Source organism: Crocodylus siamensis, chromosome 15, assembly GCF_052110815.1.
Source record: "Crocodylus siamensis isolate JL-2025a chromosome 15, ASM5211081v1, whole genome shotgun sequence".
Classification (NCBI taxonomy): Eukaryota; Metazoa; Chordata; order Crocodylia; family Crocodylidae; genus Crocodylus; species Crocodylus siamensis.
Genome location: NC_143409.1, coordinates 456,741 through 697,989, shown reverse-complemented (window position 1 = coordinate 697,989; position 241,249 = coordinate 456,741). Strand labels below are relative to the sequence as shown.

Genomic DNA, 241,249 nt, shown 5'->3' with positions numbered 1-241,249 from the left:
TGCTGCGCCCTGCACCCTGCCCTGGGCAGGATGGTCCCCGAGTGCCCCTGCACCTCACCCAGCCGCAGCTGGGAGCTCCCCGCCGGCCTGGCTCAGCGCCTGCGCGGTGCGTCCGGAGGGTGGGAGGGCAGCATGCTGTGGCCAGCTCCTCCCTGAGCAAGGTATGGCCAGAAGGGAAGGGGAAAGGGACCCCCATTCGCTCCCCTGATGCCTGGCCGAGCCCCTGCCCTGCCCACTGTGCCCAGGACAGCCCTGCAGCTGGGGAGCGCCAGCTGGCCCTATGCACCCTGCCCTGAGCCCAACGGGCATCTCCGCTGCCACCCAGCACCATGGCCGTGCCTGGGACCAGCCCCGCTGCACCAGCGCTGAGCTGGGCCTGGCTGTGGCTGGGTTCGGGACGCGGGGCTCCGGGCAGGGGCCCCATCCGCCTGCACACGCACAGCTGGAGGAGCGGGCCCAGCTGGCCTGCTCCAGCCCGCCTCTCCTTCTTTGTTGTGGTAATTGCAGGTTGTGGAGGAAAGTGGGGGCTGGGCTGCGCCGGCGGGCAGGCACTGCTGTGGTTATGCTGAGCTGGCCCCGTCGACCTCCTCCATGACCTTCTTGGCACGAGCTGGCTGGCCTGGGGGTGTGAGCAAGGGCACTTGTGTGTGTGTGTCTGCATATGCGTGTCTGTGTGTTGTGTGTGTGTGATGTGTGTGTATCTGCGCATGTGTATGTCTGTGTGCTGTGCGTTTGCATGTGGCCGTGTGTGTGCATGTGCTCTGTGGGTGTGGGCACTTGGCTGTGTGTCTCAGCATGGCCATGTGCATGTCCATGGCTGTATGCTGTGTGTGTGCATGTGTTGTGTGTGCATGTGGCTCTGTGTGGGCGTACACATGACTGTGCATGTCTGTGTTTGTACATGTATATGTGTGTCTGTGCACGTGCATGGCCTAGTTCTCTGCATGTGCATGATTGCATGTGTATGTGGCTGTGTTGTGTGCGCATGGCTGCATGTCTGCATGTGCGTGGCCCCATGTGCACATGTGCTTGCTTGTGCATGGCCATAGGAGCGTGTATCTCCATGCCTGCACATATGACGCTTGTGCATGTTTGCCCCTACAGGCTGGTGTGTGTTGTGTGTGCTCAGGGCGGTGTGTGGCACATTCAGACCCTGTGTCCTGCTGCCTTCTTCCTGCAGCGTGGCCAACATGGTCCCGTGGCTATGCTCGAGGTAGCACCCATTGTGCGACTCATGACCAGATTGCCTCTAGGGCAGCATGTGGGGAGCAGCTGCACGTCAGGCCAGGGCGTGTGCAAATCCCCGCTGGCCCCGTCTGGCCTGCAACGAGCAAGACACGGATGTGGCAGGCACAGGCAGGTGGCCTCCCCTGCAAGGCCTGGGCAGAGGGTGCTGGCAGGTGTGTCCCCGCCCACCCCAAGGTGACCCCTGCCTCCAGCCCCAGCCACGTGCCCCCGTCCTGGGCCTGGCCACGGGGCGCGGGGCCTCGTCCTGGCCTCCTGCACATCTGGGCTGTGGGATCCAGGGCCAGCCCCAGCACCCCTGCACGGTGCCAGGGGTTCAGACACGCCCCTGGTCTCTTGCCACTGACCACGCAGCCTCCTGGCAGAGCTGCCGCGTTTCACGGGGGGAGCAAGAGCTGTGGGCAGGGAAGGGGGGCAGCGCTGACGTGGGCCTGGGCTTGATGTTAACCAGAGCGCTGCCCCACAAGCTGGCCGCACGCAGCGGGGGGAGGCGACAGGCAGCTGTTGCCAGGAGCCGGCCCCTGCCTGTCCTCAGCCCCACACCCCTGCCAGGCCTGGGGCTGGCGAGCTTCCCTCAGCAGTTCTCTGGGCTCAGCGCTGCGAACTTCCTGCAGCAGAGCCATAGTGGTAGTGCCGGCTGCACCTAGTGCTGTGAGCTTCCCCAGCAGTGCTCCCATGCTGTGCTGGACCCCTGCCTCAGCGGTGCCTCCCCAGGGGCTGGCAGTTTCAGCATGGGCCGCTCCGGGAATGTGCTCCTGCTTCAGGTCCTGTGACCCGAGGTCGCTGCGGCTGGGGGAGGGTCCCTGCCTCCGTACGGCAGCGTCACAGGGCAGCTGCTGGCTCGGGGGCCAGGCCCAGCTCCAGCTGCTCCACTCAAGGGCCCGTGGGAGGTGTTGGATCCGTGCCGCGGGGCCTGTGTCCTGCTGCCTGCACTTCGTAAAGGGCTCTAGCCACTCTGTCCAGCCACTGAGATGTTTCATAGTTTCATAGCTGGTCAGGTCGGAAGGGACCTGAGCAGATCATCAAGTTGGACTCCCCGCCATGGCAGGCAAGAACACTGGGGTCACACGACCCCGGCAAGGTGTTCATCCAGCCTCCCCTTAAAGCCCCCCGGGGTGGGAGCCAGCACCACTTCTCTTGGAAGCTGGTTCCAGGCCCTAGCCGCCCTGACCGTGAAGCAGCGCCTCCTGATATCTAACCTAAACCTGCCCTCTGCCAGCTTGTGACCGCTATTCCTGGTCACTCCTGGGCGTGCTCAGGGGACCAGGGACTCCCCAGTGCCTGCTGGTCCCCCCTGACTAGTTTGTAACAGGCCACTAGATCCCCCTTAGCCTTCTCTTGTGGAGGCTGAACAGGTTCAGGTCCCGTCGCCTCTCCTCATAGGGCCTGCCCTGCTGCCCCCGACCATGGCAGGGGGCAGGCTCCTGGAGCAGAGGGGAGCCAGCGTGCGGTCCCCCCAGGCAGGGCCAGCTTCACTCCCGGGAGCCCTCTCCCAGCCGGGGCCAGCACCCTGCCTCCCCCAACTTCCCCTGCTGCAGGCAAAGCGAAACCACTGCCAGTGGGGGATGGCCCCGATCCTGGAGGGGATCCGTGCAGCTGGGCCCCATCCTGCAGGGGATCCCCGTAGCTGGGTCTGATCCTACCAGGGGTCCTTGTAGCTGCACCAAACTCTGCTGGGGAGTCTGTGTGGCCAGGTGCAATCCTGCAGGGATCTGTGTGACAGGGTGCTTAGCGCTACCCCGCAGCAATGTCGTGGTAGGGCAGGGGCCTGCTCCCAGGGCTGGAGCACAAAGGGAAGAGGGCAGCTGAGCGGTAAGGCCCTGGCTCTGCCCATGGGGCTGCCAGCGCCCTGCCGGAGAAGCTGGCTGGCCCCGTGGCTCCGCAGCCACTGCCCGAGACGTGCACACGCGGCAGCTGAGCGATGGGGCGGGGGGGACAACACCTGGGCTTTGCCCTGCTGCCACTCTGGGGGAGCTGATGGGAGCCCGGGAGCTGTGGCCCTCGCCACCCCAACCTGCTGGCTCCTGGCAGCTCCCAGCTGTGGACCTGGGGCTCTGCCAGCGGCCGCAGCCCAACCTAGGGTGCCAGGATGGGGGCTCCCCGGGAGCCTCGGTGACATGGCCCAGCCTGCTTCCCCGCCAGGGTGTGAGGTGCCCCAGCCCCTCGGCCCTGCCGGGTTAACTCTGTTGTGCCAGCCCCAGCCATGCAGAGCTGCCCCTGGTGCAGGCCTGTGGCCTGGCTTCCTGCCATGCTTGGGAGACCCAGCTCCAGGGCTGCCTCCCGCAGAGCTGAGCGCTTCCCTGCAGCGCTGGTGGGGTCCTTGGCCCCAGGGCTGCAGCTTGTGTGGCTCCTGGGCAGGCTGCAGCGCTGGAGAGCCCCTGTGCAGAGCAGGCCGGACGTCCGACCCGGCGCTGTGGGCAGGCTGAGAGGGTGCTTGTGCTGAGCGCTAGCAGGCAGCCCAGAGCTAGGGGTGTTGGAGCAGCAGGCAGGGCTCGCGGCAGGGCGGCAGGGCAGGCCCCGCTCTCGGCGGCTGGGTCAGCCCTGGAGGCAGGGGCGAGAGCCGGCAAGGCAGCCCCGTAACCCCCAGCCCCCGAACAGCTCTGAGAGGACGAGCCTCCGCCTGTGCTCCCGCCTTGGGAGCGCGAGCCACCATGCACACGTGTGCCGGCATGTCCTCGCGGGCGCGGGCCTGCCCCCGGGCACGCGAGGGGTGCCCGTGGCGAACAGGCGGAGCAGCTCGGTGCGGGCGGCCGGGGGGCTTGGGCGGGCCCCAGCAGGAGCCGGTCTTGCCGCGGGCACACGCGCCTCCACCGTGCGCTAGCCGTGTGCCCGGGCGAGCGAGGCTGGCCGGCGGGGGAGGAGAGGGTTGCTCCCTTGCCCCCTGCTCTGGCAGGCAGGGCCCTGCGCGGGCGGAGAGCAGAGAAACAGGAGCGGCTGTAAACAGGCCCGGCTGCCAGCAGCGGGAGGGCCGGCCGGGGGGGCAGCGCCTCCCGCTCTGCCCAGGCCTGCCTGCTCTTAAAGGGGCAACCCGAGCCGGCGGCCTCCTGCAGACCGTCTCCCCGGGGTGCCGCAGGGGGAGGGCCGGGGCAGGAGCCCGGGGGTGGCTGCAGCCTGTGCTGCTGCCGTGGCGATGCGCGGTGATGTCGCGGCGCTGTGCCCAGGCTCCGGCTGTGCCGTCGGGGGGCCGCGGGCTGGGCCGGAGCCACCGCTGTGCAGTGCCCTTTACACCTCCGGGAGGGGCCGGGCCGGGCCGGGCCGGGCCGGGGGGCTCTTGGGGCCACACTCGCCGTGTGGCGCCTCCCTCCGGGCGGGTGCCCTGGGCACGGGCACAGCCCCGCGCTCCTGCCCGGGAAGGGCCGGCGGGGAGCGGAGCGGGCGCGGGGGCGGCCAGCCCGGGAAGAGGCCGCAGCTCGGCTCTGCCGCCGGGTACACCAGGCGCCGGCCCCCGGCCGCGGGGCCGCGCAGGCAGCGGGGCAGCCCGGCTTGTGCCCGTGCCCCGCCCCGGAGCCGGGCACCCTCCCGCCAGCGCCGCGGCCCCGGGGGACTCCTGGCAGCTGCGAACGGGGGCACTCTTGCACCGGTTGCCATGGCGAAGTGAGCAGCTGTCATTAACAGCCCGTTGCCACGGCAACCCCCGGACCAGTGCGGGAGGCTCTTTGCGGGGCCGCAGCACGTTCCCGCGCGAGGGGCCTGCCCCCCGCCGAGCTCGGGGCCGCCTCCTGGGCGCGGGGGCCGGGGCCGGGGCCGGGGGGAGCCCCGCGCCAGGACTGGCCCCATCAGGCCGAGCGCAGGCCCCGGCTCCAGGTGGAGGCCTCCCTCCCACCGAGCTCCGCGTGGGCCCCGGCGCTGCCGCGTGGGAGGCTTGTGGAGGGCCCGTGGCCGCAGCTGGGGGGCAGGGACCCGGGCCCGGCGTGCCGCAGGGTCTCCGGGCTGTGGGGACCGCCGGCACGCCAGCAGCAGGAGCTCCCTGAGGGCGGGGGCAGGCTCTCCGTGGCGCCCAGGGGCCCCCGGCCAAGGGAGGCATCCGCGCCGCTGGCAGCGGGGGGCTGCGGGAGCGCACAGCGCCGGGGCCGGGGCCGGGGCGGGGGCGGGAGGCGGCTCCGGCGGGCCCTCGCGCCGTCCGTGCGCGGCTTGAAGCCGGGTCCCTCCTGCCGGGGCGGGGCCACTGCGGGGCGGGGCGGGGCGTGCCGGCGCGGGGCCGAGCGCGGCGGGTGCGTGCGGCGCGGGTCGGGTCGGGTCGGGTCGGTGCGGGTGCGGGCGGCCATGGGGCGGGCGCGGGGGGCGCTGGCGCGGGCGCTCTGGGCCGCGCTGCTGCCGCTGCTCGCCGCGTCCGAGGAGGCGGTGCCGCGCGTGAGTCTGCGCTACGGTGAGTGCGGGCGCGGGCTGACCCGGGGCAGGGTAGGGCCGGGGGCAGCGGGGCGTTTGGCCCGGGCCCCCTCTCGCCGGGCTGTGGGGGTGCCCCGAGTGCTGCGGGACGGGGTGCGGGGCGCAGGCTGCCCGCCCTGGCCCTGGCTCTGGCCCTCGCCCTCCCAGCCGGGGCGGGCAGGGGGCGGCGGGGCCGGCCTGGCAGGACGGGGGTGCCTGCGCCTGTCCCGGGATCGGGGCTCTTGCAGCGCCCGTGGCCCCGCGCGTGCAGGGAGCCCGGGCCGTCGGCCGGCCCGGGGCTGGCGGGTGCCGGGAGCGCAGGGCCCAGCCAGGGCTGGCTAGCGTACGGGCCCGCCCGGCGGGACCACCGGCTCCGCTCTCCGCCCCGCCGTGCCCTGCCCGGGAGGCGCGGTGCGCAGCGCCTGCCGGCCCCCCGACCCGCGGTGCCGCAATGCCCCGGCCCACGTCCCACGCGGCGTCGGCACACCTCCGCTGCTGCTGAGCCTGCAGAAGCCCGGCAAGCTGGGGCAGGCCCTGCACCGCTCCGGCGCCCGGCAGGAGCAATGGGCGCAGCAAGGAGCGGCCCGTCCCAGGGGCAGGGCTGAGCTCTGGCCCCGGGGCTGCTGCGGGGCGGGGGGCGGCCCGGGCCGGGGCTGGCGGGCTGTGCGCGCAGCCCGAGGGAGCCCACGGGGGGGCGGGGAGGGGGAGGGGGCTGGCGCTGGCTCCGGAGCCGGGGGGAGGGGGCGGAGGCCCGCTGGGCAGAGCGGCTGTGCCGGCCCCGCGGCCCTTGCCCCCACGGGACCCGCTGGCTCTGGGCCTGTGCCCCTCGTTGGCCCTCCCTGCCGCGCCCTGCTCCGGTGCCCCGTGGCCCGCGGGTCTCTCGGCGGCCCTGCCGGTGCCCAGAGGTGTTTGTTGCCCGCTCTGGGGAGCGGGCGGGGGGAGCGCAGCCCCTTGCCCCGGCCGAGCCTTGCAGGGCGCGGCGCTCTGCTCCTGCAGCCGCGTTCACCGCCAGCAGGTTTGTCTGGACGCGGCAGTCGTGTCCCGACAGGCCCCAGCGGCTGTGGCGTGGGCCTGCCGGGCCCTCCTGGGCAGGAGCGGAGCCTCGGTGGCCACCAGCAGCGCGCCCGTCGCCAGGGAGCTCCCCGAGGCCCCGGCAGGGCACAGACGCTGGTGCTACTTGCTCCGTGTCTGTGCGCAGGAGTCCCCTAAGGCGCTGCGGTCTCGGCTTTGCTGGCAGCGTGGGGCCCTGGGGCTTTGCTCGGCCCCTGCCTGCTCCTCCCTGCACGGGATGCTGCTGCCTGGTAGCACTGGCCCCCGCGGTGTACGGCTCCTGCCCTGGGCAGCTGGCTCCTCTCTTCCACCCCCTGTTCTCCCATGGTCGGCGTGGGTCTCGGGCCTCTCCCTGTGCAGGGCCATCGGGGCACCCCATCTCCACCGTGGGGATCCCAGCTCCCTGCCCCACAAGGACCCTGCTGCAGGGTGAGAGCAAAGCTCAGCCTGGTAGGCCTTTGTCAGAGGCGGCCATGCCGCTGCCCCATCAGTGGGTCTCCAGTGCTGGCCTGGGCAGAGGGGCAGGACCCTCAGGTCTGTGGTGTGGTGGGGGAGAGCTCCAGGGCAAGGACGCACCCACTCGTCCCAGTGCGGTGGCGGAGAGGAGCTGGAGCAGCCCTGTCCCAGATGCAGCTGTGTTACAGGCAGCGAGGTGCTGAGACCTGCCAGCTCATCGCTGCTGCAACAAGGATTGTTGTGGGGGTGATTTGGGCTAAGCTCAGGCCTCGTCTCAAGCACCGTGGGCAGTTCTGGGCTCCGCATTTCAAAAAGGACATTGAGAAGTTAGCGAGGGGCCAGAGGTGGGCAGCAAAGATGATCAAGGGCTTGGAAGGCACATGAGGAGAGGCTAAAGGAGCTGGGCATGGTCAGCTCGCAGAAATGGGGCCGGAGAGCAGCCTGCAAACACCGGAGGGGCTGCCGTAAAGAAGGGGGAAAGCTCCTTTTCTCTCTTGCTCCAGAGAGGAGGATGTGGAGCAATGGCTTGAAGTTGCAGCAGCAGTTTATACTGGATCTCGGGAAAAACTTCCTTGCTGTTGGAGCCGGGGCATCATGAGCTAGACACCGGGGAAAGCGAGGACTCTCCATCACTAGAGGTGTCCAAGGAGAGGCTGGATGGCCACTGTGGGGCTGACCTAGGCGCAGCGCCGCGGGTGTTTCCCGGGATTCTGGGCTCTGCTGGTTTCCCCCTGGGGCTGGGGGGGGATTTCCTCCCCCCTCCTCCCCCATTATATGTGTGGGGGGGGGGTTAGGGAGTTCCTCAGAAGCGTTAGGTGTTGGGTGCAGCCAAGCCTGGGGGCTGGGACTAGGGACTGTGTCAAAAACCTGCAGGGTCCTGGCTAGGGGGTCTTGCCCCTCTGCTCAGGGTCAGACTGGTGCCATGTTTGGGGTCAGGAAGGAATTTTAGCCCCTGGTCAGAGGGTGTGGATGGTGGGGCGGTTGCCTCCCGCTGCAATGGGGGCACGGCCCCTGCCTCAACTGTCTCAAGTGCTCTTTAACCACCTTCGCAGCAGCAGGATGTTGGTGGCCACGGTCCCGCTCCTTTCCCTGTGGCAGGGGCGCGGGTGGGGCCTGGGGCTGTGCCAGGGGTGATGGTGTTCTGCTCAGAGGTTGGACACGGGCTTGTCTGGGCTGGTTGGGACAGGGCTGGGACTAAAAGTGGGCTCTGGCGCTCCCTGCCAGCCCCACGGCTCTAGGATTCAGCACTTCAAACCCAGCTCCACGCCCGTGCGGCCCAGTTGGGGCCCTTTTATTGTTCCACACCGCGCGGTGCCTGGAGCAGTCTCCGCTGATTGCTCTGCCCGGCTGCCTGGCCCGGTCCTGGCAGGGGCTCCTGGGGGTCTTAGGGGAGGGACCTCGTCCCCCAGGCTTCTCCCACCCCCTCCCCAGCAGCCAGGGGGGCAGGGCTGGGCAGGCACGATGCCTCTGCCCCAGGGTGCAGGTGTGAGTCACCTTGTCATCCTCCGCCCAGCCCCGGCTGAGTCACCAGCCCTGGGGGGGAAGGAAGTGCTTCCTGGGCCAAGCCGCCTCTGCGCGCAGGGCAGGGCCCCACAGCAGGGAGCCTTGATCCACCTTGGGCCCGTGGGTCTGGACCCTGGCACCACCAGCTGTTTGGGGGGGTCAGCCCCACTCCTGCCAGGGGCTGAGATGGCATTGACTCGTGGGCTGGCAGGGGAGCAGACCCCCTGCCCCAAACCCAGCCCTACAACCTGCCTTTGTTTTCCTGGCAGCGAGAGGCTGGGCCCCCCCGACCTCCCTGAGGCATGTGGGGAGACTTCCACGGGGCCACCGGGTTGCCACGGTCTGATTGCTTTGTGTCTGCGTTATAGGTGTGGGGAGGAGAAGAGCCCTGTGCCGGCGCTCGCGCTTGAGCGCGGTCTGGCTGGGTGCAGCAAAGGCTCGAAGCCGCTGGGTACGAGGGCGCCGGGGAGCTGTCGCTGCCCGAGAGGGGATGGGGATGGGACTCTGCACCAGCCCTGTCCTCTCCAGCAGCCCGGTGTTGCCCTTTTCCCGCTGGGCTCCTTGGCTGCGCAGCGCGGCGCGTTTCCGTAACCCCGTCCTGGGCCTGGCTGGGCTAATTGCAGAGCCCCTGGCTCTTCCCTGTGAGGAGGTGTGAAGTTTGGGTGCAGTCCCAGAGGCCTGGAAAGGGGCCAGTGGAGTTCCCACTTTTAAGCAAGAGAAGGAGGGGGGTTCACAGACCAGCCATACTGGCCCCAAAAACCAGAAAGATCATGGAGCAGGTCACCAGGAGCCAGGAACAGCCGGCGTGGACTCGCTGTGAGTCTGCCTAGACATTTCCTTCTCTGACAAGGTGACAGGCTCTCTGGAGCGACTTACCTCCACTTAGCAAGGACTTTGACACAGTTTCCTCTGACGTGCTTATTAGTAAGCGAAAGAAATACAGTCTAGACTAAAGGTCTAGCGAGGCGGATGCAGAACTTGTTGGGTCTCGCTTGGTGAGTAATAGCTCACTGTCTAGTTGGGAGGAGGTATCAGGTGGGTTCTCCGGGGGACCGTCCTGTGTTGTTTACTGTTTTCATTAAAGATTTGGACGATGGGATCAAGTCCACACTTGGCACATTTGCAGTTGACACCAAGTTGGGTAGAGATGCAGGCACGGGCGGGCAGGGCTAGGAGCCAGGATGACCTGGATGCTGTGGAGAAGTGCCCTGAGACCCATCCGGCGAGCTGCAACGAGGAGGAGCGCACAGTCCAGCGCTTGGGCTGGCAGCACTGCGTGCTCAGTCACAGGCTGGGGAATGACTGAAAAGGCTGAAGTCTTCAATGACTTTTTTACCTCGGTCTTCACAGGCAAGGTCAGCCCTCAGGCTACTGCACCGGGCAGCACAGTTTGGGGGGGGGGCGACCAGCCCTCAGTGGTGAAAGATCAGATTAGGGATTGCCTAGGGAAGCTGGACGTGTACAGGCCTGTGGGGCCAGATGGGATGCACCCAGGGGAGTTGGCCAGTTGGATTGCAGAGCCCACTGGCCATCATCTGTGATAACTTGTGGTGATGGGGTTGCCTGGACAAGTAGCACTCATCTTTAAGAAAGGAAAGGCGGAGGATCCGGGGAAATACAGACTGGTCGGTCTCGCCTCGGTCTCTGGAAAAAGCATGGAGCAGATCCTGGAGGAATCGGTCTTGAAGCACTTGGAGAAGACAGTGATCAGGAGCAGTCAGCAGGGATTTACCAAGGGCAAGTCGCACCTGACCAGCCTGACTGTCTTCTGTGACGAGATGACTGGCTCTGTGGATGCGGTGGACGTGAGACACTTGACTTCAGCAAGGCTCTGGATATGGTCTCCCGCAGCTTTCTCGCAGGCAAGATAAGGAAGTCCGGGTTGAATGACTGGCCTGTAAGGTGGATAGAAAACTGGCAGGATTGTCGAGCTCAGAGAGTAGTAGTTAATGGCTCGATGTCTGGCTGGCAGCCGGCATCAAGTGCAGTGCCCCAGGGGTTGGTCCTGGGGCCAGTTTTGTCCAATATCTTCATCAATGACCTGGCAGGTGGGATGGCGTGCGCCTGCAGCACGTTTGCAGATGACGTCGAGCTGTGGGGAGTAGGGGGCAGGGCTAGAATTCAGAGCAACCTCAACACGTTGGAGGATTGAGCCAAAAGAGATCTCATGAGGTTCAATAAGGACAAGTGCAAAGTCCTGCGCTGAGGGGGGAAGAGTCCCTCCCCTGCACGGATACAGGCTGGCGCTGGCGGGCTGGGCAGCAGCTCTTCAGAGGCGGACCCGGGGGGACAGCGGACAGCAGACTGGATAGGAGCTAACAAAAGACAGCCGACATCAGACTGCGTTGTATTAATGGGGCCTGACTTGCAAGCCAGAGGCTGTGATTCTTCTGCCGCGCTGGGCACAGAGGAGGCCTCACCTGGACAGTCTGGGAGCGGCAGAAAGGATCGGGGCCTAGAAAACGATCGCTGGCGGGGGGAGGTCGAGAGAACCGAGATGGCTGGAGCGGGGGATCCGATGCCCATCTGCAGACACCGAAAGGTGGTTCCCAGGAGGGTGGAGAGAGACTGGGGGCAGCGCCGGGGGCCCGTGGCCTCAAGTTGCAGCAGGGGAATCGCAGCTGGAGACGAGGAGAAATGTCCCGGCTCTGGGGGCGGCTGGGCACTGGAACAGGCTGCCCAGAGGAGCTGCGGCAATGTCCGAGCGCAGGATGGACAGACGCGGCTGGGATGCTGATCCTCCCCGGAGCGGGGGCTGGACTAGCCGCTCTCCCAAGGGCCCTGCCAGCCCCACGTTGGCTCTGTGATCCTCGTGCCCCCGCTGCTGGGAGCGGCTTTGCCCTCCGGGCTCTACTCGCTCGGGCCCTGGCCTGGGCCCCCCACTGCCCCTGCCCTGCAGCTCCTCGGCACCGCTCGGTCTGAGGCCGTCGCTGACCGCCCTCTCAGCAGAGCACGGGGCCAGCGGGACGGTCCCGGCCCCGCCAGCAGCTCTCTGTCGCGGGCACGCGTCCCTGGCCGCGCCGGCCACAGCTCTGGCTCGAGGGGGGAGCCCCGCAGGGAAGGTCACGCTCCGAGGCTGGTACGGCCAGGTTTCCCCTGCCTGGCCAGACCCTGCCCCCGGCGACCGGAGGCTGGGCAGAGCCCCAGAGGGCTGCTCGCGGGGCGTGCTCGCCGTGCCTGGGGCAGCCCCCGCAGACCAGGCTGGCGCGAGTGCCCGAGTCGCACCGCGTGCCAGGGCAGTGCCGCGGTCGGGGGGGCCGGCAGCGCCGCGCCGCGTGGGTGAGCAGCAGCCTTCACGCCTGGCAGGGCAGCGAGAGGCACTCGGGGGCTCTGGGCCCGGTGCCCAGCAACAGCACTTAGTGGGTAGATAAGGGCTCCCGGCACGGGGGGAGTGGCGGGGGCCTGGCCTGGCGTGCTGCCCCGTCGGAGCGGGGCTGTATCTCATCCCAGGAGCGGCAGACCTCTGGTCAGAGGCCTGTTACTGCCTGCGAGGCGTGGGCTCCCGGGGGGGCAGTGGGGGCAAAGCCCAGGCTGAGCCCATCGGGGGTTCCCCCGGCGGGCTTGGTCTAGCCAGCAGCACTGCCCCCTGGCCCAGGGGCTGGGGGACGAGGTTCAGGGTAGGAGGTTGAACCAGGCATGTGGGGGGGCCAGCCAGCAGAGCCCCACAGCCGCCTGGCTAGGAAAGGGGAGGGAGGAACTTCCCCCTCCCGTTGCTGCGGGGTCCCGGGCTTTCACCTTCCTCGGACGCGTCCGCGCGGGGGCAGGGTGGCAGGGCCGAACCCCGCAGGGTCCTGGCTGGAGGGTCTTGCCCGTGCGCTCGGGTTCAGCCTGATGCCAGGCAGGACTTTGACCCTGTGGTCAGACCAGGAGACGGGGGGCTTCTGCCTTCCCCTGCAGCAGGGGCTGGGCTCTGCCTGGGGTCTTGATGCAATTAGCCCCCCAACCCCCCGGATCGGCCTGCAGCAGGTCTGAGCACCCCAGTGTCGCATGCGAGCCGGCTGCGGTGCAGCTTGAGAGCAGGTTTGACGGGTGCTCGCCTGGGCTGGTCCAGCCTGGCCTGATCCTGCCCGGGGCAGGGACTGGACCCGCTTTGACCGCCGGTGGGCCCGGCCTGCCTGGCTGTGCTGCCCCCGAGTGGGCATGCAGGACCCAGCTGGGCACAGGGCGACGGGGAGGAGGGAGGGCACAGAGCCCTGCTCCCCGCACTCTTGCAGGGGCACGGGAGCAGCTCTCGCCCAGGGCAGCTGTCAGGGCAGAGCTGGCCCCGGGCTCCCTGCAACCCCCAGCAGAGAGCAAGGGCCTGGGGGCTCCCGCACCCGCCCCGCTCGCCGCAGACCTGCAGCAGTTGCCCCCCGCACGGGGCAGGGGCTGCTGCCCAGGTCCTGGGGCAGAGCCCAGAGCCTGCCCATCGGGTTGTGACGCCCAAGGGGGAGGCGCCGGGGCCGTCCTGCCGGGAGGCGCAGGCAGCGTAGCTCCCGCACGGCCCCAGCCCGGGCCCCAGCAGGCAGAGCCCTGGCACAGCCCGCGCGGGGCCCTGGGAGAGCAGTGCCCGGCCCCTGGCAGGGCCCCCTGGCACAGGCGCAGCTCCTGGCGCGCGCCCAAGGCTCCGCTCCCGCTCCGCGCAGCCAGCCCAGAGAGGCCACGTGTGTCCAGGGCCTGCAGCTCCCGGGCGGGCACCCAGCAGCCTCCCTGCGGCAGGGCCGGTGGGCAGACCTGGCCTTGCCCGCCCCGCCCCGGGACAGGTGGGGAGCACGTGCTGGCACCTGTCTGCCAGCCCCGCGTGGGTCCGAGGACCCGGCAGGAGCCTCCGGCGCTGCTGGAGGGAGGATGGAGCTGGGGGCATGTGGTGCTGATGGGCGCTGCCTCCCCAGGCGCCGCGGAGAGGACAGTGCTGCGTTTCGAGGTGCCCGGCGTTGCCAACTACACGGCCCTGCTGCTGAGCCCGGATGGAGCCACGCTCTACACGGGCGCCCGCGAGACCCTCTTCGCCCTCGACACCCGCCACTTCCTGCCGGGCCCGCGGCACCGCAGCGTAAGCGACCGGGGTCCCAGGCGGGACGGGGACACGTGGGCAGGCCGGAGTGACCCGGGGCTGCCTGGCGGGTGAGGGGTGGGCAGGGGAGAGCCGGGGCCCAGCCCAGCACCGGGGCGGCCCGGCGTGGGCAGGATTCCCGTGTGCGGTGCGGCGCTCCCAGGGCGGCTCGTGGAGCCCGGCAAGTCGTGGCTTGCTCTGGAGCCGGTCGGAGCAGCGCCGTGGGCTGCCGGCAGCTGTGCTCAGCACCGATGGAGCCCGCCCTGCCCCGGGAGGATCCCAGCCCCACGCCTGGCCGGCCAGCCCGCCCCAGGGACCCCGGCGCGGGCGGTCCTCGCAGCCCGCTGGCAGCCAGGTGGCAGGGGGGCTCGCCTGCCTGAGACTGGGGCAGGAGCAGGGGAGCCTGGCCCGTGGCGGGGCATGGTCACTGCCTCCCCACATGTAGCGACCGCTGCAGGGCCCTGGGGGGCCCCAGTAACCGTCCGCCCCCCACAGCTGCCGTGGACCGCAGACGAGGAGAAGAAGCGGCAGTGCGCCTTCAAGGGCAAGGACCCCCAGGTGAGCACCGCGCCTCGGCCCTGCTGCTCCCCCCGCGCCGCATCCCTGGGGGCGGGGGAGCCCGGCTCCCCGTGGTGTCTGGAAACCCTCGCAGTGGGGTATCTCCAGGCCGGCCCAGCGCTGCCCCCAGCCCCTGCAGGACCCCCTGCTCCAGCGCCGGGCTCTGTCGTGGGGGGGCTGGTCCCAGCACCGCAGGGGGCGGGCAGCGTACCGTGGAGGGCACTTCCCTGGCAGTTGTGCTGCCCGTCACAGGTCCCCGTGCCCACGCTGGAGCCGGGCAGGGGCGGGGGGTGGTGTGGGAGGCTGCAGCCGGCCGTGTCTGAGCCACCCCCTCGTCCCGTGGGCCTTGCGGTGGGGGCATGGAGCCGGCTGACAGGCACCTCCGCCTCGCCTCACCTCGCAGCGGGACTGCCACAACTACATCAAGATGCTGCTACAGCTGAACAGCACCCACCTGTACACGTGCGGGACCTGCGCCTTCAGCCCCGCCTGCGCCTATGTGGTGAGCACCGTGCCCGCAAGGCTGCCCCGCTCGCGTGCTGCCCCCTCCTCTGCCGGGGCGGGGGTGTCTGGGCCGGGGGCGGTGCTGCGCTGGGGACGCCCGTGCGCTGGAGGAGCGGGAGTCCCTCGGCTCCCGCCGGCTCAGGGACCCGTCTCCTGCCGCAGAACACGCAGAACTTCAGCCTGGAGCGGGAACCATCGGGGAAGCCACTGCTGGAGGACGGGAAAGGCCGGTGCCCCTTTGATCCTGAGTACAAGTCCACTGCCATCATGGTCGGTAAGGACGGCACTGGTCCGCGTGTGCCGGCTCCGTGTTTCATGAGCTTGCAGGCGACGCCGTGCACTCGGGCACGTGGCTGCAGTGCGTTGCAATGGCCCCGCACGGCCTGGGCTCCCCGGGAAGGGGTCTGCCCTCCTCTCCGGGGCGGCTGGCAGCCCACAGCGCTGTGATGGAGCTGGGCGTCGTGTGCGCTCCTGGCTCTGACCTGCAGCCATCGCTGGAGCCCGAGCAGAAGGGACCGGGGTGGGGCGTCAGGGGGCAGCCCCGTGCTCGCCCCCATGGGTTCGCCTCTCCCCGGCAGACGGCGAGCTGTACGCTGGGACCGTCACCAACTTCCAGGGCAATGAGCCGACCATCTACAGGAGCCAGGAGAGCCGCATCTCCCTCAAGACTGAGAACTCCCTCAACTGGTTGCAAGGTGTGGGGCTGGGGAGGTCGAGGGCAGGAGACGCGGGGCACAGCCTGCCCCAGCCAGGAGATCCCCAGGCCTAGGGATGGGGCAGCCTGGTGGGGCCGGCTGTGCCATGCGGAGGTGGTGCTGGGGGCCAACCTGTGCAGGGGGCAGCCTGGGAGGGGGCACTGCGCCCCGGCTGCCGCCCTGTCCTTTCCCCAGGCCCATCGGCTGCCTGGAGGGGAGATCACCCGGGGCAGCGGCTCCGTGCTCTGATGCTCCAGCCCAGACAAGGCCGCCTCGAGGGGCTGGGCATGGGGGGGGGGGGGGGGCTCAGGAAGGCACCACATGTAGCTGAGGGCCCGTGTGTGCTGCGCAGACCCCGTCTTCGTGGGCTCAGCCTACCTGCGCGAGAGCCAGCTGCCTGGGGATCCCGGGGGCGACGAGGACAAGATCTACTTCTTCTTCAGCGAGACGGGCAAGGAGTTCGACTATGTCACAAACACCATCGTCTCGCGCATCGCCCGCGTGTGCAAGGTGGGGGCGCGTCTGCCATCACGCGTGTCATCAGCCACACGTGGGAGGAGAGGGTCTGTGCTGGCGCGACACATCACCTGCGAGTACAGTGGCCTGGGGGCCGTGGTGCTGGTCACTCTTGTGGAGGGCACGTGGGGCGGCTGCAGGCCCATGTGCAAGAGGAAGAGTGTGTGTGTGCGACAGACAGACAGACACCAGGCCTGCTGCCTGCAGAGCTCCTTGATGCCATGAGGAACCCTATCCAGTGCCGGCCCCCGCGGCACAGCAGCCTCCCCAGCCCTGGGAGACCAGGACGCTGCCCCCACGGCCTCTCCAGGCTGCATGGCCGCAGCGTTGGCTGTCCATGCACAGTTCTGATGCGGCTTCCTGCCCACCCCCTGTCCCCTGCACCGCGGCTGCCTCTGACTTCCCTCCTGCAGCCTTGGCCATGCTGCTGCATCCTGCTGGCAGAGCTAATCCTGCCCCAGGGCATCCCGGCACTCTGCCCAGGGGCACCATGCGCTCCAGCAGGGGACGGGGGAGGGCACGGATGTGCCCGCGCTCTCGCTCAGTGGCACTGGCTGCAGAGCTCTGCTCCTATCCTGTCCTGGTGGAGCTGGTTCTGCTCATTCTGGACCCCCCGGGTTGCCAGCATCGCCTTGACTCTTGCTCGCTTTGGGAAGCGTGCCTGCAGGACCACCCTCTGCGCTCGCTCTCGCACCGTCCATGTGACCCGCGCAGACCCGGGAGCGGTCCTGGCGCGATGCGGGTGGATGCCCTGCTGCCGGGGGCCTCGTTGACCCTGCTGTCTGCCTGCAGGGAGACCTGGGCGGGGAGCGGGTGCTGCAGCGGCGCTGGACCACGTTCCTGAAGGCGCAGCTGCTGTGCTCGCGGCCCGAGGACGGCTTCCCCTTCAACGTGCTGCAGGACATGTTCGTGCTCACGCCGCAGGGGCAGGGCTGGGAGAGCACCGTCTTCTACGGCGTCTTCACCTCCCAGTGGTGAGCACGTGGGTCCCAGTACTGGGGGAGCCCCGGGGGCCTTTTCCCTATCATGGGCTGTGCTGGGGGGACTGACTGGGATACAGGGACGTTCCCTGCGGGGCACCGGGTCCCTACAGCTTGTTTCCCAGGCATTGCAGCGCACTGGTTCCAGCCCGTGGCCTGAGCCCTCTCTGGGGCAGAGGTGGGGGTGTGAGGAGCTGGGCCATTAGGTGCCATGGGGCTGATTCCCCTGCTGTGGGGCTCGTTTCTCTCCCACCAGGAACAAGGGCGGCCCAGGCAGCTCGGCTGTGTGCGCCTTCCCCATGCAGGAGGTGCAGCGAGCCTTCGGCGGCCTCTACAAAGAGGTGAACCGCGAGACGCAGCAGTGGTACACGGACACGGGCCCAATTCCCGAGCCCCGGCCTGGAGCGGTACGTGCCCTGAGCCTGTCCCCTCCTGCCAGGGGATGCTCCCCGGCCTCTGTCAGTCCTGCCACCCCTTCCTACGTGGTGTCAAAGTGGCTGTAGGAGTCCCTGGGATTTGGGGGAAACTGCGGGTCTTGGGAGAGGTCGGAGCCAGGCACCAACCCCTGTGCTTCTGCCCCTGCCGTGCCGTGCCGTGCCGTGCGTGGGGGCATCCTCTGGATGGGACGTGGGGTGGCTGCCTGTTCACAGCTGCCCTCTGTGGCAGGCCGTGCTGCCGCCCCCGCCAAGCCGTGAGCCCTGGCTCTGCCCCACGGCCGTGGCCGGCAGCACGGCAGGGCTAGCGCACCACTCTCCCCGCAGTGCATCAACAGCCGCACGCGGCAGATGAAGATCAACTCGTCACTGCAGATGCCAGACCGCGTGCTGAACTTCGTCAAGGACCACTTCCTGATGAACAGCCGCCTCCGCAGCACTCCCCTGCTGCTGCAGAGCCGCCTGCACTACCAGCAGCTCAGCGTGGACCACGTGGAGGGCCTCCATGGCACCTACCACGTCCTCTTCCTGGGCACGGGTGGGTCCCACAGCGTGGCTCTAGGCACCGGTGTGGGCACCGAGCTGTCCCCGGACCCCAATCAGCACGGTCTCCCTGGTGTCTTGCAGATGACGGGCGGCTGCACAAGGCTGTGAGCGTGAGTGGCAAAGTGCACATCATCGAGGAGCTTCACCTGTTCCCCGCCGGCGAGCCGGTGCTCAAGCTGCTGCTGGACCCCCACCAGGCACGGGCAGGGCATGACGGGAAACTCGCACTCCTGCTGCGGGGTGGGAGGGGAGAGACAGGCCTCTGGTGCTGCCCCCGCACTGCCTCTCTCCCTGCCCCTGCTCCCCGGGGCTGTGCTGGCCCGGGTGGGGCTGAGCCTGCAGAGCTGACTGTCTGCTAAGGGGTAGCATGGGGGTAACATGGGAGCTGAGCCTAGTGCCTCCCCCTGCAAGAGGGTTTCCATTAGGGCTGTGCGAAATTTTGCCACCAGTTTTGTTTCGAGGTCGAAACAGCAAAATCAAGCAGAATGGATATTGTCAAAACAGCCTTGAAACAAAACAAGGCAAGTCGAAACGCTTCGCCTTTTCAATGCTGTTTTGACATTTCACCTATAGGCTATAATGGGGAAGGTTGAAACAGCCTATAACGATGTCATTTCTGGACTGATTCAGATTAAACTTACAGGAATGGTAGCCCCTTCTGAGAGCATGAAGTTGGCCAAGTTTCAAGGAGATGGGTGCAGGGAGGTTGGAGAAACTGCACCCCAAAATCTTGAAAGCAAAACTTGTGTCACGAGTACGTGTTAAGCCACAGTAGGGTCAAAACTGCAGGGGTGGTGGCCCCTGCTGAGGCCACAAAGCCTGCTAAGTTTCAAGGAGGTAGGTGGAGGGGTTTGGAGGGAAACTGCACCTCAAGCTGCAGACAAGCAAAACTCGTGACATGGGTGACCGTGTGTGTGTTAAGGCACAGCGGGGTGACAGCTGCAGGGACGGTGGCCCTGCTGAGGCCACGAAGCCTGCCAGCTGTCAAGGAGATGGGTGCAGGGGGGTTCTGGGGCCCTGCACCCCTAGCTGCTGACAAGCAAATCTCGTGACACGGGTGCTTGTGCAACTGACTGTCTCTGTCTTGGGGCAGAAGCAGTTCCCGGCTCTGCATTGATTGTTTCCTCTCCTTAGTCTGTGGTTTTGTAGGTGTTAATCCTTGCTCATTAACTCCTTAGCCTCCCTAGCTACTGTGTTATGCAATCAATCATGATTCACTCAGGGACCAGCTCCATACACAGTAACTAGCTACTAGATAATTAGTTAATGAGCAAGGATTAATGGCACTCTGCACCGCCCTAGTTTCCATCTTGCCAGGTCTTCTCCAGGGAAACTGCCCACCCGGGGACGGCTTCTCTCGGCAGCCTACTCAGTCCAGCCTGGATCCTCTCTCCCTGGGAGCAGCGGGGGGTTGAGCCCCTGCCTGGGGCTGTCAGGGTGCCGGCATGCGCGACAGGCCGTGGCTGCACCGTGTCGGGTGATGCCTGGCCCGCCCTGCCAGGTGCATCCACAGCAGGGCTGCGTCTCACCACGCTTCTCCCGCAGGGCTGGCTGTACGCTGCCTCCTACTCCGCCTTGGCCCAGGTGCCCGTCTCCAACTGCAGCCTGTACCGGAGCTGCGGGGAGTGCGTCCTGGCCCGGGACCCCTACTGCGCCTGGAACGGGAGTGCCTGCTGCAGCGTGCCGCCGAGCCCCCAGCGGGCGCGTGCCCAGTGAGTGCCGCCCTGTCCCCTCCAGCCCCAGCTCGCCCTGCTGCCTCCTTGGATCGTAGACAAGTCAGGCTACCCTGTCTAGTCCAGCTGCTGCTCCCCTGGGGCCTGTCCTGGCTCCTTCATCCTCTCTCCTCCCTGGCGGCCCCGCTCCCTCCTGCTGCTGTGCAAGGTGCTGTCCGATGCCCACCTGCTCAGGGCTGTGGAGCTCATCTCGCGGTCCTCGGGCCATGCTGTGGGAGGTCTCTGGAGCGTGTGGCTTCCACCCATTACCTTTCCCAGTGCACTGCTCCCTGGTCATCCCTGCCCGGTGCTTGCCCAGTCTCCTCCTAGACCCCTCCAGTGATGAAAGTCCGCAGCTCCCTGAGGTGCTGGTCCCACTGCCTCCCTGCTCCAGCTGCTCTATCAGGAAGGCAGGTTTTCCTGCCATCTAGTCTAAGCCTACATGGCTGCAACTTCAAGCCATTGCTACGTGTCCCACCTCCACAGCAAGGGAGCTTTCTCCCTCTTTCTTATGTCAGCCTAAGTACTTAAAGAGTGCTGTCTTGGCCCCTCCTAATTGCCTTTTCTGCCGGCTGAACGTGCCTCAGCCTTCCACCCTCTCCGCACACAGCTCCTTCTGGCAAACACTTCATACCCGTCCATATACATACTTTACTACGAACTCATATTCCAATACAGACTCCTTTCTCGTTTCTCACGCAGTCCCACACATGGCTCTCTATAGACCTTGCCCTGCCCTCACCCCAACTTTGTCCTTCTCTTATCCTGTTCTGGCCAGTGTGAATAGCCGGTTCCAATTTACATATTTCCACACGCTATGCAATTCCTGCTCCTGACTTCTACCCTCATCCTGTCCCACACCGCCCCTTATCTGATAATACCGCAGCTATAGACATTCTCTCACTGAGAAACATAAGCCCTTGGTGACTAGTAGGTACCTGACTTTCCACAAAACCACCTTCATCTGCATCAAAACCACTCACGCCTCCTATTCCCTAGTTCCCCCTTCCACCAACACGTACATAACCTCCTCAAAGGAGACTTCTGCTCCCCATCCTAGCTCCGTCAGAAACTTTCTTACCTGTCCCCACACCTTTCTTGCAAAGAAACCTTCCCAGAACACACGGTGCATCGTTCCCTGGGGCACTCTGCCGTTCACACCACCCGTTACGTTGTGTTTCCCTCACCATTAAGACCCTCCTTATCCCTTTGCACAAAAGCTCCCTTGTTCTGCTCTCCATCTTTTGTCTACTACCCCTTTCCAAGCTGTCCTCACCCATGCCCATGAGAGAGACCCTACGTCTGTCAATTCATCCTTTCCTCTAATTGCTTGAGACGTGTTCTTTGCTTTCTCCGAGTGGAGAGGTGCTATCACCTCCCACATCGTGCACCTGATGCTTCTGTTCATGTAGCCCAAATCCCCACTGGCTTCTTTTGTGATGGTCTCACATTGTTGCTATGTGCTGAGCGCATGATCCACCAGCAGCAAGGTGTGGTGTAGCCCCTGGGGTTTTTCCCCATCGCACGCCATCATCCTGCCAGCTCTAGCCCAGCTCTCCAGTCTGGCTGGAGCCTTCTGGATTCGACCCTCTCCTCCAGTGTGTTCACAGTCCTTTCTGGTTGCATGTCACCAGCGCACTTGTTCAGCCAGTTCTGTGCCATCATCCAAATCATAAATACCTCGAACAGCCTCAGGCCCAGGATAGACCCTGTGGGACCCCCCTTGAGACCTCCCGCCACCCTGACATGGATCTATTGATAATTACCCTCTGCCTGTGGCTGTTGAGTCGCTTGCCTCTCCACCTTGTAGTAGTTTTGTCCAGCCCCCGCTTCTCCAATTTCTTTATGAGCTGGTTGAGTGGACTTTATCTGGACGTCAGCAAGGCCTTCGACACGCCCTCCCGCTGCATTCCCTTTATCCGCCCACCTGGTTCCCTTGTCCAAGGAAGAGATCAAGTGTGCTCGGCACAGTCTCTTCCTAGTAAATCCCTGCTGGCTGCTTGCGATCAGCTTTTCCTCCTCCAGAACCTGCAAACGGCCGCCTTCGGACACGCTCCAGGAGCTCCCTGGGTCCTGAAGGCAGGCTGCCTGGTCTGTAACTGCCCAGGTCCTGCTTTGCAGGGCCTGTTCTAGTCCTCGGGCTCCTGGCGACTCCAGGTCGTTGCCAAGGGCTCTGCGGTCCCCTCTGCCAGTCCCTGCAGTGCCCCGGGATGAAGTCCATCGGGCCTGTCTCTTGCTGGGCTCTCCTCTCTCCCTACCTGCTCTGCTGCGCTGCGCTGGCTCCCACACTTCCCACTCACCCTGACTCCAGTCTCTCCTTGCAGACGCTGGGCCCAGGATATTGAAGGCGCCAACACGGAGGAGCTCTGCCGACTTGGCAATGGGTCCGTGCCTGTCCCACGCCGTCTCCTCCCCACAGGTAAGAAGGCCCTGGGGCAGGAGGGGTTCCCTGCCCCACACCTCATCTGCCTTGGTGTGGGGAGGGGTCTCAGGGCCCCTGTCCTGTCTGCTCCTCTTGGTGCCCCCAGAGGCCTTGCCCAGCAGACAGCCCCTGCTAGGCACATGCTCCAGCTTGGGGACTGCGGCCAACCCTGATGCAGCACAGATCTGGCACCTGAACCTGCCCCAGGGCAAGCAGAGGGGCCAGGGCAGCCGGCGTCCCGCTGCTTTGAAGTGTCAATATGAGATCCCGGTAGAAAGCCACGGCCCCCACAGAGGAAAGCAAACGCCTCCCCCCAGTCTGCCCAGGGTGAAAACCCCTTCCTGCCTCAATGCAGTGTTGTTCTGAGCCTGGGCGCAGGGGCGAGACGCTCCAGCCAGGACCCTGCAGGGTTGGTGCCGGCAGGAGCGTTGCCACAGCCCCGTGCCCATGCCCAGCCTGGGCTGCAGCCTGTACCCAGCGGCTCCGAGGGAGGCTTAAAGCCCCCTGGCCTGTGGAGCAGAAAGAGGGGGGTGGGGAAAACTACCGCAGCCCAGAGGCCTGGGCAATCCCCACAAGTGCCAGGCTGGCCCAGGCTGACCAGCCTCTCTCCTGCAGCAGACGCAGCCCCGTGCCAGAGCGTGCAGCTCCCGGCCAACGCGGTGCGGTCCCTGCCCTGCCAGCTGCTGTCGAACTTGGCCTCCCGGCACTGGCTGCACAACGGCACCCGCGTCGACGCGTCCCACCTGGTGCTGCCGGATGGGGCGCTGGTGCTGGTGGGCAGCCCGGAGCGCGTGGGCACCTACGAGTGCTGGTCGCTGGAGGAAGGCTTCCGCAAGCTCATGGCCAGCTACTGCGTGGAGGTGGAGGCTGCACCCGACGTCCGCCCCCGGCCCCCCGCACCTGTGCCCCCGGGCCACCCAGACGAGGCAGCGGTGCCCCCCTACATCAGCACGTCGCGCAGCACCTCGGCCGGGGGCAGCGTGGCGGCGCGGCTGGATGACAACAGCTACTGGACGGAGTTCCTGGTCATGTGTGTGCTGTTCGGGGCTGCCGTGGTGGTGCTTACCCTCTTCCTGCTGCACCGGCACCGCGATGGCATGAAGGCACTGCTGGAGGCAGGCGAGCGCAGCACTGGCCACACCAAACCCCCACGCAAGGCAGTCGAGAGCCTGCCCCTGAACGGCAGCAACCTGCCCAGTGCTGCCCCTGAGCACAAGGGCTACCAGGCCCTGCACGATAACCACATCGCCAGCACACCCATCCACGAGCCCCCGGGCGCCCCGGCCTTCTCCGGCTCCGAGAAGAGGCCCCTGAACCTGTGTGACAGCTTTGTGGAAGTGTCTCCCACCTGCCAGAGGCCCCGGGTGCGCCTGGGCTCCGAGATCCGGGACTCCGTCGTGTGACCGGGGCTGCAGTGGCCTGGACTGACTGACGCTGGCCGCGGCTCCGCAGAGCCTCCCCGGGCAGGGCGGGTGTCGGGGTGCACGTGCATACCCGGCCATGGAGCGAACTGCTTGCGGCCTCCCCGTGGAGGGGAGATGAGAGAGGTCCCAGCTCCAGGCACAGCGCGTGCTTCGCGGAGGGTGTAGGGGCAGGCGGGAGTATCCCAGTGCATGGGGCACTCGCAGGGGCTAGAAGTCCCGGTGGAGGGTGCCTCCCCTGCTGTCCGGCGCCAGGCCCTGTGCGGAGCAGGCCAGGCGTGGGTGGTCCTGCGGAGAGGAGCTGGCCTGGGGCTGGGACCCCTCCCTGGGCTTGGGGACGTCCAGCGATGCTGACGTGTGCCAGGCACCGTGGCCCCTTAGTGCAGAGTCCATTCAGGCAGGAGAGAGCACACCACCCCGGGACCGCTCTGCCCCTGCCTCCATGCCAAGCCCCCTCATTCCCATCTCACTGTGACGCCCTGCCCGGTGTGGCCTGGCTCGGGCTCCCGTGGGCCACACGTGTGCGGGGCCGTGGGCCCGGGTGGACTGGACAGTGGCATGTTCTGTGCGTCTGTGCTGTGCTTCGTTCGTACTACGTGGAACTGTGAAGGGCACCGCCGGCGGGCGGAGCAGCTGAGCCGGGGCGGTGCCCCCGCGCGGCGCCCCCTCCCCTCCCCTCCCCTCCCCTCCCCCACGGCCGTGCCAGCCAGGTGAGGCACCAGGCGGCGCAGGTCACGGGTGTGTTTGCACACGAGTGAGTTGTTGTCTGTGTTTTTTACATAAAGTCCGTGTTTCTCCTTTGTATGGAGCGGCGGCCGTGTCCCCGAGTCACGTGGTGCAGGGGTCCTGCCGGGAGCTGCAGCTGCCCAGGGCATCGAGGCTTGGCAGGGGGTTGGGGAGCCTCACTGACCCTTGTCCTCCCTGGCAGCTGGGATCCCAGCTGCTGCAGGTGCCAGGCACTGCGAGTCCCTGCACAGCACGATACTGCTGCTGCCATCCCATGCTGGGGGCCACATTCACTTCCTGCCCCAGAACCAGTGCATGGAGCTGCCCAGGGCCCAGGAAAGCTGGTTGTGGGTCATATGGGCCCCATCTCGGTCCCATGCCTGGGCCCCTTCCCCGCGTTCCCCGCCCCCGGCCTCAGCTGCGGGGCTTCTGCAGAGTCACGAAGCCGAGCCTCGCTGCGCCGTGCTCGGGTGGCAGGGGCAGAGGCCGTGCCAGGCACTCGGGGACAGCAGCTCTTCCTCCTGGCCTCGGAGACCGGGCAGGGCGCTCTCCCCTGAGCTACTTGCTAAAGGCCGGGGAGGCGCCGTGTGCAGAGCAATAGCCCCAGTGCTGCAGGGCTTGGTGGTGTGTGTGTGGATTTGTGCCCAGCTGGGCGGTCAGTGCAGACCCCGGGCAGGTTTGACCAGCCAGTGCTGTCCCCAGTGACACGATGACAGCACCTCTGCAGCAGCCACCAGCGCTGCCCACGGCCACTGCACCCAGATCGTGCTGGTGCAACACGCCAGGCACCCTGGCCAGGCCTCCCTCTGCACTGGCCATAGTTTCATAGCTGGTCAGGTCGGAAGGGACCTGAGCAGATCAAGTCCGACCCCCTGCCATGGCAGGAAAGAGTACTGGGGTCAAACGACCCCCGCAAGGTGATTGTCCAGCCTTGTCTTAAAGCCCCCCAGGGTAGGAGCCAGCACCACTTTGCTTGGAAGTTGGTCCCAGACCCTAGCCACCCTGACCGTGAAGTCGTGCCTCCTGATACCTAGTCTGAATCTCCCCTCTGCCAGCTTGTGACCGTTATTCCTGGTCATTCCTGGCGGTGCTCAGGGAAACAGTGACTCCCCCAGTGCCTGCTGATTCCCCCCTGACTAGTTTGTAACAGGCCACGAGATCCCCCTCAGCCTTCTCTTGTGGAGGCTGAACAGGTTCAGGTCCTGTAGCCTCTCCTCGTAGGGCCTGCCCTGCTGTCCCCTGATCATACGAGTGGCCTCCTCTGGACTCTCTCCATGCTGGCCACGTCCCTCCTGAAGTGCGGCACCCAGAGCTGGACGCAGGACTCCAGCTGCGGCCTGACCGGTGCCACATGGACGGGGAGGATCACCTCCCTGGACCTGCTCGAGATGCATCTGTGGATGCACGACAAGGTGCGGTCGGCCTTCCTGACCGCGTCCCCACACTGCCGGCCCATGTTCATCTTGGCATCAATGATGACCCCCAGATCCTTTTCTGCCTCTGCCCTGATGAGAAGGGAGTTCCCCAGCCTGTAGGTATGGTGCCTCCCCAGGTGCGTCACCTTGCACTTGTCGGTGTTGAATCCCATCCTGTTCTCATCCGCCCACCCCTGTAACCTGTCTAGGTCTGATTGCAGCCTATTCCTCCCCTCTAGCATGCCCACATCCCCCCACATCTTAGTGTCATCAGCAGATCTGAGCAGGTGCTTTTCACCCCCTCGTCCAAGTCACTGATGAAGATGTTGAACAGTGCGGGCCCGAGGACCGAGCCCTGGGGGACCCCACTGCCCACGTCCCCCCGGGTCGAACATGACCTGTCCCCCACCGCTCTCTGGGTGCGCCCCTCCGGCCAGTCAGCGACACATCTGACTGTGGGGGTGTCGACACCACAGCCCCCAGTTTCTTGATGAGATCGGGGTGAGAGACAGTGTCGAGGCCTCCGAAAGTCCAGGAAGACGATGTCCACTGCTACCCCTGCGTCCAAGGATTTGGTGACCTGGTCGCAGAAGGCACCAGGTTGGTCTGACGGGACCTGCCGCTAATGAACCCGTGTTGGTTGCCCCTGAGCATAATCTCCCCCCCGGCCCCTCGGGGACATGCGCCAGGATAACTCTCTCAAAAAGCTTGCCCAGGAATCAGGTAAGACTAACTGGCCTGTAGTTCCCCGGGTCCTCCTTCTTCCCCTTTGTGAAGACGGGAACCACGTTGGCCTCTTCCAGTCCTCCGGCCCCACACCAGAGCCCCACGAGTGCTCGTACAGCCGTGCCGGGGTCCCACAAAGACCGCAGCCAATTCCCTCAGCACTCGGGGGTGGAGATCGTCTGGACCCGCTGATTTAAGTACGTCCAGTCCCTCCAGACGTCCCTGACTAGATCTGCCCTGACCCGGGGCCTGGGTGCGCCTCCCGGGGGCCTGAGGGGGCCGGTGGGGGGCTGATCCGGTCCCTGCTCAGGAAAATGCAGGCAAAAAAATTGTTAAACATGTTAGCTTTGTCATCTGGTGTGACGACCAGATTTCCTAGTGTGTGCTGCAGGGGCCCCACGCCCGGTACCTTCTTTTTGCCCCTGTGTATTTAAAAAAGGATTCTTGTTGTCCTTGATCCGGGTCACTCGTCCCAGTCCCATCTCCGCCTCGGCCTCCCTGACCCCCCCTGCAGCCCCGAGCAGCCGCGGTGTAGTCCTCCCTGGGGACGGCCCCTCCCTGCCATCGGGGGTGCGCCCCGCTTTTAGCTAGGAGACGTTCCCAGATAATTTTGGTGAGCTGTGGGGGCTTGTGTGCCCTCCTGCCCCCTTTGAGCCGCGTTGAGATGACCTCTCTTTGGGCTCGGAGGATCGTCTCCTTAAGAAGCGACCACTCTCCTCGGACACCCGGTTCCCCCCCCCCCCCCCCCCCCGGGACCTCAGCACCTCCCCGACTCTCCTCCTTAGCCCATTGAAGTCGCCCTCCTGAAGTCCAGGGCTGCTGCCTTGCTGCTGGCCTTTGCCGCCTTGCGCTGGATGGTGAATTACTATGTACCACCAACCAGCTGTGGCCATGGGGCAGATCCAGCTTGTGTACTCCTTGGCCAGCCAGGTGCCCCCTTCTTCCCCCTTGCAACCAGGAGAGCCATGGCTGCAGCTGGTGCTGGGGAGGGCCACAGGGAAGCTCTCTGGAGGAGGAGAAGAGGCTCCTTTCTCAGGGCCTCGGTGAGGAGGGGCGAGGGGAGCTGTCATGGGATGTGTTACATGGGGTCAGGAACCAGCATGGGCCACAGCAGAGTGGCTCAGGAGCCAGCCCCTGTGGGATGCTGGGGCAGCTGGGGCTGGGGCAAGGGCAGGCTGCCCGTGGAGCTTCTTCCCTGGCTGGTTTCTGTGCACATGAGTCCTTCACCGGGCCAGGCCCACACTGCAGCTGTGGGGCAGGCGCTGAGCCTTGTGCTGTGGTGTGCGGTCCTGCAGCAGCATCAGCGCCTCTGGCCCAGCCCGGTCCTGCTCCATCAGCCCCTCTCCCCAGCCCGCAGCGGTTGCTCTCCTGCAGGTAAGTGGCGCTGCTTGGGGCTCAGACACAGCTCTGCTCAGCAGTGCGAGCGCGGGAAGGCAGGGTGGCACCCCCCAGTGATGGGGGACAGGCGGGGGCTCCCGGTGGGGAGGGAGCAGCCGTGGGTGCTGCTGATGGCGGTTGTCGAGTCCCAGAGCCGTGAGGCTGGTGGGGCTGGGAGGGACCTGCAGAGGCCACATCTAGTCCAAGCCCTGCCTGGGGCAGGATCAGCCCAGACAAACCCTCGATGGCAGACTACCCCGGTCTGAGCCTGAGTGCAGGGGCAAGACCCGCTAGCCGGGACCCTGTGGGGTAGGTCGCAGCAGGAGCATTGGCACAGCCCAGTGCCCATCCCCAGTCTGGGGATCCCCAGCACCTCTCGGATGCTAAGAATAGCCTGATGCACATAGCAGAAAAAAAAATGGTGCGGAGGGGGAGGGGGAGGGGGAGGGGGAGGGGAAGGGGAAGGGGAAGGGTGGGAACAACCAGCACGGCCAGAAGCCTGGGAAAGTCCCTTGGCAGAGCACAAGCATCCTGCACCGCCATTGTCCCTGACCAGAGGCCGCGCACCCTCTCCTTGAGCCCCTCCGGGCTGGAGAGTCCACATCGTCCCTGGCGTCTACTCCAGTGCCCACCTGTTGCAGCGAAGAAGAGGGCAGCTGTGTGCCAGGGTCCAGCCCAGGCCGCTCGGGCCGGAGGAGAAGCCTTGTCCTGGGCTCTTGGGCCTCCAGGAAATAGAAATCAAAAGCAGGCGCCAAGAGGCAGAGACCGGGCAGGCAGGAGCCAGCAGAAAGCCGGACCAGCCCCGAACAAGGGACCCTCCTGCCACCCGCCCAGACCCGAGTGAGTAGTGCTGGGTGCGATGGCCCTGACAGCCCAGGCTGACACCCAGCCTCACTGCGCTTTCCGGGTCTGTGCATGGAGCCGGCCCGGCGGGGATTTCCTCCCATGTGGGATGGAGGTGGAAGGTCTCTGGCACCAGCTGCCACCTGCCCGAGCCCCCTGGGCCAGGCCCCCTCTGCCCCGGCTCCGGCGTCCCCGGCTGCTAGTTCCTGTTTCTCAGTCCCGAGGCTCAGAGCAGCTTTAGCACAAACAAGCTGCCACCGCCATCCTTCCCCGCCAGCAACGCCCAGACTCCCAAGCTCCAGCTTGCCCCCCCGCACTACCCCCTGCCCCCCACAGGCACCCCCCAGCGATGCCAGCTGCGCTCCCTGTGCCCGGAGAGCGGCACCCCGTCCCCGCCCAGCTGCCCCCCGAGGTCCCCGCCAAGCCTGCACCCCTCTCCCACACAGGGGCTGCAGCTGTCACCCCCGAAACCCCCTTTGCTCCTTCCCTTCCCCCGCTCCATGCTGGCTCTGGGCTGTGGGGAGCCAGGACGTGTGGAGCTGCCCCCCACACCCCACTTCCCGCTGCCCTGGGTTGCCCCCAGCCATGCCCTCCCCACGGCGATGGGACCTCCAGCCCCGGGGCCCCCTGCGCCCTACCAGGCGGCAGCGGATCAGTGCGGAGCCGCTCCCAGCCCTCGCTGAGCCTGCCCCTGTGTTTCAGGACCCTCAGGCCCTCGGCAGGATGAGCGAGCTGCGTGCCGCCGTGGAGAGCGTGGGCTTGCCTGCGGACACCTGGCTGCCCGTGCTGGCACGAGAGTGCGGGATCACCGACATCAGGGCCCTGCAGCACGGCGGCTGGCACGAGTACGAGAAGGCGGCGCGGCACAGCGAGCAGGCCTGGGAGACAGTTGCGCTGCAGCAGCTCTTCCGCTTGGAGCCGGAGCAGGAGGAGCTGCGCAAGGCGCTGCAGGCACGAGGGCTGCAGGCTGCCAAGTGGCTGCCCATCCTGGAGGCAAAGCTGGGCGTGAGGTCGGCGGCTGCCCTGCAGCACTTTGGGGTAGAGGAGTACCAAGTGCTCGCCCGTGGCCAGCTCCCGGCGTGGGAGAAGCAGGCGCTGCGGGCGCTGTGCCAGGGGGCAGGCAGCGTACCCAGCCTGGCACAGGAGCCGCCGTGCCGGGAGCGGCACGGCCTCGCCCAGGGCGAGCAGGACTCGGCGAGGACGCAGGGCCCGGCACAGACGGCGCTCAGGGCCGGCACTGAGGAGCGCCCGGCCTGGGCAACCCCCCAGCTCCTGGAGAGCATGTCTGGGGGGCTGGTGCTGCAGGGGCTGCTCCTGAGCCAGGGCAGGGAGAACCTGCTGCGAGAGACCGAGAGGCTCCTGCAGCCCCCCGAGGGCTGCGCCTTGCGGGGGCCTCTGCTGCCAGAGAGCGAGGGGGTGGAGACCTTCTACTCGGCTGCCCAGGAAACCCTCTCCAAAGCCCTCATCAGGAAACTGGGGGTCACCGCGGGCATCGGAGCCTTTGGGGGGCTCAAGGGGCTGATGTTCGGGGCGGAGAGCCGCGGGACCTGGTCCGAGCACAACGCGTGGGAGACCGAGAGCGCTGGCAGCACCACGTACTGCTGCCTGCGCCGGCAGCACGTGGTGCCCACGGCCTGCTGCGAGCTGAGCCCCGATGAGCTCCAGCTCTCCCCGAAGGCCCTGGCTGCCCTGAGGGAGCTGGATGCCGACCTGCAGGCCCAGGCTCTGCCGCTGGCCCGCGCCGCGCGCTGCCGGGACTTCCTGGAGCGCTTCGGCTCCCACGTGGCCACGGGCCTCGTGCACTTCGGGGGCATCTACTGGGTGAAGGCGGAGGCCAGCGGCTTTGCCAGGAGCGCAGAGGACCTGGTGAAGAAAGAGCTGCTAGCTGCGCTGGGTGCAAGCGCGGGCGCGAGCTTCTGCAGCCTTGGCGGTGCTGCTGCATCTCTGGATGCCTCCCGGGAGAGGGGCCTCGCCGCCGACAAGCAGCACGAGGTGCGGTGCAGCCAGACCCTGACGTCCGTGTCCAAGGTGGGGGGCCCCGCGGAGGCTGCCAGCTTCCAGGCCTGGAAGGCCGGGCTGCTCGCCCGCCACAGCACCTGGCGCGTGATCGACCGCGGGTCCTGCGCTCACCTGGTGCCCGTGTGGCAGCTGGTTCTGAAGAACCACAGCCGGGACGTCAGAGACGCCGAGACCCTGGCCCGGGCTTTGAAGGAGTGTTGGGAGGAGGCCTACGGCATGAAGCGGACGCCGTGGCTGCCCGGCGTGGTCCCCATGCTCATCAGGGAGCTCCAGGAGCTGGTGAGCAGCGTCGCAGGGGACCTGGCGCCGGGCAGCCCAGCCAGCACCTGCCTCCGCCTCGTGCTGCGGTGCCTGGGCAGGCGGCAGCAGCTCCGCCAGCACGTCTGGCTGGACACAGACACCCTGTGGTACCGCCACTTCCTGTGCACGGCCCCTGCCCAGGCCCTGCTGGCACAGGCCTCGCAGCGCGCCAGGGAGGAGCACGCCGCGCCAGGCGACGCCTTGTACCTGCTCACCTTCCTCAGGGACCTGCTGTCCCCCACCTTCTCCATCGACCTGGACGACTTCCCCGGCATCTGCCAGGTGCAGCGCAACCTGGACCAGGCGGCGGCAGCCCTCCGGGGCCACGAGGCGCCCGACCCTTTGGTGGAGGAGTTCTGCATGGTCGCCCTGAAGCCGGCCGTGGGGGCTGCAGTGCAAGAATGGCTGGCCAAGCAAGCGAGCCGCAGCACGGAGGAGGGGGCGCGTGCCCATTGCGTGCTGCCCTGCGGGCCCCGGGGCCGAGCACAAGCCTTGCCCAGCCCAGAGGGACCTGAGGAAGGCTCTCCCCAGCCGGGGCTGAGGGCCCCCACGGCAACTGGCCAGCAGGCGGAGGTCCAGCCGCTAGTCCCTGTCGGCCTGGTCATGAACTTCCTGCCCAGCCTGTTCTACCACATCAAAAAAGCCACCCGCAGCACTGCCCTGCGCTGCGCCGGCGGCCAGTTCTCCCAGGCTATGGAGGACCTCCGGCTGGCGCTGGCGGGCAAGATCCAGCTCCCCAGGGGCCCCGTTCGGGGAGTGTCCCGGGACCCCGGGGCCTTCCTCAGGGGGGTGTTCCAGTGCCTGCCAGAGCTGGAAGCAGAGCTGAGCGAGTCCTACCGGCAGCTTGGTGCCCGTGCGGAAGGCATGGGGCAGCCCCCCTGCAGCCAAGAGCTGCCAAGCATCATCTTGGAAAGAGTAAGAACTCCGTGTCCTATAGAGTTTCTCCATGACATGCGCAAATTTTTGAAGACGCTCATCCAGATAATGAACAGTGCAGTAGCTACAGCTCTTGACTAGCAAGCTAAGCTGAGAGTTGAGGCTCACTGACGTGGCTTGCCCGCAGCATCCTGGTCCTCCGCACCCGCCAGCGAGGACTCGGAGGTGGCGCGGGGACAGTAACGCAGGCTGCGCCGCCTTGCTGGAGAGCCAGGTTCTGCCCCGTGCCATCCCCGTGTCTGGCGCTGGTGGTGAGCGAGGCTGGTAAGAAGCCGAGCCCACGGGGCTGGCGCGAGCCCGGCATGCCTGCTAGCGAGGCAGAGCCCCAGCCGAGCGGGCGGCACTGGCTGGAGGGCATGCAGGCTGTGGCTTATTACCCAGCCAGATAGGGGCCCAGCGGGTTGGCTCTGGATAGAGGAGGAGGGCGCACGCAGCCTGGCGGCAGGTCGTCAGCTGCACGAGTTCTCCAAGTTCCCTCCAAGAGTCTGGGGGGAGGAGACCTGCCCACCGTCGCGCCGCACGCCTCAGCTACCACGCTCTGCCCACGCAATAGACTTCAGAACTGATTTGGACTAAATTAAAAAAAAAAAAATCCAACCTATACCCCATATTTGCAGGTGGCACAACCTAATGCTCTGATAAATTATCTGATTTCTTTGTTTCACTGAAGCTTTGGGCCAGGACTGAGCCAGGTCTCTGGTGGACGCGGGTGCGCTTTCCCGTAGTTTATGGGCGTCTCTGACAAATCTGTTTTGTTTTTATAGACGATCTAAGCTTCTTAACAAAAATATCTCTAGTCTACCAAAATATCAGCTAGTCCATTTGGTTACATCCATCTTTACTACTGTTTTAAAATAAAGCCATGATATAGCACATTTGGCTTATTTAGTGTGTTTACTTCCCTCCCAGTCTCCTTTCAGCCCTTGTGCTGTGTGTAATGGTATCTTGTTACTGGCTTGGGTCGAGGGGTCATGCTCAGGAACAGGCTTTGGGGCCTTCTGCTTAGCCACACTGCTGCAGTTTGGCCTCGGCCCCTTGCAAATAGCCAAGGCTAGCAACAGGCAGCTTAATTACAGGGGAGATGAGCACCAGCTCCGGCTCTCAGCTCCATTACCGAGTGCTCGGGCCATGGCAGCCCTGATACGCTGCACAGGGGGCTGTATGTACGTGCCTTTCTCTCTGTGGAAAGACTGCTACTTCTGAACTGCCCTCTCCCCTCCCCATCCATTGGGGTGACCACCCTGCTCTTGGGCAGAGCTGCAGTGATGCACATTTTCCTTTCCTGCTGCTCTTTCACAGGCAATGCCCACTGGCCCCTCGGTGCCGTGAGGCCAGGCCCCTTCCCCTGCAGCTGTGTGGGGTGCGACCCTCTGCCGCTGCCTCCAGGGACATCCCTGTTACTTTGCACCAGCCCCTTCTCCAGCAAACATAAGGCTGCCCGCCAGCTCTGCCCAGCATGAGAGCTGCCCAGCTTCCAGTCCTGGACCGATGAGGCAGCTGGTAGCACTGGGGGTGGGAGCTGTTCCTCAGTGCCATGCGCGTGGAGCAGGGGCACGTGTGGAACTGTGCTCTGCTCTCTGCTCAGCAGGGGCCTCAGCCCCCACGCACAACTCGGCCGCAGGCTCCTTCGGAGCCTCAAGTAGGAATGACTTCCTTCAGCAGCTGCCCCAGGGAGCTGCCCCCTCCATCTGCCCCGCAGTGCAAGGAAGGAGGCAGCCGGTGGGCACAGCAGCAGACACAGCCCAGGGGTTGCTTGTTCCAGGGCAGAGGTAGTTGTTGAACATAAACCCTTCCCTGCAGGGTCCAATTAAGCCCATGGGCCACAGCAACGACACGGGTGAGATTCCAGTTCTTTATTGATGCTGTCTGCAATGATGCATAGGGACAGGGCGGGGGGAGCGCCAGGCCCACCATGGGCAGGGCCTGAATCCAGCGCCAGACGCTTCAAAATACATTAGAAAGGAGGTGGGAAGTCTCAGCACCCTGAGTGTTCACCGGCACAGCGCAGGCCAGCGGGGATGGGTTCTGCCTTGCAGCCACAGGCGTCCCTTGGCCAGGAACAAGGAAACGGTGGGGAGAACGGGGCATCAGGCTCCCCTTGGCTTGTGCTCTGTGGAGAGGTAGGTGCAGCATGCAGGGGCAGGGGCCAGGGGCCAGGGCAGGCCAGGAGGGCAGCCCCTTCTACTGATACAGCAACCCCTCGGCAAACCTCTGCCTGGAACCGCCTCTGGCTACTGTGCCCAGGGAGCTGACCTGGGTGACCTCCGGTAGGGGATGTGACATTGTTGAGCCAGGACGTTTAAAGTGCTGGGTACATTATTGCTTAGAGAAATGAGGCAGGTTTGCTGCAGCCTGGGCTGTGGCCTCGGACCTCCCCACAGAGGCAGCAAGGAGGGACAGTGCTAGCGGGAGCGCTCTGGCTCCCAGGCTGCTGCCAGAAGGCACAAATTGGTGCTTGGGGGTCACGCGGAGCAGGAGGTGACAGTCTCCCAGTGAGAGATCTCTGCTCCAGTGTAGGGGGTCAGTGTTGTGCCCAGCTGGGGGCTACACCTCGATCAGCACGAGGCAGGGAGTAACACGCGGCCCTGGAGACTGCACGTCCCAGCCTGCCGCGCTCCATCCTGGGCCCAGTAGCGCCTGCTTGGATCTCCAGGCTGGAGGCTGCGTGAGGACAAGGGCAGCTTGAGCTGGGCTGCAGCAGAGAAGCTTGCATCCCCCCCCGTGCAGCAGGAGGAGCGCAGGAGGCACAGCCCACAGGCTGGTGTAAGGCACTAGGACAGGCGCCGGCATCGCCCATGCATTGGCTTTGGTCACGAGAAGAGGAAGGGTCCAGCTGCTGCGCAGGGCCAGCGCCGAGCTCTGCGGCAGGCTGGGGCGGGGCAGGAGGAGATGGGCTGCAGGAGCCGTCACAGCACAATTTTGAAGGAGCTGAAAGAGAAGGACCGACCGTGCCGGGCCAAGGGGAGCAGCCAGCTCATATCTAGCACCAGCACTGGCTCCCGCAGCGCAGCCCTGGCCTCCCAAGACGTGTCTGCTTGCAGCAGAGCAAACCCCTACCTCCCTGCCGCCCACAGCCCGACAAGCTGCTCTCCCCGCACCCGCAGCAGCGGAGCTTGGCAGCCAGGAGGTGGGAGGCTTTACAGGTGGAGGGAAGGGTGGGCTTGATCTCCGCCTGGGGAGAGGAGAGCCAGGTCCTCCACTGCTCTCCGCACGGCAGGGTGGGGGCATCAGGCTCTTGTTCAGAGCTGTGAGACGCTAGCCAGAGACCTGAGGTCATGCCCAGCTTAGCAGCAGACTTCTGTGACCCCGGCCATCGCAGGCTCTGGGCCTTAGCGATGACGGGGCTACTGCCCCTTCCTCCTCTGCTCTGCCTGGTCAGGACAGACCCGGGGCTCTCGGGCAGGGCAGCCATACCTAGCGAAGTCAGGCGAGCGGGAAATGACGTGCTGGAACTCCGAAAGGTTGATGGTCCCATCCTTGTCGATGTCGGACTCCTCCAGGATCTGGAAGGAAAGGAGATGTCAGCCCCAAGCACTGGCGGGGCAGCATGGCCCTGCCCCCCACCCAGCCAGGGCCTGCGTGCTCACGTTCTGGATGAGCTGGTCCATCTCCGAGGAGCTCAGCCGGGTCCCGTCTGCGTCCCCTGTCAGGCAATTCACCAGGTTCTCCAGGTCCTTCCTGTCCAGCGTCCCGTCATCATCAAAATCTTTATGGGGGGTGGGGAGGGGAGAAAAGTGAAAACCAGCCATGATCCCATTTCCCTGGCAATGGCCCTGTAGCTTGGAGATGGAGTCAGGCTGGAGTCTCAGGGGCTCCACCCTTTGCTGGCCCTGGGCTCGCATGTGCAAGCTGGGCCTTGCAGCCCAGCCCCAAAGCAGAAGTTCCTCCTGGGGCCCTCCTTGTGTGAGCTGCACCTGGAGCAGAGCTCATCTCTGTGCTGGCCCCGCGAGCTGCATATCTCCCCTGGCCCCAGGTCTTTACCAAAGATGCGGAAGGCGTAGTGGGACTTGATCTCCGAGGTGGCGGCATCACTGAAGATGCTCAGCATATCCAGGAAGTCCTCAAAGGACAGGCTGTCATCCCTGTCCTCCGCCGTGGAGAAGACTCGGCAGATCCGGTGCTGGAAGGGGTTTGCCTGGAGGCACAGAGCGGATCACTGAGAGGGCAGCAGCTCCCTGGCACAGGGCAGGGGCAGTTCTGCACATGCCTGGCTGGAAACAGGCCACGAGCCTCAGCAGAGTAGAGGATCCCCTAAGCTCAGTCAGAGGCCGCACCATGGCCCTTGGAACTTGCTATGCCCCGGCAATGTGCCTGGGCACGGTCCTGATGCACCCCAACCCCCCAGAAGCTATGACACCCCCACAGCTCAGCGGGGAAGAGGACGCTGGCTTCCAGGCGGTGACAGACAGTGCGGTGGGGATGCCCGGCTCCCCCCTTGTATCTGTTACCCAGGCTGGCCTCCAGGATGGTGAACAGGAGCTGCCCCGAGAGGCTGGGCCTGCGTCTGGGCCTGGACCCAAGCACAGTGGACTGGCCCAGCTGCCTCACAGGCTGAGGGGAGGGGCAGGCAAAGGAGTGGGGCACGTGCCCTACCCTCAGCTCAGGCAGCGTGACGACCTTGTCCTTGGGGACCCGTGCCGACAGGATGCGATCCCTCTCCTCCTTGGGCACCAGCTCACTGAATCTCTTGTGGGCACTTCGAGAGACAAGAACGAGCGCTGCTCTGGGGTGGCCTGCAGCGCAGGGCTGGGCTCAGCCACCGCGGGGGCCCTCCCAGGGCAGCGGCACCCCGGGTAGGTGCGCAGGCACGGACCCGCGTGCCAGACACTCTGGGACCGCTTCCCTGCAGACAGCTCTGTGCTGCGCTCCCCCGTGATGGGGCTGGGGCTGCGCCAGCTATCCCGGCGGCAGCAAAGCAGCACGAGCCCACGCCCTGCCCGGCGCCCACGGACTTTGCACCAGTGCCCACAGCCCCGGGGGGGGGCACGGCCCGGGCCAGCCGCTCCCTCCGTCCTGCTTCCTGCTTCGCCTGCCAGGCAACCCCGCACTACGTGAGCTGCTGCCAGCTCTGCCCCGGGCCCAGGTGCGCCGGCCCCGGGCCCTCGGGCACGGGAGCAGGGAGAGGCGGACGAGGCCTCTGGGGCTGCCCGCCCCCCGGCTCACGCCACTGGGCTGTGCCCGGACCCCCCGCACTCACATCAGGATCTCCTGCTTGGTCAGGAACGTCAGCTCCTGCGGGGAGAGGAGGCAGCGTTACCCGCAGCGCCCGGCCCCGGCCCCCGGCCCCCGGCCCCGGCCCCGGCCCCGGCCCCGGCCCCGGCACCTGGTACTCGCCGAGCAGGTCCGGCGGCAGGCTGCTGGCCGAGCCCCCCATGGCAACACTGTATCCGCTGCCGCGACGTCACAGCTTCCCGGAACCCGCTCCCATGGCAACGCCCCGCTCTTAAAGGGCCCGGCGCCGGGGGAGCAGGCTGCCGGTCGGAGGACGGCGGGACGAGGGGCAGGCCGCAGAGCAGGTTGGACGAGGCGCACCGGCGAGAGACGGCAGGCGCCCGGACCCACGGGCTCGCCCGAGGCGCACTCGTGCGCGGCTCCCTCCGCGGTGGCGGGCGGAGACTGGCCGCCAGGCCTGGGGCAGCGCAGGGGGCGCGGGCGGCCCAGGCTGCACCTGCCTGGCAGCGGCAGGGGGCGACCCCCGTGCCAGGCTGAGCTGCAGAGCCGCCTCTGGCACCCCGGCGCCTGCCCCGCCCCCTCCCAGCCAGGCCGCCTGCACGGGGGCAGGCACTCGGCAGCTGCTTTGGGAAGGGGGCTCGCCAGGGAGGGGCAGGAAGGGGGAGGGGGGCTGCTTGGGACATGGCAGGTAATCTGACTGGCTTGTCTGGGGCTCCCGAATTCCCACCAACTTGTTCTGTCCTCTCTTTCAGAGCAGCAGCGGGTGCTGCCCGCAGGGGAGCGGAGCAGGTAACTTGGCAGCGTCACTGGGTGCAGGCCAAGCTCCCCAGGAAATGTTGCACTCTCAGGAGCAGCCGGAGCACCCTGCTGCCTCCGGCCTGGACGACTTTGTCTACAGCAAAGAGGACTTTGTTCTGCAGGGGGTTGGGTGGGGGAGAAGCAGGTCGGATGGGCCGGCAAGCCACACCTTGTCCCGCTTCGACCACGCGTTGCAGTCTGGCTGGGAGCACAGGATGAAGCAGGGCTTGTTCCGGTATCCCCTGGGCGAGCTGCAGACCCGCATCTTGCCTGGCAAGATGCGCTTTGTGGCCCAGCTGAACATCCAGAGGGGACTGGAGAGGAGGAAGCCACAGGACATCCAGAGCGTGAGGCAGAGGTTTGACCCCCAGCAATTCCACTTCAGTAAGATCAAGCCAGGGGAGATCCTCTTCTGCCTGACCAGGAGGCCCTGTCCCCGCGTGCCGGTGGGGGAACAGGCTTCGGCCCAGGACGGTGCTGAGCCCAGGCTCCCAGAGATGCCTAACTGTGTCCTGGTGGTGATTAATGTCAGTCCCCTGGAATTTGGGCACGTGCTCCTTATTCCAGATCCCACGCTCTGCCTGCCCCAGATTCTCACCCAGGAGCTGCTCCACTTTGGACTGGAAACTGTTCTCCTCAGCGCTCACCCAGGTTTCCGTGTAGGCTTCAACAGCCTGGGAGCCTTGGCCTCCGTCAACCACTTGCACCTGCACGGCTTCTACCTGGACTGGGAGCTCCTAATTGAGTCAGCCCCAAGCAAGCCCCTGTGCCCTGCCCTCAACTTCCACCTGCTGCAGGGCGTGCCAGCCCCAGGGTTCCTGTTCTACGGGGAGGGGCGAGAGCTGGGGGCCTTGGCACGTGCTGTCTGCCGAGTCACCAACTACCTGGTGGAGAACGAGATTGCACACAATGTGTTTGTGACACGGGGAACTGCCCCTGGGGAGCCAGCCCGCTCAGCGGCCCGATCTGGAGTTCGGGTGGTCGTCTGGGCCAGGAAGTCCTGCTTTGGGGCCAAGGAGGAAGCGGCATTTAATGTAGCCCTCTGTGAGCTGGCAGGGCACCTGCCAATCAAAACCGCCCAGGACTTCCAGAGCCTGACAGAGAGCTTGGCCCTGCGCACCATCCAGAAATACCTCCTCCCGGCGCCCCAACTTTCCTGGCTCCAGGGTGAGCTGGTGACGCTGCTCATGGGCTAACTGCCAGGGGGGTCATCCCTCAGCTGTGCGGGGCAGGACTGTCCCCCAGCCCAGCCCAAGTGCTCTGTAACTCCTGTGGAAGGGGAGGGGCACCTTGCTGGGCTGTGCTGTGCTGTGCCTTGCCCCCCCCGGGTGGGGGCTCGGGTGCTGGAGCCTGCAGGGAGGGACCAGGTCTTTGCGCAGCTCCTGCCTCTTGATTTTTTATTTTATTTTATTTTATTGTATTTTTTTAAAGGAAAAACAGATGTCCCAAATCAAATCAGCCAAACCAACTCCAAGTCCATGTGATTCGTTCAAGAACTGCAGGCGGTCCCTGTCCCAGGAAGGGCTGGGGGGGCTGCACGTGGTGTCCTGGCAGTGGCTCAGGCACCTCTTGTAATCAGTGAGTGGTGATTGGTGCTAATTCCTAAATCGCCAGGGATCCTGGTGTTCTCTGATTTAAAAGAAACCCCAATTTTCAGATTTAAAAAAGGAACCCAAAACCCAGAGTTTTCCATGACTAAAATAAAACGCCACTCTATATACATCCATGTAGCAGTGGTGTTGTATTTGAATCATGGAAACGTAGGTAACTTCTGTATCAAAAAGTTGGGATTCTCTTACATGGGAGAAAACCAGGACCCCTGAATCGGTGGCGGGGCCCGGCCTCCCGCTCGCGAACACCCCGTCACTGGCGTCCCCGCTCCGCCCGGCGAGCCCCCACTTCCGGCCCGCTGCCCGTGCAGCAAAGCATGCTGGGAACACTCGCAGCCTTCCCCGGGGGCGCTGGCCAATGAGGCGGGCAACGCTCCGATTCTCAGCCAATCCGGAGGCGCCTGCCCGCGCTTGCGCCTTGGCGCCGTTCTAGGCGGCAGGAAGGGGGGGGGCTCTCTCTATGGTTCCTGAGGCCCCGCCCCCAGCGCTTGGCTTCCTGCCGGCGGCGGAACCTCCTGTCGCCATGGAGATGGCGTCGGGGCTGGAGGGAGCCGCCCCGGGGCCTGGTGAGGCATCCCTCCTCCGGACCAGGGGCGGGGCCAACGCCGTGGGCGGGTCTACGAGGGCCACGCCCCCTTTGGGCGCGATGCATGTGGCAGGAGGGGCCTGGGCTCGAGGCCCGCGCCCCCCCGCCCCCCCCGGACCCCCCGCTCCCGAGCAGCAGCTGCTCCGGGGAAGCTGGGGGGGCAGTGGCGGAGTCGGAGGTCTGCGAATGGGGCCTGGTAGAATAACGGCTGAGACACGCGACCTCCCGAGGCCCCTTCCGACCTCGTTTTCTATGAGACGGGAGATGGGCAGCTTTGCCGGGCGTCCGGGCGTGGTGGGGTGGGTCTGCGCTAGGAACCGCGTCGGGTGCAGTCGCTGCCGTGCCGTCTTCACCGGAGAGCTGGCGCCCACTGTGCGAGGCTCAGACTCCGCGCTTGCTCTCGGGGCTCTGGGAAAAAGCGAAAGCAGAAGAGCGGAGGCGCTGCTGGGGCTGGGAGCACGGGCTGTGCAGGGGAGGAGAGGCTGACTTGCTACGGGGAGGCAAGGCTGGGGGACAGGCGCGGGTGGGCATGAAGGAAAGGCAGGTTCGCACTGCCAGCACTAGCAACAACAGGTGACCCAGTGGCTGGCCCTTGACCTGGTGTGGCACATGCAGCACTATCTGGTCTGGCACGCTTGTGCATTGCGTGCTGACGAGTTCGTTCCTGTACAGCTCCATAAGCAAACCCCGCGGAGGGAAGATGGCCTCTGAGGACGGCAGTGTTTCCGTGAACGAGACGGATGAGGATGAAGACGAGGAAGAGGCTCAGTCAGAGGAGTCTTCCCGGGGAAGTACTGCAGGGTGCAGCGGAGAAAGTAAAACCGCGCTTGCAGACAGCACTCTTCAGAAGGGGTCCTTGGAACCAAGGGACGTGGGCAAGCTCAGCTGGGGGTGGAAAGCTCTGCCAGTGTCCCTGCTTGGTCCGGAAAGACAAGTGGCAGAACACTGTGTCGTGGGGACTGAGCTGAGAAAGAGAAAGAAAAGAGTAAGGTGAGTGGCCTCAGCACCCCTGCGCTGCCCAGGCCTCTGCTTCCCGTTTCCCAGGCCAAGCAACCCCAGCGAGGGAGGCGCTGAAGCCTGGCTGGCTGGCTGCCTACTGCTTTTCTTTCACCATCAGGAGCTCCCCAGCCTCCCAGACCAAAGTCCACATGCCTCAGGTGAGGTGCGGCATGCTTGTGTGTCTGTCAGAGCTACCCCTTTGCTCAGCTGGGACCCAGCGTGGCAGGGAGGGACCACAGCTTGACCCATCATCCCACTGGCTGCACCATGCTCTTTCACAGTGGTTCGTGTGGATGCATAGCTGGTGTTTAACTGTAAGAAATGGGCCTGCAGTTGCCCAGCTACCACCACCTGTAGTTTGCTCGTACGAGTTATGCCTGTGCATTTTTGGACACATTTCTGGCCATCTGGGCCTCCACTGGGCAAGGTCTGGGCACAATAGGGAGGTGTCTACCAGCACATTTGGCCTCATTTCTTCTGTAGCGGGGTGGGCTGTGCTGCCTTCGCTTGTAAAGATCAGAAGCACATATTGTCTCTTGTTCTTAGCTTCATTTCTGCGTGCAGTGAGGACTACCAGGGAGACTAGAACCAGCAGACGTAATCAAGTGGCTGTTGGTAGCTCTGAATGGAGAAGCCCAAGTCCCATTGAGAGTGCTGGGACTTCTGGGACTGGAGAAGAGGTCTCAAGTCACTTGAACTCCACCTCTAAGCCCAAATGTGCAGAGGTCTTCATAGTTCAAGCCAATCTTTGCTCCATGGCCTATTGACAGTCCCCAGGTAGCTCAGTCAGTGCCTGGCTAGCTCAGGCAGTAGAGCATGGGACTCTTAATCCCAGGGTTGTGGGTTTGAGCCCCATGTTGGGTAAGTGCTTTTTCTTCTCGCCTGTTATAAACTAGTCGGGGGGACCAGCAGGCTTTGGAGGAGTCCCTGTTCCACCGAGCACTGCCAGGAGTGACCAGGAATAACGGTCACAAGCTGGCAGAGGGGAGATTTAGGCTAGATATCAGGAGGCGCGACTTCACAGTCAGGGCGGCTAGAAGCTGGAACTAACTTTCAAGAGAAGTGGTGCTGGCTCCTACCCTGGGGGTCTTTAAGACAAGGCTGGATGAACACCTTGCTGGGGTCGTTTGACCCCAGTACTCTTTCCTGCCATGGCAGGGGGTCGGACTAGATGATCTGCTCAGGTCCCTTCTGACCCTAGAAACTATGAAACTATGACACTGGGACTGGAACAGGGTTTCCAAGTGGGTCCAGAGGGCCATCTGCTTTATGTGCAATACACACAAGTTGACAGAGTCACTGTTGTGGCCTCCCTGTGTGGATACTTGTGTCCCTGCATGTTGAACACCAAACCCACAAAGCAGAGGCATTTAATGTGTCATGACACCAAGTCTCTGGAGCTGGAGAACAAAAGCCAAAGAGTCCCAGAGACATTTTGTTAGCAGCTGTCACCCTGGGTATCCTGCCAGCTGCCTTCTAATGGCAGCCCCAGGTCTGCCCTGAAGTGAGGGGCCTTCTCCATGGCTAGCCAGGAGCCTGCTTGTGCCTGGAAGTCACCTGGATGAGCAGGGCATGCCTGCACTGAGCCACTGCCTGCTCTCTCCTTTCCAGGGTGCTCTCTATCAACCTGACCAACTGCAAGTACGAGAGTGGTAAGTCCAAGGTGTCTGTGGCTTCCTCTTCACTCTGCTCACTCTGGCAGGCCTTCCTGAGTCCCTGTGCTCTTGGCAAAGGGAGCTACTTGGAGGTTATCCCTGTGCAAGGACTGTCACTTGTTCACCTGCTGCTCTGTGAGTGAATTACACAGGTTACATGCCAACTGAGCCATGCTTTGGAGTGAAGCTCCCCCTGTGCCTGTAGGGCATGGCCACAACCCAGGGCTCCTGCTCTAATTTGGCTCCAGTAGTATGGGGGGTGTTGCTGCACTGGGAGTGACAGCCTCTTCATGTGGAGAGAGCACAGCTGGAGTGAAATGCACTGGGTACTTCCCTGGGGAGGTTGCCCAAAGCAGTGATGACAGGCACTTGATAAGAACCTGGAGAGGGAGGGAAGGCTCGCTGGTGTGGGGTGTAGAGGAGACACCACTCACTCCATTCCCTAGTGTGTTTGCTTCTGCTCATCTTGTTCCCATCCACCTCACTTCCCATTCACCTCAGGCCCTAGGGGATCTGGGGTCTGTGCACCCGGCTTCCTTAGAGACTCCCTTGCCATGTGCTTGCTTTGCTGCAGTGCGGCGTGCAGCCCGGCGTTGTGGCCTGAAGGAAGTGGGGGACGATGAGGAGTGGACAGTGTACTGGACCGACTGCTCCGTCTCCCTGGAGCGCGTCATGGAAATGAAGAGGTTCCAGGTAAACACTCCATGGATAGGCCACCCAGCAGGAGGAGTTGGGGCAGGGAGGGTCAGGCAGAGGGGCTTCAGGGCAGAGGTGAGGCTGCGTGGCCGAGGTTCTCACATACCAGTTTTCTGCCTGGGACAGTCCCCAGAGCCTGATCCCATCTGTATTGCGGACAGTGTGATGCCTTCAGCCCCTCAGTAGTGCTCACAGAGATGGCACCTCCAGTCATGGCTGAAAACCAGCAGAGATGTGGAAACTTCTGTCCTTTTGCCAAGGGTTCTGGCTGAATGACTGCTCTCCACTTGCCCCCACACTGCTTGGAGAGGAAAGCTGTGGGTCTGGGGGGAAGGGGCAGACAGGTCATACTGGCTGAGCCTGGTGCAAGTCATTGTGCAGGGCCTCTGTCCCCTCAGTCGCAGGGCAAGAGAGTCCAGTCCCTAGCTGCCTTCCCTTTACTTGTCTCCACATGGTCTGACTCACCGGGGTCTCACAGCCTGTCCCTGCAGCCCCTTGGCCACTGCTCCCTGTGCTGCCCTTGTTTCAGAAAATCAATCATTTCCCGGGCATGACGGAGATCTGCCGGAAGGACCTGCTGGCCCGGAACCTCAGCCGCATGCTCAAGCTCTTCCCCAAGGAGTACAGCTTCTTCCCCCGCACCTGGTGCCTGCCAGCTGAGTGAGTCCCCAGAACAGAGCTGACCCATGCATGGGGGAAGTTAGGGCAGGGGAGCTGCTGTGCTCAGCACAAGGGCAGCGGGTCCCTCTCGAGGATGACTCCATTCTAAACCGTAACAGGATGTTGCTCGTGGGTCTGCAAATGTGCCAGGTGCTGTTAGGCTGTGCCCAGGCTTCCATGGCAGGAACAGAGGGCAGCACCCTGGCTTGAGTGATCTAAGACAGACCTGGGCTAAGCCCTGAAGACTGGCTGCATCCCACTATAGCCTTTGGGGTGGGGCAGAGGCTGAGGTCCCGCAACACCTGAGGTCATTGAGAGAGGTTGCTGCAGTGCCGGGAGGGACTCCATCCCCTTGCACCCTGAACGCAGGGCCCCTTATTGCTCTACCAGGGGGAAGGCAGAGGTTGCCCTCCACAGAGCCCCGAGGCAGCCTGCCCATGAGCCAGCTAGCTGCCTCTGCACTGCCCTGGGGTGAGCACCTGCCTCCTGCAGGGATGGGGCACCAGAGCATGGGGAACAACTGCAGGGACCAGGACAGGTTCTTTGCAATGACGTGTTATCATAAACTGCAGCCATGCTGTGGAAAGCCAGGGCCTGGTGTCAAGCTCTGAAGTTTGCGTTTAGGCCCCAAATAGGAATGTGGGGCTGGGAGAGACTTCAAGAGGCTGTCTGCTCCAGCCCTTACTCTGAGGCAGGGCCCCCTGTACCTAGACCATCCCTGACACACTTGTCACCAGCTCTCACACCCCTCTCACCAGCTCTCGCATGCTTGTCACCAGCTCTCAAGCCCCCTGCCCCTTCTGTTCCATTGCACCACCCCCAGGATGGTGTGAGCATCTCCTAGTAGCCAAACCGTATCTTGGCTATAAATTAAAACAGTGGTCTTGTCCACCCTGCAGTGGGTGTAGAGGTCTGCATCCCAGCCTCCATGTTGGGAGGCTTCCCCTCAGACCCCTCTTCTAGGGAATGCAGACCTGGTTCTTCCACCCTCTCCTCCTGGGTTTTAGTGTCTGAGCCCCCACCCCCTCATTTCCATTCTCTCCTGGATTCTCTTCAGGATGCTTGAGTGTTTCTTAGTGACACCCAGGACTGGGGACAGGACCCACCCAGGCCTCTCCAGCACCCAGTGCTGTGGAATCTTTACCTAAATGAGGCCCTGACCACAGAGTGAAGGGCCAGTGGCTCCCGAGGCAGTCAGGAAGTGTGCTTCATTCTTAACGACTAGCCCCCTGTCGCAATGCTGAGGACTTGCTCAGGAGCCTGACCATTGTGCTCCTCTCTCACCCAAGGGCTTGTCAGGTTTCCCTGTTGCCTGCAGCAGCAGAGCTCAGATGTGCCGCAGATATGTAGCGTCTCAGATATTCAGTGGCTGCCAGTTCCCATGGCCCTCTGGCCAAGGCAGAGGCATTGAGTAGTACTTTGAAGGCAGGTGGTGGGTTACCAGAAGGCTTTCTCCCCCAAGTGTGGTTATAAATCATGTCACTCAGGACTAGCCTACTACAGCCCTTGAGATGGCTGTATAGCCTGTAAACTGCCCTTGATTCTACTTTGGAGGTGCTGCCCCTGGCGGCTGCAGCCCCCATCCTACAGAGCTCCACCTCCACTTGAGCATCTAGCCAGTGGTGGGAGTTGGGCTGTTCCCTGCACTCTCACCAGTGGCTTCTTTGTTACAGCTATGGGGATTTCCAGGCTTATAGTCGCACAAGGAAGAACAGGACATACATCTGCAAGCCAGACAGCGGCTGCCAGGGGAGAGGCATCTTCATCACCCGCAGCCCCAAGGAGATCCAGCATGGGGAGCACATGATCTGCCAGCAGTACATAGCTAAGGTACCAGGACTTGGCTGACTGCCTCAACGTCCAGCCCAGGATGCAGCTCCCTCCTCATCCCAACAGTACGGCCTTCTGGCCTACCCCCTACTTCCCCCAGCCTACCAGTCCCTCCCCAGTGACAGCTCGGTTGGGGGAGGCCACCCACAGCTCTGTGCCCAGACTGCCCCAGCAGGTCCCCTCCCAGTGAACATGCCTCCAGAGAACTGCAGTGCCTCGAGGTGTTAGCAATGCTGCTGCCTCCTGCTCATACTTGCCCTGTCTCTCAGCCCTTCCTCATCGATGGCTTCAAGTTTGACATGCGGATCTATGTCCTGGTCACATCCTGTGACCCCCTGAAGATTTTTGTCTACAAGGAGGGGCTGGCCCGATTTGCCACCATGAGGTACATCGAGCCCAGCAGCAGCAACCTGGTAAAGAAGGGACGTTTCCACAGAACCAACACTGGATCCGTGCGGGGGGAAAGCGCCAGGCTCTGGATTCCCAGCACTGTAAGGCAGGCAGGGAGGGCCAGGGGTGCCACTGCCCAGTGCTCTCCTCTCCCGGTGCCTTCTCTCTCCTCATTTTTCCCTGCCCCCTCCTTTTCTTCATAGTTTCATAATTTCTGGGGTCAGAAGGGACCTGAGCAGATCATCAAGTCCGACCCCCTGCCATGGCAGGAAGGAGCATTGGGGTCAAACGACCCCAGCAAGGTGTATGTCCAGCCTCCTCTTAAAGAACCCCAGGGTAGGAGCCAGCACCACTTCTCTTGGAAGTTGGTTCCAGATCCTAGCCACCCTGACCGTGAAGTAGTGCATCCTGATATCTAGTCTGAGTCTCCCCTCTGCCAGCTTGTGACCGTTATTCCTGGTCACTCCTGGCCGTGCTCAGGGGAACAGGGACTTCCCCGGTGACTGCTGCTCCCCTCTGACTAGTAAGGGTGTTCAAGGGAGGGTTGGGCCCAGCTCTAGCACCTGTATTTGGGCAGTTTCCTGGCCTTTTCATGCCACGTTATGACTGCTTGTGGCCCTGCTGGGGGCAAAGTCCGAGCCGTCACCAGCTCCTTGTCCACTGCTGGACCCAAAGGGGTTCAGTGCTAGCAGAGTCTGGCCCTTGGTGTGGGCAATGGGTGGCAAATTGCAGGCAGCCGTGGGAAGGGAAGGTAGAAGCACAGATGTGGGACAGGCAAGCATGGGGATTGGGGAGCAGCGTGTGGGGGCAGGGAGTCAGTCTCATTGGGATCTGGGGCTTCCTCTTCTCTGGCGCAAGTCCTCTGGCTGAGAATGAAGGCTTTGCTATGCCTCCCGCAGGATGACATCTGCATGCATCTAACCAATTATGCCATCAACAAGCACAACGAGAACTTCATCCGGGACGACACAACTGGCAGCAAGAGGTACCTTCCTGCTGGGGCTCTCATGCTCCCTGCGGGGGCCGTGCCTCCTTTCCCGAGAGGCCACGTGCTCTGGGGAATACCCTCTGTGCAGTGGGTGCAGGGCAGTGACCTGCATCTGGCCCTGGTGTGAAGTGTCCTGCCCCTCAGGCTCTCTGTATGTGGTGCACCAGGGGCCTAGTCACTTGGGGCTGGCTCCCTGGAGGTTCCCACACTGCCTCAGTGTAGCAGTGGCCTTGCAAACCTTGTGGCCTACAAAGGGAGTGGGACCCTGCTGATGTGGACTGCTCTCACTGCGTACTTCCCACCAGGAAGCTGTCCACCCTGAATACCTGGATGGAGAACAACAGCTATGACATGGCTGGGCTTTGGGAAGACATTGAGGACATCATTATCAAGACCCTGATCTCGGCCCACCCGGTCCTGAAGCACAACTACCGCAGCTGCTTCCCCAACCACACCACTGGCTGTGCCTGCTTCGAGATCCTGGGCTTCGACATCCTGCTGGACAGGAAGCTGAAGCCCTGGCTGCTAGAGGTGAGCCAGGACAAGACTCCATGGGGTCAAGACCTCTCATTCCTTGGTAGCCTGCACAGAGCATATGAACCTAAGGCCAGGGCACACTGAAGCTAGCATTCAAACCAGCTGCCTGTGGTCTCTGTAAGGCTTCATGGGTCAGGCAGCAGAAGCACATGGCTAAGCAATCTGCCTGCCAGGTCTCAGGAGCTCCTTCCCCTGGCTTCTGGGAGAGTAGGGGGTCCCCTGATCTATAGGGCTGCCTGTGTTTGCAGAAACTTGGAGCCTGTGCCCCTGCCCTCCCTTTCTGCTATGTGTGTCTGCATGTTTTTAAGCCTGGGGACTAGGCTGTGCCAATGCTGCTGGGACCAAAGCTGAAGGATCAGACCAGCCACTGTGTTAAGGGTCAGAAAGGAATTTTACCCCAGTCAGATTCGTCTGGACTGGAGGTGTTTTGCCTTCCTCTGCATGTGGCCTCTACCTGGGACCTCTCAAGTGTATATTAACCTTATATAAAAGCAGGATGTTGGCTGTTGTGATCCCCCTGCTTTCCCTGTGGCAGGTTTGGGTGTGAGTCTGTGTTGTGTCAAGGTTGATGGTTGTCTTACAAAGATTATGTAAGAAGGGTCAGGGAGGGGCCAGAAAGCAACACCTGCAGCCTGGCTGGGCAGTGCTTTGAAAGGGCAGCAGCACTGGGAGCCTGAGGGGAGCTGCATGTGGGCGCTAAGGCAGGAAGGGCCGGAGCCCAGGATCCATCTGCTGCACCTGATGAGACCTTTGTTCTGGCAGGTGAACCACTCACCAAGCTTCACCACAGATTCACGTCTGGACCGTGAGGTGAAGGATGCAATGTTGTGCGATGCCATCACCCTCATCAACCTGCGTGCCTCCTGTGACAAGCGCAAGGTGCTGGAGGAGGACAAGCGGCGGGTGAAGCAGCGCCTCCTGCAGACCCATGCACTGCCCCGGGAGGCCAGGTAGTGCTCCCCAGCATGCTGGCCTGGGAAGGGGAGCAGGCAGACAGCAGGAGGCACTGGTAAAATCACCCTGTGGCTGTGACTCCCGTGCTGTCCTTTGGAGAGGAGAGGAGATACCCTGCTCCCTGCCTGCCAGAGGGAGGGTCAAGACCCAGGTAACCACCCCTGGGAATGGCTGATTTTTGCCTGTCTAGATTTCCACCCCCAGCCTGTCCATGAGCCTGTGCTGCCTGCCTCCTGGGGGGCTCTGGGCACACAGCAGCCCCCTCAGGCATTTGGTAGCACCACTTCAGAGGGTGAATGCTTCCATGGCATGGCCTGTTCCAACAAGTGGTTCAGAGGCCAGCTTTCCTGCAAGACAGTGTTGTGCTCCCACCCCCCTTGGCTCTGCCTGCTCTCTGGCTGCTCCCCGGCAGCAAGCCCAGACCCCTGGACTGCGTAACCTCTGCAGGCCTTGTTGGACAAGTCTGCTACCCAGGCTTGTCCAGGTGGAGGGGCATGAACCTGCTTCACACCCATTTCATGGCCATGGGCTCTGCACGCCCAGGGGCTGAGCTGCCCCAAGCTCCCTGCTCTCCAGCAAATGAGCCGTGGCTGGCACAGCCAGCACAGCTCAGATCTTTGCACAGACTGGTGCAGTCACAGGAGGGTTGGGCAGCAGAGTGTGACCCCCTGAATGGGAGCCTTTGCCTGACCATGGGTTTGTGCCAGGCCGATCCTGCCTGACCAACCTGGTCTCTTTCTATGACCAGGTAACAAAGAGCTTAGATGGGAAGGAGGAAGTCAATGTCATCTTCTTGGACTTCCAGAAGGCCTTTGACACAGTGTCCCACCCAATTTCTGGTGGGCAAGCTGAGGGACTGTGGCATGGACGAATGCATGGTCACATGGGTGGCAAACTGGCTCCAGAGGTGCACCCAGAGGGTGGTGGAGGATGGGTCGATGTCGACCTGGGAGTGTGTGGGCAGCAGAGTCCCCCAGGGCTCGGTCCTTGGACCGATACTCTTTAATGTCTTCATCAGCAACTTGGATGAGGGAGTGAAATGTACTCTGTCCAAGTTTGCAGATGACACTAAGCTATGGGGCGAAGTGGACACGCCGGAGGGCAGGAGCAGCTGCAAGCAGACCTGGACAGGTTAGATAAGTGGGCAGAAAACAACAGAATGCAGTTCAACAAGGAGAAATGCAAAGTACTGCATCTAGGGAGGAAAAATGTCCAGCACACCTACAGCCTAGGAAATGACCTGCTGGGTGGCACGGAGGTGGAAAGGGATCTTGGAGTCCTAGTGGACTCCAAGATGAACATGAGTCGGCAGCGTGACGAAACCATCAGAAAAGCCAATGGCACTTTATCGTGCATCAGCAGATGCATGACAAATAGGTCCAAGGAGGTGATACTTCCCCTCTATCGGGCGCTGGTCAGACCGCAGCTGGAGTACTGCGTGCAGTTCTGGGCGCCGCACTTCACGAAGGATGCGGATAACCTGGAGAGGGTCCAGAGAAGGGCCACTCGTATGGTTAAGGGCCTGCAGGCCAAGCCCTACGAGGAGAGACTAGAGAAACTGGACCTTTTCAGCCTCCGCAAGAGAAGGTTGAGAGGCGACCTGGTGGCTGCCTATAAGTTCATCAGGGGGGCACAGAAGGGAATTGGTGAGTATTTATTCACCAAGGCCCCCTCAGAGGTTACAAGAAATAATGGCCACAAGCTAGAAGAGAGCAGATTTAGATTGGATATTAGGAGGAACTTCTTCACAGTTCCAGTGGCCAAGGTCTGGAACGGGCTCCCAAGGGAGGTGGTGCTCTCCCCTACCCTGGGGGTCTTCAAGCGAAGGCTAGATGTGTATCTAGCTGGGGTAATGTAGGCCCAGCACTCTTTCCTGCTTATGCAGGGGGTCAGACTCGATGATCTATTGAGGTCCCTTCCGACCCTAGTATCTATGAATCTATGATCGATGCCCACACGGTCAAATGGGTCGCCAACTGGTTGGAGGGCCGCACCCAGAGGGTGGTAGTGGATGGGTTCTTCTCGACCTGGAAGGACGTGGGCAGTGGGGTTCCGCAGGGCTCGGTCCTCGGGCCCGCACTGTTCAACATCTTCATCAGTGACTTGGATGACGGGGTAGAAAGCACCCTGTTCAAGTTTGCTGATGACACTAAGATGTGGGGGGATGTGGGTGCACTAGAAGGGTGCAATAGGCTACAAGCTGACCTTGACAGGTTGCAACGGTGGGAGGATGAGAATAGGATGGGGTTTAACACTGATAAGTGCAAGGTGTTGCACATGGGGAGGAAGAACCGGCACCACACTTACAGGTTGGGGAACTCCCCTCTTGCCAGCACGGAGACGGAAAAGGATCTTGGAGTCGTCATTGACTCCACGATGAACATGGGCCGGCAGTGTGGGGATGCAGTCAGGAAGGCCAACCGTACCCTGTCATGCATCCACAGATGCATCTCGAGCAGGTCCAAGGAGGTGATCCTCCTCCTCTATGCGGCACTGGTCAGGCCGCAGCTGGAGGACTGCGTCCAGTTCTGGGCACCACACTTCAAGAGGGACGTGGACGATATGGAAAGAGTCCAGAGGAGGCCACTCGTATGATCAGGGGTCAGCAGGGCAGGCCTTATGAGGAGAGGCTACGGGACCTGAACCTGTTTAGCCTCCACAAGAGAAGGTTAAGGGGGGACCTTGTGGCCTGCTACAAACTGGTCAGGGGGGATCAGCAGGTATTGGGCGAGTCCCTGTTCCCCCGTGCGCTGCCAGGAGTGACCAGGAATAACGGTCACAAGCTGGCGGAGGGTAAGTTTAGATTAGATATTAGGAGGCGCTACTTCACAGTCAGGGCAGCTAGGGCCTGGAACCGGCTTCCAGGGGAAGTGGTGCAGGCTCCTAGCCTGGGGATTTTTAAAAGGAAGTTAGATGAGCACCTTGCCGGGGTCATCTGACCCCGGTGCTCTTTCCTGCCAAGGCAGGGGGTCGGACTAGATGATCTACCTAGGTCCCTTCCGACTCTAGCTACTATGAAACTATGAAACTATGAATCAACATCTTCATTAGCGACCTGGACGAGGGGGTGGAGAGCACCCTGTTCTATTTTGCTGATGACACCAAGCTGTGGGGTAAAGTGAATACACCGGCAGGCAGGGACCGCATCCAGGCAGACCTGCATAGGTTGGAGAAGCGGGTGATCTGAACAGGACACGGTTCAACAAGGACAAGTGCAGGGTGCTGCACCTGAGGAGGGGGAACCAGCATTATGGTTATAGGTTAGGGGCTGCCCCTCTCGGCAGCACAGGCAGAGAGGGATCTTGGAGTCAGGATTGACTCCAGGATGAATGTGAGTCACCAATGCGACGAAGCAATAGGCAGAGCCAACCGCACCCTGTCCTGCATCAACAGGGGCATCACTAATGGGTCCAGAGAGGTCTTGCTCCCCCTCTATGCGGCACTGGTCAGGCCGCAGCTGGAGTACTGGGTCCAGTTCTGGGCGCCGCACTTCAAGAGGGATGTGGAGACCCTGGAGAGGGTCCAGAGGAGGCCACTCGCATGGTCGGGGGCCTCCATGGCCAGCCCTATGAGGAGAGGCTGAGGGACCTGAATCTCTTCAGTCTCCGCAAGAGGAGACTGAGGGGGGATCTCGTGGCTGCCTACAACCTTATCAGGGGCCACCAGCAGGGACTTGGGGAAAGTCTGTTCACCCGGACCCCCCTTGGAGTCACCAGGAACAATGGCCACAAGCTGAGGGAGGATAGGTTTAGGTTGGATATTAGGAAGAACTACTTCACTGTAAGGGTGGCCAGAGCCTGGAATAGGCTCCCCAGAGAGGTGGTGCTCTCGCCTTCCTTGGGGATCTTCAAGAGGAGACTGGATAGGCACCTGGCTGGGGTCTTATGACCCTGCCACCCCCAGTGCTCCTTCCTGCCCATGGCAGGGGTCGGACTCGATGATCTGTCTAGGTCCCTTCCGACTCAGTGATTCTGTGATTCTATGACCTGCAGCAAGAGACAGCAAAGGACTACAGCATGCATTAACTCAAGGCAGTGAACATGTGTGACTGGGCCCTGAACAGGGAGGAGAGGGGATAGGGAGTCCCAGTGAGGCAGGCCCCTCACTTGGCCTGTGTGATGGCCTCTGCCCACAGGCGCGAGCAGCTGGAGAGCAGCCAGGCTGCGTGGCTAGCCCAGGAGGAGAAGTACGAGAGCTCACACCTGGGAGGCTACCGGCGCATTTACCCAGAATGTGGGGTGGACAAGTACAAGCCCTTCTTCAAGCAAAGCAGCTCCCTCTTCCAGGAAACAGCGGCCTCCAGGGCCAGGGAGGAGTGTGCCAGGTACACCGCCCCAGAAAAGGGCCTTCACAGAGGTCACTTCTGGCCCCTCTTGGGCCTTCTCGACATTTCCTGGTGGTAGGAGACAAGAGGGTGAATTGGGGTCTGCCCTGGGTTTTGCGGGAGGAGCCACCACCACGAGCTTCTGTGTCTGCCTTTGGGTGTGAGGGGTGCACCAGGCCCCAGGGCTGTGGAACCGGCAGGTCTGTGGCAGTTGGCTCCTGTGTGCAAAGGGTGTTCTCTGGGGAGGCAGCTCCAGGCTGTTTCCTGGCACTCCTGCATCCCTGGACTCTACTCCCAATAGCAGCCCCTGCCCATGCCCACACACCCTGCCCCCAGGCATGTGGTCCTGCGTGTTGCCCCAGGACTGAGGCTGTTGCTTCATGCCAGGCAGCAGCTGGAGGGGATCCGAGTGAAGCAAGAGCAGCAAGAAGCTGTCACTAAGAAGAAAGGGAAGGACAGAAAAGAGCAGCTGCAGGGGGAGACGGCTAGGGAGAAAGCCCGGCCCCCTGGCAGAGCCAAGGCCCTGCCCACCCACATCTTCCACAGTGCCAAGGGCTGTGGCGGAAAGGTACCCGTGCCCTGGGGCCAACCTTTTCGGGGCCAACGTTTCTGGCAGGGCGGCAACAAATTTAGCCCCGCACCTTCCCCAGGTGCCACTGCAGTCCCCTTCCTCTTCCTGCCTAGTGTGCACTGCTTAATCTGCTCTGCTTTCTGCTCCCTGCCTTGTTTGCACTGCCTGATCTGATGTTCTGCTTTCTGCTCCATCTGGTCTGCTGCTCTGCCCTGCTGTGTCTGCGACTGTACTGTCTGCTCCCTCCTCAGTCTGCCACACGTCACACACACAGCCTTGTGGCATCTGCCACAGGCTGGCCACCTGTATACCAATGCACACATCCAGGGCATGCCTACCTCCTGGGAACAGAACCACAGGGCTCAGCCTATCCTTCCAGCCAGCGCTGGCCACACCTTGTGGGAGCCCGTGACTCCTGCAATCTCCTTGCTCCCTGCTGACATCTGTGACCCAGCCCTCATGGTAGCTCCCAGCATGTTTCTGTCCCAGGCTCCACAGGTGCAACTTGACTCCATGCAGCCCCAGGACATCATAGCCCATGAAGAGGCAGAGAGGGTCAGGGCTCTCCTGCGCCGTGAGCACCTCATCCGGGGCCTGGGCATCGTGGACCAGCTCTCCCAGCTGCTTCTCAGCAGTGAGCCCAGGCCCCTGGATGGTGTCGCTGAGAGCCAGGTAAGGTTGGGCTGCTCAGATGTGGTCTCTAGGGCTGGTATGGGAGGTGATGGGCAGGCAGAGACACCAGCCAGGCACCCCAGGCCCTGACTTCCTCACACAGCCAGGCTGGGGACAGTGAAACTGGTAGCGTGAGTTTCCGAGGGCTCTGCCAGGTTTACAGCCCTTTTCCCTCTTTACAGAGTTCCCAAGGCGTATCCCAGCCCCTGGGAATGAGGGTGCCCTAGACAGTGTCTCCGGGGTACACTCCATCTCTGTGGGCAGCAGCAGGGTCCATGGGGCATCTGTCCAGACCTGGGGGATGGTGACACAGCTCAGACTAGAACAGTTCAGAGAAGAGCTACAAGAATGATGTGGGGCCTGGATACGTGCCCTGCCCTGAGCAAGCAGAGATCAGGGCAGCTGGTTTAACAAGGAGAAGGCTGAGAGGCGGCTTGAGCAGCCTTACCAACCTCCCTGGACCAGAATGTGTGGTCGTAGGTGGTGACAGCCCAGTGGCTGGAGCTGGAGAAACCCAGGCCAGCGATAAAGAGGGTGCAGACCCGGCTGGGAGCCCCTTGGCTGCTGAACCACTGGCCTGGGCATGGGGGTGGGAGTGCCAGCCCAGACCCTTCTGCCCCAGCCCCAGCAGAAGCCAGGGCCGGGGCGGTCAACAGGTGAGCGCCTCTGCCCTGCGACAGGCCCAGGATGCCAGCAGCCGCGTCTGTTTTCTTGCAGCCGCCCTTCCTCTCGGACACACTTCGGAACCACGAGCCCCAGAGCTTAATGACCCTCATCCCCCTCTCGCTGCTGCGCGGGGCAGGCCGGTACCTGGGGCAGCTGCCTGCAGCCAGGGTCCAGCTGCTGGCCAGCCAAGGCTACGCGCCCAGCCTCCCAGGCCCTCTGCCAGGCACGGGCCAGGCCCTTCCCGACCGCACGCTGGTCAGGCTGCAGCACTACCCCCCGCCACAGAGGAGCGTGGGCTGGCTGGGGAGCCACGTGACGAGGACGGCAGCAGGGCCTGAGCCCCACGCGCCGGCCAGCATAGCGAAGGCGGGCGGACGGAGGTTCTTCAGCGCCAGAGACCGGGCTCGAGGCCGTGAGTACAGCTGGGAGCCAGAGGTTGCACTGATGCCCTCGGGGCGCTCCCCAGCTCCTGGGGGGACGTTGCTAGCTCAGCCATCGTGCAGGACCCTGCAGGCCTGTCCCCCCAGCCGGGTGGCAGCCGACCATCTTCTTCCTCACTGTTTGCAGGGCACCGCGCCCCCTCGCACAGCTGGCAGGACCCTCTGGCTGGCTGCCCTGCCTCCTGCCGTCCATGTCGCTGCCGTGGGGGTGTCTGGCAGCGGAAGAGAGCTGGGGGCTGGGTAGTTTTGCCTGCAGTCAATGGGACGCTGCCCCCAAGGCCCAGGGCTGGGACGGGCACCAGTGTGCGGGCAAGGACTACCTGCTGGCCCCCGACCCCCGTGCTCTCATTGCAGAGGGTCCCGTGGCCAGGCGGCCCCTGCTTGCTGGTGCTGGCTACCCCGGCTCCCTGAACTGCCTGCCTCACGCTGGGCGAGCCCCGCGCCAGACGTGCAGCGACTACACGTTCCCCTCGGTGACAGCGCCCCTCTACCACGGGGGCACCCGGGACCTCGCCCTCACCTCCGCCTCCGCCCCCCTGGTGCAGCGCACAGACGCCTCGCGCCGCTCCAACGCCACGGCTGCCCTCAGCCTGCCCCGCCGGTAACGCAGCTCGGGGCTGGGGCCCCGCAGAGCCAGGCTCCTGGAGTGGAGGTCTGCCCGAGCCTTGGCCACGGTACTGGGATGGGCCTGGCGAGGGGGAAGGAGACCCACTGCCGAGCCCAGGCCTGCTGACCACACTGGACTCCACCTGGGGGTGGTGCCTGGGCCTGAGCACCTGCGGCTGGCAGTGCCGCTCATCCGTGGCGCTGGCGCACCCCGTGCTCCTGCTGGCAGCCGGGGGCCTCTGTCTCCCCAGGCACTGATGGGGGGGGGTCCTTATCCCTTCTCGTGCCCTGCTGAACCGGAACCCTCCTCCTCCTTAGGAAATGGACCTGAGCCTGCAGTCCTGGGGCCGCAGCCGCGGGGCAGCGCCTGTGCGGGGCAGGGCTGCTGTCCTGGAGCGGCCTCCAGCGCCCGCACGAGACGGCCGGCAGCCGCTGCCGCAGCCCCCGCGGCTCGCCCTGCCCTCGTCCTCCGGCTGCCCTTGCTGGGGCCCGGGCGGCGGCGGCTCCTTTCGTCCCAGGCTTTGTATTAAAGTTTTGTACCGTTTCCCGCCTCCCGGCTCCCCTTGCCCCCGCGGCTGCGGCGACCGGCACGTGCGGGGGGCGGCCCCGCCACTGACCCCGCCCCGCCCGGCCCACGTGTGCGGGCGGCCGGCATGGCCGCGCTGCTGCTCCGCCGAGCGCTCCGCGCGGCCGCCGCCCCCCCCGGGGCGCGCCTGCTGGGCCGGGGGTCGGCCGCGGGGCCCGGCGGGGACGACGACGAGGGCGAGGACGACCTGGAGGCGCTGCGGGAGGCGGAGAGGTGCGGGGCGGGGGGAGGCTCGGGCGGGGCGGGCGGGCGGGCGTCCCGGCTCACGGCCCCGTGTCCCGCAGGGCGCTGCAGCGGCGGCGCGTGGCCATCCGGATGCAGCGGCTACGGCGGGAGATGGAGCCGCGGGCGGTCCCCGAGCGGCAGCTCACCTGGGAGGCCATGGAGCAGATGCGGTGAGCGGGGCGGGGCGGGGCGGGGCGGGGCGGCCGGGCCGGGGCGGGGCGGGCTGCCGCTGACTGGGCTGCCCCCCGGCAGGTTCCTGTGGCGGGACCTGCGGGCCGAGTGGCCGGTGTGGCGGCTGGCCGAGGGCTTCGGCGTGTCGGCGGACGTGGTGCGGCGCGTGCTGCGCAGCAACTTCTCGCCCTCGCCGCAGTGCCGGGCCAAGCAGGACGCCCGGGCGCTGAGCCGCCTGCGCCCCGCCGCCAGCCCCGAGCGCCGGGCCCTGCCGCCGGCCCCGCCCGCGCCCGCGCCCGGCGGCCCCCCCGCGCCGGCCCCGCGCCACAGGCGGCCGCACGCGAGGCCTGCGGCGCCGGCCTCCGCCGCTGGCGGCCCCGGGCCCGGGCCGGAGCGGGAGCGGGGCGCCGAGGAGCCGGCGGGCGCGGCCCGGGAGGAAGGTGACCAGGTGGTGCAGCGGGGCCAAGACTTCTTCGACAGCCGCGGGACCTTCCTCTACCGCATCCCGGCCGCCCCGAGCGCCGGGCCCGCGGGCGCGGGCGGGCCGGAGGCCCCCGGGCCGGGCGTGCGCCCCCGCCGCGCGTAGGGCTGCCCGGGGCCGGCCGGAGTCACGGGTGGGCGCGGGCAGTTCCCCTTCGAGGAAATAAGGACCGGGTCCTGGAGCCGGCCCCGGAGGCGGCAGAGGTTATTTTTATGAATTAAAATACACCCCCTGCGTGTACCGAGCGAGAGCGATACGTGCGCGGCCGCCGTCGCACCGCGGGGCAGGGGAGATGCTGGAGCTGCCGCCGGCTCAGCCCCTGCGCGGGGGGCCGGAGCCCCGGCGGGTTGCATCTCATCTGCGTGTCCTTACCCGCAGTGCCCCGCGCGGGGGCGGGGCGAGGCGCGGCGCGGCGCAGCCGGGCCATGGCCATGGACACGGACGCGGGGCGGCTGCTGGAGGCGGCGGACTTCGCGGCGCGGAAACACGCGCGCCAGCGGCGCAAGGACCCCGAGGGCACCCCCTACATCAACCACCCCCTCGGTGCGCCCCGCCCCGCTCTGCCCCCCCCCCCGTCCCACGCGGGGCCGGGCGGCGCGTGACCCTCTGTCCCCGCGTGTCCCAGGCGTGGCGCGAATCCTGTCCCACGAGGCGGGCGTCACCGACATCACGCTGCTGCAGGTAACCCCCCCCACATCACCGACCCGCGTGGGCCCCCTCCCCCCGCGGGCTGACCCCGCGCCGTCCCGCGCAGGCCGCGCTGCTGCACGACACGCTGGAGGACACGGACACGACGGCGGCGGAGCTGGAGCGGCGCTTCGGGGCCGCGGTGCGGCGCCTGGTGGAGGAGGTGTCGGACGACAAGGCGCTGCCGCGGGCCGAGCGCAAGCGGCTGCAGGTGGAGCGGGCCCCGCGCTGCTCCGCGCCCGCCGCGCTCCTCCAGCTGGCCGACAAGCTGTACAACCTGCGCGACCTGCAGTGCGGCACGCCCGTGGGCTGGTCGGAGCAGCGCGTGGACGAGTACTTCGCGTGGGCGGCGCAGGTGGTGCGCGGCCTGCGGGGCACCCACGCGGCGCTGGAGGACGAGCTGCGGCGGCTCTTCGAGGCGCGGGGGCTGCGCGAGTGACGCCAGCGGGATCGACCGCCGCGGGAGCACCGCACCTGCCGCCCCGCCCCGCGTGCGCTAATAAAGCCCGTGAATGGCGTGTGCGTGTGCGTGTGCGTGGGGTTGAGGGTGGAACGCCAGGAGCGGAGCGCGCGCGGCTCGTCGGGCCCTCCTTGGCGCCGGAACAGGAAGTGGTGCTCGCGGCCGTTTCCGCACACGGCCGGTTGCCGTGGCAGCGGGCACCTCCGGTCCGCCGGGTGCCTGGGCCCGGCGCGTGGGTTCTGGCGGTGCCGCCATGGCCTCCCCCGGCCGCCGCGACGCGCCTGAGCCGCCCGACTTCGCCGTGCTCAAGCGCCTGGCGCGGGACCAGCTCGTCTACCTGTTGGAGCAGGTGGGCGCCCGGGACGGGGCGGGGGGCTACTCTACTTCCGGGTCCAAAAAACGTTGTGGGGGGTGACATGCGGATGCGCGTCCCCTTCTCGGTCCGGGGCCCCTCGCCCTGACCCACAGCCTCCGTCCATCGCTCCCCGGTCACAAGAAGACGGTGTCATCCGCACCCCCATGCCCGGTCCCTCCCTCCCCGCAGCTGCCGGGAAGGAAGGACCTGTTCATCGACGCGGATCTGATGAGCCCCCTGGACCGTATCGCCAACGTCTCCCTGCTCAAGGTACTGCCCACCTGCCTCACCGCAGCCTGGCCCGCAGGGCTCCAGGGGCTGCAGCCTAGGACCCCCTGCCCCAGCCCCGAAAGCCGGTGCCAGGGCGAGCCACGGGGACCTGCATCCCGTGACGCTCGGCCCCATTTGCACCTGCAGCAGCACGAGGTGGACAAGCTGTACAAGGTCGAGAACAAGCCGGTCGTCAGCACCAGCGACCAGTAAGTCCTTCCTGGGCCTGGCCCAGCCGGCTCCACCTGTCCACCCCGCGGGCCGGGCATGTGCCAGCGAGGGGCACAGCTGGCCCTGTCCTCTCGGAGGAACGGCTCCTGCCCGGGCAGCCCCAGTTGCGACTCAGTCTCTGCTGGACAGTTGCTGGGTTGTGGGCTGCTGGTGGCCGCGGGGCAGCTGGTGCTGAGATGCAGGAGATCCTGGGCTGAGGCCGGGGAGTAGGAGTGCGGGTGGGCACAGGGACGAATAGTTGAGGAGCCAAGGGAGCTGGTCTAAGGGCTGCGGGCTCCTGTCCTCAGCCCCAGGAGCCGGGGAAGGGTCTAGGAATGCTGGGGCTGCTCCCTTCATCAGCCCGCATCTGTCCTGCTCCAGGTTGTGCTTCTTGGTCCGGCCACGGCTTAGGAACGTGAAGTTCATTGCAGGTGAGCAGGGGACACTGCTCCAGGGTCAGCCGTGCCACCAGGGCATCGTGGCACACACTGGGGGTGTTGGTGGAATGGGCGTCCCGGGTTCTCGTGCGCTGGGTTGTTTCCAATGGGTGTGGGGGGTGGGGAATGAGCCCAATTCTTGGGATGCGCTGGTACCAGTCAGTCCTAGGAAGGGGTGCTGGTTTCTGAGGTGTGGGGACTGCCGGGATCTCGGGGCCAGGTCCTGCCTTCATGTCTGGGTGTCTGCTTGCCCAACTGGCTGGCGCGTGCTGGGCTCGGACAGCCCTGGGGCCCTTGATGCGGTTTCATAGATTTCATAGACATTAGGGCTGGAAGGGACCTCGGGAGATCATCGAGTCCAGCCCCCTGCCCAAAGGGCGGGAAGTCAGCTGAGGTCATAAGATCCCAGCAAGATAAGCATCCAGTTTGCTCTTGAAGGTGTTCAATGTAGGTGCTTGAACCACCTCCGATGGCAGACTGTTCCAGACCCTGGGGGCTCTGACAGTAAAGAAATTCTTCCTTATGTCCAGCCTGAAACGGTCTTGCAGGAGTTTGTGACCGTTCGACCTCGTCATCCCTTGGGGCGCTCTGGTGAACACATGTTCCCCCAGATCGTGGTGGTCATCCCTGATAAACTTATAGGTGGCCATCAGATCACCCCTGAGCCTGCGCTTTTCCAGGCTAAAGAGTCCCGTGGCTCTCAGCCTGTCATCATAAGATCTGTTTTCCTGACCTCTGATCATGTGCATGGCTCTCCTCTGGACTCTCAAGCTTCTCCACATCCTTTTTGAATTGTGGAGCCCAAAACTGGACGCAGTACTCCAGCTGCGGCCTCACCAAGGCCGAGTACAAGGGGAGAATGATGTCCCGGGATTTGCTCGAGAAGCATCTATGGATGCACGCCAGCATTTTGGTCGCTTTACTAGCCGCAGCATCGCATTGCCCAGTGCATGCCTTGGTCAGGCCCTGTGGGATTCCCGAGGCTCTGGTTTACCTGGGTTTTGTGTCTGCAGACATTGTCCATGCAGATAAGGCAGCTGGCAGGAACCGGAAGTACAAGATTATCTTCAGCCCCCAGAAGGTCAGTGTCTCAGTCCCTTGCACCCAGGTCAGGCCCCCACTGCAGCCTTCCTGGTTCTTCACCATCAGCTCCAGCTCCCCCATGGGGTCACAGTTCCTGGGGTTTTGGCCAGAGCCAAAGGCCACGGTGCCCAGGAGTGAGCTGCTACAGCCCAAGCCAAGCTTAGCTGGAAGGAGCCTTCGCTGTCCCCTGTGTGGGCACCGAGACTGGGGGAGGTGCCGCATCTTGGGAGTAACCAGCCCCTTTTCTTCTGCAGTTTTACATATGTGAGATGGTGCTGGAGGAGGAAGGAATCTATGGAGGTGGGTGACAAGGGGAGGATGTTGGGGGTGCTAGGCCCTAACAGGTCTCTGTCCAGCCTGTTCCCCGTGGCTGGTGTGGGGATGGGCACTTGGTGAGCCAAGACCCTGGGGCCAGTCACCTAATGTCGAGGGGATCCCCCAGCAGCCTGGGCCCAGGCCTGGGCAGGAGCAGTGAATTCCCATGAGGCTGGGGGAGGGCGGGTGGTCCCTGCTTGATGGGGGAGCCATGGGCACTCCCACCCCCACTGTGGTAATGGGGAGGGGTAAGGGCCTTACAAGACCAAAGCCTGCTCACCCTGGCTCTCTGCCACCTGCTCCAGACGTGACCTGCGATGAGTGGTCCTTTTACCTGCTCCCTCTGGACGACGACCTCATCAGCATGGAACTACCCGAGTTCTTCCGGGACTACTTCCTGGTCAGTAGCACACAGCCCCACGGACTTGCAGGAGGGTCAGCACAAGGGCAGCTGCATCTGGGGCACAGTTGAAGCAGAGACGGCCTTAGCCCACAGTGTGAGCCAGCCCTGGGGTCTGCGGGCAACTCTGCTGTTGCTTGCCAGCCCCTCACCCTGCTTTGCCCTTTTTGCGCCCCCCAAGCTGGGCTCAGTGGTGTCAGTGCCAAGCTACACATCCCCTGCAAGTACCCCTGTCCCGTGCTCTGCCTGTACTTTACAACGCCAGCCTGTTGCTGCCCTCAGTCAAGATCCCTTCCTGAGCTCTGCAATGGCCCCTTGAGATGTGGGGAGGTCCCTGCGTTCCTGCTGCAGCCCCAGTAGCTGGGCCATGTCCTCCCACCCCTGGCCAGTGTCCTACCCCAACCAAGACCAGACAGACTCTTTTTCTGCTCTGCCCCAGGGTGACTTGCAGCCTCTTGTCCTTGCAGGAGGGGGACCATCGCTGGATCAACACCGTGGCTCGAGCCCTGCAGCTGCTGAGCTCCCTCTATGGGCCCTTTGCCAAGACCTACGGCATCGGCCGCTGCGCCAAGGTACTGCCCACCCTGGCCCAGATGGGCTTCCTGTCCCCCCAGCCCATGGGTGTCTGCCAGGGCAGGCACTAAGTCTTACTGGGCTGTGGAGCCTTGCAGGAGCTCATGGAAAAGGAAAGGAACTGTCTGGTTTTAGCTCCTACACAGGGAACCTGGAGAGGGGCAGGGCCAACTGCCTGGCACCTCCATGGGAGGCTCCGGTTGCTTCCCAGTGCAGCGACGCATTGCAGGAATGCCGGCAACCTCATGTCAAGTTGAAGGAGCCTGGACAGGCCCTGGCCCCAGCTCTGCTGGGGTTGTTGTGAGGGACCCTTTGTGTCCAGCTGCCTGCGTCTGCAGACTCCCAGGCTCATTGCTCTCTCCCTGCTGAGAGGCTGCCCCAGGCTGGGTCCTGCAGCCCAGGGTTCCTGATCTGCTCCAGTGCCCTTCAGCATGTGGGACCCTGTTTCAGAGCTGGGTGGGTCCTGTGGCAGAGACCATCTGGGGCTGGCACCCTGCAGGCCCTGATGCCGGGTTGCTTGCCTGTAGATGGCCTACGAGGTGTGGCGAGAGCTGGAGGAGGAAGTCGAGGGCGACAGCCAGGCCAGGCAGCCCGAGATTGGCCACATCTTTTTCATGGACAGAGGTGGGGTGTTGTCTTGGTGTGGCACCAGCCCAGCTGTAGGCATCAGCTCCAGAGCCAGGGGCACTGTACTCCCCCATGGCTGGGGAGGAGCTGGCTTTTGGGGGTGGGGAAGGGGACAGTTGCTGGGGGGCAGCAGAGCTTTGAGGGTCAGGGGGGCCCATGGGTGCTGGGCAGGGAGGCACAGCCTGTGACTTGTAGCTCATTGCAGATGTGGACTACGTCACGGCGCTCTGCTCCCAGGTGGTGTACGAGGGACTGGTGGACGACACGTTCCGCATCAAGTGCGGTAGGTCTGGGGATTGCGCGTGCTCTCTCACTCCCTCCTCTGCCCCTGCTGGGGGGCAAGGCCTGGGCAGGCTCCTACCTGGGGCTGTGGGAGGCTTGCAGCCCCAGGGGCATAGCTGGCAGCAGTCTCAGGGTGTGGCTACAGCAGGTACGTTGAGCTGTGGCTGGGCAGGTCCTTCTCTTCCCGGCTGCCCTGGGACTTGCTAGTGCAAAGTGGGGCCTGGTTTTGTCTGTGCCTTGTCCAGCTCTCATGCTTTTCTGGTACTGCCAGGCACATGGGCCCAGGGCCCAGCCAGGCAGGAGCAGCTCCACCTTGCCAGAGCTTCAGGCACTCTAGGAGTGCAGTCATGCACCTGCAAGTGCAAATCCATGTCCCAGTGTTGTTCCTGCAGGCTGAGGGGTGCAGGATGGCTTGTATTTAAAAAAAAAAACAAAAAAAAATTCTATGTGTATATATGTATATGTATACCTGCATTCGCTATCATTAATTTTCCATGACACTCAAACTGCATTAAGAAACCCGTAACTCTGGTTACTGGAGCTGCCCAGCCCCGGGTCGAGGGAATCTCGGGGCCGGGCGGTTCCACTAGAAGGTGCATGCCCCAGACGGTGACTCTGCATGGCTCTTGCAGGAAGTGTGGACTTTGGGCCAGATGTCACCTCTGGTGACAGGAGCATCAAGCTACTGCTCAACGCACAGGACAAGGTGACCCTACGCCTATGCCTGAGCTCACCCAACCCTGCCCCTGCCCCTGCCCCTGCCTGCCTGGGCCCACTGGCTTTCATGGGCTTTGCCTCTGCAGGGCCTGGGCAGTAGAAAACTGACCTGGGGCTGGGGGGCCTGAGGGGCGGAGCAGGGCTCAGTGCTGCCTGGGGTGCATGGCTTGGGTACAGCTGGGGTTGATTCTGATGTGGCATCAGAGAAGCAGAGCCTTTGCTCCACCATGTTCTCACAGCCTTCCCCTGCAGGGTCTTGGGACCTTCCCCCAGGCAGGGCCTAGCCATGCTTAGTTGGTCTTGCCCCTGTGTCACGGTGCCCACAGTGGGAGGCTCCCCTGGCTGTGGGTGTTGCTGGGGCAGTGCCATGCAGAGCTGGCCATGGACCAGCGGTGGGGGTGTCACAGCATGGTGCTGATGCGTGTGGCCTGGATCACACAGAACTACCCCCACAACCATGTGTCGTGTGGGCCCTGCTGTGCCTCAGCAGTGGCCTGACCCCACTTGGGCTGCTCCTACCACAGGTGTTTGCTGAGATCCGCAGTGAGCACTTCACCAATGTCTTTGGCTTCCTGAGCCAGAAAGCACGGAACCTGCAGGCACAGTACGACGTGAGTGCCACCCGGGGCTGGCTGGCACCTCCCCACAGCGCATGGCACTATGCAGGGCTGGCACGCTGCACCCTCAGCCTGCTGGCCTGCCTGGGAGTGCCCTACTGATGGTACAGCGCTGAAGCCGAGGGCCAGGTCTCAGACACTGTCTCCTTGCAGCGACGGCGCGGGATGGACATCAAGCAGATGAAGAACTTTGTCTCCCAAGAGCTGAAGGGGTTGAAACAGGAGCACCGCCTGCTGAGCCTGCGTAGGTGCCTGCCCTGACCCGCCGCAAAGTGGAGGTGGAGAGGTCTGAGACCCAGGCAGCACTGGCTGCAGTGGGTGTGGGGCAGCACCCAACGAGGGAGCAGCGCGTGCTGCTGGAGGGAGAGTGCTGGCTGGGAGGGCATCTCTGCCTGGGCCCTTTGGCAGCCCCACAGGCCTCCTTACCCTGGGCCCATTCTGCTCTCTGGGCTGTGTAGACATCGGCGCCTGTGAGTCCATTATGAAGAAGAAAACCAAGCAGGATTTCCAGGAGCTGATCAAGACTGAGCACTGTGAGTCTGGTACTCCTGACAGGTGGCTATGCACCCCCACTCCTGATTCCTCGTTTCCTCTGCCCTGGTGCCCTCAGCCTCACTGCCCCCATATGACAGCAGTCCCTGGTCTCCATTCCAGACCGTGGGGGCAACAGGAGCAGGGAGGTGGCAGTGCTTTGGTGTGGGGAAGCCCCCAAGCAGATCCAAGCCCAGCCCTGTGCTAGCTGGGGAGAGGTGGACGGGCCGTCAGGGCACCCAGAGGGAAAGGCAGTAGGGGTGGGGAGCAGGGAACAGCCTTGACTCCCAGCAGCTCCCCCACCTTGGCTTTGTGCAGCACAGCTGCAGACAGGGCTCTGCGGGGATGACTTTCCCTTCCCCTGCAGCCCTCCTAGAAGGTTTTGACATCCGTGAGAGCGCCAGCTTCATCGAGGAGCACATAGACCGGCAGGTGAGTGTGGGGGGAGCCCGTGGGGCGGGGCAGGCTGTGTGGCAACATCTGCTCATGCCCCCCACCCTGTGCAGGTGTCCCCCATCGAGAGTCTGCGCCTGATGTGCCTCATGTCCATAACAGAGAATGGTGAGTGATGTGCGGGGCCAGGGCCAGGGCTGGGGCCATGCATTCAGCTCCTACGTGTGTTACACTCCTTTAGGTCTGATCCCGAAGGACTACCGCTCCCTGAAAACCCAGTACCTGCAGGTGAGCCTGGGGGAGAAGGGGCTAGGAGTGGTGTCCAGGGGCGGGGGCCTGTAGGTAGGCACAGGGAGCCTGTAGGCAGCCGGAGCAGCAGAGCGTTTTCCTGTCCTTCATATCCTCCCTCTCCCCATACTCTCATCTCTGCTCCCTCTCCTGGGTTCCACCCGGGGCGTCAGCTGGCTCTATCTCTGGGTGCTAGACCTGTCTCCCCCCTATTCACCCCAGGGCTGAGCCCAAAACGTGTCCTGCCCCTTCTGGAGTGCTGGCTCCGCCTGTCACTGAACAGGCTCCCAGGGCTGCTGTGTGCAAGGCCTGCGCAGCCACGTGGCAACCAGCAGTGTCCGAGCAGGGCTTGGCCCACATCCCCTCCTGTCCTGACCCTGCTGCCCTGCTGCCCCCAGAGCTACGGGCCCGAGCACCTGCTGACCTTCCATAACCTCAAGCGCATTGGGCTCCTGACCGAGCAGTCCCCTGGAGAGACCTTCACCGCTGTGGAGAGCAAAGTCAGCAGGCTGGTGACTGACCGGGCTGCAGGTAAGGGGCGCTTCTCCCACTGCACCCTTGGGGGCCACTGCCTGAAGGGACCCAGCTTCTGAGCTGGGGGCAGGGGTCCTGGGGCCTGCTGAACCAGCACAGCTCCTGCTTTGCTCCAGCCTCCCTGGGGAGCTACCTGGGACTGCTAGGACGCAGGGGAGAATGTGGGGAGCCACTCCACTCTTCTCCAGGGCCACTAGCCTCCCAGGGGCCCCGCTCTGCAGCTGTGCTGTGGGTGCACTTGCTGTAGCTGGAGCAGCTCAGCTGGGAGGCTGTAGCAAAGGGCATTTACTGGTAGTGGTTCTTCAGGCTCTGGGCTTCGAGCCACCCCCCATGTCTTGTTTTCCAGGAAAACTCACAGATGCGTTTAATTCTCTGGCCAGGAAGAACAACTTCCGAGGCATAAGCAAGAAGCTGGGCTTGGTACGTCCTCTTAGGAGCCGCGGCCCCTGCCCCTGGCACAGTCTAGTGGGAACAGACATGGCATGCCCAAGGAGTCTGAAAGCAGGGTCGGGTGGCACCTTAGAGACCAGCTGGTGAGAGAGGAGGAGCTGTCCAAGGCTGGGCTGACAGAACCAAGGGGTGTTGTATGGAAGGGAAGGGGGTGGGGGGACACTGCTGAGAGGTGGAAGTGGGCTGACTGGATCACTCAGGCAGTTACACCTGGACAGATGCCAGCAGGTAAGAATGTGTAGAGGTTGTCAAGTCCCTGTCAGTTGGGGGCTGGGGGAGAGTTGAGTGCAGTGGGTGAATGCTGCTGAGTCTGAATGCCCAGGCTGCCCTGTCTGTGCCCTGCACTGGCTGCCTGGGTCACAGGAGGCAAACCAGAGTGTCCTGGGTAGGGTGGCGCTTGGTCCCTTCCTTCCTGTCCAAATTGGGTGGGGCCCATGAAGCCATGTAACACCCTGGGCTCCGTCTGGAGGGATGCACAATGGAAGGGGTGCCTGGACGTGCTGCTGCCCAGGAAGGGCTTGGCTTTCTGTCAGCTGTTAAGTTGTTTGGGGCTCAGTACTCATCCCACAGGCCTGTACATCAGGGTGGCTGCTCTCCCCATGCACCACTGATGGTTGAAAGCAGCAGCAGCATGGTGTTTGGCCAGGCCCTGGTGGAGCTGGCACCCACAACATAGGGGTGGGGACAAGTGTTTGCCCAGCACCAGGGCCTTGCTGCCTGGATCACTGGGAGTAGGCAGGTATTGTGGGTGCATGCACTCAGAGGCTGCCCAGAACCATGGTGCCTGCTCTGGGAGGGTGACACATTTGTGCCATCCCTGCAGATTCCCCGCGTGGATGGTGAGTACAACCTGAAGATGCCCCGGGATATGGCTTATGTCTTCAGTGGGGCCTACATCCCTCTGAGCTGCAAAATCATTGAGCAGGTGAGGGAGCCCGTGTTCTCCAGAGGAGGGAGCTGGCCTCCTGAGCAGCCAGCTTTAGTCAAGAGCTTCTGATGCCACTGTGTCCTTGTGGGTCCAGACCACCACTGCCCTGCTGGTGTCCTGGCTGCTTCAGTCACCCATTCTTGTGCCTGAGCCCAAGAACCTAGGCTGGGGGCAGTTGCTCTCTGTGCTGCCTCCACTTCCCAGTGATGGTGGCTTGTCAGCTCAGCCTGGACCCAGCAAGGTGGCCAGTTCATGTGTTGCTGTTCTCTCCCTCTTAGGTGCTGGAGCGCAGGAGCTGGCTGGGCCTGGAGGAGGTGGTGCGCCTGCTGAATGGCAACGAGTTTGCCGTTACAGGTAACTCCTGTTCCTAGGGCTGTGGAGCTGGGCGGGGGCTGGAGGACCTCTCCACCTCACCCTCTGCTCCTTCCAGACCCGGCAGTGGAAGACAATCCCACCTGGGAGTCCCAGCGCGTCATCCTGGTTGTCTTCCTGGGAGGCTGCACCTTCTCTGAGATCTCTGCGCTGCGGTTCCTGGGAAAGGAAAAAGGTATTAGCCAAGCTGGGTGCTGGGGCCTTGGGAGCATAGATGGACTGGGGGTGGGAGCACAAGGCACCTGACAGGGGGACCTACAGGAAAAAGCTGAACATAGACCTGGCAGGGCAGTAAGAGGGGCTGACTGAACCTGGACCCCTGCAGTTACAGAGACTGTCCCAGACTGCAGCTTAGCGGGGTGTGAGGCCGAGGACCCAGCCCTCCCTCCCAGTGTCTAGTCATAGTCATGGAGAAGTGATGCTGGAAGGGAGCTCCAGGGATCACGTTTAGTCCAACCCCTTGCCTGAGGCATGATCAGCCCTGTCCAAACCAACCCAGACCACTTCATCTGAACACCATGTAAGACTACCCTCAACCCTGACACAACACAGACGTTGCACCAATCCTGCCCCAAGGAAAGCAGGGGGACTGCGGCAGCCAACGTCCTGCTTCTGTGAAATGTCAATATACACTCAGGACATCTTGGGTAGAGGCCATGCCCCCAGCTACAGAGGAAAGCAAAAATCCACTGCCTCGCTGTTCTCAGCAAAAAAGTTTTCCAAATATCCAGTCTGAATTTACTTTGTGGCAAGTTCAAGCCATTAATCTACGTCCTCCTTTCTGCAGCATGAGGGAAAACATGCTTTTCCTCTTCTCTACAGCAGCCCTTCGAGTATTCGTAGGCTGCTGTCATGGCCCCTTTTCAGCACCTTTTCTGCAACTTGAACATGCCCAGCAGCTTCCCCTCATGTGATGAAGGGCTGGGAAAGCAAGTCATAAGTGTTGCATTCTCTGTGCTTGTGTAAAATTCTGGCTCCATGTTTTAAAAGTATCCAGATGAGGCCAGACTAGGGCCAAGTAGAGAGGCACAGTCACCTCCCGTGTCTTGCACCTCATGTTTCTGTTGATGCAGGCAAAGGCACCTTGGCCTTTTGTGCGGCTGCATCACCCTGCAGACTCGTGTCCGTGTGGCCTTCTCCACAGAGCTGCCATCCAGCTGGGTGTCCCCCCATTTGTATTGATGCTTTTGGTTATTCCTCCTGAGCTGCAGCCCCTTACACTTGCGTGCACTGAAATTCATCCTATTGCTCCAGCCTGGCTTTGCTATCTGCCGAGATCCCTCTGAATTGTGCTCACATCCTACAGCCTGTTCACAATCCTTCTCGGTTTTGTCATCGACAAACTTGCTCAAGGAGCTTCCAGTGTCAGTGCCCAAATCATTAATAAATGCCTTGCATAGCACGGGGCCAGGACAGACCCGTGCAGGACTCCATTCAGAACCTCCTGCTGTTCTGACATGGACCCTTTAATAATTACCCTCTGCTTTGGGGGCTGGGAGGAGTTTCCAAGCCCACAGCAAGCACTGTCCTGCCGCTGCTTGGGGGTATTGAGCATGTATGGTAGCCTGCTGCTTCCCCCTGAGGAGGGTTCAAGCCCACAGCAAAACTGTCCTGCCTCGGCTGGGGCAGTGCTGTGATGCATGCATGCAGGTAGCTCAGCCCTGCCTCAGCTGTGGTGCAGTGGCCACCTGGCTGCTCCATGGCCTTACCCATGTTCCTCCTGTACTCTGGTTTCATAGGGTTCAGGTTCATATTCCTGACTACAGCGATCACCAGCAGCGCCCGCATGATGGAGGCCATGACCGAGACCAAGGGATGAGGGCCAGAGGGCCAAGCTGCCCAAGCCAGCCCGGACCCTCCACTGGGAACGCTTTCTACTTGGGCTTGGACCTGGTGCTGCCGGCATGGGGCCGAGCCTGCTGCAAGAGGGCCTCCACGGGCGGCAGAGCTGGGCTGGGATGGATGCTGGAAGAGTGGACGCTCGTTGGGGTGGGAGAGGGTCACGTAGTGCAGGAGCCTGGCTGTGTCTGCTCCGGACCAGCATGTTTGGGCCGTGGCGCTGCCCAGCCATGTGCCTGCCCGCCCTGCATCTACTCTCCCCTGGTGGGAGTGCTTCCCTCCCCTCCTGCGTGGCTGCAGCGCTGGGGCCATCACCCCCCCAGCCCAGGTGTGGGGACCCCACCAATGAAGGAGGTGTTCCCCCTGGCCCTGAGTGCGGGTGTTACTTGCAGGGGCTGGGGGGGCCTCACGGGAGCTGGGGTGGGGGGGCTCTGCATGGATCGGGTGGGGGAGGGGAGCTGTGCTGAGTTGGGGCCCGAGAGGGTGGAGGAGGTTGTTTTGCGCGGAGGGGCAGCGGTGGGGGTCTGGTGAGCCAGGGCCTGGGTCTGTTCTTCTGAGGCGGTGGGGTTGGGCCGAGGGGGCCCCATCCTGTCGGGGGAGGGTTGCCGCGCATGCGCCTCGGGACTCTGGTTGTGGCAGGGCCCGGCCCACGGTGCGGCCGGGCCCTAATGCGCACGCGCTGCCTCGGCGCCGGGCAAGCGGTGACGTGAAGGTTGTGTGGTTTTCTCACCCCGCCCACCCGCCTTCCGCGTGGGGCGCGGCCCTACTGCCCCTCCCGGCAGCGTCGCCCTCTGATTGGGTAGCAGCGGGGCCGCGACGGCGGCTGGGAAGGGACAGACCGGAAGATGTTCTCGCGCAGGGGGCGTGACGTCACCTGCGCTAGCCAATGAGCGGTCGGCGGTGGGGAGTTTGAATCTGCGGGGCAGCGGGCGGTCGCTATAGGGACGCGGCGGGCGGCACAGACTGACTGACCGGACGGGACCGGACCGAGTCCGTGTGGCGCCATGAGGAAGAGGTGAGCGTGGGGCTCTGCCTCTGGCTGCCCCGGGAGGCGGCGCGAGGAGGGCCCCGCGGTGTGTTGCTGCGCACCAGGCTAGTTTCTGCGCAGTAAAGCGTAACCTACACACAGTTCGGGCGCCGCAGATTCTGTCACGTACAAGCGAGTGTAGCAGTAGAGCAGTAAATTCGTGTACTAGACACACGTGTAGACAGCGCCGCTGCAATTGTTTTAGTTCGGTTCAGGGGGTGGGGTGAGGTGAGGTGAGGTGGGGTGGGGCGGGGCGGCTGACACGGGTCCCATATAGGGACCAGGACACAGGCCCCGTCCCTCCAGCCCCGGCTGGCGCTGGCCCGGGCGATGATCTGACCCGAGAATGACTATTCTCCCTCCCCCCCCCCCGGTGCCAGAAGGACGAGAGCCAATCCCCACCGGACTGCGCCGGTGTCCGGGGCCAGCTGAGATGTGGGCGTGGCAGGACCCTCCACCAGCACTGTCCCCTGCTGCTAAGGAGCCAGTGCATGGACAGGGGAGCGAACACCTTCCCACGTGCTGGGGGCTGGAGCCGTGTCCTGGCAGGGGGGCCGGGAGCACAGGATTTGTTCTGTGATCGCTTCTCACTGGGCACAGCATGGCTGGGACCCTGTGGGACAGGTGCCTCCTGGAGCTGTGGTCCTGGTGCATCGCTCCTCTCCAGGTCCATGCGCGTCATTCCTGTGGGGGCGCTGGTGCTGGACTCCAAGGGGTTTGCTGGGGCTGACAGTTGCGGTGCCTGAGCCCGGCTGGCAGGCTTTGTGTCTCCCTCCAGGAGTCTGGACTGGAGGAGAGTTTGCTCCTGGTGATGAGTCAGGCTGGGGAAACGTGGCACAAGCAGAAAACTGTCTGTTTGGCAGCATGAGCGGTGACAAGGGGATGAGTTAACGGTGCTGTAGAGGAAGGGGGGGGGGTGCGCTGGGGACACAGGGAGTCCGGCAGTGGCATGGGCCCCTAGCAAAGGAAGAGGACAACTGCCTGTGGTGCAGAACAGCTGCTGCTCAATAAATATTTCTCCTGCATGTTTGCAAAGAGACAGCATGGTGGACGAGGGGCACGGGCCAGAAAGAACTGGGCTACCTGTGGGAGGCTTAGCCACGTTTGCCCCAGGTGCGAATCACTTGGACCAGGCTGGGGGGATGCTGGTTTCCCATCTGGGGTTTATAAATGCAGGGTTACCTTGACAGTCCCACAGGACTGGGGCCCTGTCACAGCATCAGTGTCCTTGAGAGAGGGAAGCCAAGCAAAGGGTTCTGTAGCCAGTGGCTACTCGCTGCACCTGGCGCAGGACCCAGGCAGGACCTGAGTCGCCTAAGCTTTTGGTTGAAGCACCAGTGTCAAACGTGGCTGCAGGGCTGGTTCCTGCCCACGGAGCCGTGTCAACTGGCAAACCACCCCTCTGGGCATGGCTTCCTCAGCAAGGTCTGGCGGCTCTTGGATGTACTCCTTGGAGCCCCATTTGCCCCTCGACAGTTTCATAGTTTCATAGTTTCATAGTAGCTAGAGTCGGAAGGGACCTAGGTAGATCATCTAGTCCGACCCCCTGCCTTAGCAGGAAAGAGCACCGGGGTCAGATGACCCCGGCAAGGTGCTCATCTAACTTCCTTTTAAAAATCCCCAGGCTAGGAGCCTGCACCACTTCCCCTGGAAGCTGGTTCCAGGCCCTAGCCGCCCTGACTGTGAAGTAGCGCCTCCTAATATCTAATCTAAACTTACCCTCCGCCAGTTTGTGACCGTTATTCCTGGTCACTCCTGGCAGCGCACGGGGGAACAGGGACTCCCCCAATACCTGCTGATCCCCCCTGACCAGTTTGTAGCAGGCCACAAGGTCCCCCCTTAACCTTCTCTTGTGGAGGCTAAACAGGTTCAGGTCCCGTAGCCTCTCCTCATAAGGCCTGCCCTGCTGACCCCTGATCATACGAGTGGCCCTCCTCTGAACTCTTTCCATATTGTCCACGTCCCTCTTGAAGTGTGGCGCCCAGAACTGGACGCAGTACTCCAGCTGCGGCCTGACCAGTGCCGCATAGAGGGGGACAGTAACTGCTGTCCCTCCATTCCTCAGCGAGGTGCTGGCTGCGGAGTCCGTGGCGTGTCTGAACAGCGCCCTGGGCAAACTGCGGGATATCTGGGAGGAGATCGGGATCCCTGAGGAGCAGCGATTACAGCGAACAGATGTGGTGAAGAAGCACGTCAAGGTGAGTCCCTTCCCGAGCTCCCCCTGCTTTGACCGAAGGAGTGCATGTGAGTCTGCTCCTGCTCTCTGCTCCTCTGTCCTTTCGTGCCTCTGTCTCCTGCGGGCCATGGCACCTTCTAGACCATCCTGCCCTGCCCCTGGCTCGGGAGTGCAGATTCTTGCTCTCTGCTCCCTGCCCTGCTCAACAACGTCCCATGGTACAAATACCATCCCACCCTGTGGGTCAGTCCCTTGGGGTGATGTTTCCAGACTGGCAGAGTCCTGTTCCTGAGCCCTCCAAGAGCAGGGCACACAGGTAGGGCTGCCCCCAGCCAGAGCAGAGCACAACGGGGCACGTGGGGACGAGCAACCCTGAGGGGAGAGCTGGCCTGGCCAGGCTATGGAGCTTTATGCTGTTCTGTGGGTGCAGCCTGGACCCTCCCTTGGCCAGGGCCCTGCTGAGCTCACAGGCCCCAGCCTCTGTCCTAAGTGCCTCATTGCCCCTGGCCACAACCTGCAGCCTCGTTCACGCTCCCCTCGTGCCCTCGGTGCCCGACAACAGGTGTCCTGGCCAGGGCAAGCAGGAATGCTGGGATTTGGTGCACCGCTGGGGCCCGGGCCTCAGGTGATTGTAACAGTTCTGCCCTCCTGCTCCCCCATGTCACTCCAGGCTGTGCTGTAGATGCTCAGCTCTGCTCAAGCCTGCTTGTCCTATGCTGGCCTCTCCTGGTCTGTTCCCCACGGGGATTTCTGGGCTGGCAGGTTGTGCTTCTCCAACTGCCCACACTGTCCCAGCAGTCCCCCAGGCGCCACTAATCGGAGCTTTCCCGCAGGGGCTGCTGGACATGATGATCGCCGAGGAGGAGGACCTGAAGGAGCGCCTGCTCAAGAGCATCGCCACATGTCGCAAGGAGCTGGACACCCTGTGCCAGGAGCTCCACTTAGATCCTTTTGAGGTAAGCCCCAGCGCTGGCGTCCCTGTTCTCTCCCACCCAGGTCGCAACAGCCTGCTCCTGGCTTGGCCTGGCCCCGGGTCCACCGGCGGGGCCCTGCTTGCAAGAGAAGCTGGCTGGCTCCTCCCCACTGGTCCACCTGATGGGGCCTGTAAGGCCCCGGAGTGCAGAGCCCTGGGCTTTGTGGCAGCCTACTGCCATGCTGAATGGGATGGGCAAGCTCATGCTGCAGACCTTAGTTCTCATGGCTAGGCTATGACCCAGCGGGCCTATGGCTGCCATGGGCGGGACCAATCTGAGCCTAGTGCTGCTGGGCCGAGGCACCCGTGCTACTTTGGGGGGGAGTGGGGGCAGCTGTTTTCGACCACCGCTGATGGCCTGTACCCTCAGGAGGAGGAGAGCACCATCCTCCAACTGGAGAGGGACTTGCGCACCCGTGTGGAAGTGATGGCGAAGCAGAAGCGGGAGAGAAAGCAGGAGCTGAAAGCCCTACAGGAGCGAGACCGGGATCTGTGCGACCTCCTTTGCGCCCGCCCGTACAGCATTGACAGCAGTGCCGTACCCAGCCTGGAGGAGCTCGATGCCTTCCGGCGCCACCTGGCCGTCCTGACAACTGAGAAGGTCCGGGGGGGAGTGGTGTGTGTGTGCGCGCGCATAACTGGGCACAAGCTCTGCATGGCGCTGCCGGCTTCTAACCCTGCCTCCCTCCTCCAGGAGCGCCGGCGAGAGGAGTTCGTGTGTACCAAGCGGCAGATCATCAAGTGCATGGAAGAGCTGGAGCACGTCCCTGACACCAGCTTTGAGCAGGATGTGGTGTGTGAGGATGAGGAGGCCTTCTGCCTCTCCACTGAGAACATTGCTGCACTCAAGGAGCTGCTCCAGCAGGTAGGGACCCCGTACCTGAGCTGACCGGGTCGGGGCTTTGCCTAAAAACACTGAGGCTCCTGCACAGGGCTTGGAATCTGGAGGTTTCAAGGGACTGGTGGGGACTTTGCCCAGGGCCCCTCTTCAGGGGGCGTGGAGCAGGACCTGGCAATGCCTGCTGGGAGCTGTGTGCTGACCGATGCCTCCCCACTGCAGCTGGAAGCCCGGCAGGCACTTAACGAGGCGGTGTGCGCAGAGCTGCGTTCCCGAATCCTGGAGCTCTGGGACCGCCTGCAGGTTCCAGCCGAGGAGAGGGATGCTGTGGCCCCACACATGACCGGGTCCCGCGCCAGGACCCGGAGAGCGGTAAGGAAACCTGCCTGCGTGCCTTTGGGGGAGGGCAGGCTACCTGCTCCTGGTAGCACAGGCAGGGGGAGGACCCAGCGCTCCATCCTGTAGCTCTTGTGCAGGAGCCTGCAGCTGCTGAAAGCTGTTAGTCCCTGGAGCGCAGTCTGTTCCTCTTACCCTTTCCTCTTGCCGTGTCCCTGGACCCTGAGCCTGTGTGTGGTCTGCTCCCTCCGTAGCTGCAGCTGGAAGTGGACCGCCTGGAGGAGCTGAAGCTGCAGAACATGAAGGTGGTGATCGAGGCGATCCGCGTGGAGCTGGCAGCCTACTGGGACAAGTGCTTCTACAGCCCAGCCCAGCGGGAGGCTTTTACCCCCTATTATGATGGTGCGTTGGGTCCGGGAGGGTCAGAGCCTGGTGTGCTCTGGGGGTTCCTGCTTGCAGCCGGCCTGGCCTTGTAATCCTGCTGTCATCTTCCCAGAGGACTACACGGAGACCCTGCTGCAGCTCCATGACGCTGAGGTGGGGAGGCTGAAGCACTACTACGAGACACACAGGGAGCTCTTTGAGGCTGTCCAGAAGTGGGAGGAAAACTGGAGACTCTTCCTGGAGCTGGAGGTATTGACCCTGTGGGGAGCAAGCCTGGGCTACACGTGCAGCACCAGGTGTCCGGCCTGGGGCTGTAGGGGTCCGGGCCAGCAATATGCGAGTTCATGGGCCCTGGGTGGGGTAATCTCCTCTTGCTGCGCTCTGCCATGGGGGGTCCTAGTGTGCTGGTGTGGGCCTGGGCTGCCTTGTAACTGGGCTCTTGCACCTCAGAGAAAAGCAAGTGACCCGAGCCGCTTCGCCAACCGTGGGGGGAACCTCCTAAAGGAAGAGAAGCAGCGGGCCAAGCTGCAGAAGACCCTTCCCAAGGTGAGCAAGGTTCTGGGTAGGGGGTGCCTGGGCCCTCCAAGTGCGCAGATGCATGTGGTCCTGCCTTGAGAGCTGGGGTTGGGGTCTTGCATGGGGACCTGGGTTGTGCTGTCAGCAGGGACTGACTGACCACCTTCTGACGCCCCTCCCTGCGTTCTGGCCCAGCTGGAGGAGGAGCTGCGCGTGCGCATTGAGGGCTGGGAGCATGAGCACCAGGAGGCTTTTCTTGTGAGTGGGCAGCAGTTCATGGAGTACGTGGCAGAGCAGTGGCAGCTCTTCCGCCTGGAGAAAGAGAAGGAGAAGCAGGAGCGCGTGAGTGCGAGGCTGAGCGGCAGCTGCAGCAGGGGGCAGCCGGGTGGGCTCAGATATGATGGGGTGCTCCTGCCCTCCGGTGCTTCCCTTCCCTACCACATGTGCTGGCCTGGCATGCGTGGCACGGTGCCTGTCTGTGATGCTGGCACTGCTGTTGTGCTGTACAAGTGTTGTGTGAGGCCTGTCTGGGGAGAGGTTGCCACATTGTTTAGGTGGGATCCCTCCTGTCTCTGGGAAATGGGCCTGAGCATGTGAGGAGCTGCCCTTATGCCCTGCCTCCAGCCTGCAGCTGTAGCTGCTCAACAACTGCAAGTGCTGTGATGCAACTCTGTGCCAAGGGTAGGGGCCAGCAGCATCCCACACGCTCCAGACAGGCTGGGTTCCCTGTGTCCTGGCTGTCCTGACAGCAGGGCCTTCGTGTGCCCTTGGCAATCCTGGTTTGTGGGGGGGGTCCACTGGGTCTGCGCTCTCCTCCCAAAGCTGCCTGCTGGGCACTGCCGTCCTGTGCTGCCATGTGTCTGGCCTAAAGTAGCTGGGACTAGTCCCCTGCCTGTGGCACTTGGGCTGGGCCATCCCTCGCCCAGTCCTGTCTATAAGGATCTCTCCTGTGCAGCAACTGAAGAAGAGCCGGCAGATCGAGGAAGAGATGTTGTATGGTGCTGTGCCCAAGACACCTGCCAAGCGCCGTGTGCTGGGGCCCCATACGCCTGGCAAAGTAAGGAAGGTAATTGCATGCTCCCCCTACATCACAGCTGGTGCAGGGCTTCAGGCTGCCTGGGCCCACAGGTGTTGGGATTAGCCAGTGCCTCTGAGCTGGAGGAGCCGGCATTGCAGGCTCAGCGGTAGTGGTGTGGGCCGTTTCCTTGTAGCAGTAGCTCATCTGCTGCCTACTACAGCTCTGCCCTGACCTGGCTCTGCCCTCCAGCAGCGTCTTTGCTGCAGCCTCCTGCGTTGGGCTGTGTGGTTGGGCTCTGGCCCACTGTCTTGTGCCCGCATCTTGTGCCAACCTCGTGCTGTCCCCTCAGCTCAACGCCACCTTGGTCTCCAGTGCCACTCCCAACAGCACGATACGTTCAGGCTTTGGCACGGTGCTCTGCCATTCTCCGGTGTCCCGGCTGCCGCCTTCCGCAGGCAAAGTGAGTATGCATGGTCTTCTGCCTTGCCAGGGCCCCCTCTGCAGGCACGCAGCCTCCTAGCCACTCGTAGGGCAGGGGGAATGTAAGACCTGAGGGTGGGAACAGCTCCTCAGCTACTCTACCCTGGCGTGCACCACCAATGTGCAGCCATCTGGGGCTGACCCCCAGCGCTGCCACTAGGCACTGCACCCTGAGCCAGCACCTGCAGGTTTGCCAGGCACCTGCCCAAGTGCCCTGATGCCTGTGGGAGTACAGCCTGCACTGGGACACTTGGGCCCTGCCTCTGGCCTTCTGGGCCACTGTAGCGCTCTGGGGTGAGCTTGAGTGGCTCAGCACAATGGGGGCTGCTGGGCTCTGCACATGTTTGCCTTTGAACTGGGCTGATGCTGGAAAGCCAGTGAGTGGGTGGGCTTCAGCACAATGGGTTGTAACTCTGGCTTGGGACCAGGGTGGGGAGTGGGAATGGGGATGAAGCCAATCCTGCAGGACCTACCAGGTTGTTTGTCAGTCCTCCCTAACTGCGCTTGTCTGTTGCAGCTTGGCCAGTCTGCTCGGCACCCTGGCCACACAGCCGCCAAGCCCCCACGCCCTGGCCTCAAGGAGCGCAACAAGGAGAATGTGCCGCAGCTGCATGGCCCTGGGCTGAGCGGTGGGTGCACCCCCACAGCCCCTGTCCAACGTAACTACAGCATTAACTCTGTTGCCAGCACCTATTCCGAATTTGCGGTAATTTACCTCTTCTCAACACTCTGGGCAGCACGTGGTGCCAGACCCTGCACTGCCCTACCCGGCAGCGCACCCCTGGGCCCAGTCTGGGCCAACCCCTGCACAGAGCGGAGCCTGGGGACACGGGTTTGGTGCTGGCTCCAACTCCAGCGAAGTCATGACCAACACCTCTGCCTCAGGCTTGGTTTTTTCGGGAGGGACCCACCTAGCCCCTTGCCACTCCCCCTCGGTGCTGGGTGGGGCACAGAACGACTTGCTAACCTCGTACTAACCAACCCCACCAGCCCCAGGCAGCAGGGCAGACATCTCCCTGCAGTGCAGGGGAGTAGAGGCAGCCTCATGGCCGGGTGTTGTGAGGTGTCTGAGAGAACCAGGTCCCCTGTGGCCCAGCCCCGCTGTGGCTGCCTTCCCAAGCCCTAGTGCTCTGAGCAGGAGGTGTACATAGGCCTGAGTTGTCCCTTTAGGGTTGGAGTCTGCAGCACCACTTTCCTGATACCCAATTCCCAAGGTGCTAGACAGTCAGAACCATTGCTGCGCCACTCCCTGCGCAGCTAGGCACGGAGACGCTCTAGGAGCCTGCTGCCTCCAACAGGCTACTGGGTTACTGGGCACGAAAGCTCTGGTTCAGAGCCTTGCTGCCTCCCCCTCCTCCACCCCCATGGTGCCAGCTGCAGGGAGGAGAGTGAGTAGTTTAACCTGGCTCAGTCCTGGATGGGCTGCTGCAGGCCCTGGCTGCTGACTTTGCCTCTGGAAGACCCCCAGGGCCAGCACTTGTGAGAGAGCAGGCAGGTAAACCTAAAGCCCAAGTGCTTGGGGTTGCTAGCCTGAGCCTCAGGCAGCCTCTCCAACCCCAAGCTTCCCTGGGACCCTGTGTGGAAGACCCTGGAAGAGCCTGACCACAGCCACAGGCCTGCCTTGCCTCAGTGTGGCAGGGGTGGGAAAGTCACTGCTCTAGCTCCACAGTCGGGCTGGGGCCAGGGAAGAAGGAGCACAGCAGAGGCCATGTGTCCCTGGATTGACTACGTGGTCAGAACAAGCCTCACCTCCAGCCAGAGAGGTTGGCACTTCTGTCTCACTGCCCATGGCAGGCTGGCCATTCAGCTCCACAGGCCAGAGCAGGACCCCCAGTGATCGCTAGCTGGGAGGGGGGAGGTGATGTGCCCACCCAGGATGTGCCCCATGGCAGTAAACTGGGGCTGAGATCATCTGCAGGAATGGAGGAAGCTGGAGCTGCTGCCAGAGGGAGGCAGCTCATGCAAAAGCTGGGGCCTTCCTTTCCCAGCTGGCTTGCTGCCAGCTGAGGCCAAGGGGTTTGGGAGCAGTCAGTCCTGACATGGAGCATCCATGACTACCCCCACCCTTGCCTGCCCTGGCCTGGAGGAGTAGAGCTTCAGTGCTTAGCTTCTCAGCCTACGGCATGGCCAGGGCCCATGCTCACGGCCCCAGTGCCCTGGTCCAACATGTCACTGGCCTCTTTCTCTTTTTCAGCGTGAGCTCTCAAAGGCCTCCAGGTCTGACAACAGCTCCCACATCCTGAACTCCACCACCACCACCAACCTGCACTGCTGAGGCGCGGCTGTTGGGCCTGGCCCTAGCGTTGCCACCAGCCGCTGTTCCCAGAGCCACTGTGTGCACCACCTGTCTCAGCCGCTGCCTGTCTGCTGGAACGGGGTGGGCCCTGTGCCAGGCCTGGCTTCAGCCTGGTCCCCTGGTGCTTCTCTGCTCTTTTTGCCTAGAGTTGGGATCCTTTTGTTTTTATGGTGATTAAACATTTGCTTTCCTGCCCCAGCCCTGCTGCCGCCTCCGCACTAGCTCAGCCTGGCGGCAGGCAGCCCCACAACAGTGGACTAGGGCAACACCTAGGTGCAGGGCTTGGGCAGGAGCATGAGCTGAGTGAGTGGGGGCCTTGGGCACCACGGGGAGGGAAGCAGAGCTCCTTCTGCCCCAGCTACTGCTGCCCTGCCACCCTCAACACCGCTGCACCTCCTGGTGCTTGTAAATACTCACCCTGACCCTTGTGGACAGGGCTGCACCTTGTTAGCACTACAGCTTTGCTTGGTTATTTATTCCCTGCTGCCTGGGCCCAAGCCGCTGTGGGTGGAGGGCTCCTGCATGCTTGTCTGTGAAGAAGCTGTGGGGCATGGGGGTGGGACTTGTTTTAACCTCTGCTGACTGACCTGCCTCCCTGTCTGCCTTCTGATGCCAGAGGAGAAGCAGGTTCTGTAACGGGACAAAGAATACACGAATAAACAATAAAATGGCATGCATGTCTGGTAGTGCTGTGCAGTTGGGATGCGCTGCAGGCTGCTCAATCCATGGTGCTACTGGCAGCCTGTGACCAGGGGTTTGCTCATCTGTGGAGCAGGCCTCAGCATGAACCGCAGGGAGATGAGGCACTTGCTGCTGGGTTACGGGAATAAACCTGCAGTGCGGTGCCCCATCTCCCTGCAGCCAGGAGGCCGACAGAAGCTAGCAGCCACGCACAGCACCTGTTGTTGGACCCAGCACTTCAGCACCCCCTGGGAAGCCGCTGCTTGTGCATCCAGCACGGGGCTGGCCCTTCCCTTCCCTCCGCAAGGAGATGGATGCAGCCAGTGCAGGTGCCTCGTCTCCTCCCAGCCCCTCTGCAGTGGGGCTGGGCACTCATGGCAGCCGGCTCAGTGCTAGCAGCCGTGCTAGGAGGGGTCCTCCTCTCTTCCACCGTGTGCACCTGAGTGGCCCAGGGGCCGCGCACGAGCCGGCTGGCGCTGTCACAGGCCTGTGCTGCTGGGCCTCCAAGCACTTCGGGGCGAGCTGCAGCGCGGGGGCTGGCATAGCCCCTCCTGCGCGCAGCGGGGGGTCGCGCCCCAGAGCCCCCCTTGGCTTGGAAGGCCCTGCCCGCGACCGCCCGCCTCCGAGGACCTGGGACCGGGGCTCGGCCCGAGCACTCGGGGCAGCCCAACAAACCCGCCCCCCGCCAGGGGGCGCTGTGCGGCGCTCTGCCCGGCGCCAGTGCCGCGCCTGCTCTCCGCGCCCGCTAATTGGCCCGCGCGTTCCTGCTGGGGCGGGGCCGGGCCGCGACCGGAGCTCGGATGGGACAAACCAGAAGACGCTCCCGGGGAGCAGCGGAAGGGGCGGGATGTCACGTATCTCCCGCCAGCCAGTAAGCGGGCAGCGCGGGGGATCCGAACTGGTGGCGGTTGCTCCGGGGCCGCGAAGTCATGAGGAAGAGGTGCGGGGCCTCTCCCTGTCCGCGGGGGTCCTGCCCTGGCGCTGTGGGTCCGGACCCGTCCGCACCAGACGCTTTGCTGCGCAGCGAACGAGTTTGCAGCGCAGTAAAGCGTCACCATCTGCAGGTGCGCCGCGCCCTGAGCGCACGTACAGCCGGTGCCGTCGGGGTTGGTTTAGTCCGGCACAGTGGAGCCGAGGCGAGTTCAGCCGCTTTCCTTGCAGGCGTGGACGTGCCGAGGGTGGCTCTACGCAGGGTGCCAGGCTGGCGTGGCATGGTTCCGCTGCCGTGGGTCTGTTACAGGCCCCCTTCCTCCAGCCCTGTGTGTTGCTGTGTCGGGGGCGCTGGCCCGGGCAATGCTCTGACCCGAGAACGAGCAAGCCCCACAGCTCCAGCCGCCGGAAAGATGAGACCGATCCTCGCTGGGCTGCGCTGTGTGCCCAGGGCTGGGCGTCGGAGCCGGCTGAGACCTGGGGGTTGCAGGACCCTCCACCAGCACCCTCCCCTGCTGCCGAGGAGCCGGCGCACGGATGGGAGCAAACGCTTTCCCACGTGCTGGGGGCTGGAGCCGTGTCCTGGCCGGGAGTGCAGGACAAGGAAGGATACGTCAGACTCTAGCGGGCAGACCCACTGGACGGGCTTTTGGGGCCTCATGTACCATCCCTCGGGGCCAAGGAGGCGAACGTCCAAGGGAAGCCTCCATCCAAATGCGAACCTGCTCGGAGGGACGGAGGAGGCGGGGACCCGGGAGTGAAAAGACGCTTGTGAGAGAAAACTCAGACAGGGCTGAGGGTCGGCGAGTGGCGGGGGGAGGCCATGGGAGAAGGGAGGTGGCTGTTGCCTGCGACTTGCGGGGAGACTGGCCATGGTGCTGAGGTTGCAGAGTCGCTGCCCCTCTTGAGCCCAGACGCTCGCTGTTCGCTCAGATTATGAATTTCTGTTCCTGCCCTGCGTCCCGGAGGCATTTTGCAAATTCCCTTTAAGCCCAAGTATCATGAGCTCCAGCAGGAGCAACAGTTCTGCAAACAATGTGCTTGTGTTTGTGCACATCGGCCCCTTACTTCTCCTGCAAGCGGTCGTCCTGGTGCGTTGCTCCTTTCTAGTTCCTTTTGCATCACTTCTGCAGGGGCATCTGGGGCACTGGGGGTGATCTCACGCTTGCATACGTGTGTAGGGGCTGGACTCGGGGTTTGCTGGGGCTGATGGATGTGGTGCCTGAGACCGGTTGGCAGGCTTTGCATTCACTGAAGGCTGCGGTGTCTCCCTCTGGGAGCCTTGCCTGAAGGTTTGGGTGATGAGTCAGGCCAGAGACATGCAGTGCAACCAGAGAAATGTAGGTTTGGCAGTGAATGGTGAGGAGGGAATCGATGGTGTTGAGGAAGGGAGAGGTCCCCAGAGCTCTGCCCTGCACCGGGGCGAGAAGGCGTCTAGCAGTGGTTTGGCCCTTGTCTGAAGAAGATGACGACTGTCCATGGTGCAGAGCAGCTGCTTTTCAATAAATATTTCTCCTGCATGTTTGCAGAGAGACAGCATGGTGCGCTGCTCCTAGAAGGAGGGAGGGCAACAGGCCAGAAACCCCCTGAGTACCTGGGGGAGGCTTAGCGATGTTTACGCCAGGTATGAGTCACTTGGAGTGGGCTGGGAGGACTCTGGTTTCCTGTCTGGGGTTATAAATGCTGGGCAGCCTTGACAATCACCCAGGACCAGGACCCTGCCAAAACATGAGTGTCCTCGAGAAAGGCAACCCAAATGATGGGTCCTCTAGCCAGCGGCCACACACTGCCCCTGCCGTGGGCCGCAGGCAGGACCATGGGGAAGTCAGCTAAGGTTTTGATTGAAGCACTGGTGTCAAACGTGGCCAGAGGGCTGGGTCCTGCCCACAGAGCTGTGTCACCTGGCTGTGGGGGGTCTGTGGAGTCAGGCAGGCAGAGCTTGCCCCACAGTTGGGAGCACAGAGCCCCACTGTGGACACGTGCTGGGGGAGGAGGTGAGCAGCTGCTGAATTAACACCTGCAGCTCCCTGGTGCTTGCAGCACTGCCAGGGGTGAGTCCAGCTCTGGCCCACAAGGAGCCCTGCAGCCCAGATATGGCTCTGGGGGCCAAACCAATTTCTCCCCCGAGTTAAGGGCATTAAAGGCTGGGATGTAACTAGCACCCAGCACCATGGCTTTCCTGAGAATGTCCTCAATTCTTGACAGGGCCACTTAGGGCAACTGGCAAAGGTAACCACTGGTGCGGCATGCTCGCCTTTCTGGGATGTGCTGCGCTCAACCCTGGCCCAAGTCCGGAGAGACTTTTCAGGAGTGTTGGTAAGCCCTGGGACTGGTTCCGACCCACAGTGACCAGTCACCTGCAGTGACAGAAGACACACTGTCTGTCTCTGGAGCTGTGGGGATGATGGCAGGGTGTGCCCCAGAGTGAGCCGGACCACCTGGTGCTTTGGATCCTGGCAAGCAGAGCCGAAGGCATGGGTCTCCCATCTGGGCAGGAGGAGAACCACGGGCTGTGGAACGAGGCTCTGGGAGCCGCAGGGGAACAGAGCGGGAAGTGAGCTCTTGGTGCCATGGGGAGGTACTGAGGCCAAGGTGACCCTTGGATGTAGATATAGGATATGGGACTGACTGGGAGGAGTAAAGAGCCAACCCCCATCCTGTCTAGGGCATTAGTGATCCCAATACTTAACTTCCACATACGGTTCTGGGCCAGCAGTTTAAAAAAGCCAAAACTGGGAGAGGAGACGGAAAACTGCCCAAAAGTTTAAAACTGAAAATGGCAAGAGGGAGGGACCGCAGGATCTTGGACCCTCTATTTATAGCTTGCTTGTTCTGATGTAATAAATGTTTGCTGCTCCCTGCCCTGCTGAAGCTTTGGGGCTGAGCCGAGTGGTTCTCTTGTGCCCTCGGCAGATGTTGGGTGGCCAGGATTGCTGGTATCTCCTATGCAAGTAACCGTTCAGGAAGGAAGCGTTTCTGGTCTGCTCCTCTGCATCGCGGAAGGCCCCACTCCTGTTGCCTTGTCACCTTGGCTTGTGCTTCTCACTGGCACTTAACTGAGTCTCTTAGATCTCTTACGCACAGATATAGCACAAATGCATTCCCTACGTTGGTTGCTTCAGTCGCTACTGACTTAAGGGCAGGGTACAGCAGAGGTGCGCCTCAAACTATTGATGGCATTTTAAGCGCTGCCATCGATTCAAACCTTACTCAATTCTAGGCAATGTAGACTTCCAGCTCCATGGTCTGCACTTGCCACTCTGCCATTTTAGTCATTGACCAGGTCTGAGGCCCACAAAAGAGGAGCTCTAACTTAGTGGGAAAAATGTGATGTAAACCAATGGCTGGACCCAAAGGCTGATAATGCAAGTCCATCTAATCCTGCTTTTGGCCTTAAACTCAGTTCATTCTGTTTAAAGACTGAACTGGGCCTTTGCAGTCACTAAGGCTAGGAGTGTTCCTCCTTTCTGCTGCCGTTACTCATAATTCGGGAGTAGGGAGTGAGCTTACTGTTTCCTGCCTGGCTGCCTTGCCCAATCTGAATCCGTAGAAGTGGCTGCTGTTCACAAAACCTCGCCAAGCCCTTCTGCAAGCTCGGGGGCTTGCCTGGAATGGGCAGCAAACTGCAGTGCTGGAACAGCTTGCCTGCAGCCCTGATGCTTCTATAATGGCACAGTGTGTGTAAACAACTGCTGAGTCTGCTTACTGATGCTTGCCTTTGGACTGTGCTGGGTGCTTCTGCCGGCTCGAGTTCCTCCAGGCTCCAGCAGCAGAATAGTGAGCAATTTGGCCAAAGCAACAGGAGGGGTTCTGGTGCCTTCTGGTAGTCGCCTGCCTCTGGCTCAAGTTTGGCAAATGCGCTGTGATGGCTCCCTACCCCTGGGCCTGGCTTCCTCAGCAAGGTCTGGCGGCTCTTGGATGTACTCCTTGGAGCCCCATTTGCCCCTCGGCAGTAACTGCTGTCCCTCCATTCCTCAGCGAGGTGCTGGCTGCGGAGTCCGTGGCGTGTCTGAACAGCGCCCTGGGCAAACTGCGGGATATCTGGGAGGAGATCGGGATCCCTGAGGAGCAGCGATTACAGCGAACAGATGTGGTGAAGAAGCACGTCAAGGTGAGTCCCTTCCCGAGCTCCCCCTGCTTTGACCGAAGGAGTGCACGTGAGTCTGCTCCTGCTCTCTGCTCCTCTGTCCTTTCGTGCCTCTGTCTCCTGCGGGCCATGGCACCTTCTAGACCATCCTGCCCTGCCCCTGGCGCGGGAGTGCAGATTCTTGCTCTCTGCTCCCTGCCATGCTCAACAACGTCCCATGGTACAAATACCATCCCACCCTGTGGGTCAGTCCCTTGGGGTGATGTTTCCAGACTGGCAGAGTCCTGTTCCTGAGCCCTCCAAGAGCAGGGCACACAGGTAGGGCTGCCCCCAGCCAGAGCAGAGCACAACGGGGCACGTGGGGACGAGCAACCCTGAGGGGAGAGCTGGCCTGGCCAGGCTATGGAGCTTTATGCTGTTCTGTGGGTGCAGCCTAGACCCTCCCTTGGCCAGGGCCCTGCTGAGCTCACAGGCCCCAGCCTCTGTCCTAAGTGCCTCATTGCCCCTGGCCACAACCTGCAGCCTCGTTCACGCTCCCCTCGTGCCCGACAACAGGTGTCCTGGCCAGGGCAAGCAGGAATGCTGGGATTTGGTGCACCGCTGGGGCCCGGGCCTCAGGTGATTGTAACAGTTCTGCCCTCCTGCTCCCCCATGTCACTCCAGGCTGTGCTGTAGATGCTCAGCTCTGCTCAAGCCTGCTTGTCCTATGCTGGCCTCTCCTGGTCTGTTCCCCACGGGGATTTCTGGGCTGGCAGGCTGTGCTTCTCCAACTGCCCACACTGTCCCAGCAGTCCCCCAGGCGCCGCTAATCGGAGCTTTCCCGCAGGGGCTGCTGGACATGATGATCGCCGAGGAAGAGGACCTGAAGGAGCGCCTGCTCAAGAGCATCGCCACATGTCGCAAGGAGCTGGACGCCCTGTGCCAGGAGCTCCACTTAGATCCTTTTGAGGTAAGCCCCAGCGCTGGCGTCCCTGTTCTCTCCCACCCAGGTCGCAACAGCCTGCTCCTGGCTTGGCCTGGCCCCGGGTCCACCGGCGGGGCCCTGCTTGCAAGAGAAGCTGGCTGGCTCCTCCCCACTGGTCCACCTGATGGGGCCTGTAAGGCCCCGGAGTGCAGAGCCCTGGGCTTTGTGGCAGCCTACTGCCATGCTGAATGGGATGGGCAAGCTCATGCTGCAGACCTTAGTTCTCATGGCTAGGCTATGACCCAGCGGGCCTATGGCTGCCATGGGCGGGACCAATCTGAGCCTAGTGCTGCTGGGCCGAGGCACCCGTGCTACTTTGGGGGGGAGTGGGGGCAGCTGTTTTCGACCACTGCTGATGGCCTGTACCCTCAGGAGGAGGAGAGCACCATCCTCCAACTGGAGAGGGACTTGCGCACCCGTGTGGAAGTGATGGCGAAGCAGAAGCGGGAGAGAAAGCAGGAGCTGAAAGCCCTGCAGGAGCGAGACCGGGATCTGTGCGACCTCCTTTGCGCCCGCCCGTACAGCATTGACAGCAGTGCCGTACCCAGCCTGGAGGAGCTCGATGCCTTCCGGCGCCACCTGGCCGTCCTGACAACTGAGAAGGTCCGGGGGGGGAGTGGTGTGTGTGTGCGCACGCATAACTGGGCACAAGCTCTGCATGGCGCTGCCGGCTTCTAACCCTGCCTCCCTCCTCCAGGAGCGCCGGCGAGAGGAGTTCGTGTGTACCAAGCGGCAGATCATCAAGTGCATGGAAGAGCTGGAGCACGTCCCTGACACCAGCTTTGAGCAGGATGTGGTGTGTGAGGATGAGGAGGCCTTCTGCCTCTCCACTGAGAACATTGCTGCACTCAAGGAGCTGCTCCAGCAGGTAGGGACCCCGTACCTGAGCTGACCGGGTCGGGGCTTTGCCTAAAAACGCTGAGGCTCCCGGACAGGGCTTGGAATCTGGAGGTTTCAAGGGACTGGTGGGGACTTTGGCCAGGGCCCCTCTTCAGGGGGCGTGGAGCAGGACCTGGCAATGCCTGCTGGGAGCTGTGTGCTGACCGATGCCTCCCCACTGCAGCTGGAAGCCCGGCAGGCACTTAACGAGGCGGTGTGCGCAGAGCTGCGTTCCCGAATCCTGGAGCTCTGGGACCGCCTGCAGGTTCCAGCCGAGGAGAGGGATGCTGTGGCCCCACACATGACCGGGTCCCGCGCCAGGACCCGGAGAGCGGTAAGGAAACCTGCCTGCGTGCCTTTGGGGGAGGGCAGGCTACCTGCTCCTGGTAGCACAGGCAGGGGGAGGACCCAGCGCTCCATCCTGTAGCTCTTGTGCAGGAGCCTGCAGCTGCTGAAAGCTGTTAGTCCCTGGAGCGCAGTCTGTTCCTCTTACCCTTTCCTCTTGCCGTGTCCCTGGACCCTGAGCCTGTGTGTGGTCTGCTCCCTCCGTAGCTGCAGCTGGAAGTGGACCGCCTGGAGGAGCTGAAGCTGCAGAACATGAAGGTGGTGATCGAGGCGATCCGCGTGGAGCTGGCAGCCTACTGGGACAAGTGCTTCTACAGCCCAGCCCAGCGGGAGGCTTTTACCCCCTATTATGATGGTGCGTTGGGTCCGGGAGGGTCAGAGCCTGGTGTGCTCTGGGGGTTCCTGCTTGCAGCCGGCCTGGCCTTGTAATCCTGCTGTCATCTTCCCAGAGGACTACACGGAGACCCTGCTGCAGCTCCATGACGCTGAGGTGGGGAGGCTGAAGCACTACTACGAGACACACAGGGAGCTCTTTGAGGCTGTCCAGAAGTGGGAGGAAAACTGGAGACTCTTCCTGGAGCTGGAGGTATTGACCCTGTGGGGAGCAAGCCTGGGCTACACGTGCAGCACCAGGTGTCCGGCCTGGGGCTGTAGGGGTCCAGGCCAGCAATATGCGAGTTCATGGGCCCTGGGTGGGGTAATCTCCTCTTGCTGCGCTCTGCCATGGGGGGTCCTAGTGTGCTGGTGTGGGCCTGGGCTGCCTTGTAACTGGGCTCTTGCACCTCAGAGAAAAGCAAGTGACCCGAGCCGCTTCGCCAACCGTGGGGGGAACCTCCTAAAGGAAGAGAAGCAGCGGGCCAAGCTGCAGAAGACCCTTCCCAAGGTGAACGAGGCTCTGGGTAGGGGGTGCCTGGACTCGCCAAGTGTGCAGGTGCCCACCCTTCTGCCCTGAGTGCGGGGAAGCTGGGCTGGGGGTGGGGTCATGGGTCTCCCACAGGTCCCAATGCTCGGGCCATGGGCAGGGACTGACTGACCACCCCCTGATGCCCCTCCCTGCGTTCTGGCCCAGCTGGAGGAGGAGCTGCGCGTGCGCATTGAGGACTGGGAGCATGAGCACCAGGAGGCTTTTCTCGTGAGCGGGCAGCAGTTCACGGAGTACGTGGCAGAGCAGTGGCAGCTCTTCTGCCTGGAGAAAGAGAAGGAAAAGCAGGAGCGTGTGAGTGCGAGGCTGAGCGACAGCTGCAGCAGGGGGCAGCCGGGTGGGCTCAGATATGATGGGGTGCCCCTGCCCTCAGTCTGGTGCACCCCTTCCCTACCACGTGTGCTGGGCTGGTTGGGGGCGGCGCAGTGCCTGTCTGAGGAGGAGGTATATAGCTCCAGTGCTGGCAGAGGCTAGTGTTGCCCAGGCTGGATCCCTTCTGTCTGGCAGATGGGCCTGAGCACATGTGAGAAGCTGCCCTGTTGCCAGCCTGCAGCTGTAGCTGCTCTACAACTGCACGTGCTGGTGGTGGTGCAGCTCTGTGCCAAGGGGTGGGGGCCAGCGGCATCCCGCATGGTCTGGACAGGCTGGGTTCCTTGTGTCCTGGCTGTCCTGAAAGCAGGGCCCTTGTGTGCCCTCAGCAATCCTGGTTTGGGGTGGGGTCCACTGGGGCTGCACTCTCCTCCCAACACTGCCCATTGGGCACAGCTGTAGTTGCAGCCCTGGGTGCTGCCACCCTGTGCTGCCATGTGTCTGGTGTCAGGTAGCTGGGACCAGTCCCCTGCCTGTGGCACTTGGGCTGGGCCATCCCTCGCCCAGTCCTGTCCATATGCATCTCTTCTGTGCAGCAACTGAAAAAGAATCGGCGGATTGAGGAAGAGCTGCTGTATGGCGCTGTGGCCAATACACCTGCCAAGCGCTGCGTGCTGGGGTCCCACGTGCCTGGCAAAGTTAGAAAGGTAAATTGTGTGCCTCTCCTCCATCACAGCCGGTGCAGGGCTTCAGGCTTCCTGGGGGGTTAGCTGGTGCTCCTGAGCTGGAGAAGCCAGCACTGCAGGCTCGGTGGTAACAGTGTTGGTTGTCTCATGGTGGCACCGGCTCATCTGCTGCATGCTTTGACTGGCTCTGCCCTCCAGTAGCGGCCAGGTCTGCGGCGCCCTTGCTGTGGTTACCCATGTTAGGCTGTGTGGCTGGGCTCTGGGCCACTGTGATGCCCCCACATCCTCTGCCAACCTGCTGTCCCTGCAGCTAAGCGCCACCTCCAGTGGCGCTCCCAAGAGCACCATGCACTCGGGCTTCAGCACAGTCCTCTGCCACACCCCGGTGTCCCGGGTGCCGCCTTCCACAGCAAAGTGAGTGCGCACAGCTGTCTGCCCTGCCGGGGCCCTCTGTGGGTCTGTCGCCCCCAGCCGTCCAGGGGGCAAGGGGAACATGAGGCATGGGGTGGGGTGAGACCACTTGCTCTATCCTGGGCTGCTCTGCTAGGGTAGAGCCCCTGAGCCAGCTCCTGCAGGTTTGCCAGACAGCTGTGGTTGTGTCCTAGTGCCCTGCTGCCCGTGGGAGTACAGCCTGGTCTGGGCGCAGCACCTAGGCCCTGCCTGCTACCTTCCTGGGGCTCTGGAGCACTGTGGATAGGCTTGCCTGGCTGGGCATAGTGCAGGCTGCTGGGCTCTGCCCACGTTTGCCCATGAGCTGGGCTGTGCTGGAAGGCTGGTGAGTGAGTGACTGGGCTCCAACGCAGCTGGGCTGCGCTCTGGTCTGGGACCAGGGTGGGGGCAGGAATGGGGATGAAGGCAACAGCACAGGACCTGCTGGGCTCTACTTGTCAGTCCTGCCTAACCACACTTCTCTGCTGCAGCTTGGCCAGTCTGCTCAGCCCCCCAGCCACGCGGCTGCCCGGCCCCCGTGCCCTGGCCTCAAGGAGCGCAACAAAGAGAACATGCCGCAGCTGCACGGCCCTGGGCTGAGCGGCGGGTGCACCCCCATGAGTAACTACAGCGTTAAGTCTGTTGCCAGCACCTATTCAGAGTTTGCGGTAATTCACCTCTTCTCAACCCACCTACCTTGTCCCGTGCGGCACATGGCGCCAGGCCCTGCCCTGCCCACCAGTGCACCCCTGGATCCGGCTTGGGCTGTTCTCTGCTCAGAGCGGAGCCTGGGCGCATGGATATGGTGCTGTCCCTAACTCTAGTGAAGTCATGACCAGCACCTCTGCCTCAGGCCCGGTTTTTGGGGAGGGACCCAAGTGGCTCCTTACCATGCCTCTCAGTGCTGGGGCACAGAATGACTTGCTAACTCCCACCCCAGTGCAGGGGAGCTGAGGCAGCTGGTATCCGGGAGGTGGGAAGCGTGGGGGAGGAGACCCAACCCAGCGCTTCTGAGGCCTAGTGCTCTGAGCCTGCTGGAGTAGAGCTTCGCTGCTTAGACAGCCTGTGGCCTGGCCAGGGCCTATGCTCACAGCTCCAGTGCCATAATCCAGCATGTCACTGGCCTCTCTCTCTTTTGCAGCATGAGCTCTCAAAGGCCTCCCGGTCTGACAACAGCTCCCACGTCCTGAACTCCACCACCACCAATCTGCACTGCTGAGGTACAGCTGTCTGGCCTGGCCCTAGTGCTGCCACCAGCCGCTGTTCCCAGCGCCACTGCCCATTTGCTGGAGCGGGGTGGGCCCTGCCCCGGGCCTGACTTCAGCCTGGTCGCTGGTGTTTCTTTGCTCTTTCACCCAGTCAGGATCCCTTTGTTTTTGTGGCGATTCAATGTTTACTTTCCAGCTCCAGCCCTGCTGCCGCCTCTGCACTAGCTCAGCCTGGTGGCGAACAGCCCCACAGCGGTGGACTAGGGCAACACCTGGCTGCAGGGCTCAGGCCAGGGGGGCAGGAGCATAAGCTGGTTGAGGAGTGGGGGCCTCAGGCACCACCAAAAGGGAAGCAGAGCTCCCTCTGCCCCAACTACCGATACTGCTGCCCACGCCACCTTCAGCACTGCTGCACCTCCCCAGGCTTGTAAATACTGGCCCTGGCCTCGTGGATAGGCCTTGCTTGGTTATTTATTCCCTGTGGCCTGGGCCCAAGCCGCTGTGGGTGGAGGCCTCCTGTTGCACGTCTGTTTGTTTGCAAGGGGTCTGCTTGCGAGGAAGCTGTCAGGCATGTTTTAACTGCTGACTGACCCGCTTCCGTTTGCCTTCTGGTGTCGAAGGGGAAGGGGGTTCTGTAAGAAGACAAAGGAAGAATACATGAATAAACAATAAAATGGGGATCCATGTCTGCGCAGCTTGGGGGGTGCTTCAGGCACTGGGGCTCAGTGCAGGATGCTGCTCACAGTCTGTGCCTAGGCATCAGGTCATCTCCTCCTGGCAGTGGCACCGCTGCCAGCATGATCTGTTCTCCATAAACCGGCAGTGAAGTGCCCCATCTCTCTCAGCCTCCAGTTGCAGGGAAGCCAGCAGCAGCACACAGCACCTATTGTTTGACCCAGCACTTTATTAGTATGCCCTGCAGGCCCCAGCTGCTGGAAGCTGAGGTTGAAGTGCTACATGTCCAGTCCAGCACAGGGCCTTTGCTTCCCTCCTGGGGGAGACTGACACATCCAATAGGGCCAGGCACTTGTCTGCCAGGCTTGGTGCCAGCAGCAGTGCTCAGGAAGGCTCTCCTTTCTCCACGGCACGCACGTAAGTCGTCCATGGGCCGCACACCACCTCTTCTACATGCAGCCCATTGGCAGGGAAGTAGGCAACAGCATGAGGCTGGTCTGAGCTGGCTCTGTCCCCATGCCCCAGCTGTCCATATTTACCTGTGACGTGAGAACACAGGCCTGTGCTGCTGCTAAATACCTAGCAGCTGCAGCAAGCTCCAGCCTGCTGAGTGCAGCTGGGAGCAGAGGGACCAGGCAGGAAGAGAGGGTGTCACTTACCCCAGCCCCAGGTGTAGAGCTCCCCTTCCCCTGGAAGGAAAGCAGCCAGAGTCAGAGAGAGCAGGGCCCCCTGCCAGCTACCACCCTCCCTCCCAGCCCTGTGATGGGCCTGAGTCACCCTGGAGCCAGAGTGCACAGCCCTGGGCCTGGCCAGGGCTTCTCAGGGATGCAGGGTCCTGGGGGGGTGCATCACAGGCTGCTCCACACAAGTCACCAAGGCTTGGGTGCAGGGCCAGTGTGTGCTGCGTGTTGGGAGTGGAGGTACTGTGCACCTGTGCAGGGTGTTCTGGCCTGGCTTCAGCCTGCCCCACTGACTTGCAACAAAGCATGGGCTCCAGGAGGTTGCAGCTCCCTATCCCCATGTACCTGCGACACAAGGGAAAGGCCACACGCACTTACTGGTCACAGCAGCTGTGTGCCGGGACCCGCAGTTGACCTGGCAGACCTCAGCCCCACAAGGTAGGTCCAGCAGCGCTGGGAAGGCCTGGATTGAAATGAAGTCACTGCCTGCAGCAGCCTGGTGCGCTCCAGGGCTGGGCACTGAGTCACCTGGAAAACAGCCAGGCTCAGCTGGGAAACTGGAAGCCAGCGGGGCCCACCCCAGCTGAGATGCCAGCACACTCTGCTCCCACCTCCCATGCTCCTGGTGCTCCCCTTGCAGGGAGTGTGGGCCTTGGGGGGCAAACAGCAGCTCCTGATCCTCCTGGAGGCTGGGAAGGGGGCCTGGGATCAGGTAGAGATCAACCCTTGGTGGCAGGAGCCACAGAACCACTGGCAAATGGTTTTGAGGGGAGTCCCACAGGGGTCTGCCCTACATGGTTGTTAGTAAGTTGGGTACTGCTAGAAGAACCTTCCTGAGCACATTATCTTTCCCAGTCTTGTGCCATCTGTTAATGAACATGCTGGAAAATGCAAGTGCAAGTCAGAAGGATCTTGACAGACTGGAAAGTTGGGCTGGAGCAGCAGGATTAAGCTCAGCGCAGACAAATGGAAGGTGCTGCTCCTCAGGAGTAATCAAAAATACCAATAGAAAATGGAAAAGGCCACAGGAGTCTTGGCAGGTCACAGACTCGCTAGGAGCCTGCAGCGTGGTGCAGCTGCACAAAAGGCCACTGGTGACTTGGGCTGCATCAATAGAAGCGTCAGGTGCAAGATGCAGGAGGAGACGGTGCCTCTCCCCTACTCAGCCCGGGTTAGCCCCCATCTGTACTGGGTGCAAATCTGGTCTCTGTGCTCTAACTCCTCCACGTCCTTTTTCACGATTCATAGACTGCAAGGCTAGAAGGGACCTCAGAAGATCATCAGGTCCAGCCCCCTGCACCAAGCAGGAAAGACAACGGGTCGGGGGACCCCAGCGAGGGGTCCACCCAGTCTCTTGAACATTCCCAGGGTAGGTGACTGGACCCCTCCGGACGGAGCTTATTGCACAGTCTGGACACCCTCGCTATGCAGTTTTTCCTGATGCTGAGCCTAAAACAATCTTCCAGGAGTTTGTGACTGTTGCTCCTGGTTTCCCCAAGGTACCCTGGTGAACAGCTGTTCACCAAGCCCTTGATGTATTCGCCTGATATAGCAGTAAGCTGCTACCAAGTCCCCCTCAGCCTTCTCTTTTTCAGGCTGAAGAGTCCCAGGTCCCTCAGCCTTTCCTCAGATGGCTTGCTGTGTACGACTCTGATCATGTGGGTGGCCCTTCTCTGGACTCTCTCAAGCTTTTCCACGTCCCTGCTGAAGTGCAGCACCCAGAACTGGACACAGTGGTCCAGCTGCGGTCTCACCAGTGCCGAGCAGAGCGAAAGAATCACCTTCGTTTTGCTGGAGATGCATCGGTTGATGCCTGCCATGGTGTTGTTTGCCCTGCTGGCTACAGCATCCCACTGCAGCTTGTGTTCATGCTGTGGTCTGTTGTTACCCCCAGGTCCCCTTCATTCGTGGTGCTAGCCAGCTTGGTGCCCTCAAGCCTGCAGGTGTGCTGGGGGTTGCCCATCCCAAGGTGGAGCACTTCACATTTCTCAAAGTTGAACTTCATCAGGTTCCGGTCCACCCAGTTTGCCAGTCTGTCTAAGTCTGCTTCAATCTATAACCTATCTTCAAGTGTGACCCCGTTCCCCTGTAACTTGGTGTTGTCCATGAACTTGACCAGCAAGCTCTTCACCCCCACATCCAAATCATTAATAAATATGTTGAAAAGCACCGACCTCTGCAGGACGCCTCTGCCCGCTTCTTGCCAAGATGACACAGATCTGTTCCTACCCCACAGCCAGCTCCCTACACACCTGACTCTCACAGTTAAGCCCTCAGTCCTCCCATTTTTTCACAAGAACGTGGTGGGATACCAGATCAAAGCCCTTTTGGTATACAATGTCAGCCTCCTGAGGGACCAGAGGCAGCAGCAAAGATGGTTGAGGGCTTGGAAGGCAAATCCTACGAGAGGCTGAGGGAGCTGGGCACATTCAGCTTGTGCAAAAGGCACTAAAGTGGGGTCAAGAGGAGTCTGCACTGCCTGTTCTCCCCATGGGTCTCCCTCTGGCTGCTGCTTGCTGCTTGCTCTCTCCCCCTGCCCTTATTTATTGTCTGCCTCCCTGGAGGCACCGGGTGTTGGCTACAGCCAAGGTGAGGGAGGGCAACAGGACACAGCGATTCTGCTGCTGGGACGAACGCTGGAGGGCGCAGGCGGGAGGGCCTTGCCCCTGCACCCGGGCTCAGGCCAGTGGCTGTACGCAGGGTCAGGACTGAATTTACTCTATAGCCGAACCTGGGGCAGCGCTTGCCTGTCTGCAGCAGGGGCGCGGGCTCGGCCCGGCGTGTCCTGCGTGCACCGACGATGGCCCTAGAAGCAGGACGTCAGCTGCCGCGGTTCTGCCTTTCCTACAGCAGGCACGGCCGGCCCCTGCCTCGGCCTGGGGATTTGCCCTGCGCTGATCCCTCCTTCCACAAGTGCCGTCCCCGCAGGCGTCCTCACCTCCAGCAGCCCCAGCGCCGGCGGCCGCAGTGCGGCGCTCCCTCGCCAGAGCCTTGCAAGGCAGCGCCAGCTGCCCCGACGCGTTCCAGCCCCACACGTACAGGTCGCCCGCTTCTGCCGAGAGAGCGAGACGGCGAGGCTGCGGCCGTGGCTGGCCCTGCGCCGGGGAGGGCCCCTACCTACCGCTGACGCAGGCCGAGTGCCACCCGCCGGCCGCCACCTCGGCCACCGGCAGCCCCTGCAGCGCCTCCAGCACGCGCGGCTCCTGCTCCGCCTGCAGCCCGCCGTGGCCCAGCTGCCCGTGCCTGCGGGACGCGGCGGTCAGACCCCGGGCCCGGCCCCCCGGCCCGGCCCGGCCCGGCGGCCCCCCGCACTCACCGGCTGCTGCCCCAGGCGTAGACGAGGCCGGCGGCGCCCAGCAGCAGCGCGTGCTCCAGCCCCAGCGCCAGGCGCCGGGCGCGCAGCCGCGCGGGCAGCGGCCAGAAGAAGGGGGCGCGCGGCGCCGCGAAGCCCCCGGGCACGAGCGGCAGCGCCGGGGGCGGCGCGGCCGGCGGCAGCGGGCGGCGCCAGGCGGGGGGGGCCTCCGCCGCCCACGAGCGCGCCTCCAGCGCCGCCTCCAGCACCAGCAGCACGTGGCCCTCGCCCGGCGCCGCGTCCCGGCAGCCGCCCGGCAGCGCCGTCCACGCGCCGCCCCGCAGCAACGCCGCGCCCGAGCCTGCGGGGAGGGGGCGTCAGCGCCGGGCCGACCCGGGCTGGGGGAGGGGAGGGGAGGGGGAACCCCGGGACACGCTCACCGGTGACGATCACGACGCAGTCCCAGCCGGGCCGCAGCGCGCGCACGCCGCCGGGCCGCAGCGAGGCGGGGAGCGGGAGCGCGCGCGGGACGGCCGTGCCGGTGTCGGGGCCGCGCGGGGGCTCGTCCGCGCCCTCGAAGCCGAACACGAACCAGGCGCCCGGCGCCGCCATCGCCCCGGCCAATCGGCGCGCACGGGGCCCTGGCGGGCGGGACTTCCGGCCTCCCGCCCCGCCTGCTCCAGTGTTGCCACGGCAACCCGCAGGAAGAGACGGAGGCCGCGCTGGGTGCAAAGTGCTGTATTGGCGCAGCCGGCGGCAGCTCCGGGCACGGCCCCCCCGCAGTGCGCCGCGGGCGGGAGCGCGGATCCCGCAGCGGCCCCCGGCGAGCTGCGGGGCGGGGCTCAGGCCTGCTGCGGGTTGGGCTGGATGAGGCCGTAGGCCACGGCGCGCGCCAGGCTCTCTTGGGCGGCGCGGGCCACGCGCGGCTTGTCCTCGTGCTCCTTGGCCAGCACCGACAGGATCTCCAGCGCCTCGCTCGCCACCAGCCGCGCCGCCACGTCGCGGTCGGCCGCCACCATGTTCCGCGCCACGACGGCGCCGCGGTGCTGCAGCTCGGCGCTGGCGCTCAGCAGCAGCGCCTGCAGCACCTCCAGCCAGTGCTCCGTCTGCGGGGACAGCGCGCCGCTGAGCGGGGCGGCCCGGGCCGGCGCCCGGCGCCCGCCCCCCACCCCCGGCCGCCGCCCCGGGACCCGCAGCTGCCGCTCACCACTTCGGGGATCCTCCGGCAGATCTGGGGCTGCACCGAGGTCAGCATGGCCAGCGCGCCCGAGGCCGCCCGCCGCAGCTTCTCGTCGTCCTCGCCGCTGTAGAGCACCAGCAGCTTCAGGCGGTCGCTGCCCTCGGCCAGGAACAGGTCCTGCACCTGCAGCGCGGGGGCACGCCCGTCAGAGCCCTGCGCCCCTCCTGCCCCACGCCGCCGACCGCCCGGGGGGAGCTGTTCAAACGCACTCCCGCGACCCCAGGCAGAGGCCGCGTCTCCTGCGGCCGAGGAAGGGAAGCCCCCCAGTCAGCGCCGATCCGGCCATGGGGTCGAATTCCTTCCTGCCCCGCCAGCGCAGCATCACCCTGAGCCTGAGCACAGGGGCAGGATCCCTCTGGCTTTGGACCCGGCAGAAGCGTTGGCACAGCCCCATCACCACCCCCAGCCCCGGCTGCAAGTAGCACCAAAGTTGAGGAAGGCAACAGAACCCCTGGAACTTGTAGCAGCAGGAGTGGGAAAAACTCCTTCGTGGCCCCATGTGGCAGCAAAGCCCAGGAGTCCAGAAGGGCATTAATCACTGCAGCCCCCACGCATCGCCCCCCAGCCTGGCCCAGCTGCTTTCATCTTTCCCGCCCAGGCCAGTTGTGGGGCTCTGCTTTGCTCGGTCCCTCCCATGTCCACCTGCTCCAGGCTGGGGTCTCCTGCTCTCCCAGCGACCTGGATGCGTGTTGCCCCTCACAGCTCCCTCCAGGCACCGCTACACCTACATCATCCCAGCCCGGTGGTTGTCCAGCCTCTCCTCGACACCCCCAGTAGAGAGTCCGCGGCCTCCCTGGGTGTCTAGCCCACAGCCTCCCTGCTCTGACAGTGCAGAGCCTTTCCTGGCCTTCAATCCAAACCTCCTTTGCTGCAACATGAAGCCATTGGCCCATGAACTGCTCCCTGATGCAACAGGAAAAATCAGCGGTTCTTCCTCATTTAGGGCAGCCCTTCAGGTGTTTGCACGCTGCTGTCGTGGCCCCGCTGAAGCGCCTTTTCTGCAAGCTGAACACGCCCGGCTCCTTCAGCCTCTCCACACATGACTGCTTTCCAAGCCTAGATCACGTGTTGCTGCCTCTAGAAACTTCTCCACATCCTTTTCAAACGTGGGGGCCAGAGCTGCACACAGGTTCCTGACCAGCGCCGCGCAGAGAGGCACCATCACCTCCTGTCTTGTGCCTCGTGCATCAAAACTGCATCCGCCTTTTGTGTGGCTGCATCACACTGCAGACTGCTGTTGAGTCTGTGCTCTACCGGGACCCCCAAGTCCTTTTCCACAGAGCTGTCATCCAGCCGTGTGTCCCCATTTGTATTGGTGTTTTCATCATTTCTCCCATGTGCAGCACCTTGCCTTTGTCCACACTGAGCTTCATCCTGTTGCTCCAGACCAGCTTTCCAGTCTGGCACGATCCCTCCGAATTGTGCTCACATCTTCCAGGCTGTTCACAATCCCTCCCAGTTTTGTCATCCGCAAACTTGCTCAAGAAGCTTCCTCTGCCAGTATCCGAGTCTAATAAACAGGTTGGACAGCACCAGGCCCAGGACAGACCCTGTGGGACTCTACTCGAAACCTCCTGCCATTCAGACGTGGACCCGCTAATAATTACTCTTTTCCTGGAACTATTGAGCCAGTTTTCTCTCCCCCTTGTAGTAGTTTTATCCAGCCCACATGTCTCCCATTTGTTTATGAGAAGATCACGTGGGGCCTCGTCACAAGCCTTGCTGCCGTCCAGATACAACACCCGCAGCATTCCCTTCATCCACCCAAGCACTTTGCCAAAGAAGGAGATCGGGCTTCCCATGATGTTTTTCATAATCCCTGGTGGCTGCTTGCGATCAGCCCTTCCTCCTCCGGGTGCTTGCACATGGTCTTCCTTAGTATCTGCTCCAGTAACTTCCCAGGTACTGAGGTGATGCTATCTGGTCTGTAGTTCCCCGGGTCCTTTCTACCTTGTTTAGAGGGACACTATGTTGGCCCTTTTCCAGTCCTCTGTTACCTGGCCCGTCTCCCATCATCATCAGCTCTCTGATCATCTCTCTTGTTATCATCCAGCACCAGGTCCTCTAGAAGCACCCAGCCCACCTGAGCTAATCTCTGTCGGTCGCCCCCTGGCACCATGCCCACGGACTCCTGGAGCTGGGTGAAATCCGCCTTTTGGCAACCTTACACACCAGTTCTGCTGCCTTTCTGCTTCCCCGTCTTGGGATCGTGACTTCCCCTCTCGTGACCGCTTTCTCCCAAGCGTCCCATCACTTTCACATCCTCCCAGTGGGCCAAAGACCCGACATGAATCTGCAACATGGCACAGCAGCAAAACGCTGAACGTGGTTCCAGGCTGCATCAACAGGACGGGAGGTGATGCCATCTCCGTGCCCAGCACATATTTAGAGGACTGCGAGCAGCTCGGGGCTCCTCGTTTTTGGGGGAGATTGAGAGAACCAACTAAGTGGTCAGTGTATAGGAAAGACGGTTTGTGAAGGGACATGGTAGCGGCCTGCATGCCCCCGGGGGCTGCCAGAGAGACGGCAGGAGAGCACCTTTTCTGCATTGCTACAGGGAGCGGGACACGCAGCCATGGCGTGAACTTAGAGCACACAAACTCGTGGTCAGATGGATGGATGTGGGGTTTTTGCCTTCCTCTGTAGCAGGGGCACAGCCTCTTCCTTAAGTCTCTCGAGCACATTTTGACACCCCTTGCAGCAGCAGGGTGCTCCCAGCACCCTGCTTCACCTGTCACAGGTCACGGTGCTTTTGGTGTCCGGGGACAACGGGCCGGGAGCTGTGTGGCATGGGCCCATTGGTGGAGTTTTAGGAACAGGTCAGATTGGCAGGGGGGCCACAAATGAAGTCTTGCACTCCCTGAGTGCCACTCCAAACCCCTCCCCCTGCCCAATCTGCCGCTCCACTTCCTGCTCCCTGCCCTGTGTTCCCAGCCTGATCTGCTACTCTACTTTCAGCTCCCTGCCCAATCTGATGCTCTGCTTTCTGCTCCCTACACCATCTGCTGCCTGTCCCCTCCATCTCCCGTGCACTGCACACAGAGACTGCCAGTGCCATGTGTAGCACAGCTGGTCACCCCTGGGTTAGACAAGGACTTTTTGGGATGATCCTGCCATGACCAGACGACCTGCAGAGGTGCTTCTAGCCTGACTTTGCTGTGATTCTGCGACCCCCGGATCCTTCTCCGCCCCACCACGCACCTCCCATCCGTGTCTGTGCTTTTCTTTCCTCTCGCCAAGCTGCAGCACCCTGCATTTGTCAGCCTTGCACTTCGCCCTGCTGGCTCCAGCCCAGCCTCCACCCTGTGGAGATCCTGCTGGAGGCCGCGCCTGTCCCCCAGCATGTGCTGGTTTGGGGTCACCTGCAGACTTGCCTGGGAAGCTCTCTACTCCAGCACCCAAATCACTGCTAAGCCTGCTGAACAGTGCCAGGCCCAGGACAGACCCATGGGACTTCACACAAAACCTCCTGCCAGCCTGACAAAGGAGGTCAGAAGTGAGGAGCTGCACTAGGCCTGATTGAGTTCAGCATGTTCAGCAAAGGTCTGTGAATGGGTACACAGCAAAATCCCCCACTTGCAGATGGCACCATATTATCCCAGGTAGCCAAGGGCCAAGCTCACGGAGAGGAGCAGAAAGACCTCCCTGAGCTGAGCAAGCGGGCAAAAGGATGGCAGATGAACTTCAGCATTGACAAGTGCAATATAATGCATACAGGGAAAATAACCTCAACTCTACGTACACGGCCTGAGGTCCTGAACTAACTACCATGACTCAGAAAGGAGACCTTGGCGTCACTGTAGAGCTCTTTCAAAATAACAGCTCAGTGGGCAGCAGTGACAAGTTGGGCATCATAAAGAAGGGAAATGTAAGCGAAATGGAGATCACCCTTGTGCCCTTATACTGATCTGTGGCGCACCCATGTCCTGAATCCAGCGTGCAGGGCTGGTCCCTGCATCTCAACAAGGCTGTAGCAGAGTTGAAAAAGGTGCAGAGAAGGGCAACCGCAATGATCAGGGGCCTGGAGCAGCTGCCAGATCAGGAGAAACTAAAGGCTGGGACCCTGCAGCTCGGAAAAGAAAAGCCCGAGAGTGGACAGGACAGAGGTCTGTAAAATCCCATTGCTCCCTAGACAGAGACCACAGAGCTGCTGTTCACCAAGCCCCTGAATCCTGAACTAGCCCCCCTCCCCCCCGAAATCCACAGGAGACAGATCTGAACTAACAAAAGGAAGGACTTTTTGGCCCAGTGTGCAGTTAACCTGTGGAACTCATTGCCACAGGAGGGCTGCAGGGGCAGAGTCCAGCTAAGTTCACAAGAGGACCCAAACTCAGGGGTGACAGGTGTATTGGGAACTACATGAAACATCTGAGATGCATCTCTCAACCAAGGAGGGAGGATGCTGGGAAGGGCAATGAACAGGGGGGTCTGGGCCTTGATCCCTGTAGATGAAGGGTGGCCAACCCGCAACACAAGAGGCACCAGCCGTCTGCATGGGGCACAGGCCCACTGGGGAGCGGGCAGGCAGCAGTGGCAGATACGGCAGGGAGCAGAAAGCAGAGCAGCACTCAGGGAGGCTGCGGGTTGATTTGTGGCCACAAGGCTGGTCCCCGCTGCCCTTGATGCACCTGTTCAGCACGCTCCTTCCAAAGCACCGGCCCCTGCCACTGTTGGGGACGGGACGCCAGCCTGACCCTGCCTGCACCACTCACGGTCTCACGACACGGCACCATCGCTACCACCCTCTGCTTGCGGCTACTGAGCCGGCAGTCTCCAGCGCACGGCCATCCGGCCTAGCCCAGGTCTCCAGCTCACAGGAAAGCCCCGTGGAACTGCCCAAGCTTCGCGAGAGCCCAGGTATGCAATGCCTACTGCGTTCCCTTCCTGCACCGCAGGCCCTGGCTGCCCCCGCCCACCTGGGGCTCACCTCCTTGCTCATAACCATGTTGCACATGCACTCTGTGGCGGCCAGGCGGATGAGCTCATGCTCCTCAAACATGTAGCCCTCGATCATGGGCACCGCCTTCTCCTTTAGGATCTTCTGCCTGCAGCGAGGAAGGGACAGCGCTAGCAGGAACCCGTGGCAAGGTGGGGCTTGGCAAGGCCCCTGCCAGCTGTGGTCAGGGCTGTGGGTGGAGGAGGCTGACGGCGCTCCCAGGACACAGCCCTAGATGACAGCCAGAGCCGAGGCGCTCCCCCCTTCTGGGCCTCCGGGCCCTACCTCAGCTGCTCGCTGGTCCCTGCCAGGTTGGTCAGAGCCATCAGCCCCTCAAAGTTCTCCAGGCCACTGCGCTGCAGCTGCAGGAGGCTCACCAGCGGCCGGACCACCTCGTAGATCTAGGGAGATGGGCGGTCAGGAGCTGCGGGGCCACCCCCAGACCCGCGAGGCCAGGGCAGGGATGTCACCACCCAGCTGGGCTCGCATGAGCCTGGCCAAGTCCAGCACAGATGGGAACAGATCAGCCCAGGAGCCCCTGGCACAGGCCCTGTCCGAGACCTTGGCCTATAGGCAAAGGACACGGACACGTCCTGCGGGCCAGGCAGGGAGGCAGGCTGCAGCCCAGGGCCCTGGGGTAACAACTATACCTCCCAGCCCCTCCTGCTAGTCAGGCCCCCTTCCCTCCTCCCTACAAATCAGCCTCTTCGGGGCCCCTGGCTGGGGGGTCCGCAACCTGCAACACAACCCCCTGGGGAAGGACCCCCCCTGTACTGTGCCCAGCCATCCTACCCGCTCTCCAGGGAAGGCTATCTCGGGGTTGGAAGTGATGATGATCTTCGCCAGGGCCTGTGCAGCCTTGGCCTGCCCCACCTCCGTGCCCTCCAGGGACAGTGGGATGAGGGCCTGAAAGCAGAGTGCCGCAGTCAGTGCCGAGTCCTGGGGGGATGGGCGATGCAGACGCCCCATGGGGCCACGCAAGGCCCAGCCCCCATAGCTGCACTGCGGGGATGTCAACAGTCCCCCCACGCCAGGCCCAGCCCAGGTCCCGTCCCTCCGCCCCATCGCAGCAGCACCCACCCCGCATGCACAGCAGGCCTAGAGGGCTGGACGCCCTCTGGGCCACACCAGGGTTGGGCCTCACCTTTCCTCCTCCCTGGGCGACCACACCACCCCGGTCCTCGGCATCCTCCACCAGGGCCAGGAACACCCTGCGGCCACGCAGCAGACGCAGCCACGGTCATGGTCAGCCAGGCCCAGCGCCGGGCTCCCAGCCCCCCACCCCTAGCCCGCTGCCGATCCTGCCCCCACCCACCCTGGGGCAACCCAGTAGGGCCTTTCCCACCCTCCACCCTGGACAGAGCCAGGGCTCTGGCAACCCCCAGCCCATAGGGGAGCCCCTGACCCCCAGGCTGGGGAGCAGTGCTAGGCATGGGGATCCCCCACCCCATGCAGCACCTCACCTGGAGATGAGCTCTCGGCAGGAGCTGGTCAGTGCCGGGGTCTCGCTCTTCACCATGCAGGTGAGAGCTGACACCACGCCAGCGGCCAGCAGCTTCCGCACCCGCCGCCGCACAAAGTCCGGCTTGTCCTGGTGCAGAGGGACAGGCCTGTCAGCGCCAGTGCGAGGCCTGCCATGCCCCAAGCCCAGCGCTGTACACCCCCCAGCACCCACCTGCGCCAGGCTCCCTCCACCCATGCCCCGTCCTGCACCACTTGGGCCCTGACCCTGGCCTCACCCCCAGGGCCGGCTCTGCCCCCTCACCTTGGGGTGCTGCTGCGGGACGTGCTGCTTGGCGTACCTGGCCAGCTCCAGCATCTGGGGATCCGGCTCCTCGTGGTCGTAGCTGTTGCTGCAGTTCACCAGTGTGGAGGCCACAGCAAAGAGCACACTCCGGTCCTCTGACTGCGGGAACAGTGGGCAGCGCTCAGTGAATGGCCACTGCTGACCAGAGCAGCCCTGGGTGCCACAGGGACCCACTGCACCACCACCCGCTCCATCCCATTTGCCCCCAGTTAAGTATGCAGCCTCCTACACAGCACAGCCCCTGCCCTCTTCCCCATGCCCCCCCCAGCACCTTGGCCAGCTGGAACATGGCCTGCAAGGCAGCCTTGTCCTCCACAAACTCCTCCTTGACATCAGCATCGAAGGTGAGGTAGGCCAGCCCCTCGGCTGCCCAGCGCCGCGTGCCTGCGTCGATCGCCTCGTTGCACAGCCACCTGCACAGGGGCAGCCGTGAGCCTGCACCCGTGGCACCCCCCCCCCCGCCCTCTGCCTGGCCCCGCTGCCAGTGCGCCCTCACCCCCAGGCACTTACTTGCGGCACTGCTTGGCCAGCTTCAGGGTGGAGCCTTCGGCAAACTGCTTCATGCTGAAGTCAGTGCCGCCGGCAGAGCCCAGTTTGCAGAGCCCCTGGGGAGAGCGGTGCATCAGGGCCAGAGCCGGTGATACCGCCCTGTCTGTGGAGCTCCCAACCCCTGGCCTCACCCAGGAGCCCTGTCGGGACAGGCTCACCAATCCAGTGGGTCCGGCAGCCCTGGCGCACCCCTGCCATTGCACCCCAAACCCCACTTTTGCTCAGAGCCTGGCTGCAGAGCCCTGCATGGTTCTGGCCACTGGGCACCAGCAGCCCCCGCCAGCCCCGCCACCCCCAGGGCACTGTGGCCTCACCACCAGGGCACGGATGCGGATGCTGTCACGCTCGCTGTGCTTGTAGATCTCCTTGAGCAAGGTGACGCCATTGGCCGTAATGAAGGAGGCGTGCTTGGCCTTGTCGGCCGCATGAATCAGGGCCTCCACAGCCACCAGCTGGTCAGCCTCGTGCGAGGAGGCACACAACGACAGCACGCTCTCCATGATACCATCCAGCTCCAGCAACCGGTTCCCCGCCTCCGCAGGGCCCTGCAGCAGGCATGACACCGTCTGGATGGCGCGCAGCTTCCCCGCCAGCCCATGCCCTTCGAACCAGCTCCTGCAGGGACAGCAGCAGGATGGGAGGCCAGGGCTCCCCAGGGCGCCAGCCACACCCCAGTACCATGGCACACGGCAGGCCCAGCGCTTCCCATCGCAGCGTCCACCCCAACCTCAGTACTGGGCACAGCTGAGGCCAGGGTGGGTGCAGGCTCTGTCCTCCTGGCTCGCCAGACATGTTCAACAGAGGGGCTGGCTGAGAGGGGGCAGAGCCTGGCTGCATGCCTGACCAGCATGCATCAATCGATGTGCTACAGCATTGGCTGGAGTGGGTCTGAGCAGCAAACCCGACCCAGGCACAAACTCCGTACGCAAGCAAAACTCAGCCCCTAGGCCAGGAGATGGGAGGGGGAGATGGCTGTGCAAAGTGTGGGGTGCAACAAGAACACCCTGATCAGGCCTATTTGCTGCCTAAGGAACGCATGCTGATGCCCACTAGGACACGCTATAAAACTTGCCTTCGAAGAGGAGGCCACCAGGTAGACATAGCTGACAACTAAAGACATAACAAGGACAGGAGCAAGGTCAGAGGTTTAAAACAAGCGCACTGAGGTGGGACATGGAGCAGAGCGCACCGCACAGCGCCCATTTGCCCTTGAACATGTCCAAGGACCCAGCGGATGCAGCCCAGAGAAACTGCCTGGAGACAGGATCGCACTAGGGACAGGAAGGGGCCCTGCAGTCCCTGGGCACCCCGGCCAGAGCCTCCTCCCTGGCAAGGTAGGTCGCTAGCTTGGCCAGAGCCCGGAGGAAGTTGACCAGGAGGTCCCGGGACCTGCGGGGGGGGGGCATGGACAGGGAGAGCATGGATAAGTGGGTGAGGGGAGAGGCAGAGCAGGTGGTGCAGGGACAGAAGCCTGGCGCACTCAGGACAGCTCCAGATATTCAAGACGCAGGCGGAAGGTGACGCGTCATCTGCTTTGGCCGCTGCGCAAAAGGAGAACTGGAAAGCTCGAGACCTTTGTCCTGACCCAGGGGATCCTGCACGGTGGTGCTGATACCTTGTCACGGGCAGGCACATCCTCACACCCTGTCAGGTCACAGCTGTGCCGGGGCCACGCCTCATAGACAATAAACCTGGAGGAGCCTTTGCCACCAAGCGGAGCGTGTGCTCGTTCTTTAAGATGAGGCTGGTGCTGGGATCTCCCAGTCACAAGTTTCTGCCGGCACCGCAGTCCCAGAGCCACCGACGGGGACAGTGACAAGGACCCAGGCACTCGAGCAGCCCAACGGGAGGCTCGTGGCAGCCGAGCGCTGGAGCCCCCCAGCACTGCTCTGCCTCCCCACCCCTCTCCCCCACCCCCGGGCTCCAGCGCAGTGCCCAGCCCCGCTGCCAGCCCCTCACCTCACATAGTCCTCGCACAGGCGGTGGAAGTTCTCGCGCTCCGCATCGCACTTGAGGTCCCCGTAGAGCTTGCTGAGCAGGACGGCGGCACTCATGCAGCTGTTCTCGGTCACGGGCAGGCTCCTGGCGGCCCAGCATACCGTGCCCCCCACCTCCAGGATCTTCTTCAGCCCTGCAGCGATGTGATCACGCGCTCAGGGGCAGGGTCACAGCCCAGAACACAGGGGAGAAGCTTGGGGACTTGCACCCAGCCCAGGAACCAGCGCCTGCCCAGGGCTGGACAGGGTGCTTGGTGCCAGGATGGGCTCTGGGCGTCTCTGGCCTGCTGCCCTTACCCTGGTCGATGACCCAGAGCGTGAGGCTGTTGTTGGGCTCCCGCGGCGACTTGCGGGGCACAGTTTGGATGAGCAGGTTGAGCGCGTTGTCACGGCCGTGTGCCGATGCCTCCTCCCGTGTCAGCAGCTCCAGGAGGCTCTTGATCAGCAGCTTCAGATCCTTTGAGGAGTCTGCCCAGAGCCAGCGCCAGAGGAGGTCAGCGTGCCCCACCCTGCCAGCTGGGCACTGGGGCATGCAGCTCTTTCACAACCCAGCCCCCAAGGCTGCCAGCAGCACCCCAGCAACAGCTGCCTCTTGCGCCCCCTCAGCAGGAACCAGATCCGGGGGCCCCACAGCAGAAGGCTGGGCCATGGCATGAGGTGCCAAGAGGGGTGCCCACTTCTCCTGCTCTTTCCTCTCCCTGTGGGGAGGGGCCTCCCAGGCTGCGGCTGCTACAGCCCAGGGAAGGCAGCACCAGCCAGGCCCGCGGTGCCACCCGTCACTCACCCAGGACAAGGGTGTCCTCCTTGCCACGCACGTCCCGCTGCAGCCCCTCCTTGAGCGCATCGATCATGACCTGCAGCAGGTTGCAGGCCGCCAGCGAGACCTGCTCATGCTCCGCTCCCAGCAGCCCTGAGAGGCGCAGCGCCCCCAGCTCCGCCAGGATGGCCATGGTCTGCGAGCAGAGGGACAATTGCTGCCGGGGAGCCCCGGGTGCCCAGCCCCAGCACCAGCCCCAGGTCAACATGCGGCCTCTTGTTGCCACACCCCTGGCCCTAGCACCTTGTGCCCATCAAGGATGGCGGACAGCCCCCAGCACTCAGGGGAGCAGCAAGGGCAGAGAGGCCTTACTGATGAGACACTGGTCCGAGCAGGGCTGCAACCACTGGGTCAGCCAGACCGCTGCTGCGGGAGTCCTCCCCCTGGCACGGCTGACGGGATGGGGGAGCGCGGTGTGGTGCATGGCCCTACCCGGGAGCGGTGGCCAGAGCAGAGGCCGACCAGGGTGCGCAGGGCAGCCAGCATGGTGTCAGCCTCGCCTGCCTCCAGCAGCTGCTGCAGCAGGCGCACGCCATCGCTCTGGAAGATCTTCTCCGCCCCCGGCTCCTCACGCGCCAGCACGATCAGGTTCTGCGCAGCCTGCGAGGGAGCAAGAGTCACGGCCAGGTGCCAGCGCCCATGCGCCGCCCCACCGGAGCCCATGCCCCTGCCGAGGAGCCGGGACCAGCTGTCACCCAGGCCCCTATGCACCGGGCACCCCGGCAGGGCCTTGCCACAGCTGCCCCCTGCGGGGCCTCAAGCAGCCGCTTCCCGCACGGGCAGAGCTCAGAGGCTCCGCGCCCAGGGCCGTGGCGGCCTCTCAGCACCACAGCTTGTGTGACACCCCCCACTCGCCCTCTCAGAGCCCCTGGCCCCCAGCCAAGCTTGCCCCCTCCCCGCCCCACGCACCTTCTGCCTCTTGTCTGCATCCTTCTCCGCAGGGTCCAGCAGGATCTGGAACATCTGCTGCACTTTGGAGTCCGTGCAGGACATGGCCGTCATCTGGGACAGACAAACGAGCAAGTCAGGGGGGAGGGACGGGCTCCAACACGCAGCAGGGGCTGCAGCTGGCCCAGGGGCGAGGGGCAGGGGTGGGGGCTCCACCTTCTCCTGCACGCTGCTGCCCAGGTCGCGCAGCGCCTCCTGGAAGGCCTTGTTCCGGGGCTCCAGGCTCACGCAGCGCTGCAGGTCCTGGGCGGCCTGGTCCAGCCGGCCCAGCTGCCGCAGCGCCTGGCTGCGGCGGAACAGCGCCTTCACGTCACGTCCGTCCGCCTCGATGGCTGCGCACGGGGGAGAGGGGCGTCAGGGGGCCGGAGCCCTGGCGGATGGCGCCCACACTGGCCTGACCCCTGCCCAGCCCTCTGGTACCTTTCGATGCGTCGGCTTCTGCTTGGAGATAATCCTCCTGCAAAGACAGACGTGGGTGAGGGAGGCCGATCCGTGCCGCCCGCGGTGCTGGACATGGGGTCTCGCTAGCCCCGATCCCGGTGGCGCCTGCTGCTGAGGGGCCGGAGCCCCCTCCCCTGCCCCGGGGAGACGCGGCGGCAGAGAGGAGTCGCCCCCGCGCACGCGCTCAGTCTGCACGAGCCCCGTGTGCCGCGCCCTGCGCAGGGGCAGGAGTTTGCTGGGGCCAGAGGGCAGCGACGAGCCCCAGGGACATCGGAGCCTGTGGGCCCCCTCCTGGAGGGTGCCCCGGGGAGCCCAGCACCGGGGCCCTGCTCGCTCCTCGTGACCCAGCACCGGCTGGGCTGCGGCCCCAGGCACCAGGACCCCGCTGCCCTGCCCTGCCCTGCGGGCCGTTACGGGCCCCGGGGCTCAGGGACGGGCCCACAGCGCGGCGGCGGGGGCAGCCCAACGGCTCCGTGCCCACCCGGCCCGCCCTGCCTCGAGTCCGTGTCGGGGCGTGATGCGAAGGCTGGGTCGGGCCGGGCAGGCTGGCGCGTGTGCAAACCTGTGGCGCCCTGCCCGCCCCCGCGGTCTCACCAGCTTGAGGTGGCAGGCGGCGCGGTTGCGGTGCAGCACGGCTCGCTCCGGCGTCCGGTCGCTCAGGCTCAGCGCCCGCGTGTAGGCGGCCAGCGCCGCCTCGTAGTCCCCGGCCTGGAACAGCTCGTTGCCCTGCGCCCGCAGCTGCCCCGACGCCGCCTGCGGCACGGCCGGCCTCAGGGGCAGCGCGGACTGGGGCACCCCCGCCCCCAGCCCCGGCGGGCACCCGCACCCCGGCCGTGCAGGGCAGGGCCCACGGGGTGAGGCACCGTGGCCCACGGCGGGGGGCAAAGGCGGGCTGTGGGCAGAGGCCTGGGGGTGGGACTGGGGGGCAGCAGCGGGGACGGGAGGGGCCGGTGGGGCCTGGGGGTCACTGTGCCAGGGGAGGGCCATGGGGACCCCCAGGGCGGCGGCGGGGTCACGTGGGGGCCCGCCGAGATGGGGCCAGGGTCACGTGGGGCGGGGCCATGGGGGCCCCCCGTGGGATGGGGTCACGTGTCAGGGAAGGCGAGGGCAAAGGGCGCGGGGGTCGCGCTCACCGGCTGCTCCATGGCGACTCCCGGCCGCGCCGCTCCCGCCGCCGACCCCGCCCCCGATGACGCCACGGCGCCGACTCCGCCCAGGGGCGGGGCGCGGCCCTGAGGCCTATGGCGGGGCGGGGCGCGTTGACTCGGGAGCCGAGCGGCGGACCGGCCGCGGCGCCCCCCGGGGCTCGCCGGAGCGCACGCGGCCGGGGCCGGGCGGTTGCAGAAGCCGAGCTCGGCGCTGTGCGAGAGGCGCGGGCCCGGCGCAGCCCTCGCGCAGGGGCGGGCCGCGGGCTCGGCCCCCGCAGGGCGCACGTCGGGGCGCCCGCCCGTGCCGGCGCAGCCCCAGCCCCAGCCCCAGCACGAGCCCGCGCAGCCGCATCTCGCGCTCGGCGGCCGGAGACGGGAAGGCGCCGCGCCCCCTCCGCCGGCACCGGCCGGGAGGCAGGAGCAGCGCGGATGCTAACGAGCCGCCGGGGCGAGGAGAGGGGCTCAGCACCCCGGCGTGGGCCGCCATCCAGTCCCGGGGAACGGGCCGGCGTGGGGACAGCGCCGAGCACCGTTCCCTGGCCGCGCTCGGCCCCGCCCGTGCAGGCAGCCCCGGGGCGACCGGGCAGGCGCCGGCAGGCCGCGCGAGACCGCCCGGCCCACGCCGCGACGCCCCCACCCTGGTTAAAGGCAGCGGGAGGCGCAGCGCAGCCCCGGCGCACGGACACAGGGCACGTGTTTCCTAGAAGCTCGTGATGTGCTCAGCCAAGCCGGTGCCCGTCCCGCGCGGCCCGCCACCCCGCGGGCGGCGCTGGGGCACGCTCGGCGCCTCGCCCCAGCCCCGCGGCTGCTCCTGGGCTGGGAGGCGGCCGGGGCCACGGGGTCCTGCCGCCGGGGCGGCCGCTGGACGGCGGTGCCCGCCGGTCCCGCCCTGCCCCTGCCCCTGCCCCTGCCCCTGCCGGACGAGCGGCGGCTCGCAGTCACAGACAGCAGCCGCGGGTCTACGAGTCCGGCTGCGCCACCTCCTGCTGCCCGGAGTCCCGTGCCCGAGGCCGCTCGCGCTCCGTGGCACGGCCTAGCCGAAGCGGAGGCGGAAGGTGGCGATTTCCATGGGCTCCAGGTGGATCACAGTGTTGTTGGCGGAGGCGGTGCCCAGCGGGTACATCAGTGTCAGCGAGGTGGGCTGGAGAGAGCCCACCTCCAGCCCCTGGAACAGGCTCCCCAGCACCAGCTGCAGGGGGGAGACGCTGGCTGAGAGCGGGGCACGGCCCCGGCACGGCTCGCACCTCCTGTGGCCCTGGCCACCACCCGTGTGCAGGGGCTGCTCCGGGTCGCGGTGGGTGCGCCCCACCTCCGCAGCCCTGCGCGTGGCCCAAAGCCGCCCCGCGCCCCTGCCAGCCGGTGCCCTGAGAGCCCGTCGCTGCCCGCAGGGAGCAGAGCACCAGGGCAGGCAGGCGAGGCCAAGGGGAGGGCTGGGCGGCGCCAGAGCCAGCGCTGCCTCTGCCCCTACCTTGCCCTGGCTGGTGGTGCAGTTGAAGCCCAGGTTCTTGGCCTCCAGCCCACAGTCGAAGCCCTTGCGGTGCAGGATCAGGGCGGCCTCAGCCGAGGGCAGCGAGTCGTCCTGGGGAAGCGGACGCAATTGGCACAGAGCCGCCCTGGGGCAGCACCGGTCGGGGCGCTAGCCCCCGGGAGCAGGGGCCCCTCCGCCTTGTCCAGCCAGCCGGAGCTCACCTCGGCCTGCAGCGTGCGGAGGTTGAGGATGTGGAAGTCGCAGGGCACAGTGCCGGCCAGGGGCAGGAAGGAGCGCAGGGCAGGCAGCGCCGTCTTCTCCTGGGCCACAGGCATCACCAGGACCTCGGCGTTGAGGTGCATGGAGGTGGCGTGGCTCAGCAGCGAGGGGAAGCTGGTGGGGCGGCTGTCCTGCACCTGCACCGCAGCGAGCCACACAGTGAGCACACCAGGGCCCGGCACACGGGGTATCTGGCCAGGCCTTGCCATGGGCGGGGGGTGTCTCGCACCCTGGTCCAAGCCACCGGGGGCAGGGGCTGACCAGCAAGGGTGGGGGCTCTGCCCAGTGCTGGTTTCTAGCTCCCTGCCCCCAACCTGGCCGGGGAATAACACCCCATCCCCCAGGCAGACCTGGGCTGGAGGGTGAGGGGCAGGGCTGCCATGGGGCACCGGCACACCAGCCCCCATTGCCAGCCCTGGCGCCCCAGCCAGGACCCCCAGGCGACTCTACTGCTGACTACCAGCTGGCTACAGGCAGGCAGCAGGGCCCGCGCTACACTACGGATACCAGCGGCTAGCACACGGGACGGGCGCCCGTTACCTCTTGGCTGCCAGTGCTGGTGCCGGGGGCGGCCAGGTCTCTAAACACGGAGGCCAGCTTGGACAAGAAGCTGGAGCGCTGGGGGAGCACGGAGGGGAGGGAAGCAGCAGGGCGGAACGAGAAGAGCCAGGTCGTGAGGAGCCGCCAGGCACCGGGGCCCAGACACGGCCAGCTGGGCACCTCCCCACGCGCCCGCCCCGGGGCCGCGCAGCTGGGTGCAGGGAGGGAAGGGATCTCGTGCCGTGCTGATGCTCCCTCCCGCCTCAACCCTGCTTCTCCGGGCCCGGACCAGCGGGCTTGCCCCCTCCCCACCCCCGTGAGCCCCTGACCTTGTTGGCCGTGGTGCGGCGCTCCAGCAGGAGCCGGAAGCGGCTCCACGTCCGTTTGTTGTCCTTCAGCCCCTGGCCCAGCCCGCGGTTGTCGTCCTGCACGAGCCGCCGGTCCAGGATCACCTCCAGCTGGCCTGCGAGAGCCGGCAGGGCTGGCTGAGCAGGCACGTGCCGCCCTGCCCACTTGAGCCCTGGGCCCGCTGGGGTCTGCTGCAGGGCCGGCGCACAGCAGCTCCCAGCCCAGAGCCCTGGGGCAGCATCCCCTGCCCAGCCATGCCCCGAGAGCCAGCGCTGCAGGCGCCCAGCGTCTGCATCCCCTCGGAGACTGGCTCCGCAGCATAGGCTTGCGCCTCCGTGCCAGCGACCGTGGGCTGGCAGACCCCCGGGGCACGAGCCGCGTGGCGGCTGCCTGGCACTCACCGCTGCTCAGGCTGGACACCCCCAGCGCCTGGGCCGTGTGCAGTGTCAGGCGGCTCCGCCGGTCCTGGATGTAGGCCATAGCCGGCATGGGGTAGAAGTTGGCTTGGAGTGGCAGCTTCTTCAGGTAGCGGCGCGGCTGGATCTGCCAGTGGGATGGGACCAGTCAGGCTGCGCCCGGTCCCTTCCAGCCATGGGACCCGCCGGAGGGGCTGGGGCCCACCCGCCTGCCCCCACCCTCTCGGGCACCTGGAAGCTGTTGAGGTCGGTGAAGAAGGTGTCCTCGCTCTCGATGTCGGTGCTGAAGCGCAGCGCCAGCTCCTTGTTGACGTGGTCGCGGATGTCCACCAGGCAGGACACCTCCAGGGACAGCCCCTCCACCCCTGCGGGCAGCTGCGGTCAGGGCTCAGCATGGCTTGGGCCCTGCTGCTGCCCCCCAGCCTGGCCAGCTGCCCGGGGACCCATCCAGCCACCTGCCTGGTCCCCGGGCTCTCACAGGGGCACCCAAACACACCCGGCCTGGCCCTGCCCTGCCCTCACCTGGCACGTTGTAGAGCCGCACCACCTGCTGCACGTGCTGGTAGTAGCTCGCCACCTCCGAGAAGAAGGGTCCCTCGGTCACACGCACTATGGGGGGGTCCTTGGGGGCATAAGGCTGAGAAGGGATGGGAGAAAAGCTTGGTACCCAGGGAAGCCTGATACTCGGGGCAGCCAGAGCCAGCCCCAGCCGCCCTGGAGCCCGATGCCCAGGCCTCACCTTGGCCTCGCCGTCGGGCAGGAAGAGGTAGGCCCCGCTCTTGTCCTTGGAGGTCCGGGTGCCGTAGATGAAGAACTCACTGCTCAGTCGCTGGTCCTGCTCCTCGCCCGCCCGCCGCACGCTCTGCCGGGGCAGCCAGGGCAGTGAGCCCACGGGCCAGGGACCCCCTGCCCACGCTGCACCCACCCTGCCTGCCTGGCCCCGCTGCCACGCACCTGGAGGAGGCCGGTGGGGCCGGCGAAGCAGGCGCGCAGGTGCTGGGTCTCGAGGCAGAAGTCGCTGGCGGCGGCGGGCAGCACGCGCAGTGGCAGGGCGTCATGCTTGCGCACGGGCAGGTCACGGCCATGCAGGTGCAGGTGAGTGGAGGCCGTCAGTGTGGCGTGGCCCTCAAAGCCACGGCTCAGCTGCAACACGGCCAGGCCCAGCGCCGGCACCCGGGCTGGCACCGACACCTGCGTGGGCGGGGGGCCGTGAGCTGGGCCCACCTTGCAGCCCAGATCCCCCGGGACAAGCCCTCAGCCTGCTGGATGCTGGGGGCACCGTGGGGAGGGGATGCTCAGCTCACCCCCGGGTGGGAGAGGCAAGGGGGTCTCTGGGCTGCAGGGGCAAGGCACCCATGGCAGAGGGAGGGAAAGGGCGTGCAGAGGGCAAGTGCAGTGGGGCAAGGCCCCCAGGCGGGCAGCTCAGAGCAGGGGCTGTGCGCGCCAGGCACTGGCTCCGAAGGTGCCAGCCCCCGCAGCCTGCAGAAGGAAGGGGTGCCCGGGGGAGCAGGGGGCACGGCGGGCGCACCTGGTAGACGTTGGGCATCGTGTCAGTGGCGGAGGTCCAGTGGGCACCGAGCTGCACGGCCAGGGGCTGCCCGTCCTCTGTCAGTACCCGCACGCGCGGCACGTCCACGAGCAGCGACACCACGCCCAGCCGCTCCTGCTCCAGCGGGTTGAACACGACCACGAACCTGCTGGGGTGGGAGGGACCCGCCAGGCACCCGGGGCAGAGTGAGCACAGGCGGGACCCCCGGGATACCCCTGCGCCATCAGGACCCCTCCCCCGACCGCAGCCTCCCCCCAGCCCTAGCAGCTCCTACCTGGGTGCCTCGTCCACCTTGATGATGGTTTTCTCCGGGAGCGAGTCCTGGTTGAGCCGCGTCTCATCCTGGCCAGGAGACACGAGTCAGCCCCAGCGAGAGGCCACCGCCGAGAGCACGCAGGCCGCGGGACTCAGCCCCGACGTCCTGGTGAGGGCAAGGGGCAGGGTCTGGCTCACCGTGCCGAGGAAAGGGGCGGTGGGGTCATAGTGGTAGGCGTCCTTGTCCCCCAGCACCAGGTAGTGGGCGGCGTTGATGATGACGCGCTTCAGGTTCATCAGGGAGTGGAGCAGCCTGGGAGTGGCGGGGCCGAGGCCCAGAGGCAGAGTCAGCAGTGCCGCCCGGCCAGCCCCCGACGGCCACACACCCCAACCCTGCCGGGGTAGCCCCCCATGGCCCCTGGGACCCCTGCGCCCTGGAGCAAGGAGAGCGCAGCCCCCCAAGCCCCTCTGGGGACCACATACCCTGGGGAGAGGAGGCCACCCCTGGCACCCCGAAAAGGTGGCATGACCCCTTGGAGACCTGCCTCACCCCCCCACCCCAGCACAGCACGTACCGAACCCCATAGTCCACCACGACGGCCTCCTTGGCAGTGCCGGTGATGGCATCGTGGTGCTGGAAGAGCCCCAGGTTGCGGCGGGCATCGGTTAGCAGGGCGTAGTCCGACAGCGGGTACCGGCTGTCCATGCCGGCATGCCGCGCGTGGCTCAGCGCCAGGCTGTACAGGATCTCAGCCCCCCTGGCACGGACGCAGGGCTGTCACCCGCTGCACCGCCCTGCACCCCAGGCCTCTGCCCTGCCTCGCCCGCCCCTGCCCCAGGCTGCCTCGCGCCGGCCCCTCACCGGAGGTGGGACTCTAGCACACGGTCCAGGCTCTTGTAGAAGGGCCGGGAGGTGTAGTAGCCGGTCCAGTAGTGATCCTCGCGGTCCGCATAGGAGAAGAAGTCGCCGCTCAGCACCGGGAACCCGGGCGGCCGCATCCCGGGCACGATGCCCGTCCGTTTGTAGAGGGCATCGAAGTAATCGGAGAGGGTCCCAAACTGCGCCTGCGGTGCCGTGGCTGTGAGGCATGGGCCACGGCTTATGGGGGCCCCGCGGGGGACAGGTCAGGGGTCCCCCCTGTGGTACCTGCACGTGGAGGCCAGGGCGGGCGTTGAGAAAGTCAAAGAGGCGCTGGTAGTTGAGGAACTGGGCGTCCCACTCCTGGGGCTTGTCGTAGCGGAAGTCGTCGCCCAGCGGCACCAGCAGCACCTTGCTGCGGTACAGCTTGGACTTCTTGCGGTATTGGTCCAGCAGCAGCTGCGCCCTGCGCGGGATCAGCAGCCGTGGCTGAGCTGGGGCCGGCGTGGGACCGGCACCGGCTCGGTCCTGCCGGGCAGGGGCTGTCCCAGAGCTCGCGATGCCGCGGCACTCACCTCTCAGCCACGTTGGCATCGGTGATGGCTCTGGGTGGCACCTTCCAGGGACAATTGATCCTCCCACCGGGCAGGCGCTTGAAATCGAACTGGCAGCAGATCTTGGGGTCAGGGCCGCAGGTGTGGGGCACGTCGTAGCTGTAGAAGGGCATCATGTGGCAGAAGATGTCGGTGCTGGAGTCCGGATCTGCGGAGGCCGAACCAGTCACAGGCACAGCCCAGGCACTGCGTGCGGCCGGCACAACCTCCCAGCACGGCAGGGCTGGGCACGCACGCCCAGGGCATGTGGGCATGGGAACGGGCTCGGGGCATCAACAACCTGGGCCCCACCCGGAGCCAGAGGGTGGGCGATGGCCCGGGGGGGGCACAGTCACCCCGGCGGGGCTGTTCCAGCCACGGCAGTGACAGGAGAGTGAGCTGGCCATGGGCACGAGGGAGCAGCCAACAGGGGGAAGGGGCTGCGGCGCAGCAGAGCCACGGGGGCCAGGACCAGAAGTGGCAAACAGTACATCGGGGTGATGAAGAAGGGACTAGTGAACAGGACAGAGAGTGCAGGGGATGTAGGGGAACTGGAGAAGTCCCAGAGAAGGGAAACAGGGATGAGGAGTGGTGTGGAGGGGCCTCCCTAGGAGGACAGGCTAAGGCCAGGCCTGGTCAGCTCAGAAAAGAGGGGCTGGAGGGGGGCCATGAGAAAGGGGTTTACAAATTACTACCAGAAACGGGTGAAGAGAAAGGAAATAGGAACTTGGCGTTGGCTGTCTCGCAGCAGACAAGAAGGAGGGGTCACAGCAGGGCCCGGGCAGGCAGGAAGTTTGAAACGACCACCAGGCCACTCTTTTTCACGCAGCGTGAATTCAAGCATGGGACCCGTGGCACCAGATGTGGTGGCCGCTGAGAGGGCAGCCAGGTCCAAAAAGGACTGGACACGTGGTTGGAGGAAAGGGGTGTCAGTCGCCACGGAGCAGGGGAGTGAGGGCACGGCCTGGACCCTCGGTGCTGGAGGGTGCTGGGAGGCGAGGAGCAGGGGAAAACCTTGGTCAGACCCAGTCACTCTCCCTTCCAGCCTCTGTTCTCTGCCGCTGTGTGACAGGACACAGGGTCTGAGCCAGGACATGGCAGCTTTTCTGTTCTTATATCGTTATGACCTGGGCAGGGGCTGGTGAGAGCGCCCTGGCACCGCAGGGGCAGCCTGCAGGAGATGGTGCCTGGGCTCTAGCCGAAGGGGCACAGGGTGCAAGAGGAGGGCAGGGAGCACTGCGACAAGAGCAAGAGCTGGGGGGCCATGATGGGGAGGGCACTAGGGAGAAATCATAGATTAGGGTTGGGAGGGAGCTCAGGAGGTCACATCTAGTGCAACCCCCTGCTCAGAGCAGGACCAGCCCCAACTCCAACATCCCAGCCAGGGCTTTGTCTACCCAGGTCCTAAAAGCCTCCAAGGATGGAGACTCCCCCACCTCTCCGGGGAGCCTGTTCCAGTGTTTTACTACTCTTCCCATACGAAAGTTTTTCCTTATATCCCACCTCAACTTCCCCTGCTGCAGCTTGAGCCCATTGCTCCTTGTCCTGTCATCTGCCCCCACTGAGACCAGCCCAGCTCCATCCTCTTTGCAGCCCCCCGGCAGGGAGGTGACGGCTGCTATTCAATCCCCCTCGGTCTTCTCTTCTCCAGACTCAAGCCCAGTTCCCCCAGCCTCTCGTCACCAGTCCTGTCCCCCAGCCCCATGACCATTTCCCTTGCCCTCCCCTACACTGTCTTCAGTTCGTCTACCTCCTTCCTGTAGTGGGGGCCACAGCTGGACACAGGACTCCAGATGTGGCCTCCCCCATGCTGAATAGAGGGACAGACTCACTGCCCTCCATCTGCTGGCACCGCTCCTCCCAATGCAGCCCAGAGCCTTGGTGGCTCCAGACAGGGGGGGCTCAGCAGCCCACCAAGGCTAGCCAGCGACAGTGCCAAGCCCCCTGCCCTGTTCCCTGCCCCCAGGCAGCAGCCGCTCACCCCAGGTCTGTCTCCACATGAACTCCAGGTTCTGGGTGGCGGCGAAGTGCTTCTTGATGGCGTAGTGCACGCGCTGGATGAGCATGCTGGTCAGGTTGGCGCGCTTCAGCAGGTAGGGCATGGTGGGGCTGTGCCCAAAGGGATCCACTGCCCAACCAGACCGTGGGGTCACACCTGGGGGGGGTAGATGCATCAGGGCAACACGGCCCAGCCACCCTGTGCTGCAGCTCACACCCTGCCCTTCCCAAAGCTGGAGGGAGACTCCAGTGGGGAGGGGGCCAAGACTCTGCAGTCCAGTCCCAGGCCCCACCAAGCCCCAGCTGGGCCAGGGGGCTGTGAGGTCCCTGCCCCCCAAACACTCACCGATGTTCTTCTCCAGCCACTGGTGCCCCTCAATGAGCTGGTCGATCATGGCAAAGTAGTGGGAATTGGCCTCGTCGGGCATCACCCAGCCGCCCGTCACCATCTCCAGCTGCCCATTCCCGACCAGCCTGGGGGGAGGGCGAGTGTGGGGCAGCGAGCATAGGCAAGCCCACCCCACAGAACCCGCCACAGATAGGGCTCCGTGGGCAGCCCCACAAGGATGCCTTCGAGTCAAGGCTGCTGCCTGACCCCCACGTCCCTCCGGTGGGGACTGCACACAGCTGGCCCAGTCCCAGGGCCGACAGGCAGCTCCCCCGCCTACACGGCTCAGGGTAATGCACTGACTGGCCGGGGGTCCCCAGCCCCTGCCCCCCGCACCTGCGCACGGCGGCCCGCTTCTGGGAGCTGATGTTATCCCACCACTTGGAGAAGAAGGAGATCTCGGACCAGATGAAGCGGCGGCGCGGGTCCTCCTGCATCTTCAGCACCATGCTGTTCAGGATGTGCTGGGTCTGGTCGTAGTAGTACTTGTCGAAGGTCTTGATCCAGCCTGGGCAGAGCGAGGCAGTGACCCCACACAGCAAAGGATGGCACAGCCCGACAGCACAGCCCTACCCCCGTGCCCAGCGCAGCACACCCTGCCCTGCCCCGGTGCTCAGCACTGCACAGCCTGCACTGCCCCTGCGCCCAGCACACAGCCCTGCTGCAGGGCCTGCGGGCCCGCTGGGAACATGGCCTTCTCCCCTGGGGGGGCTGGAGCCCCATCCAGCGCACCGCACTAGGAGATGGCCTGGGGCATTCGGCCTGGGGGCCGTGTGCCCTGGACAAGCCCCTTCCCACCCCACCCGGGAGAGGGCCTGCTGCAGCCTGCCGCTCACCTGGGTCGTTGTGGGAGTGCGGGACCACGAAGACCTGCAGGGGCTCGTCATCCCACTCATGGGGCTCGTAGGTGATGTCAAAGCCCTGCTTCCACACCCCACCATCCTGGTTGTCAAAGGGCAGGAGCGAGTACACGGCCAGCATCTGCGGGGCCAGGACTGGGTCAGCAAGGCCGCTGCGGCCATGGGGCCTGCCCCCGCCCGCTCCCTGGGCCCTGGCTCACCTGCAGCTCCGTCTTGTGGCCCTTGCTGCCCAGGGCAAACTGGCAGTCCTGCGGGGAGATGGAGAAGAAGCTGGGCCGCGCCTCGGGGGGCAGCACCCAGGAGCCGTTGGGCGTGTGGTAGGGCAGCAGCAGTGGCGGCCCCTCCGCATGGGCCGTCAGCTCCAGCACCGAGTCCTTGATGTGGCTGATGATCTCGTGGTTCTCCTCCAGCAGCTGCTCCAGCTGCTCGATGCGGTTCTGCAGCACCGAGATCTGGCTCTGCGGGCACAGGAGCCGGCATGAGGGGGGCCTGTGCCCCCCACTCCTCGCTCCCGCAGCCGCCTGCAGCTCCAGCGACCCCGGCACAGCGGCGCGGGCGGAGGGGGCAGGCGGCACGGGCCTGCGACGGGAGACTCACCCTGGGGAAGTTGCCCCCATGCTGGTGCCGGGCAGGGTCGTGCTGCACGCGGTCCAGCATCAGGTACAGCGAGAAGACGGCCACGCAGAAGATGGCGGCGCCGCACACCGTCACCTGCTTCTTCAGCTTCATGCCGGGGAGCCACAGGGACCGACCTGCCACGGGCCAGGGGGCAGCGCCAGGTCAGGCATCGGGCGGCTGTGGCCCCCCGCCCCAGCCAGACCCTTCACCCATCCTACAGCAGCCCCTGCCCAGCCCCGCCAGCACCCTGGGCCCAGGATGCTCTGGCAGGGCCATCAAGGACCCGTCACAGGCCAAGACACCGCGGCTCAGACGCGCTCGGCTATAAATAGCCTCTGACCCAGGAGCGGACGCAGCTGCCCGGTGCCTGGCCCCGATGAAGCGGTGCCGACACCCCGGAGCGACCTGGAGCATGACGCAGCGGCCAGGGCAGGTGAATGCCCTGTGCCCGGGCTCCCCTCCAGCCACGTGCTTTGCCCAGTGCCCAGCCTGCGTCACACCCCTGGGGTGCCAGCCCCAGCCAGCAGTCACGGCGCCCACCCGCAGCCACCGTGCTCTAGCCCAGGTGGTGGCACAGGGCGCCACCCTGCCCACGTGGCCATCCTGACATGGACTTGCCTGGCCAGAAGCCACGGGCACGGCGAGGCGGCACAGCCGGCCGCCCCCAGGACCGCCCGTCTGCAGCAGGTGGGCGCTGCAGCCGGTGCCCCATCGAGGCATGTCCGCACAGCCCGGCCCCAGCCAGCCTAATCCCGTGTCTGCTGAGGCCAGCCCGCGCGGTATTTTTAGCCTGTGAAGCCTGAGCCGGTGCCAGTGTAGGAGGAGCTGCCGGAGCAGAGTGCAAATCACTCCAGCCTGCAGAGCCCGCGCCAGGCCGGTGACATGCAGGGTGGCTGCAAGGTGGGTGAGTGGCCGAGGCCCCAAGAGCACCGCCTGATGCTGCCCCCCGGGCAGGACCAAAAGCAGCTTGAGCCCCACGCTGGGCTGCAGCCACCAGCCCAATACTGTCACCTGGACCCGGGTGCAAGCCCTGCCCCAGAGATGCCACCGCACACCCCACATCCCAGTGCCTCTGGCCCTGAGTCCCAGCCTCCGGCATTGCTGGACCTGCACCCCCAGCCCCCAGGCACTGCTGGACACACATCCCCGGCCTCTGGCACCACTGGACCCGTACGGGTTTGTTGCGGGTAGGTCTTGTTTGACCAATCTCATTTCCTTCTATGACCAGGTGACCTATCACCTGGACAAGGGAGAAGAGATTGATGTCATATATCTTGACTTCAAAAAAGCTTTTGATCTGGTATCCCATGATCACCTCTTGGCCAAACTGCCCAGTTGTGGCCTTGGCTCCACCACGATCCGCTGGCTGGGAAATTGGCTTCATGGTCGGACCCAGAGGGTTGTGATTGATGGCAGTCACTCATCGTGGTGCCCTGTGACCAGTGGGGTCCCTCAAGACTCTGTCCTGGGACCCATCCTGTCCAACATCTTCATTAACGATGTGGACATTGGAGTCAGGAGTGGACCGGCCAAGTTCGCCGATGACACCAAACTTTGGGGCAAAGCATCTACGCCAGAAGATAGGCGGGTGATCCAGGCTGACCTGGACAAGCTCAGCAAATGGGCGAACGAGAACCTCATGGTGTTTAACACCGAAAAATGCAAGGGTCTCCACCTTGGGAGGAAAAACCTGCAGCTTCCTTATAGGCTCGGCAGTGCTACGTTGGTTAGCACTACAGAAGAAAGAGACTTGGGGGTCATCATTGACCACAAGATGAACATGAGCCTCCAATGCGATGCTGCGGCTAATAAAGCGACCAAAACGCTGGCTTGCATCCATAGATGCTTCTCGAGCAAATCCCGGGACGTCATTCTCCCCTTGTACTCGGCCTTGGTGAGGCCGCAGCTGGAGTACTGCGTCCAGTTTTGGGCTCCACAATTCAAAAAGGATGTGGAGAAGCTTGAGAGAGTCCAGAGGAGAGCCACGCGCATGATCAGAGGTCAGGAAAACAGACCTTACGATGACAGGCTGAGAGCCACGGGACTCTTTAGCCTGGAAAAGCGCAGGCTCAGGGGTGATCTGATGGCCACCTATAAGTTTATCGGGGTGACCACCAGGATCTGGGGGAACGTCTGTTCACCAGAGCACCCCGAGGGATGACGAGGTCGAACGGTCACAAACTCCTGCAAGACCGTTTCAGGCTGGACATAAGGAAGAATTTCTTTCCTGTCCAAGCCCCCAAGGTCTGGAACAGCCTGCCAGCGGAGGTGGTTCAAGCACCTACACTGAATACCTTCGAGAGCAAACTGGATGCTCATCTTGCTGGGATCCTGTGACCCCAGCTGACTTCCTGCCCTTTGGGCGGGGGCTGGACTCGATGATGTCCCGAGGTCCCTTCCAGCCCCAATGTCTATGAAATCTATGTATCCCCAGGCCCCTGGCACTGGTGGATTCGCACCCCTGGCACCACTGGACCCGTGCCCGCAGCCCGCGGGCGCCCCCGGCCGAGCGCCCTGTGCCCCCGGCCCGGCCTGGCCCATCGCCCCGCGTGGCCGGGCCGGGATCCCGTGGGGCTCGGGCCGTGGGAGATGCGGCCTGGCGGCCCCGGCCCCGCTCGCAGGCAGAGACCGGCTGGGCCCGGCCCGGCCCGGCGCGGCGGGAGCTGTCCAGCCGCTGCGCGCCCCGGCCCCGGCCCCGGCCCCGGCCCCGGGCCGCGATCCCGGCCGCCCTTACCCTGTCCCGCCGGCTCGGCGCGGCGCGGCGCGGCTGGGCCGGGCGCGGGGCGCTCACATGGTCCCGCGGGCCGGGCCGGGCCGCCCGGGGCCTCCCCGCCGCCGCCGCCGCCGCCGCCGCCGCCGCGCCCCGCGCCCCGGGCCGTGCGGGCGGGCGGGGGCAGCAGCGGGCAGCCCAGCCGCGATGCGCCGCCCCCCGCGCCCGCGCCGCCCGGAGGAGCCCAGGCCCCGCGCGGCGGCAGCCAGCGGGGGCGCGGAGAGGCGGCGCCCGGCGGCCGCGGGCAAAGCAGCGGGTGCCGGGAGCCCGGGCCGGGCCGGGCGAGGGGCCGCGGCAGTGCCCGGCCGTGCCGGCCTGGCCGGGGCGGGGGCTCGGCTCGGCTGCCTGCGGTGGGCGCGGGCAGCCCCCTGCCCTGCTCTGGGCAGCACGCGCAGCAGAGTCGGCCTCCCCTGCCAGGCAGTGCAGGGCCAGGGCTGCCCCGCGCCCCAGGGCTCCCACAAGGAAGGGGCTGATGGGTGATTCTTACTGCCCCACCGGGCCTGGCGGGGGCAGCTGGTCAGGGCCCAGGCAAGGGAGCGGCACGGTGCAGAAAGGGCCTGGGTTTTATTGGAAGGAAGCCGGCTCCGAGGAGAAAGCATCAGGAGCTCGGCCTGGGCCCAGCAGCAGGCAGCGAGCCGGGCCAGGCCAGCGGGGAGCTGTCAGCTGAGTCCCACCAGGAGAGGCCACGGCGCGGGGAATCAGCGTCCAAAACACAGTGGCCACGGCCTTGACTGGTGCCAGGCCCGAGCGGGTGTGCACGGACCAGGGGCTGGGAGCAATGACCAGAGCCCCGACCCCCTCGGGCACCGTCCGTGGCTCCCGCGGGGCGTCAGCGCAGCTTCCGGCGGATGGCGATGAGCTCCTGGTGAATGGTGCTGAAGCTGGGCCGCTGCCGCGAGTCGTACTCCCAGCAGCGCTGCATCAGGCGGTACACCTCGTCGGGGCACTGCTCGGGGGGCTCCAGCCGCATGCCTGCGGAGCGGCAGGGTCGGTCAGGGAGGGCCCCCCAGGCTGCGGCTGCTCCCCATTCCCCGCCCCACGTCTCCTCGGAGCAGGCCCCTGGCATGGGCCCTCCACCCCAGTGCTCAGCCCCGCACGCTTACCCTGCTCGACAGCCTCCCGCGTCTGCTGGTTGCTCATGTGGGTGTAGGGCACGGCGCCCAGGCTGAAGGCCTCCCACAGCAGGACACCGAAACTCCAGACATCGCTCTCCGAGGAGTACCGGCCTGGGAGCGAGCCGACGCGTCAGGCAGGGCGGGCGGGCACGGCTGGCTCTGCAGCCACCGCTTCCGCCACGGGCTGCACTGCCCGCGGGGAGCCCAGGTGAGCTGGGCCCGCAGCAGCCTGCACGCACTGCCAGGGCAGGAGCATCCCTGCACCCCGGCCCCAGTGTCCCCTGCACAGGGCACAGCCCGGCCCCGGTGCCAGCACGGCGGGATGGCACTCGGTCCTGCTGCCCGTCCGGGCTGACCAGCAGCCAGGATGTCTGGCTTTTATACCCCGCGGTGCTGCAGCCGTGCTCTGTGACCCCCGGAGAGCCCGGTTCCCTCCGCAGCCTCGGCTGGCCTGCGTGCCCTGAGCTGGGGACCTCAGCACAGGGCGGGGGGCCACTGCACACTCGTACCATAGCTGAGTGCCTCCGGTGCGGTCCATTTCACAGGGATCTGCTTCATGCCGCCGGTAGAGGCGTAGATCCCATCCTCCTCCTCCCGCGACATCCCAAAGTCACTGATCTTCAGCGTGTTCTTCTCCGTCACCAGGCAGTTGCGAGCCGCCAGGTCCCTGCAGGGAGCCCGGCCTCAGTGCCCCATCCGAGGGGGGCATCAGGACTCGTGCGCTCACCCCCAGATCCCGCCCCTGTCCCCGGGGACGGTAGCGTCCTTCCACCTGACGCATGGCAGTGATGGGGTGGCGAGGAGCAGCTGCCCCATGCCCAGAGGCCCCAGCAGGGAGGGTACAGGCTGGGGGAACAGCATCTCGGCCAGGGGCTGCGCAGCACCTGGGCACCCCTACCCCATACCACACTAGGGCTGTGTGCGGGACTGCTGCCGGGGGCAGTGGGGGGTCCCAGGGCCTGGCCCACGCACCGGTGGATGCAGTGCTTGCTCTCCAGGTACGCCATGCCAGCAGCCGCGGTTTCCGTCATCTTGAGCAGGTCCTTGACCCTCAGCTGGGCGCTGTCGTCACTGCGCAGGAAAGTCAGGAAGTCGCCCCCTGGGACGGAGGGTAGCACTGAGCCCTCGTGGGTTTGCTGTGCTGTGGCCATGGGGCGGCTGCAGCGTGTGCACTGTGCCGGCAGAGCCTGGCAAGCCCGGGTGCTGCGGCAGCCCAGAACATGGGCCTCCCAGTGCCTGACTGAGGCCCCCCAGCCCAGCCCAGGGCCAGGGCCCCCAACCACATGTGGTTCTGCGGCTGCACTGAGCTCAATGCAGCCATGTGAGCTCCATGCACCCTCTGCCCTGCAGCATGCCCTGTGCCCTGTGACCAGTGGGTCTCCCAAGGCTCTGTCCTTGGACCCATATTATTCAACATCTTCATTAATGATGTGGACATTGGAGTCAGGAGCAGACTGCCCAAGGTTTGCCGATGACACCAAACTTTGGGGCAAAGCATCCATGCCAGAAGATAGGAGGGTGATCCAGGCTGACCTGGACAGGCTCAGCAAATGGGCAGACGAGAACCTGATGGTGTTTAACACCGAAAATGCAAGGTCCTCCACCTTGGGAAGAAAAACCTGCAGCACCCTTATAGGCTCGGCAGTGCTACGCTGGCTAGCAGTATGGATGAAAGAGACCTGGGGGTCATCATTAACCACAAGATGAACATGGGCCTGCGATGCAATGCTGCGGCTAGTAAAGCGACCAAAACGCTGGCGTGCATCCATAGATGCTTCTCGAGCAAATCCCGGGACGTCATTCTCCCCTTGTACTCGGCCTTGGTGAGGCCGCAGCTGGAGTACTGCATCCAGTTTTGGGCTCCACAATTCAAAAAGGATGTGGAGAAGCTTGAGAGAGTCCAGAGGAGAGCCACGCACATGATCAGAGGTCAGGAAAACGGACCTCACGACGACAGGCTGAGAGCCATGGGGCTCTTTAGCCTGGAAAAGCGCAGGCTCAGGGGTGATCTGATGGCCACCTATAAGTTTATCGGGGTGACCACCGGGATCTGGGGGAACGTCTGTTCACCAGAGCCCCCCAAGGGATGACGAGGTCGAACGGTCACAAACTCCTGCAAGACCGTTTCAGGCTGGACATAAGGAAGAATTTCTTTCCTGTCCGAGCCCCCAAGGTCTGGGACAGTCTGCCAGCGGAGGTGGTTCAAGCACCTACATTGAACATGTTCAAGAGTAAATTGGATGCTTATCTTGCTGGGATCCTGTGACCCCAGCTGACTTCCTGCCCTTTGGGCAGGGGGCTGGACTCGATGATCTCCCGAGGTCCCTTCCAGCCCTGATGTCTATGAAATCTATGGCATCTATGAAATACAGCCTGGCCCTTGGTGCCTGACCAGGGGCAGCTCTGGCATGCCAGCAGCCTGTGGGCATGCACAGAGGGGGCTGTGGGCACTGGACCCTCTGGGCAGCGGGACAGGAGAGGCTGAGCCACACAGGCCAGTGGGGGGGCAGCACAGAGCCTGGTCAGCTTGGGGGGCAAACGTGGCACGGAGGGGCACGGCCTGGCTCCCACAACTCCTCCAGGCATGGTAGGAGGTGGCAGAGGGCCCGACTCACCCTGCACCAACTCCATGACGATGTAGATGGGCTGCTTCTGGGTGCAGACGCCAATGAGCCGGACGATGTTCGGGTGGTTGTACTGCTTCAGGATCCTGTGGGGCAAGACGGTGCTGTCAGGAGGGGCGGAGGCGGCCCAGGGTGCCCAGGCCAAGGGCTGGGCTTGCACAGACCAGCCACAGCCGTCCAGCCCCGCCAGGAGAGGACCCCAGCCCTGGCATCCCCTTGCCCTGCCCTCCCCAGGCAGCGGCACGTCCTGCGCCAGCCCAGCCTCGGGGTGTTGCAAGAGCCTCCTGCAGCAGACCTGGCTTCCTGCAGGAACTTGGCCTTGAGCTCAGGTGGGAGGGTCTCCCGGCAGGACTTCACCGCCACGGGCGTGTTGTCAGCTCGCAGGCGGCCACTGTACACTTCCCCGAAGTTCCCCTGCAAGCACGCGGCTGAAGGCACCGGCCAGTGGACACTCGCGGGCCCCATGCTGGCCCCCAGCCCCACCGCGCCACAGCCTCCACTTGCCCTGCGACCCTGGCCCAGGCACTCCCGCCTTGCCCCCCGCCCTGCTCGCAACACAGCCCTGCCAGCCTGCAGCCCGGGGAGGGTGGGAGACGGGCAGACCGCGAGCATGGAGGCAGGGCACTTGGGGGCACGGGGCAGCTCACTGCTCCCTTGAGCACCTGCTGGGGCAGGTGCTACCCCATGACCCTTGTGTGCCCTGAGCAAGGGGTACGTGGGCGCAAGCCTGCCTGGGTGGCCCCGACTGCCCGGGGCTGGACCCGGAGGGGGCTGTGCCGCTCCACCTGTGCAGGGCCATGTCCCTGCCTGGGCAGCCGCAGAGCACAGAGGCAGCGATCCTGCCCATGCATGGGGCGTCCCTGGGCCCAGAGCCAGCACGGCAGGCTGGGCCCTGCCCTGGGGACGGATCTATGCCCCCTGCCAGCCCCAGCCCGGGCTGCTGGAGCAAGGGACTTGCCAACTACCCCTGACCCTTGGCGGGGAGACCCTGGCCCAGCATCCTGGTGCAGGCACTCACGCGTCCGATCCGCTCGCCCAGCAGCACGTCCTCATGGTTCATCACCCACTTGTCCTGCGGGGAAGAAGCCCATCACAGGGCAGGAAGCTCATGGCCTTGCCCAGCCCCTGCCACACGGGTTGGGACAGGGAGGTCGGGGTGGGGGGAGGCCACGAGTTGGCCCTAGTGCCAGGCCATTTCCCAGGCCCACCCCTCAGCATCCGCCCGCCCACGCTTCTGCTCCGTCCCACTAGCTAGCGCCCAGCTCGACCCCAGGACAAGCGGGTGCTGAACCACAGAGCCCCTGGCTGCTGGGGCGGCGGGCGCGTACCTTGGGGATGGAGTTGACCAGCACGATACCGCTCTTCTTGGTGATGGGCTGCCGGTTCTGCAGGAAGTGGTCGACCAGCAGCGGGATGGTGGGGAAGCCCTCGCCCTCCAGCCGGTACAGGTTCTAGGGAGGCAGGCCATGCCATCGGTGTCACACGTGACACACAAGCCACGTGTGCAAGCCGGCATACACCATGCACATATATGCTTCTGGCCTCGGACTCATGCGTATCCGTGCACACGTGTACAGAAGTACACGGTCTTGTGCATATGGGGTGGGGAGGGGAGGGCAGTGCAACAGGGTCTCCACCTCTCCAAGATCCACCTGCCCTGGCAGGCTTGGGGGATTCCCCCGCCCTGTGCTACACAACGGGCCTGGCAGGCTCAGAGCCAGGGACACCCTGTGTCCCCCCTCCCCAGCCCGGTGCAGTGCTCACGTCGCTGGTCTGGATGATGAAGTGCCGGGGCTGGCCGTCCCAGCGCACGCTCAGCACATACTCCTGCTTGCCCTGGCTCTCGCGCACCAGGAAGTCGCCGTTCTGTTGCAGCAGCTCCTGTACCTCCGTGCGTGGGATGGCCCCGTGGTACCAGGCCTGCTGGCTCAGCGGCTTCTGCACCTCCGGGATCAGTGGCAGCAGTGGTGGCAGCTGAGGGCACATGGGGCAAGGGACTGGGCAAGGCTGGGAGGGCAGTGGGGAGAAAGCCCCTCCTGGAGGCACCAGGGAGAAGGAAAGGGAGCTGGGTGGGAGCCAGGGTGAGGGCACTCACCGAGATCTTGGGCCGGAAGATGCCCGAGATGTGGTTCTTCAGGGTCTCCAGGGCTGTGGGGCCTGTGCGCTCCTGCTCCTGCACGTCCGGGGAGCAGCGTGAGGCTGGGGCACCCACCTGGGGTCCTGTGGACCAGTGCCCGTGGGCTGGGGTCGAGCTGGACTCACCATGGAAGAGAGGGACTGCCGATCATCCAGGAGGGGCAGGACAGGCGGGGGGTCGCGGGAACCCAGCTGGTCCAGCTCACGGCGAAGCATGTCCCACTGCCCCTGTAGCTTGGTCTGGGTGCACAGTGCAACCTGGAAGTGCTGCTGCGCCTCCTGCAGCGCCTGGCGCCTCCCCAGCAGCTGCACCCTGTGCACAGGTGCCCATCAGCCCCCAGCCCCCAGGTGCCGGACACTGCCCCCAGCCCCCTGCCCTGCCCCTCTGGCACTGCCTGTCTCACCGCTCCCTGTGGCCCAGCCTCTGCTCCTCGCTGCGGATCTCGGCCTCCAGCTCCCGGACCTGCTGCTCCTTGCTGCTGGTGGCTTCGGTGGCAGCCGCCAGCTCCTCTGTCACGGAGGTCAGTCTGCAAGACATGGCCGGGCCAGGCCTGCTGGGGGTGCAGCACGGTGCAGGGGCCAGGACACCCCCAGGGTCGCAGGGACTGGCCCCAGGATGCCCCGGAGGCCTGGCCGGACTGCCCGGTGCCTACACCCGCACCGCCCCGCCTGCCCCGCCACGCTCACGCATGCTGCACGCTCTCCACCGTCAGCTCATTTAGCTGCAGCTCCCCGGGCGCCAGGTTCTCCGACTCCTCCAGCAGGCTCTCATCGAAGAGCAGCTCTGGTGGCACCTCCGCCCCATACCTGGAGAGGCCATGCCCTGAGCCAGCTATTTGGCACAGCAGGGGCAGGACCGGGCCAGGGGCAGGAGGGCAGGGCCATACCTGTGGTGCTGCAGGAAGCTGTCATACTCGGTGCTAGGGTTGATGGCCTGGATGGCATGGGCCATCTCCTGGTGCACGGCCACTACCTCCTCCTGCACCAGGCTGGTGACCACGTGGTACTCCTGCAGGGTCTCCTTCCTGTGGGGCAGTCTGTCAGCCCAGCCTGGCAGGCACCCCCAGCACGCCTGCCTGGGCCCCCCTGCACGGCACATACAGCACCCCCACGCTGAGCTTGGCAAGGGTCCACGCCAGGCTGGGGGAGACCCGGGATCAGACAGGGACGAGGGGCCAAGGGGCCGGGGTCTTACAGGACGAGGACCATCTCCTGGTGCAGGCTGTGCAGGGCCTTGTGCAGGGCGGGCAGGGCGCGCTGGAAGTGGTGCTGCCGGTGCAGCTCGGCGGCCCGCAGCGCCAGCACGTACTGGTTGTGCAGCGCATACAGCTTCCACAGGCTCCGCACGTACTTGTCCTTGGCCTTGTCCCGGTCCCTGTCTGCAGGGACAGGCCAGGTGAGGGTCACTCCGGGGGGGGGCAGGGGCCGGGCAGCCCCACCCCAGCCCCCGTGGCCTGGCTCAGACCCCCACACTCATGCTTGGGCCCCGGGACCCCACTGCACTGCACCCACCCTTGGCCTCCTGGTACTTGCGCCTGGCCTGGGCACTGTCCCGTGCCAGGCTGCGGTACTGTGCCTTCAGCTTGTCCAGCTCCTGCTGCGTGGTCTAGGGAGACAGAGATGCTCGTCCAGGCAGGGCGTGGGGAAGGGGCAGGGGCACAGTCCAGGGGAGGGATAGCAGAAAGGGGTGGGAGCCCCCCAGCCCCGGCTCAGAGAGGCAGGGTCCTTGCCAGACTGGCCAGCCATGATGCCCCGTGGGGGCAGGGGCGCGCGGGTGCCGTGTACCCGGGAGTAGTCCTGGCTCAGCTGCTGCCACTGCTCGCTGTAGGACTTGCGCAGCTGCTGCTTGTCCCGGATGAGCAGGCCCAGCTTGTGCAGGGGTCCCGCGGCCAGGGCCTCTGCGTGGCGCCGCAGGATCTGGCTCAGCGCCTCTGTCTGGCTCGCCAGCGCCCAGCACGCCTGTGGGGGCAGTGGTTGGGGACAGAGGGAGCTGCCCTAGGAGCTGGGCACACCCCCCAACGCCCGTGGCCTGTGGGCACCATCCCCGACCCCGACAGCTCCCAGAGGGACCCGGGGGGACGGGCACTGCTCTCCGGAGGTCCCTTGCACCAGGGCGTCCCTGGGCATCCAAGCCGGGGCCGGTACGGGCAGGGGCAGAGCCTACCTCGCTGATCGGGCTGGTGTAGTCCCCGGGGCGGAGCTGCCCTGTGCCCTCCTGCTTCTCCAGCTGGGTGAACATGGCGTGCAGCAGCGCGGCGTACTCCCGGTCGCCCTTGGACCGCTGCAGCATCCACTTCTTCAGCAGCTCCAGCAGGCGCAGCTCAGACTCCTGCATCCGCAGCAAGGCGCTGTGCCCCTGCGGGCACCACAGCTCCGGCCCGAAGCCCATGCCGCTGGCTCCTGGGGGCCGCAGGGCTCCCCCGCAAGGAGGGGGCACAGCTGTGGGGTGCCCCGTGCACTGAAGCACAAGCTCAGGGTTGTGCCCAGCCCACACCCACTCCCACCTGCCTCCAGGGACAATATTTGCCTGTGGTCACTATGCTTTGCATCCCGGGGTGCTGCGCGGTGCAGACGGTGCCCGGAGGAGCCGTGAGCCCAGCGCTAGAGGTGCAGCAGGGTGGGGCAGGGGCAGGTGGACTCAGCCCCCAGGGCTGCTCAGGCCATGGGGCTGCAGCAGGATGGCTTGACCTGGGGTGTAGTGCCCAGAGCGTCTGACTTGCAAAACCAGGGCAGGGTGGGGGACAGCAGTGCAGCGTGCAAGGGGGGAGCAGTGCTGTCAGCGCCCTGGGAGGAAGTGGTGGGGTCAGAAATAGAAACTGGAGCCGCACAGGCATCAAGCCGTGCTCCCGGCCTCCTGAGACTGCTGCCCCGGCTCTGCTGCACCCCGGGGCAGGCAGGCAGATGCTCCCTGGCTGCAGGTGCATCACAGGTCAGGGAAGCAGGACAGCTCCTGGCCCAGGGAGCGGTGATGGGGGCAGCAAGCGGGTGGCACAGGCCGGGCTGGCGCAGCAGGGTGTAAGTGGCTGCACCGGGCCCCAGGGGAGCAGCCGGGCCCCAACGCCCCTGGGCAGCTCACGGCTCAGGGAGCACCAGCAGCCTTCCCGGGTGCCGCAGCGGCCCGCAGCTCCTGACGCTCCTACCGTGTTTTCGAGGGCATCAAACAGTCCCGGGTGCAGGGGCCTGAGGGGCCTTTGCCTGGCTCTGCAGGCGGTCGCCCCCCTTGGCTCGGGGCCCCCAGAGCCCCGCACCGCGGCAGCGCTCCAGGCCCCTCGTGCTCAGCCCAGGGCTCTGCTCGTGCCAGGGCTCCCGGCGGCGCTGGGAGCTGGCGGAGCTGGGCTGGACGGCAGGCAGAGCGTGGCCGAGGCAGGCTGAACCCACCCTGGGAGCCACGGGAGCCCCGATGCCAGCGTCTGCTGGAGGTCTCCAGGCACCGTGCCAGGGGAGAGCTTGGTGATGCCAGGCCTGGGCCAGCCCAGCCCAGGACGGGCCCCAGGACCCCCGGCCCCTTACCTGTGTGCGGCGGGGGCGACCGGGCTGGGGCTGGCGACGTGGAGCTCCCCTCCGGCAGGACGGCACGGGTGCTCGCCTGGACACTTGTGAGCCGCGGCGTGGAAAGAGGAACAGGAAACCCCGTGCTGACCGTACAGCCATTGCAAGACTTCCTCTGCTTCCTGCCCCCGCCTGGAGCACGCAGCTCGGCCGCTCCCCACAGGCACCCCTGCCCTGAGCCTAGCCCAGCCCCGGGCTGAGGGGGTGATGGTCAAGGGCTGCCTTGAGCCCAGGGGCCCACCGAGGTGGCACAGGCACAGCACGGCCGTGCCCAGAGCCAGAGCCGGGCAGGTGGGCACCGGGGTGCCCAGTGACTGGCGTGGGCCCCCTGACCCCAGCAGGGCCACGGGCTGGCCCAGCCGCCAAGCAGGGCCGCAGGAACGTCGCGGCTGCCTTTGCCTGGGGACGGCGGTGGTGCCCGGCGGCCTCGTGCGACCAGGGCTGCGACGGCCCGCGGCTCCTGTCCAGAGCCTGGATCCTTCTGCCAGCGCTGCCCGCTCGGGACAAGCCGCGGACACCCAGACTCGCCGTCCCCGGGCCTCCCTGCTGCCCCGCGCCTGCCGGGCTCCTTGTACCCGTCAGGGCCGTAGGCTTCGTCCTGGCACCAGCAGCTCCAGCCCTGCCCCCACGCACCCCCAGCCCACCGGGTACCGGGGTCTGCTCAACCCAGCTGCCTCTGCGGCCTGCGCCCCCATCGTTAGCCACGGGGCGGGGGGGGTCTGCATGGGAACAGCAGCTTCCCTTGCACACCAAGGTCACGGCTGCCCCAAGCGTGGCTGTCGGGGTGGGGGCATTTGGTCCCCACCCCGCAATGCCTGCAGTGCCCAACCCCCCTCCCCCCCATGCTCCACCCGGCGCTGTTTCATTTTCCTTCTGATTCCTGCCGCGGGTTTTGCAATCACGGGGCCGTGGGGGAGGGGGTAGAAGGGCCCCAGCCCAGTACCCCCCGGCTACCCGCCACCGCCCGGGGGTCCTGCCTGCCCCCAGCAAGCACGCGGCTTCTTCCTGAGCGCGCAGGCCGGAGAGCTGGTCTCCTCCCACACTGCTGCGCTGGCTCCGGGGGCCCTACGCCCCAGGTCCGGGCACGTGCCTGCCCCCCGGGCCTTGCACTGCCCCACAGGCAGCCCCTCCAGCAGACCTGGGGGTGAGGGGACACATCTCAGCCTGACCCCAGAGCCTGCCCCGGCTGCAGCAGAGCCCAGGTCTCCGTGCACCCAGCGACCCAGTGCCTGGGGCTGTGGAGGCTGCAACAGGCTCTTGCTGCTGGGCGAGGCGGGGCTCCCTCCTGCCCCACACCCTGCACCCACGAGGCCTCCCCTGCCAGCAGCTCCTTCCCCCTCCCGGTGGCTGCCGAGCGTGGACGAGCTGCTTCGCCCCGGCTGCAGGAGCCTGTGGCTGGAGGCTTCAAGGCACCGGGCACAAGAGAGCCCAGGAAACAGGGACAGGGCCAGCGAGCTCAGGGGCTCAGGGCTGTGGCTCCACACAGACCACGGTGCAGGTGAGGGGCTCCAGCCCCCCCTCCTCCAGTCACCGTGGCGCCGCGGACAGCGGAAGAAGAGGTGCTGGCGTGAGCTACGGCTCAGCCCTGCTCGGACAGTCGAGCCAGGAGCGCGCAGGCAGGAGTTGCTTTTAATATAAAAAAACAAAAAAAAAAAAAAAAAAAAAATGCTCTGTGGAACAGCACGTGCAGCGCCATGCACGCAGCATGCAGCCAGCCGCTGCACTCAGGACCACTGCAGCGACCATGCAGCCCTGCCTCCAAGCAGCTCCAGGCAGCCACAGCCCCGCGGGGAGCCCTGCCTGACCAGGGAGAAGCGATGGGGACTGACGCAGCTGTGGGCGCGTGCGCGGGCAGGCGCCCAAAGCCTGCTCATAACCCAGGGCGTGACCGCCTTGGCCCTGGAGCTGGGGGTCACGGCCGAGCCGCAGCAGCGGGGCCAGGGCAGGGGCTGGCGGTGGCAGCAGGAGCGGGGCACAGCGGCTCCACGTTGCCAGCCGCGGGCTCTGGCCACACGGCCCTGCGCCCCCGCGCCCGTCGCAGCTTCCTGAATTAGTTCCCAGTTCCTGCGGTTTCCTCAGCAGCAACTGCAGGTTCCCGCTGGGCCTGACTAGCTGGGGCAGAGCCTGGCCGTGCACCCACCTCGCCTGCCCCCACCCCTGCCCGGTGCCCTGGGAGCACGGGCTCGGCCCAGGCTCCTGGACCCCAGGCTGTGACGCCGGGTCAGGCCAGAAGTGCTGGCAGGGAACCAGAGCCCCAGGAGCAGGGCACCGTGGGGCAGGATGCTGGCAGCAGTGCTGGGCTGTGGCGCCTGGGGGGCTGGATGCAGGGGGGGGCAGGTCCCAGCTCTGCCCTGCACCCTCGGGGCTCCAGCATCGTGGCAGAGGTGCCCAGTGTCCGTGCGAGCCCTCCAGGCTGCGGGCAGGACTCCACGCACCCCTCGAGGGGCAGCTGTGGCACCCCGGGCTCTGTCCGGGGGGGCGCTGCTGTCCCAGCCGGTGCCCCAGGCAGGGGGCTCTGCACGGGACCCGATCCTGCAGCATCTCCGGGACAGCCCCCGACCCCGCTTGGCGGCTGCAGAGCAGAGAGCAGCCCTGCGCCCACCATAGCGCGGCCAGGAGCTTGGCCCAGTGCCTCTCACCCCCGGGACACCCAGACCTGGACCTGGTTGGGCCAGTGCCTCCTGGCACCTGCAGCAAGAGGGAGCAGCTCTGCCCAGGGGTCTTGATGGGGGCCCTGGGAACGCGGGTTCTCTTCTAGGTGGGCTGATCTCCCCCAGCGGGCGTTAAACTAGGCTCACTGGGGGAAGGGGAAGACGAGGGCAGAGGAAGCCTCGGATTACTAATCCAAGCATCACCCACAAGAACAGCCCAGCCGAGACCGACGACGAGCAGCACATGTACACACGTAAGCAACAGGGGCCAGTGCACACATCCTCAGGAGGCCTCAAATGCCTCTACACAAACACTCGTAGCATGGGGAAGAAGCAGGAGGAACTCGCCCTCCTGCTAGCCAACACCCACCCAGACATAGTGGGGCCCGAAACGTGGTGGGCCCAATGCACGACTGGGTGGTGGATGCCAAGGGCTATGGGCTGTACGGGGGGGACAGGACGGGGGGAAAGGTGGGGTGTGGGGCTCCACAACAAGGAGGAGTACACATCCACAACGTGTAGCACGAGGTCAGAGGAGGGCACACGGAAGTGCTCTGGGTTAGGATACAAGGGGGTCACGGGGAAAGAGACTTAACGGTGGGGGTCTACTACAGACGCCCCAACCACGGGGAAGAGCTGGACCGGGAATGCTTAAGTCAGCTCACAGAGGTCGTTGGGTCCAAGGACGGGGTCATCATGGGGGACATCTGCTGGGAGGAGCAGTCAGCCAGGTCTGAGCGCTCACGTCGGTCCCTAGCCCGAATGCAGGACCTCCGTCTAACCCGGGGTGCACAGCCCCACCGGGGAGACACCTTGTTGGACCTGGTGCTGGCCACGGGGACGGCCTGGTGCGGGGGCTGCGGGGGCTCGACCACCCGGGCGACCGCGATCAGCGCCCGCTGGGAGTCGCCATCCGGCGCAAGGCGGCAGAGGCCGGCAGCAAGGCAGCAGCCCTGGACTTCAGGAGGGCGACTTCACCGAGCCAAGGAGGATAGTCGGGGAGGCGCTGAGGTCCCGGGGGGGAGCCGGGTGTCCGAGGAGAGTGGTCGCTCCTCAAGGAGACGATCCTCCGAGCCCAAAGGGAGGTAATCCCAACACGGCTCAAAGGGGGCAGGAGGGCACAAGCCCCCACGGCTCACCAAAAGCATCCGGGAAGGTCTCCGAGCTAAAAGGGGGGCGCACACCCGATGGCGGGGGGGCCGTCCCCAGGGAGGACTACACTGCGGTGGCTCGGGGGGGCAGGAAGGCCGAGGCGGAGATGGGACTGGGACGAGCGACCCGGATCAAGGACAACAAGAATCCTTTTTTAAATACACAGGGGCAAAAAGAAGGTACCGGGTAACGTGGGGCCCCTGCAAGACACACTAGGAAATGTGGTCGTCACGCCAGACGACAAAGCCAACATATTTAACGATTTTTTTGCCTGCATTTTCCTGAGCAGGGACCGGATCAGCCCCCCACCGGCCCCCCTCAGGCCCCCGGGGAGGCGCGCCCAGGCCCCGGGTCAGGGAGGATCTAGTCGGGGAGCGTTCAAGTCAGCGGGTCCGGACGATCTCCACCCCCGAGTGCTGCGGGAATTGGCTGCGGCCATTGCGGGACCCCCGGCACGGCTGTACGAGCACTCGTGGGGCTCTGGTGTGGGGCCGGAGGACTGGAAGAGGCCAGCGTGGTTCCCATCTTCAAAAGAGGGGGGAAGGAGGACCCGGGGAACTACAGGCCAGTCAGTCTTACCTCGATCCTGGGCAAGCTTTTTGAGAGAGTTATCCTGGCGCATGTCCACGAGGGGCCGGGGGGAGATTATGCTCAGGGGCAACCAGCACGGGTTCATCAGGGGCAGGTCCTGTCAGACCAACCTGGCAGCCTCCTACAACCAGGTCACCAAATCCTTGGACGCAGGGGTAGCAGTGAACATCGTCTTCCTGGACTTCCGGAAGGCCTCGACACTGTCTCTCACCCCGTTCTCATTAAGACACTGGGGGCTGTGGTGTGGACCCCCACACAGTCAGACGTGTCGTCAACTGGCGGGAGGGCCGCGCCCAGAGAGCGGTGGTGGACGGGTCATGTTCGACCCAGAGGGATGTGGGCAGTGGGGTCCCCCAGGGCTCGGTCCTCGGGCCCGCACTGTTCAACATCTTCATCAGGGACTTGGACGAGGGGGTAAAAAGCACCTGCTCAAATTTGCTGATGACGCTAAGATGTGGGGGGATGTGGGCACGCTAGACGGGGGGAATAGGCTGCAGTCGGACCTAGACAGGTTACAGGGGTGGGCGGATGAGAACAGGATGGGATTCAACACTGACAAGTGCAAGGTGCTGCAGCTGGGGAGGAAGAACCGGCACCACACCTACAGGCTGGGAACTCCCTTCTCGTCAGGGCAGAGGCAGAGGCAGAAAAGGATCTTGGAGTCATCGCTGATGCCAAGATGAACATGGGCCGGCAGTGTGGGGACGCGGTCAGGAAGGCCGACCGCACCTTGTCATGCATCCACAGATGCATCTCGAGCAGGTCCAGGGAGGTGATCCTCCCACTCTGTGCGGCACTGGTCAGGCCACAGCTGGAGGACTGCGTCCAGGTCTGGGTGCCGCACTTCAAGAGGGATGTGGACAGCATGGAGAGGGTCCAGAGGAGGCCACTCGTATGATCAGGGGACAGCAGGGCAGGCCCTATGAGGAGAGGCGACGGGACCTGAACCTGTTCAGCCTCCACAAGAGAAGGCTGAGAGGGATCTAGTGGCCTGTTACAGACTAGTCAGGGGAGATCAGCAGGCACTGGGGGAGTCCCTGTTCCCCCAAGCACCGCCAGGAGTGACCAGGAGTAGCGGTCACAAGCTGGCAGAGGGCAGGTTTAGGTTAGATATCAGGAGGCGCGACTTCACGGTCAGGGCGGCTAGGATCTGGAACCAACTTCCAAGAGAAGCGGTGCAGGCTCCTACCCTGGGGGGCTTTAAGAGGAGGCTAGATGTACACCTCGCTGGGATCGTTTGACCCCAGTACTCTTTCCTGCCATGGCAGGGGGTCAGACTTGATGACCTGCTCAGATCCCTTCCGACCCGACCAACTATGAAATGTGCTGGGCTCCACTGGACCAGGGCAGTGACACTGCTCCACCCCAGGCAGTGCACCCAGGGAGCCACACCAGGCCAGGGGGCACAGGGGGCTGGTGGCACCAGGAGCAAGGGGCCAGCACCGTGGACTAGGCAGCTGGAGCAGGTAGGTTGAAGGCCCTGGGCTGTCCTGTGGCCCGTGCCAGGCTTGGGCTGTCCTGCACGGCTGTGCACAGGGAGGGCATGGGCACAGACAGAGCAAGCGGGGCAGGCAGCTGGTTTGCATAGTTCTGAACATTTAATCTCTCCCTCTAGCGTTATATCCACATCCATTAAATTAAAAACGGGCGCAGGAACCACTCCTGCCTGATTAAATTACAAGAAAAAATTACTGTGCACCAAAAAGTTATCATAGAAAAACAGTCCTGGGGCCCGGCCCGGCCCCCCACCCCACACGGCACAGCACCGCACACAGCCTTGGGCCCGGCCTGCTGCTGCAAGGGAGTGGGGGCACGCCCCCGCCCCCATGTCCCAGGGGCTGCATGAATGGATTGTGAGCGCAGAGCTAGGGCCCGGGGTGGAGACTCCAGGTGAGGAGCAACACGGATTGTCACCAAAAGGGGGGGCAAGGCACGTCAGGAGGGGCAGGGACTCCAGGGACCAGGGCCTTTGCCAAGGGAGCTGGGGGTGGGTGCCGGGTCCAGCAGCCCCTAGGGCCAGGGGAGAGCTGGGGTCCCGTGGCCCAGGCCCTGCAGCGCTGCCCTTGGCTCCCCAACCCTTCACACTGCCCAAGTGAGGCATGGACAGCTGCTCTCCAGCCACAGCAGGATGCCTGGACGGTGCCCCCCACCGTGGACAGGGTTAGGCCAGGCCCCGGGGCAGCCCCACCTGGCTCGGCAGCAGGGGGCTGGTGGGGTGGGGGCAGCACAACCTTCCCTACCGCAGGGTTGGGTCCCAGGCTCAGCCCTGGGCAGGGGCGAGGGATGCTCCAGGGTGGCCGTACCTAGCCCTGGCACATGGAGGCTTCCAGCCCTGGGCCCCTTGCGTCCAGGATATACACTCCCTGGTCCCTGCCAGCCGAGGGGCTTGGGGTCCAGCTCCAGCACCTCCCTGGGGCAAGCCCAGCAGAGAGGAGCAGTGCCTGGCCATTATTGCTGTTGAGGAAAGCAGGGAGAGGTGCCAGACCCAGGGCTTGGGGAGGGGGAAGCAGAGAGGAGCCTGCAAAGGCAGGAGAGGCTGGGCCAGGCCAGGGTCCTGGGAACAAGCAGCCCCTAGCAGGGAGGCAGCAGAGGCCCAGCCCTAGGCCGGGGCAGCACGAGGCAGAGGGACTGGCCAAGTACTCATTGCTGCGGCACGCGTGGCCCCTGCCCTGCCTGGTGGGCGCCGTCATGGGGCAGGGCCGGGCAGCATGGGAGGGGGCCACTGCAGAACACACTTTGGCGAGCACAGAGAGCACGGGCGCTGGGCACGGGGCCCTCCCAGGAGCAGGACGGGGCCAGCCCCGGCAGCGCTGGCAACTGGAAGGCCAGGCCTGGCCGTGCCAAAGCAGAGTCTGCGCCCGCCCACCCCGCGGGGGCTCATCAAAGGGCACTTTGGTCTCTGATGAAAGCAGTCCTCTCGCTGTGCGCCTCGGCCTCCTCGCCCTCCGAGTCGGATGGCGCCTCCTGCCACACGTCAGCTGGGAGCCCCTTGTAGGAGATGATACCGCTGTCCAAGGCGTAGACTTTGACACCACGCAGGCTGAGGCCCGAGCGCAGCTGCAGCACCAGGAAGACGGCAACGAAGATGATGACGATGAGGGCGCAAATGAGGCTGGCTACCAGGATGGGCAGGTTGGAGGGCGCTGGCGCCTCGGCCAGGCCCTCATTCAGGGCGGGGGATGCCCGGCTGCTCTGTGTCTGGTGGGAGCAGGTCCGGTCTGGGGGGCTGTAGTGCGAGTGGGCCGGGCAGCTCAGGCACTCGGTGGCACTGGGGCCAGTGCACGTGGCGCAGGAGGCGTGGCAGGGCAGGCAGAGGCGCGGGGCAGCTGGTGGCTCCACACTGTTCTCTGCCTCGTCGGCCAGGACTGGGGCTGGGGCGCTGGGCGCAAAGCCAGGCGGGCAGCGCTTCAGGCAGCTCTTCTGGTGCAAGTAGTAGCCTGTCTCACACACTGTGGGCACAGCACTTGTCAGCATGCCCTGGGTGCCCCCCAGCCCTGCACCACTCCCCCCACCCCAACTGTGCCCACACTCACCCACGCAGGCCTGGCTGGAGGCGAGGGTCTTGCAGCCACTGCTCTCGATGCGGTTGGAGATGTCAGTGGACTCAGATGCTGTCCCGTACAGCACCAGCATGAACTTGGTCAGGGTGCCTGTGGTCGGAGGCAAGTATGAGACAGGGGACCCTGCCCCATCCCATCCTCACCCCCTACAGCGTCTGCCTGCCCCTGGCCCACGGCCTGCTGCCCCGTTCCCATCACCCACTCCTGGGTGTAATGGAGGCAAGTGCCAGCCCCTGCGCTAGGGCCTGGGAGGAGTGTGGCTCATGCACTGCCCACCCCATGGTGACCTGGTCCTAAAGAGGCTGCTCCAGCCCCAACTGCCCTCCAAAGTGGGGGTTTCCCCAAGTGTCAGGTACACAAGAGAAGCCTACATCACTGCAGAAATAGTTCGGCCAGGACAACTCTGAGCCACACAGAGGCAGGGCTTAGCCAGAGGAGCTGCCCATGGCCTTGGTGCCAGGCTGCAGCACTGAAGCTGGAGGGAGCCTGGGTGCCCAGCACAGAGCCTGGAACACCCGCACCCAGGGGCCCCAGCCTGCAGCAGCCTGGCCCTGCCCGAGGCAGCGTGGCAGGTGCACGGGGGAGCCGGCTGAGCCCTGCCAGAGAGGAAGGGGGCAGGGGGCTGCAGGGTGCCGGCCTGGTACCTACCATAGTTATTGGCCTCACTGGTGTTCTCGATCTCCAGCGCCCAGTCCCCGGCAGGGTCCTCATCCCATGAGTGCGTGGTCATGAACGCCCAGTCATTGAAGCCATCACCCGAGTAGTCATGGGGCCTGGGGCAAAAGCGCGGTAAGTCCTGAGCCGCCAAGAGCCAGCCCCCGCCCGCTCTCCCCTCCCCTCCCCCAGGTCAGCCCCCATCTGGCTCCTACCTGGAGGCCAGCAGGGTGGAGCGGGTGCCCATGGGGCTGACAAGGTGAATAGCCAGGTCCCCGCGCCGGTTGTAGGACAGCGTGAGCCGGGCCTGGACATGCTCCAGTCGGCTGACGTAGTTGGCTCTGCCCAGGCAGGCGTCCACCTTCCGCCGCACCTCCAGCCGCTTCCCAATGTCCCTGCCAGCAAGTCAGGCATGAGCGGGGCTGGAGGCGCCTGGCTGCTACCCATTACAGGCAGCACCCAGGTGCCAAACCACAGCCCTGAGCAGCACCCCTTCCTCAGCCCCTCTCCCCACCCCTGCCCCCGCAAACCAAGACCCTGGGAAAGCCACAGGCCAGACCTGCTGGACCGGGCCAGGCCAGGTCCCTGGGGGCCGTTCAGCCATGGAGGAGATGCCAGAGTCTGTATAGCTGGGCTGGGCCCCAGGGATGGGCCATGCATGGCGAGGGGGCTGCGCCAGAGAGCAGCAAGCCCAAGGGGGCCAGGGAAGTGCCGTCCTGCCAGGCTGGGCTGCCCTAGACTGAGGCCCTGGGAAGGGGGCAAAGGTGGGACTGGAGCCCAGAAGTCACTTATCTGCCTAGGAACACAGCCATGTGGCAGGGATCTTTCCCTAGCCCCACACGGACTGGACGCCCAGGTCTCCTGTGCTAGACAGTGCAATCAGCATGCTGTGTGGGTGTGCACACGTGCAGACATGCACACACACGCACGCACGCACAAGCTCCTGGACGGGCTCTCCCCTCCTGAATGGCTGCACTGTGCCAGCCATGAATGGCCCTCTCTTCCCTGCATGGAGGAGATGGCCACAGCCTCAAGCACGGCTCCAGCATGCAGCACAGCCCGCAGTCCTCGCCTGCCCAGGGCAGCCCCACCCTGGGCATGGGGCAGGGGCTGCTGGCACAAGGGCTGGGCCTCCTTCCCCTGCTCCCCAAGCCCCAGAGGCAGGGAGCCCTGGGAAGAAGCAGGAGTAGGGGCTTTGCTAGGACCCATCCTGGGGCCCCCTTTGCCTCAAGCAGTAGGGCACCTGGCCACAGCTTGCTCTTGGCCACAGGACCAGAGCTCCTCGACACGTGCCAGCAGCACAAAAAGGTGCCCGGACTGGACCTTAATGATGGTGAGAGAAGGCAACATGGATGCCAGGACTGCACACATGCACACACACGTGCCGCCAGGAGCAAGATGGGGCATGGGGAGACGGGGCAGGGGAGGCAGTGGCTGGTGCAGCCTCTGCCCAGGCACCTCCCCCAACACACCCTGGGCAGGAAGGGCCTGGGGCAGCGCCCACGTCATGGCCACATGGGACACGGCACAAGTGCTGCTTTGAGACGGCAGCCGGGCCTGGTGAAAGGCACCTCTGTCTGCCCCTGAAAGCTGCTCTGTGCAGCACTGGCTCGGCAGCTGCTCCCAGACCGCAGCGCCGCAGGCCGCGGCATGCTCCTCTCAGGCAGCACGCCCTGCACGGCCGACGCGCAGCCGCTCACCCTGTGGTGGCCCAGCCCCCCGTCTGAGGTGCAGCCCCGCTCTGGTGGCAGGTGGGGGAAGGGGCCCAGCCCTGCGCAGCCACAGCCTCCTCACAAGGCTGTGCGCAACAGCCTGCCAGAGGGAACGTGGCCCCTGGTCCCAGGCTGCAGGAGGAAGCCCAGGCATGGCCACAGCTCCCAGGCTCCCTGCTTCCCCACGCGGTGCTGGACTCCGGCAGCCGCCTTACCTGGGCTCCGTGAGGATGTCAATAACACACTTCCGCTGGGGCCCCACCGAGGTCCAGTTCCTGGCCAGGCTCACCATGGCGCCCGCATCCAGCAGGCCGTAGCCATACGAGTGGCTGACTGTGGGCATAGGGCGGGTGAGGGGCTGGTGACATGCCCCAGGGCCGGGTGATGGCATGGTGGGGGGGACACACAACCTCATGCTTGGGACCGCACAGGCAGCTGCGCGGGGCTCCACGTGCCACCAACCCTGCCCAGACCAGTGCCCCCTGACCCATGGCATGCTGCTGCTCCCATGGGGTGGGGACAGAGTGGGGTGGGTGCCATGGTTACCTTTGCGGCCCACGCCATTGGTGACCCAGTCATTGGCATTGAGGTGTGCTGGCTTGGACGTCCGCACGACTAGGTGCTGCATGTCCCGCCACGTCAGGTTGTTGCTGCAGAGACACAGCGGGGCTGGAGACACAAGGCAGGGGCTGGCCGAGACCCCACACCCAGCCCCTGCACTCGAACCTTGTCCTCACATCCCCAGCCTGCCCCATCCCAGCTCCCTCCCAGGTGTCTCCAGCCTCCCGGTGCTGCCCCTCATCCAGCCTTACTTTGCCTCTAGGGCAAGGGCGATGATGCCAGCGGCCAGCGGGGCAGAGGCCGAGGTCCCTGTGTGCGACTCGGTGCACTTCTGCCGCAGGTCAGTCGTCACCTGCAGGGGAGGGAAGCCCCAAGGGTGAGCAGCACTGCTCTATCCCACCCAACCCCAGCACCCAGGCCAGGGCAGCCATAACCACGGCACACGGCAGGAAGAAACAGGGTCCCACCAAAACACCATGGGCTCTCACAGGCACCAGAGAGGTGACGGGAGCCACTCTTGTCCCTCCCAGGGCCGTCACATGCCCAGGGAACACCCCCCTGGCCACACTCACGATCTGCTTCTCATTCTGGCCGCCGCTGCTGTAGGTGGTGGCAAGGGTGGAGGAGCAGGCCTCGCTGTACCAGGGCACATTGCCGTACTGGGTGGTGCTGCTGATGGACAGTGTGTAGATGCTGTTGGTGTAGCCGTCGCAGTTGCAGCTGTCGTGCTCCCGGCCCCCGTTCCCTGAGGCCCAGACAAAGATGGACCCCAGCCCCCCGCGACCCTACAGGCAGAAACAGAGCCAGGCGCTGTCACCCGAGCCCCCCACGCACAGCCAGGGCTATGTGTGGGGCTGACGTTGCCCAGGCAGAGTGGAGCTAGCCCCGTACTAGGAGCTCGCCTCGCGAATACACGACAGGAGACAGCAGGTTTGGGGCAGGGAGGGGACGGCAGGCACGGCTCTGCTCACCTGGCTGACCCCACGGAAAAAGGCCTCCTCCGCCAGCCGGGCCGGGCCATCCACCGTCTTGCCGTCATCCTCGGGGCCCCAGCTGGCGCTGTAGATGTGGATGTGGTTGGGGTTCAGGCCCAGGGAGCGGGCCTCCACGGCGTCTGTCACCTCTCCATCTAGCATCCGCACACCTGAGCCGAAGGAAACATGTCACTGCCCAGGGCTGGATATGCAACCCAGCTTGTCCAGAGCCTGACCCCTTTCCTCCCCACCCCCGAGACCCGAGCCTGCCCCTGTGACCAGGGCCCATCTCCCTGGAGTGCAGACAAGCCCCTACCTGGGCTGGGCTGGGCCACGCTGAGGCTGCCCCCACCCCACCTGGACACACACCCACCTCCAATTTTGGCATTGTATGCCACGCCCACGCCACAGATGCCGTTGTTCGCCACAGCCGCCACTTCGCCAGCACAGCGTGTCCCGTGCCTGCCCCAGGAGAAGCCATGCTCAGAGCCCCGCCTGGGAGTGGGGTTTGAGCACAGCCCCAGCCCCAGCCCAGCCCACTGGGTCCTGGCCACGCAGCATCTCCCCAGGGCTGGGGCTCAGTGCTTGTGTACCCGGGACCAGAGATGGGCGTAAGTGGCCCAGCCATGGCCAGGCATAAGCCAGGTTTTTCAGTTTCATAGTTTCTAGGGTCGGAAGGGACCTGAGTAGATCATCGAGTCCGACCCCCCGCCATGGCAGGAAAGAGCACTGGGGTCAAACAACCCCAGCAAGGTGTTCATCCAGCCTCCTCTTAAAGATCCCAGGGTAGGAGCCTGCACCACTTCTCTTGGAAGTTGGTTCCAGACCCTAGCCGCCCTGACCATGAAGTCGCGCCTCCTGATATCTAGCCTAAAAAAAACTCTTGGCTGATCAGTGCCCCAGCCAGTGAGCTCTGGTGTTGGGAAGGTGGGCATAGGCATGGGCAGGTTTCTCTGCAGCCGCAGTGCTGCCACAGAGCAGAGGCAGCTGTCTGTGGGCTGGTGTCTCCCGTGCACCTGGCCCCCGCTCAGGCACAGGTCTGCTCAGGGCCTGGCTGTCACCCAGCCATCACCCATCCTAGGCAGCCGTCTACAGGAAGCCTGGACCCCCGCCTGCAGTTGGGCCCACCCTGCCCTCTCTAGCCCCACCACCCTCCCCTCCTCTTGGGCTGCACCAGCCCCTCACCCACCGGTTGTCGTTCATCTGTGTGTAGCGCGGCTGTGGGTCGGAGTCTTGGTCATTCACGTCAAAGCTGGCATCGGAGTCCTGCGAGAGAGCTGCCGTCAGCCTTGTCCACAGCACGGAATGGGGCTCCCCACTGCCCGCTGCAGCCTGGCCTGCTCATGGCCGCACACAAGGCCCAGCTCCGCAGCCCAGTGCAGGAGGCAGCGGGGCGCTCACCTCCTCTCCCGCCACGGCTGCAGTGCCCACAACTCACATAGTTGCTCTCCAGGTCTGGGTGGTTCTTCTCAATGCCATCATCCAGGATGGAGACCACAATGCCCTTGCCCGTGTAGCCCTGCTCCCAGGCTCCCCGCACATTCAGGTCCCGCTGGTTCGTGTTGTACTGGGGAAACGCTGCAGGTCAGAACCTGACAGGGATCCCAGACAGGCACTACCCAGGAGTGCCTGGCATCAGGGCTCAGGCTGCCCCACAGCACATGGCCATGGAGCTGCTGGTGCCAGGGAAAACACCCAGGTCTGCCCTGGCTCTGCTCGGGCCATCTCTGCCAGTCCTGACTGCAGGCAACGCACCGCATGTGACAGGCCAGGCTCTACCGCGGGCAGGATTTGCTCCCAGTGGGGCCCCGGGAGTCAGTCCTGCAGGCAGCTCTCATGCCCCCCATCCAGCCCCAGAGGAGGCACAGAGAAGGACCTGACCAGCCAGGGGCTCCAGATCAGCAGGCAGGGACACGTCTGTCTGCGTCAACTTGGGGCAACCAGAAGCAGACAGACAGACACCCCAGGATGGAGAGCCAGGGGGGCCCTAGCAGGCCTCTGCCCAAGGTGGGGTCTGTTCCAAGCCTCATCCAAGAGACCCATCCCCATCCCAGCAGATGCCCCATTGCCAGGGGAGGCCCCTCCTCGGGTGGCACCTACCAGGTACCACTGCTGCGGGAACTTGGGGTCTGTGGGCTCCGTGAAGGTGTCTCTCTTCGTGCGGCGCTTGGCCACCTGCTGCTCCAGCCAATGCACCTGGAGACACAGAGCTAGCGTGAGGAATCAGTGGTGGGGACATAGCCCTCTTTCCCCAGCATGGGCTGGGTCCTGCCCTCCCCACATCTACAGAAGCCAGCCTGGCCCCAGCCCCATGGTACAGGGAAGGGGAAGCAGGGCTGTGCCAGGCTTGGCCAGGGGCTGCCGGTGGATACTGGGATGGGCAGCAGGTGGGAGCGGAGGGTTGTGTGGAGCATGGAGCTCGGGGAGGGGCTGCAGCAGCTCAGAGCTCAGGAATCCTGGCACTACAGACCAGCCTGCGGCACTGTGGTGCTGGGCAGGGGGGCCACCGTGCCCCCCATCCCCCCCGCCAGGCCCAGGGGAGCAGCAAGGACCAAAAGCCCCAGGCGGTTGCCCCACGGCCCTGCACCAGGCAGGCTCCAAGCTGGCAGCCACGCTCCAGTGGAGCGGGCAGGTCGGAGCCGCGGGCACAGCGCTCAGCTGCACTTGGCAGCCGCTCAGCAGACGGTCCTGGCAGGGCCTCCCCACCCTGCGGTCAGCCAAGGCACTGCCACACCGCCAGCCGTGCCAGGCCACCAAGCCAGCCACGTCACCGATCGGGAGCATGCTGGCACGGGCCTGGGCAAGGATGCCTGCTGCACTCCCCCAAGCCACGGAGCCCAACGCTGCAGCCCTGGAATTGCAGGCAGCCGGTGAGCTCTGCCGCACCCCACGCTGCCCCTGGCCAGCCCCCTCTCCTCCCTGGTGCAGCCCAGCAGGAGAGGCCAGCAAGCGTGCTCTGCCCATGCCCAGTACCAGGGCCTGGCTCAGGCCTCGGCACAGATGGCCCCAGCACCCATAGACTACCACCAACAGGAGGGACAAGGGGCAGCCTGCCTTGCTGATGCTGCAGGGACCCCATACACGTACCTGGGGCTCCCTGGCCAGGTGGCTGTGCCGGGACGGGTGGGGCGAGAGTGAGCGCCTTACCACGGCGTGGTGCCGGAAGTGGTAGTAGTCCCCTACGATCTGCAACAGAGAAGAGCAAGTCAGAGCCCTGGCTGCCCCGGCTCCGAGTCATGCAGCCCCGGCCCCCGCTGTGAGCCGCAAAGCAATGTCAGAGACCGTGGGGCTGCCTCCGTGTGGAGCCCTTTCCTGGCCACTCCTGCCTAGGTGCTAGCCTGTTGCTGTGGCACAGCTCGGCTGCAGGAGACACCAGAAGCTGCATGGGCATCGCCTCCACCCAGCACATGCTGGGACCAGAGCGGGCCCTCGGCAGGGGGTGATAGCCCAGAGAACAGGCTCTGGCGTGCGAAGCCCAGCCCTGCCCCAGCAGGGCCACCGCAGCACCCAGCCCCATGTCAGCCTCAGCAGCACCCTCTCAGGGCCCTGGGCGGGGGGAGCTGAGGCTAGTTAGCTCATGACACTGCACCCACTCCAGAGCTCCAGCCGGGGCGTAGGGCCGAGACAAATGCCGAGCCTGCAGCCAGCTAGACGGGGTCTGGCCCGCAGGCTTCCCAGCCAGTTATTTTTAACCCTCCTGGCCTGTCATTTCCTCCTCCCTTCCCGCACCACATCCTGCAGCAGAGGCGGCTGCACCTGCCCTGTCTCCACAGCCCTGCCCCCACTCCCAGAGGCAGGAGGAAAAGGGCTGCCTGCTGTAGGGATGGTGCTCCTTGCTGGGGCTGGCTCTGCTGCGGGCCCGGGGGCTGCCCGAGCACTGAGGACAGCCTAGCCTGGAGGGAGCCAGCAACCCTGGTGGGGCCCCAGGCAGTCCTGAACGCCAGGCTGGGCTGGGCAGTGCAGGGTGCAGGAGCCTCGGGCTCCATCCCCAGCCGCTGGGCCTCCCAGGGAGAGGGCTGGACACTGCAGGGGGGCAGCGAGGCCAAGGTTCACCCAGTGCTGGGCTGCAGCTTCCCAGTGCTAGGCTGCAAGCATCGAGGAGGAGGCCGAGCACAGAGCTCACATGCACACACGAGTCTCGGCTGCCTGCAGAGAGCGCGGAGCCCTCTCCAGGCATCTCCGGGGGCCCACGCGGAGGTGGGGCATGCACAGCAGCTGCAGGACGTGGACGGCCCTGGGCTCCTGGCAACACAGGCCTGAGCCACGTGCCCCAACCAGCTCACAAGGGCCAGCCCAGGCCTATGGGGACCACAGCTCCACGCTGACCTGGGCAGGCCCCACCAGCCCCTGCCAGCGCAGCGCAGCTGAGCGAGAGGCTCCACGGCCCCCAAGCCCTGGCTGCAGCACGCACCAGCGCTGCCTGGCCTGGGAACAGGGCCCAATAGTTCCAGCGGCTCAGAGACTCTGCCTGGTCACTGGACAGGATTAGGGTGCCAGCGCCGTGGGGGACGCTGTGGCTGGGCAGCTGGCACCCTCGTGATCCCCCCACACCCCCGCAGGGCACCAGACAGGACTGCCCCCCTTCCTGCAGTGCCTGGGAGGGCCCCAGTTTGGGCACAGCTACCTGGCTGGCACCCGCCCCAGCCTGCCCCGCCAGACCTCCCAGCCCGTGGGCCCGGGGCAGGGCGCTGTCACTGCACCCCCTCTCCGGGGAGCAGCCAGCGAGCACAGCGGGAATCATGGGATGTGCTGCCATGGCAACAGGGGGTTAATGGAGACCTGCAGCCAAGCGGAGATCCCGAGATAAGATGGCACCTGCCCAGCAGCAGCTGCAAGCTGGAGCAGGGCTGGGCAGGCCCCCGGCTCCCAGCAAGCACCCTGCGGCGTCAGCACCACCGGGGACCGGCGCTGGCGGGAGAAGCAGCAAAGCTGACTCCCCAGGGACTCCAACACAAACCCTACTCACGGGGCGTCAGCAGGCCCCAGCCCCCCAGGAGGCAGCAGGGAGGGCCCGGCAGAGGACAGCAGATGCGAGGGGGTGGCCAGGGCCCCGTGGGCAGCATGCCCAGCCTGGCGCCTCTCCCACGGGCAGCCCCAGCCTAGGCCTGCCCAGGCCTTCCCCACCCACTGGGCCCCAGTGCCGCAGGCGAGCCGGGGGGATGCCAGCCGCACTGCCGTGGGTCCAGCTCTCTCCTCTGAGCCCGACCCTCGCCTGCACAACCCAGGGCCGGCGGGGACAGGGCGTGGACACAGAGCAGCACTCGTGTCACAGTCAGGGGTCTGAGCTGCCGTGGGCTGAGGCCAGGCCCCACCGCACCAGCCTCTTCCTGGTGCCCTCATGCAGCCGGCCCCCGCTGCCCTCCTGGCGCAAGGGAGCCCCTGGGCCTGCGCTGCCCAGGTGGGCGCAGGAGGCCGCCGGGCCAGTCTGCAGCAGCCACCTCTCCGCCCGCCTGCTCCAGCTGCCGACACTTGGCACCGCGTCACCGATTGTGCAACTTCCTGAGGGATTTCACTCGTCCGCTTCCTTCCTGCCCAGCCGAGCCAGCGCGGCGCAGCGCCTAAGGAGCTCGTGCAGGCCGTGGGAGCCATGTCGGCTGGGGGCACTCACCCTGCACGGCAGACCCCCCCTACCGCTAGCCCCCACCCCCCAGTGGAGGCTGGCCCAGGCCTGCCAGGCCTCGCTGCCATGGTGAGCACAGCTGCTGCTGCCTGCACAAGCCTCCGGCTGTGCCCACTCCTGCCACAGCAGGATCAGGGTCAGGGTCAGGGTCAGGGGATGCAACAGCTGAGCAGTCAGGCCAGAGGGGCTCCCCCGAGGTGGCAAACCTGCCTCCTCCACCTCCAAAGCACAAGGAAGGCAGGAGGGGCCTTTCTTTCTGCCAGCACAGCCCCAGAGCTGCCCCGTCCCACTGAGACGGTTTCTGCCTCCCTCGCCCTCTGCCAGCTGCCACGGCTGGTGCCTCCTGGCCTGTGGCACCACTGCAGTAGGAGAGAGAGCTGCGTGGAGCTGCCAGAGGCATATGCTCCAGCAGATTCCCTGTGGCTCTGGGAAAAGGACAGCTGGGCCCCGTGGCCAGTCTGTGTGGGGAACCAGTGGCCCCATAAACCTGGCTCCCCCTGCAAAGAGGGACTGGGCTTCCCCAGCCTTGGCCCCATGGGGTAAGCAGGCTGAAGCCCGGGACAGGGCTGGCCGAGGAGAGGTGAGGCTCCAGCAGCAGTGACCAGGGGGCTGCCACATGAGGCCTGTGTGGCAGCAGGTGGGCCCCTCACAGCTGCCAGCACCCTGAGGCTGGTCAGAGACAAGCTACTGACAGCATTTCAGGGTCCACCAGCTGCACGGAGCTGGGCCCTGGAAACCACAGCACTTTCCCATGGTGCCCAAGCCAAGCTAGCGCAGGGAGCGCAAGGAAACGGCCAGGGGCCAGGTCTGCCCCATCACACCCCGCAGGCAGCAGGGAGCCCACCTACTGCCAGCCGTGCCAAGCCTCTGCCACGGGGTTGCAAACACCTCTGTTATCAGTGCCACCAGCACCCCGGGCACCTATCCAGGAAGTGCAGGGCCTGAGAGCTGAGCCCTGCCACCAGCACGAGGCCCCTGGGCTGAAGCCAACACTGCAGAGATAGCAGGGAGATAGCGGGCACCGTGACGCTCCCAGGGCAGCGATCCCATGGCACAGCCAATGAGGAGCCACTACGTGAGGCACTTGCACGGCTTGGCCCCGTGCTGCTCGCTGACACTGGAAAGCAGAGCCGTGGGGGTGATGCTGACACAGGCCGTTCAAAGGACAGTGCTGGGGTGAAGGACATGACCGCTGTCAACAAGCCTGCTCTGGATAGGACCAGCAGGCTCTGTCCTCTGGGCTCAGCACCCGCTGTGCGGCCCCCGCCCCTCCTGCCAAGCCATGCATGCCCACCGCAGGAGGCAGCACCAGAGCCATGCCCTGGACACTGCTCCTCCTCGCTCCCACACAGGCTTTCCCCACCAGAGACCCCTGCCTGCTCTACTCGCCACCTGCCCAGGGGCAGGCTGGACCCGTGCACCCTGGTCCCCCGGGACAGACAGCCCCTGCAGGGCCCTGGGCAACAGGGCACAGGCCACACGTGCCCACGCCAGTCAGGCCACGAGTCCATAGCACATGCGGCAGGGGTGCAGAACGGGTGACCCAGGTGCCCCACCCCGGCCTTGCCGCCAGGGACAGCAGCTCCCGCAGGGGCCCCAGGGCCAGGCAGAGGCAGCAGAGCAGAGCGCCCAGGCTGTGCGGAGGGAAGGCAGAGCCCCAGGCGGGCTGGGAGGAGACTCACCGGCCCCAGGTTGAGGAATCCATGCTTCCTGGCCAGTCTGTCGGCCTCTTGCGGCCCCGCGGGCACCAGCACTGCCCAGGTGTTGGTGTAGATGCGCTGCACAAGCACCTCCTGGGCCAGGAACGCCAGGGCCATCACCAGTGTCCAGAGCAGGAGCAGCAAGTGGGGCTGCAGATCCATGAGCGCGCCGGGGCGGCCGCACGCCGGGAGCAGGGGGTCCAGTGACGACGCGTCTGCTCACAGCTGCCGCGTGCCCAGGCGCCTGCTCTGCCCGCCCGGCCTCCACGCGGTCTGAGGGATCATGGGCTCACGTCCAGACGGCAGCAGGGCCTAGCAGCAAGGATGGCAGCCGCCGGACGGCAGGGACGGACCTTGGCACCACGACCTGCAGGCAGACGGAGCAGTGGTTAGAGACGCCCAGGAGCACGTGGGCTGCCTCTCGCCCCTCCCTGCCGCATGGCAGACCAATGGCGCTGCCAGGGGGACGCAGCCGCAGGTCAGGCCCAAGCCAGGGTCGTGGAGGCGCGGGGTCTCCACAGGCAGGGGAGCGTCCACTCTGCGCCTCCTCCACGCCGGGGTCAGGGCAGCCCACACAGCAGAGCCCCGGGCAGCCTCCTTTACCGGCGCTGACCCAGGCAGCTGCCGCTGGGCTCGGGAGCGCGGGGCTGGAGGCGGTGGCTGGCGAGAGGCCCGGGCGCTGGAGCACAGCGCACTGTTTACCCTGCCTGTTGCCCAATGTGTGCTGACACGCGCGCGTACAAACAGAGCAGGGACACGGCCGGAGCCAGGAAGTCACCTGGGCCAGCCCCGCGGCTGGGGAGGAGGGGGAGGAGATGGACACGCGGCAGCCCCTGTGCCAGTGCCCGCAGCAGTGGGAGCGCAGCCCCACGGCCCAGCAGGGCAAGGGCAGCCGGTGCGGGTGCGGTGAAGGTGGGGGCACACCTCCGCACCAGCCCAGCCCAGCAGACACCACCCCCACGGGACCCCCGCCCACGGAGAGGGGACAGCGCAGCAGCTCGGGCTCCTGCTCCCTGGCCTCTGCCGAGCCCACCCGGTCGAAGGCCTGGCAGCCGCAGACCCTCCGGCGCTTCCAGGCCTGCCGCCGGCTCCGGGCAGGGGCGCCGCAGCTGCCCCCTGGGGCCACGGCGCCGGGCCGGGCGCGCAGGCTGGGGCCGCGGGACCGGGCGGCAGGGCCGTCGCGCGGCCCCAGGGGGTCTCCACCCCGCGCCCACCTCGGCCCCTGGCACGGGGCAAGGGGGACGCGCGGCCCGGCGGGCCGAGCCGGCGCCGCGGTGACACCCAGTGACTCATCACCCGCCGCCGCCTCCTGCCCCGGCCCGGCGCGGCCGGGGCACCCGGGGGCCCCCAGGGGCCCTCGCCTCCCTCCGCGGCCGCGGCGCGGCGGGCAGAGCGGGGCCCGGCGGACCCGGGGCTGGGCCAGCCGCACGCCCGCTGTCACCCCGGGACCCCCGAGCCGGGACCGCCTGTCTCGGGGCCCGCGCACCAGCACGGCCGGCTCCCGCCCGGCCCCCGCTCCGCTCACCTCCGCTCCGCTCCCCGGCCCGGCCCGGCCCGGCTCGGTGCCCGTGCGCGGCCGCGGCCCCTTTATGCTGGGCGGCGCCGCCCCGCCCGGCCCGGCCCGGCCCGGCCCAGCGCGGGGGACGGGGACGGGGCCGGGCACGACCCGGCTGTCAGCACCGCCCCGCCCCGGCCCGCCGCCGCCGGATGCCGCCTCCCGCCCGCCCCGGCCCGGGCGGTCCTCCCGCGGGGCGGCGCCGGCGGCGGGGAGGAGCCGCGGGCCCCGGCCGGCCAAGGGCAGCGGCGGGAGCCAGGCCTTCCCCGCCGCGGGCCCAGGGCCGCCACCAGGCCGCCTTGTCCCGCTCCGGCCGGCCCGGGGCTCCCGCGGCACCGGCGCCTCCCAAGGGACCGCTTCACCCGCCGGCGCTGCCGGGCCGGGCGGGAAAGGAGCCGGCCCGGCCGCCGCCCTGCCCCAGGGACCCGGCCCGGGCGCTCCCAGCTGCAGGCCACGGCCCCCGCCGGGTCCCACCGGGGGTCCCGGTGCAGCCAGCCAGGCCGTGACCGCCCCTCGCGCAGCGGCAATGTCCAGCAACCCCCAGCAGCGGCCCGGCCTCCCCCGCCACTTGTCTGCCTGCCCCACAGGCGGCGGGGCCTGGCGCTGGACGTGGACCAGAGGCAGGAGCCAGCGGCTGCCCCCAGCCCGCCTGCACCCCAGCAGGGCAGAGGCGCGGAGCACCCGAGGGCCCTGCCCGCCGACCCCAGGCTGGGGCCCAGTGGCACCCCAAGGCCCTGGCAGTGCCGGGTGCCAGGGGAAGGCCCAATTCCCACCTTGGCTCGCACCGCAGCAAGCCGGCAAGCCCAGAGCAGAGCACAGCGCCCCACGGGGCTGCCCCTCTTGGGCCCAGGTGATGGCTGAGGCTCTCAGGGCAGGAGCCAGCTGGAGCACAGCCCCTGCCTGCTGCCAGGCTCCGACGGGACGGGACAGGACAGGACGTGCTGGTGCCCGGTTTCCAAGCGGGTCTAATTGTTTCACCTGCGGGGTCACGTGGCGCAGGTCTCTCCTTGCAGCTGCACTGTCACCTTCCCACAGTGGGACAAACTGGGGCACCCTCACCAGATCTGTATCTCGATGGGTGGGAGCACTAGGCACCAGAGAAGTGGGCAGGACTAGTGCCCCCAAGAGCAGCACTCTTCTGCAGTCAGATGGGGAAATGGCTAGCTGACAGCATCCACATGGGCAAAGCATCCCTGCATGCCCGCCCGGCACTGCCACGGGCTCGGTGCTGGGACCTACCGGCACAGACAGGAGCTTGCAGCACTCGATCCTGGCGGGCACTGCCAGGGAAGCTCACAGAGCTGACCCAGCTGGCACTGCCAGGGGAGCTCATAGCACCCTCAGCCGTGGACCTGCAGCTAGGCCAGCTCACGCCCTGCTCATGCTGCGACCTGCAGGACCGGCTCTGCGCAGGCCCCCCAGGCAGGAATGCATCGTGCTCCTGATGACAGTGCAACACGGCTGCATTGTGCAACGTGCAGGTTTGCTCAGAGCTGCGCCAGGGAGTGCAGCAGGGCGTGCCCAGCCGCCACGGCCAATTAGCACAGGAGCTGGCAGCTGGCTGAGCTGGCTCTGTGCTCCTTCCCTTTCTGGGGGGCCTGCTCCACACCATGGTTTCTTGTGGTCAAGCCAGGCCATGCCAGACCCTGCCACCAGTGACTTGCCCTCAGAGGGACAGCAGCCCTCGAGGCCTCCATGAGCCAAGCCCCCTGCCCCCAGGGAGCTTTGCCTCAGGGGTATGGGGGCCCCATGGCAGGCCATACACCCAGGGTGCTGCCTGCCTGCCAGGCTCCTCTCCAGGTGGCCCTGGCACCAGGGCTCTGTTCTCCCTGTTCTGAGGGCAGCCCCTGGCACCACTCTCCCGCCCCAGCAGGGATGCGGTCACAAAGTACGAGCCACAAGTGCCAGCAGCTGCCTGTGAAACAGGATTTTCCCAGGCATGCAGAGCCCTGGCCACGTGCCAGGCTGTGATGGCGCTGTGCACCTGCCCCAGCCCTGCAGCTGCTCTGCGTGCCCGGCCCAAGCCCCACACTCAGCAGGGGCCACACAGGCACATCTGCCTGCACCAGCTCGCTCACCCCTGCTGTGCCCGGCGCCCACTCTGCTCCGGGAACCCCGAGCAAGACAACTCCGCTCATGTCAGGGCAAAGGTTGCACTGGCAATGCCAAGCAGACCCAACGCTGCGGGCTTCTCCAGCAGTGCCTGGGCCCAGCACCACGTACTTGCTTCACAGTGCCCTGGCAGTGCCAACCAGGCCCAGTGCTGTGAGTTTCCCCAGCAGTGCCCGGTCCACACTGAGGAAAGGCCCACATCCTCTCTAGCAGGGATTTGGCATCCGTTTCTGCTGCCGGCTCCCGTGACACCACGTTCCAGTGTCCTGCTGGTGCAGAGCAGAACCAGGGGCAGAGCTGACCCACTTGGCCCCACCATCCCCCTGCCTCAGCTTCCCGCTGCCCTGCCAGGAAGCAGAAACCTCTTCCTCTCTTCCAAGAAGGGCAGGAGCGGGACCCTGCCCCAGAGCCAGGCTCCTCCCCCGCAGTGTCGGGAAGCACCCGGCCTGGTTTCCTGCCTTCCACGGAACCGGCTGTGGTTGACACCTGGTGCCTCGCACAGAAACCTCCTCGCCTTCCCGAAACTGGGTCACCCACTGCAGGCCTGGCACCCCTCCCCTCCGTCTCTGCCTGGCACGGCGGGGGCGGCGCCCGCAGCACCGGCTCCGCGGCCCCAGGAGGGCGCCCTAGGCCAAAGGCTTCGCCCGCTTGCCCCAGGGCACGGGGCAGGACCCAGCCAGGGCAGTTCAGCATAGGGACCCGGTGCTGCGGGACTGGACGGGGCGGGGTGGGAGAAACCGCGCACCTGTCTTGGCACGAACACTGCCTCGCCCCCCACAAGCCCCGGGACCGACCCCCCGGAGCCACTGTCTCCCACTTCCGCAAACTCTATCCCTTCCTTCGACCACAGAGACTCCACTTCCGGTCAGGTGGGAGGAGACCGCTTCCCTCTTCCGGTTCCGGGTTGAGGGTTCAAGTGCCGTTGGAGTTGGCTTCCGCCTTGGCTTCTCCTACTATCCCCTTTCCGGTTCCGGGTTCGGGAGTGGGTTTTGGTCTCGCTGTCGGTGGGTCCCGGTCGGACCCGGAGCAGCAGCCGCCGCCATGTCGGTCCCCAGCGCCCTGATGAAGCAGCCGCCGATCCAGTCCACGGCGGGCGCCGTGCCCGTCCGCAACGAGAAGGGTGAGGGCCGGGCCCGGGGTGGCGGTATCGCGGGCCGGGCCGGAGGGTGAGAAGAGGGAGGCTGGGGCAGACCCCAACCCCAACCCCGGCCCAAGCACTCACCCAGCCCTGGCCCCGGCCCGCAGGTGAGATCTCGATGGAGAAGGTGAAGGTGAAGCGCTATGTGTCGGGCAAGCGGCCGGACTACGCGCCCATGGAGTCGTCAGACGAGGAGGATGAGGAGTTCCAGTTCATCAAGAAGGCGAAGGAGCAGGAGGTGGAGCCTGAGGAGCAGGAGGACGACTTTGCCAGCGACCCCCGTCTGCGGCGCCTGCAGAACCGTATCAGCGAGGACGTGGAGGAGCGGTGAGGCCTGCCCCTGCCCCGCACAGCCCCGGCTGGGTCCTGCCTGCTGCAGGCTTCACGGTCGCTTGGGGCCAGGCCAAGCCATAGCGTAGCGACCAGGCCTGCTGGTCCAGAGCGACATCAGGTGGTGGGGGAGCGGGTGAGGCATACGCAGGACCAGGCACCTCTTATGCTGCCACCTTGGGCGCGTCTGGTGCAGCTAGTCACTAGAAGAAATTGGTAGCATTGTGGCCCCTCTGTCAGCTCCCTCAAATCTCCAACCGAGCTTTTACAGCAGGCGATCCACAGATAACAAATGAGTTTCTATTTGACTGAACTCCCGGGAGCAAGGTGCTGCAAGAGGCCAGACCAACAGTCACCTTGTGCAGGAACAAATCCTCGGTGAGCGAGGAGCAGGTTCCCAGCGGAGGCTGTGCTCCTGGCAGCAGGGGAAGTGCGGCCTCCTCCCGAGCAGGCTGGCAGCTGGATACTCAATGGGGTTCACAAAAAATGGGTTCCTGCCTGCTTGCAAGGGAGTGCCCAAGCTGTCAATGGGAGTCGGCTGTGGCTCATGCTCCGGCACAGGCTGCGGTGGCCTGATGACAGTCAGGGCCGTCATGCTTCATGGGTGTCTTAGTTGCATAAGATTCGCATGCAGGTGCCTGACTTGAGGCACTAAGGAAGAGGGGGGCCCAGATCCATCCTCCCCGGTAACCAGTGGAGTCACAACAAGAGATGAGGAAGGTTGGGGTGAGGTCAGTGGGGGCTGGGGCAGGTTTGTGGGGCCTTGGTACAAGGTAGCTGCTTAGAGCAGGGGATGTGCTCTGAGGTGCCGGGTCTGGGGCATGTCAACAGGCTGGCGCGGCACCGCAAGATCGTGGAGCCAGAAGTGGTCGGGGAAAGCGACTCGGAGGTGGAGGGAGAGGCCTGGCGCATAGAGCGGGAGGACAGCAGCGAGGAGGAGGAGGAGGAGATTGATGATGAGGTATGTGCAGGGGTGCAGCAGCTGGCTGCAAATGTGCTGCCGGGGGTACTGGTGCCCCTGGGCCTCCCAGCCAGGTGGGACAGAGGCTGCTGCTGGCAGAACTGGACAAGGCCTCAGATTGCTGGGGTTCACTGTGTAGGCAGCTTGGGCTGATCTTTTGGGCAACAGGCTCTTTCCAGTCATCACTGCAGCCGGGAGGGGACAGCAGGTGATGCAGCAGAACAGCAGCTTTTGTTAGTCCAACACATCCCACAAACTTCATCTGTAGTGTGACGGAGCTGGGACTTGACCACTGGTCCCTGCTCGGGGTGGGGAAGCTCTGGAGGCAGAAGAACAGGGTAGGTGGAAGTGTGGTGGCCCTGACACCTTGGTCTGGCTTGGGCTCTGTCAGGAGATTGAGCGTCGCCGCGGGATGATGCGCCAGCGAGCCCAGGAGAGGAAGAACGAGGAGATGGAGGTGATGGAGCTGGAGGATGAGGGCCGGTCTGGGGAGGAGTCAGAGTCGGAGTCTGAGTACGAGGAGTACACAGACAGTGAGGATGAGATGGAGCCGCGCCTCAAGCCCGTCTTTATCCGCAAGTATGTGCCACAGCTGCCTGCCCGGGGAGGTGCTGGCACCTTGTGGAGGGCAGAATGCCAGCCTGGGCCACAGTTCAACCTCCATGTGAGGAAGCAGTGGCTTTTCCTACCAGAGCAGTGGCAACAGGTGCCTGAGCTGGAGAACCAACTAGTAGTCCCTTGGGTTTCAGCCCAGGTTGGGTGCCAGGCCTGGCAGGTTGCAGCTCTGGTCCCCAGGGGATGAGCATGGAGCGGTAAGGTTCCAGACAGCTTTGCCATGCTGCAGCCAGCTTATCAGCTGCCATGATACCACCACCACTCCCCCCACCAATCCTGAACAGCCTGGGTGGGGAAGTAACAAAGCAGCTCTGCCTAGAGCCAACCCAGAGGAGTGACCTCAGCGCCAAGGTGCAGTAGGGGGGATAAGAGGTGCGGATGGAGGAAGGGGTCAGGTGCAGGGGCTGGTGAGGGGATGTGAGAGATGTAGCCTGTGTCTGCAGGAAAGACCGGATCACAGTCCAGGAGCGAGAGGCAGAGGCAGCCAAGCAGAAGGAGCTGGAGCAGGAGGCTAAGCGGTTAGCTGAGGAGAGGCGGAAGTACACGCTCAAGGTACCAGGAGGGGCAGGGGAATGTTTGTGGGCAGCTGGACTGTGGTGGCAGCGTCTGTGTGAGGGCAGGCCTCCCTCCGTAGGCTTGGTGCTTAGCTTGGGTCTCCTGCAGATCGTGGAGGATGAGGCCAAGAAGGAGCTGGAGGAGAACAAGCGCTCACTGGCTGCCCTGGAAGCGCTGGACACAGACGACGAGAATGACGAGGAGGAGTACGAGGCCTGGAAAGTGCGTGAGCTCAAGCGCATCAAGCGGGACCGCGAGGAGCGTGAGGCGTAAGTGTGGGGTGGCACCAGGCCTGCCCTGCCTACCCCCACACACCTGCTCTGTCTGGGCACTGGAGCCTGCCAGGCTCCCTTGTCTGCAAGGGTCTCTGCACCCTGTGATGGCTGCGTGGAGCCCTGGGCAGGGGAACAGGGACCTCATGTGGCTTCTGCCTCCACCAGGCTGGAGAAGGAGAAGGCGGAGATTGAGCGCATGCGCAACCTGACAGAGGAGGAGCGCCGTGCTGAGCTGCGAGCCAACGGCAAGGTCATCACCAACAAGGCCGTGAAGGGCAAGTACAAGTTCCTGCAGAAGTACTACCACCGTGGTGCCTTCTTCATGGTGAGTGCTGGGCAGGGCCCCATGGGCCAGGAGGATGTCTGCTGTGTTCAAGGGGGATGTGCACTAGGGTGGCAGGGATGGGTTTCAGGGGGGTGACTAAGATGTGGCTGTCTTAGACCTGGTGTAAGTTTCAGGCCCACTTGCTCTGCTTTCTCCATTGCTGGCAATGTGCACAGCTACATTGTGCTGCTTTTGATACATCCTTGAGCCTTTGCAGCTGGAGCCTGTGTTCCTCTTCTTCCTGTTAGCCTCCTTTCTACCCGGCAGCGGTGCCAAGCTCGGCATCCTTGTCTGTCCTGACAATGCCGCAGCGTTGTGGGCTCCAGCCCCTGGGGCCCCTCGGTGCCAGGCTTGTCCCAGAACCAGAAAGGCTGCGTGTTTCTGTTGTCGCTGCCCCAAGTTAATAGCTACTTCCCCTGGGCCACTTCCTGCCTCTTCTGTTTGCTCATACTGCCCCCCCCCCGCCCCCCGGACAAGATCTGCTGCAGGCCTGTCTGTAACCCTTTCCTCATGCTGCTCCACCCTGGACCATGGGAGGGTGTTGTGCTGCATGTGTCTGAAGGGTACCTAGTTCTTCCAGGTTGATGCAGGTTTTTTGCTTGGCATGTTTGCTGCTGGCCCAAGTGCCTGTGGGACAAGTGGTCAACAACCCAGCACAACCACAGAGGGGCCAAATGCACTTTGGTTGCCATGGGCAGGGAGCTGGGTGGTGTTGCCAGGAACAGTTGGTATGGGCTTGGCCTGGTCTGTGCAGCCTGGCTGGAGATATTCCTGGCTGTGTGCTTCCCTCACAGGATGAGGACGAGGAGGTGTACAAGAGGGACTTCAGCGCTCCGACACTAGAGGATCACTTCAACAAGACCATCCTGCCCAAAGTCATGCAGGTGTGTGATGGGGGGTGAGGTAGGCTGCTCACTGTGTGTGTGACCCTCCCACCATGCCTGTGCTCTGGGATGGAGGGGCATTACCCCTCCTGCTCCAAGAGAAAGTCTGTGCCGGGGTCTGCTACTCTGACTGTCTCCCCTAGGTCAAGAACTTTGGGCGCTCTGGGCGAACAAAGTATACACATTTAGTGGACCAGGACACAACCTCCTTCGACTCAGCCTGGGGCCAGGAGAGTGCCCAGAACACCAAGTTCTTCAAACAGAAGGCGGCCGGTGTGCGGGATGTCTTCGAGCGGCCATCCGCCAAGAAACGGAAGACCACCTAAGAGAGCGCCCAGGAGAGCAGCACACTGCTGACACCAGGGTGGAGGTGTGTCTACTCAGGCCCCTGGCCCCAGCCTGGTCAGTATGTTAGGGTGGCAAGCACTTCTGCTACAGACTCTTCTCCACCAGCACCCAGCCCTGCAAAGGGCTGCGTAGACTTCCCACCTTGCTCCTCACTGTGGAGCAGCTGATCTGGACAACTGGAGCAGCTCAGCCCATTACCAGGGGGCTTCCTCCCCCCACCAGCCCCAAGGGGCCAGACAGCTCCTCAAGCTTCCCCTCATGAGGGGCAGCAACTCTCTGCTCCAGTCTGCACCGCACCTTGCCTCTACTGTCCACTCTGGAGCAGCTGACAGCCCCTTCCTGCCTGGGGACTTCTTGGACTCTCTTCCCCTTTCTGGGGCTTGGCATTAGATTTGATTAAAGTTGATTTGTTAGAAGATGGGTAGTACTCTCTTCCTCTGAAGCATGTGTTCGTGGGGGGGTATCAGGCACAGAGATGATCAGAGCAGGTGTGGGGCCCTGCCCCCAGATGCAAGGAAGCCAGCAGCAGATTTGGGGGGAGAGGGGCAGCAGACTATGTGGCCAGGTGTGAAGCCAGTGGCAGCACAGCAGTGCTGTGCCACTCTGCAGGGCCCCCCAAAGCATGGGACAGTCACCCTGACTTGCCCCCCCAGGGACAGTCCTGGTCAAGCAGCTGGTACATGTGATACAGCACAAAAAGGTAAGGGCCCTTCCAAGGCTGGGCTGCCAGGAGGGCAGGGGATGCTCCAGCAGCCATTCCAGAGCCCTCACACTGCTTCTCATGCTGGCATTGCTGTGCCAGGGGCTCAACCCTGAGCCCAGGCCCCTCCATACCCTGCACCATGGCTCCCTCCTGTCAAGCCCTTGTCCGCTTGCAGAGCCTGAGACAAGGCTCTTTGTGCAGGCAGTACTGGCCCAGGAGCTGTGGCAGTGATGTTCTAAGCCTCCAGGACGAGTCCCTGCATGCCTGGGTGCTAGCTCATGCTTTGGTGCTAAGCCACCCTACTCTGGAATCCAGCAGTGCAGCTTGGACCACATTTCTCTGACCTAAAGCAAGAGTTGCTGCCGGGCTAAGAAAGCCTGCCCACTTGAACCTGCTTTGCAAGCCCAAGACCTGACAGGCGAAGAAGAAGCCCACAGATGTGTCTGTGAACATCTTCCTAGGCCTGCCCGTCTCAGTCCATGACCAGGGAGGCCATAGGGTTGAGCATGACTGTAGTACAGCAGAGCCCCCATTCATTTCCAGTGCAAGACCAGCTCAGCCCAAGACCCCCAAGGGGGACTTAAGGTAGCACCAGGAAGGAAGGGACTAGAGCTGGGGACCACAGATGAGAAGAAACTTTGCCTCTGCCCAGGTTTGGCGTCTACCTGCAAAGATGGTGCCTTGGGGAAGGAACAGTCTCCCCTCTCCTGGGAGGAACTCCTGAGGGGAGCAAGGATACAGGAGCCCTCAAACACACCAGCAGGCAGGGCTCCACCCCTGGGGTCCAGACAGCTGATTCCCGCATGCGCAAGGGCTCCCGAGCCTGTAGGATTCCTGCTCTCAGCTCCACACAAACAGCACCAACAGTCCAGGCCAGATGGTGCCTTTATTCCCATCCATTAGCCACACAGTGTCCAACCAGCGCTGCCATCCGTCCGGCAGCGCTGGGGAGCATGCCCCGCAGCAGGTGCTTAGAGGAGGGCGCCAGCTCAGTTGGTGAGGGTGATGAGGGCCTCCACCACGTTCCCCATGTGCTCCCGCAGGCTGCGCTCTGCCGCCGCCCGCGAGATCTCCATCTCCGTCATCTGCGGGGAGGGAGCAGCAGGGTGAGCGTGGCAGGGGGACCCTGCCTCTCACGAGCAGCCGGATGAAGCCACCGCCCCCACCCCACACTCACGATCAGCTCCAGGTCCTCCTTCTTGATGGTGACCTTGGCTAGCTCCTTCTCCCTGTAACGAGGGCCAGGACACAGGCGTCACCGGCTCGCAGCCCCGAGACACCCCGTCTCTGCTGGAGCCGGAGCGAGGCGCTCCCAGACACGATGCTCGCCCCGGGCCAGAAGAGCGGCCTGGCCGCGTGGCTCTGCCGAAGCCGCCCGCTCGGGCCGTTACCTCTCCTGCTTGGCCTTCTGCTCCCGGGAGCGCCGGTCGCCGATCACGGACATGGCCTGTGCGGGGACAGCGCGGGTCAGTCGCGGTCGCGGCCTCGGCCCGAGCCCCCCGCCCGGTCCCCGCCCGCACCGTCTCGAGGTTGGAGCTCTGGATCTCCTTCTCCTCCGCGTAGTCCGTGACGCGCTCCAGGTCGGCCGCGCCGCTGTCGTGCTTCCGCGGCTTCTCCGCCGCGCGGCCCCCGCCGTCCGCGCCGCCCGCCGACCCGTTCGGCTCCGTCTCCAGCTCCAGCTCCACGTCCCCCTCGGCCGCCATCGCGCCGCCGCCTCCCGCCTCGCCGCGCCGGCACTTCCGGAGCTGGCGGCTGCGCAGGGCAAAGCGGGAGTGCGCCACTTCCGCCCGGGGTCGGATTGGCTGGCGGCGGGGAGGGCTCGCCGCTGCGCCGGAGCATGCGCGATCGGCGTGCTGAAGCCGGTGCCTTTCGGGCGCCCGCTGCTGGCGCGGGGTGGTGTCCCTGCTCGACGCCCGCGATCGCGGGGCCGCATCCGGCGCAGGCCCGGTGCGGAGCGGCCCAGGCGCTGCAGGGCCCTGGAGCCCCGCCCACGCACCCGTGCCCAGGACCAGCCGCGGGGGCTGCGGTCCCAGCCCACGGAGCGGCCCCTCCCGCGCCCACCGTGAGGGGCGGTCACCGACGACACCCGGGCCCTGTAACCCGCGGGTGGGCTTCAGCCCCTCTCCCCGATGGAGCCCCGTCTGGCCCGGGGCAGCCGGCAGAGCGAGGCTGCTTGGCCCCTGCTGCTCGCTCTGCGCCCTTGCCCCGCCCCGTTCTCGCGCGAGCCCGCGTGGGCAGGGGCCACGCACGGAGGTGTCGCCACCTCCCTGTTCCACCGTCGCACCGAGCCCTTTGCGCTGCAGCTTTGGGGGTTTGCTCCCCGGAGCTGCTGGTCCGCTGCGACCCCAGGATCCATCTCGGAGCCTGTGCGCTCCCCTTGGCAGCCTCCGGGCCCGCGGGTCCGGCCTGCCGTCTCTGGCCCACCTCTCCGGGCACTGGGAACGGCACAGGTCTGCCGATGCCTGCGCCCAAGCAGGCCCGGACACGTGCAGCGTCTGCGTTTTCCCGTTCCTAGGCGGGAAAGAGCAGCGTAAGGCAGGTGGCTCCACCGTGGAGCACAGGCCCACAGCGCACTGAAGCACGGATGCTCGTGACTTTGCCAAAAGTACCGACAGCAGTCAGCTGAGGATGAGCAAAGTCACTACTGTGGCCCCATTGCCTGTGGCTGCCCTGTCCTTCGCGCTCCCCTGGGCACGGCGCCTGCGGGCTGGCCCCGCTACACTGAGGGACAGCTGTGGGACAGACTGGGGCGTGGGTCAGGGCAGGGGGTCAAAGCTGGGTGACAGCCCGAGTCCAGGACAGCAGCCGAGGGCCGAGATGAGGCTGTGACTGGGGCAAGCGACTGAGCTGGCCCAGAAGGTCGAGGGAGGAGCTGGCAGGAGGACCCAGCTAGAGGTTTGGGGCACGGAGTCAGATCTGGGAGCTCCAAGCAGGCCGGGGGTGCGGCCGGGCAGCCTGCTGCCCGGCTGAGCTTGACCAGGCCAGTGTGGGCTGGGCCTCACCCAGGGGGGTGGTCCCTGCTGGCTGGATCCCCACATGCACCCCGCGGGGCCCAGGAATGGGTCTGGCCCAGCCAGGCCTCAGCTCCCTGCAGCAGCAGCAGGACAAGCACGGTCCCCTCCGGCTCCCCTCGGCCTCGCCGCCCCTCTGGGCACAGCTGGGCCCAGGGCAGCTCCCTATGGGTCTGCTGGCAACCCCTGCCCAGCATGAACATCCCCAGCTCTCACCCGGCCCTTGCCCCTGGGGCTCCCTGCAGCAGGGAGTGCCACAGGCTGCTCTGCGGTGTCATGTTCCCCAGGGCCAAGGGCTCCACCCCCACCCCCACCCTGTGCATTGCACTCTGCATTTGCCATCAGGAGACCCCCTCCACCCCGCCATCCAGCCTGGGAGCCCCCGGGGCTGGCAGCGTGGCATGGGGCTCCGTGGCCCATGTGCTGTCAGGCCAGCTAAGCCCTGCAGCTGGTAAGAGGGTTAAGACACTGCATTTGGCTCCTGGCCTAATCACGTTTGCTGCAGACCTGCCTCACCCCAGGTCCCCCCATCGTGGCCAATGGCAGGCAGCTGCCTAATTGGCTTCCCCTTTGCACAGACTGGCGGTGCTGGGGCTGCGTGGCTCACACTCCATCAGCCCGGGCACCCCAAGGCTGATGCCCCAGGGGCCAGAGCAGTCCACCTGGCGTCTCCACTGGGAGCCATCGGTCTCAGGGCTGGGCGTGGGATGATGCCCAGCGGCCGCCAGACACAGGTGGGAGCAGTGTGGGGGCTGCGGAGCCCCCTTCTCAGTAGCATCGGCCAGGGAGTGGCGGGGCCCCAGCCCTGCAGTGCTCTGAGGGGGCAGCGAGGGGGTCTGAGCCCTCAGGGCTGCCGCTGATGGGAAGCCTTCCCCGTCAGGTGGGTCATGCAGGGAGGACCCCAGGGCCAATGGGTCACACAGGTTCTGCTGGGTGCCAGCTGCAACGGGAGCTCCTCCGGGCACCTGCACTGTCCCTGGGGCAGGGGCTGCACCCTCCAGACACTGCTGGGGAAGGGGGTGCGCGGTGGCCTGGGGCATGGAGGGACTCCTGTGTGTGGGGCTGGTGCACAGGCTCCTTCTCCACAGCCCTGGGGCCCCCCCCATGTCCCGGCCTGGCTGCGCGGGGAAGCAAGTCTGGGGAGTCTGAGCCAATTAGCGGCTCTAATCCCTCCCGGAGCGTGGGCCCGCGAGGGGGCCGGGGGCAGTGGTGCACGCTCTGGCCCGCGGGAGCTGTTCCTGGGCCCAGCCAGGCCGGGCAGGGTGGGGCGCAGCACAGCACGGAGCAGGAGCCGGCGCAGCTCCAGGGCCCCACGGTGGGTCCCGGCGGGGCGGGGGTCTCTGCAGCCGCCACAGGCAGATGGCGAGAGGCGGCCGCACCCGAGCCACCCAATCCCCTCTAATCCCACGGGGCGGTGCTGGGCAGGGGCTGTCCTGGCACTGGGCGCGTGGGCAAGACCCAGGAGGCCCCGTGCCCGGCTCCTGGCTCCGGCTGCAGCGCGACTCCAGCCTGGGCCTCCCTGGCAGCAGTGGGCGCAGGGGGAACGTGGTCAGCTGCGCCCGTGCCCCAGGCTCTGCCGCGCTCCACAAGGCTGGGCTGGCCCTGCGCCCTGGCCCGTGGGCAGCCATTGGCGTGATGGGGATCTCGGCCCAGGTCCAGGCACAGCCCCACACGGCCACGTGAGCCCCACGCTCCTCGCAGGTCAGGCGTGGCTGTGGCTGCAGACCTGGCATGAAGGCGTCCACGCGGACCCGCCTGCTCTACACGCTCTTCCACGTCCTGGCCTGCGCCGTCTGCTGCCTCCTGCTGTCCCGCACCGTCTCGGACTCCCTCAAGGAGCACGTGAGCGTCGGGCCGGGCGGCGTCTCCGCGCTGAGGGCTGGGGCTGGCCTGGCGCCGGGGTGTTGCGCCGTGCCACGGGGCCTGTTCCCACGCCAGAGCTGACCCGCGGCCGCGTCCTGCCCTCAGGTGCCTTTCTATGCCCTGCTCTGCCAGCGCCTGCCTGGGGGCACCGACTGCGATGCGCTGGTGGGCTACGCGGCCGTCTACCGCGTCTGCTTCGGCACCGCCGGCTTCTACCTGGCCCAGGCCGCCCTCCTCCTCAACGTGAGGTCCAGCCGCGACGTCCGCGCCCAGCTGCACAACGGGTGAGGCCCCCGCCAGCCCCGCGGGTGCTCGGGGCGCGTCCAGGCCCTGACGCTGGTGTGGGCTGCAGGTTCTGGCTCCCGAAGCTGCTGATCCTGGTCGGACTCTGCGCGGCCGCCTTCTTCATCCCTGCCGACCGCTTCCTGCCAGGTACCGGCACAGCCAGGGCCTGGCCCCACCAGGCGCTCGAGGCTCGGCCCTTGCTGCGCCCCGAGGGTACAGCCTTCGGTGCCGCCCCAGAGGCTGCGGCCCCACTTCCCCCAGCCCTGAGCTGGTCCGTGCTGGGGTTGGGCCAGGCCCGGTCTGCACAAGGACCCTGCAGCTCACGGGAGGGATGGGGTGCCTGGCGTGGGGGGCTGGGCTCCGGGCGGGCGGCGGCTCCTGACACTCCCCTGGCCGCAGCCTGGCGCTACGTGGGCGTCTGCGGTGGCTTTGCCTTCATCCTGCTGCAGCTGGTGCTGATCACGGCCTTCGCCCACACCTGGAACAAGAACTGGTGGGTCCCCCCTCCCCCGCCAGGGCCTGGGGCTGCCACGGGGGCTGCTCCAGCTGCCTCCCCCCGGCGCCCTGCGGCTCCGGCGCCATGTGGCCGACTCCAGGCCCGTGCCCCCGGGTGCCGGGGCTCATTGCCTCCCCGCTGCAGGCAGATGGGGGCGTCCCGGGATGGGCGCTGGGGTGCAGCGGTGCTGCTGGCCACGCTGGGCTTCTACGCCGTCGCCGTCGCCGCCTTCTCCGTCCTCTACCAGCGCTACGCTCGCCCGCCCGCCCGCCCGCTTGGCGCCGCCCTGCTCGCCCTCCACACCAGCCTCTGCGGGCTCACGTCCCTTGTCTCCGTCTCGCCCTGCGTCCGACTCAGTGAGTGCCCGGTGCCGGCCCCCCGGCGCCTTCGGTTGTGCCGGTCCCGCTCGGAGCAGGACTGGGCTCTGGGCTGTGCCTGGCGCAGCGACGGGGCCAGGAGCCCTGGATCAGGCGTGACCCCATGTCCGGTGCTGACTCTGGGTCTGTGCGTGTGCAGGGCCTGGGGGCAGGCGCACCCCTCCCCCAGGCCCTGTCCTGCCCCCCCAGCCCCACGCGGGAGGGCTGAGGGAAGGGAGGGTGCATGACACCCGCCAGACCAAGCCTCGGCCCTGCCCGCCCGCGTGGAAGGGCTGACCGGCCTTCTGGCTGCAGAGCAGCCACGCTCCAGCCTCCTGCAGGCCTCCATCATCAGCTGCTACGTCGCCTACCTCACCTTCTCTGCGCTGTCCAGCCGCCCGCCCGAGAGAGGTCAGCCCTGCCCCTCTCCCCTCCGCCTGGCAGCGGTGCCCCCGCCGCGCTGCACTGCCCACCCGCCTCTCCCCGCTCTGCAGGGCCGTGCCGGGGGCAGAACCTCACTGCCCACCCACCCGGCGCCGGCAGGGACGGGCAGGCCGAGGACACCACGGTGGCCGTGCTGGGAGCTGCCATCATGTACACCTGCGTTCTCCTGGCCTGGTGCGTGGGCCCTGGGGCGGAGGGGAAGCAGGGGCCCCCAGGCCCAGGGACTCACGGGGGCCCTGACGCCGGGCAGACTGCGGTGCCCCCAGAGCAGCGGCAGGGTCTTCTCCCGGCCCCGGGTGTCCGCAGTGCAGGTCTGGCCGAGGCGGGCACGGGGCGTCCGGCCCACGCAGCCCTGGCTCCTGCCCGACAGCGCCAGGCGAGGCTGCGCCCGGCTTCCCACTGCTGGCCCTGCGCCGGCCCTCCTGCCTCCCCGCACAGTGCCCCTCTCCCCGGGGCGCTCCCAGAGCCGCCGTGGCTGCCCCAAGGGCAGGGCAGGTTGCACCAGCCAGGTCCAGCCTGGAGGGACTGGGTGTCAGCTGTCCTGAGGGGCTGGTGGACCCGGGGGCAGTGGCTGCGCGGAGGGGCAGCACGGCGGCTCCTGGCCCATAGCGATGTGCGGGCAGCCCCAGGGGCCGGAGCTGGGGAGCCCTGGGCCCGTGGCAGGGAGCAGGACGGCCGTGCCAGACCCGGGCTGAGCCGGGGCAGGTGCGAGGGATGGAGCAGCCACCGCCCAGTGGAGGGGCCTGGCCTCATGCCCCGAGCAGCCCCGCGTGGGTGCAAGTGGGATGGGGATGACCCCAGGCGGCCCTGCTGGGGGGTGAACTACCCTTCACCGCAGCAGCCGAGATCCCTGCCGGGCAGCAGGACAGAGCCACGTAGCCCCAGTGGCTGCAGCACTGGAGGCAACCCCAGAGCCAGCTCAGCACCCATGGGCCAGCCTCCCAACCACTGGCGGGCCCCAACTTTTAGTGGGCTAGGCCCACGGCCTTTTTAATTCACATAGGTCAGCCCTGTGGGCGGGCGTGGAGGGTGGGAGGGCCCCTGCGGCAGGGCAGCGAGGCCCCAGCGAGACCGGGGCTGGGCCACAGTTCCCTTGTGCCCGTGCTGCAGCAACGAGGCCTCCTCCCTGGCCGAGAGCTTCGGGCCCCTGTGGATGGTCAAGGTCTACAGCTTCGAGTTCAACGTGAGTGGAGGCACCGCGGCCCCCCCAGCCCCACCCTGTGCGGCTGCATCCCACCACCCAGACCGCCCTCGCCCCCCCCGCAGCCCCTGGCCCTTCCCCAGCCCCAGGTTGGGGCTGGCCTGGGTCTGTGATGGGCAGGGGGCTGCGGGGGGGGGCCCAGGTCCCGTGCAGGCTGGGGTGGGGAGGGGAGACGGGCACACACATCTCCCCTTCCTGCCTGCTGCCTCAGGCCACCTCTTTCCCTTGCAGAAACCCTCCTGCTGCTTCTGCTGCCCCAGCAAGGTGGAGGCCGAGCCCGGAAGTGGGTGCAGACAGGGGTGGGGGGCTGGGGCGGGGGGCTCTCGGGGCAGGGCTGCAGGTGACCCTGCGTTCCCACTGGGCGCAGTGCGGGGCAGTGAGCGAGCGGGCGGCCACGCAGGGCGGCCGGGGTCCGTGGACGACGAGCAGGAGCGCGTCACCTACAGCTACGCAGCCTTGCACTTCGGCTTCTTCCTCGCCTCGCTCTACGTCATGGTGACGCTCACCAACTGGTTCAGGTGGGAGCCCCCGCCCACGCCAGCCCGGCTCCTGGCTCGGGGCCGGCGGGAGCCCGACCGACCGGGAAGATGCCGGAGCCCGGCCCCGGCGCCCCAGTGTCTGGTCTCTCCGCAGCTACGAGTCGGCGGCGCTGGAGACGACCTTCGTGCGCGGCAGCTGGTCGACCTTCTGGGTGAAGGTGGCCTCGTGCTGGGCCTGCATCCTGCTCTACCTGTGGCTCCTGCTGGGCCCCCTGTGCCTGCCGGGCCACCGCCGGCACCAGAGATGTGGTGCCCTCCCGCACGCCGGGCGACGCCGACGCCTGCCCCGGCCCCGGCCCATCAGCGTCACCACGTAGCCACCTCCAGGGCCGGGCTGGCTCCTGTGCCCTCAAGGGCTCTGGAGAGGCTCGGCCCCAAAGCTGCCCGCAGCCGGGCCTGGGACTGGCGTCAGTGCCGCTCTCCTGCCCGCGAGACCCGGCCTGGGGCCCGTGAACTGAGGAGCTGGCCTCGCACCCCCCCGTGTCCGGAGCAGCAGACCACAGGGTCCCTAGCAAGAGCCCAGCGGGGCCCTGCAGCCCCCAGGCCGCACCAGCTCCCGGGGACGTGGCCACAGGGAGGGAGAACCAGGCCCCTGGTGCCAGCTGGGGATGGCAGGGCCACGTAGGCTGAGCCCCGAGCTCCCCCCCTGCTCCAGCCTGAGGCTTGTTGATCACCACGTGGCACGTGGGGCCCAGAGCCGGGCAGGACATGGGGCGGGATGGGCCCCATTCTGCACCTCTCTGTCATTTTCTGGGACCAGGTGGGCCTGGGTCTGCTGGAGGTCTACAGGGAGCGCCTGCAGGAGGGCTACCTGGGCACGGGGAAGGAGGAGGGCCTTGTATCATAACCCTTCTTTACAAGAAGGGGGAGATGTGGGACTTGAGAAACTGGCGCCCGATCACGCTCCTGAACTTTGGTTACAAACTAATGGCCGAAGTCTTGGCCCAGCATTTGAAGTCTGTTATAGGTACAGCGATCCATGAGGACCAGGCATGCGCGGTGCCAGGGCAGCAGATCTACAAAGCCCTGATGCAGCTGCAAGACGCGCTCCAGTGCCAGTGGGAGAGGGGACAGAAAGTCACCGTGCTGAACCTCGACTTGGAGAAGGCTACGACCGGGTAGCCCATCACTTCCTACTGGAGACGCCGAAGAAGATGGGAGTCCCCACCACCTCGGTCGCCTGGACAAAGGCACTGTGCACCAGCATGAGCAGCAGGGTGCTGGTGACCAGGTCCTTGACAGCTCCGATCATGGCAGAGTTGGGTGTCAGGCAGGGTCTCCCCGATCCTGTTTATTGGTGCAAGGGAATCACTAGCACAACGACTCAGGCACACACACAGCCCTAGTCTCCCCCCTCAGACCAGGCTGCTTCCAGAATCCAGACAACTGTGTGTTTTCTTTTGGATCTCGACACGGAGAAAGTGGTGAGGACCAAGCTGTACAAAGCAAAATGGTCCGGAGGCAGAGGAATGCCAGACGTCCTTCTCTTCTTCTGGGCCAAGTACACGAGCCAAGTTTGCAAACTGGCAACAGGGGTGGGCCCCAAAAGTCAGCTTTGTCAAGTATTTTGCAGGGCAGCTGCTGCGACAGTGGCAGGGGCACACGACCATGGGCCATGGTGTCCCCATGGCTCTACGAGGTCCTGAAATGCTTCCAGGAGAAATGCAAGCTGCACGGTGCAACCCTGGCAAACCACCGCAAGATACGGGAGGTGGTAAGGGCAAGAGACATCGTATCGCCTGTGGACTTACTACCTGGTGACAGCGGCCAGGCTGCGCGGGAGCAAATCTTCCACAAGGACCTAGAGAAGGAGCACGGAGACCTGAACTGGCAGCACCCCACCAGGCACTCCCCGTGCGGGCATGAAGAGACAGTGCAGGGCAGAGAAGTCCATCAAAGTGCCCGAGACAGACCTGCCGCTGGCAGGCAGAAGTGATCAGCCACCTCTCCTGGGACTGCGCCGACGCCCGAGAGGTGTGGAGGAAAGTCTGCGCGCTCCTGGTTGTGACGGGTCAGAGCCTGGACCGGGGCTGCGGTTCTCTACGGGCACTTGACCAAGCAGCGAGGGGCCCGACAGCCCGCTTCGACTAGTCCATCTCCTGCTTCGTGTCCGTGGAGGGCCAGGAACCTGCTCACAGACGCTCGGACCCCACAGTCACGGACTGCACGAAAATGGGGCTGAGCTGAACGTCCTGGTGCTACAGGAAGACAGACGAGGACGACAGGAAAGAGATGGCCAAGCTCGTCTGCAGAGCGGGGAACAAGGGCGAGGACAGCGAGATGAGCAAAAGCGCTGGAGCAGCGACGGGTGCGCGGGCGCATGGAGCCAGCTTCGTAACGGGACTAAAACACGTCGACTGGTAACACGGCGGTGGTCTGTCCAGTAAACACTAGTGGATCCACAGTCCCATATGTACAGTACATATTAGAGAGAGAGAGAATAAATATTTTTGCAACCCGCCCCCCCAAACTCTTTGCCTTCAGCCACCCCCGGCTTTGGGGTCTGTGACCTGCGCCCTGTGAGCCGGGCTGCAGCCGCTCTGTGCGGGCTGAGCCTGGGGGGCTCCTCGCTCGGCTCCCGCCCAGGCTGCAGCACCCCCCAGACTCGTGCCCACGCCTCGGGCGGGGGGGGCACCTGCAGAGCGAGTCACTGCCGCCCGGGGAAGCTGGACACCGGCTCCGGCCGTCGGGTGCGGGGGTGCGGGCGCCGGGAGAGCCCTCGCGGCGGGGCGGGGCGGGGAGGCTCCTCCCGCGGGCGGGCCGGGGCCGCGGCGAGCGATGCGCTCCCCCAGGGCCGGCGCGGGACCAGCCTCGGCGGGCCGGGCGCGGGAGATGCGCCGCGTCCCAGGCCCGGAGCCGAGCAGCGACCCCCGGGGCGTCCCGCCGGGCTGCGAGGCGGGGGCGGGGGCGCTCAGCCCCGCCGAGCCGGGCCCCTGGCAGCGCCTGCGGGAGCAGCTGGGCGAGGAGCTGCGCGGGGCGGCCAGGTGCAGGGCGGGGGGCGGCGGAGGAGCCCGGCCCGGGGGGCGGCGCGGGGCGGACGCCGGCTGGCTCCTGCCGGCCCCGGCCCCGGCCCCCGGCGTCCCGGGCCGGCCGGGCCCGCCCGCAGCGCAAACAGCCCTGGAATGCGGCGCCGCGCCCAGGACGGCGGCCGGGCCGGGCGCGCCCCGTCGGGCCGGCGGAGCCGCGGGCCGGGGCCGGGGCCTGACCCGCGCCCGCCTGTGCCCGCAGCCCCGAGCAGCTGGACGCGCTGCACCGGGAGGTGGAGGCCGGCGGGGACCCGGGGCTGCTGCGCCAGGTGGAGACGCTGGTGCGGGACGTGGCCCAGGACCTGCGGGCCCGGAGGCTGCGCGCCCAGGAGCTGCAGGGGCTGGTGCGCAGGTGCGCGGCGCGAGCCAGGGCTGCTGCAGGCGCGAAGGCGCCCGGGTGCCAGCGCAGCCCTGGGGCAGCGGGGCGAGCCTGACTTTGCCCCCATGCCAGGACGGAGGAGGCGGCGGTGGCGCAGCTGGCAGAGCTGGAGGAGCTGCTGCAGCAGCAGGTGGCTGCCAGGGAGCAGCAGGTGCGGGAGGAGGTGAGTGGGGAGAGCTGCCCCGTCCCCGCAGCATCCATGGACCCTCTCCAGACCCCTCTGCCTCACAGGGCTGGGGGTCCCTGCCCAGGGGCCTCCCGGAGCTGGTCCCCCCGGAGCCGTGGCAAGTCGTGCTCTACAGCTCCCTGGCAGCCCCTGCCCCGCCCCAGGGCTGCTTCCTGCCCTTCCCTCCCCACAGGAGCAGCAGCTGCTGGAGCGGGCCCTGCGGGGCCTGCGGGAAAAGCACATCCTGGAGGTGGCTGACTTGCAGGACGGCCTGCACCAACTCCTGCAGGTAACAGCCGTGGGAGGGAGCCGGGCGCAAGCTCCAGGGCCAGCTGCTCACAGCTGACCTGCCTGGGACCCCCCGGGTGAGAGAGGGCTCCGGACCCTCCTGTCCAGGCGTTGGGGCCTGCCTGACCCCAGAGGGAGCCCAGTGGCAGGAGGCCGCGCAGGCCTGGCACAAGCACCCGCCATCCCCACGGCTCTGGTAGGGCTGGCCTGGACATGGCTGGAGCCTGCCTGACCTACCCCATGGCCCTGTGTCTGCAGCAGGAGTGGCGGCGGCCGCGGCAGGGCTCCAGGGAGGCGGAGGCGGCCGCACAGCTGCGGCCCCAGCTGGGGGAGCTCGCCCAGGTACGGGGGAGGCAGGGGTCGTGCAGGCTGGAGTGGGGGAGAACAGAGCGAGAGCTTCAGCTCCTGGGGCCGGAAGGGCTGGGCCAGGCGAGCACAGTGTGGACGGCCTCCCTGCGCTGCCACGGGGCGCTGGGTGCTGGGCACCGCCCTGACCCGCTCTGCGTCTGGGCAGGAGAACAAGCAGCTGCGCCTGGATCTGCTGGAGGCCGATACCAGCGCCACGCTGCTGCAGGCCGAGCTGGGCCGCCTGCGCCAGGAACTCGCTGACCGGACCCGCCAGCACCAGAGGTGGGGGCTGAACGGGGACCATCCCTGTCCACGGGGCTGCACGTGCTCCTGCCCATGTCCCGGGCTGCAGCCGCACTGTGGCTGCCACGGGCGCAGGTCACTGCTGTGCTGTAGCCTGTAGCGTCTCGGGAGCGGGGGCTACCCTGGGGCTCTGCGCTCACACCAGCGCCCTCCCCGCCCCCGCCCACTCTGGCCTTGCACGGGTTGACCTGTATGCAGAGGTGTGGCAGCCTCGGCTCCCCCAGACGTGGCCTCGTGGGCCCAGGTGTGCGCAGTGGTGACCGGCGCTGCCTGCCCCCACCCGCAGAGAGAAGGCAATGCTGCAAGAGATGGTGGAGGAGAGCCTGGCATTCACAAGCAGCATCGAGATGCTACAGTACGTCTGGGGCGGTCGCGCGGCCCGGGGGCCGGGGATACCTGCTGTCCGGCTCTTCAGGGCCGGGCAGGGGGAGCTCCCTGCAGCTCTGCTGTCTGCGGGGGCTCTCAGTGGCCCTTGCTCCTGGGTGGGTCTGACGGTGTGCCCCCCGCCCCCGCAGGGCAGCCAACCGGAGCCTGCGCGACAGCAACGGAGCCCTGCGCTCTGCCCTGCAGCTCAGCTCGGAGGACAGCCCCCGGGCGGTGCGTGACCGACTTGGGCTGTCGTGTGTGTGGGTTGGCAGCCCGGGAGCGGAGGGGGAGGCTGCTGCACTCGCAGGGTGCGGGTCGGGACCTGGAGGCCAGGCCCCGGCAGGCCCCCCCGATCCGCATGTTGGGGGTGCGGGGTGGGAAGCAAGGTCCCTGCTTGGCCGCCAGCACGGAGTGGGGTAGGGAAGGCCCTGGGGTGCTGATATGTCCTTTGCCCCACACAGCCCCTGTCTCCGGCCTGGCGGAGCCGGCCTGGCAGCCCCCGGCCCCCGGGCTCCCCGGTGGTGACCTACAGCAGGTGAGTGGGGGTGGGGACGGGGTGGGGGCCTGTCCTGTGGTCCGCTCATCGCTGTGCCCTGGTGCAGGTACCGCGGGGACGGCGACTCGTTCCACCGGTTCCCGGCTGTGGCGTGCTGGGCTGACCGGTACCTGGGCCGTGGCAGCACCGGGCTCCCACGACAGCGCGGCGCGGCCTCCAGCACCGACAGAGACTCGTCCCCCAGTGACTCGGGCAGCAAGAGCTCGGACGAGGTGCTGGGGTGGGCAGGGGTGGAGGGAGGTGCCGTGAGGACCAGGGCTCAGAGGCTAGAGGGGGGTGAGGGGCACTGGGGCCTAGGGGCAGCTTCTTTGTGCTCCTCCCCCCACAGGTGCCCAGCCCCCTCCCAGAGCAGGGGGATGATACGGAAGGACCCCGGGGTCGTGGGGGGCACTCCAGCAGGAGGAAGCTCCCTGCCTTCACTCCCAAGGTAAGCAGGGCACCCAGAGCCGTGGTGCGAGCCACCAGGTTGGGGCCAGGGCAGGCTGGAGGGCAGCCCTGGGAGGCCAGGTAGCCCCGGGGTGGAGGGGGGAAGAGCTATCCTGTAGCTGACCCTTTCCTCCTTCCCCTCCCTCAGAACCAGGAGGCAGAGCCCATGGAGCAGCCCCCGTCCCCTGGCCCCATCTACCGCCTGGTGCTGGCAGGGGACGCGGGTGCGGGGAAGTCCAGCTTTCTGCTGCGTCTCTGCACAAATGACTTCAGGGGAGACATCCCCACCACGCTAGGTACGGGGGCCGCGCCGGGCAGGGGCTGCGGAGTGGAGCGGGGCAGGGCACGGGCAGCCCGTGACCGTCTCTCCTGCCAGGGGTGGATTTCCACATGAAGCGGCTGCTGGTGGACGGGGAGCGCACCACGCTGCAGATCTGGGACACGGCCGGCCAGGAGAGGTGAGCACGCCGGCTGGGGCGGGGGTCTGGACAGGGCTGCGGGGCGGGGGCGCGGCTGGGTCTCAGCGGGTGTCGGTGCCCCCAGGTTCCGCAGCATCGCCGCCTCCTACTTCCGGAAGGCCCACGGCGTGCTGCTCATGTACGACATCACCTCCGAGAGCAGCTTCCTCCACGTCCGCCAGTGGATCGACGACATCCAGGTACCGGGGGCCGTCCCTGAGCCCCCGCCCAGGCTCTGTCGGGGTGGCACGAGGCCTCAGGGCACTGACCGTGCCATGTCCTCACAGCAGGCCACGGAGAGGCCCGTCCCACTCATGCTGCTGGGGAACAAGGTCGACTTGCGCGCGGAGCTGCCGGAGACAGCGGGGGTGCACCCGGCGCACGGCGAGCGGCTGGCCCTGGTGCGTGCGTGGCCAGGGGCTGGGCGGGGCCTGCCCACTTGTGGCCATGTGTAACGTGTGCCCCTCCCCACCCCACAGGCCTACCACGCCCTGTTCTGCGAGACGAGTGCCAAGGACGGCACCAACGTGGTGGAGGCCGTGCTGCACTTGGCCAGGTGGGAGCCTGTTGCTGCTGGAGGGGGCTGCGGCACCAGCCCCAGCCTGCCTGTGTTGCGGGCAGGGAGCCCCAGGGCAGCGGGCGGTGCAGTTGCCGGCCTTGGCCATACCAAGGTCTGTGCCCGTTGACTCTGCAGGGAAGTGAAGAGGACGGTGGACCCCAGTGAAGGGTGTGGAGCTGTGGCAGACCTGCGTGTGCCCACCACGGGAGCTGCTCCGTTCAGCTGCTGCCGGACCTAGGGCAGGACTGCGGGGCCTGGCCTGGCAGATGGCTGCAGCAGCCCCCCTCAGAGCCCTGGGAGGGGGTGGCCCAGGCCCAGGCCGAGCTGCACTCCCTTCCTTGTCTGCGCTCGGAGGGAGAGGAGCTGGGTTCGGCTGCAACGGCGAGAGGCCGGCTCACGGGGCCAGGGCTGGGTTTGAAAATAAAGGTGTGTAGCTGCTGCCCCGTTCTCGGCTCTGTGCAGGGGGGAGTTGCCCCCATCCAGCCTCCAGGACCCTCTGCACCTGCCCGTATCCTTCCCACTGCTGGCACGGTCCAAGAGCGCAGCAGGGTCAGGCCCCTGCTGCTCCAGTCCCATCTCCCTGCACGGGGTCCTGGGCTCTGCTGCATTAGCCCCATGCACCGGTTCCTTCGCTGCTGCCTCCTGGGACTGCTGCGCCACCGGTGCCCCCTCGCAGCCACCTGCTGTCCTTAGCCCTGCAGGAGCACCCTCAGTGTCTTCCTTTCACGCCCTAGTCCCGGATGCTCCCGGGCACTGCAGCCACAGGCAAGGCCCAGTTCCTCTCCTCTGCGCCCGCTCTAACTCGCGCTCCAGCCAGCACGGCTAAGGCTGAGCTCCCAGCGCCTGAGCCCCTCCTGCCCTGGGCCCAGGTGCTGACCAGTGCCTGCTGCTCGCACAGCTCCAGGGCTGGCGCGCCTTCAGCTCCGCTTGCCCTTGCAGGAGCTGCCCCCCCTGCCCGGCCCAGCCCTACCCTGCCAGCGCGCAGCGCATGGCCCCCCCCGCCTCTGCCACCGCGCGGGCGGGCGGCCGCCGGGGCCCTGGGCACCGATTCTGCCCCGACCTCGTCTGTCCAGCTCCACGCGCCTGGGTGTGATGGCACCCTAGGCCCAGCTCTCATCCCACAAGGGGCCCGAGCGCCAGGCCCGGCTGCGGGGCTCGGGGAGGAGCGGGGGGCCCGAGGCGGGGCGAGTGAGCTGGTGGGACCCGCTGAGCCACGGCAAGAATCGGCGCTGCCAGGCAGCCAAAAGCTACTTTAATGGAGGGGGGCGAAGCGGGCGGGGCTGGGGAGCAGGCGGGGGGCGGGGGCCGCGCCGTCGGGGCTGCGGCTGCGTCCTCCCGGCAGGCGCGGGGCAGCGGGGGCCGGTCCCGCTACTTGGGGCCCTCGTCCTTCTTCCCCTCCGCCTTCTTCTGCTTCTGCTGCATGATCTCCGAGTCCCTGCGGGAGACGCCCGTTACGGCCGGCCGCGGCGGCCCCACGACCCCGCGCCCCCGCCCGGCCCTCACCTCTGCTTGCGGGCGGCGGCCGAGAGCCCGTCGTCCCGCCGCTTGCCCTTCACGTGGTCGCTCTGCTTCTTCAGGTTCTTCTGCCGCGCCAGCTCGCGCTGGTTCCCGCCTGCAACGACCGCCCCGCCCCGCCCGGTTACAGCGCGCGCCCCCCACAGGGTGCAGCCCCAGGCCTCGCCCCGGTTATGGCGCCCCCGCCAGCGCACCCCAGAGCGGCTCCGCCCCACTTTTAGCGCGCGCCCTGGGCCGCTCCAGCGCGGCATCGCCCAGGGCAGCCCCAGGCCTCGCCCGGTTATAGCGCAGCACAGCCCGGGGCAGCCCCAGGCCTCGCCCGGTATTTGGCGCAGCACAGCCCGGGGCAGCGCCCCGTGCAGCCCCGGTTATAGCGCGGCGCAGCCTAGGGCAGCCCCCCCGCCCGCTGCGCCCCCGGCCCCGCGCCCCCCCCGGGTTCTCACGCGTCATGGCCGCGAGCGCTCGAGACCACGTCCACCGCCCCGCCCCGCCAGGTCACCCCCGCGCGCCCCGCCCCCCGCCGCCCATTGGCTCCCAGCCCGGGGGCGAGGCCGCCGCCTGCCGCCGTCGCTCCTCGTTGGCTTAGGGCTTCGCCCGTCCCCCGTCGTCCCGCCCCCCGAGGCACCGCCCCCTGGCCCGGGCTTCCCCTGGGGGCGGGGCCTGCGCCTCGCGCATCACTGCCCCCGGCCCGGGCGCCCGCGGAGGGGGCGGGGCCTGCGCGGGGGCGGGGCCCGGGGCCGTGCAGTCACGACGCAGCTCAGCCGCCGCCTCAGCCTTTATTTCCGCGATGCCGCCCCCAGTCGGTGCCCCCCCGCCCGTGGGGCCCCGCGGCCTCAGGTGCGCGCGCTCAGGAGGAGGGAGGTGACGGTGCTGCCCACGGCCACGGCCACGGCCCCGCAGAGCAGCTTCCAGGGCGTGACCTGGGGGCGAGAGGAGGCGGCTCAGCGCCCGGGCGGGGCGGCCTGCGGGGAGGAGGGGGCCGTGAGCTCCGCGCCGGGCCGGCTCCTGCCTCGTCGGCGGCCCGCGGCCCGGCCCCCACCGGCCGGCCGGACAGGGCGCCCCCCCGACCCGGCCCGGCCCCACGCACCCACGTGCCGCGGCTCCCGGCCGCCTTCAGCGGGTCGTCTCGGCGGCGCAGCACGTCCGGGGCGCGGGGCCCGGGCTGCCCGCTCTGCCGTCGGGCCAGCTTGGAGAGCTCCGCGTGCACCGCCTGCCGCGGACAGCGCCGTTAGCCCGGGCGCGCCCGCCCTGCCCAGGCCCCTTGCCCCGGCCCGGCCCGGCCCGGCCGCCCACCCTGGCCGTCGGCTCCAGCTGCAGCGCTCGCTTTAGCGCGCCCACGGCTTCCTGGTCCTGTCCCCGCTCCGACAGCAGCTGCCGAGGAAACGCGGGTCAGGAAGGCGGCTCGGCCCCGGCGCGGGAGGGCCCGCCGGCTCGCCCCCGCCCGGGCCACACCTTGCCTTTGCGGTACAGGGCCTTGACGTTGTCGGGGTCGAGGCGCAGCACCGCGTCGCAGGACGCCAGCGCCTCCTCGGCCAGCTGCAGCTTGAGCTGGGCGGCCGCGCAGTTGTTGAGACACTTGACGCGGTGCTGGCGCAGCTCCTCCGCCGCCGCCGCCTCGTCCCCGTCCCCGTCCCCGTCCCCGGGGCCCGCCTGCCCCCCGCCCGGGCCCGGGCCCCGGCCCGGCGCGTCGAGGAGGCGCAGCGCCAGGCCGTAGGAGCGCAGCGCCCGCTCGTACTCCTCGCGCTCGAAGTGGAAGTTGCCGCGCTCCCGCTTCTGGGCGGCCAGGCCCAGGCGCTGCCCCGGCCGCAGCAGCGCCGCGCTCGGGCTCTCGCGCGCCAGCCGCAGCGTCACCTCGTAGAGCAGCACGGCGTCGGCGGGGATGTCGGGCTCCCTGCGCGGCACGGCCGTCTCAGGCGGGCTGAGCCCGGGCAGCCGCGCCCGCGCCCGCGCCCGCCCCCGGCTGCTCTCGCTGCGCCCGCACCTGCCCCGGCGGCCGTAGGCGTACTGGAAGCTGGCGAGGAAGAAGGACACTTCTCCGAGCTGCATGGACGGGACCCCCAGCTCCAGCGCCTGGGGACAGGGGAGCGGCAGGCGTCACCCGCCGGCGGCCCCGGGATTACGGCTCGGCGGCGAAAGCCACTTACAGGCCCCGGCTGAGCGCCGCCATCTGTGCGCGGCGGGGGGAGGGGGGGGCAGCGGCTGCTCCGGGCGCTGTCCCGGGGAGCCGGGCCCCGGCCGAGGAGCTCCCAGGCAGCGCGGACCAGGGCTCTCCCGGTACCCCCCCGCAGCGAGCGGCCTCAGCCCCTTCCTGCAGAGCCCTGGGCCGCGGGAAGGGTCGGGCCGGGCTGCGACCGGAGGGGAGCTGCCGCCGGGGCTCGGGCTGCTCCGAGGGGGCGGAGCGGGGTTTGTGCGGGCCCTGCCCCGGCCGCTCGGCGCGGAGCGGGGCGGGCACCCCGGCCCACCCTGCAGACCTGCACCACGTCGCCCTGGCCCAGGGTGAAGCGCAGCGCGGGGTCCTTCTCCACCAGGCTCCCGTCCTCCAGGACGCCCAGCAGCTTCACCGTCACCTCCTGGCCCGGGCAGGGGCGGCTGCACTCGCCGCGGCCCTGCTGCAGCACCCGCTTCCTCAGGAGCTTGTCGTCTGCGGGACCAAGCGGGGGTGGCTCGCACAGCCCGGCGTGCAGCCGCCCCGCCAGGCAAGGGGGCCCTGGCCGCAGACTGCTCCTGGCTACTCGTCCGGGCACGGAAGAGGTCCCCCGCCTGTCGGGAGGGCGGGCCAGCCCCGTGCCAACCGGGTCCTGCCCGCGGGCGGCTCTGGCGGGCCCCGGCCCGAGCTGCAGGCCCCGGGGGCGGCCGTGGTGGCGAAGCGGGGTGGCAGGGACCTCCCCGGGGCAGGTCCAGTCCCAGCCCTGCCTGAGGCAGGGTCAGCCCCGACTCTTCTAAGCGCCATACAACGACCATCGGCCCCGGGCATCGCCCTGCCCGGCATACGGGGGGCCGCCGTGCCAGCCGAGGCCGTGCCCCTGCCCCTGCCCCTGCCCCCGCCGCAGCGGAAAAGGGAACCCCCCAGTCCGGACCAATGTGACCGGGTGCGGGGCAATCCCCTTCCTGCCCCAGTGCCGCGCGGAGCTGAGCCCGACCCTCCGGCACGCCCCGGCGGGGGGGCCCGGCAGGAGCACTGGCCCGGCGCCGCCGAGGGGCTGCAAACGGGAGCGGGCCCCGGGCGGCCCCGCGCCTCCAAGCCCGCGGGCGCCCGCTCCCCCCGCGCCCGCCTCACCCGTGAGGTCGGCCCAGTCGGGCGCGCCGAGCAGCGCGCGGAAGCCGCGGTGCTGCGGGACTTGCAGGCGCTCCAGCTCCCGGTAGAAGCTCGGCTCCTCGTCCCGGGCCGACACGGCCGCGATGGTGCTGGGGGGCAGCGCGAAGCGCACGGTCCGGCCCCGCCGCGCCCCGCTCGCCGCCGCCCGGGGCTGGGGCTGGGGGTCGGCGCCGCCGCCCTGCGCCCCTTCCCCGTCCTGCGCGCGGCGGCCCGGCGCCGGGGGGCTCCGCGAGGGCCCCGGCATGCTGCTCCGGCCCCGGCCGCTCCCGGCACGAGCTGAGCGCGCGGCTAATCCCCCGCCCCGCCCGCGCGCCCGGCCGATTAGCGCCCCCGCGCCAGCTGCCCCGGTAAATCCGCTGGCCGGACGCCCGGAGCTGCGGCCGCCGCCCACGTCGGCCAGGCCTGAGGGGCAGCCGGGGCGCGAGATGGCTGCGGCGCCGGCCCGGAGCAGCATCCCGGCGCCAGGGCCCCCGCCCGGATCGGGCCCGCCCGGCCGCACGTGGCGGCCGCCCCCTGCCGGGCAGGTGGGGCGAGTGGGGGCGGGGCCGAGAGCCCGCCCCGCCCCGCCCCGCGTCGCGCCCCGCGCCCCGCGCCCCGCGCCCGCACTCGACGCCATGCCGTGGCCGCGGGCAGAGCTGTGCGGGCGCCTGTCCTACCGGGCCGGCCCGCGGGGCCCCCGCCTCAGCCTCCTGCACCTGCGGCTCAGCGACTCGGCGCTGCGGGCGCTGCGGGCCTGCCAGCGTCTGCGGGTCAGTGCGGGCCGGCACCCCGGACAGCGCCTCCCGGGGCCGGGCCGGGCGCGGGCCGAGGCTGCGGGGCAGGTGGACCGGGACGGGCGGGGTAAGGTGCGGGTCCCTTAACGGCGCCTTCTTGTGCCGTCCCGCAGGGCTCGGCCCAGCCCGTCATCTCTTTCCAGGGGAGCCAGGGGGTAAGCGGCTCGGGCGCGGGCTGGAGGCGGGTGAGCGGCCGGGGCGGGGTGCAGCCCTGCTCGGGTGCCAGGCAGGGGGGCAGCGGGGCGGGGGTGCTCGGACGCGGGGCCGGGGCCGCTCCGCACCGCAGCTGCGCCCCGCTCGCTAACTAGCCCTCGCGGGGCAGATCCCCGCGGCTTTGCTGTCCGCGCTAACTAGCCCGGGCGGCGGCGCCAGGGCCGCGCTGCCGGGCTGGGGCGGCTCCTGCCTCGGCCGGGGGGCCTCACGTCCTGCGGGCGACGCGGTGGCCGGGGCGCTGGCTCCTGCGCTGCTGCAGCCGGCGCCGCCGCGCCCCTTGGATCCGCTCCCCGGGGAAGCGGCAGGTGCGGAAGCCGCCCGGGGCCTCCGTGCGCCAGGCAATTAGAGCAGAGCCGCTGGGGCCCTTGTCTGTAAACACGGGGGCCGCCGAGCCCGCCCCCCCGGGGAGCCCGGAGCTGCGCCCGGGCGGGGGAGCGGCCCGCTCGGGTTGGGGGGCGTGGGCCGGGCCGGGCCGAGCTGCTGCCCGTGACCCCGCCGCGCTCCCCCGGGCAGTACCTGAAGATCCCGTGCGCCCCGGGCGGAGACGTGCGGCTCTTCGCCTTCTACCTGTCCCGCTACAGCAAGGACAAGCCGCAGGCCAGCTTCGAGTGCGTGCGGCAGTCCGTGTCCAGGTGCGTGGCGGCGCCGCGGGCCAGGAGGAGCGGAGCCGGGGGGAGCGGACGCCCGGGCCGGCTCGGGCTGGGGGCCGGGGCCGGGGCCGGACCGGGCCCAGCGGTCGCTTCTCTGCTCTCAGGCTCGGCCAGAACCGGCTGGACGGCGTGGGCAGCATCCAGGAGAAGGTCACGGTCTGCGCCACCGACGACTCGTGGCAGCTGGCGCGGGCGGGGAAGGAGTCGTGGAGCCGAGCGGCCATCGCGATCTCGCCCGCGGCCCCCGGCCGGGGTAGGGGCTGGCGCGGCGGCGGCGGGCCCGGGGGGAGTCGGGCGGCCTCCTGCTCCCTCGGAGGCCCGAGGGGCACCGGATCCCTGCTGGGCAGCGGCTGCCCCGGGACAGCAGGGAGCTGGGACCCCCTGGGCCTGCCTGACCCGCGGGGGTGGCTGGGGGCACTGCCAGGTGCCAGGCAGAGCCAGCGGGGTGGACAGGCACGGCTCGAGCCAGGAGGCTGAGGGGGCCATGGCCAGCAGGAGAGGTCAGGGACTCCAAGCTGTGCCAAGCCTCCGCTTGGCTTGGCTGGAGGGAGCGGGCGCCCTAGGGCTGGCGGGGCCGTGGTGTGGCTGGAGGCAGCTGTGGAGCACCCAGGGCTTGGCGGCAACAGCTGCGTGCCCCCACACCCTTGCAGGGAAATGTGTCACCGTCCTGAAGCAGCTGGGTGCCAGCCCCGCCCCAGCACCGTGCCCTGCTGGGAGCGGGCAAGGCAGCCCCCCAGCAATGGATGCCCAGGCACTGGCCAGGTACCTGGTGCAGCTCCTGGCGCCACGGCCCCAGCACAAGCATGAGCTCCTGGCACGGCTGGAGAGGGCACGGGGCAGCCTGCAGGACGGGGCGCAGCTGCTGGCGGTGTTGGAGCAGGCAAGTGGGGGCCCACTGGGGAGGGGCTCTGCCCCAGGTGCAGCACGGCTGACCCTGCTCCCTGGCCTGCAGGTGGCACAGCCGGAGCCTGGCGGGCACAGGTACCGCCTGCGGGAGGAGCTGCTGGGGCAGGTGCAGGAGGACTGGCCTGGCTACACGCCGGCGGAGCGGCAGCTCCTCGCCCAGCTGCTGCACAGGTACCAGGGCCAGCACCTGCCGGCTGGCTGCAGTGGGCAGGCTGCTTCCGGGGCACAGAAGGGTTAAACTAAAGCCAGCTGTGGCCCCAACTGTGCCCCCCACCCCTCCTGTCCTGCTCCAGGAAACAGGAGTTCGGGGCCTGGGCCGGACCCTCCCTGGTGCCTCCGCAGGGGGGTGCAGAGACCCCAGCCCAGCAGAACACGGGCAAGAAGCCATGGGGCACGGTGAGCACAGCAGCAGGGACAGGCTCCGGTGGTGGGGGCTGCGGTGCAGGGCTGGGCCCACTGCGCTCGGCATCCCAGGCAGCATCTAGGGCAGCGCTGAGCTGGGCTCTGGGCTTTCAGAAGCACCTGGGCCTGCTGGCCTCCTGCCGCCCACCGCAGCTCAAGAGAGCCCGAGTGGCTGAGGCCTCCCTGGAGTCGTGCCCTGGCAGCCTGCAGGAGCCCAGGCCGGAGCCTGCGAGGGCCCAGCCACAGCCGGCCCAGCCCTCACGGCCCAGTACGCCCGGGGAGACCTCGAGCTCCGAGGAGGTCGGTGCGGACTGGGAGGAGGGGACACTGCGCCTGGAGCAGGACCTGGCAGTGCTGGGAGGTGAGTGGCTGCATCCCAGGGGGGCAGGCAGCCGGGGCAGTAGGGGGGATGGTGTTGGTGGGAACCTGGCCCGGGCTTCAGGTAGGGACCTCCAGCAGGGGAAGCCTTGGACTGCCCGGGCTCAGCCCCGGCCGGTTGCCCTTGAGCCCTGGGGGAGGGTGCCAGGGGCCCATGCAGGTGGGTGCTGGGGGTGTGGATGGGGCCTTGGGTTTTGCACCTGCTTTGTCACCCCCAAGGCCTTCACAAGACTGTTGGCAGCAGCAGACCCGGGCAAGACAGGGTGCCTGGGGCCAGCTTCAGCCACGTGGCTTGTGGAGGTCAGCCCATGGGGTGGGTGTTCCTGGGGACCCCCGCCCTCCACCAGCCCTCCTGGCTGTGCAAGGGCTCTGGCCTGATGCTCTGTGCTCACCCCAGACCGTGGGATCAGGGCCAGCAGCCCAGCCGCCTTCGCAGAGATCCCGGATTACTGCCGGTGAGTGCAGCCACAGGGGACAGGGAGTGGCACTGCCAGCCCCAATATCAGGTCAATCCCACATACCTGGACAAGCAGCAGGCCCGTCCCTCCCCTCCCCACCTCCAATACTGGTGCCGGTCGGGGGCCTGGGCAAGCCACTCCTTGCCCTCCCCGCGTGCAGGAAGTTCGGGGCTATTCAGTCAGCAGAGCAGTGCCGCGCCTACACCGAGGCCTTCAGCGCCGACTATGCTGAGTACCGCTACCTGCATGCCCGTATTGGCAATGTCAGCCACCACTTTGGCCAGCTGGGGGCCCGCATCAAGACACTGCAGCGTGGCACGGCCGAGCACAAGGTGAGCGAGGGGCAGCGGGGGGGCAGGATGGGGGGTGACTGCACCCAGCACCGCTGAGCGGCTGCTCCTGCCCGTTGCAGGCCGCAGAGGACAGAGTCGTGCAGGAGTACCGGCGCTTCAAGAGGGTAAGGATGGGCGGGGCGAGGAGGGGGCCGGGCCGGGCCTTGGCAGGTGCTGACCTGCACAACCCCCACAGAGCTACCCCGGCTACAGGAAGGAGAAGGACCGCTGCGAGTACCTGCACCGCAAGCTCTCCCACATCAAGGGCCTAATCCTGCAGTTTGAAGAGGGCCATAGCCCCTAAAGGTAGCTGGTCTGGGGCCACAGAGGCCTTGCCCTCTCCCCCAGCAGGGGAAGAGCCTACCCTGACTTCTAGGCTAGGGGAAGGGAGAGGGGATATAGTGCTGTAGGCACAGCGCCACAGCCTCGTGCCCTGTACAGCCGTGGGAGCAGGCTGGGGCGGGGGGCTGCTGCTGCGCCTGCCCCTGCAGCCCCAGGCCAGGGGGGTGGTGGCTGTCCCTACCCAGAGCAATGCTGGGGGCACCAACCCAGGCTGCTGCTCCTCGCTGCACCCTGGCTCATGCTCCTCCCCCCTTGAGTGCAGCCCCACTCTGCTGCTAGCACCGGCAGCCAGAGGGGCAGGGCCTGGGTGCTGACACCAGTGCCTGGAGAGGACCCTGCTTCTCACAGCCAGCAACCTCCAGGCTACAGCCCTCTGCTCCTGGCTTGGACTGGAGGGAAGTTGTAGGGTCCCTCCGTGTCTGGGGCAGGGGCAGCAGGTTCCCAATGGGCATCATGCCTCTTGCCACTGTTCCAGGCACCAGCCTGTGGCTGAGGCCCCTGGGCTGCTGCTCTGCTCCTGGCCCTGGAGGGGGTCCAGGCTTCAAGCCCAGGGAAGGCACCCATCACACACGGGCAGGGAGCTACTGGAGCATGGGTTAGTTTCTGGCACCAGGGCCCGGATTCCCAGCCAGCAGCAGAAACCCAGAAGCAGCCGCTCCACCTCAGCACCTAGACAAGCCTGACACCGCACACCTGTGGCAGGGGCAGCAGCACTGCAGACCCAGGCTCCTGGGCAGGTGTCCAGGACTGGCTGGGAACAGAGCGAGTCCAGGTGAACCACTGTGCACACATGTGTATCCAGGAAACCTCTGGCAGCAATAAACAGTCTGTGCCCTATAGAGCCACTGAGCAAGTTGCTGGGAGAGGGTGGGGAGACCAGGACCCTGCGCCACAGCTGCAGCTGGAGCCCACTTCAAGGCCTTGTGCACACAGCAGCTTTGCCCAGTAAGCCAGGCTGTTTCCCATCACTACCCTCACCCCAGCAGCCAGGCTGCTTTCCAGCTGTGCTTGGCCCAGGAGGGCTGGCAGCATGAGGTACAGCTCTGCTCGCACCTCCCACAGGAGCAGGTACAGGGGCTCTGCCTGTGGCTCAGACCTCCTGTCTGCAGGGCACAGGCACCTGCAGCACCAGGCACCACAGCTGGGTGAGCTGCGGCCTCAGCCCTAGTGAACAGGTAGCAGCTATGGGGCTGGTCCTGGGGGGCCAGGGCCTGCAGTACTGTGCTCCTGCCCCTCACCTGGGCCCCGCTGCCCTGGCTTAACCAACTCATTGTAGCTGCCCCAGGGACTGCCTGTTCCCCCCTCAGGGAGGCTGCCAACACCTGAGCCACAAGCACCCAAGCACGGAGGGCATCACTGCCTGGGTTTAGAGGGGGTCCTTTTATTGTTCCACTTTCCCAAATGTACAAAAAAAATTAGAAAATAACCAACCCCACCTCCCAAACACCCCCAACCCGCCCGGGGCAGCCCAACAGTGCAGCTAAGAGACGGCAGAAGAAATAAACAACTAGGTACAGCAGCTGGGTCCCTCAGCCCATCGGCATTGGGCACTGGCTCCACCCGCCGCCGGCCCCGGCCTCCCCAATGCACACACAGCTCATTCTTGGACACCATTGCAGGCGGCCCTTACAGGTCCTCCTTTGCCTTCTTCTTCTTCTTGGGCTTCTCTTCCTCCTGCAGCACTGGCGGGTTGGTTGCCTCCCGCTTCAGGTAACTGATGAAGTCACTCACCTCCCGGCCTCCCTGCAAAAGGCACCATGAAGCCAGGCAGGGGAGCAGTCCCTGGTGGCTGAGGACAAGCAGAGAGTCTGCCAGCACCTGCCTCCTGAGCCCTGCCTGCAGTGACCCCTCCACATAGAGGTTAACTGGGTCAAGAAGCATGCCCCCCCAGCCACATTGAGGGCACCTGGCCTAGCAACTGCACACTCACCTCATACTTCTTTGGATTCTGCTTGGTTCCAGCTGGAGCAAAGTATATGGTGGGAAAGCTGGGGGAAAGAACAGGTAGTTCAGCTTAAATCCTTCAGGCCCATCCTAGCAAGCAGGTACCCACCGTTGCCAAGCCCAACTGCTCCACGTGGTATTAGGTGAGAGAAAGGCTGTGCCACAGGCAGGCAAGCCCAGCTGTGGGAGGCTGCAGCCAGCCCTAGGGGTCTGCGTCAGTTCTATGTCTCAGCTGAGGGCAGGCACAGCCACGAACCAGAACTTGGCACAGGTACTTCAGCCCAATGCTAGGATTCCTGCTGCTGGCCACTCCAGAGGAGTATGACCAGCACGCTGCTCCCCGTTTAAAGCACCCCCTTTAAAGCCAGGTGGCACAAACACAGTCCCAGCCAGAGCACCCCAAGGAAACCCGGTAAATGCCAGCAGGCACAAGCCAGGACTCAGCCCTTCCCTTTGCAGGGCTGCTCAGAGTAGCACACTCACCCCCTGACTTCATATGGAGAAGGCACATCATTGGCTGTGGCATCCATCTTGGCTACGACGATGTTGGGGTCTTGGCTGAGCTGTTGGCAAACAGCACGTTAGCTAGCAGGCCCTGCTGGGAGCTGATCTGGCAGTCTAGCAGCAGCACCCCCACTACACCAGCCTGGCCCAGACTGCCAGGCACCTCCTTCCCTGAACAGCTTCTTTGTGCTGTGGGCAGAGCCACCTCCGCCTTCACCTCGGTCAGATGTGAGGGGTCAGCTTTCAGCCCCAGCAGCACACCCCACTCTTGTCATCCGGGCCTGTGGCAGGGGCTAGGAGCAGGCCTGGGCATAAAACATTTCAGGACAGACAGCCAGGGGAACAGGGCTTGCTCCACAGTACTCAGGCCATCTTCCAGGGCAGCACTTGGCAACCAAATGGGGCTGTGGACCAGATTGTGCAGCCTGTCTTCTCCCCACCTTGGAAGAATCCTCCAACACATGCCTTGCCATGCCTGCAACAGGGCCATGCCCAGGCAGTGGGAACTTGTGCCTCGTGCCCTAGCCTTGGGGGAAGTGCGCTAGGACAGCTCAGCCCTGGGAGGTCAATGCAGCAGGCGCTGGAGCCTACCTTCTCCCCCAGCTCCTTGTACTTGGGCTCCAGGTTTTTGCAGTGGCCGCACCAGGGTGCATAGAACTCTATCAAGACGTCTTTGTCTTCTGCGTTGACAATTTCATCAAAGTTCTCCGCAACCACCACCTGGAAGACACCTGTGGGTCAACATGCTTCTGCCGGTGCCAGCTGTAGGCAGCATGTGTTGGGGGCTACATGTCAGTGAGCCAGACCTTCCTAGCAGCGATCTAAGCATGGCATCTAGGAACAGGCTGCTCAACACCCCCACACCACGCTGACCCGCATGCTGGGAGTCACCCTCAGGCCCAGGGCTGTCACACCTCCAAGAACCAGGCAAGGCCCACTGACATGCTGGAGTTAGGACAGGACCCAAAGCCTGGTGAAGATGCCAGCACAGATCAGCCCTGGCTGAACACAGGCCAGGACCTGGTATCCTGCAGAGTGTGATCTCTCCATGCACCCCAGCAGGTACAGGGAGCCAGTTCACATGGCATCACATCCACCCCAACTGAGTGCAGCCAAGTGCAGCCTGTTCAGTTCCCCACTTCAGTTGCATCTACCCCCGAAGGATTCTCTTTCACTGTGCTCGTTTCTTCAGGGGCTGGGCAAGGGGTGGACTCCATAGCCCTCAGCTACAAACCCTGGAGATCCCCAGCAGGACCAAGCAGTTGGGGGTCAGTGCCAGCCACACCACAGCACACACACCTTCACTGGCCCATCGTTGCTCTCGGGGATTGGCTCCGATTTCAGGTATTTCTTTAGGTTCCCATCAAAGTAGTCCTGAAGGAACCTCTCCAGAGCTTTCCCGTCACGCCTGCAGGTCAAACGGGTGACATTTCAGCGCTGTCACAGCACATGGGCTTGGATGGGATGAGCTGCCAGGGCTAAGGGAGGTGTGTTGTACCCACCCAGAATTACAGCAGCTTAGAGAGAGTCCCATGCACCTACAGCCCCAGAGCTGGCAGTGACTCCTGCTCCCTGATGACCCAGGCTGGAAGGAGAGGCTGGGTGTGCAGCTTCCCATAACTCGCCCCCTGCTCTCCCTGCAGGGGATGTGCCACCCCTCGTTCCACACAGACCACTTGTTATTCTGGCTTCCAGCTTGCTTCCTACCCAGGCGTCTACTGCTTTCCAGGCACCTCTAACCAAGTCCTCAGCCCTTGGCTCAAAAGGATTCACTTGGGAGCCCTGCGGCAGGGAAAACATTCCCACATGACAGACTAGTCAAAGCCTTGGCCCACAGCCAGCCACATGGGAGAATCCTGGCCAATTCCGTCCCAACTGTGCCTGGGCTAGCCTGAGAAATCAGCTACAGGGCTGAAGAGGGATGCAGTACAGAGGATCTGCTCTTGGGCTGCAGGAGACATAGCCACTCCTAGCCCAAGAACTTACGAGAATTCCTCCTGCATAACGTATTTCTCTCCCTTGGCCGTTTTTATGGCAACGACTGGAACCTCGCCCATACTACTATCCAGGCCAAACTCCGAGAGCTCGTGGCCAAAGGTCTTCCGACTTGCAACAGCGAAAGACAGCTTGTGGCCAGCATCCAGGAACTTCTTTGCCACCATCATCACTCTGAAAGAAGCAGATAGAAGTACTGTTTCCCCACGACCTCAAAACAAGAGTTCAAGGAACTATTGGAGCAAGAAGGGGCACTTCCTCTTCAATACTTGTGGGCCAGGGTGCTGGCTTTGGTCTGAGGGATCTGCTGGCGGCAGGGTGACAGAAGCTCAGCAAAGGGGAATCACATGCAAGAAACCGGGCAGTCAAGGAACCAGCTTGGCTGCAGCACTCAACACAGCGGCAGCCGGCTGTGCCAATGCCACTGGCATGCTGCTCAACAGGCCTCCTGCAACCACAAAACGCCCAGCCAGCAACTGCTCAGGACAGCAAAGCCTGCCAGGCTCCTTCAGCAGAGCATAGGGGCCAACCTGAACCTCCCCTGGAAAAAGTCAGTTGCTCTGGGCCTTGTCAGGCAGCAAGCTCAAGTCATGCTCTGGTTAGCATAGCTCAGGGCAAGCAACTGACAACATGGGCGTTTCACAGGTCAGCCATGTTGTACATGTCAGGTCCAGCAAGTGCCCTGGGGATTTTAGTCAGGCCTCAAGCACTCCACACAGGACAGAAGGGAAGTCAAGCTGTCCAAGATCCAAACCACGTGTCTGCTAGAAGGCTGGTCCACACCCACCTCTGCTTCTGCCTGACCTGCTGTGGACTGAGCCACAAAAGCCCTCACAGGTACACTGTGGAGGGCAGCCCACCCCAGGGCCCAGCACTGTCAGTGAGGGGCAGGGGTCCCCTCCTCACCCACCTGTTGCGCCAGTAGTTGGAGCCCTTAGCATTCTTCTCATAATCCACATCATAATATGCCACCAGCAGGTCCTTCCCCTGGATCAAGTCTTTGTTATCTTCCGTCATGTGCGGACAGATGCCGAAACTATAGACAAGATAGTTATTAACAGCCAGGCTCTTGCTGTTCGAGGCCCGCAAACACCCAAAGCAGGCCAGACAGCAGTCTTGTTCGCACCCAAGATGACTGAATCTCAGAGAGGTTATTCATTATTCAGGGAATGAATCTGCATATACCAGCACAGGCTATTCTGTGCATCTGGCCATAGCAGCTTTAATCAACCTAGACCTTTCCTCTTTCTGGAGGGCAGCTTGCTTATGTAAGTGCCCAGAAGCTCACATAAGAGGCCTCTCACTGCAAGCCAGCTCCTCCAGACAAAACCATTACTAAGGCCAGACCCCCCGTGAGAAGGCAGAACCCAGACTGCTCAAGGGTTGGGGACTGGAGGGGCACCCCTGCCTGCCCAGGGGTTTCAACACAGCACCACTCACATGTTCTCCTGTAGGAACTTCTTGATCTTGCTACTGGTGATCTTGTCCTCTGGGTACTTCACAGTTGCATCCTCAAACTTGTTTGCCAGGTGCGGGGGCCGGAACAGGAGGAGTCCCCTAGGAAGGCAGACAGTGCTGCATGAACCAGCTGCATGCACCACCAGAGAAGTCCAGGATGAGCAGCATTAGGAAGCCTGACCATATGGCTGCCCAACTCAGTGGGAATGGCAGCTCCCACCCCAGGTTCCCCAAGCTGTGCTCAGCTGGCAAATCCCACACTGCAGCAAGGCAGGCCACCCCAGTGTGGGATTCTGGTTGACAGGGAGCACCACTTCAGGGCATGGAAGCACCTACTTTTGTCTCCCACTACAGTACTTGTGGGATGCTGCTCACATCATTCTCTCTCGCACAAGGACACTGTGCAGCCTACTGCCAGGCCTGCACAGCATTACCCCCAAGCGCTCTCCCTGCAGGGAAAGGGGCAGGGGCCCAAAGGGAACAGGATTCACAGAATACACAGGGCCTAGAGCTCCACAGCCTCTTCTGGCCAGCTGTGTTCCAGACAAAACGCCCCACTGCCAGCTAAGAAAGGCTCTTGAAATGAGATTATGTCCCTTAGGGGGTGAGAATCACTGCATTGAGCCACTTACTCTCCATCATCCTCATACTTCTGTACCAGGTCCTCTTTGCTGGTGTGCGCAAAGCGATAGTTGTCTCTGAGGTTGCTGGCTGCTTTCATGAACTCTGAGTAAGCATCACTGGATGCATCTCTGAAGAAGCCTGAAGCAGAGAGGTGATGACCTGGCTGCATCTCATTCCCAAGTGCAGCTCAGTCCTCCCGCATCTGCTCAGCCCCCTCCCTGCAGCAAGGGTTTCCTCCCCACACCTTTTTTTGGTTCATTCAGCATGTGTCCATAGCCTCCCCACCAAGTACCAGGAGATGTGGGGACCCACGGCTACTTCACCCTGCTAGTTCTGGGGTCTGCCAAGCACCCAGGTCTGTTCCCTCCTGGAGTGGCAGAGGGACTATGGGGATGCAGCTGCATTGACCCGCATCCCATAGGGGTGAAGCCAGAACAGAGGCCTTAGACTCCAGGTTAGTTAGTTAACGTGATCAGATGCCTACCCTGTGCCCCAGCCCCAAGCTGGCACTCCAAGAAAGCTGCATCCTGGAACACAACCCACAACAGCCCACAGGGCACCATCCCAAGCTCCAATCTACCCCCTGGCTGCTTACAGCCTTCTGCGTATTATCTCTCTTCAAACAGATAATCTCAGGCACTAGTGCCCACCTTCACCCAACTGGAGGGTCATACGTCTGGCCATCAGGGAGTCTGCACAAAGGGTGGGAACGCTGTTCTCCTATGACCAGGTTCACCACGATCAGGTGACAGTTGGCAGTGACACCGGGGGCATCTCTGATGCAATCCCCATGTGCAGTTGGCTGCAGGCCTGACTCCTCTCCAAGAACAGTTAGTGCTTCCCATTCGAGAGCCACAACTATGTCCTTTGTACAAGCCAGGCAGGTCCAACAGGCAGGTTACCACAGGACAGAGCACCTACTGGCACCAAGTGCCACATGGTCTGTTCTACTTACCCACCACAGAAGCATCTTTGTCACCGGTGAATTTCTCAAAGTCTGCCATAGAGCTAAGTGCCACGGAAGCGGGGCCTGCCTGTTTCTTGAGGTGACTGACAATCCCATCTTAAAAAAAAAAAAGACAGATTACAGTATTGTTAGAGGGATGGGCATGAATTTCTTATCCCGGATATCATGTCACTGCCTTCCTAAAACAGATCTCAACACTACATAACAGATCTCAACACTACATAACAGATCTCGTTCTTAAAACACAGCTGAAACAGGTACGTTTCCACCTGGAGAGGTGAACTGTTGGTCAAGCACAGCAAGCCACAGTTCCAGAGGGAAACAGCTGGGCCCACTCACCACTGCTGAGCGCTGGGGGCCTGCCAGACATGTGCGAGCCTTAACCCCTTGCCGCTAGCAGGGCATTAGGACAGGGCAAGGTCTGCCTTCCAGCCAGCCACTGCAAGATGCCATCACATGGTGCCACATAAGCAGAGGATCACCATGCATATTTGGACCCTACCCACAGAGGGCTTGGTCGCAGGGCCCACTATAGCAGATGCACTGCAGCAGGCACAACAGGCAACTGCCCACTTTATACAGGCATTTGTGCAGAATCTCTGGGCTGCTGATGGCTTCCTCTGTCAGAGATGCTACAGCTAAGACACTGCTAGACCCTCATTTGACACAGGCCAGTTATGTTCAGGTATGCGGGGGTTCTCCCTCCCTACACACTCCAAGAATAAGTCACCTCGCATGCACCTTCAGTACTAGAGACAGATGGCAAGCTTGGTAACCACGGGCCACACTGACGGGAAGCTCCCACCACCATAGTAACTATCCAGCCTTGCTCACTCAAGGGAAAGTTCTTACCAGCTGTCCTAGGCCCATCGTAGGTGCCCACCTCCTCACCATCCCTGAAGATCTTGAGGGTGGGATAGCCACTGACCCCATATTTGTTACAGGTGTTTGAATTTGCTGTGCAGTCAACCTGAGAAAGAGGAACACCGTCTGTGAACACCCCGTCACAGCTTCAGCACCCAGTGCCAGCTGGCAGCACAAGCTGGCACAAGGCAGCTCCGCTGCACAGTGACCAGACTCCCACATGCCCAGGAGCTGCGAGGTGCAAAGCACCAAAAGGAGGATGCAGGTCATGTCTTCAAGAGACCAAGAGCCAGAGCAATACCCGAGGGGGGTGGGGGGGAGCCTGTGCGCAGCTGGATGCAGAGCACATGATTACTTGCGCGCCACAGGAAGGGCCGGCAGCCTAGCACACATGTCGGCACTGCTCATGGGGGCGGAGCAGATCCAGGCTGCCCTGAAACATGCCCAAGCGGATGCTCAGCTGCGCGGGCTCGGGAAGCCTGCACTGGGACTGTGTAGGTGGGAGACGAGGTAGTATCCAACCAATGCAAAGATGCCAGAGGCCCTGTGGCTACTCCCCAAGCTCCTGTAACCAGTCCGCCGGGCAGCCACAGAGAAGGTGGAAAGATGAACATGATCAGTGCATGGAAGGGCCGACACTTTGCAGGACCTACGTGAGCCCAGTGCTGGCTACGCGCTGCAATATGACTGGTTTCAGGTGTCTCAGATGCAGCCACCTCCCAAGCCCAAGTTCCACTCGAAGGCCGGACAGCCGAGCACACCCCATGTCAGCTCCTGGCCCGGGCAGCTCCAAGGGCTGGTGCTGAGAGCCCCTTCCTAGCACTCCGTGGAGGAGCCAAGCACGTCCCCAAGCTCAGGGGCGAGAGCTGGCCGCTGCCCAGCATGGGGCGCTCCAAGAAGCCTCCACCACGGGCACCAAGCAGTTGGCAATGGGGCATCCCGCCATCCCCTCCAATGGGGCCATGCCAGGGGTGCCCACCTCCGGCCCAGCGGTGCCCAAACCACCTCCCGCCCCACCAGCCAGTGGCTCACGGCCCTGCGCTTAACCCCTTAAACACCCGGTACAAGCACAAGGATTGTATCGCATCTCCCGCATGTCCATGGGGAGGTCTAGGGCACCCGGGGGGCAGGGGCGCCGGGGAGTGGGACAGACCCCCCAACCGCGAGGCCCAGGAGCACCGTGCCGCACCTTGGCGAGGGGGACGATGCCTTTCAGCCGCGTGGCGGCCGCCTCGTACTCAGGCGCCAGCCGCTTGCAGTGTCCGCACCTGGCGGGAAGGAGGAGAGGGGGGTCGTTAACGGCCGCCCCCAAGCCCCGGGCGGGCGGGGCGGGGCCACCCTGCAGGCAGCACCCCCCGCGCCCGGATGTAGTGCTTCCGCCCACGGCTCCGCCGCGCCGCGCCCCGCCCCGCCCCGCCCCAGACCCTCCCGGCCCCGCACCAGGGCGCGAAGAACTCCACGAGCACAAGCCCGGGGCGCGCGGCCAGGCCGCTGTCGAAGTCGGCATCACTGAGCTCCAGCACGTCGGAAGCGCGCGCCGGGCCCAGCAGGAGCAGCAGCGGCAAGAGCGCGGGCGCGAGCGGCGCGGGGGCCATGGCGGCGGCGGTACCGGCGAAGAAGGCGGACACGGAAACAGAGGCAAAAACAAGCTCCCTGCACGGCGGCGGCGGCGGCTGAAGAGGCCCGGGCCGCAGCGCCGGAAGTCCCGCCCCCGCAGCCGGATCCGCCGTGTGGCAGGCCCCCATTGGCCCACCGCGCGCGTCACGCGGGGCGGGGCCGCCGGCCAGAGCCTGCCCCTCCGCGCCTGCGCAGTGGCGATGGTAGGACACCGTCGATAAAACTCGGAAAGCGGCGCAAAAGGTCACGTGGTCGGGGTGCTCGGCGAGCCGCGGTTTGCGGCGGCGGTAAGCTGCGAGCAGAGGGGCGGGGCCGGGGCCGGGGCCGGGGCCGGGGCCGGCTCCGGCTCCGGCTCCTCATCGGCGCTTCGCTGTTGGACCGGCCCGTGGCTTTCAGTAGACGACGCATCCTCTTGCCGGTTCTCGTAGTTCTGGTTTTCAGGAGCCCGCGCGCGGCTTCCCAGCGATGCCCCGGTCCCAGGCCGCGGTGCCCCGCTGGGCCCGGCCACCCCGCGTTCGAGCAACACGGCGCCCGAGCGCCAGCCCCGGGGGACCCAGCGCCCGCCAAAGACCGGTCGCCGGGATGTCGCTCGGAGCAAGCGATGCGTCCACCCGTGACCGTCCGTCTCCCGTCACGCACTGGACTCGCTTCAGGTCCGCGTGCCAACGGCCCCCCTCGCCGGGGGGAGCCATCCTCCGACGTAGCTGACCGACGGTGTCCAGGGGTCACCGGGGCGTGGCGGAGGGCGCCTGTGTGCCCTAGTGGACCCTCCCCACGGGTGGGTGGCTCCCACCCGAGACGACCCCCAGGCAAGTCCAACCTCCAGCGTTTCTTTTCACCCTGAGTTCCAGAAATTTCAGAAGAGAAGGGCCAACGGAAGTGGGGGAAGAAACAGTGTCAGTGTGCGAACCAATAACACATTGGGTTGCTCTGTTATGAACAGGGACCCTGGATTTCTGTTTAGAAATGCAATTTGTTTTAATAAAGTCCCCAAATCCATGTTTTTATGCGATTAAAACGAAACCTATCTTATATGGGTATCAGTTGAACACAGCGTTTGTTTGCAAAATGCTATGGGGCGCTCTCGTTCCCAATGTAGCGTGGATGCGTACTCTAATTGCCCCCCACGGGTGGGTGGCTGCGACCTGGGACCAGTGGCTACCAGCAGGAGGTTGGGCAGATCCCCAAGCATTTCCAATCTTCAGTGTTTCTTTTAATCCTAAATTCTAGACTTAAGAAATTTCAGTCTCTTGTAAACATGGTTAGATCCTGACTCTCTGTTTAAGCCTGCCAAATCCACATTTTTGGCAATTAAAATTAAACAGTGTTTGTCAAATGTGGTACCACTCCTCACAGCTGAAGGAGTGGAAGGGCAATAAGTAATCCGAGCCGAGCTCGTCTTAGTTTTGTTTTTCAGATGCAGGTGGAGGCACCACCAAAATTTCCAACTGCTCCATCCTAATCCAGAAAAGGATGATCCACTTTTTTGTTATTTGTTTAATCGTTTTAGCCTTCATTTGTTTTTTGTATGTTTTTGTGAATGAAATAAGAGTATAGAATGGCATTTAAGAATATGTTAGTGTTACTAGTAAAAATTAGCTTCCTGTATGTTTTTAGATTTGTTGATTTTTCTGGAAAATGTCAGGGCAAGTTTTAACAAGGGCAAATCATTAAAGAAGGGCAACTGCTGCATTATTTTTAGGCTGTGTAGTCAAGAATAGCATGCATTTGAATCCCTGGAAAGGTGGAAACTTTCAGCTGGTCACCTAGTTCAGCCCGCACCCCTGATGCGGTTTTACACTCCTGTGTGGTGGTCTCAGTTCCGGGGGTCCTGTCATTAATCATCCCATGCGTTCATTTGCTGGATGCAGAAGCTCTCAATGAGACTTGAAACTAGAGCAAGGGAGGAAGAATTGAAAGTTCTCCTGAAACTCCCCATAACAAGGGGCAAGGTGGCCTGCTCACGAGAAAATCTGCATCTCGGATGTGGCAGCAACATGCAAGAGGTGCACCAATGCCTGTGTGATGCCACCACATTTCAGGGCTTCAAGGAGGGGAGTGCAGCAGGCAAACTGAGCTGTGCTGAGGCTCTTGGCAAGAGTCCAGGCCTTCCCCGACCTAAGCAAGAAAACTGAACAAAGCGCCTTCTGTGGCCCTGGGAAGCATGGGTGCTATGTTTGGGCAGTAGGTGAGCAAGGCCCAACAGTTTCTGTATAAGAAATGTGGCTGGCACAGGGCCAGGGGGTTGGTGCACTGTGTAAGGAGTGCTTGACCTAGAGCCAGGGGATACAAGAGAACAAACACAGGAAGGTTGTGTGAGACTCACCGCATGCAGGGAGGACAGACGCACCTGCTGCATCCCTGCTTGAACAGCGCGGCAGCCAGAAACAAATGTCACACGTGCCCAGTGCAGGACCTGAGGCCTGGTACCCTTGAAGGTCACCGCTGAAACTCTAAGAAGCCGTTTTCAGGCTGCATTATGGGGAGGAAATGTGTAGTATTGATGAGGGGTTACTATTAAAGTTCACTTGGTACCAACTCAGATGACTTGCAGTGTCAGTCCTGGGGGGGGGTGGTCTCTGGCAAAAAGAATCCTACTGGTAACAACATGGGGCTATACCCCGCAGCCCACCCACGGTGCAGTGTGGAGGCAGTGCCCTGTGCCACGCCCCCAATGCTTTGTCCAGTCTGTTTCATTTCCTCTCCTGGGGCCAGACTTGGCAGGCACTGGGTGCAGCCCTTGCTGCTCTTACGTGCCTGCATCATGGATGACCATGCCTTCAGCGTTTTCCCAGGCTGAGGTGCAAGCAGGCCCAGGCAGGCTGCAGGGATGCACAGGGCAGCACAGCTGCAGTCTGGCCCCTTTGTTTTCCAGGGGCACCTTTAGAGTCCCCTGGGGCAAAAAGCCCTACTGGATCACTAAAGCTGGGCTAGGACAGCCCGGGCAATTTATACCCTCAGGGGAAGAAACACCTGGTTGCAGTTCATCCAGGGTGCTTTGCCTTAATACAGGACAGACGAGCCGCAGCTGCAGACTAGAAGCTGCCGTGATAGGCTGGGACTACATGGAGGAAAACCTAAAAGGTCACAGGAAGTGGTGAGAGAGGAGACACTATGCTGGAGAGCAGCACAGGCAAGGGGTAACGGATACTCCTGCCCATATTTATTTATTTTTGTGACTGACTGACTATACGTTACTTCCATGGGTCCTAGCCCATGTTAGAAAAGTGGTTATCCCCATATATTTTTCAAAAACAAACACACACACCTGAAACAGTGTTAAGAAACCCGCCCACCTGTTACCCTGCGCACCCCCCCACTGCCCTCCCTAACCCAATCGCAGTTCCTTTGTAAATCCCAAATTGGGGCTGGGACTATCTCAGTTAATTGACCATCTTCATTGCTGTCAACGGCACTATCACTTCTGCTGGTGCTGATCCTCCTTGCCGTCTCCAGGTCCAGTTGTGTTGCTGTCCTCTTAATTTTCCCTGACTGCTTCTCTTCTGGGGGGATCTTTTAACAAGACTGTGCCACAAGTCCCTTTTCCAGGCAGAGCTGGCTGTGTCTTCTCTGTCCTCTCCCACTGATTTCCAGCAGCAGGACTGGAGTTTCATCACAAATATTTTGACACCGTCTGTTTCCTGAAGCTCTGCGTGTCTGTACGCCAGTGGGTTCCTGCATTGCCACAGGGCACTGGCACGGGATGCAAGCTGATCAAAGCGAAGTGTTGGGGGCCCCTGTTGTTTACTCGGGTGTCCGTACAGCACCGCCTCCCTTGGCATCAGCCTGACTCCTGTCACTTCCTCCAGGAGCCGACTTACCTTTTCCCACGCTCCCTTGGCATAGGGGTAGAGCCACAGGAGGTGGTCGACGGTTTCCGTTTCTTTTTGGCAAGATTCCCTGGGGCAGTTGGGTCAAATCCCTCATCCCTCTCTGCGTCTCCACGCTCCCACCTGTTCGCTAACTCCAGCCCCTGTGGTCCTTCCATGGGTCCTCGTGGAAGATGCAGTTCCAGATGGCTTGGCAGTCCTCTTTGGGGAGTGTCTCCATGGTGGATAGTCTGTCTCTGTCTCTAACTGCCTCCTGTATCTTCCTGTGGTTGGACACCATCGCCTTCGTTCTGTAGCCCGTCCTCGCTCCGGGACCCATTCTGCCCCTGGACAACCAGGGCTGCTCCATGGTCCATGGGCTCCTGTTGTTGGTGTGTGCACCCCCACCGTCCCAGGAGGTGACCTGCATAAATCTTTAACCAGACAGGCTGTTCTGCTCAATGGCCCGGTCACCAGCTTGCAGATCTGGCTCGTGTACTGTGGTCAGAGGAATAGGTGGATGTCTGGCATCCCTTGACCTGGCCTGTTTCTTTTTTTTATAGGGTCTTCCTTGCCCCCTTCTCCATTTGGGATCCCCAAAAGAAAACACAGGTGGCTCTCTGGATTCTGTGGATGATGCACTTGCAGGTGTAGAGGAGCACTGGTAGCAACACTGCCTTCACGAGTGCCATGTCTCCCCCCATGGAGAGGTGATGCGTGTGCCCCAGATGCAACCTCTGCTTTACTTTGGCCTCCTTGGGTCCCTTTGTCTACAGCCTGACCAGCGCTGCGTGCCAACCGCACGCCCCTTCCCTCCCCCAGGCACAGAAACCCCCCAGCTGTGGTGAGCGAGGTCAGGTTGAGACGCTGGCCAGTGCTGCACTAAAACCCAGGGAGACATTTGCTGGGGCAGATGCAGCGCCAGGACCTCTGGCAGTGCTCGCAGCCCTCACCCAGGCTGGATTCTGCTAGGGTGGTGGTACTGCCTCTCGGGCACAGCCTGGGGTCCAGACGAGGGCAAGGATGGCCCTACTGACTGCTCCAGGAGCACAGCCACGGCACGCACTGATGGACTTGGAGCCCCTGCTTGTTGCTGCCGCCTTCAGCCCGCTCACCCTGGGGTGCGCTCCGGCTGCCCGTGGCTCAGCAGGGGCTGGGAAGGATCCTGGGTGCTGGCGCGGGGGCAGCGGGGATGCTCTGGGTGCCGGTGCCCGAGCTCCCCCCCTCACAGGCCCGTCTGCTCCCGTCTGTGAGGTCACGGCCCGGTTCTGTGACACGGCAAAGAACCTCGCCGCGGAGCTGGGCGCCGGGCGGGAGCCATGGACCCGCCGCAGGTAACAGCTGGCGCTAGGCCCCCGTGTCGCAGCTGTGGCACCTCATGCGCTGCTCCCTGGCATGCTGCAGCCTGGCAGATGCACGCCGAGCCCCCGGCCCCGCTGCTCCCTGCACCTCGCTCAGCCGCCTGAGCCCAGTGCCGGGATGGGCCCCAGCAGCCTCCCTGCCACACACGAGCCACAGAAAGGCGGGGCCACGTGGTCGGCACATCTGCTCAGACCGACCGCAACCCAGCCCCGTCATTGCAGAGCCCAGAGGACGCCCCCAAAGACAAGGGCCCCTCCTCCTTCACGCTGCTGCCCCGTGCAGATGCCATTCGCTCCAAGCTGATTTACACCTTCTACCTCGTGGACCACCTGCAGGGCCTGTGCCAGGCTGTCCCACGACACAACATCCAGGACTTCCTGAGTACGTGACCTGGCTCTGCAGCAGCAGGGGCCCCAAGGGGCTGGTTGCGGGGGGGGGGGGCGCAGCCGGCGCTCGGGGCCTCGCTCCGGGTGACGCTTCCTCTCCACTGACAGTCTGGAGCCCCGCAGGGCGAGGGCAGGAGGAAGGAGTCCCCCAGCCCTGTGCCGTGGGCGCTGCACCCCAGACCGGGGCACCAGAGCCAGCTCAGGGGAGGTGCCCGGGGGGGCCCAGCAGGCGCTCTTGGGCCAGAGCAGGCTGACGGCGGGCACCAGCAGTGTGGGGCCCGTTGCGGGGAGGCGACACGAGAAGGGCGGGAGATGGGGACCAGGAGGCCTGGGCCCAGCCCTGGCACCAGCCAGCCGCATGCACCCGGGCAAGGCAGGCGGCTCCGCACCACGTGGGCTGTGTACCCACGTGCCACAGCCTGCAGCCCAGCACACGGGGTCTGTCCAGGTGCCTGGGAGCTGCCGTCCACCAGTGCGGACCTGCCCACAGCGCAGGGCCCATCCATCCCCTGCGGTCCTGCTGGCCACCCCCGGCCTGCCACACCCTGCGGGGCCAGACGGTCATCGTGCTGGTCCAAGACCTCTGCTGCCGCAGGGGAGCCGTGCCCGCCAGGGAGCATCCTAGCCCCTGTACCCGGGGCTCAGACCCAGCCTCTGCGGTGTGGTGCGACCGGGCCCACCAGACCCTCCCAGCATCGCTGCTCCCTACAGACCACAAGAAGAGGAAGAAGCTGATGCTCACGGACCATCACCAGCTCGTCCGCTTCAACATTGACCTCGTCAGGAACGGCGGCATCCCCTGGGGCCGGCGCCTGTGCAGCCGACTCCACGTGCGCTGCAGCCGCTGGCCCCCCCTCGCCATGTGGGCCTCCTGGCTGCTGAGCAGTATCCTCCGCCCCACGCCGGCTGCGAGGCGCAGCGGAGACGCCCTGGCAGGCAGGGCTGGCTCTGGGGAACCGTCCGATACACGTGCCTGGGATGGGCCAGTGCCCCTTGGCAGACGGCCGTTCACCACCTCTGCCCTCGCACCTGCCCTCCCAGGGATGCTCCTGCATTTTCCTCAGCAAGAACCTCAGGCACTGTCTTCAAGTCCTTCATCATCATCCTCATCTTCCTCAACACGGTCATCCTGATGATCAAGAGTGGTGAGTGGGAGCGCAGGGGGCAGTCGGGGCCAGCCCCAGGCGGGGCTCGGCAGGCGCGGGGCCCAGCACACACTCCCATGCTCCCCAGAGATGATGAACTGGACGGGCGAGAGCATCCGCAACCTGATGCTGAGCCTGGAGGTGCTCACCTGGTTCATCATCGCCATCTTCATCCTGGAGATCGGGCTCAGCTGGGTCGTTGACTTCAGGGGCTACTGGCGCAGCATCTGGAACATCTTCGACTTCAGCATCACGGCGCTGGTGAGGCTGGGGCTCTGCCCCCGGGGGCAGGGGCAAGCGTGCATGGCGGCCAGGGCAGTGGGGCCCCTCACCTGTGCCAGCAGCTCCCGCGTCCGTGAGCTGGTTGGCCCAGCCCCAGCAATCCTGGGTCACCAGTAGCTCTGGGGAGGGACAGGGAGTTTGTGACCCGAGCAGCGAGGGGATGGCCTTGGTATCTGTGGCTGTGGCAGTGCGTTGGACCTGGGGTTGCAGGTGGGCTCGGGCCATCTGGGCACCCCACACCACGTCCTCCGCAGTCGCTGGTGCCCGAGTTTCTGTACCTGCTGCCCGTGGCCGACTGGGAGGTGCGCCGGAGGCTGCTGCGTGTCGGCCGCGTCTCGCTCTCCCTGAAGCTCTTCTCCAGGTTCCGGCAGGTGCGGCTCATCGTCCTGGCCATCATGAAGGCCCTTAAGGTAGGAGACTGGGGGGCTGCCGCAGCCGAACCCCAGGCCAGCACTGCCCTGACCCCCTTGCCCGACTGCCTGCGTATCCCTACCCCGGCCTCCCCGCCCAGCCGAGGGTCACCCCGCTCTGCTCTGCCCCGCCCCAGGCCATGACCTTCATCCTGCTGCTCCTGTTGATTTTCTTCTACGTGTTCTCTGTGTCCGGCATCTTTTTCTTCGAGAGCTACAGCCGCTCAGACCGCACTGACCTGGAGTACGGCTGGTACTTCCGGTGCGTCTCCATGTTCCCCCACCCTGGCAGCATGGCACCCTCCCTCCCTGGGCTGGGCTGGGCTGGTCAGAGATGCACGTGCAGCCGTGCCTCCACCTGCCTCTGCCGTATGCTGGTCCTGCACCTCAGACGAGCCGGCATCCGAGCAGCCGGGAGGATGCGGGGTAGGGACCAGGGTGCCTGTGCCTGCACATCTTACCCCTGGCCTTGAGGCAGCCCATGCCCAAGCTGCTTCTTCCTCCAGGGACCTGCCCAACTCCCTGGTGACTGTGTTCATCCTCTTCACCATGGACCACTGGTACGACCTGCTCCAGGACACTTGGAAGATCCCTGAGATCAACAAGGTCATCAGCGGCCTCTACATCATCCTCTGGCTGCTCATTGGCTCCTTCATCTTCAGGAACATCTTTGTGGCCATCATGGGTAAGTGCCCGGGCTCGGGGCGCCTCGCTCACGCCAGGGCCATGCAGGCAGCCACAGCCCGGCCGCTCCCACCGCAGCTCTTTCCAAACCACGCCCGCGTCGCCCCATCCCCACGGGCAGTCGGAGCTGCGGGGCTCTGGCACGGCAGGGCAAACCCTGCTTGGAGCCGGCTGCTGCCACAGCTCAGCCAGCACAGGTCCCATCCTGCCCGGGCCCAAAGGGTGCAGGCGGGTCTGCACGCCCCTGGCCCCTCCGCCTTCACGGGTGTCTCTCGGCTTGACAGTGACTAACTTCAAGAACATCCGGAGCGACCTGATCGAAGAGGTGAAGCAGATCGAGATGAAGAAGAGAGCCGACCTGTTCAAGATGCAGATCCGGGAGAAGTGAGGCTGTGCCACGTCCCGGCTGACTGGGCAGGGAGCGGCTGTGCGAGGGGTCCCTACTGCCTGCGCTCCTGCGGGGAGGGGAGCCGGCATCTGCCCAGCCCCCTACCCCCTGTGCTTGTGGGGGCAACCCCTGGGGAGAGCGGGGGGTCACTTGCTGCCGTTTGGTTTCGGGCCCTGTCACTAACAGCCCGCTCTGACCCTGCAGGCGGCAGAGCCAGTCCCTCGTCCTGGGGGGCAGTCTGGAGAGCTCGTCCAGGTGAGCTGCAAGTACCGGGGTGGCAGTGATGGGCGAGGGCCCAGGACCCTGCCCTGTGTGGACTGGGACGGGGCCCAGATGCACGTGCAGCCTCCGCCAGGCCCTGGGGCAGGGCAGCAGGGCTCAACCCCAGCTCAGGCAGGGGCCGAGGGAAGAGCAGACAGCTCCTGGGGAGCCTGGCTCCAAGCACCCACCGTGGCTCACTGTCCTCCCAGCACCACCCGCAGGCTCCACTTCTCGTGCGTGGAGCCCGAGAAGGAGCTGGCCTCTGAGCTCAGCCCTCCGGCCTCATCGTCCGACCAGAGGAGCGCCAAGGACCGTGAGTGCTGCAGTGCTGCCCCGGGTGGGGCCTTGGGGGCCGTGCTCCCCTGTCATGCTGCAGCGGTCCAGAGTGCGGGTGTTTGTTTCAGGGGACCATGAGCGCCCACCCCCACCCCAAGCCCTGTCCCAGCATGGCGGGGGCACTGGGGGGTGAGCTGCCCACCACCAGCCCTGACTGGGCGCCTCGGCCCACCAGTGGACTGGGAGACGTATGTGCACCAGAACCTGGAGAGCCTGCGGAAGGGCAGCGAGGGCGAGCAGGTGGTGTGGCCCCGGGACTCCCTCTTCCGCTACTTCGAGCTGCTGGAGCAGCTGCAGTACAACCTGGAGGAGCGCCGGCGGCTGCAGGAATACGCAGGTGGGCGGTCCGGCCCAGCGCAGAGCACAGGGGCCGAGGCCCCGGCTCTGGTGCCAGCCTCCGCGCCCCCGGCCCGGCCCTCTGTTCCTCCGAGCTCTCAGACACGTGCGGCCGCTCTGGGCCTCGTGTCCCCCAGCAGCTCCTTACAGCGCCTGGGCAGGGGGCTGGTGTCAGTGCCAAACCCCCGTGTTTCCTGCCCCATGGGAGCTCGTCTGTCCCCTGCCCCCAGACGAGCGGCTGCCCTGGGCCAGAGCAGGGACGATTCTCCCTTGTTCCGGCTGGTGGTGGAGTGAGGATGGGGTAGGGGGTAGAGAGGCTCTTGCTCCATTTCTGCAGGACTTTGCTCCCTCCTGCCATTGCCCAATGTATTACAAGCCTGTCGGAGTGGCCGAGCCGGCGGGGAAGCACAGGCACTCCTCTGCCAGCTGCTGCCAGGCCCCGTCTGCTCTCTCCCGCAGTCCGGGCACTGACCAACATGCAGGACAAGTAGCCGGTGAGGGCCCGTGCCACAGAGACGCTTGCCACCAGGACTCGCCGAGATGCCTGCAGGCCGGGCTGGCCTCCCTGTCCCAGTCGTGCAGCAGCCACTGGGCCCCCCCGCTCCCCCGTTGCTGATTAAACCTAGGAGATGGGACTGGCTTCCCTACCATTACCCCTGCACGCCCAGCTGATGCCCCCTCAGTCCCCCCGCCGTGGCCCACCCCTCCGCTCCCTGGCCTGCGGGTGCTGTGCCGTGGCCACATCCCTTGGGGACAGTGCTGGAGACCGGACCCCCAAGACCTGCTCCCCGGGAAACCCCGCCAGGCCTGGGGCACAGCGGGCGCTGAGCTGGGGCCGGTGCCCGGACGAGCCCTGCCCACAGGGGAGGCCAGGGACCGAGAGCAGCGGCATCTGGCACCGCGACCAGGCTCCACCTGCTCCTGCCTCGGCCAGGGGCCCCGGCGGCGCTGCCCGACCCCCCCCGCTGGGAGCTGCCTGCCCCCGGCCGCGGCCGCCGCCCCCCGCAACGCATCCCAACGGCACCTCGTGCCCACCAGGGGGCACTGCGGCACCACGAGCCCAGGCTGCCCCTCCCAGCCCGAGCCTGCCCCAGCCCCGGCTCGTTGCCCCCGTGTGCAAGGGAGATGGGGCTGCAGCCCCAAGGGCGGCTCCCGGGTGCCCGGCTCCCGCTTCTCTCCCGGAGGGCGCCCCGGCCCGGGGCAGTCAGGCAGCGGAGCCAGCGCGTGAGCAGCAGCAGCAGCGTCTTTAATACTCAGCAAGACACACTCCACGTATAAAAACAGGCCCGAGCCCGTGTTAAAAGGCGCGTGGCCGAGCGGCCTGGGCCCCGCAACCGGGTGCTCGCGCCTGCCCCAGCGGGACCCACGGCCCCGCAGGCATGCCCGCTGTCGCCCTCCGCTCCCAGCACCCTGGCAGCGCCGCCCGCCACGCCAGGGCCGTCAGCCCAGGAAGCGCAGGGCGGCCATGGCGGAGAAGCCCAGCAGCAGGGCCAGCACCTGGGGCAGGCGTCCGCGGGCAGCGCCCAGCTCGTGCGGCAGGATCTCCAGGAAGGTGACATAGAGGAAGGTGCCGGCCGCCAGCCCCTGCAGCACGCACTGGGCCAGGGCGGCGCCCGCGCCGCGGCTCCGTGCCAGGCCCATGCCCAGCGCCATGCCCAGCGGCGACATGAGGGCGAAGGCGGCCACGGAGGCCGCGAAGCAGCGCGCGGCCACGCGGCTCCGCAGCAGCAGCAGCGAGAGGCCCACGGCCACGGCGGCCTTGTGCAGCAGGACGGCGGCGCAGACGCGCAGCGCGCGGAGCGGGGCGGCCTGCAGCCCCACGGCCAGCCCCTCCAGCGCCGCGTGCAGCGACAGCGCCAGCACCAGCGCGAGCGCGCGGAAGGGCGCGGGCGGCGGCGCGGGCGCGGGCAGCAGCGGGGCGGCCTCGCCGGGGGCCCGCGCCCGCCGCTCCCCGCACTCCAGCGCCGCGCGCTCCAGCACCAGCACCAGCAGGAAGCCCAGCGCCAGCACCAGCTCGGCCAGCGGGAAGGACACCTGCGGGGAGAGCGCCGCGCGCGCCGTGACACCGGCCCGCGCCGGGGGGGGGGGGGGGGCCGCCCGCCCCGCGCGCCCGCCCCGCGCCCACCTGGAGCCGCCGCGCGCGCAGCGCCTCGCGCATGTCGCCCAGGTAGTCGGGCACCACGTCCAGCAGGCAGGCGGCCAGGAACGCGCCGCCCGCCGCCGCGCCCAGCGCGCCCAGCCACGGCCCGCGGGGCTCTGCCGGGACGGGACGGACACGGGCCGGCGTCAGGGGCGCGCCCCGCCCGGCCCCGCCCCGCCCCGCCCCGCCCCGCCCGGCCCCGCTCGCACCGTGCGCCGCCGCCGCCGCGCCCCGCAGCCGCGCCGGGAGCAGCCCGCACACCAGCGGGACCAGCAGCAGCGCCAGCAGGCAGCCCAGCTCCGCGCCCAGCGCCGCCATCGCGCCCGCCCGGGATCCGCATCCGGATCGGGGCCGCCCCGCGCCCGCTTTAACCCCGCGCGGCGCCCGGCCGGGCGGGGCCTGCGCTCAGCTGGGTTGCCCCGCTCGGGGTGTCGCCCCGGCAACGCCTCCTCCGGCCGCACGGCCGCTCCCGGCCCCGGGCTCGGGCTTTCCCGCGCCGGCGCGGGGCACGCTGGCGATGCGCAGCGGTGCACGCGGGGCATGTGCACCCCCGCCAAGAGTGCCCCTAACACTGCCGGCGCCGCTCACCCCGCCTCGCCGCCAGCAACATCTGCAGGCGGTCCCCAGTCGCCGCTGGCCCCCGCATCTGCGAGCCGCTGCGGGTGGTCGCCAGGCCCCCGCGCCCCCACCTCCGGGGCACACAGCGTTCATGCTGGGCAGGAAGGGATTTCCCTCCCGGTCAGACTGGTGCAGACTGGGGGGTTGCCTTCCTCTGCAGCAGTGGCACTGCCAAGGCCTGGGGTCTCTGCAGCATGTTTTAACAGCCCAGCAGCAGGGAGAGCCCTCATGGCTGGTTAGGGTTACGTGGCGGCGTGTTTGGTGTCCTTGGACCGTGTGCCTTGTAGCTGCAGGGTCCCTTGTGTCGCCGCAGGAATGAGTCAGACAAGGGCTTGTCTGGGCGGTTTGTGCAGGGCTGCAGATGTGATCTCCGGAGGTCGCGCCCAGCCCTGCTTCCCTTTGAGCCTGACTCTCTCCGTCCTTCTGGGAAGCTGGAGAGACTTTTGCCTCTTACCTCTCCTTACGGATCTGGGGCATGGGCAGCACTGGAGGCCGCCACTGATTTCCATCATAGGCCGGTGCGTCGTGTTCCTGAACGCGCAGCACCTGTTGGACCCCAAATCCTGTTGCTGCATTTTGCTTTTCCCTTGTGCCTGGTCCCGAGCCCACTGACACGGGGAAATCCCTGCTGGTCAGTGGACTCGTGCACACTCAGCCCCAGTCTGTGCTCAGCTGTCGCTGTGTCTGGGCTGCAGCGTCAGCCGAAGTGGCCGTGGCGGGCGCCTGTTTGGCTGTACCGTCTGGTAGAGAGGCCAGCACAGGAGACAGAGTTGCAGCGTGCGGCATGCGTGTGGTCTCTTCCGGGTGGTGTAAATAATTCTGTGCCTACCCTACTTCGGTCAAGGGGCCAATCTGAGTTACTGTGTGAGCAGCAGTCTGGGCTCTTTTGCTTGACTAGGTTTGTGTATTCGACATGTACAAAAAGCCTTGATAACTTTCTTGATTTCTCTGTGCATTTGAAGCCTGTATAAAATGTCCCTAGTTCTCCAAGTGACCTCCTCGTGTCCCTGTCAGTGTCCTTTCCTATAACACTGTGGGGATTGCCAGCCTGAGCACAATCCAGTCTAGTGCTGAGGCCTGCCCCTTGGGTTGGGGGCAAGCTGTCCCGGCTACCACGTGCTGGTCACATCAGTCACTTTCTGCTATTTTCCTCCTGAGCGGTGGGTCTGGCAATCACAGTTCAGGTTTTGTCTGGGACCAGACAAGCTTTCCTCGCTTCGCCACGTACAGTATTGATCTTGTTCCACTAAATTTTTGTCAGGCGCTCTGGGAGCGCGGCTCTCCCCAGCAGCTCCCTTCTAGGCTTGCATCTGATTTGCAAGTTTGCATTTGTGACTGAACAGCAGAACTTGTCTGGCTTCTGCTGGTCCGGTAAAAGTCGGTGCAAACCCTCAGGGCCCTTGGGCTACTCCTAGCACCAAATCTGCCTGGTCGCCAGCGCGCAGCTCGTGATAACCAGGGTCCCAGTGACTTTCAGGCAGGCAGCCCCGTTTGTCCGCTCCCACGAGAGGCTGTTGCGCACAAGCAATGGTGCCCATCTCCAGGGCTCCACGGGAGGTTGAGCAGTTTCCTAGAGAGCCGCCTTCCCTGAATTAACTGGCTGCTGCTGGGCACGAGTGCCTGCCGGGTCAGGAGGAAGGCTCCTTGCTCTGTCTGCCCTGCTTTCACTGCCACGGCTTGCATATGTGTTTTGCGGTTGCATATGCATCGTGGCCCTGCTCACATCTGCTGTAATGATCCAGTGTTTCCAGGCAGCATCAGCTGAGGGGGAGGGCGGTGTTGGGACATTTGGCTGCTGCTCCCTGAGCCGAGGGCAGGCAGGAGCAGCACTGGGCCTGGCTCTGGGACCAGATCCTCTCCACTGGGGGACCATTGTCAGCCCCTCTGCTAAGGGCAGCGCCGTCTCTCTGAAGCCAGGCTGCAAGTGCCAGTGCCAGTGTCATGTCCAGCAGCAGACAGGTTATTAATGCCTCTTTGTGAGTCACCGGCCCTGGCACCTGCCCTGCCTGTGTAGGAAACCCAGCGCAGAGCCCAGGCAAGCTGTGCCCATCAGCAGGGACAGCCAGAACCAGGTGCCCCGTGGCACCCCCTGCCCTGCCCTGCCCTGCCCTGCGTACCCCGACCACCCTCCAGCATCCCATCCCACCTCCTGGCAGAGGAGCCCCAGAAAGCAGAGCGAGCCCCCCACAGCCCAGGCCCTGGCCCCAGCAGGACAAGGGTCTCTGCAGACTGGGGCACTGGGGCTTGTCCACACAGGAGCCAGAGGCTTGTGGGGAGGTGGGGCAGCCCTGGGTGCTTCCTGCCACACAGTCCTGGGAAATTCCTTCTGGGCCCTGGTTGGAGACCGCTGCCTTGAAGCAGGAGGGGTGACTGCCCCTGCCCCTGCAGAACAGAGATGGGCAGAAACCCTCAGCCCTGCCCAGAGCCTCTCGTGTGTCCTCCTGGCGCCCGAGTCCCGCAGGCGGCCACATTCCCTTCCACCTGCCCAGCCATCACGTCAGCTTGGGCAGTGCTCCCGGGGTCCAGCTCGCAGCCGGTCCCTGTGCAGCGGCAGCCCCGTGGCCCTGTCTGCCTGTTGGCCTGGGGACTTGCATGGCAGCACGCAGGGTCAGTCCTGCCTCCTGTGGCCGCAGCACAGGGGCTGGGAGAGCAAGGCTCTCACCCCTGCTCCCCTCCCCCATTGCCTCCTGGCCCTTTGTGGCCCTTATCTGAAGCAGATACGGGGATGTGCCCTGGGGCTGGGGGTGGGGGTGGGGGTGGGGGAGGGTCTGGCTGGGCTGGGGCGATCTGCAGCCAGAGTCTGGGCCAGGTCCAGTAGAGCGAGGAGCCGAGGTGGCTGCAGCCTGTGGGGGGGCAGGGATCCCGTGGGCACTGCCAGAGGTGCCCCTCCGGTCCCTGCGGTCACACCCACCCCCATGGGTCCCCACCCAGAGCCAGGGCCAGGGCCAGGGCCAGGGCCATGCCGGTGACATGAGACCCACTGGAAAAGCTGGCGGGCTCAGTGCTCCCTGGTCACGGGAACGGGAGCAGCTCATCACCGCCAGCGAGTGACAGTGAGTCACACGTCACCCTTTGGGCGCGGCAGGCATGAGCTCTCTGGCCCTGCTGACGCCTGGACGGGATGCTGTGGGGTGCTGCCAGGAGCACGTCCTGCCCTCATCCTGCCTCTTCACCACCTGCAAGCAGATGGAGATGCCCTCCTGGGTGCAGGCGGCACCCCGGACCAGGCCTGGGCAGGGCAGGTAGTGGGAACGGGAGCGACGCAGAGGCTCCTGTAGCACCGACTTTCCCCGGCTGCTGGGCCAAGGGTGGCATTGAAGCCACGTGCTGTGTTGGTCCCAGCAGATGCTGCGGCCTTTCCCGCTCCGGGCCTGGCAACCAGCCAGGCTGGGCCAGGAGCAGATGCCCGTGGCCTGGCTGCCTCCTGCCCCTCCTGCCACTGGCCCACGTAGCCACACTCCCGTGGGTGCGGGGGGCCAGGGCAAGGAGCAGCGTCCTCGGCAGTCGCCAGGCACTGCGCTGGTTTGGCTGCGTGGGCACAGTGGCATAGCAGGCTGCGGCTTGTGGCCCGTCGGGCACAGGGTGCCCATGCGAGGGGGCTGCGAGGGCTGGAGGGAGATGCCTGGCTCCCCTGCCCAGCCTGGCTGCTTCCTGGGTGACAAGCCTGGCGTGGGGCGGGGGGGCAGGCGGCTCGATCCCGGAGGTTTCACCTTCCCATCTGCTATTCTGCCGGTGAATGGAGCCGTGCGGCCGTTCCCGAGGCATCAATAATGGAGCAGGCGCATTGTTGGGCGCGGGGCTGGGCCAGCAGCAGTGGCGCAGGCTGCACCGGCGGCCGGGGGGGCCAGCCTCAGGTTACGGGTCAGACGCGCTGTCGGGGCCGAGCCCGGCGCGGGGTCGGGCAAGGACCGTAGCTGTGCGTGGGGGCGTCCTGCACTGAGCCCCAGGGCAAGGGGCCGGGCTGCAGTCAGCGTGACTGGGGTGTGCCTCGGGGGCTGTGCCCAGTCCCTGCTGGGGCCGGGGGCCGTGCTGCAGCAACGGTGCACCCACCTCGTGGGCTCTTTCTCCCAGGCCTGGGGGTCCCGGCTGCATCCCTGAGCTGTGCGCAGCTTGGGGTCTGCACCCACTGCCTCATACAGGGGCTCCCTGCCCCGGCCTCATTTCCTCTCGGGCTCCCACCTCCCTCCTAGGGCTGGGCCTGCCCCACCCATGAAGGGGGCTGCGGCCCCCAGCTAAGTGATGTGGCAGCGTCCCTCACCAGGAGGCTTTAGCAGAGCCCCCCCCGTCCCAACCCGCCCGCCCGGCAGGGCCTGGCTTCCCCTCCCCTCGCCTGTGGAAAGTGTAAAGTGAGCCCTCCCGGACTCCTGGGTCCTTCCTGGCTGTAAGTAATGCTCGGTGACGGCAGGGAGGGATCGGGTGTGCGGGCCAGTGCCCCCAGCTCCGGTGACAGCCCACGCAGTCGTTCCCGGCTCTGCAGCAGCCACCACTGCCCGTGTCCCAGCTCCTGGAGGGTCCCCCGGCCCTAGGACCAGGACGAGAGATGGCTGCTTTCCTGTGGGGCATTCGGATGCTGCTGGTGCTGGTGCTGCCCCCACGCTCCCTCCCTGCCCCCGGTGAGCGCCCGGCTGCGGGGATCAGGGGCTAGGGGGTGCTGGGCCCAGACAGCGGGGACCGCACAGCCCGTGGGGGCAGGCAGGGCAGGGTCCAGCCACAGACTCAGCCAGGCTCCGGCCTGGCCCGTTCTGGGACCCCCGTCTCGCCTGGCTGCTCCTGACCCCGCTCCTCCCGGGGCCGCGCCGCCCGGACCCTGGTGCCCGCGGAGAGCCGGACCCCGTGGGTCTGCCCCCCGGGGCAGGGCGCAGCCATTGCTCTGGCGGGCAGGGGTGCCCACTCCTCCTGCCAGCCCCACGGGCTCTGGGCCCCACGCCGTCGCAGGCAACGAGTCGCAGTCCCGGGGTGAGCGCACGGCGAACGAGGACCCAGGCAGCCCGGTGCGGGAAGGGCGGGGTGGGGACCCGGGCTCCAAGCCCTCGCGCCAGGGACCGGCTGCTGCCTGCGGGGGGGCCAGCGCGGGGCCACGCCGGCGTCGCGCACTGCCGCAGGTGGGTGGACGCGGGGGCCAGCCTGGCTTTCCTTGCAGGAGCTGCCTCCAACGGGAGCAGAAACCCGGGCCAGGACCTCGTCTCCTCGCTGCAGCCCCCCGCCGGGCAGCGCCTCGGGGGCGCCGGCCCACCGAGCCCTGGGGCAGGGCCGGGGGGGCCGGTGGACACAGATGTGGACACGTCGCCCCTGCTGTGGCGCCTGCTGCTGGGGCTGGAGTCCCTGGGGGTCCTGCCAGCGCCGCGAGCCCCCCAGGCCCAGGCCCCGCGCGGTGGCCGTGGCCAGAGCCGGCTCTCCGCCTTCCTGCACAACGTCTCCGCGTCGCTGCAGAGTGAGGCGCCACGGCCCGAGCCCTGGGGCAGCCTGCTGCAGCACCTCCTGCCCCCGCCCGCCCCCGCCCTGCGCCTGCCCGACTTCCTGCTCTCGCTGCGCGGCAGCCGGCACTGGGACCCGCTGCTAGGCCTCCTGCACGGCCTGCTGGGCCTCGCGGGCCCGGGCGCACCCGACCCGCCGGGCCCGGAGCTGCTCCGTCACCTGGTCGAGGCGCTGCCCCAGGCCATCCTGCCCGGGGCGCTGGGCCAGGGCCCGCCGGGTGTCTCCTGCGCGCCCATGGGGCACCGGCGCTGCAGCCCGGGCTCGGACTGGCTGATGCAGCTGCTGCAGGTGCTGGAGGGCGCCGGCTGGAAGCCCGCGGTCCACGTGCAGCCGGCGGGGCCTGTCCTGGCCCCGGGGCGCTGGAAGCCCTTCAGCCTGCCGCCCGCAGCTGCCCGGGAGCAGCCTCCCGACGCCAGCAGCCCGGGCCCCGCGGAGCTGCCGAGCCCCGCGGGGCAGACGGAGGCGGGCAGGCGGGCGCTGGGCGTGCGCCCCGGGGCAGCGCTGTGGGGGGCACTGGAGGAGCTGAAGCGCGGGCTGCTGCGGCGCGTGGGGCGCTCGCTGTCCTCCAGCGTGCGGCGCAAGGTGGTGCGTGTGACGGGCTCGCTGGTGCAGGAGGTCTCCGTGGCCCTCGGCCTGCCACGGCCGGGGCCCGACGGGAGGTGCTCCGCCGGTGAGCGCCCCTGACCTCTCCGGGGCCGGCCCGGCCTCCTTGACACCATCCTGTGTGCTCACGGCTTCCCCTCCTCCCTGCAGGGACCCTGCAGCAGCTGCTGCTCTGGTGAGTCGCGGAGCCGCCGGCGGAGACGGAGAAGCGGAGCCGGCGCCTGCACCCGCACCAGCGCCACGCGGGGCCAGCCCTGCCCCCCACGCCTGGCCAGGGCCTGCCCTCGCCCCCTGCCCAGGAGGGCGGCAGGGCAGGTGTGGGGGGACCTGGCCAGAGCGTTGCTGGCCGCTGGGGCTGCTCCACGGCTGCGCTCAGGCCTGGCACTGCGGCCAGGCTGCAGCCCCGGTCTCATCTCAGGGGAGAGCTCCCCTGTTCCTACCCTGGGGCAGAGCCGCATGGGGCACCTGCGGGCTGGGAGGGGCTGGGCCATATGGGGAAGGGGACCTGGCCAGTGGCCTTGTGGCCCTGGAGGCAACACCCCCCCCATACATCCGCCCTGGGGGTCTGTGTTGGAGGGGGGAGGGGACTAACGACCCTCTCTGGTGCCGCCAGGGGCATCCACCATAACATCAGCTGGGACGCAGAGGCGCTGGGGTTCGCAACTGGGCCCCTGCCGTCCCCGCCACCCCTCCTGCACTGCATGCACCCCGCGGCAGAGCCCCGCCGGCCCCAGCCCATGGCCAAGCGGGCACTGCCCGAGCCGTGGGGCGAGGCACGGATCCTGGCTGACCTGGAGTCCGTCTGCAACAGCTCGGCGCCAGGGCTGCCAGGCATCTCCAACTTCACCCTCTACCTGTACTGCAACCACGTGGATGGCTCCGGCGCCTCCAGCCCTACGGCCTCCGACCTGGGGACCACGTGCTCCGACACTGCCTGGTACCTCCTGGTGCACGCGGCCGAGTGGGGCTCGGTCTGGGCCCGGGCCTGCTGGGAGCACTTCCCGGCCCAGTTCAATGCCACGGTCTGCAGCAACGCCACCCTGCGCGACCTGCCCAGCCGCCACCAGCCCCGTCTGCAGGAGCTGTGCGCCAACCTGTCCCACCAAGCGCCCGAGACCGCGGCGCCAGAGCACAGCGGCTGCCTGGAGGCCCTCCGCGGAGCCCCACTCAGCCCCGAAGGCTTCTGGAGCTGCTTTCTGGAGAACCAGACTCTCTGGGTGCGCTGGCTGTGCAACAATGCAAGCCTGCAGGGGCTGCCCACTGAGACCAGCACTGGCATCTCCCAGCTCTGCCACAGCCACCGGCTGCAGGCCAAGGTGCTGAGCACCACGCCTCCCCCGCGTGCTGACCCCTGTGCCGCTGTGGTGGCGGGCGGGAGCCCCCCGGCACTGTGGAGCGCCAGCCTGCTAGAGCAGTGCCGCACTGCCAGTCCTGCCCGCTTCCGCCAGCTGGTGTGCGAGCACCGCTCGGTGCTGGAGACCCTGGCACCCGCCCAGCCCTGGGTGCTGAGGCAGTGCCTGGGCGCAGGCTCGCCGCCCCGCAGGCAGTGCCTGCTGCAGCAGCTCCTGGGCGCCCTGCCGCTGTCGCCCCAGGTAGAGGCAGCGCGGCTGTGTGAGGACCCCGTGTCCTACCTGCTAGAGCTGGTGTCGCGGCTGGCTTGGTGCGAGGAGGACACAGCGCGCTGGCTGCTCAATGTGAACTACCTGCTGCGCCTGCTGCGCTTCGTGCTGGCACTGCCGGAGCTGGGCGCCGGGGCACGGGCTGCGCAGGGGCCGCTGGGTGAGGCCATCCTGCTCTCCAGCCTGCTCGACAATGGCTCCTTCTGGGCCTCGCTGCGGGCCAACGCCTCCCTTAGCATCCTGCAGGCGCTGGGCCGCTACCTGGAGCAGGAGCAGGACCCTGCCACCAAGAAGGAGCTGCTGAGCTGCTTTGGCGTGAGTGCCGCTCCCTGCGCGGGGCCAGGGCTGGGCCACAGGGGCTGGCGGGCAGCGCATGCGGGCTCCCAGCTCGGGTGTGCTGCCCAAGCTGCACGGGGCCAAGCCCTGCCCATGTTTGCAGAGGCACTAGTGGGAGGGAGTGTGACCGTGCCATGGTCACTTGTGCGTGTGGACAGGGGCACCTTAGTTGCCTGCTCCCCCTGTGTGGTGCTGGGAGAGTGCAGGAGGGGAAGGCAGGGGCCAGCAGGGCCCGGGAGGAGGCTGGTGCTGAGCTGGGGACTGGGGCAGGCGGCCATGAGGGTGGGTGGCTGCTAGACCCAAACCCCCTGAGCCTCCTGCTCCGTGGGCAGCCAGCAGCCAGCTCCGTGCAGCTGCATCAGCAGCGCCCTCCCATGGGGCCTGTGGCTGGGCGGCCGTCCTCGCTCCCTCTTCCCTGCGTGCTGCGAGCAGGTGGAGCCGGGGGAGAGATCGCCTCCCAGGTCGCTGTGCAGGGCCGGGCGGCATCAGGCGCTGTGGGGCTGCCAGTGCCAGCTCTGCAGGGTCCCTGCGCTGATGAAGGTGCCTGGCCCTTGCTGGTTCGTGGCGCGGTGGTGCCAGGGGCTGGGCTGGAGCTGATCCCCGTGGGCACGGAGCTGCTGCCTTCTGGGCAGAGCCCCAGGGCCCGGGCAGCCGTGCCTCTGCCCAGGCAGCGCAGTGAGGTCCCGCGGAGACCCCCGCTGAGCCCCCTCCCCCCTGCAGCCCGTGCTCTGGGACCTGATCCAGCGTGAGGAGGGCGCCCCGGCCATGGAGCTGCTGGTGCAGGTACTGATTCCCCCGGTGCCCCGGGCTCGACCCCCAGCCATCCCCTGCCCCGGCACACAGGGTCCACGGGACCGCAGGTCCTGGGCCCTCCCGTGGCAGCTGACGCGCGGGGCTGGGCGCCCGCAGGAGTACCTGCAGATGCCCCCGGAGAGCCTGCACGGGCTGCTGCTGTCGGTGGAGGGCCAGGCCGCCAGGCAGTTCCTGTCGCTGATGCACCGCACCTGGCACCGGCTGCAGGTGGGCCGGGGCCGCGACGGGGCGAGGGGCGCTGGGCCGTGCCGCGGTGCCTGGCTGGGCCCGGCTCAGCGGTGGCGTCGCCCCGCAGGTGCCGGCAGCAGACGAGGGTGCACTGCAGTCGCTGACCGCGCTGCTGCTCCGCCGCTTCCCACCGCTGACGCCCGTCGACCTGTCGCAGTTCATCCCCTTCCTGTCGGCCTCCGACATCTCCAGCTTCCCGCCCGCCCTCCTGGCCAACGAGAGCGTGTGAGCACCGGGCTGCCCCGTGCCCCGCAGCCCGAGCCCGGGCCTCTCAGCACCTCCCAGCTGGCCCTGGGTGCACCCTCGCGCGTCCCTGCTGTCCAGAGCCACCGGCCGGCCGTGGCCTGCGCTGCCTGGCCTGTGCCACAAGCAGCCGTGCTCTGCGGCCCGGCCCGTCCGGCACGCGTGGGCCGGGGTGGGTGCCCGCTTCAGGGCTGAGCTCCGCAGGCAGGGCACAACTTCTAACGCTCCGGCTGTCCGTCCCCAGCCTGGCCGCGCTCCAGAGCCACAGCGCACGCATGACGCGGGCGCAGAAGAGCGCGCTCGCCCAGCGCCTGCTGCAGGCCCCAGCACTGGGGGACATACCTGCCTGGCCCCCGGAGCTGCTGCGCGCCCTGCAGCCACTGCTGCCACACCTGCCCCTGCGACGCTTCCTGCAGCTCACGCCCCAGCAGGTGGGCGCCCGGGGCAGGGCTGGTCCTGGGGGCCAGCCACTGCCCCCGCGGAGGTCTCACAGGGGTCCCTGGCCCTCGTGAGGCACGCTCACCCGTCTGCGCCCCAGGTGCAGGGCTTGGCGGACAGCTGGCAGGACGTGCGACTGGGGCTGGCGCAGGGGCGCCACGTAGCGCGGAGCCTCATCAACAGGAGCCACGGGGCGGGTGAGGAGCAGGTGCGCAGGTGAGCACGGCCGCCGGGGGGGCAGCTCCGCCGTGCTGCACCGTGCGGGGGGTGTCGTCACCCCGTTGCCTGTGGGAGCACCAGGGTTGCGCTGCTGCCAGGCCACGCGCACCAGGCCTTGCTCCGGGGCTCCGGGCTTGTAGCCCCTGTTCACGCCTCCGCCTGTCCCCAGCATCGGGACCCTCGCCTGCTTCCTGAGCCCTGAGGAGCTGCAGGCCCTGGCGCCGCTGCGCGACCCGCGGGGGCCTGTGGAGCAGAGCCTGCTGGCGTGTGCCGCGGACGGGACGCTGCCCCCGCACGGGCAGGTGAGCCAGTCTCGGGCAGCCTGGCAGCAGGGGACCGTGGTCCGGGCCCCGGCTCCCGCGCAGCGCAGCCTGTGCTGGAGCCCCATGAGGGCAGAGGGAGCTCCCGGGGGGGCACGTGCCCAGGCCCTGCCCAGCCCCTGGTGCCAGGTTGGCTGGGAGGCTGCTGAGAGTGCCCCTGCCCTGCCTGCGCCTGCGCCTGCGCCGACTGGGCCTGGAGCTGAGCTGTGGGGGAGCTGCCGGGGTGCGGCTCCAGGGCTGCTGGCTGGCAGAGCCGCTCTGCTCCCTCGGACGCTGCACCTCGGCGTGCGAGCCATGGGTCCACCCCCAGCACAGGATGGCGGTGCTGGCTGCGCTGGGCTCACCGCACCACTATCTGCCACAGGTCACCTACGCACTGGCTGACTTGCTGCGCTCGGCGGGCCCGGAGGCCATGGATCCGCAGGAGCTGCAGGCCTGGAGGGGCGTCGTCCCCGAGCTCGGCACGGGCTTCCTGCAGCGCCTGTCGCCCGCCCAGGTGAGCGCCCTGCTGCCGGAGCTGCAGGCCATGCCCCTGACGCCCGCACAGGTGAGTGCCGCCCCGACGTGGCTGCCTGGCTCGACCCGCCGTGCGCAGTGGTGCGGGCACCGTGGTGCTGCCGCCCTCACCCCGTCTTCCCGTGCAGGCCTCCCTGCTGCTCGCGCAGGCTGTCCGCAGCGAGAACGTGAGTGTCGCGCCCTGTCTCGGCCCGCAGCTGCAGCCTGGGCCCAGGGACGGGTGGGGGTCTGGAAGCCCGGCCCCAGGGGCCTGCTGGACACCCCCGGCCCAGCCCCCTGTGCTGTGTCTGCAGGTGACGGGGGACGCGCAGGGCCGGCTCTGCGCCCTCCTGCCTGGCCTCAGCCCCAAGTCCCTGCCAGGCGCCCTGGCACCCGTGCTGGCGGGGGCATGTGAGTGCCTGGCGCCGGTGCTGCCGCGGCTCTCCGCTGCCCAGACAGCTGCCTTGCTGCGGGCCATGCAGGTACGGGCAGGCACGCGCGTGGCTGGGCCCCACCTGCCCGGGTCACTCGGTTGTTGCCCGTCACTGGTCGTGTCTGCCGCAGGGGCTGCGCCGTGACCCGCCGCCCCGGAGCGCCTGGCCCGACTGCCTCCTGCCCCTCGTGCCCCTTGCCCTGCTGCAGCCCCATGTGCCCGCGCTGCTGGGCAACGACAGCCGCCGCTACCGGCACCTGCGCTGGGCCCCGCAGCAGGTAACACGCATGGAGGAAGGCAGCCAGCGTCCCGGGGGCTGGGCGGGAGGCGCAGGCAAGGCCCCGGGGAGGGGAGGGGCGGTGGCAGGGAGCAGAGCCCACACGACACGGGGCAGCCCTCACCCTGCTCCCTGCCCCGGCAGGCCCAGCTGCTCTGGAGGATGGTGGGAGCCGGCGCCAACATGACCCAAGACTCGGTCTGGTGAGGGAGGCCCCGGCAGAGCCCGGCCCAGGGTGCCAGTCTGGACCCAGCCAGCCCTTGCCCAGAGCCTGCTGGGGTGGGCGGGGGTCAGACTGGTGGAGGGAGGGTCTGGCTGGGCCCTGGAGCCAGCCGGCGCGGCCGAGGTGCAGCTGTGCCGGTGCTCACCAGGGCGCTGGGCACGCTAGCAGCCGGCATGGACTGCACCACCCTGCACCGCTGCAGCCGGCGCCCGGATTTCCTGGGCATCCTCGGCACGCTCTACGCACAGCCCGGCCGCCTGCCTGCCAGCCTGGTAAGAAGCTCGTCCCCCCGCCAGCTCCTGGCTTGGTGCCCGGAGCCCTCCCAGCCGCCAGGGCTGGCTCACAGCTGCACGCTCCACAGCGGCGCTGCATCGGGGAGGAGATCCGCTGGCGCCCAGGACCCACGGCCGAGGAGCTGGCGCAGCTAGGACCTGCCTTCCTCGTGGACTTACCGTAGGTGCCCGGCATGGTCCCCTCCCCTTGCCCCCAAAGCCATGGGGACACTGCTCCCTGCAGCCGCAGCCGCCCTGTGTCCTGCAGCCTGTCTGGGCTGAGCAGCACGTGGGCAGCGCCAGGCCGGGGGCGACGTGGGCGGGCAGCGGTGCCAAGTGCCATGGGCAGGGCCTGGAGCTGGAACCAGGCCGGCTCCCCCAGCGTCCTGCCAGGCACCAGTGCAGCCCCGGTGCCTGTGGGCTGCGCCCGCAGCGGTCGTGCCCGGTGCCCCCCACTGCCCGCAGGCCCCCTCCCCCGGGGCCGCTGGCTGCAGTGTGGCCCCCCCGGCTCCCGCAGGGTGAAGCTGGTTGAGCGGCTGCCCAATGACTCGCTCTGGCTGGTGCTGGACCATGTGAGCAGCCACCCCCAGAGCCTGCTGGCGCTGCCTTCCCACCGCCGCACCGCCCTGGCCCGCCGGGCTCTGCAGCTCCTGGTAAGGGCAGGTCAGGGAGGGGGCAGCGGAGAGGCTGAGGGGGCACCTCACCCGCCATGCTGTGCCCTGCCCTGTCCTGCCCTGCCAGCGGTCCCCGTTGGAGCCCGAGATCCCGGGGGAGGTCCTGGACCTGCTGGGCCCGCTGCTGGGCTTCCTGGACCGAGACAGCGCTGCCCGGATCCGGCCTGAGAGCCTGCTGCTGCGGCTGGAGACGCTGCAGGGCGCCTGCCTCTCGGATGAGTTCGCCGCCATGCTGGGCCAGCTGCTGCTCTCGAGGCGCGCGCTGGGGTAGGCCGTGTGGCGTGAGCCCCCACCTCCCTGCGCCCGACCACCTTCCCAGCCCCGGGTGCCTCCCGGGGGCGCCTCGTGTCCGGCCGACCCCCTCCCGGAGCACACTCACTAGCCTGGGGTAACGTAGCCGCCACCACCCCGAGAAGGGATTGTCTTGGCCCAGCGTCCTCAGGGAAACACAGGCCTAATAGTCCTGCGGGTACTCAACCCAGTTCAGCCACTTGGGCACTTCCCTGAGTCCGGGGCCAAAAAGGACAGTCTCCCTTAGTCCACAGACCTAAGCGGCCTCTTAGGCATAATTTAGACCCACCCCTCAAGAAGTCTCCCACACCAGTCACAAAGGAGAACTGCATTGATTACAGGGGTAGGGTGAAAGTAGGGTACAAGATTGAGCAATATCCTAGAAATCCCATCGAGCAAAACAGTCTGGCTGAGGTAGCCTTTTGATCACGCGTCTGAGTTGCTGCCAGCTAGAGATCTACCCAGATCTCGAGTCGCTTCCTCACAAGCATCATCCCGAGGCTGTGGGAGATCCCCTCCGGAGGCAGCCCGTTCCTTGCTCATGAGTTATGGGGGAGAGAGCCAGTTTCAGATGGTAAAGCTCCTCTCTAAGTCTGCGTCCCATCGTTGCAGCTTGGCAGTGGAGTTTTGCATCGTCTGCAGCCACTGCAGTGGGGCATGGTCCGATAGGACGGTGAACTGCTGCCCCCATAAATAGGGCCTCAGCTTGTTCAGTGCCCAGACGATTGCCGAACACTCCTCGATAGACGACAGGTCCCACTCCTGAGAGATTAACTTCCGGCTGAGGTACACCACGGGGTACCATGTCTCTTGGTGCTCTTGGAAGATTGCAGCTCCTAGTCCTGAGTCGGAGACCCCACTCCTTGAATGGTAAGGGTCCTCCCCGGGATTATATCTGCAGGTGAAACAAGGTTGGCATTCATAGTTTCATAGTTTCTAGAGTCACAGAGCGGTGCCTTCAGGATCGGGTGTTTGACCAGGGCAGCTTTTAGGGTGTCGAATGCTTCTTGGCACCCTGGCTTCCAGACCACTGGATCAGGGCTGCCCTTCTTGGTCAGCTCATGCAGGGGAGCTGCCGTCGCTCCAAATCCCAGGATAAACCATCTGTAATATCCAGCCAGGCCAAGGAAGGCTCTGACTTGCTTCTTGGTTTGTGGAGGCGGCCAGTCTTTAATGGCCTCAATCTTGTCCCACAAGGGAGCAATGTGACCTCCACCCACATGATGTCCCAAATATACCACTTCGGATAGTGCCCACTGGCACTTTTTGGCTTTCTCTGTAAGACCAGCTTGCTTGATCTTGCCTAGCACGGTGGTCAGATGGATCAGGTGCGATTCAAAGTCCTGACTGAAGATGGCGATGTCATCGATGTACGCCATGGCAAACTGCTCGCACCCTTGTAGCAGGTTATTAATCAACCTTTGGACAGATGCAGGAGAGTTGCGCATACCGAAAGGTAAAACTGTGAACTCGTATAGTCCCACAGTGGTGGTAAATGCAGACTTGGCTATGGCATCCGGATCCAGTGCCATCTGCCACAATCCTTTGGACATATCGAGAGTAGAGATGACCTTGGCTGGGCCCAGGCGATCGAGCAAAGCGTCCATCCTGGGCATAGGGTGTGCATCAGGGTGGTGACAGCGTTCAGCTCCCGGCAGTCCACACAGAACCGGACGGGCCCGTCCTGCTTCCGGACGAGTACCGCCGGGCTGGCCCAGGGACTCCCTGAAGGCCGGAATACCCCTAACTCCTCCATCTCTGTGATCTCTCGTGTTATTTCTTGCTTTACCTTCTTGTTAATTGAGTACAGTCTGGAGTGTACAGGGCGATGGCTGCCCGTGTCTATGGAGTGCACCGCCAGGTCCATTTTACCTGGTTTGTTGGAGAACACTGTCTCAAAGTCTTTGAGTGCCGCAAGCAGCTTGTCCTTGTCCTGGGAGGGGCAGATGGTCCGGCAGGCGCAGTTCCTCCATTCCTGCCTCTCCATCCCAGTCACCGGACATGGCCGGCTCCTCTGGTGATCCTTCTACTGAGGAAATCCAGAACACCGCATCCCCTCTGTCAAAGTAAGGTTTAAGCATGTTCACATGAACTGTCTTAGGCTTTCTCTCACTCCTGGCCACAACATAGGTCACATCATCCAGCTTGTCCAGGACAACATGAGGACCTTCCCATGCAGCTTGCAGCTTGTCTGTCTTTAGTGGCAGGAAAACCATAACCTTATCACCGCGGTCAAAGGTACGCAAGTGAGCCTTTTCATTGTACCAGGACCTTTGCTTCTCCTGGGCCTGTCCCAGGGACTCTCGTGCCACTTTCATCACGTCAGTCAGTTTCTGACGAAAGTTCAGCACATCCTCCACCACGGAGATCTTGGTGGAAGTGATTTTCCCTTCCCACTCCTCTCTCACCAGATCGAGAGGACCTCGAACTCGCCTCCCAAACATCAACTCGAACGGTGAGAACCCCGTGGACTCCTGGGGCACCGCCCGGTAGGCAAAGAGCAAATGCGGCAGTTTCTCATCCCAGCCATTGGGGTTAGAGTCCACATAGGCCTTTAGCCTTTCAAGGTCCCATTGAACCTCTCTACTAGTCCATTTGTCTGAGGGTGGGAGGCTGTGGTGTTGAGGTGTTTCACCCCACAGCACTCCCACAGGCACTTCATCACCTCCGCCAGGAAGTTTCCACCCTGGTCAGCTGGGAGGGAAAACCCAGCTGAAAGAAGATCTTGGTGAGAGCATCAGCAACCACAGGTGCCTTGGTGAAGGTCAAGGTCAAGGGGTGACCTGATGGCTACCTATAAGTTGATCGGGGGTGACCACCAGGATCTGGGGGAACGTTTGTTCACCAGAGCGCCCCAAGGGATGACGAGGTCGAACAGTCATAAACTACTGCGAGACCGGTTTCAGGCTGGACACAAGGAAGAATTTCTTTCCTGTCCGAGCCCCCGAGGGCTGGAGCAGTCTGCCAGCGGAGGTGGTTCAAGCACCTACATTGAACACCTTCAAGAGTAAATTGGATGCTCATCTTGCTGGGATCCTATGACCCCAGCTGACTTCCTGCCCTTTGGGCGGGGGCTGGACTCGATGATCTTCCAAGGTCCCTTCCACCCCTAATGTCTGAAATCTGTGAAGGCAACTGCCTCCGGGTACCTAGTTGCGAAGTCCACTAGAGTCAGGATCTATTTCTTCCCTCTACGAGTCTTATGCCTCAGCGGGCCCACAATGTCTATCCCCACTCGTTGGAAGGGTTGATCAATGATCGGGAGGGGCTGTAGGGGAGCCTTTCTCTTGTCCCACTTTTGCCCTTCTGCTGGCATGTCTCACAAGATCGGCAGTAGTCCGTCACATTCTGGGCAATTCTGGGCCAATAAAACTTTGCCTGCAGCCGCCGGCGTGTCCGGTCCCTGCCCATGTGACCCGCACACGGTAAATCGTGAGCCATGGAAAGCAATTGTTGTCTGTATTTGCGAGGTACTATGATCTGGCGATGGCGTTCCCAGGTCTTGGCAAGGCACTTTGGCACCCACAACCGATAGAGAAGTCCTTTATCCCAGACCACCTGTTCCCTCTTCTCTGGGGTGAACTTGGTCTCTTGCTCCTGAGCCATCTGCCGGAGGTCCTCCAAGCTGGGGTCCGCCAGAACCTCCTGCTTGAACTCCCCTTGCCCAGCTAAACCCTCAGCAGAGAGCTCGGGTGCTCCTGCAGGGAGTGCACCTTCACCCTCAGGGACTTCCTTGGACTCCTCCCTGAGAGTCTCGCCTCCCTCTGCCACTGACAGACCAGACACCTCCCTGGGACTGTCACTTAGCTCACCCTTGGGGTTGCTAGTTCCCTCAGGGTCTGGTGTGCAATCGCCCTCCACAGGGGCCTCTCCCAGGGCAGCCAGTGGTGTGGCTGTCTCTTGGGGAGTTTCTAACCCTCCCCCGCTAGCCTTTCTGCTCTGTAGATGAGTCACCGCATTAATGCGGTAGGGCTCTAGCTCTAGGACATCGTCCACCTCCCAGTGCAGGAGTTCTAGATCAATAATATCCCGTCCCACCAGGCTGGGGACCAAAGCCCCTTCCAGCACCCCCCTTTCTATGCACATCGCGCAGCCTCTCCACTCAATGGATAGTTGGTTTACCTGTATCTCAAATGGCAGAGACCCCACCCCTTGAATGGTAAGGGTCCTCCCCAGTATTATATCTGCAGGTGAAACAAGGTTGGCATTCATAGTTTCATAGTTTCTCGGGTTGGAAGGGACCTGAGTAGATCATCTAGTCCGACCCCCTGCCATGGCAGGAAAGAGTACTGGGGTCAAACGACCCCAGCAAGGTGTTCATCCTCCTCTTAAAGACCCCCAGGGTAGGGGCCAGCACCACTTCTCTTGGAAGCTGGTTCCAGACCCTAGCTGCCCTGACCTTGGAGTCGCGCCTCCTGATATCTAGCCTAAATCTCCCCTCTGCCAGCTTGTGACTGTTATTCCTGGTCACTCCTGGCGGTGCTCGGGGGAACAGGGACTCCCCCAATTCCTGCTGATCCCCCCCGACTAGTTTATAACAGGCCACTAGATCCCCCTCGGCCTTCTCTTGTGGAGGCTGAACAGGTTCAGGTCCCGTCGCCTCTCCTCATAGGGCCTGCCCTGCTGCCCCTGACCATGCGAGTGGCCTCCTCTGGACCCTCTCCATGTTGTCCACATCCCCCCTGACGTGCGGCGCCCAGAACTGGACGCAGTCCTCCAGCTGCGGCCTGACCAGTGCCGCATAGAGGGGGAGGATCACCTCCTTGGACCTGCTCGAGATGCATCTATGGATGCACGACAAGGTGCGGTCGGCCTTCATGACCGTGTCCCCACACTGCCGGCCCATGTTCATCTTGGCATCAATGATGACTCCAAGATCCTTTTCTGCCTCTGCCCTGACGAGAAGGGAGTTCCCCAGTCTGTAGGTATGGTGCTGGTTCTTCCTCCCCAGGTGCAGCACCTTGCACTTGTCTGTGTTGAATCCCATCTTATTATCATCCACCCACCCCTGTAACCTGTCTAGGTCCAACTGTAACCTATTCCTCCTTTCCAGTGTGCCCACATCCCCCCACATCTTAGTGCCATCAGCAAATTTGCACAGGTGCTTTTTACCCCCTCGTCCAAGTCGCTGATGAAGATGTTGAGCAGTGCGGCCCGAGGACCGAGCCCTGGGGGACCCCACTGCCCACGTCCCTCCAGGTCAAACATGACCCGTCCACCACCGCTCTCTGGGCGCGGCCCTCCGGCCAGTCGGCGACACGTCTGACTGTGTGGGTGTTGACACCACAGCCCCCAGTTGCTTGACGAGAACGGGGTGAGAGACAGTGTCGAAGGCCTCCCGAGAGTCCAGGAAGATGATGTCCACTGCTACCCCTGTGTCTAAGGATTTGGTGACCTGGTCATAGAGGCCGCCAGGTTGGTCTGACAGGACCTGCCGCTAATGAACCCGTGTTGGTTCCCCTAAGCATGAGATGCCCTGCTGGCCCTCGTGGATGTGTGCCAGCATAATTTTCTCAAATAGCTTGCCTAGGCAAGTAAGACTAACTGGCCTATAGTTTCCCAGGTCCTCCTTCTTCCCCTGGGAGGCATCGATTAATGTCACGCTGGACCCCGTGTCCAGTTGCCCAATAAGGGTTCTCCCATTGACCGTTATCTTGGTCCGGTGGGGGGCCATCACCTCCTCTGGGTTTGTGATCCTGTAGCCACAGGCACGCCCCTGAGAGGGGCTCGGGTCTCCCCCCTCACTGCTTACAGCTGTTGCATGTCTGACGGACTTGGGTCTGCTGCTTAGCTTTGGGCAGTTGGGCTTGATGTGGCCCGGCTCCCCACAGTTATAGCACCCCCTGTTTTCTGAACTTGGAGGTGGGTCGAATCAGGGGCCTCCTTACGCTCGGTCTGAGACGGCTCCTTTTCCCCTTTTGGACCTGGCCCTCCCTTCCCCACTCTTTGGACCCCTTTCTGTTCCTTCCCAGAGTAGGGAGGCTTCTTGTCTGACCCCTCATGATTAAGCAACAGCTGATCCGCAATTTCAGCGGCCTCATGGGTGGTTTTAGGGCCCCTGTCCTTGACTAGGGTTTTAATCTCCCTTGGACAGCGGTAATAAAATTGGTCCAGCGCCATGAGATGGAGCAGCTTCTCTCTATCGTCAGCCTTGGCTCCGTCTGCCCGTTTAAGGAGAGCATCCCACACCAGGGCCACAAAATCAGCCATTGACTTCTCGGGTTGTGAGCGGATATTCCGGAATTTTTTCCAGAAATAATCTGGTCCTAGCTTGAACCTTGCAGCCACGGCCTGTTTAAAGGCATCATAGTTATCAGCTGCATCCGAGGGCAGGCTGTTCAGGACCACCGCCATGTCGCCTTCTACCAGAGCAGCCATGTGCATCATGTACTCCTCCTCGGGCACCTTCCACCGTCGGGCTTGCCTTTCGAAGATGCTGAGGAACATGTCAGGATCGTCTCCGACTCGGTAGCGAGAGAAGGCTGGGGAGTTCGGTTTGGGCTGCAGACGGAGTACCTCTAGTTCGTGCTTGTGCTTGGCCTCTGCCTCTTGGCGCCTGGCCTCTGCACGCTGGGCCTCCAGCTCCACCTTTTTCAACTGTAGCTGCAGCTGGAGTCTCTGCAACTCCCCCTCAGAGGGTGATCTCTCGGCGGCTCCCGGACTTGGCGTGCAGGGATGTGATTCTGGGGACGACTCAGGAGTTGATGTGCGTGAAGGTGGCTCTGTGGCCGAGTCATTATTGCACAGGAGTTTAATCAGCTCTTCCTTCTTTAGCCCTTTCTTCACTTGAAGGCCTCTGTCTTTCACCAGATCTCTTAGTTTGGGCACGGTCATTTGGACACACTCGTTTGCCATCCTGGCTATCTACGCTGTCCAGTCGACCCGATGCCAAATTAGAAATTGTTTGCTCAGGGGATTTCAGTGACTCTATTACTCTTCCCAAATTATGCCTGTAAAACAGCAGGGTATTCGAATCCCACTGCCTCCACCATGTGTGGCGGGCCAGTAGGGGGCGCTCCTGTGTTGAGCCCCCACCTCCCTGTGCCCCACCACCCTCCAGGCCCCGAGCGCCTCCCCGGGGCACCTCACGTCCGGCCGACCCCCTTCCTGGCGCACACTCGCTAGCCTGGGGGTAACGTCGCCGCCACCACCCCGAGAAGGGACTCACTCTCGGCCCTGTGTCCTCAGGGAGACACAGGCCTAATAGTCCTATGGGTACTCGACCCAGTACAGGCACGTGGGGCACTTCCCCAAATCAGTGTCCAAAAAGGAAAGTCTCCCTTAGTCTGCAGACCTAAGGGGTCTCTTAGGCATAATTTAGACCCACCCCTCAAGAAGTCTCCCACGCCGGTCACAAAGGAGAACTGTATTGATTCCAGGGGTAGGGTGAAAGTAGGGTACAAGATTGAGCAATATCCTAGCAATCCCATCGAGCAAAACAGTCTGGCTGAGGTAGCCTTTTGATCACGCGTCTGAGTTGCTGCCAGCTAGAGATCTACCCAGATCTCGAGTCGCTTCCTCACAAGCGTCATCCCGAGGCTGTGGGAGATCCCCTCCGGAGGCAGCCCGTTCCTCGCTCTTGAGCTATGCGGGAGAGAGCTAGTTTCTGATGGTAAAGCTCCTCTCTAAGTCCGAGTCCCCCGCATGGCTGCGGCCCCCTCCTCCTGGGCAGTCCTAACTTATATAGCCCCCGTGACCTCGTTCCCCTGGTCCAGTGGAGGCCAGCACCTGTTGGCTGTCGGCCAACCAGTTTGAGAGACATCGCCAGTTGCCGGGCAGACTCCAGCCCCCCAGGTAGATGCCCCTCACCCCGGTGGCTGATCCCAGTCCCGTCGGCAGAGGGAGCAGGTTCCCCCCCCAGGACTGGAGCCCGCTCAGGTTCCCTAAAGAGGGAGGGTAAGAGTGTCTCTCCTCTGCTGGGCCCATCCTGATCACATTGTCACAGCGCAGAGATTTTGGGGAGAAACAAAGGTGGTTTCCTGCCAGAGGCCCCGCACCCCCGCCCCGGCCCCCAGCCACGCTGCTCACTCGCACCCTCCTCCTGCAGGCCCCCGCAGGACTGGAGCCCCCCAGACCTGGCCCAGCTGGGCCGCCTGGTGTTCCTGCTGCCAGAGGAGAGCGTCCGGCACATCCCCAGGGTGAGACGACCCTTCCCTGTGCCCCTGCTGACCGCACCGGGGGCCACGGGCTCTCCTGCGCTGCCCGGCGCTGCTCACCGGCGCTGCGCCCACCTGCGCTCTCCAGGCACTGCTGAGCAGAGACGCGCTGGAGCAGCTGCTGCAGAGCCAGCGGGCCTGGGAGCGGAGCGAGCTGGGCCGGCTCTGCCCCCTGCCCGGCGCCCGGCCTGAGGGCAGGAGCTCGCGGGATGCCCTGGTGTCCTGGCTCGTCAGGAGCCGCGTGCCGGGAGGCCGAGGTGAGGCCACTCAGGACACTGCTAGTGTCACCCCCCGGCCCCTGACGCAGCGTTCCCGTGCCCCAACCCACGCCTGCCCCCTGCCAGACCCCTGCCCCCCCGGCGGCACAGCCAAGGGGAGATGGCCCAGGGGTGTTTTGGATGCACTCTCTGCCTTGCAGACCCCATCCCCAGCTGCGCTGACATGCGCGCCACCTTCCCCGCGGCCTGGAGCGCCACCCAGATTGCCGCCATGGCGCCGGCACACTTTGAGGGCTGCCTTGAGCTCATCAGCCAGGACCCCGCGCTCTCCCCCAGCCAGCGCCGAGCCGCCCTACTCAAGGCCAAGCAGGTGAGAGCAGCCAAGGGGGTGCGGGCTGGGCACGGCGCAGCGGCAATGCCGGGGCCAGGATCCTAGCTGCCGCCCGTGCGGGGGACACGGCCATGCAGCAAGGTCCTGGGGGCAGCGCTGTGGAGCTGGTGGCTTGCGGCGGGGTCTGTGCTGAGCCACGCTGGTGCTGTGCAGCTGTTTGGAAACCCCCGGGTGCTGAGGCCAATGCAGACGCTGCAGCTGGGCCTGCTGGCCACACAGCTGAGCGAGCGGGAGCTGCAGGACATGGAGCTCGCTGACTGGGGGGCCCTGTCCATCCTGGGGGCCCTGCAGGGTTGGACAGCAAGGCAGGTGAGGCCTCTGTGGGGCCTTGACTGCGGGAAGGCACCTGCCCCTTGCCTGCTACAGGGGATGGCAGGCATGTGCATGTGAGTGCATGTGCATACATGGGGGTGGCATGTGTGTGCATGTGTTTTGGGGGAGCATGTGCACAGGCATGCGTGTGCGTGTGTGTACCATGCTGGCTGACCACGGCCCCTCTGCCCTCAGATGCGAGCAGCTGTCTCCAGCTTCCTGCGGCAGCGCGGGGGCGGCGCGCAGGGCCTGGGGCTCCCGGAGCTGGCTGCCCTCGGGCACCTGCTGTGCGGGCTCCGGGAGGACGAGATCCAGATGCTGGACAGCTGGGAGCTCAGGTTGGGTTTGGGGGCTGGGGGTTGTTCGGGAGCCGGCGCTGGTGACAGCTGGGAGGTACCAGGCATGCAGCGACTTGTGGGGGCTGCCGTATCCCTCTGGGTGGGCACTGGAGCCTTGGGTGGGGTGGGGGGTTTCCCTGGGTGCCCGGGTGAGTCTGACTGGTGTCTCCCTGCCCCACAGCCAGGCTGCCCCTTTCCTGGGCTCGCTGAAGCACAGCTGCTCGGAGGGGCAGATGGAGGCGCTGGCTGCACGTCTGACATCCAGCTCGGCCTTTGGCCCCGCCAACAGCTGGGGTCCCGAAATCTTCACCGAGATTGGGACGCTGGCGGGTGAGGAGGCCACGGGGCTGGAGGCAACCGGGGCCAGGCAGTCTGCGGCGGGTGGGCCGCGGGTGCAGGGAGTGACCTGGTGTCCCAGCGTGTTGTGGTGCACAGGACTGGCCCCCCCATGAGACCCCCTGGGTCAAGCCCCAGAACCTGCCTTCCCCCCGGGACAGATCGGGCCCCTGGACCCCCCAGCCCCATGCCCGTCTCTGCTTCCGGCTGCTCTGGCCAGGCCCTGCCTTGGGGGCAGGCGCCAGCCACAGACCTGACCCACCTCCTCTGTGCCGCTCCCAGCTGGGCTCCAGGACATCGAGCTGTCCTCGCTCGTCCCCGAGCAGATCCGGGCCCTGACCCCACTGGCCATCGCCGGGATCCCTGCCCCCAAATTCTCGGTGAGTTACACAGGAGCGTGCCCACTTCTCCCTGCCCCCAGCCCTGCCTCAGGGACCCTCATCTGGTGCCCGCAGCGGGGCTGGCAGGTGAGCATGTGGGTCCAGGGCTGGGGCTGCTGTCGTGGTGCAGCAGATGCAGAAATCCAGCAGACAGGCAGAGCGTAGGCGCCGGAGGAATGAGGGACTGGACCCCCCGGGTGCTGGGTGCCCCGGGCTGGGCTCTGTCCCTGGGGCAGCACCTGGGTGCCGGCCAGCTGGGCTCTGTGCCTGCTGGCCCAGTGCCCGATCCAGCCGTGCCCGGGGCCTGAGCCGCGACACTGCAACCCTGCAGGTGGTCTTCCGCGCGGCCCAGCTGCTTGCCCTCACCAGCGCCCAGGCCGCGGCCGTGACCCCTGAGCAGTATGAGCTGCTCAGCGCCGAGCAGCGCCAGGGAGTCGCCAGTGCCCAGTACGAGGGGGAGCTGGTGCCGGATGCCCGGGGTAAGCACCCTGCATGGTCCCTTGCACGCACCCTCTGCATGCTGCCCTGCTCCCGCCCGCGTGTCGGGGCGCACCCCCAGCCCCCGCGCTCGCACACCCACACACTCAACGCAGCAGCCCCCTCCCCCAGCCATGGCTGCTGCAGTGCCCCAGGTCCTGCCGTGCCATGGGGCTGAGCAGCAGGAGCCTCTGGCTGTCCCTTTGGTGCAGCCCATGGTCGTCCCCACCCAGGGGATCAGGCCCAGCACATGCTCCGTGTGGGGCCAGGCACCTGGCCTCCCTTGCCCCCCTGCCCCATGGGTCTCACCAGCAGCCGCCCCCTGCCCTGCCCTGCGCGTGATGGCACCACAGCACACGGGCCTGGCCCAGCCTTGCCTGGCCCTCATGTGCCTCCCTGCTCTTGCCCACAGGCAGGAACGTGGCCTGGCCCCTGTCGGACCCTGCCCTGCTGCTTGTCCTCGGCCTGCTTTCGCACCTCCTCTAAGCGCTGTCCGTGCCCACGTTTGTAATAAACCGGCTGCCCTGCCCGCCACTTGCCGTGCCGTGTCCTGCTGTAGCTGGTGGGGGTGAGGGCGCGGGTCCGGCCTGGCGGGAGCTGCTCCATCCTGCAGCTGGACCGTGCTGCTGGGCTTGGGCCCCCACAGGCCCTGGGCTGGGAGCCAGTGCCCTCGTGTGCTGGGCACCGCTCCAGGCGGCTGCCCCAGGCCTCTTGGCTGCTCTGGGGATGAAGCCGCGTGCTGCCCTCGGGCACGGGGCCCAGGCTGGGCGGTGGGCGGCTGCGGCACCCAGGCTGAGCGAGGGCTGCCAGGGCAGGAGGAGCTGCAGCTGCAGGCGCTGAAGAACCAGAGTGCGAGGCTGGGTCACAGCAGCGAGCGGTTTATGGAGGCTGGCGCGGTGCGTTGGGGGCAGCGCAGGGCATTGGGGCATGCGGGGCACAGGGCCACGCGGGCTGCGGGGGCGGCACTGCAGGTGCTGTGGCCGGCAGGGCCAGGCTAGTGCCTGAACTGGGACACGGGTGAGGGGATGCGGATGTCCTGGCCCCGCTCCAGCCGTCGCTCGCAGTCGATCAGGTAGTTCACGCCGTCAATCACCAGCTGTACCAGCTCCACCTGTGGTCAGAGGGCACGGGGTGGGTTGGGGCAGGTGGTTGGGCCCCGCGCTCCCCTGCCACCATGCTCCTTCATGGGGTCCTGGTCCCCCAGACATGCATGGGCCCTTGCTGCCCCGCCGAAGCCCTCCCCCACCCACACGGGCCGGACACCGGAGGGGCTGCAGTGGCGGCTGCCGCGGCAGGGTGCTGGTCGGCTCCCACCGCCTCGCGCAGCACGGCCTCGTCTGGCACTGACCCTCATCCAGCTGTGACCGGCCCCCGTCTGTACTGCCCCGTCCCCATGCCCATGCGTGCAGCTGTGCAGCCCTGAGGCCATGGCTCAGCACCCACCTCCGACTTCCCCAGGCGGTCCAGGTTGGAGATGTCGAAGATGCTGCCGGTGGCGGCCGTGTCCACGCCCCCTGTCCCACGCTTCTGGAGCCGCAGGTTCTCCAGGATCTTAGGGAAGCGGTTGTCCTGGACCGGAGCACGTGCGGTCAACACCGGGGATGTCCAGAGGCCGGGCAGAGCCGCCCATGCCCCGCACTGCTCCTGCGAGCTGGCGGGCAGTGCTGGGTGCGGGAGCCCCATGGCGAGCAGCTTCCAGGGTTGGGGCAGGTCTGCGCCGCTCTGCCCCGAGAGCCCCTGATTCTGCACCCGGCGCTGCACGAAGCCGGCTCCGTGCCAGGCTGGCCCCTGCCCCCCAGACCCCAGCGCGGCCGTACCTTGCTGAGCAGCGGCAGCTTCATGTGGACGCCTGCGCGCAGGCCTGTGCCCAGGTTGGAGGGGCAGGTGAGGATGTATCCCAGCCGCTCGTTCCACATGAACTCCCAGCCCCGCTCCTGGATCAGCCGCTCCACCTGCGAGAGGCACCCGCAGCCCGTCAGCTGCCCCCAGGCCCCACGGGGCTCGGCCGCCCGGGGTGCCCCTTCGGCCCCCGCAGACATGCGGCACCGGAGAGAGGGGCCGCCCCCCCGCCGTGCCCCCCATCCGCATCCGCCTGCCCAGGACTCACGTCCTTCAGGCCACGGCAGAACCGCTCAAAGACCCGCTTCATGTTGCCACCCTTCTCCATGGAGATGATGCGGGTATGGTCCTCCTCGTTCACCCACACCAGGAAGGTCTTCTCGTTGTTGTGCCTGGGCAGGGCGGCCCATCAGCGCCCGTGGCCATGTGCCCCCTCCCAGCCCTCGGCTGCTCCCCACCCACCTCGACCTGCCCCCGGACAAGGCGCCAGGCGGGCCGGCCCGGGCACGGCTGCAGCCACGCCTGAGGCATGTGCCCGTCGTGTGTGACCCCAGTGGGGCCGCCCCGGGGTAGGAGGAGGGGCAGGGGCATGGGCATGGCACGTACGCGTGTGCAGCCCTGTTCACAGGCCGCCTGACCGCGCGTGGGGGGGAGGAGCAGCAGGCGGCGCGTGCCCAGGCCCTGGCAGCGCTGCTGACGAGGGAGCGGGGCTGCACGGCAGGGGGATCCCGGTGCACACCGGGTGTGGAGCGGGCAGCACTTGGGGCCAGGCTGCTTATCGGCTGGGTGAGGGGCACCGCAAGGGTTATGCAGCGCGAGGGGTGGGTGGGTATAGAGTGTATAGGTGCGCAGACTGGGCAGTGTAGGGGCTGGTCATACAGCAGATGCAGGGATGGTTACACAAGCACTCGTGTGGGGGGGGTAGGTTTTAGAGCGCACGTGTGTGCAGGGGTGGTTATACAACGTGTGTGCGTGCGGGGTTGGGCTGGAGAGCGTGCAGGGGTGTTTATGCAGTGGGGGGCCACGCACAGGCGGTGGCTGCGTGGCGTGTGGGGCTGGGTTCATGGCCAAGCAGGGCAGTGGTGGCTGCATGCTACGCGGAGCGGCCGTGCAGAGCTGGTGTGTGTAGGGCGGTTGCACAGTGTGTGTGGGAGACTGGCCGTTACGTGGGTGTGGGAGTGTGGGCCCGCGTGGGTGTGTTACACGCTCAGTGCACGCAGAGGGATGAAGAGGGCTGTGTGCATTCCCGGGTGCTGGGACGGGTGTGAGGACTGCCCCCGGGGTGAGTGCCTTGCTGCCCAGGACTGCCCATGGCACGGGGGGGCCGTGGGAGTCATGCCTGGCACGTGGGCAGCCTGTCATCCCCCCGTGCCCTCTGGCCGCCTGCCCAACCCAGTGGCCGGTGCCAGCTGCAGGCTGGGCCTCACCAGATGCCGCGGGCGTCAGGCCAGTCCCGGGCCATGCCGGCCGCCGTCAGCAGGGGGGACACGGGCTTGTCGAAGAGGAAGTGGTCCTGGGGGAGGAGAGTGGCGTGAGGGCAGCGCAGGCACCCCCACCGCTGGCCTGCAGCCCCGCCAGAGCCCTGGGGATCCAGGTCAGCGAGCGTCGGCGGGGTCCACGTGGCCAGGGCGGCGCTGGGCGCAGGGTGGCACTGCTGGGAAGTCCCTGAGCAGCCCTGGCTGGACCAGGCCAGGCCTGGGCCTGGGGCTGGGGCTGGGGCAGGCACCGTCACGGTGCAGGACGGGGCTGCGGGAGCCCCAGGGGAGGCGAGGGCAGGGGCAGCTGGGACTCACGTCAATGAGCTGCTGCTGCTCCTTCTCGGTCATCTCACTGAGGCGGTAGTACCGGCCGGCCAGGTCGCCCGCGAGCCCGTTCAGCGCCTCCGCAGCCACCTTCTCCACCTCCCGGCGTTCGGCCCGGGTGCAGGCGGGCGGCAGGCTCAGCCCGCGGATGCTGCGCCCTGTCCGCACCCGGGAGGACAGCACGTAGCGCTCGTCGAAGTGCCCGGCCTTGATCTGGGGGCGGAGCGGGGGCAGGTGAGACCCGGGCGGGGTGGGGCAGGGGCAGCCCTGGGTGCGGGGAGCTGGCTCTGGTGTCAGTGCCTGTAGGGGGGTTGTGGACGTCTACCCCAGCCCAGCCTGGAGCGGAGCCTGCTCGGGCCCCTGTGCTGCAGGCGATGCCCTCTCCCCCATGCCCAGAGCAGTGTCCCCGCGCCACGCACCTTGCTAGCGTCCAGGTCTGTGACGTGTTTCATGGTGCGCGGGTTGTAGCCATTGTGTCTCTCCTGAATCACGGGGTCAAACAGGTCGGCGAACACCTGCAAGTGCCGTGGGGCAGGGTAGAGGTGAGGGGGCAGGGCCGCGGGGCAGGCAGCTGCTGGGGGCAGCCAGCCCGGGGAGGCCAGCGAGGGGCTGTGGGGCCAGAGAGGGGCAGTGCCAGGCAGGCCAGCAGCCCGGGGAGCCCAGACAGGTTCAGAGCAGGGCGTGCAGGGGGCTGCGGACGGGCCCGGGTGCTGGGATGTGGGGCGTGTGCGACCCCTGTGCAGTGGGCCAGGGAGCACCCAGCTGCAAACCCAGGCCTCGGTGCTAATGGCCTGAGACCGAGCATAAGGATGCCTGTTGAGCCACCCTCGCCCTGGGGATGGGCCTGCAGCTGGAGCTGGGGCGCTTTCCCCAGGCAGCTGCTGGTGCCCTCGTCCCTGTGTGGCAGGAGGCCTGACCCCGGCGGTCAGCGGGGGCCGGCCGCATTCTCTTGCCCCCGCATCCATCCGCGCAGACCCAAGAGGCCTCGTGGCAGGGCAGGCACTGCTGTGGGACCCCGTGCTGGGCACTCTGTGCTGGGCTCTGGGCAGCGCAGTGGCCGGGCCTGGGTGCCCTGGGCTGGGCTGGGGGTGACAGGGACATGTCACGGTGCCAGGGGCTCTGGTATCTCTCACCTCGTAGGTCTCCTCGTCGCCGGCCACCATGCCCACAGTCTTGATGAAGGGGTGCCCAGGGTTGTCCACGCCGGTCTGGATGCACTGGTCCAGGGTCCAGCCACTGGGTGTTTCCTTGTCGCAAAGCCGCGCGTAGATGGCGGGCGTCAGGTTGCTGGCCATGCAGTTGTTGTGCTTGCGGAGGTCGGGGTACTCGGCGCTGCGGGGAGGGTGCAGGCAGCGTTGGACCGTGGGGGCAGTGGGAGCGTGGCCGGGCCAGGCCTGCCCGCAGCCTCACCCAGCTGCCCGGGGCTTGCAGTTGTCCACCCCCTCGGCTCCCTGCTCTGTCCTCGGGCCCAGCTTGCCCCTCTCCTACCCCTACCCTGCCCTTGGCCCTTGCTCCAGCCCTCCCCTTCTCCAGGGCGCCAGCGTCCCTGCTCCTCTGCCAAATGCCTCCTGCCAGGTTTGATGCCCCCACTGAGCATCTGGGGGTGGCCGGCCTCCAGGCACCCTGTAGCCGTGAGACATGGTCGCCCCAGGCCTGGGCCGTGCCCATCTACCAGGTGGCCCTGGGCCTGGCCCTGGCCTGGACGCCTCCTCCGGGGCAACGTCTGGCTGCCAGGTGTCTCCTCAGGGCAGGGGACAGGGAAGGAGTGTCTGACCCCAATCCGCGGCTGGCAGAGCCGCGCTGTGCCGGTGCGGTTTATTGCATTAATATTGGCTCTAATCGGCTCAGTGCGGCCAGAGGTATCTCCCGACCCCGCTCCCTTCTCTGACTGGCTCCGTGCTGCTCGGTGCTGTGGGGACCGGCTGCACAGGGCATGGCCTTGTCAGCAGGGTCGGGCCTGTCAGGGCAGGGGCGCAGCACACGCCTGTTGGCTCAGGCACTGCCTGAGGGCCAGAGCGAGACCTCGTGGTGCTGGGACCTCCTGGCCGGAGGCGGGCACCGTGTGAGGGGAGGGGCACTGGCGCTTGTCACAGCCCCTGGCCATCACCGCCGCCCCTGCACACGCAGGACAAGGCTGAGCTGTGTCCGTGCTGCCTCCGCCGTGCCGCCGCCCGAGGGCCCAGGAATGTGGCTGTCTCTCGCCGGCGGGGCAGCTGCGCTGTCTGGCTGGGCAGGGCCCTCCGGCACCAGCGGCCGTGCTGGCTGCGAGAGCTGCCCCAGACTCGGTGCTGCGCCAACCGCTGCCCTGATCTTGTGTGGCCTCGGGAGCAGACCTGCGGCGAGCCCCACGTTCACACGAGCAGCTTGAGCTGTGCCCGGAGCACCCCGGGCAGTGCAGCCTCCAGGATGTCCCAGGCACAGCGTGGGGCCGCTGAGCTGAAGGCAGTGGCCCGAAAGCTGGAAGGCTCCAGGGGGCCACAGCTTGGGGCTGGGTCATGCCAGGAGCGGGGCCTCGGTGTGACGGGCTCCCGGCTGTCACCCGAGGCGGCGAGCGGGCGGGTGCATGCACGACCGCTGCTGGTTTAATGCCGGCGCGGGTGGGGAGCGAGTCGGCCCACCCGGCTCGGGCACAGGGATGTTGCTCTGCGTGGGGCCAGCTCCCGCAGGCGCTGTTCGGTCTTGCCTGCGGGGCTGTCTGTGCAGCCCAGCGCTCCGGGCACCCACGCAGCATTGCTTATCGTGGGAACGACTGTCCCAGAATCACTTGGCTTTGAAGCACGATGGCTCTGGCTGCCCTGCGCGCTCCTGTCTGTGGCTGGGGGCGGCCCCGATCATTGTTCTTTGGGAACATTTCTGATTCAACACCCCCACCCAGGCCACCGGCCCCTGCCTGGCTGGGATCTCGTCTGGCTGGGCAGCCCTTGCAGCAGGGGACACGGCAGCGAGGGTGGGGAGCAGGCAGGGGGAGCGGTGCGGGTGCTCAGCTCCTACCCATGTGAGCACTGAGACATAGCCACTGGGTGCAGGTCGCGGGCACGGGCCATGGGCACAACCCCCTTGTGCTGCTGTGTACCGTTCCTTCCCTTTGCTGTGGCACCAGGTGCCCGCGCACCCCTGGGATCACTGGCACTGCCCCAGCTATGGTGCTGCAGCCATGCACACACATGCACACTTGTATGTGCACATAGAGACTGCCTCCCTGTGCTACAGATGCGAGTCCTATCGTGTCCCCACAGTCCCAGCTCCTGGAGTCACTGATGGGCAGTAGCAGGTGGGAAGAGAAGCTGGGAGCCATGATCCTGGCCATGGGGATGCTGGACATGAGCACAGGGCTGACACCGGCTGGATTTCAAGCTGCGGGCTTTGCTCCAAGTGCTGGCGTGTCTGGCAGACTTGTGGCGCTGGGAGTTGGCAGCTGGGCACTCCCTGTATCCTCCGTACTGCTCTGTGGACTTGGCACAGGCTCTCACCTGCACTGCGGGGGTGGGGGCGGCTGCAGGAGTCACAGTGGAAGTGGGCATGGGTGGGGGCAGGGGGCAGGTGACGTGTCCCTGTGGCTCCCCTGCCTCTCTGTGCCCTGGGCTTCCTGCAGGTGCTCATGCCCTGCCTGCCCTGGGCTGCAGGAGGAAGGAGCGGATCTTACCCCTCACCTATTGCTTGGCCCCACTGCAGTAGGGGCAGGGCTGTGGGTGCTCTGCTCTGCTTTTAGGAGCTTTGCAAATGCCTCTCGTGGATGGCGCTGAGCCCCTGAGCGTGGTGCAGGAATCACCTCCCTCGTCCTTCCTGACCCTGCCCATGGTGGCTGCAGCACATTGTGGCTGTGTGGCCCTCCCCGCTGCCGCCCTTCAGAGAGCACAGCTCATGGGGGCTGCCCTAGCACCAGCAGATGCTGGAGTGTGTGCACAGCGCTCGCAGGGGTGAGCAGGACAAAGACGTGGCAAGGGCAAATGGGGGCCGGTGACAGGAAATCCCTCCTGGCACCTCCCTGCTGCTCACTGTGATCAGGCTTAAGGGATCTGGGGCAGGCCCTGCAGGGGGGCGGCACAGCCTTGAGTTATCCCCCCAAGCATGCACTAAGCTACGGCTCAGGAGCCACTTCCTTGGCACCTGCCCACGCAGGCCTGGCGTTCGCGTGTGCTACGTTGCTGGGCACTGGCTGGCTAGCTGGGAGTCCTGGCACATGCACCTGGCTGCAGCAGGCCACCATCCCCCTTCCCCCGGCCCTGTGGGCACATGGGCATCAATGCCCAAAAGCCAGGGGCCCTGCTGCTGCCCCTCCCGCTGGCCAGGCACCAGTGCACGGGCAGGGCCTGCGTAGCTGGGTGCTGCAGGGTGGCACCTGCGCCCAGACGTGTTCTCCCCTGGCCCGGGCACGTTTCCGGGACCCACTTCCTCCCTCCTGCTCCTGTCAATGGCAGCAACTGGCCACCAGCACATCTCAGGCAGCAGAGCTGGGCCCAGGCTCTCCCTGAGGCCTTACCTGGCTCCATCCCCACCCTGGCAGCACCTTTCACAGGCACCAGGTCGCCAAGCTCGGCTCCTGCCTGAAACACTCCTGTTTGGACCCAGACTCTGGCTTGCCTGCCCTTGGCCCATGGGCCGTGCGGCTGGTGGTGGGATGGGGAGAGCCCTGCTCGCTCACCCAGGGAAACCCGCAGGGAGCCTCGGTGCCAGCAGCTCCTCTGGGGAGCGCCCACAGGACCTGGCCCTGCAGGTGCAGCTTGAGCCACGGTCTGTGGGGACCTGCCGGGCTGGCTGGGCAGGTTGCGCTGAGGCCCACGCCCTGGCAGCCCAGCCCCAGCCCAAGGGATGGGTGGGTGCTTCCCTGGTGCCACTGCTGAGCTTGGAGCTGCAGAAGACTCTGGAACTGGAGGGCACGGTCTTCCCCCCGACCCTGGCTCCCCCCAAAACTGCCAGTGCCTGTGTGCCCTTCCCGGGGGCTCCTGGCCACGGCCATCAGTGGGGAGCGGCCCCAGGAGCTCAGTGCTGTCTGGAGCCCATGGGAGCTGCCCGGGCCTGGGCGCCGCCACGCGGGGAGCTGGCAGCTGGGGCACCCTGCCCTGCCGGGCCGTGGGCACCAGCCGAGCCCTGCGGCCAGGAGGGGCCGGTGTGGGCCCAGGGCTTGGGTCGCGGCTGCCGCGGAGCACGGTGCTGCCCACGCCTCTGCCGGGGCCAGCAGAGCAAGGACGTGGCAAGGGCAAGGGCACAGGCTGGTGTGGGGCCACGTGGGGATCCGGCCGGGCCGGGGGCGCCCACAGCCTCTCCCAGACGGTGCCTCCGGGCCCGGCTCCCGCAGCGCCCCCGGCACAGGCCCGAGCACGGCTGCTCCCGCGCGGCCGCCGCGTCCCGCGTGCAGCTGGCTCCCGGGGGCAGGGGCAGGGGCAGGGCTGCATGCGGCCGCGGGGCGCGATCCGGCCCCGGCCCCGGCCTGGGGCGCAGCAGCCGCGGGGCGGCGGGGGGCTGCGGCGGGCGAGGCGGCAGGAGCCGGCCTCCGCCGCGCGCCCGCGCTGCCGTGCCGTGCCGTGCCGTGCCGTGCCGCACCGCGCCGCAGCCGGGCTCCGCGGCCGGGAGCGCGGCCAAGCCTGCGGGGACCGGGCCGGGCTCGGGCCGCGCAACAGGTGCCGCGGGCGCAGGAGCCGGTGCGGGTTACCTGGGCGGGTAGCGGCGGCGCTGGCGCTCGGCGCGGAGCGGGTCCCGCGCGAGCAGGAGGCCGGTGGCCAGGGAGCCGGCGCCCACCAGGGCCAGCAGCCCCGCGGGCTTGCGGGCGGCCAGGGCGCGGGCGAAGGTGCTGGCCATGGCGGCGGCGGCGGCGGGACGAGCCGGGAATGCGGCGGCGGCGGCGGGAGGGGCGGCGGCGCGGGGGCGGGGATCACGGGGACGCCGCCGAGGCGGGACGGCGCCGCCCGGCCACAGCCGCGGGCACGGCGCAGTCACAGCCCGCAGCGCCGCCCGCTCGCCCGCCCCGCCCCGCCGCTGCCGCGGGCTCGGCGCGGGGGTCGGGCCGCTTCAGCACCGCGCGGCGGACAGCGCGCGGGCCCGGCCCGGCCTGCGGGGCACGAGGCGGCGCGTCCCGCCGGCGGCCCCCCCTCGGGCCCGCGCCCGCAGCCGGAGCCTCCCGCTGCCGGTGGGGCGCGGGGGCAGGAGCCGGGAAGCAGAGCCGGGCCGGGGCCGGGCCCGACGGCCGCTCCCGCGGGCGAGGGCCCTGCTCCTGCCCCCGGCCTCGTCCGTGCCTCGCCCCTGGGCCGCTCCATTGTCAGCTGCCACTGAATGGAGCCACCCCCGCCTGCTCCGGAGGCTGAGGCAGCACGAGGGCCAACGGTGCCAGTGGGGCAAACAGAGACCAGGAGGCGGCAGCAAGGGCCGGGTCACTGGGCTCCTGCCTGGAGCCATCCAACGTCTGGACGTCTCCCCTCCACCGCCCTGTGCTGCACCCGT

At 65.5% G+C, this 241,249-nt stretch overlaps 27 protein-coding genes, 1 long non-coding RNA gene and 1 other non-coding gene across 57 annotated transcripts; 17 read left to right on the top strand and 12 right to left on the bottom strand.

Moving 5' to 3' along the window:
• Nucleotides 1–5,462: 5,462 nt before the first annotated feature.
• Nucleotides 5,463–24,243, top strand: SEMA4B (semaphorin 4B). 2 transcript variants are annotated; one of them, XM_090029920.1, is made up of 14 exons: nucleotides 5,463–5,611; nucleotides 13,491–13,651; nucleotides 14,147–14,209; nucleotides 14,613–14,711; nucleotides 14,876–14,987; nucleotides 15,292–15,408; nucleotides 15,761–15,918; nucleotides 16,717–16,898; nucleotides 17,161–17,311; nucleotides 17,666–17,876; nucleotides 17,966–18,081; nucleotides 19,430–19,596; nucleotides 21,921–22,015; nucleotides 22,637–24,243. In XM_090029920.1, the coding sequence occupies exons 1-14, from the start codon at nucleotides 5,509–5,511 to the stop codon at nucleotides 23,419–23,421; spliced, it is 2,520 nt and encodes an 839-aa protein (XP_089886046.1). In that variant the 5' UTR covers nucleotides 5,463–5,508; the 3' UTR covers nucleotides 23,422–24,243. The 2 variants fall into 2 exon arrangements, with proteins under 2 accessions (XP_089886046.1, XP_089886045.1); XM_090029919.1 differs by having other exon boundaries at nucleotides 22,634–24,243.
• Nucleotides 24,244–28,181: 3,938 nt separating this feature from the next.
• LOC149851971 (interferon-induced very large GTPase 1-like) lies at nucleotides 28,182–32,650 on the top strand. Its single transcript, XM_090029588.1, has 2 exons — nucleotides 28,182–28,523; nucleotides 29,229–32,650. The coding sequence occupies exon 2, from the start codon at nucleotides 29,250–29,252 to the stop codon at nucleotides 31,860–31,862; it is 2,613 nt and encodes an 870-aa protein (XP_089885714.1). The 5' UTR covers nucleotides 28,182–28,523; nucleotides 29,229–29,249; the 3' UTR covers nucleotides 31,863–32,650.
• Nucleotides 32,651–33,619: 969 nt separating this feature from the next.
• CIB1 (calcium and integrin binding 1) lies at nucleotides 33,620–37,261 on the bottom strand. Its single transcript, XM_090029450.1, has 7 exons — nucleotides 37,105–37,261; nucleotides 36,979–37,013; nucleotides 36,375–36,477; nucleotides 35,763–35,916; nucleotides 35,369–35,487; nucleotides 35,196–35,284; nucleotides 33,620–34,709 (listed from the first exon to the last, which is right to left on the bottom strand). Exons 1-7 carry the CDS (start codon nucleotides 37,153–37,155, stop codon nucleotides 34,688–34,690), a joined length of 573 nt encoding a protein of 190 aa, XP_089885576.1. The 5' UTR covers nucleotides 37,156–37,261; the 3' UTR covers nucleotides 33,620–34,687.
• GDPGP1 (GDP-D-glucose phosphorylase 1) lies at nucleotides 37,175–39,316 on the top strand. The gene is made up of 2 exons (XM_090029446.1): nucleotides 37,175–37,297; nucleotides 37,706–39,316. The coding sequence occupies exon 2, from the start codon at nucleotides 37,787–37,789 to the stop codon at nucleotides 38,945–38,947; it is 1,161 nt and encodes a 386-aa protein (XP_089885572.1). The 5' UTR covers nucleotides 37,175–37,297; nucleotides 37,706–37,786; the 3' UTR covers nucleotides 38,948–39,316.
• Nucleotides 38,899–56,392, top strand: TTLL13 (tubulin tyrosine ligase like 13). The gene is made up of 17 exons (XM_090029413.1): nucleotides 38,899–38,918; nucleotides 40,620–40,937; nucleotides 42,558–42,598; nucleotides 43,176–43,294; nucleotides 43,827–43,957; nucleotides 45,631–45,787; nucleotides 46,057–46,278; nucleotides 46,381–46,479; nucleotides 47,077–47,162; nucleotides 47,471–47,696; nucleotides 48,465–48,652; nucleotides 52,792–52,980; nucleotides 53,368–53,548; nucleotides 54,041–54,223; nucleotides 54,941–55,301; nucleotides 55,684–55,930; nucleotides 56,254–56,392. The coding sequence occupies exons 2-17, from the start codon at nucleotides 40,648–40,650 to the stop codon at nucleotides 56,264–56,266; spliced, it is 2,733 nt and encodes a 910-aa protein (XP_089885539.1). The 5' UTR covers nucleotides 38,899–38,918; nucleotides 40,620–40,647; the 3' UTR covers nucleotides 56,267–56,392.
• TRNAK-CUU (transfer RNA lysine (anticodon CUU)) lies at nucleotides 41,738–41,810 on the top strand. The gene has a single exon. It is a non-coding gene; the product is annotated as a tRNA-Lys (tRNA).
• Nucleotides 56,393–56,433: 41 nt separating the features above from the next.
• NGRN (neugrin, neurite outgrowth associated) lies at nucleotides 56,434–58,290 on the top strand. Of its 4 annotated transcripts, XR_016439399.1 has the most exons (5): nucleotides 56,434–56,734; nucleotides 56,806–56,916; nucleotides 56,999–57,601; nucleotides 58,024–58,079; nucleotides 58,153–58,231. XR_016439399.1 is itself a non-coding variant. In XM_090029448.1 (3 exons), exons 1-3 carry the CDS (start codon nucleotides 56,589–56,591, stop codon nucleotides 57,501–57,503), a joined length of 762 nt encoding a protein of 253 aa, XP_089885574.1. In that variant the 5' UTR covers nucleotides 56,434–56,588; the 3' UTR covers nucleotides 57,504–57,638. The 4 variants fall into 4 exon arrangements, 1 of the variants encoding a protein (XP_089885574.1); XR_016439400.1 differs by lacking the exon at nucleotides 58,024–58,079 and having other exon boundaries at nucleotides 58,153–58,290; XR_016439401.1 differs by lacking the exons at nucleotides 58,024–58,079; nucleotides 58,153–58,231 and adding an exon at nucleotides 57,777–57,802.
• On the top strand, nucleotides 57,794–58,603 carry HDDC3 (HD domain containing 3). The gene is made up of 3 exons (XM_090029451.1): nucleotides 57,794–57,941; nucleotides 58,024–58,079; nucleotides 58,153–58,603. The coding sequence occupies exons 1-3, from the start codon at nucleotides 57,824–57,826 to the stop codon at nucleotides 58,522–58,524; spliced, it is 546 nt and encodes a 181-aa protein (XP_089885577.1). The 5' UTR covers nucleotides 57,794–57,823; the 3' UTR covers nucleotides 58,525–58,603.
• A 22-nt stretch (nucleotides 58,604–58,625) lies between these two features.
• Nucleotides 58,626–70,132, top strand: VPS33B (VPS33B late endosome and lysosome associated). Of its 3 annotated transcripts, none has more exons than XM_090029431.1 (23): nucleotides 58,626–58,894; nucleotides 59,045–59,170; nucleotides 59,318–59,379; nucleotides 59,762–59,811; nucleotides 60,831–60,898; nucleotides 61,155–61,200; nucleotides 61,521–61,615; nucleotides 62,083–62,187; nucleotides 62,716–62,812; nucleotides 63,021–63,098; nucleotides 63,730–63,803; nucleotides 64,339–64,425; nucleotides 64,585–64,675; nucleotides 64,890–64,964; nucleotides 65,330–65,394; nucleotides 65,469–65,523; nucleotides 65,597–65,643; nucleotides 66,042–66,174; nucleotides 66,524–66,597; nucleotides 67,451–67,466; nucleotides 67,834–67,909; nucleotides 67,986–68,102; nucleotides 69,667–70,132. In XM_090029431.1, the coding sequence occupies exons 1-22, from the start codon at nucleotides 58,799–58,801 to the stop codon at nucleotides 68,065–68,067; spliced, it is 1,698 nt and encodes a 565-aa protein (XP_089885557.1). In that variant the 5' UTR covers nucleotides 58,626–58,798; the 3' UTR covers nucleotides 68,068–68,102; nucleotides 69,667–70,132. The 3 variants fall into 3 exon arrangements, with proteins under 3 accessions (XP_089885557.1, XP_089885555.1, XP_089885556.1); XM_090029429.1 differs by having other exon boundaries at nucleotides 58,638–58,894; nucleotides 67,451–67,552; XM_090029430.1 differs by having other exon boundaries at nucleotides 58,647–58,894; nucleotides 59,090–59,170; nucleotides 67,451–67,552.
• A 194-nt stretch (nucleotides 70,133–70,326) lies between these two features.
• LOC149851963 (protein regulator of cytokinesis 1-like) lies at nucleotides 70,327–80,483 on the top strand. Of its 6 annotated transcripts, XM_090029424.1 has the most exons (15): nucleotides 70,330–70,781; nucleotides 71,174–71,441; nucleotides 72,859–72,991; nucleotides 73,803–73,925; nucleotides 74,313–74,543; nucleotides 74,637–74,807; nucleotides 75,003–75,152; nucleotides 75,371–75,518; nucleotides 75,613–75,749; nucleotides 75,951–76,046; nucleotides 76,212–76,358; nucleotides 76,972–77,082; nucleotides 77,384–77,494; nucleotides 78,032–78,220; nucleotides 79,709–80,483. In XM_090029424.1, exons 2-15 carry the CDS (start codon nucleotides 71,395–71,397, stop codon nucleotides 79,787–79,789), a joined length of 1,875 nt encoding a protein of 624 aa, XP_089885550.1. In that variant the 5' UTR covers nucleotides 70,330–70,781; nucleotides 71,174–71,394; the 3' UTR covers nucleotides 79,790–80,483. The 6 variants fall into 6 exon arrangements, with proteins under 6 accessions (XP_089885553.1, XP_089885552.1, XP_089885550.1 ...); XM_090029427.1 differs by lacking the exon at nucleotides 71,174–71,441 and having other exon boundaries at nucleotides 70,327–70,781; nucleotides 76,972–77,073; XM_090029426.1 differs by lacking the exon at nucleotides 71,174–71,441 and having other exon boundaries at nucleotides 70,329–70,781.
• Nucleotides 72,111–91,928, top strand: LOC149851962 (protein regulator of cytokinesis 1-like). 9 transcript variants are annotated; one of them, XR_016439398.1, is made up of 13 exons: nucleotides 84,158–85,532; nucleotides 86,335–86,457; nucleotides 86,845–87,075; nucleotides 87,170–87,340; nucleotides 87,536–87,685; nucleotides 87,904–88,051; nucleotides 88,146–88,282; nucleotides 88,484–88,579; nucleotides 88,766–88,912; nucleotides 89,524–89,634; nucleotides 89,924–90,027; nucleotides 90,534–90,710; nucleotides 91,184–91,928. XR_016439398.1 is itself a non-coding variant. In XM_090029438.1 (12 exons), exons 3-12 carry the CDS (start codon nucleotides 86,347–86,349, stop codon nucleotides 90,858–90,860), a joined length of 1,629 nt encoding a protein of 542 aa, XP_089885564.1. In that variant the 5' UTR covers nucleotides 72,111–72,218; nucleotides 85,324–85,532; nucleotides 86,335–86,346; the 3' UTR covers nucleotides 90,861–91,928. The 9 variants fall into 9 exon arrangements, 8 of the variants coding, with proteins under 8 accessions (XP_089885564.1, XP_089885562.1, XP_089885559.1 ...); XM_090029438.1 differs by lacking the exon at nucleotides 89,924–90,027 and adding an exon at nucleotides 72,111–72,218 and having other exon boundaries at nucleotides 85,324–85,532; nucleotides 90,534–91,928; XM_090029436.1 differs by lacking the exon at nucleotides 89,924–90,027 and adding an exon at nucleotides 81,320–81,431 and having other exon boundaries at nucleotides 85,400–85,532; nucleotides 90,534–91,928.
• Nucleotides 91,929–92,134: 206 nt separating this feature from the next.
• On the bottom strand, nucleotides 92,135–96,509 carry RCCD1 (RCC1 domain containing 1). Its single transcript, XM_090029521.1, has 7 exons — nucleotides 96,338–96,509; nucleotides 95,959–96,258; nucleotides 95,727–95,927; nucleotides 95,544–95,657; nucleotides 92,984–93,133; nucleotides 92,585–92,614; nucleotides 92,135–92,464 (listed from the first exon to the last, which is right to left on the bottom strand). The coding sequence occupies exons 1-7, from the start codon at nucleotides 96,507–96,509 to the stop codon at nucleotides 92,310–92,312; spliced, it is 1,122 nt and encodes a 373-aa protein (XP_089885647.1). The 3' UTR covers nucleotides 92,135–92,309.
• Nucleotides 96,510–96,619: 110 nt separating this feature from the next.
• UNC45A (unc-45 myosin chaperone A) lies at nucleotides 96,620–110,194 on the bottom strand. Of its 2 annotated transcripts, XM_090029412.1 has the most exons (20): nucleotides 109,766–110,194; nucleotides 109,227–109,385; nucleotides 108,612–108,648; nucleotides 108,348–108,523; nucleotides 108,153–108,245; nucleotides 107,676–107,843; nucleotides 107,211–107,379; nucleotides 106,724–106,894; nucleotides 106,389–106,560; nucleotides 104,744–105,044; nucleotides 104,391–104,485; nucleotides 104,152–104,293; nucleotides 103,839–103,979; nucleotides 103,537–103,664; nucleotides 103,218–103,284; nucleotides 102,866–102,979; nucleotides 102,359–102,474; nucleotides 102,065–102,182; nucleotides 97,105–97,260; nucleotides 96,620–97,003 (listed from the first exon to the last, which is right to left on the bottom strand). In XM_090029412.1, the coding sequence occupies exons 1-20, from the start codon at nucleotides 109,775–109,777 to the stop codon at nucleotides 96,740–96,742; spliced, it is 2,799 nt and encodes a 932-aa protein (XP_089885538.1). In that variant the 5' UTR covers nucleotides 109,778–110,194; the 3' UTR covers nucleotides 96,620–96,739. The 2 variants fall into 2 exon arrangements, with proteins under 2 accessions (XP_089885538.1, XP_089885537.1); XM_090029411.1 differs by having other exon boundaries at nucleotides 109,227–109,908.
• Nucleotides 110,195–110,673: 479 nt separating this feature from the next.
• Nucleotides 110,674–122,832, bottom strand: MAN2A2 (mannosidase alpha class 2A member 2). 4 transcript variants are annotated; one of them, XM_090029410.1, is made up of 23 exons: nucleotides 122,686–122,832; nucleotides 119,931–120,085; nucleotides 119,534–119,791; nucleotides 119,310–119,454; nucleotides 118,810–118,981; nucleotides 118,432–118,559; nucleotides 118,069–118,242; nucleotides 116,070–116,256; nucleotides 115,783–115,960; nucleotides 115,498–115,700; nucleotides 115,211–115,393; nucleotides 114,834–114,948; nucleotides 114,655–114,722; nucleotides 114,360–114,528; nucleotides 113,786–114,022; nucleotides 113,571–113,693; nucleotides 113,354–113,468; nucleotides 113,063–113,196; nucleotides 112,817–112,958; nucleotides 112,397–112,530; nucleotides 111,470–111,664; nucleotides 111,249–111,359; nucleotides 110,674–110,969 (listed from the first exon to the last, which is right to left on the bottom strand). In XM_090029410.1, the coding sequence occupies exons 2-23, from the start codon at nucleotides 120,060–120,062 to the stop codon at nucleotides 110,814–110,816; spliced, it is 3,459 nt and encodes a 1,152-aa protein (XP_089885536.1). In that variant the 5' UTR covers nucleotides 120,063–120,085; nucleotides 122,686–122,832; the 3' UTR covers nucleotides 110,674–110,813. The 4 variants fall into 4 exon arrangements, with proteins under 4 accessions (XP_089885536.1, XP_089885534.1, XP_089885533.1 ...); XM_090029408.1 differs by lacking the exon at nucleotides 122,686–122,832 and adding an exon at nucleotides 120,570–120,775 and having other exon boundaries at nucleotides 114,360–114,525; XM_090029407.1 differs by lacking the exon at nucleotides 122,686–122,832 and adding an exon at nucleotides 120,570–120,772.
• Nucleotides 122,833–123,064: 232 nt separating this feature from the next.
• On the bottom strand, nucleotides 123,065–132,226 carry FES (FES proto-oncogene, tyrosine kinase). Of its 3 annotated transcripts, none has more exons than XM_090029417.1 (19): nucleotides 132,107–132,226; nucleotides 130,761–131,035; nucleotides 130,382–130,555; nucleotides 130,109–130,202; nucleotides 129,792–129,975; nucleotides 129,484–129,621; nucleotides 129,284–129,403; nucleotides 129,001–129,123; nucleotides 128,723–128,909; nucleotides 128,556–128,633; nucleotides 128,225–128,434; nucleotides 127,789–127,911; nucleotides 127,479–127,532; nucleotides 126,756–126,874; nucleotides 126,452–126,546; nucleotides 124,809–124,935; nucleotides 124,346–124,503; nucleotides 123,825–123,947; nucleotides 123,065–123,693 (listed from the first exon to the last, which is right to left on the bottom strand). In XM_090029417.1, the coding sequence occupies exons 2-19, from the start codon at nucleotides 130,983–130,985 to the stop codon at nucleotides 123,551–123,553; spliced, it is 2,475 nt and encodes an 824-aa protein (XP_089885543.1). In that variant the 5' UTR covers nucleotides 130,986–131,035; nucleotides 132,107–132,226; the 3' UTR covers nucleotides 123,065–123,550. The 3 variants fall into 3 exon arrangements, with proteins under 3 accessions (XP_089885543.1, XP_089885540.1, XP_089885541.1); XM_090029414.1 differs by having other exon boundaries at nucleotides 130,761–131,054; nucleotides 132,107–132,207; XM_090029415.1 differs by having other exon boundaries at nucleotides 130,761–130,996; nucleotides 132,107–132,177.
• A 5,893-nt stretch (nucleotides 132,227–138,119) lies between these two features.
• FURIN (furin, paired basic amino acid cleaving enzyme) lies at nucleotides 138,120–155,753 on the bottom strand. 2 transcript variants are annotated; one of them, XM_090029419.1, is made up of 16 exons: nucleotides 155,733–155,753; nucleotides 151,303–151,687; nucleotides 147,088–147,186; nucleotides 146,101–146,196; nucleotides 145,439–145,567; nucleotides 145,190–145,266; nucleotides 144,374–144,462; nucleotides 143,998–144,170; nucleotides 143,599–143,811; nucleotides 143,278–143,378; nucleotides 143,012–143,115; nucleotides 142,681–142,798; nucleotides 140,969–141,148; nucleotides 140,748–140,872; nucleotides 140,073–140,189; nucleotides 138,120–139,988 (listed from the first exon to the last, which is right to left on the bottom strand). In XM_090029419.1, exons 2-16 carry the CDS (start codon nucleotides 151,480–151,482, stop codon nucleotides 139,420–139,422), a joined length of 2,370 nt encoding a protein of 789 aa, XP_089885545.1. In that variant the 5' UTR covers nucleotides 151,483–151,687; nucleotides 155,733–155,753; the 3' UTR covers nucleotides 138,120–139,419. The 2 variants fall into 2 exon arrangements, with proteins under 2 accessions (XP_089885545.1, XP_089885544.1); XM_090029418.1 differs by lacking the exon at nucleotides 155,733–155,753 and adding an exon at nucleotides 152,846–152,982.
• A 158-nt stretch (nucleotides 155,754–155,911) lies between these two features.
• On the top strand, nucleotides 155,912–160,834 carry MFAP1 (microfibril associated protein 1). Its single transcript, XM_090029444.1, has 9 exons — nucleotides 155,912–156,107; nucleotides 156,233–156,452; nucleotides 157,287–157,416; nucleotides 157,808–157,995; nucleotides 158,475–158,583; nucleotides 158,695–158,855; nucleotides 159,027–159,186; nucleotides 159,981–160,070; nucleotides 160,214–160,834. Exons 1-9 carry the CDS (start codon nucleotides 156,029–156,031, stop codon nucleotides 160,394–160,396), a joined length of 1,320 nt encoding a protein of 439 aa, XP_089885570.1. The 5' UTR covers nucleotides 155,912–156,028; the 3' UTR covers nucleotides 160,397–160,834.
• Nucleotides 160,835–161,988: 1,154 nt separating this feature from the next.
• On the bottom strand, nucleotides 161,989–162,877 carry HYPK (huntingtin interacting protein K). The gene is made up of 4 exons (XM_090029452.1): nucleotides 162,642–162,877; nucleotides 162,513–162,568; nucleotides 162,299–162,350; nucleotides 161,989–162,206 (listed from the first exon to the last, which is right to left on the bottom strand). Exons 1-4 carry the CDS (start codon nucleotides 162,822–162,824, stop codon nucleotides 162,111–162,113), a joined length of 387 nt encoding a protein of 128 aa, XP_089885578.1. The 5' UTR covers nucleotides 162,825–162,877; the 3' UTR covers nucleotides 161,989–162,110.
• Nucleotides 162,878–165,863: 2,986 nt separating this feature from the next.
• On the top strand, nucleotides 165,864–171,759 carry SERINC4 (serine incorporator 4). The gene is made up of 11 exons (XM_090029445.1): nucleotides 165,864–165,974; nucleotides 166,101–166,279; nucleotides 166,348–166,427; nucleotides 166,680–166,773; nucleotides 166,921–167,132; nucleotides 167,448–167,543; nucleotides 167,627–167,750; nucleotides 168,687–168,759; nucleotides 169,009–169,060; nucleotides 169,145–169,295; nucleotides 169,411–171,759. The coding sequence occupies exons 1-11, from the start codon at nucleotides 165,864–165,866 to the stop codon at nucleotides 169,631–169,633; spliced, it is 1,395 nt and encodes a 464-aa protein (XP_089885571.1). The 3' UTR covers nucleotides 169,634–171,759.
• Nucleotides 171,760–171,989: 230 nt separating this feature from the next.
• On the top strand, nucleotides 171,990–176,631 carry RASEF (RAS and EF-hand domain containing). Of its 2 annotated transcripts, none has more exons than XM_090029443.1 (17): nucleotides 171,990–172,300; nucleotides 172,545–172,694; nucleotides 172,794–172,884; nucleotides 173,081–173,176; nucleotides 173,437–173,517; nucleotides 173,690–173,805; nucleotides 174,113–174,181; nucleotides 174,342–174,423; nucleotides 174,654–174,727; nucleotides 174,795–174,960; nucleotides 175,077–175,175; nucleotides 175,323–175,470; nucleotides 175,551–175,632; nucleotides 175,718–175,832; nucleotides 175,920–176,033; nucleotides 176,112–176,188; nucleotides 176,327–176,631. In XM_090029443.1, the coding sequence occupies exons 1-17, from the start codon at nucleotides 172,095–172,097 to the stop codon at nucleotides 176,427–176,429; spliced, it is 1,869 nt and encodes a 622-aa protein (XP_089885569.1). In that variant the 5' UTR covers nucleotides 171,990–172,094; the 3' UTR covers nucleotides 176,430–176,631. The 2 variants fall into 2 exon arrangements, with proteins under 2 accessions (XP_089885569.1, XP_089885568.1); XM_090029442.1 differs by having other exon boundaries at nucleotides 173,434–173,517.
• Nucleotides 176,632–177,421: 790 nt separating this feature from the next.
• SERF2 (small EDRK-rich factor 2) lies at nucleotides 177,422–178,285 on the bottom strand. The gene is made up of 3 exons (XM_090029453.1): nucleotides 178,150–178,285; nucleotides 177,695–177,803; nucleotides 177,422–177,626 (listed from the first exon to the last, which is right to left on the bottom strand). Exons 1-3 carry the CDS (start codon nucleotides 178,154–178,156, stop codon nucleotides 177,560–177,562), a joined length of 183 nt encoding a protein of 60 aa, XP_089885579.1. The 5' UTR covers nucleotides 178,157–178,285; the 3' UTR covers nucleotides 177,422–177,559.
• A 161-nt stretch (nucleotides 178,286–178,446) lies between these two features.
• On the bottom strand, nucleotides 178,447–180,621 carry LOC149851951 (peptidyl-prolyl cis-trans isomerase FKBP8-like; the record flags this gene model as incomplete). The annotated part of the gene is made up of 4 exons (XM_090029447.1): nucleotides 178,447–178,916; nucleotides 179,000–179,077; nucleotides 179,159–179,776; nucleotides 180,178–180,621. Coding segments are annotated over 4 exons (1,503 nt in total), but the record flags the coding sequence as incomplete, so codon positions are not given.
• Nucleotides 180,622–180,970: 349 nt separating this feature from the next.
• Nucleotides 180,971–186,288, top strand: ELL3 (elongation factor for RNA polymerase II 3). 2 transcript variants are annotated; one of them, XM_090029420.1, is made up of 14 exons: nucleotides 180,971–181,771; nucleotides 181,909–181,950; nucleotides 182,522–182,640; nucleotides 182,763–182,911; nucleotides 183,309–183,538; nucleotides 183,611–183,735; nucleotides 183,858–183,960; nucleotides 184,081–184,327; nucleotides 184,564–184,644; nucleotides 184,742–184,799; nucleotides 184,963–185,134; nucleotides 185,215–185,259; nucleotides 185,331–185,440; nucleotides 185,952–186,288. In XM_090029420.1, the coding sequence occupies exons 1-13, from the start codon at nucleotides 181,106–181,108 to the stop codon at nucleotides 185,436–185,438; spliced, it is 2,145 nt and encodes a 714-aa protein (XP_089885546.1). In that variant the 5' UTR covers nucleotides 180,971–181,105; the 3' UTR covers nucleotides 185,439–185,440; nucleotides 185,952–186,288. The 2 variants fall into 2 exon arrangements, with proteins under 2 accessions (XP_089885546.1, XP_089885547.1); XM_090029421.1 differs by lacking the exon at nucleotides 184,564–184,644.
• A 553-nt stretch (nucleotides 186,289–186,841) lies between these two features.
• On the bottom strand, nucleotides 186,842–195,592 carry PDIA3 (protein disulfide isomerase family A member 3). Its single transcript, XM_090029251.1, has 13 exons — nucleotides 195,273–195,592; nucleotides 195,022–195,100; nucleotides 193,821–193,938; nucleotides 192,957–193,064; nucleotides 192,010–192,139; nucleotides 191,360–191,476; nucleotides 190,830–190,955; nucleotides 189,911–190,093; nucleotides 189,224–189,332; nucleotides 188,516–188,644; nucleotides 187,904–187,983; nucleotides 187,407–187,464; nucleotides 186,842–187,219 (listed from the first exon to the last, which is right to left on the bottom strand). The coding sequence occupies exons 1-13, from the start codon at nucleotides 195,575–195,577 to the stop codon at nucleotides 187,103–187,105; spliced, it is 1,659 nt and encodes a 552-aa protein (XP_089885377.1). The 5' UTR covers nucleotides 195,578–195,592; the 3' UTR covers nucleotides 186,842–187,102.
• On the top strand, nucleotides 195,582–196,498 carry LOC149851948 (uncharacterized). The gene is made up of 2 exons (XR_016439376.1): nucleotides 195,582–195,736; nucleotides 195,878–196,498. It is a non-coding gene; the product is annotated as an uncharacterized LOC149851948 (long non-coding RNA).
• Nucleotides 196,499–200,281: 3,783 nt separating this feature from the next.
• Nucleotides 200,282–205,339, top strand: CATSPER2 (cation channel sperm associated 2). The gene is made up of 14 exons (XM_090029520.1): nucleotides 200,282–200,592; nucleotides 200,663–200,729; nucleotides 200,842–201,001; nucleotides 201,718–201,891; nucleotides 202,083–202,151; nucleotides 202,240–202,412; nucleotides 202,688–202,843; nucleotides 202,981–203,105; nucleotides 203,350–203,528; nucleotides 203,812–203,911; nucleotides 204,120–204,170; nucleotides 204,398–204,489; nucleotides 204,688–204,849; nucleotides 205,308–205,339. The coding sequence occupies exons 1-14, from the start codon at nucleotides 200,282–200,284 to the stop codon at nucleotides 205,337–205,339; spliced, it is 1,851 nt and encodes a 616-aa protein (XP_089885646.1).
• Nucleotides 205,340–206,085: 746 nt separating this feature from the next.
• Nucleotides 206,086–207,619, bottom strand: LOC149851946 (zinc transporter ZIP1-like). The gene is made up of 2 exons (XM_090029127.1): nucleotides 206,974–207,619; nucleotides 206,086–206,882 (listed from the first exon to the last, which is right to left on the bottom strand). Exons 1-2 carry the CDS (start codon nucleotides 207,304–207,306, stop codon nucleotides 206,289–206,291), a joined length of 927 nt encoding a protein of 308 aa, XP_089885253.1. The 5' UTR covers nucleotides 207,307–207,619; the 3' UTR covers nucleotides 206,086–206,288.
• Nucleotides 207,620–212,007: 4,388 nt separating this feature from the next.
• Nucleotides 212,008–231,671, top strand: STRC (stereocilin). The gene is made up of 28 exons (XM_090028723.1): nucleotides 212,008–212,219; nucleotides 212,747–213,751; nucleotides 213,835–213,859; nucleotides 214,298–215,618; nucleotides 216,360–216,422; nucleotides 216,549–216,659; nucleotides 216,748–216,905; nucleotides 217,168–217,354; nucleotides 217,462–217,577; nucleotides 217,750–217,882; nucleotides 218,265–218,447; nucleotides 218,545–218,583; nucleotides 218,710–218,877; nucleotides 218,960–219,106; nucleotides 219,250–219,308; nucleotides 219,477–219,600; nucleotides 219,690–219,781; nucleotides 220,118–220,253; nucleotides 220,342–220,541; nucleotides 228,613–228,703; nucleotides 228,810–228,978; nucleotides 229,140–229,309; nucleotides 229,484–229,639; nucleotides 229,838–229,980; nucleotides 230,162–230,310; nucleotides 230,599–230,696; nucleotides 231,028–231,175; nucleotides 231,586–231,671. Exons 1-28 carry the CDS (start codon nucleotides 212,147–212,149, stop codon nucleotides 231,657–231,659), a joined length of 5,538 nt encoding a protein of 1,845 aa, XP_089884849.1. The 5' UTR covers nucleotides 212,008–212,146; the 3' UTR covers nucleotides 231,660–231,671.
• Nucleotides 231,672–232,049: 378 nt separating this feature from the next.
• CKMT1B (creatine kinase, mitochondrial 1B) lies at nucleotides 232,050–240,685 on the bottom strand. Its single transcript, XM_090028656.1, has 9 exons — nucleotides 240,465–240,685; nucleotides 235,948–236,146; nucleotides 235,234–235,329; nucleotides 234,806–235,027; nucleotides 234,440–234,525; nucleotides 233,281–233,404; nucleotides 232,991–233,125; nucleotides 232,617–232,742; nucleotides 232,050–232,284 (listed from the first exon to the last, which is right to left on the bottom strand). Exons 1-9 carry the CDS (start codon nucleotides 240,608–240,610, stop codon nucleotides 232,168–232,170), a joined length of 1,251 nt encoding a protein of 416 aa, XP_089884782.1. The 5' UTR covers nucleotides 240,611–240,685; the 3' UTR covers nucleotides 232,050–232,167.
• Nucleotides 240,686–241,249: the final 564 nt, after the last annotated feature.

What these genes read in the sequence shown, in the direction of transcription:
- SERINC4 (XM_090029445.1), top strand. Translation starts at nt 165,864, where the DNA reads ATGAAGGCGTCCACGCGGACCCGCCTGCTCTACACGCTCTTCCACGTC. An exon ending in CGCGCCCAGCTGCACAACGG is followed by an intron (nt 166,280 to 166,347) that starts GTGAGGCCCCCG and finishes TGTGGGCTGCAG; the next exon opens with GTTCTGGCTCCCGAAGCTGC. An exon ending in TCTACAGCTTCGAGTTCAAC is followed by an intron (nt 168,760 to 169,008) that starts GTGAGTGGAGGC and finishes TTTCCCTTGCAG; the next exon opens with AAACCCTCCTGCTGCTTCTG.
- GDPGP1 (XM_090029446.1), top strand. Translation starts at nt 37,787, where the DNA reads ATGTTGCACTCTCAGGAGCAGCCGGAGCACCCTGCTGCCTCCGGCCTG.
- LOC149851946 (XM_090029127.1), bottom strand. Translation starts at nt 207,306, where the DNA reads ATGGCGGCGCTGGGCGCGGAGCTGGGCTGCCTGCTGGCGCTGCTGCTG. An exon ending in TGCGCGCGCGGCGGCTCCAG is followed by an intron (nt 206,883 to 206,973) that starts GTGGGCGCGGGG and finishes CTCTCCCCGCAG; the next exon opens with GTGTCCTTCCCGCTGGCCGA.
- CIB1 (XM_090029450.1), bottom strand. Translation starts at nt 37,155, where the DNA reads ATGGGGGGCTCGGCCAGCAGCCTGCCGCCGGACCTGCTCGGCGAGTAC. An exon ending in CTACGCCTTCCGCATCTTTG is followed by an intron (nt 35,488 to 35,762) that starts GTAAAGACCTGG and finishes CCCCCCATAAAG; the next exon opens with ATTTTGATGATGACGGGACG. An exon ending in TGGACCAGCTCATCCAGAAC is followed by an intron (nt 35,285 to 35,368) that starts GTGAGCACGCAG and finishes CTTTCCTTCCAG; the next exon opens with ATCCTGGAGGAGTCCGACAT.
- CKMT1B (XM_090028656.1), bottom strand. Translation starts at nt 240,610, where the DNA reads ATGGCCAGCACCTTCGCCCGCGCCCTGGCCGCCCGCAAGCCCGCGGGG. An exon ending in CAGACCTGGACGCTAGCAAG is followed by an intron (nt 235,028 to 235,233) that starts GTGCGTGGCGCG and finishes CTCCGCCCCCAG; the next exon opens with ATCAAGGCCGGGCACTTCGA. An exon ending in CCTGACGCCCGCGGCATCTG is followed by an intron (nt 233,405 to 234,439) that starts GTGAGGCCCAGC and finishes CGCCCTGCCCAG; the next exon opens with GCACAACAACGAGAAGACCT.
- CATSPER2 (XM_090029520.1), top strand. Translation starts at nt 200,282, where the DNA reads ATGGCCCTACTGACTGCTCCAGGAGCACAGCCACGGCACGCACTGATG. An exon ending in GAGCCATGGACCCGCCGCAG is followed by an intron (nt 200,593 to 200,662) that starts GTAACAGCTGGC and finishes GGCATGCTGCAG; the next exon opens with CCTGGCAGATGCACGCCGAG. An exon ending in CGCTCAGCCGCCTGAGCCCA is followed by an intron (nt 200,730 to 200,841) that starts GTGCCGGGATGG and finishes CCGTCATTGCAG; the next exon opens with AGCCCAGAGGACGCCCCCAA.
- NGRN (XM_090029448.1), top strand. Translation starts at nt 56,589, where the DNA reads ATGGCCGCGCTGCTGCTCCGCCGAGCGCTCCGCGCGGCCGCCGCCCCC. An exon ending in GCGCTGCGGGAGGCGGAGAG is followed by an intron (nt 56,735 to 56,805) that starts GTGCGGGGCGGG and finishes CGTGTCCCGCAG; the next exon opens with GGCGCTGCAGCGGCGGCGCG. An exon ending in GAGGCCATGGAGCAGATGCG is followed by an intron (nt 56,917 to 56,998) that starts GTGAGCGGGGCG and finishes GCCCCCCGGCAG; the next exon opens with GTTCCTGTGGCGGGACCTGC.
- HYPK (XM_090029452.1), bottom strand. Translation starts at nt 162,824, where the DNA reads ATGGCGGCCGAGGGGGACGTGGAGCTGGAGCTGGAGACGGAGCCGAAC. An exon ending in AGAGCTCCAACCTCGAGACG is followed by an intron (nt 162,569 to 162,641) that starts GTGCGGGCGGGG and finishes GTCCCCGCACAG; the next exon opens with GCCATGTCCGTGATCGGCGA. An exon ending in CAGAAGGCCAAGCAGGAGAG is followed by an intron (nt 162,351 to 162,512) that starts GTAACGGCCCGA and finishes CCCTCGTTACAG; the next exon opens with GGAGAAGGAGCTAGCCAAGG.
- LOC149851962 (XM_090029432.1), top strand. Translation starts at nt 85,287, where the DNA reads ATGGCTCCCTACCCCTGGGCCTGGCTTCCTCAGCAAGGTCTGGCGGCT. An exon ending in TTTTACCCCCTATTATGATG is followed by an intron (nt 88,052 to 88,145) that starts GTGCGTTGGGTC and finishes TCATCTTCCCAG; the next exon opens with AGGACTACACGGAGACCCTG. An exon ending in GACTCTTCCTGGAGCTGGAG is followed by an intron (nt 88,283 to 88,483) that starts GTATTGACCCTG and finishes CTTGCACCTCAG; the next exon opens with AGAAAAGCAAGTGACCCGAG.
- TTLL13 (XM_090029413.1), top strand. Translation starts at nt 40,648, where the DNA reads ATGGCCTCTGAGGACGGCAGTGTTTCCGTGAACGAGACGGATGAGGAT. An exon ending in GGCTCTGGATTCCCAGCACT is followed by an intron (nt 46,279 to 46,380) that starts GTAAGGCAGGCA and finishes TTTTCTTCATAG; the next exon opens with TTTCATAATTTCTGGGGTCA. An exon ending in GACACAACTGGCAGCAAGAG is followed by an intron (nt 47,163 to 47,470) that starts GTACCTTCCTGC and finishes ACTTCCCACCAG; the next exon opens with GAAGCTGTCCACCCTGAATA.
- UNC45A (XM_090029411.1), bottom strand. Translation starts at nt 109,619, where the DNA reads ATGGCCCTCCCCTGGCACAGTGACCCCCAGGCCCCACCGGCCCCTCCC. An exon ending in TCCGCATCCGTGCCCTGGTG is followed by an intron (nt 104,486 to 104,743) that starts GTGAGGCCACAG and finishes CGCTCTCCCCAG; the next exon opens with GGGCTCTGCAAACTGGGCTC. An exon ending in CTGGCCAAGCAGTGCCGCAA is followed by an intron (nt 104,294 to 104,390) that starts GTAAGTGCCTGG and finishes GCCCCTGTGCAG; the next exon opens with GTGGCTGTGCAACGAGGCGA.
- ELL3 (XM_090029420.1), top strand. Translation starts at nt 181,106, where the DNA reads ATGGTGCTGGGGGGCAGCGCGAAGCGCACGGTCCGGCCCCGCCGCGCC. An exon ending in CTTTCCAGGGGAGCCAGGGG is followed by an intron (nt 181,951 to 182,521) that starts GTAAGCGGCTCG and finishes TCCCCCGGGCAG; the next exon opens with TACCTGAAGATCCCGTGCGC. An exon ending in CAGCCACGTGGCTTGTGGAG is followed by an intron (nt 184,645 to 184,741) that starts GTCAGCCCATGG and finishes TGCTCACCCCAG; the next exon opens with ACCGTGGGATCAGGGCCAGC.
- FES (XM_090029417.1), bottom strand. Translation starts at nt 130,985, where the DNA reads ATGGGCTTCGGGCCGGAGCTGTGGTGCCCGCAGGGGCACAGCGCCTTG. An exon ending in GGCAGTCCCTCTCTTCCATG is followed by an intron (nt 128,634 to 128,722) that starts GTGAGTCCAGCT and finishes CCGGACGTGCAG; the next exon opens with GAGCAGGAGCGCACAGGCCC. An exon ending in AGCAAGCACTGCATCCACCG is followed by an intron (nt 124,504 to 124,808) that starts GTGCGTGGGCCA and finishes GGCTCCCTGCAG; the next exon opens with GGACCTGGCGGCTCGCAACT.
- MFAP1 (XM_090029444.1), top strand. Translation starts at nt 156,029, where the DNA reads ATGTCGGTCCCCAGCGCCCTGATGAAGCAGCCGCCGATCCAGTCCACG. An exon ending in GCCCGTCCGCAACGAGAAGG is followed by an intron (nt 156,108 to 156,232) that starts GTGAGGGCCGGG and finishes CCCGGCCCGCAG; the next exon opens with GTGAGATCTCGATGGAGAAG. An exon ending in GACCGCGAGGAGCGTGAGGC is followed by an intron (nt 158,856 to 159,026) that starts GTAAGTGTGGGG and finishes TGCCTCCACCAG; the next exon opens with GCTGGAGAAGGAGAAGGCGG.
- SEMA4B (XM_090029919.1), top strand. Translation starts at nt 5,509, where the DNA reads ATGGGGCGGGCGCGGGGGGCGCTGGCGCGGGCGCTCTGGGCCGCGCTG. An exon ending in GCCCCGCCTGCGCCTATGTG is followed by an intron (nt 14,712 to 14,875) that starts GTGAGCACCGTG and finishes CTCCTGCCGCAG; the next exon opens with AACACGCAGAACTTCAGCCT. An exon ending in CCGAGCCCCGGCCTGGAGCG is followed by an intron (nt 17,312 to 17,665) that starts GTACGTGCCCTG and finishes CTCTCCCCGCAG; the next exon opens with TGCATCAACAGCCGCACGCG.
- LOC149851963 (XM_090029422.1), top strand. Translation starts at nt 71,818, where the DNA reads ATGTTTGCAAAGAGACAGCATGGTGGACGAGGGGCACGGGCCAGAAAG. An exon ending in TCCACTTAGATCCTTTTGAG is followed by an intron (nt 73,926 to 74,312) that starts GTAAGCCCCAGC and finishes CTGTACCCTCAG; the next exon opens with GAGGAGGAGAGCACCATCCT. An exon ending in GACTCTTCCTGGAGCTGGAG is followed by an intron (nt 75,750 to 75,950) that starts GTATTGACCCTG and finishes CTTGCACCTCAG; the next exon opens with AGAAAAGCAAGTGACCCGAG.
- MAN2A2 (XM_090029407.1), bottom strand. Translation starts at nt 120,663, where the DNA reads ATGGGGCACCGGCTGCAGCGCCCACCTGCTGCAGACGGGCGGTCCTGG. An exon ending in GCCACAAGACGGAGCTGCAG is followed by an intron (nt 119,455 to 119,533) that starts GTGAGCCAGGGC and finishes CTGGCCCCGCAG; the next exon opens with ATGCTGGCCGTGTACTCGCT. An exon ending in CCGCCCCTTTCCTCGGCACG is followed by an intron (nt 114,723 to 114,833) that starts GTGAGCCAGACC and finishes TCTCCTGGCCAG; the next exon opens with GATGAGACGCGGCTCAACCA.
- SERF2 (XM_090029453.1), bottom strand. An exon ending in GCCGCCGCCCGCAAGCAGAG is followed by an intron (nt 177,627 to 177,694) that starts GTGAGGGCCGGG and finishes CGTCTCCCGCAG; the next exon opens with GGACTCGGAGATCATGCAGC.
- PDIA3 (XM_090029251.1), bottom strand. Translation starts at nt 195,577, where the DNA reads ATGGGGGCCTGCCACACGGCGGATCCGGCTGCGGGGGCGGGACTTCCG. An exon ending in CAAAGATGCTTCTGTGGTGG is followed by an intron (nt 192,140 to 192,956) that starts GTAAGTAGAACA and finishes TCTCTGCTTCAG; the next exon opens with GCTTCTTCAGAGATGCATCC. An exon ending in TCTCCATATGAAGTCAGGGG is followed by an intron (nt 187,465 to 187,903) that starts GTGAGTGTGCTA and finishes TCTTTCCCCCAG; the next exon opens with CTTTCCCACCATATACTTTG.
- VPS33B (XM_090029429.1), top strand. Translation starts at nt 58,799, where the DNA reads ATGGCCTCCCCCGGCCGCCGCGACGCGCCTGAGCCGCCCGACTTCGCC. An exon ending in GGAGGAAGGAATCTATGGAG is followed by an intron (nt 61,201 to 61,520) that starts GTGGGTGACAAG and finishes CACCTGCTCCAG; the next exon opens with ACGTGACCTGCGATGAGTGG. An exon ending in TAAGCAAGAAGCTGGGCTTG is followed by an intron (nt 66,598 to 67,450) that starts GTACGTCCTCTT and finishes CCATCCCTGCAG; the next exon opens with ATTCCCCGCGTGGATGGTGA.
- STRC (XM_090028723.1), top strand. Translation starts at nt 212,147, where the DNA reads ATGGCTGCTTTCCTGTGGGGCATTCGGATGCTGCTGGTGCTGGTGCTG. An exon ending in GCCGCCTGCCTGCCAGCCTG is followed by an intron (nt 219,601 to 219,689) that starts GTAAGAAGCTCG and finishes CACGCTCCACAG; the next exon opens with CGGCGCTGCATCGGGGAGGA. An exon ending in GCCTTCCTCGTGGACTTACC is followed by an intron (nt 219,782 to 220,117) that starts GTAGGTGCCCGG and finishes CGGCTCCCGCAG; the next exon opens with GGTGAAGCTGGTTGAGCGGC.
- FURIN (XM_090029419.1), bottom strand. Translation starts at nt 151,482, where the DNA reads ATGGATCTGCAGCCCCACTTGCTGCTCCTGCTCTGGACACTGGTGATG. An exon ending in TCCCGCAGCAGTGGTACCTG is followed by an intron (nt 145,568 to 146,100) that starts GTAGGTGCCACC and finishes GCGTTTCCCCAG; the next exon opens with TACAACACGAACCAGCGGGA. An exon ending in CAGTGAGGCCAATAACTATG is followed by an intron (nt 140,190 to 140,747) that starts GTAGGTACCAGG and finishes CTCCGACCACAG; the next exon opens with GCACCCTGACCAAGTTCATG.
- RCCD1 (XM_090029521.1), bottom strand. Translation starts at nt 96,509, where the DNA reads ATGGCGGCGCCGGGCGCCTGGTTCGTGTTCGGCTTCGAGGGCGCGGAC. An exon ending in GGAGCACGCGCTGCTGCTGG is followed by an intron (nt 95,928 to 95,958) that starts GCGCCGCCGGCC and finishes CGCCTGGGGCAG; the next exon opens with CAGCCGGTGAGTGCGGGGGG. An exon ending in GCTCTACACCTGGGGCTGGG is followed by an intron (nt 92,465 to 92,584) that starts GTAAGTGACACC and finishes CTCACGTCACAG; the next exon opens with GTAAATATGGACAGCTGGGG.
- LOC149851971 (XM_090029588.1), top strand. Translation starts at nt 29,250, where the DNA reads ATGAGCGAGCTGCGTGCCGCCGTGGAGAGCGTGGGCTTGCCTGCGGAC.
- RASEF (XM_090029442.1), top strand. Translation starts at nt 172,095, where the DNA reads ATGCGCTCCCCCAGGGCCGGCGCGGGACCAGCCTCGGCGGGCCGGGCG. An exon ending in GAGCTGCGCGGGGCGGCCAG is followed by an intron (nt 172,301 to 172,544) that starts GTGCAGGGCGGG and finishes CTGTGCCCGCAG; the next exon opens with CCCCGAGCAGCTGGACGCGC. An exon ending in AGCAGCATCGAGATGCTACA is followed by an intron (nt 174,182 to 174,341) that starts GTACGTCTGGGG and finishes CCGCCCCCGCAG; the next exon opens with GGCAGCCAACCGGAGCCTGC.
- HDDC3 (XM_090029451.1), top strand. Translation starts at nt 57,824, where the DNA reads ATGGCCATGGACACGGACGCGGGGCGGCTGCTGGAGGCGGCGGACTTC. An exon ending in CTACATCAACCACCCCCTCG is followed by an intron (nt 57,942 to 58,023) that starts GTGCGCCCCGCC and finishes CGCGTGTCCCAG; the next exon opens with GCGTGGCGCGAATCCTGTCC. An exon ending in CCGACATCACGCTGCTGCAG is followed by an intron (nt 58,080 to 58,152) that starts GTAACCCCCCCC and finishes CGTCCCGCGCAG; the next exon opens with GCCGCGCTGCTGCACGACAC.